Source organism: Bos grunniens, chromosome 2, assembly GCF_055505025.1.
Source record: "Bos grunniens cultivar Pamir isolate PY7600 chromosome 2, Bosgru_T2T1.0, whole genome shotgun sequence".
Taxonomy (NCBI): domain Eukaryota; kingdom Metazoa; phylum Chordata; class Mammalia; order Artiodactyla; family Bovidae; genus Bos; species Bos grunniens.
In genome coordinates, this window is record NC_141166.1 from 77571615 (window position 1) to 77859972 (window position 288358).

General features: G+C 39.0%; 1 protein-coding gene, 1 long non-coding RNA gene and 1 pseudogene across 5 annotated transcripts; 1 reads left to right on the forward strand and 2 right to left on the reverse strand.

The window, feature by feature from the left end:
- Positions 1–7620: 7620 nt before the first annotated feature.
- On the reverse strand, positions 7621–230898 carry LOC147378263 (uncharacterized). Of its 2 annotated transcripts, none has more exons than XR_015151685.1 (3): positions 230781–230898; positions 204371–204461; positions 7621–8740 (listed from the first exon to the last, which is right to left on the reverse strand). It is a non-coding gene; the product is annotated as an uncharacterized LOC147378263 (long non-coding RNA). The 2 variants fall into 2 exon arrangements; XR_015151686.1 differs by lacking the exon at positions 7621–8740 and adding an exon at positions 183873–184008.
- On the reverse strand, positions 80673–84374 carry LOC147378264 (histone H3-like centromeric protein A pseudogene; annotated as a pseudogene). The gene has a single exon (XR_015151680.1). The product of XR_015151680.1 is annotated as a histone H3-like centromeric protein A pseudogene (transcript).
- Positions 89522–130606, forward strand: HNMT (histamine N-methyltransferase). Of its 2 annotated transcripts, XM_086368052.1 has the most exons (6): positions 89522–89779; positions 99223–99275; positions 115282–115389; positions 116818–116948; positions 122027–122120; positions 129259–130606. In XM_086368052.1, exons 1-6 carry the CDS (start codon positions 89643–89645, stop codon positions 129612–129614), a joined length of 879 nt encoding a protein of 292 aa, XP_086224178.1. In that variant the 5' UTR covers positions 89522–89642; the 3' UTR covers positions 129615–130606. The 2 variants fall into 2 exon arrangements, with proteins under 2 accessions (XP_086224178.1, XP_086224186.1); XM_086368060.1 differs by lacking the exon at positions 122027–122120 and having other exon boundaries at positions 89557–89779.
- Positions 230899–288358: the final 57460 nt, after the last annotated feature.

Genomic DNA, 288358 nt, shown 5'->3' on the forward strand with positions numbered 1-288358 from the left:
TTATATTCCAATAAAATGGACAACCTAGAAGAACTGGATGAATTCCTAGAAACATACAGTATCCCAAAAATAAATCAGGAAGAAGTAGAAAATATGAACAGACTGATTACGAGTAATGAAATTGGCTTGTAATCTTTATTAGATCTTAAGTCTGATAAGTTTATTATACTTTGCAGTTCCATCTATGTGAGAAAGATTCAAATTCTCACTCCATGAGATCTAGGATTTGAGTGTCAATTTTCTTATCTGACAGAAAGTGGTTAATGACACCATCATGTATGCAATGTAAAACTACTTCACAAAGAAGCCTGCCAATGATAATCCATTAGATTCTTTTCAGCTCCAAATGTCTCTGATTCTAATAAAGAGTAAGATGTCTACCACCTAGTAAATTGAGCCCTGCTGAAAGGTAGTCAGGCAAGGAATATGGAGGGAAGGTTTCCCTTTTGTCTTTTTCTTTTCATCCACTGAGAGGGAGATGAAGTCAACAGCTGTTGAAACAAACAAGCTCACTTAGTGAGTTGAATAATATCAAACTATTGCTCAAATGAAAAGAGCAGCTGGCTTTTTACCAAGACGTCATTGTCATACACACCCTCACATTTGGGATCATTAGAAATTTACATGGGGTGAATAGCACTGGAAAACTATATTTACTTTTCCATAAATCATCAGAAAAATGCTAGCATACTCTCAGTGAGATATGAGCAAAAAAAGAAAACACACACTCACCCAAGCAGATGTGTATTTTTCATGTGAATGTGAGGGAAACTGCTAGAAATAAATCTAAGCTTTCCAGAGACAAAGAAGTGGCAGGCATTCAAAGGAAGATAGATGCTGAGAGGAAAATGGGCAAGTGTAGCAGAGAAAAATGTGATCAATTTAAAAGCATAAATTACTTCAAATGTTTTAGATAGAACTAATTATTCCTAGGCCTGTTAAGAAGTCTGACCTCAGGATGATAGCATTTCAGACCTAAGAGTGTCTAAGCACACATTTCCAAATTTTATTAAGTTTACTTTTGTCTGATTATAAAACTCCAATACAGAAAAATCACAAAGTGTAAATAATAAGACAAAATCCATAATTCATATTCTAGTAAAAGTTAACTTGTAACTCCTTTTAGTATATCTTCCAAATATTTAAACATGCTATGCTATGCTAAGTCACTTCAGTCATGTCCGACTCTGTGCGACCCCACAGACGGCAGCCCACCAGGCTCCCCCATCCCTGGGATTCTCCAGGCAAGAACACTGGAGTGCATTGCCATTTCCTTCTCCAATGCATGAAAGTGAAAAGTGAAAGTGAAGTAGCTCAGTCGTGTCCAACTCTTAGCGACCCCATGGACTGCAGCTTACCAAGCTCCTCTGTCCATGGGATTTTCTAGGCAAGAGTACTGGAGTGGGGTGCCATTGCCTTCTCCCAATTTCAACATAGAGGATATCAAACAGTACCTAAAGTTTTGAATTCTGTCTTTGTTATTTAATATTATTTTACAAATTTTTCAATGTCATTTGAAACACTTTATAAACATTGTTAATGAATGTAAAATGTTCCCTTCTGTGAATGTTCACAATTACTAACCACTCCTCAATAATGGGAATTTTATTTTGGATTATCTTGTAACTGTAAAGTTACAAAGTAATAAAAACTTTCTTTCTTATATTATAAAATTCATAATGTTATTGTGGAAATATGGAGATTAAAGAAAATTACAGCAAATTAAAAACAAATTTTATCTCCATTTCTTTCCTTACTAAGGCAATTACCTGTAACGCATTTTTTCTAGGTACCAGAAATCTTCTATCATCTTTGGCCTTTTTCCAGATCCATCTTCCCTATGCTCCATCACATCAGTTCTCTTGGACAAAACTGTATCTTAAATTCAATAAATCATATTTCAAGTTCTTTGAAAACCCCTAAAGGAGATACTTTTGGGTGTTATGTTCAACAGATTTCTGGTGTTGCCTTACAAATTTAGATACAAAACAGGTTGCCAATTTCCTCATCTGTTGAGCTGGTCTCATATTACCTATTCAATGACAGGTGATTTCCTTTCTATTTTACCCAAATATTTGTGAGGGACCCCTAATGAGTATCAGACTACTGTTGGCTTAAGATGAAACATGTATATAGTAGCCTGTTCCATGAAGGACTCTGCTCACATTCTGATTGTTATTATTTTATTGTAAAGCTCTTTGTTACCATGTTTCTTAGGTCAGATTCACCTCACAAGGACCTTGAGATGAGGATTCCAGTGGAAGTGATTTATTAAGAAAGTGATTTCAGAGGAAATCAGGAAAGGGATGGAGGAAGAAGAAGAGAGAAGGGGGAACCAAGAAAGGCTGTGACTTCAGGCAAATTCCAGCTTCAGCCTCATCCAACTGGAGTCCGGGGGCCAGACTTTCAGACAGTTCAGTTCAGTTGCTCAGTCATATCCAACTCTTTACATCCCCATGGACTGCAGCACACCAGGCTTCCCTGTCCATACGAACTCCCAGAGCTTGCTCAAACTCATGTCCATTGAGTTGGTGGTCCTCTCCATCCAACCATCTCATCCTCTAGCATCCCCTTCTCCTGCTGCCTTCAATCTTTCCCGACATCAGGGTCTTCTCCAGTGAGTCAGGTTTTTGCATCAGGTGGCCAAAGTACTGGAGTTTCAGCTTCAACATCAGATCTTCCAATGAATATTTAGGATTGATTTCCTTTAGGATGGACTGGTGGGATCTCCTTGCAGACCAAGGGACTCTCAAGAGTCTTCTCCAACACCACAGTTCAAAAGCATCAATTCTTTGGCACTCAGTTTTCTTTATAGTCCAGCTCTCACATCCCCATATGACTACTGGAAAAACCATAGCTTTGACTAGACAGACCTTTGTTGGCAAAGTAATGTCTCTGCTTTTTAATATGCTGTTTAAGTTGGTCATAGCTTTTCTTTCAAGGAGCAAGCGTCTTTTAATTTCATGGCTGCAGTCACCATATGCAGTGATTTTGGAGCCCAAAAAAACAAAGTCTGTCACTGTTTCCATTGTTTCCCCATTTATTTTCCATGAAATGATGGGGCCAGTTGCCAGGATCTTAGTTTTTTGAATGTTGAGTTTTAAACCAACATTTTCACTCTCCTCTTTCACTTTTATCAAGAGGTTCTTTAGTTCTTCTTCACTTCCTGCCATAAGGGTGGTGTCATCTGTGTATCTGAGGTTATTGATATTTCTCCCACAATCTTGATTCCAGCTTGTGCTTCTGATCACCCTGCCCATCAGAAAACACAGTTTCCCCCACAATTAGTCTCTCCCATCAGGAAGTTTCCATAAGCCTCTTATCCTTATTCTTCAGAGGGCAGACAGAATGAAAACCACAACCACAGAAACTAATCAAACTGATCACATGGACCACAGCCTTGTATAACTCAATGAAATTATTAGCCATGCTGTGTAGGGCCCTCCAAGACACATGGGTCATGGTGGAGAGTTCTGATAAAACGTGGTCCACTGGAGAAGGGCATGGCAAACCATTTCAGTATTCTTGCCTTGAGAACCACATCAACAGTATTAAGAATTTCAGACATTTGAACCTAAACATCAGCCATTCCTGAAGAGCTGCTCTGAGGACCCTAACCTCCCTGATGACAACTCCTATACCCTCTGCAGAGGGTGCCAAAGGGTCTCAGATGCAGGTCTTCAGAAGCAAAATACAAGGCAGCTGGCAGAGGATTCACAAAAAGAGCAAAGGGGCTCCAGGACATCTGCTGGACCATCAACACCATTCACTGTTCTCATGGACTGAATGTTTGTTTCCCAGCATTCATATACTGAGACCTCATCCCCAATGTGATAGTATTAGGAGGTGAGGCCTTTGGGAGGTAACTAAGTCATGGGGGTGGGGTGAGCCCTTATGAAATGGGATTAATGCTTTTATGAGAAAAAGATAATGTTTCTCTCCACCATGTAAGGATAAAATGACTGTCTAAGATCCAGGAAGCAGGCTCTCACCAGACACTGAATCCATTGGAACCCTGATCTTAGACTTGACAAATCAATTGATAAATCAGTTTCTGTTGGTTAAGGCACCCAGGCTACAATGCCTTCTTATAGCATTTGTTACTGATTAATCTGCCTGCCAATGCAGGGAACACAGGAGATGCGGATTCGATCCCTAGGTGGGGAAAGCCCTCTGGAGGAGGGCATGGCAACCCACTCCAGTATTCCCGCCTGGAGAATCCCTTGGACAGAGAAGCCTGGCAGGCTACAGTCCACAAGGCTGCAAAGAGTTGGACACGACTGACAGCATGCACGCATGCACACAACTACACATATCACACACACACAAGCACACAAGACAACTACACATATCAAAATCCCCACTAAACTGCAGACCTGGGCTTTGTGACTTTATCTATCTCCTATCTAGCAGAGAATTCCATTATTAATGGTATAGCATGTTGAATTTAATCCTGTTAGAAGCTTTCACAAAATCAATTTGCTTTTAACTATTTGACAGTTAAGCTAGTTTTGATTCAGAATTCAAAACAGTTCAATATTTTTAAGATGCAGGTCTTTTTGTGGATGACCTTAGGCAGACAGAAAGTGTAAAATTTTGGAAACTGTAAATAAAACAAGTAGTCAGCACTGAGGTTAATGCATGAAGTCTAATGTTATCTATATGTAAAGGCAATAATCAGGGTTAAATTGTATTGGGAAAAAAATGGATTTTAAGGAAGTTAGTTGTTAGCCAGATTAACCATGGAGTTAATTCTACAAATTGTTGGGACTGGGAATGACTACCTGGCAGTTCCTTCTCATGCTAACAGATGGAAAACAAGTCTGAACTTCCACATGAGGATCTGGAGTGTAAACTGCATCAACAGAGGCATCAGTGGAGGTCTAAAAATTCCCATTGGATAGGCTTTTCAGTTACAGCTTAATTGGAAACACTTCTGATCAAAATAAGACATGAGAATAAAGAGAGGTTATCTCAGGAGGCAGAGATGATATGATTTACCCATCAAAACTCAGGCAGAGAAGCAGCAAATTGTTGCACTTTCCCTCAGTGTCTTGCAATATAGGAACAGAAGCATAAACACCTGCTATGTCTGAGTCCAGATAGCACAAAAGGAGAGAAACCACATATGGTTTTTAAAACCAATTTCTTTTTGGCCTAATTACCATTTCCACTGATAACATGACTGTTTTTTAGGCGTACAAAAACCAGCCTCACAAAACAGGTAAAGCTATTCAATGTGGAGATAAAAAGAGACTAGAATAGTTTGTTCACACTTCCTGAATTGCAAGAGAATAAAAAACTACTTGTCTATAAGCTCAAGCAGAAATATTAGGAGAAGAAAAGTAATATCATGCCTCCACCCCATCCCTGTTTTTCACAGTTTTTCTTGGTAGCTGAACTAGAATGTTCAAGTTCCATCAAGAAATCTAACACCAGATAAGAAGTTCATGCAACCACAGCAATTTATATATAATTATTTTGTTTCACCATCTGTTACACATCATGCACTACTACCAAAATAGCTTCAATGCAGTACAATGGCTATTTGTGTAAGGCACCCCAGTTAACCCCATGATGTTCCTTTGATGTTTAGAATACCTATAAAACACTCCCCCTTGACATAGGGCAACAACACTGAAATAACTTTTTTTAAAAGATCAAATTTTATGCACTATTTGTAATTAATATACCGAAGGTTGTAGATGCACCCTTTCCATGCCCATTAAGCACTGTTTTTCTCTACTATATACTCACATGCTTGATTTTTTTTCTTTCTTTCCTTACACAACAATAGGCAAATAAATATGAGAAACCAGCTAAAGATACCTATAAATCTGAGAAGAACTTTGTGATATGTGTTTGGACAACATAGTTCAGGGGAGAGTGAGTTGAATGTTCATCAAAGACAGGCAGGTTGAGAGACTCAGGAAAAGGATGTGAAGTCTAAGTGATGTCTTATCCTACCACTGGAGGGAATGTGGCACCCTACATATAACTAGCTTTCTTTTCACCCAGAAGAAAGGAGTCAGGCTTCAACAGAAAGCACTGGCATGGAGATGTCTCCCTTATGGTAGCGGCTGCTGCTGCTGCTAAGTCGCTTCAGTCGTGTCCAACACTGTGCGACCCCATAGACGGCAGCCCACCAGGCTCCCCCATCCCTGGGATTCTCCAGGCAAGAACACTGGAGTGGGTTGCCGTTTCCTTCTCCAAAAGGAACTACAGAAAGAAAGAAAGTGAAGTCGCTCAGTTGTGTCCGACTCTTTGCATCCCCATGGACTGTAACCTAGCAGGCTCCTCCATCCATGGAATTTTCCAGGCAAGAGTACTGGAGTGGGTCGCCATTATGAATATTTATGAAATATTATGATTAATTCATGATTGCATTTATATAAGAGGACAAACAGATCAGTGGCACAGAAAAGAGAACCCAGAAACAGCATCCAATACATATGAAAAGCATCAGAAGATCTATGTAGTAAATTCAATTACATGAGAAAATGATGGATTACTTAATAAACAGTACTGATACAACTAGATAAACACCTGGGAAAGTCCTCTATCTTTTAATGTTTACCAGTAAACTCAAAATTATTTATCATTGTAAATATGCAGAAAATAATAAAGGTATACATTCATATGTAGACTTTCTAGGGAACTTCATGTTAAAAACAGGCAGGGTGGGACCTCCTTAACCAAGACTGCTTCTCTTCTCTATTTTTCTCTAGCAATCATCTCAGTTTTCCCCCTTCTCCTTCATTCTTTTCAGGCATATAAAACTGGGTTTCCAACAGCATCCTGTTCCATTCAATTATTTAGAAATTCTTATCACTTCCATGTGCTCTTCTACCAGAGACTTTATGCACACAGTAAAAAAAATAGAGCTAGAATGGTCATTCATACACAGCACCTTTCCATATATCCTCCCCACACTCTGAAGCATCAAGGAGTGAAGACCACTTTGAGTCTAGAATCTATCAGATGACTCTAGCTTCATCACGACTAGAAGGAGAAATAGTTACTTTGCCTTTCATTTTTCCTACTTACAGAAATAGATTTTCTCTTTGATTTTTCAATTGAAAGAAAAGCATTTGGCATCTTGAGCTGTTGAATTGGTATAGAAATTAGTCTGCCTAAATTAGGAAGTCTCTACAGTAAATTGGCTTCAGTATATTGGCTAACCCAGCAGAACAGACTATGGGAAATTATATTGACCTTAATTACACAGTGAATTCATACTGGATACCCATACATGCTTTGGGTCTAATTTCTTCTCATATCTAAACACCATAAACATTTTACAATAGTTTAAATGTAGATGATCAGAATTACTTTATTACAGAAAGTTTTTCTTTATCAAACATACCAGAATTTATATACTCAAATAAGTGGAGCCTCTCTAAAATATCCCATGGCACTGTCATTGCTGTTACTAAAAATAGGTTTGCTTTTCTTTTCTCATAAATTAGTTTAGATCTTGTCAAAAATTCTTTGAATCTAAGTGATCCTTTGAAACTAAATGTGCAATCTGAATCCAGCCAAAATCATAAAGAGTAAAATCCACCTTTTCATAATAATACATGAAGTATTGAATATACATAGTTATAAAGAAAAAAATTGGGGAAACTCCACAAATAACACTCTGTGTGTGCACCCACATGTACCCATAACAAGGTAATAAGTGCTAGTATTTTAGGTGTTTCAAATTTACTTTCAACATAATTCTAAATATTTAGTGTTTCTAGTCATTTTTTTGATGGATTATACTTGCTATTTTATTGTCAAATTACCATTCAAATGCTGCACAGACACATAAATATCTTATTTATTCTTCCAGATCCATATGGTCCCTTCACTGAACCCAACTCAGTCTGCTCAACAATTCTCCAAGGATCTTGCTATCTGCGACTTCAAGGTATTTTTTATGTTACAAATAATCCTGGGGCTAAATGACCCTCCTCAACCCTTTGTCAACAACTGTCTAGCATTGCTTTTGAGACCTGACTCTGGATGCCGCTTCGAGGTGTTCTTTTCTGTAAAATGCAATGTTTTCACTTGGAGTAGCACTTGCCTAAGAGATAAAATCCAGTGTTGTGTTTCATTACAACAGGTCCTAATCAGCTGAAGCTTATTAACAACTAGGGGCTTTGAGTGACCCTCAAACAGCTTGCCATAGGAGCATCACCTGGGAATCTGTTCAAAATGCACATTCTCAAGCCCTGGCTCAGACCTGCTGAATCAGAAACTCTGGAGTGGCACCCAGAAGTCTGTTTAAAATAAGCCCTTCAGGTGTTTCTGACCACATACTCAAATTTAACAACCATTTATCTGGGGTATCAGTAAACGTCTGTCACATTGACCCTGCCAATCCTTCTTCAGCGAAAGTTAATCTTAAGGAAACCCCACAATTCTAGGTCGAAAATTGGGAAAAGACACAAAGAATGCAGTTGGAGTTTTAGGCTCATAGAGGGAGATGAGCCTTTTATTAAAGATACAAACATATAGATCTTAAAAGTTCTCATCAAAAGAAAAAAATTCTGTAACTTTGTATGGTGAAAGATGCTAATTAGACTTATTGTGGTGATCATTTTGCAATATATACAAATATTGAATCATGTTATATACAACATACCTACTTCTTGTCTCATGTTTATTTTCCTACCTTCTCTTATCCTGGCTATGTGAGTCCACATACCTCTCTGACTCTTCTGGTTGCCTTCCGCAAGGCTACATATGGGTCCTGAAAAGAAAAAACAATCATCTCTAACTTTCCATCCGTTATTTGTATTTCAGTTTATCTCTCCACAGAAAACCAACTATTGATGCAAAAAACAGTTTCTAGGGAATCTTGCATCATTCAAAGAGTTCTCCATCAAAACCTATTTCTCTTTGCACCTTTTCACTAAAGGTGGGACTTTGTGATATCTCACATTTTCTATGACTACTGTAGTCTTTAAACATCCAGTGAAACAGTCCCTTAACTGTTAGCTCCTTCTAGCAACAGGAGGCAAAGGTTGATTGGTGGAAAAATGGGCATGGAAGTAAGAAAAGCATGGATTCTGAATGGGATGCTGACTGGCAAAGTAAGAGAGTAATGAATTTTCCTAATCTTTTCTTTGTGCTGCTGCTGCTGCTGCTGCTAAGTCACTTCAGTCGTGTCCGACTCTGTGCAACCCCATAGACGGCAGCCCGCCAGGCTACCCTGTCCCTGGGATTCTCCAGGCAAGAACACTGGAGTGGGTTGCCATTTCCTTCTCCAATGCATGAAAGTGAAAAGTGAAAGTGAAGTTGCTCAGTCGTGTCCAACTCTTAGCGACCCCATGGACTGCAGCCTACCAGGCTCCTCTGTCTATGGGATTTTCCAGGCAACAGTACTGGAGTGGAGTGCCACTGCCTTCTCCATTTCTTTGTGCTAGGTCTTCCTAAATCATAAATCCTGTGGGCACATAATAAATGTAAATTTTAATAGCTCTTTGGAGTAGTTAGTCTTCACCTTGACTAGAATGTCAGAATCATTTGGAGAATTTTTTTAAATTTCTAGGCATAGTACCCACGTATCAGCAACTCTTAAATTTCCCAGGTGGTTCCAATGAGTAGTGAAGGTTGAGAACCACTGTTTTCAATTTCCTAGTTAAGGACTGTTAACAATTGGGTATCTTTGTTTCTCAATATTCTTGATTTTACAGTCAACTCCTCAAGGTCAGACCACAATTGGATCAAGAACCACACACAAAGGGAAACTGAGAGATACCTCAATAGCTCTAGGATCAAAATAAGACAATGATTACAAGATCAATAAGCTTTGATGCTGTTTATTTCCCTTTGTTTACAATGCTTTTTTTTTGTTCTATACAGGATCCCTATGTTGCCTTAGTGACAAAGTACCCACTACTGTTGAGAAAACTATGGGACAAATCTGCTAATATTGAAGCTTCAGTGACCCGAAAGGAGACTGTTTTCTTTGGTGGATGTTTGTATTTCTGAAAGTTATCTGAAGAGGAAAATATCTAACTCAATGAGCTGAAATGACAATGACCATAATTCAGGCTAAAGCGATTTCTTTTGTCCAAGAGATATTCCCATGATGCTTTGTGTGCTGGCTCTGGGAAAGATAGTTTGCAGATTTCCAGACCCAGCATCTCATGAAAAAATATAAAGGATTGATTATATTCTTTGCAGCCAAAGATGGAGAAGCTCTATACAGTCAACAAAAACAAGGCCAGGAGCTGACTGTGGCTCAGATCATGAACTCCTTATTGCCAAATTCAGACTGAAATTGAAGAAAGTAGGGAAAACCACTAGACCATCCAGGTATGACCTAAATCAAATCCCTTAAATTATACAGTGGAAGTGAGAAATAGATTTAAGGGCCTAGATCTGATAGATAGAGTGCCTGATGAACTATGGACATCCCCATGGAAAAAAAAAAAAGCAAAATGACTGTCTGGGGAGGCCTTAAAAATAGCTGTGAAAACAAGAGAAGTGAAAAGCAAAGGAGAAAAGGAAAGATATAAACATCTGAATGAAGAGTTCCAAAGAATAGCAAGGAGAGATAAGAAAGCCTTCCTCAGTGATCAATGCAAAGAAATAGAGGAAAACAACAGAATGAGAAAGACTAGAGATCTCTTCAAGAAAATGAGAGATACCAAGGGAACATTTCATGCAAAGATGTGCTCGATAAAGGACAGAAATGGTATGGACCTAACAGAAGCAGAAGATATTAAGAAGAGGTGGCAAGAATACGCAGAAGAACTGTACAAAAAAGATCTTCACGACCCAGATAATCACGATGGTGTGATCACTCACCTAGAGCTAGACATCCTGGAATGTGAAGTCAAGTGGGCCTTAGAAAGCATCACTATAAACAAAGCTAGTGGAGGTGATGGAATTCCAGTGGAGCTATTTCAAATCCTGAAAGATGATGCTGTGAAAGTGCTGCACTCAATATGCCAGCAAATTTGGAAAACTCAGCAGTGGCCACAGGACTGGAAAAGGTCAGTTTTTATTCCAATCCCAAAGAAAGACAATGTCATAGAATGCTCAGACTACTGCACAATTGTACCTTCTCACATGGTAGTAAAGTAATGCTCAAAATTCTCCAAGCCAGGCTTCAGCAATACATGAACCGTGAACTTCCAGATGTTCAAGCTGGTTTTAGAAAAGGTAGAGGAACCAGAGATCAAATTCCCAACATCCACTGGATCATGGAAAAAGCAAGAGAGTTCCAGAAAAACATCTATTTTTGCCTTATTGACTATGCCAAAGCTTTTGACTGTGTGGATCACAGTAAACTGTGGAAATTTTTTCAAGAGATGGGAATACCAGACCATCTGACCTGCCTCTTGAGAAACCTATATGCAGGTCAGGAAGCAACAGTTAGAACTGGACATGGAACAGACTGGTTCCAAATAGGAAAAGGAGTATGTCAAGGCTGTATATTGTCACCCTGCTTATTTAACTTCTATGCAGTGTACATCAGGAGAAACGCTGGGCTGGAAGAAGCACAAGCTGGAATCAAGATTGTCGGGAGAAATATCAATAACCTCAGATATGCAGATGACACCACCCTTATGTCAGAAAGTGAAGAGGAACTCAAAAGCCTCTTGATGAAGGTAAAAGAGGAGGAGAGTGAAAAAGTTGGCTTAAAACTCAACATTCAGGAAACGAAGATCATGGCATCTGGTCCCATCACTTCATGGCAAATAGATGGGGAAACAGTGGAAACAGTGTCAGACTTTATTTTTTGGGGCTCCAAAATCACTGCAGATGGTGACTACAGCCATGAAATTAAAAGACGCTTACTCCTTGGAAGGAAAGTTATGACCAACCTGGACAGCATATTGAAAAGCAGAGACATTACTTTGCCAACAAAGGTCCGTCTAGTCAAGGCTATGGTTTTCCCAGTGGTCATGTATGGATGTGAGAGGTGGACTGTGAAGAAAGCTAAGTGCTGAAGAATTGATGCTTTTGAACTGTGGTGTTGGAGAAGACTCTTGAGAGTCCCTTGGACTGCAAGGAGATCCAACCAGTCCATTCTGAAGGAGATCAGCCCTGGGATTTCTTTGGAAAGAATGATGCTAAAGCTGAAACTCCAGTACTATGGCCACCTCATGTGAAGAGTTGACTCATTGGAAAAGACTCTGATGCTGGGAGGGATTGGGGGCAGGAGGAGAAGGGGACGACAGAGGATGAGATGGCTGGATGGCATCACTGACTCGATGGACGTGAGTCTGAGTGAACTCCAGGAGTTGGTCATGGACAGGGAGGCCTGGGCTTGCTGTGATTCATGGGGTCGCAAAGAGTCAGACACGACTGAACGACTGAACTGAACTGAAGGGCTTGGAGCTGATTGATGATACATTAAAAACTGACAAATACAGACATGATGCAAAAGAATATGTAGCTCATGGCTGGGGACAGAATAGACATTCAATAAACATCCTTTCATTACTGTTTTCCTCCTTTCCCAATTACTAACTTTTTAGAATCCTTGAAAACATTTTACCAATTTTTCAACTATTCAAAAACTTAAAGCAATGTCTGATTCAGAGGAAAAATACTGACTTTAATTTTTGGATTTAGATGTATTTTTGTGTATGTCAGGGCTTCTCTGATGGCTCAGACAGTAAATAATCTGCCTACAATGCAAGAGACCCAGGTTCAATCCCTGGGTCAGGAAGATCTCCTGGAGAAGGAAATGGCAACCCACTCTAGTATTCTTGCCTGAAGAATCCTATGGACAGAGGAGCCTGGTGAGCTAAAATCAATGGGGTCCCAAAGATTCAGACACGACTGAGCAACTAACACTTTCACTTTGTATATGAGATGGGAATCTCTTCTATTTCTGAGCAACATTGATGCACATCAGTTAGAATACTTACTAAATCACCACCTGCACTACTTATGGCACTAAAATTCACTGTCTTGGTTAGTTTGAGGACTTTTCTAACCCATAAATACTAACAGCAAAGTGTGGCTTTCACATACTTGTATCTATAACTTAAAGACAATTTGCAATGTCATACTAAATAAATTGGGAGTAAAAAATTCAAAGCTCAGTAACTTTTCATACATGTCCGTCATTTTGATTATCAACTGACTTTTAAAGAGTATCTGAATAGAAAAGTTACTAAGTACAATGGAATAAAAAGGGATCTTTCACAATTTGCCAAGTTATGCACCACTTATTTTTCAATAAGCATCTTGTTTTATTTTAAATAAGAATAAAGGCAAGAAGCTTCTTCATGCATGCTGTTTCTAATCACTGTTTAAAGACAGACATGAAGAGATGATTATAGAAATCACTGCAAAAACGCTGTTCACCGAGGTCACTTCCTCCAGGGGTAAGGTCCAACCTTGTGGTCAATTGTGGTGGGTCAGTAGATCAAGATGGGGGTGTGGTGGGCAATTTAAGTATGAAATTAGATTTCCAGTATAATCAGTCATCTAATTGCACAGCCAAATGTATTCTGCATTTGCACATTTAATTAATTATGTCTTAATTGAAAGCATTCTACTCATAATGATTTGTTCTAATTTTCTTTTAAATCAAATTACCAAGGGAAAAATTTAGTTTGGGAATTCATTTATAGAAGAGTTTATATATGCATATATTGTAAAAATAATGAATTTTCAAAATGTTTCTTAAAAGGAAAAGTCTTTCAGTTTCTTTATAGGTGCAAAGGAAAACATTAAAGACAATCCAGATAAATAGATTTCATTTGAAGGAGCATCTAACCTTGAAGATGGAAAGAATATTCCTTTTACTGTTTTAGATGTGCCCATTATAATATTGGTCTAATTAGTCTTTTAGCTACAACTAAGATTCCTGGGTCAGTGCAAATGGCCTTGTTTATTTAGAAGGGAAATCCTCTGAAAAAGTGTCTCATTAGTCTGGGGTTTCAGGCACACACAGTCTGGTCTACAAATTAAAACAGTCATTTAAATGGCCTTTATGAAAATTGTGCCTCATAGGGCACTTCCACATGAAATGAGGTCTTTACTTCCACATCTAAGCAGTTCCAAAAAACCAGAAAAGGTTGATTTTGTATATTTAGACATGCTACAGTTGATAAATCCTAATATTCAGATATTAACAGTTGGATAGGTTCTTGCACTTACTGTGATTTTAGTTTTAAAGCCATCTATTAACAGTATTACAGAAGAAATGTCAGAAAATGCAGAAAAAGAGTGTTTCCAGTTATGTTTTTTGGCATATAATTGGAAAGAAGTCAGACTAAGCTTTTAAAATTAATTCCATATAATGTCACACAAACTACGTCCTACAGGATGCTCAAAGAGGTCAGTTTGTGATTCATTTGAGAGACATAGGTCTGAAATTACAGACTTGTACATAAAACAGTTTAGCTTAGGCATTTAATTTAGCATCCATTAAAGCTTCTCTTCCATACTGATCCTTGCCCTGAACAAGATGTCATTTCATAAACCTAATTAAACATGGTACTTACTGTGGCTTAAATGCCAAGACAGATTTAATGTATTGTCTAATTTCACAGATCAGCAGTGTTTCTCTCCCTGCATCACTTGTCCATGACAGTAACATAAGTGAACAGTCTGTGTCAGTGGATGTGCCAGAATTAAAATAATAAAAATATGGCTGTCTTGAAGGTAAGACCAGTTGGGAGTTTCTCCTTCAATGTGTCACAGAGTTGTTGGATATAATATGAAATAAATACTCAAAATACATAGATTTCAGCCTTTTTGAAATAAGGCAGAATGGCTCCTGGAAGACAGAAAGTCTCTCTCCAAATTGTTGAATTAAAATGCTTAATCAATAAATAAACTGGTGATATTTTCATCTACATCTGAGTTACTTTTCCAATGTGGTACATTTTCCTGATTAGAAGAGGCTTCCATTTTATTTGCTTAAATAGAGAGAAGTCAACACAGAACTGTTTCATTTTTGTCTCACACTGTCTCACCCCTTCTCTTCTCCATCCAGGTCTTACCCATCATAATGTTGATATGAACTATGTCAGGTAATGTTGATTGTCTAGTTAATAACCACAATCTCTTATTCGCTTAGTTTATAATAATCATATTTTGTGCACATTGCAACAAGTTTACAGAACTTGGACTCCTCTCCCAATCTGAGGGGATGAACCATGATTGGTCTAAGCCATGACTGTTGTGGTAGATTGTCTTATCGGTTCATAATTATTTGTTTCCTCTTTACATTGGTCATAGACATTGCAGAGTTTGGGCTGTACGGGGATGGAACTCATGACCTTGGCATTACTAGCACCATGCTCTAACCAACTGAGCTAACGGCCAGGTGCTTGGGCTTCCCAGGTATGGGTGTCCCAGGTGGTGCTAGTGGTAAAGAATCCACCAGTCAATGCAGGAGACCTAAGAGACATAGATTTGATCCCTGAGTTAGGAAGATCCCCTGGAGAAGGGCATGACCACCCATTTCAGTTCTTGCCTGGAGAATCCCCATGGACAGAGGAGCCTGGAGGGCTGCACTCCACGGATTGTAAAGAATTGGACACGACTGAACACACATGGTCATCTAGAAGTGAGATAGCGCCTGTTCTAAGCAAAACTTTTAAGAAGCATCATGCATTTCCTTGCACTGAATTATAAAAATCGTATGTCCTAAGTAGTCTCTGTACATTAACCCAGGTCCAAGATAGAAAGACTTATGAAACACACTTAAACCTCACCCACAGTCTGATGTAGAACTGCTTCAACCAATCCATAAACTCAAAATCAAGAAATAGAAAATATGTTTCTTGACATATTAGTGTGTTCCTTTAGTTGCGTTATTGGAGCACAAACGAATATAAATGTTGATTTAATTCCTCCTTTTCTTTTGTGAAGGAATGAAAAGCAAGCATACTAAAGATAGCAGTGTAGAAAGACAGAGAAAACCCTGGGTGTTTGATAACATTGTTGAAATGTTGCAGAAAATGTGGTATTTGCCATTTCAGAGGTCTTGTTACATAGAAAAATGGGAGGACTTGATTTCATATTGCCACTATTAAGAAATTCTCTTTTACTCTTCTATTACTTGCAAACAAATCACCAACTTCTATTACTGGCAACCAAATCACCCAAATAATATTATACATTTCTAACAATACACTAAGAAATACAGACCACATGCACACAGAAATTTTTGACTAAAGTAACATACTACATATATTGTGCTATATTTCATTTAAAAGTGCAAAATTATATTCCTATTACCATGGTACCTATACACTGTAAGACCAACATCTTTCATTTTTTTTTAAGTAGCTGCCTAGTATTTTCTATGCATGAATATTCTATACCTTTGTATTGAATTAGTAAGATAGAAGATCAACCTCAGTGAATCATCTGAAAATAAGTTTTTAAATGTATAAAAAGATTTTAAAACTTAAGAAAAAATTAAATGACATGGAAATTAAACCCATAAATCACATATCCACCTAAAGGAGTCACCAAGGGATAGAACAGGAAAAATAAGGAGAAGGAAACACTCAAAAAAATAATAGAAAAAAACTTTAATAGGTATAACAATAAAGAAACACATCCTACAATAATAAAGAAACATTGAAACACTACCCACTCAGTGCTAAGTTAAATGACCCTAAAGGCAGGTATGCCTTTTGAGTACAGGTATGTGCACATACCTGTGTATGTATACACATAACATTTTAAAAGTTACTTTTATCAACATATCATATATGTACATATAATGATAAAGTTTAAGCTTGATTAATTTTTACAAAGTGAGTAAAGCCATTTAACTATCTGTCAAGTCAAGAAATAACATTTAACCTGCAACTCTTACCCTATGGCATGCTTCATGTTCACTCTGTTATCAGTCCTTTTTTCTTTTCCAAAGGCAACTATTATTTTGATTTCTTACACAAAAGATTAATTTTGCCTGGATACTGAACTTTATATAAATGAAATTATCTATCTATCCATGTATGTATGTGTGTGTATATATATATTATATACATCAAGATGTGTCTATATATTATATTATATGTAATACATATATATTTTATATAATATATATATTATATTATATACATCAAGGTGTGTCTATATAATACATATAATATAATATATAGACACACCGAGGCCTTACAAATAGCTGTGAAAAGAAGAGAAGCGAAAAGCAAAGGAGAAAAGGAAACATATAAGCATCTGAATGCAGAGTTCCAAAGAATAGCAACAAGGGATAAGAAAGCCTTCCTCAGCAATCACTGAAAAGAAATAGAGGAAAACAACAGAATGGGAAAGGCTAGAGATCTCTTCAAGAAAATTAGAGATACCAAGGGAACATTTCATGCAAAGATGGGCTTGATAAAGGACAGAAATGGTATGGACCTAACAGAAGCAGAAGATATTAAGAAGAGGTGGCAAGAATACACAGAAGAACTGTACACAAAAGATCTTCATGACCCAGATAATCATGATGGTGTGATCACTCACCTAGAGCCAGATATCCTGGAATGTGAAGTCAAGTGGGCCTTAGAAAGCATCACTATGAGCAAAGCTAGTGGAGGTGATGGAATTCCAGTTGAGCTATTTCAAATCCTGGAAGATGATGCTGTGAAAGTGCTGCACTCAATATGCCAGCAAATTTGGAAAACTCAGCAGTGGCCACAGGACTGGAAAAGGTCCGTTTTCATTCCAATCCCAAAGAAAGGCAATGCCAAAGAATGCTTAAACTACTGTACAATTGTACTCATCTCACAAGCTAGTAAAGTAATGCTCAAAATTCTCCAAGCCAGGCTTCAGCAATACATGAACCGTGAACTTCCAGATGTTCAAGCTGGTTTTAGAAAAGGCAGAGGAACCAGAGATCAAATTGCCAACATCCACTGGATCATGGAAAAAGCAAGAGAGTTCCAGAAAAACATCTATTTCTGCTTTATTGACTATGCCAGAGCCTTTGACTGTGTGGATCACAATAAACTGGAAAATTCTGAAAGAGATGGGAATACCAGACCACCTAATCTGCCTCTTTAGAAATTTGTATGCAGATCAGGAAGCAACAGTTAGAACTGGACACGGAACAACAGACTGGTGCCAAATAGGTAAAGGAGTACCTCAAGGCTGTATATTGTCACCCTGCTTATTTAACTTATATACAGAGTACATCATGAGAAATGCTGGACTGGAAGAAGCACAAGCTGGAATCAAGATTTCCGGGAGAAATATCAATAACCTCAGATATGCAGATGACACCACCCTTATGGCAGAAAGTGAAGAGGAACTCAAAAGCCTCTTGATGAAAGTGAAAGTGGAGAGTGAAAAAGTTGGCTTAAAGCTCAATATTCAGAAAACGAAGATCATGGCATTTGGTCCCATCACTTCATGGGAAATAGATGGGGAAACAGTGGAAACAGTGTCAGATTTTATTTTCCTGGGCTCCAAAATCACTGCAGATGGTGACTGCAGCCATGAAATTAAAAGACACTTACTCCTTGGAAGGAAAGTTATGACCAACCTAGATAGCATATTCAAAAGCAGAGACATTACTTTGCCAGCAAAGGTTCGTCTAGTCAAGGCTATGGTTTTTCCTGTGGTATGGATGTGAGAGTTGGACTGTGAAGAAAGCTGAGCGCCAAAGAATTGATGCTTTTGAACTGTGGTGTTGGAGATGACTCTTGAGAGTCCCTTGGACTGCAAGGAGATCCAACCAGTCCATTCTGAAGGAGATCAGCCCTGGGATTTCTTTGGAAGGAATGATGCTAAAGCTGAAACTCCAGTACTTTGGCCACCTCATGTGAAGAGTTGACTCATTGGAAAAGACTCTGATGCTGGGAGGGATTGGGGGCAGGAGGAGAAGGGGACGACAGAGGATGAGATGGCTGGATGGCATCACTGACTCGATGGACGTGAGTCTGAGTGAACTCCTGGAGTTGGTGATGGACAGGGAGGCCTGGTGTTGTATGCTTCATGGGGTAGCAAGTAGTGGGACACGACTGAGCGACTAAACTGAACTGAACTGACTGATGTATACAATATTATATATATATATATATATATATATATATATATATATACACACACACACACACCTTGATGTGTATACACACACACACACACACACCTTGAAGATGGTTTGGCAACTCATTCCAGTATTCTTGCCTTGAGAATTTCATGGATAGAGAAGCCTAGCAGGCTATACAGTCCATGGGGTCACAAAGAGCTGGACATGACTGAAGTGACTTAGCATGCATGCATACATCTATTTTTTTCTTTCAGATATCTTCACTTAGTAGATTATTTTTGATATTCATCTATGCTATTTTACATAACAGTAGTGCATATTTATTCATTGTTCTGCAGTATTCCATGTACAAGCCAACAATTTATTGTTTTTGTTTCCAATGGCTATTTGTATTGCTTTCAGTTTTTGGTTATTATAAACATTATGCTTTAAATATTCCAATCTATTTTTATGTGAAAATATGAATGGATTTCCAGCTAAACAGCAGAACCTCTGTCTTTATCTCTGGGGAAACTGGATATCTGGATTTTCGACTCTTGGCCAAGATAACAGCAATGAGATTTAAAATTTGCAATTTAAAGTCAATAAGCATCTTCTAGTGACCTTCAGGGTGAGGTATTTTTGTTTATTTGCTTTTGGTTTGGTTTCACTGCTGGTTTATAATTAGTCTAATTGGTCTGACAACCTACCTTGATTACACAGTCAAGGGGTTATAAAAGGCTGGCTCAATGTTTCTCCTGTGAGTTTTCCAGAAAGCAGGATTCCTAGGACAGATCTTGGTGGTTCAAGCTGGAGACAGAGTGCAATCTGTGCGAGTGAATAAGGTCAGCCCTGTAAAGCTTGCTTGCAGGATGTCTTTCAGGCCCTCTGTATATTACATCCTTTGCATTTAAATGAACATCTTATATGAGTAGGTTCTGTGGAATGTGATGGTTCCTAATGTACACATATACTGAGTTTTAGAAGATAAAGCTTAGGTTTCCAAATGTTGTGCGAGCTTATGCTCCTATCAATGTGTTAATGTTCCAATTTCTCCACATTCTTATTACTCAGTATAGTCTCTTTCTCGCTCTCTCTCTCTCCCTTTTTCATTATCCAGTTGTAGCTCTTTAAAAATTTTTTAACTTAGAAATGATTTCAAACCTAGACAAAAGTGGAAAGTAAAATACAAGAAAACTTTTCTTCAACCATTTGACAACACACTGCTGACCTGAAGCACAATACCCCTCAACATTTACTTTGGGGTATATTTCCTATAGGGTAGGGAAGCCTGGTGTGCTGCCATCCATAGGGTCACAAAGAGTTGGACACAACTTAGTAACTGAACAACAACAATATTTCCTACAAAAAAGATTTCTCCTATGCACAACGAATTATCCGCATTGGTGTATTGTCACTGCTGCTGCTGCTGCTCAGTCGCGTCAGTCGTGTCCGACTCTGTGCGACCCCATAGACAGCAGCCCACCAGGCTCCCCCGTCCCTGGGATTCTCCAGGCAAGAACACCGGAGTGGGCTGCCATTTCCTTCTCCAACGCATGAAAGTGAAAAGTGAAAGTGAAGTCACTCAGTTGTGTCCGACTCTTCGCGACCCCATGGACTGCAGCCCACCAGGCTCCTCTGTCCATGGGATTCTCCAGGCAAGAGTACTGGAGTGGGGTGCCATTGCCTAATACCCCGCTATTACCTAATCCTCAGTCCCCGGCATTCTACACTAAGCTACCCCTGTATACAAGGACTTCCCTGGTGGCTCATCGGTGAAGAATACACCTGCCAATGCAGGAGATGTGGGTTCTATCCCTGAGTTGGGAAGATCCTCTGGAGAAGGAAATGGCAACCTACTACTGCCTGGGAAATCCCATGGGCAGAGGAGTCTGGTGGACCACAGTGCATGGGGTCACAGAAGAACCGACACCACTTGGTGACTAAACATTGAAGGGAAACCCCTTTACACTCACCCTTCTCGCTCTACTGTGACTCCACCATCCCTCGGCTGTCACACTCAGGCTGTGGTCTGGAGGTTGTAATGTCGTGTTATAATACTCTTTTCTTCCTTCCTGAGCTAACCTCATGTGGGTGCCTGCTCCAGCCTGTTCCAACTCTGACACTCCCCACTAAGCCACACCTCTGGTAATGCCTTTTTCATCTTGCCGGATTCTAGCATCCCTCACTGGCTTGCCTCCATTTCTCCACTGACCCCTTCTTTCTCCCCTTCCTTGGCTCCAATAGCTAACATTAGGTATAGCCCTGCAATACAGATGCCCTCCTCACTCTGCTTGGACTCTAAAACCCCACATTGAACTTCTTCCACAGGGACACTTTTTTATTCCCCTTTTTCTTCTGAACCTCCACTCTGTGCCACTGCCCTGACTGGGGCTCTTCTCTCACTGGCCCCTTGAACACAAAAAACAAATGCTAGAAAATACTTCTATCTGGATGGGCTCCTTCCCTGTTTGGACTGACACTGCATAGAGGGTCAACTACATGCACTGAAGCCCTTACTTAGCTCTGGCTTCAACCCACACAGGCATCCTGCATGTGTAGACACCATGCATTCCTTATTCTGTCCCACCTAATGATTTTAGGACTGAATTATACAAGAAAGGAAGAAAAAAAAAAAAAAAAGGGAAGGAAAGAGAAGGCAATGGGGAAGCGGAAGAGGAAGACAGAAAGTTCCTTTTGGTTTTACTTTACGACTTCCTCATTAGTCATTAGGTCAAGCACATACCCTGAGTTTATTGACCAGCTGGTATCCCATTCAGTGCAGTGCCTATTAAAGGTCTCTTGCCCAACTGTCAAACTTTTTTTTATTGATCTGTAGGAATTCTTTATCAGAGAAGGTGATGGCACCCCATTCCAGTACTCTTGCCTGGAAAATCCCATGGATGGGGGGAGCCTGGTGGGCTACAGTCCACGGGGTCGCTAAGAATTGGACACAACTGAGCGACTTCACTTTCACTTTTCACTTTCATGCATTGGAGAAGGAAAGGGCAACCCACTCCAGTGTTCTTGCCTGGAGAATCCCAGGGACGGCGGAGCCTGGTGGGCTGCCATCTATGGGGTCGCACAGAGTCGGACACGACTGAAGCGACAGCAGCAGCAGCAGCAGCAGGAATTCTTTATATATTCTGGATATGAGACTTTTATAGTTACATGTATTGTATATATCTTCTTCCAATATGTGACTTGACTTTTCAGGCACCAAATTGAATATATTTTTGAATAGAAGCACTGAATTTTAATGTAGTCCAAATTATAACTTTACATTTGCTGTGTAACAGTGCTTTCCTTTGTCGTTTTTATTTTATTTGTTTTGTTTTAAAAATCTTATATCAACATCACAAGGGTATTCTCACATATTACATTCTAAAATACTATTTCCCGTTTCATATTTAGATCTAGAATTCACCTCAAATTAACTATTGCATATGAGACACCAGTCAATTTTCTTTTTTTCTCCACATACGATTATTTCACCCAACGCTACTTTTTAATAAACATACCTTCATTTTCCACTGCTTTACAATGTCATCTTTGTTATAAGTCACATATCTATGTTTGTGTTGATTTCTTTCTGTCTCTTAATTCTGTTCCTTTGGATTGTTTATCTCTGGAGCTTTTTATGAGGGAAGGAGGGATTAAAATTTAATTTTGAACTAATTTAGACTTATAGAACAATTGTGGGAAATTCCATATACCCTAAAGTTTATGTATATCCCACACTAAGCTTTCCTGAATGTTTTTTTTTTCTTTTTTATCTTATATAACCATAGGACAATCATTAAAACTAGGAAACCAGCACTGGTAAAATATTATTGACCTTAGTCAAATTTCAGGTGTTTCTCCAGACACAGAGAACAGACTTATGGACGTGGGGTGGGGGGTGGGGTGGATGGGATGAGGGAGAGGGTGAGGGAGAGAGTAAAATGGAGATTTACAGTACCATATGCAAAATAGACAGCCAATGGGAATTTGCTCTATGACTCAGGGAACTCAAAGAGGTGCTCTGTGACAATCTAGAAAGGTAGTGGGTGGGAGAGAAGTTGGGGAGGGAGGGGACATGAGTGTACTTATGGCTGATTCTTGTTGATGTATGACAGAAAACTACACAATTGTGTAATTAACCTTCGACAAAAAATAAATAAACAAAATGGAAAAAAATTCCATCTATTTTTCTAATAACATCCTTTCTATATTCCAGGATTCCACAGAGGATCCCACTTTGCAATTAGTTGTCATGTCTTCTTAGTCTCCTCTAATCTATGACCTCCTCCATTTTTCTTCATTTTTTTAGAATCTTGCCAACTTGAAGAGTACTAGTTAGTTGTTTTGTAGGCTGTGCCTCAGATTTTGGTTTGTCTAATGTTTCCTCATGATTGGATTGAGGATATGAATTTTGAGCAAGAATAATCAAAAGTGATGTTCCTTTCTCAGTACATCACAGTAGGTATAAAGTGATAGTGATGGTTTGTCTTTTTATTGATGGCATTTACCTTCATCACTTCCTTGGCTAAGGATGTATCTGCTAGATTTCTCTATGTTTAAAGAGGCTATCTTCCCCATTAATATACTGAGATACTTCGATATGGTGCAAATGTCCTTTTACCTCAAACTTTTCCCACTAATTTGTATATTCATTGGTAGATCTTATCACTAATGATTATTTTGTACAGGTTGCCTAATGGGGATTTTTCCATCTTCCTCTTTATCTCTACATATATTTAGAATTTTTCTTAAGCAAGAGCTATCTTACTACTCTCTCCATTTATGTATTTATTCAATTATTTGTATGATTAGAGACTCAAATATTTATTCTATCAATAACCTCAGATATGCAGATGACACCACCCTTATGGCAGAAAGTGAAGAGGAACTCAAAAGCCTCTTGATGAAAGTGAAAGTGGAGAGTGAAAAAGTTGGCTTAAAGCTCAACATTCAGAAAACGAAAATCATGGCATCTGGTCCCATCACTTCATGGGAAATAGATGGGGAAACAGTGGAAACAGTGTCAGACTTTATTTTCCTGGGCTCCAAAATCACTGCAGATGGTGACTGCAGCCATGAAATTAAAAGATGCTTACTCCTTGGAAGGAAAGTTATGACCAACCTAGATAGCATATTCAAAAGCACAGACATTACTTTGCCAACAAAGGTCCGTCTAGTCAAGGCTATGGTTTTTCCTGTGGTATGGATGTGAGAGTTGGACTGTGAAGAAAGCTGAGTGCCAAAGAATTGATGCTTTTGAACTGTGGTGTTGGAGATGACTCTTGAGAGTCCCTTGGACTGCAAGGAGATCCAACCAGTCCATTCTGAAGGAGATCAGCCCTGGGATTTCTTTGGAAGGAATGATGCTAAAGCTGAAACTCCAGTACTTTGGCCACCTCATGCGAAGAGTTGACTCATTGGAAAAGACTCTGATGCTGGGAGGGATTGGGGGCAAGAGGAGAAGGGGATGACAGAGGATGAGACAGCTGGATGGCATCACTGACTCGATGGACGTGAGTCTGAGTGAACTCTGGGAGTTGGTGATGGACAGGGAGGCCTGGCGTGCTGCAATTCATGGGGTCACAAAGAGTTGGACATGACTGAGCTACTCATCTGATCTGATGGAACAAAATCCAATAATATCGTTATTTATTGTATTGCTCAAATTGCTTGAGCTTTAGCCTTTAGGTGCCCCTTCAGGATGTCTGCTATGTTCTTTCAACAAGTGCCCATCTTTTTCTTGTATTTTTTAAATACTGTAGAGCTTCCTCATTTTCTAAGACCATGAGATGTTCTGGGCTCATCTTACGTTTTCCCTACCTGGTCCAGGAATTACCATTTTTCAAATAAGCACTGATACCCTTCATTGAAAAATGGCGTTTAGATACCAAGGTCTACTGCTAGGTGTTCTACTGAAATGCCATTGCTTTTAGTCCTCTCGCTGGAAATATCTACACACATACACTTTCCAAGGCATACTGTAAGGCTAAAATGATGAAACTTTCTCTGCAGAGGAGCTGGCCATCTCCTCACACTCTCCTCCTTGAAATCCTAACAGGATTTCAGGCCCAATAAAAGATCCAACTTTTACAATGTAAATTTGGGGACCTTCTCATACTTGGAACTATAAATATATGCCTCCAAAATTAACTCAGGAAACTTTTACAAGGAGACCATCATCACGTGTAGTCCCTTCTTCCTTGAGGAGATAAGTTATTCTTGCTTCTACTTTGTTAAATAAATTATGTGTAACTCTGTCCAGACTTTTTAGTCACTTTTTATGCTACCTTACATTCATGGAAATCTGATAATGCTTACTTAGTGACATGTTCTCTCTTTTATACTGGTTCAGAGGCATCTTTTGTTGGCAGAACTGTTTATCTCCTTCAATCACATACATACACCTGTGTTTCTGAATCTTCGCTTTAAAGAGATGGACAATGACTCTAGAAAGTTAAACACTGGCTGAAAGGCACTAGGAAAAGAAGAATACAGAAGAAAACAGATTTATAGATTTGGCGGCAAAAATGGAGGAGTTTTTCATGTGAGGCACCAATTATTTCTAAAAAGTGGGAGATAAGTCATTTATGGAAAGTAACAATAAAACTGGAAGAAGTGAAGGTTTACAAAGTTATAATAGTTATTATACATAACGTGAAATAGAGTGTACTTTTAAAAAACAGAGTATACATGGTTGGTGAGCAGTCTTTTGAATGAGTTCACATTGATAACACAGCATAACCTATTTCTTGTTACATAACAAATCACCCCAAAGCAGGCTGTGCTCTGATGCTTGTCAGCTCTCTCCTATACACCGTGGCCCATGGTTCACTACTCTGGCTGCACCTTACATTCACCCAGGCATCTTTGAAGGAATGCCAATAGCTGGGCCCCACTGCCAGAGATTCTGCTGTATAGTAAGTTCCCTACATACGAATGAGTTCCATTCCAAGAGTGCACTCAAGTCTAATTTGTTCATAACTCCAACAAAATTAGCCTTGGTACACAACTAACACAATCAGCAACGCAGTAATAGGTTTATAATACTTTTCACACAAATAATACATAAAAAACAAACTCAAAAAAATGAAGAAAGCAGTTTTAATCTTACAGTACAGTACCTTGAAAAGTATAGTAGTGCAGTACAACAACTGGCCTACAGGGGGTGGCATTGAGTGAACAGGCAAGAAGCGTCTGGGCTGGAAGAGGGAGATGAGGTAGGAGACAGAAGAACTGCAAGATTGTCAGCAATAGGAAATGGAGGACAAGCTGCAGTTTCACTCACGCCTGACCTTAATGGAACTCACATTCACATCTTTGAAATTTCACAACTTGAAGAGCTGTATGTAGGAGACTTAGTATAATTGTCCTGGAGTATGATATCAGTCTCCAGAGTTTCAAAGCTCTCTAAGTGATTCTAAAGCACTCTGAAGTTTCCCCCATAACAATGCAATGTCCTCTCATTTTTGTCCAGTATGGACTATAGCTATTCATCACCTGTGAGAGTTTTTGAAAGGCAACATCCCTGCATATTATCTGGTTTGTACAATCAGGACAAAAAGTTATATGACTACACAGCTTCCAGGGTCCAGAAGCTTCTAAGGGATACATGGCAGATACAGACTTGCAGGATGAAGAAATTTATTCTTTTTTTCATTCACTCAATAGATAGTAACAGTCTGCCACATGTTAGGCCAATGAAGGAAAAAAGAAGTTACAAGACTGTATAACCAGTACAATGGTTTAGTGACCATAAGAGTATACTGTAGAAACATCTAGACAAACTTGAGAGGAGGAAGAGAAAGGGATGAGGAAGCACTGTAGGCAGTAAAGAACCCAAGGTTCTAAACTGGCTTCCTGAGTCCAGACTTCTTGAGTTGCAGAATTAGAGTATCACAGGGGATGTTAGTGATCCTAGTCTAATCACCCACTTTTACAAATTAAGAAACAGAAATCCAGCAGTCTTAGAGCTGAAGTGAGTTGTATAGGCCTCATAGCAAGTCAGTGGCAGTGCCAGGATTAAATTAGAATCTAGTTCATTGGCTACAAGCCCAGTGATACTCCTCCGATAAGTGTGGTTCTAGGATCCTGTGAGCACAGGAGAAGGTCAGGCAGCAATAGAGCTGCTGGTGGCCATTGAGGCCTGAACCTGCATCGTGTATCCCAGGCACATGGTACAGCTTTTGGAAAAGTACAGAAGGAAGAAGAGTAAATAAGATCAGAAAAGGAGGACTTTGGAACCTTGTGTCAGAGACAAATGGAGAGGTATTTTGGGGCATAGCAGGCAATGAAGACCCAGAGAAGACATCTACCATCTGAGGTCACACCTAGATAAATTCACAACAGGTCTTAAAAATAAAATCCAGTTCATACAGAGTCAAGTGAAGAGAGCATTTCTCAATTTTCTGTGTTTACAGTTGCTTAAAACCTGACCATATCAGGCAAAAACATCATCTAATGGGGCCATTCTAGAGTTTCTAGTTCTTTTTACTTACCGACCACAGAGGGCTAATACAGAGGAACTCTGTCCATTCAGTTAGTTAGCTTTGGATTCCCCAGTTTCCACATTTGTAATTATAACTCAGGAAACTTCTTTGGTTGGACAAAGATGAAGAAACATTAAAACATAAAACATTTCCCAAGTGTCCACTAGTTCACCCAGTAAGTAATTTCTTCACTACACACCAGGGGTCAGTATTGGCTTATTAATTTACATGAACTATTAATTTTTATTTTCTCAGTTTAATAACAATAAGAAACAAAATTTTAATGATCATTGTTAAGTTGGAACTTTGGTATTAAAAAAAGTCCTTTAAGCAAGCATCATCTGGGTGGATATGCACAGATCATGAATGACTTAAGAAAAAGAAAAAAAGGACAAGACAAAGCATGCAATGAAAGTGGCTTTTGTTCTTTAGGAAAGCATTCATAACTCATTCCAGGCATAATAATTAAGAATCTTTCACATGATAGTTACCCTTATGTGTGAGAAATGTTCATAACGAATAATATTAACTTGCATGTTTAAAAGCTATTGGAAAGATAACCATAATGTCTAAACACTTAACCCTCTGGTGTTTAGGGCCCAGGGAGTAAGAATCTTATTAAACTCGACATATGTACAATTCATTCTACCCCTTGAATAATATATCAGTTTTAGATGGCAAAAGTTATAGATAATTTGGACAAATAAGACAGGGGTCCAGCAGTATACTAATGATTGTGGTACTCAAAGAATTTAAAAGATTTAATGGAGAGAAGAAAAGACAGATCTGATAGTGGTCTACAGATATATTAAAGGCTTTCTACAGGAAGTGAAGATAGATCTGTGTTATGTTGCTTCAGTCAGCAAGGGGTGGAATGATAGAGATTACAACTCCACATGAGCTAGAATTTTTTAAAAACTATAGCCGTTCCAACACTTTTGCCCAGGGTGCCATAGGAACAGTTCCGGCATGGTCTATCAGAATAAACTAGATGCTAAAATCTTTGCATTTTTAAGGTTATATGAGTATATGATTGTATATGATTGCAATGCCAAAGAGTAAACATTCTTGCAGATTCCACAAATTCTAAGCCTCCTTCCAGGCATATATATTCTACTATTACGTGCCACCTGCTTTAAAAAGTCTCCCTTAATCCTCCAGAACACAGTAAATACTCCTCCAGGACACCATACTTACTTCTAATATTTTAACCATATATTGCTTTTTGTCATCTTTTGGAACCTATTATGTATTTCTTTATTATTCAGCTTTAGGTTTCTATATCTTAGGTACAAAATAGGTTCCTCTGTGTGAGTTTATCCTCTATAATACTTACTAGAATACAGTGGAATTGGTAGAATCTCAGATAATATTTGTGGAGTGAATAGATTTCTTTATCTACGAAGTAACAAGTAAACACACCCACTTTCCCTGCCTCTCCATGTGGTTTTGAGGGTCAAATGAGATAAAGTGTCTAAAAGCACTTTGAAAAGTATAAACTGCTACACAAATGTAAGGCATTATTATTTCAGAGGGGGTTCTCTCAGTTAAAACCTTCCATGTCTGGTTGAAAATAATGGCAACGGAGGAATGGTTTTTGAAAAACTCAATCTGAAAAGGAACTTGTCCCTTCTGGGTGCAAATTATAAGACTCCTGCAAAAAACTGTTTGTGCATATTTTTTGTTTGTTTCTAAATAGCATAATGAGCTATGGTCTTTCAGGGAGAATGTTGCTCTGATAGAAGTAATTCACAATGTAGAAAATTGCCCTTGTGTACTTTCAGGAAGGAATTGCAAACAAATGAGCTATTTTGTTTTCTCAAGCAAAGGGACTTACTGGGCATGGGTGGCAGCTGTTCAAGTCCATCTGGTCAAGAATTCACTAAGATCATAATGTGAAAGTAGCTCAAATAGAGATTTGCACGACAGTCTGCAAATGTTCCTTTAGAGACAAAATTGTTTCTCAGGCCAATAATCTGCATTTTTTTTAAAGTCTCTAAATATGGGTTTCTGGAATAATTCATAACAGCTTTAAGGGACAATTATGGTACACTGGGAAAGTCACCAACATTGCATGACCTACTTGTTCTCTTGGCTTGTGAGCATTTGTTTAGACTCAGCCTTGATTATATCAGAATTTTAAAAACAAATCCTTATTTTTTTTTAAGGACAACTTTTCTAGACAAAATATTATAATCAAATAAAGGATGTGGTTAAATTTTTGAAGACCCTTATCAACTCTGAAATGATATTTTAAAACTTAAATAAGACATGTATGCTCATAAACAAGGGGGAAGGAAAATTAATTGAAAATTCATAAAAACTTATTAGGAAATATGCAAATGAGAAAGAGAAAAATGACAGAAGTATGGCCTATAATATAATCGATTTTATTTATATAACCCCTTCAAATATTTCTAGCACTTTAACATGCTTTTTCTTTTTTAAACATTTTATTGATGATAGTTGATTTACAATGTATTAATTTCTACCATATAGCAAGTGAATCAGTTACATATGTGTGTATTTTCATATTCTTTTCCATCATGGTTTATCATAGGATATTGAATATAGCGCCCTGTGCTATACAGCAGGACCTTTTTTGTTTTACTTTCTGGCCATGCCCCACAGCATGTGGGAATCTTAGTTCCCTGGCCAGGGATCAAACTCATGCCCCCTGCATTGGAAAGGGAAAGCATGGAGTCTTAACCACTGGATGACTAAGGAAGTCCAAGGACCCTTTTCCTTATAAGATTATATGAAGAATGTTGTAAAGTAGAGGGTATATGTTTTACAGATGAGTAAACAGATGCAAAACGGGTTAAATTACTGATCTTGTATTTCCACAGCTGAAGTACAAACATACTCTGGGTTGTCCTTTATGTCTGGGGCCACTGCTTTAGTCCTATTTGCTACAATTCTCCAGAGTACTTGACACTGATCCCACCACCTCTGAGCCCTCTCCTTATCCCCACCGTCCTACCTTCTCTAAGCCAAAAACCTGTCTCTTTTCTTCAGAATCCTCATGAAACTTCAGGAACATAGATAGGCAGGGAGCTTATTTCCAGGCTTGTTTCAGAATTATCCTCCAGTGGACTAGGGCTGCTTTAGAACTGGGAAGAGGAGCCAAAGGGCACGGGAAAGTGGATATTAGTTCTAGAGTTTGAGTGAGAGGCACTGGGGCAATCTCATCTATCCCTAGGATGTCCTAAAATCCCTGATATATCCATCTCAAGCTCAAATATCAATCCATCAGCCAAAGGCCATGGCCTGTCTTTGCAACTCAGATTACAGAATACCTCATAAATCCTTGGACAGGCACTCTTCACTCAGGGAATTCCAGGGATTTCTCACTTGTCTCCTCAATAAATTAGGAGGTACAGTATAGGGACATCTGGCAGGCATTTCCACTGGAAACCCAACCTCAGCCCACTAGTGCTTAGGGGTTAATGCTGACTTTTGAAAGTTATGGTAGGTTTATCATCAGGGTCTCTTACTGCCTGTTCCAATAAGCACTGCAATCAGATCAGAAAACTTTCATCCCTTCAAGATATCCAGCTCCAGCTAATCCAGAATGGTGAAATGAAATAAGCTGACGATAGATTCAGATGTTCGTGGGGAAACATAGATTTGGTAGCAAAGTGACTGAATTTGCAATTCCCCATTCTATAGTCAATAGGGTTCAAGTAGATCACCTGTGGATTGAGGGAGCAGAAGTCAGGTTCAGAGGTTATCTATTATAAAAGGCTCCTATTGACTTCTTAGGGCCAGCAGATGCATAATACTCATCTCTGGGAGGGGGAAGGTCTGGGCTTTCGAAGCAAGGGTGAATGTCTAGGTGTGACTCACAGTTCTCAGAAGGGACCCCTGGATCCAGGCCCAGTGTGTTAACAAAAACCTGGCATAGCATAGGATTTTGCTGCTGCTGCTAAGTCGCTTCAGTTGTGTCCAACTCTGTGCGACCCCACAGACAGCAGCCCACTAGGCTCCTCCTTCCCTGTGATTCTCCAGGCAAGAATAATGGAGTGGGTTGCCATTTCCTTCTCCAACGCATACATTCATGCTAAGTTGCTTCAATCGTGCCTGACTCTATGAGATCCTGTGGACAGCAGCCCACCAGGCTCCTCTGTCCACAGTATTCTCTAGGCAAGAATACTGGAGTAGGTTGCCATTTCCTTCTCCTATCGGATTTTGAGCAATATTAATAGAATGAATGTTTATGGAGGAACAACTATCTGACCTATATCTTGGTAAGCAAGATACTTAGAATTCTTCAAACATATTTCAGTTGTTCGCCTATTTATTCTGTCATCCAGAATGAGCTCTTCAAAAAGGAAACTATGTCTTGCTCATGTCCATCTCCCAGTGGCCAATATCATTCCAGACATCCAATAAGCAATCAATGTTTTCAGAAGGAACAAACCAGGTAAATCTACTTACTCATTGTCCTATATCTCAGGTGAAGAAGGGCCAGGATTTGGAAAAAGACTCAAGCACTACATTGGATCTGGGTGAATGGATCCCATAACAGAGGTAAATGGAGACCAAAGCAGCATGTCCAATACAATAGCATGATAGCAGGCAATATTCCAGGTAAGTAAATATCAACAAAGGTTTACAAATGAAATGTTGGCCTATCCACACAGATGAGTGGCTTATGAATTACAGGAAGTATAAGCAAATTGGAATGAGGGGTATCTGTCATTACCGAGTAGGGTCCAAGCCAAAGGTCTAGGATCTAGGACTGCATTTCCCCTTCCTGAGATGGGTGATGGCAGATGACAAAAGAGGACCTTGGGAAGAGGGATAAAGCTGAAGCTTAGTCACCAAACTTAAATGTTCAGAGAACAGGGAAATAAGACAGTGTGAGACAGATCTATTTAGCAAGACTAAGATATGACATTAGAGTAGAGGCAAAGAAAGCAGGATCGAACCACAGCTTCCAGACATGTCGCCATGTACATCTCCCAGCAACGTTTCAGGGTTAGTGTGGAAAGTCAAGTGAAGTGAAGTGAAAATCTCTCAGTCTTGTCCAACTCTTTGCGATCCCATGGACTGCAGCCTGCCAGGTTCCTCTGTCCATGGAATTCTCCAGCCTAGAATACTTGAGTGTGTAGCCATTTCTTTCTCCAGTGGATCTTCCCGACCCAGGGATCAAACTGGAGTCTCCTGCATTTCTGTGGAAAGTCGAGGCAGTAGTAAAACTGCAGAAGGGCTTTACATGGCCACAGCTCAGGTAAGATAAGAGACTAGAAACCATCCCTGAACCAACATTTGCAGTACTGGATTTGATTTGGGATGTTTGTTCTAACAAACACCAATTTAATTTCCTGACATTTTCCAGGATGTTTACAAAACCTAATTTCCTTGGAAAGGATTTTTAAACATTAATTATATTATAGAAACTTATTTCACTGTGCACACTTTAGAAAAAGGTGTATTTATAGAGTTGGAGCTTTCTCTACGAGAGAAAGCAGGAGGCAATGTCTTTACAAAGTGTCTACTCCAGCTACTCCTTACATATGTATTCTTAAAATAATTACTTGACATATTTATATGTACATCTTTAGTTTAATATCTTACCTAATTGCCCAACAAGCTAATTCAATGTTGTTGGTGATGCATTAAATGAACAAAAGATAAACTGGGTAATAGAGAATGCAGGGAGCCTAGTGGCCCATGAAATCATTGGATTTGCAAAGTGATTTTCTTCTCAGTGCTGTGCACTATCTGAGAATAAAATCTGTTGGCAAAGCACTTTAGTAGCATCCAATGGATTAGAATATACAAACATTAGGAATGCTGCACGGGGTCAAACCAATGTTCCATCCAGGCCAGACTATTACAGAAGTAACATAAGATGTTTTTGGAGATCAAAGCTTTCTGGTGCAATACCAGTTTATAATGATAGGAATATTTAATGTATCTTCCCAAAATCCCTTTGTGAACCAACATGTAACCAATTTACCATTTTATACAAACACCTGAATTTTACTTCTATTTTCCCCCTTCATGTTGTAAGTTTCATTCCCCTTTTTCTACTTTCAGACTTCTAGACATTTATACTGTTTCCTTAAAATACAAATTCTTCCTGGTATTTCAAACTGTCCCCATCCCACTTAACTCTGCAGCAATAGTTCTCAATATAATATCTCAATATTCCAGCAGCAGAACTAGCTGGAAAATTATTATTAGAAATGCAGGTTCTCAGGCCCCACTCTGGGCCCCAGAAAATTGGGGCTGGGGTCCTGGAACCTGCATTTTATCAAGCCCTCCAGGTGATTCTGTAGTATGCTCACAGGTAAGAGCTACTGCTATACAGCAAATTTATTCATCAATGCTCTGGCAAAAACATATGCATTTACTCTTCATATGTACCTTGGTAACTTTTGATCTTTCAGTTGTCAACAAAAACATTTAAAACTTCATATATTGAAATACAAAATGAAATTGGAGGAGACAATATTGGTAGTAAACAACTATAAAGCAGTTAGAGTCATTAAGTTCAGGGAAAGCAGGCATTACACCTTAAGAACACAATTAGCATCACATTTTAAAAACATACCCACAAAATTGATAATATAGAGTGAAGATCCTTAATCACAAAGACAGGACGTTCATTATGTTATAGTATATGCTATGCTATGCTATGCTAAGTCACTTCAGTCATGTCCGACTCTGTGTGACCCCAGAGACGGCAGCCCACCAGGCTCCCCCATCCCTGAGATTCTCCAGGCAAGAACACTGGAGTGGGTTGCCATTTCCTTCTCCAATGCATGAAAGTGAAAAGTGAAAGTGAAGTCACTCAGTCGTGTCCGACTCTTAACGACCCCATGGACTGCAGCCTACCAGGCTCCTCCATCCATGGGATTTTCCAGGCAAGAGTACTGGAGTGGGGTGCCATTGCCTTCTCTGATTAGTATATAATATAATATAAAATATAGTATCATTATATAAAGTCACATTCATTATATCCAAATTCCTTTGATCAAAGAATAAATTATTAAATCATTTTGGAGACATTTTCATAAAAATGAAAATCATAAATGTGTTTCAAAAATAATGAAGCAAACTGAGATACATATTAAATAATTATCATTTGAATATCTGAAGTTGCCAGAAACATGTGTCCTTATTAATCTATTTGTCCTATTTGAAACATAATGTCCATTATTTTTTTTAATAATTTTATTGTGATAAATATATACAACATAAAATTTACCATCTTAACCCTTCTTAAGTGCATAGTTCAGTAGTATTAAACATTTTCATCATGCTGTATAACCATCACCACCATATTATCTCCATACATTTTATCTCATAAAATTCAAACTCTATATTCATTAAACAATAACTCCACATCCTCCCAAACTCCATCCCCTGGCAACCGGCATTCTACTTTCTGTCTCCATGATTTTGACTACTCTAAGTAGAATCATACAGTATCTATCTTTCTGTGAATGGATTATTTCCCTTAATATAATGTCCTGTATGTTCATCCACTGCATAGCAATTGAAGAATTTCCTTCCTTTTTAAGGCTGAATAATATTCCACTATACATATAAATATTTTGTTTATTCATTCACGCATCAATTAATACTTATTTTGCTTCCACATTTAGCTACTGTGAATCAGGCTACTATGAACACGGGTGTACAAATATGTCCCAGAGACCCTGCTTTTAATCTGGAGGGTATGCATCCAGAAATAGAATAGCTGGATCATATGGTAATTCTATTTTTAGTTATTTGAGAAACTTCCATACTGTTTTCCACAAGGGCTCTACCATTTTAGATTTCCACTCATAGTGTACAAGGGTTCCTCTTCTACATCCTTACCAATGCTTGTTGTTATCTAGTTTTTTTTATAGTTGCTGTCGTTCAATCGCCAAGTTGTGTCTAACTTGATAGTAGCCATGCTAATAGGGGTGAGGTAATATATCATTGCAGTTTTGATTTGCAGCTGCCGTCCATGGGGTCGCACAGAGTCGGACATGACTGAAGTGACTTAGCAGTAGCAGTAATTATGTACTAATTATTGAAATCAGGAAGTGTGAGTTCCAGTTTGTTTTGTTCAAAATCGTTTTGACTAAGGTCCACTAATTTTTTAAATTAATTTTAATTAATCTTTAATTAATTTCCATGTTAATTTTAGGGTCATATTTTCTAATTCTGCAGAAAAAAGTCATTAGGATTTTGAAGATGTTTACATTGAATCTGTAGATTGCTTTGGACAGTACTGGCATTTTAACAGTAATAAGTCTACTACTTGATAAACATGAGATGTATTTCCATTTATTTATGTCTTCTTTAATTTTGTTCAGCAATGTTTTATAGTTTCCAGACTAATTATTTTTTTTTACTGTACAGATCCCTTAAATCATGTAGAAAACAAACAGTCCAGTTACAAACCAATGTTACAATAATAAAACTTTTTATTATAAAGTTTTTACATTATTATTATATGTGTAATATAAAGCATTATATGACAAAGCTTTTATAATCACTCATGTAGTTACCATTGCTGAAATTTTTATTTCTTGCAACTTTGCTGCTGCTGCTAAGTCACTTCAGTTGTGTCCGACTCTGTGCAACCCCATAGATGGCAGCCCATCATGCTCCCCCGTCCCTGGGATTCTCCAGGCAAGAACACTGGAGTGGGTTGCCATTTCCTTCTCCAATACATGAAAGTGAAAGGTGAAAGTGAAGTCACTCAGTCATGTCAGACTCTTCACGACCCCATGGACTGCAGCCCACCAGGCTCCATGGGATTTTCCAGGCAAGAGTACTGGAGTGGGGTGCCATTGCCTTCTCCCTTGCAACTTTGAGTTTCTGTCAAATGTCCTTTCATTATTTCACTTTGCAGGAGTCTTGAGCATTTCTTACAAGGCCAGTCAAGTTAAGGAACTCCTTCAACTTTTGATTATCTGTGAGTTTCTTAATTTCTTCCTCACTTTTGAAGGACAGTTTTGCTGGAAATCTTGCTTAACAGGTTTTTGTTTCCTTTTATATTGGCCCACTGCCTTCTGGTCTCCAAAGTTTCTGATGAGAAATCTGCTGATAATCTTATTGAGAATCCCATACATGTGATGATTTGCTTCTCTCTTCCTATTTTCAAGATTTTCTCTTTATCTTGGTCTTTCAAAGGTTTGATTATAATATGTCTCCATATGAGTCTCTTTGAGTTCATTTTGTTTGGATTTCACTGATCATCTTGGATGTTTATATTCAGGTTTTTCATCAAACTTGGGAAGTTTTTAGGCATTATTTCTTCACGTATTCTGTTTTCCTTTTTTCTCTCTCTTTTCTTCTGGAGCTCCCACGATGCATACATTAGGCTCTGTTTACTTTTCTTCAATCTTCTTTATGTTTCTCAGACTAATTAATTTTCATTGTCCTAGCTTCAAACTCATTGAGTCTTTCTTTTGTATGCTCAAATCTGCCTTTGAATTCCTCTAGTCACATTTTCAGTTCAGTCATTGTGCTTTTCAGTTCGGAATTTCTTTTTGGCTTGTTTTAGATTTTCTATCTATTTCTTGATATTTCCATTTTACTCATACATTTTGCTTGTTTGTTTTTTGTTTCTTTGTTTTTTTCTTTCTCCATATTGTCCTTTAGTTCTTAGACTGTTTTAGAGAAGTTAAAGTATTTGTCTAGTATATCTGTCGTTAGATCTTTCTCAGGGACAGTTTCTGTTTATTTTTTCATTGAAAGGACCATACTTTCCTACTTCTTTGTATACCATGCAATTTTTTTGTTGTTGTTGAAAACTGACAATTTGAATCTAACAACACAGTAACTGCGGAAATCAGGTTCTCCCCCTTCCAGACTTTGTCGTTTTATGTTGTTTCTTTGTTTTTTTTTTTGATTGTCTGATTGTTTGGTCTGTCTTTGTGCTGAGGGTCAGGTATGAACTTAAGGTCTTTTCTGAGCCTTTTCCTAGGCATATGTGGCACTTCCTAGTTTTCCCAGGATATCAGTGCAGTTCAGTTGCTCGGTCATGTCTAACTCTTTGCAACCCCATGGACTGCAGCACGCCAGGCCTTCCTGTCCATCACCAACTCCCAGAATTTACTCAAACTCATGTCCATTGAGTTGGTGATGCCATCCAACCATCTCATCCTCTGTCATCCCCTTCTCCTCCCGCCTTTAATCTTTCCCAGCATCAGAATCTTTTCAAATGAGTCAGTTCTTCACATCAGGTGGCCAAAGTATTGGAGTTTCAGCTTCAACATCAGTCCTTCCAATGAATATTCAGGACTGATTTCCTTTAGGATTGACTGGATCTCCTTGCAGTCCAAGGGACTCTCAAAAGTCTTCTCCAACTTCCCAGGATATAGGGTTGTTTTTGAATGTCATTGTCTTTAATGTCTGTCTCCCAAAAGCAAGGAAAAGAAAATGAAGGACAGACTAAAACAGCATTAGCCCTTTAAATGCCCTGGAAGTCACTTCAACAGAGAGTGAGGGACTTGTAACAAAGGAGTAGGTGGGTAAGCAAATGCTGCTTGCCTCTTTGTATGCACTTCTGTGGTCAGAAACAGCTAGCAGTGATGAGAGCACAGATCCTCAATATTTGGAAGACAGGATCACCTTTGTCTGCCTAGTCTCCAACTAGCTGTGTTCAAGGTACTGTGCACTGTTGTCAGCCACGTGATTGTGGTGGGGATGGGTAGGTACTACTGTCCTATGTGCTGATAATTGTAATTAACTGCAATTTACCATCTAGGTACTCCCCTAGAAGTTGTCTTCAACAGACTCCAGAGTTCCAAAATTGTTAGACAGATTCTGCCAGTACAACTGCTGTCTAGGTAGAGAGATAGATTCCTGGTGTTTCTCATTCTGCCATCTTCCTGTTTGTTAGCTTTTAAACATGCTCCAGAAGCTGATGATTTTGGATCAGATTTCACAATGACATTATCTCATGTGATCATCAAGGTGGCAATTTTTACACATAATGCTTTTATTTTTTAGACTGAAATGAAAACTTCATAATCATTGTCTTATTCTGAATTATACTCTCATTACACAAGAGAACTCTGTTTTCATGTTCAGTTGATATTTGTTGAAAGAGAGAATGTGTGCTGGTGTTCTAATGAGCATTTCTGGGGTCACCCTGACAAGAACAGTGTGCCAATCCCAGACCAGCTACATCACAGATTAAAATAATGGCGGAAAAAAATATCTTCCTGAGTCAATATCCTTGCAGAACCAAGTACTCAGTCAGCAAGTGAAGAAACTGGTGCAAAACATTGTTAAATTTAGTGGGGAAAAAGAGTTGTAATTTTCTCATATTCTTTGTCACCCACTGTCTGACATGTTTTTATCCACTCAGTTGTTCTCCAGATTTCAAAAAAGATTTCTAATAATAATATAATATTCACATAATAAATGTGAATAATTCTATCATCAAATTGTTCATGTTCTTTAAATGTCTGTTCTTAATAATTATATGCTAGACTTTGAATGTGAAGATAATACCTCTGATGCAGCATTCATAATGGATATATGCCTTGAGTTATTGTGTTTTGCTAGAGGAGTAGTTTGTATCGATCCCTATCACCACAATTTAAGTTATCATGTGACCAATAGTACCACCTGCACAATGCAAGTGTGGCTTGAAACTTATACCAAATATAGGACTGATCAAATAAGCTGATGTGAGAATTCAGCAAAGGGCCTTGGCCTCACTAACTACAGGAACTGGCAAAAGGCAGTGGTTCATCCATCACCCATTAAATAGATACTTTATTTTCAGAAAAATTCAAAGGACAAAAATAAAGACTATGTGCTACCATAAGTCTGCTGCTCTGGATACTTGAATGACAAAAGATAAAATCAACAGGCTGGGAGCTTTGCAATGGTCAGGAAGAATTAACAATGTGTTCAGGCAATAAAAGAATAGGAGAAAAGAATGTCCTGGTGACACAAGAACTTAGAATACCATGGAGCATTCCGAAGAAAACAGATGAAACTACAGGATTAGAACAAAGGGAGGTCTTTCTGAGCAAACTTGAGGTACTGGACTTGAAATCCAAGTTTAAGATTAATTCAACGTTCTTCTCACACATACTTTTTAGGTATGAAAATTTTAGTAGTAGTAGTAGTGTATGTTTACAAATTTAAACAAATGTGGCTCAGCTGGTAAAGGATCTGTCTGCAATGTGGGAGACCTGGTTCAGTCCCTGGGTTGGGAAGATCCCCTGGAGAAGGAGAAAGCTACCCACTCCAGTATCCCGGCCTGGAGAATTCCATGGACTGTACAGTTACAAAGAGTACAAAGGGTTACAAAGAGTCGGACACAACTGAGGGACTTTCACTTTCCCAAAGATGTATAATCAAGAATATCAATCCCTGAAATTAAGGTGGTTATAAACCCTGCCTCCTCTAGATACTCCTGTATCATGCTGGTGCCTCATGTGTAAATATTAACAGTTCCCCCATTAGTTCACAAAAGTGAACGGTGTCTTGGTGTGCGTGTGTGTGCGCACGTGCACGTGTGCATAAAGCTTTGGTTTTTGTTCTTTTTTGTTTCTTTGCAAAGTTGGAATGATAGTATACATGTGCTCCTAAAACTTTATTCAATGAATATGAATCTTAGAATCTCTATTTTTTATTCAAGATAATCCATTTTAACCTACTACTTACTCTCCATTAAATATAGTTATTTAATCCTCTATTAAAAACATTTGCATTGTTTCAAATTTTGCATGACTACAAATAATTTTGCCATGCATAATTTTTTGCCATAACTTCATGCACATCTTAGTATTTCTGTGGGATAAATTTTTGGAAATGGTATTATTAGACTAAAAGCCTAAATTATAATTAATATTCATCCAGTACTCTTGCCTGGAAAAGCCCATGGATGGAGGAGCCTGGTGGGCTACAGTCTATGGAGTCACAAAGAGTTGGACAGGACTGAGCAACTTCACTTTCTTTTCACTTCTCAATATTCTCAAGTATTAATTTGGAATCTTCAATTAAATAACTCACAAACTACAACTGTTTCCCTTTAATAATATTTCTATTTTAAACTTAAGAGTTTCATTCTTTAAGTCCACAAAGATTTCAAAGATTGCTAGGCTTCTTTATATATAAAACTACAATAACCTATCAAACTAAGCTGTTTCATGTACCATAAAATTCATGAATCCTTGGCTTTTATGACTCTGTGAAGTCAGTTAAATAGTCTTCCTTGTTAAACTAGGAGGAATGGTAGGAAGAAGTAGAATATTCTGGAATCAGTTTGCTGGAATCAGTGCAGTGTGGCTGCACTGTTGTGTGTGAAGCATGTGCTGGCTCTGACTCAGAGATACCCACACGGTCATCTTCCTGTTGCTCTGGTGCCTGAGTCTGTTCCAGTCCATTAAGACATGCGTAAAAGGCACACAGGCTGAAACTCCATCCCTTTGTTCCTTTATTTCAGCCTTGCTAATTTGCTTCCTTTCTTTTCCCTTTATGTATTCCTCCTTCCTTCCACTTTTATTCAACCCCCAGCTTTTTCCTAAATCATCAAATATATACCAATAAAATGACAAGTATGGGTATTGAAGAAGACACAAGTGACTAAGATGGAGCTCTTGCCCTTGAAAAGCCCACGGTTTAGTCAGGGAGACAGACACGTAAAGAAAGAATTAGACAGCCTGATGAGTGCTATAATTATGTATCTAATATCATTAGCAAGATAAAGAAAACTGAGCAACTAATTTAGCTAGGAGGAATCAAGACAGCCCTACAGAGGAGACAGTACTTCTGATGTGTCTGGAAGGTCACTCCTTTCAAGCATGGGAGAGGGCTATTTGGGGACATGGACAGATGGGCCCTAGGCTCATGACTTCATCAAACACAGGATGTCATTCTGCCCTCAGTCTCTAACCCACTTAACACAGACAGTAGTAATCAAGTTGTAATACAGAAGTTTTTCTTGTACCTGAGTACGTCACTGCTACCTGAGGGGGGAAATGCTCCTGAAACAATGGAATTTAAAAAAATGAAGTAAAAGAAGAGGAAGAGGATGAGATATGTGGAGACAGTAGTATGGATGCATATACACTATGCCCCATAGTGTATTACACTATGTAAATAGACAGCCAATGGGAATTTGCTATAAAACTCAGGGAACTCAAACTGAGACTCTGTAATAACCTAGAGGGGTGGGAATGGGTGGGAGGGAGACTCAAGAGGAAGGGGATATATGTACACCTATGGTTAATTCCTGTTGGTGTATGACAGAAATCAAACCGATATTTTAAACCAATCATCAATCGATTAAAAATAAATAATTTTTTAAGACAAGCTTGGAAAAAAAAGAATGAAGTAATGCCACGCATAGCAACATGGATGGACCTAGAGACTTATATTAAGTGAAGTCGGACAGAGAAAGATGAACACCATATGGTATCATTTACATGTAGAATCTAAAATAAGACACAAATGAACTTACCTACAAAACAGAAACAGACTCACAGTCATAGAGAAGAGACTTGTGGTTGCCAAGGGGCAGAGGTGTAGGGGAGGGATGCATTGGGAGATTGGGATTAGCAGATGCAAACTATATAGAATGGATATCCATATCCATGTATAGAACAGATAAACAACAAGGTCCTGCTGTGTACCACAGGCAACTATATCAATGTTCCCTAATAAACAATAATGGAAAAGAATATAAAAAAGAAAAAATATATAAAAGTACATATATATGTATATCTATATATATAACTGAATCACTTTGCTATATAGCAGATTTTAACATAATATTGTAAACCAACTATACTTCAATAAAATAAGTTTTACAAAAAGGAACAATGCATCTAGCTTCTATTGGTTTCCTGTCTTTGTAAAAATAATCTCAGAATCTTGATTTCCTCTCTTTAGAAGTATAATATTTAAATATATAAAATTTTTAATCCATCATTTTTGACATTTGTAAGGATTTCTTCATAAATTAGACCAAATGCTTGCATATTCCCATTTTATACACACTGTTCTTCATTTTGGCTTATTCCCAAAGGTCAATACATGGTGAATAGATAGGTGCCAATCATGTTGCCAAGAAGGAACATGGTGAGGCTCATACAGGTAGATGTGTAGCTACAGACATCATTAGAATTGCTAAGCAAAATCACCAGACTGTATCCTACCTCTAGAATGAAGTTTCTGAGACCTATCAGTGTGTGTGCATGAGTGTGTGTGCATGAGTGTATATGCATTTCCTCCTAAGGAACTGAAAGTGTTTCTCAAACTTTGAGTATTTCACAATAAGTTTAGATATCGTTTTTATTACTGATTCAATTTTATGTAATTTGTTATTTAATCATACTGCCTTCATACTAGAGGTAACCTAGTTATATTAATCTGGACAGATTATGCTATGGTAACAAATCCTCAAATCTCAGTGGCTTTAAAGCCTGAAGATTTGTTTGTAGATCACACTGCAGGGAAATTGCATGTCTGTAGGGGCTTTGCTCTGTATTATCCTTATTGAAGGGCTAAGGCTAATGGAAGTTCTACCATCTGGAACATTTCCAAGTGTGGCAGTAGGGGAAGAAGGTTCTAGATCATCTCAGCTGACAATTGTGTGGCCAGAAATGGCACACATCATATCTAGCAGTAATCCATTGTCTAGAATTAGTTGCACAGCCATGCCTAATTTCAAAGGGAGGAGAAGCAAATGCCTGGAAGAAAGTGTGTCAGAAATAGTTTTCTAGGGAGCAGGTGAGGTGCTTATGGCCTGTGACCAGGGCCTGATCCAACGGGGTGAAGTGTGGAGTTTCCAAGGAAATCAAATGGTGCAGTTGGAGCACATAGATACCCTGTGTGACTCTGGGTGTATGGGGAAGTCAGTGCAGGTCCTGATGGAGGGGTAGGGAGAGGATGGGATGGCATGTACTGAACATGGGGACGGGGGGTGGTTCAGAGAATGGTGGAGTCAGCCCTGAGGAACTGCAGCTGAGACCACTCTTCTCAGAGAGAGTTCGATTTCTAGGGATCTCAGGACTTGCAGGGGAGGCCTAGGGTTGACCTGGGTTGCCCTGGTTCTAGAGCTCTTAATTTCAGACTTGTGGGTAAGGAGTCTGGCTCATACCACCTATCATGCAAACCCCAATACTGGTGGATACCTCACCCACGCCCTGCTTGTCTCAGAGGCTCAGCCAGCTGCAAGGAGGGCTGCAAGGAGGGCTGGGGCTGTGACCCAAAGACTGTGCAGGGAAGAGACTGCCCAATGCCAGAACAGGGGAAGGAACTGCACACATGTGGGTGGTAAATCTGTACCTTTCAGGACCCATAGGACCTGCAGGTGGCACACAGACTTCTAGTGCAGAAACCTGGGGGTCCAATCCTCCATTTGCCAAGGCCCAAGGCCACAGCAACATGAACACACTTTTTCATTTGCACACTCTTGGGGCAAGATGTCTAAAATACATTCTGGGAGACCAACACTGCCTGTTCCTTAAGCCTTTCCCCTGAAGTGCAGACTTAGGGCATTGCTGTCTCTTTCTGATGGTAAAACCAACAGGATTTCCTCACAGTTGGGACGAGGATGTCAGAGAAACAGAGGTATACAGGATGATGCCAAGGGTTTGGGCTTCAGCAGGTGAAAGTGGGGTGGGACTAGGGTGAGGGGAGTGAGGTGCTGAAGACATAGATTTTAAGGAGGCACTCATTTTCAGGGTCATGCAAAAGCACTGTTGGCACTCGCACAATACTCTGAATGTCTTCAATTTCATATCTAAGCAACTCACTTGCTTCACCCTGGCTCCAGTCCTGGCCCCAGTAGAATGGTGTCACCAAGAACTGAGTCGGGGTATGCTGTGAAGAAGCAGGTTTTGTGAGAGTGCAGTAAATAGAAGAATTCTGGTTCTAGACATGTTGACTGTGAGATGGCTCTTGAAAATCCAACTGGAGGTAGCAAATGGCCAGTGCGATCACTGATTCTGTATCTCAGGAGAGAGGTCTAGACTAAAGTTATACATCAGGAAGGTATTATAGGGTTAGATAAATGCATGAAAGCAATGAGTATAGACAGATGGATAAGAGGTTCAAGGAGTGATCCAGGAAATATTTTCACTTGTTCTAAGAGAGAAGAGGATCCACCAAAGGACCTAGAAGTAGAGGAGTCAGTGAGAGAAGGAAAACTAGGAGTGCAGAGTCCTATAGACAAGTGAAGAAAATGCTTTGAGGAGTAGGGAATAATCAATCGTGTTTCATGTTGCTATATCAAGTTAGATGAGGATTGAGGCTAGAACACTGGCATCCCTAACATGGAGGTCATTGATGATGCTGACTAAAAACATTCAGAGCTGGGAACAAAAGCATGAACAGAGGACATTGATCAGAGAGAGAAGAAGGAGAAGGGGAGTTCAAATTAACAAGTATTGACAACTCTTTGAATGAAGAGAGACACGGAGAGTCTGGAGAAGGAAGAGAACGTAGTTGGAGAAGGCAATGGCAACCCACTCCAGTACTCTTGCCTGGAAAATCCCATGGATGGAGGAGCCTGGTAGGCTGCAGTCCATGGGGTCGCGAAGAGTTGGACATGACTAAGCGACTTCACTCTCACTTTTCACTTTCATGTATTGGAGAAGGAAATGGCAACCCACTCCAGTGTTCTTGCCTGGAGAATCCCAGGGACGGGGGAGCCTGGTGGGCTGCTGTCTAAGGGGTTGCACAGAGTTGGACACGACTGAAGCGACTTAGCAGCAGCAGCAGCAGCAGCAGTTTCTCCAGCTTTCCAATATCTCAAGTCCAGGTTTTGCAATGGGTCTTCTGAAATCCTGAGTTTTCAGCAGGTAGGGATTTGAAATTAAAAACACATTATTCTAATGGGTGAGAAAACTTCTACAAGAGAGTTTTTTCCACCAGGACATGTGAAACAGGAAGTGGTAACATGTGGCAATTCAACAAGGATCAGCAACTTTTTCTCTGAATTTGTTTGATTTGGCAATCATTTGTCTGGCTCTGCAACTGAATCATCATTTACCATTTTTTTTTAAAGTCTCACATGCTGATGCTAGTTAAGACCAATACATTTTACCCTGCCAACTTCTGCTTATGACTGAGGATCTAAAAGTGTGTTCAGAGGTACTTTGAACAGACTCTTTGAAGATAGTGCATCTTTCAGTAGATCCACAGAATGGTAAATATAACTTGATAATCATGCCAAACATTTCTTTGCATTGTAAAATTGAATCAGCAGCTTTGCATAATAAAGGGCTAAAATTATGAATCACATAAGATTTGCCTGAAAGTTGATTGTTCAGGCTCAGAATTCTCTGCTGAATACTCTTATGCTTGCTTTTGTATTTATCCATTTTCATATGACTGCTTACAGCAGACGTTTCGTTTGCTATCAATTCCATAAAAAATAAACTGCAATAAATACGCCAAAGCCACTCCAATTGCATCTATCATATCACATGTATTATATAGATACATATTTTACCATCATAATTGACATACCAGCAGTTATAATCTTGGTTCTTTGTGGATGCATTAGGAGAAATATTCCTTTATAGAATGTAACATTTTATAATTTTATTCCTTTATTTTTTGCAGTGCTTTACAAAGCAGTTATAAAATTAGGTTCTTTGTGCTGCAAAATGGGCTATCACCAGGGTCGAGGCATAAGAGAAAAGAAAGGAGAGTGAGGATTATGTAGTATTTTTACTTAAAGTGTAGGTAAATTATAGCCCCATGGAAACTCCTGAGAAAGAATTTAGAAAGAGCAAGATCATGGAAAGTTAGTTTTCCTCAAGTAAAAATTCTGGAACAGAATTATGAAATTGCTACTTACAAATTTAATCATCTACCTTCTTATTGAATGAGGGAATTATGGAAGAACCAGGAGTGATCTCTGAATTCATCTTATCTGATCTCATTGTGCAGATGAGAAAGTTGAGCACAGTTATTCTGCAGATCACCGTCAGGTGACCTAAAAAATAATGGAATCCAGGTTTCTGATACTGTTCCAATGCCCATTCGGATGGATATGATCCATCCGACAACTGTTCTGCACGTCCACCTACTACCACATACATTTATCAAGTACCTAGTAGGTACAAGAGCCATTCAATCCCTCTCTGAAGGGTACATACTTGAGGAAAAATACTCTTTGCCCTTAGGAAAACGTCCATTATCAAAGGAGAAGATAAAAATTTCAGTATCAAAAACACAAGATTCATTTTGTTAAGTACTATGGAAGTGATATAATGGTTTTAAAATGGAAAGATAAAATGAAGTTTGGGAAAACCAGTGTAAGTTCCTTCAAGGAGAAGCACTTAACTTACGATGTAAAGGTAAGTTTTCATTAAAGAAAGATGAGGGGGGGCACTTTCCTCGTGGTCCAGTGGTTAAGACTTTGCCTTCCAACATAAGGGGTGTGGGTTCAATCCCTGGTCAGGGAGCTAAGATCCCAGATGCCTCACAGCTAAGAAACCAAAACATGAAACAGAAGCAATATTGTAACAAATTCAATAAAGACTTTTAAAATAGTCCACATAATTTTTTTTTCTTAAAAAGAGAGAGATGGAAGAGAGATGGGGAAGAGGGTGGTGAGCCTGGCAGATGGATTATCATTAGCTTGGATGGGAAAGCACACAGTGATAAAGAAGAGAAAGTCACCGACTATGACTGGATTATCACTTACCTTTACATTTTCCTATTAGTTTACTTCATGCTCATAATTTATGGCCATTTGGGGGGGAGGCATGCTGCGTGGCTTGCAGGATCTTAGTTCCCCCACCAGGAATTGAACCCATGCCCTTGGCAGTGGAAGCATTGAGTCCTAATCACTGGACTGCCAGGAATTCCCAAATTAAGGCAATATTTTCAAGGAGCTTAAATATTAGACTAAAGATCCTTGTCTTAAACAGTAACTTATCAAAGTCTCTAAGCTGAAAATAACCTGATCACCATCCTCTGGACTTGGAGAACAAAAACAAGGTGTGCATGCTTTATTAAAAACTTAGAATGCACTCTGAAAGGAAACAGGAAGAGAACCTATGTGCCCGACCACTTGTGTTGGTCATTCATTTGCTCCAGGAGATGGTGACGAACAGGGAAGCCTGGAGTTCTGCAGTCCCTGGGGTCATGGAAAGTCAGACATGACTGAGCGACTGAATAACAACAAAGGCGGTAGCTTGGTAGTGGTCACATTTCCCCTCGGGTTTCAGTTTTTGTGCCTTCTCTGCTGGAACATGTATCTGCCATTATATTATAATACAGAGTATTTTCACTACTCTAAAGGGCCTTCCCAGGTGGCGCTATGGGAATTCTCAGTGCTTTCTCTATTCATCCTTCTCTCCATCTCCCGCCCCTGGAAATAGCTGATCTTTTTACTATCTAAATAGTCTGCCTTTTCTAGAATGTCATATAATAGAACCATACAATATGTATTCTATTCATATTAGCTTATTTAACTAAATAATAGGCATTTAAGTTTATTCCATGTCTTTTCATAGCTTGATAGTTCAGTTCTTTTTAGCACTGAACAGTACTCCTTTTTTGTGATATACCACAGTCTGTTTATCCATTCACCTACTGAAGGGTATCTTGGTTGCTTCCAACTTTGGGTAACTACGAATAAGTTTCTATAAACATCCATTGTAGGGTTTTATGCAGACATACATCTTCAGCTCCATTGAGTTAATACCAGGAAATGTGATTTTCACGGATCATATGGTAAGCATGTGTCTAGTTTTTTAAGAAACTGCCAAAATGTCTTCCAAAGTGGCTGTACCATTTTTCATTTCCACCAGCAATGGATGAGAGTTCTGTCACTCTGCATTCTCATCAGCATTTGGTGTTGCCAGTATTCTAGTGTCTAATAAGTGTATATTAATAGTTATACCTTCTTATTGTATCAATTTGCATCTCCCTGATAACATATGAGGTAGAATATCATTTCATATGCTTATATGCTATCTGTATATCTTCTTTTTGGAGAAGAAACTCTTTTTCAACACACTCCAGTATTCTTGCCTGAAAAATCCCAAGGACAGAGGAGCCTGGTGGGATACAGTCCATGGGGTCACAAAGAGTCAGACACGACTGAGCAACTAAATACATGTTTTCTTTGGTGAGATGTCTGTTAAGGTCTTTGACCTATATTTTAATCAGGCTTTGTTTTCTTACTGTTGAAAGGTAATCAGTTACTCTTTCTAGCATGCCAACTGTCCCCAGCAGGGATCTGGTACTTGCTGGTGAAATTATTATTCCTACTTCACAGCTGAAGAAACTGAAACTCCAATATTTTCATAAACTTGCTGAAGATCACATAGATAGGAGGGGCAGAGATTAAAAATTGAAATTCCATTTTGTCTGTCTTCAAAGTCTGGATTCTGTGATGGATTCATTTTGATATTTGGCAAAACTAATACAATTATGTAAAGTTTAAAAATAAAATAAAATTAAAAAAAAAAAACAAAGTCTGGATTCTAAAGTAACAATTTCTCTCTTTTTGGTAGACACACAAACCCTAGGTATGTACCACATTGCCATTTCTCTTCTTTTTTTTCCTTTTTATTTTATTTACTTATTTATTTTTTTGCTTTACAATATTGTATTGGTTTAGCCATACCTCAACATGAATCAATGCCATTCTCCCAAATCATCCCACCCTCTCCCTCTCCCACAGAGTCCAAAAGACTGTTCTATACATCTGTGTCTCTTTTGCTGTCTCACATACAGGGTTATCGTTACCCTGTTTCTAAATTCCATATATATGCGTTAGTGTACTGAATTGGTGTTTTTCTTTCTGGCTTTCTTCACTCTGTATAATAGGCTCCAGTTTCATCCACCTTATTAGAACTGATTCAAATGTATTCTTTTTAATGGCGTAGTAATACTCCATTGTGTATATGTACCACAGCTCTCCTATCCATTCATCTGCTGATGGACATCTAGGTTGCTTCCATGTCCTGGCTATTATAAACAGTGCTGCGATACAGTGGGCCAGGCAGACAGTGCTTTTGGCTCCTAAAGTCAAAATGGCTCTTATGTCAAAGGACAAAGGGAGTAAGATGGGGGCTTGCACCCCACCTGTCACTTATGTTGGTTGATGAATCCAGTTTGGCTGTTATATTTGCTCAATTTCTCATAGTCTGTGAAGCAATGGGACCTTTATAAGTCTGTGCAAAGAGTAAGTTTTGTGGGACTTCTGTAGTGATCCAGTGGCCAAGACTCTGCATTCCCAATGCAGGGGGCCTGTTTCTATCCCTGGTCAGGAAACTAGATCCCACGTGCTGAAACTAAACACTCACATGCCACAATTAAAGATCCTACATGTCACAACTAAGATCTGGCACAACCAGGAAAATAAGTAAATACTTTTAAAAATGAGTTAAGTTTTGCAGTTGTAATTTCCCCTTCTTCTCCTTGTACATTTCTTAAATTACTAATTAATGCATCAAAGAGTAAAATTCTTGGTCCTATTTTTGGGTAAATATGTAGTGTTGAGTGGAGGAAAATAAGGGCCCAGTAGAAACTTGGTCTCAGTGAACTTTAGTCCTTTGAGGAATGTCAGCCACAGGAACAGGAATTGTGAGAGGCACTCTCAGGGATCCTCAACTATAACAGCTGTTTTTAAGTGACATGATTACTACTGTAAACAGCTGTTTTTAAGTGACATGATTACTTTTAATTCTACCATAAAACTTCCTCCAGCACCAGATTCATCAAGAATAATTCAGCAATATAAGTGCACAAGCCCTGGTTTGTTGTCCAGGGCTCACAGACATATAATTTTTGGAAAGCACAAAGACAAACGTGTTAAGGTAGACAAGCTCACCTGATGCAGGATGCTAAAGCTCATTCCCTTCTCACTTCAATTCCCTGGTATCTCTTTACCCACATGATGTACAAAAATGCATTATGAAATTAAAAAACCTAAGAAATTAAAGGACTTCCCAGGTGGTGTGGCAAAGAATCTGCCTACCAATTCAGGTGATGCAAGAAGCAAGGGTTTTGATCCTTGCTTCAGAAAGATCCCCTGGAGAAGGAAATAGCAACCCACTCCAGTATTCTTGCCTGGAAAATTACACAGACAGAGGAGCTTGGTGGGTCACAGTTCATGAGGTCTCAAAGAGTCAGATATGACTGAGCACACATACAACAACAAGAAATTAAATGGAAAATCATAGTAGGAGTAAGGAACAGTAAGGCAGGAAAGACAAATGCTCTGATGCTTCTGAGATTTGACACCCTGGGATCCATCTGAGCAAGTTCAGTTCAATTCATTCAGTCATGTCTGACTCTTTGTGATCCCATGGACTGCAGCACGCCAGGCTTCCCGGTCCATCTCTAGCTCCTGGAGCTTGCTCAAACTCAAGTCTATTAAGTCAATGATGCCATCTAAACCATCTCATCCTCTGTTGTCCCCATCTCCTTCTGCCTTCAATCTTTCCCAGCATCAGGGTCTTTTCCAAGGAGTCAGTTCTTTACATCAGGTGGCCAAAGAATTGAAATTTCAGCTTCAGCATCAGTCCTTCCAATGAATATTCAGGGCTGATTTCCTTGAGGATTGACTGGTTTGATCTCCTTGCAGTCTAAGGGACTCTCCAAGAGTCTTCTCCTACACCAAAGTTCAAAAGCCATCAATTCTTTGGCTCTCAACTTTCTTTATAGTCCAATTCTCACATCCCTACATGACTCCTGGAAAAACCATAGCTTTGACTAGACAGACCTTTGCCGGCAAAGTAATGTCTCTGCTTTTTAATATCCTGTCTAAATTGGTCATAACTTTGGAGAGACTTTATTTTGGGGGGCTCCAAAATCACTGCAGATGGTGACTGCAGCCATAAAATTAAAAGATGTTTGCTCTTGGAAGAAAAGCAATGACAAATCTGAACAAAGCAAGAGGGAAAACTGGACTAGCCAAGTGCTGCTGAGAGAGAGAGCAGTTCTCAGTTCTGCACTGTCCTTTTCTGTGAAGAATCACAGAAGACCTGATATGGAGGAGAAATGAGCAGTGTGGTTTGTAGGAAGAATCTAACACAATCCAGCACTTGCAAGCAGGCTAAGCACTGACTTGGAAAGGCCAAGGAAGACAGAGCTTTATAACAAAGGTAACAAAAAGGAAAATTCTGAAAGAGATGGGAATACCAGACCACCTGATCTGCCTCTTGAGAAATCTGTATGCAGGTCAGGAAGCAACAGTTAGAACTGGACATGGAACAACAGACTGGTTCCAAATAGGAAAAGGAGTACGTCAAGGCTGTATATTGTCACTCTGCTTATTTAACTTATATGCAGAGTACATCATGAGAAACACTGGGCTGGAAGAAGCACAAGCTGGAATCAAGATTGCTGGGAGAAATATCAATAACCTCAGATATGCAGATGACACCACCCTTATGGCAGGGAGCAAAGAAGAACTAAAGAGCCTCTTGAAGAAAGTGAAAGAGGAGAGTGGAAAAGTTGGCTTAAAGCTCAACATTCAGAAAATGAAGATCATGGCATCTGGTCCCATCACTGCATGGCAAAAAGATGGGGAAACAGTGGAAACAGTGTCAGACTTTATTTTTGGGGGCTCCAAAATCACTGCAGATGGTGATTGCAGCCATGAAATTAAAAGACACTTACTCCTTGGAAGGAAAATTATGACCAACCTAGACAGCGTATTTTCTGTTGGCTGCTGAGGACCATATTTCCTTTTCTAATCAGAAATTCAACAATTGACCATAGATGCTCTCGTCACTAAATAAAACTTGGGCATCATTAATCAAATATAAATTAGTTAAAAAAAGAAAAAGGTGTAGTGGGATAGATAGTGTCTTCCCAAAATGTATGTGTATCCTGAACATCAGAATGTGACCTTATTTAAAAATAGTCTTTGTAGATGCAATTAGGAAGTAACAAAGAATCTTGAGATGAAATCACCCCAGATTAATCCTAAATCTAAGACAGGTTTTCTTTAAAAAATGAGGGAAGGACACAGAGACACAGGAGAGAAGGCAGAGACTAGGTTTATCTCTATATAAATACCTTCTGCAGCTTCCCCCATGGCTCAATGGTAAAGAATCCACCTGCCAATGCAGGAGACATGGATTTGATCCCTGGGTTGGGAAGATCCCTTGGAGGAGGAAATGACAACCACTGCAATATACTTGCCTGGAGAATCCTATGGACAGAGGAGCCTCGCAGGCTAGAGTCCATGGGGTCACAAACACAGACAGGCACAACTTAGAGACTAAAAACAACGACAAAACAAAACACCTCTTATCCCAGAAACTCTCCATCATCCGCCCCTACTGCCACCAAGACCTTTCAGTGTTCATTCAGACTTTTCAATCCTTCAGAAGTATGAGATGAAACTCCAGAGTATGTTGCTGCTTTGAATTGAGTTATGTTCTAGGCAGTATCAGTCTCTCAGGCAGGGAAAAAAAAGCTGAAGTAAATGTACACTTCCAGATATGTATCACCCAGAAAATATCATTCTGGATTTTTCTCACATGCCTCTCAAGAGTGATGATGCTACATATCCCTCACGGTGTCATTTCTTATTTCTAAATTAACCTGCTTTATTATGTCTCAGGAATTCAATTTTCTGATTAAGTCTTCCCTTTGCTCTTGTTGAACTGTAATGACTTTAGGATGACTGCCCTTCTTGGGGATGATTTGATGATCTAATTCCCACAGTGGTGGTGGAGGCTTTAGTTTGGGAGGTCTAGATATGCGTGTTGCATCTTACTCCTCCAGGAGATAAATTTAATGTTTAGAAAATGTGGTCTTTCATGGGACATGGCTGTCAACTACAGTTAATCTTAAGAGCTGATTCTTTTCTTTTTAATTACAAGGTAAATACAAAAAGTGTTTCTAGTTAAGTACTGTTATTTTTGAGATATAAGATCTAGGCTTTGGAAACTGGAGACAAATTGCCCTAAGGCCTGCATGACCTGATGAGATGTGTTAGTTATCATGAAAATAAAATATCAGTTTCTTAGTTTTATCATATTTATACCACAACTGAGAAACCTTAACATTTGTAAATACATGTTCACATTGCTCATAAACCCACATACACATGTCTTACATGTAACTATTTCAATATAGCTTCATTTAACAGATGAGCACACTGAGGCTCAGGTGGGTTATGGGACTTACCCAAGGCTACAAAGGCATACATTAATGCCTTTAGCATCAATGACAGCTTAACAGAATACCTTGAGCTCTTGTTTTTCAAGCTTTTTAAACAAATATTCACTTCTGAAAAACATAAATGCTTTGTGAATTTGCGTGGAGTTTCTTATAAACAAATCCTCTCACTTCCCCCATAGTTCAGCTCCTTTAAAAATCACTGGTATACTTAGAAGATGGCTTATTTTCTCTGTACATTAGTCAGACTGAGCTTTTATTTTCTGGGGATGAGAAATAGATTTATTTTAAAATTTATATATTCTACCCTGATCCTTCCTCCATTACCCTCAAAATACCACTTAATGGGGCTTCCCCGGAGGTCCAGTAATTGAGAATCCACCTGCTAATGCAGGGAACAAGGGTTAAATCCCTGATCCAGGAAGATCCCACGTGCTGTGGAGCAACTAACCCCATGAGCCACAACTACTGAAGCCTGAGCACTGCAACTACTGAAGCCCATGCACCTAGAGCCCATGCTTTGCAACAACAGAAGTCACCACAATGAGAAGCCCATCACCCCAAGGAAGAGTCGCCCCCACTTGCCATAACTAGAGGATGCACACACACAGCAATGAAGACCCAGCACAGCTAAAAGTAAGTAAATAATAACTAATTAACTTTCTAAAAGTTTAACTCTTCTCTCTTTAAAAATCTTAAAAAAAAAAACACCAGTTAAGAATGGTACCATTTTAATTACAAAGTTCTTTAGTTATACTTATAGCATATTTTTTATTTACAAATGTTGAGGTGATGGGTCCAACTTATATAGACAACTGCTGATGATTGTTACAAACACATGTAAACTTTTAAATACCCTAGCTCCAATTTTTGGTTCTTAAGTTATATATGTCCCAATTCAGCCCTGTGCTGGAAGTCTGTTCAGACTAAGCCAAGTTAACATTAGGCCTTTAAATAAGATGGCTGTTCAGGAGTATGTTGTTTAACTTTGACTTCTTTTTTAATTTTCTAATTTTCCTCCTGTTATTGCTTTCTACTTTTATGCCATTTGGTGGTAAAGAATACTTGATAGGATTTCAGCCTTGTGTTTGATAAGACTTGTTTTGTGACTATCAAATGATCTATCTATCCTGGAGAAGGTTCCATGTGCACTTGAGAAGAATATGTATTTTGCTTCTGTTGAATGGAACCTCTGTATGTCTGTTAGGCCTATTTGGTATATATTGTAATCAAATACCAACATTTCCTTATTCTTTTTGTCAGGATGAGTTATCTATTGTTGAAAGTGTGGTGTTAAAACCCTTTACTATTATTTTACAGCTATCTATGACTCCCTACAGTTCTGTTAATATTTTCTTTGTATATTTAGGTGATTCAATGTTGGATGCATATATATTTTCTATTTTATATCCTCTTGATGAATTGACCCCTTTATCATTATATACTTACTTTGTTGACTTTCTGTTTCTATATTATATTATAAAACTATAATGATCAAAACAGTACAATACTAGCATAAAGCAGACATACAGACCAGCTGCAATGTCCTCTTCTTATTAGGATCAGTCCTACTGAATTAGAGCCCTACCATAAGACTTCATTTGACCTTAATTACTCCCTTAAAGGCCCTACATCCAAATAAAGTCACATTGAGGGTTAAACCTTCAAAAGATAATTTTTTTCATGGGAAAAGGCCACAACTCAGCCCATAACAATGATGTACACAGTCTTTCAGAGATCCAGAGTAAAAGAGAATCCAATATCTTCACTGTGCAGCTTCCATGGTCTCCCTGAGTGTCAATACCAATAGTAATAACAGACAAAAAAGGACTGAGGACAGGAGGACAGTCATCACTTTTGCTCATATCCTACAAGCCAGATGCAGTCATATGTCACCTAACTGCAGGGGAGGTTGAGAAATGTTGTCTAGAATGTGCCCAGGATAAAAGAAATCTCTAGTACAGCCCTTAGGTACTCTTCAGTTCAGTTCAGTCGCTCAGTCGTGTCCGACTCTTTGCAACCCCATGAATCACAGCACGCCAGGCCTCCCTATCCATCACCAACTCTGGGATCACTCAAACTCACGTCCATCGAGTCGATGATCCCATCCAGCCATCTCATCCTCTGTCATCCCCTTCTCCTCATGCCCCCAATCCCTCCCAGCATCAGAGTCATTTCCAATGAGTCAACTCTTCGCATGAGGTGGCCAAAGTACTGGAGTTTCAGCTTTAGCATCATTCCTTCCAAAGAAATCCCAGGGCTGATCTCCTTCAGAATGGACTAGTTGGATCTCCTTGCAGTCCAAGGGACTCTAAAGAGTTCAGATGTGGTTAAAAAAATAATAAAAAGAGTATTTTTTTATTAGCTCTTCCAGAGCTCTAGCTCACATTGCTTTCAAGTTCCTTTCCCAAAAATTTCCACCTGCTTTTGTCTACAGAGTTTTGTGACTCAGGATATGCATTAGCAATGTGTTCATATGGGGGAAAGGGTATGTAAGACCACATAGATTTTATGTTTCAGATCTAGAGAATAATAGATGTCAGCTTGAGTATGTATGTACAATTCTGGTAAAGAACATCCAGCTCCTTTTTTTCTTTTATTAAATTGAAGTATAGTTAATTTATAATGTTCTGTTCATTTCTGCTGTACAGCAAAGTGATTTTCACACACATATATATGTGTGTGTGTATACATATATATGTATGTATATATATACATTTTTAATATTCTTTTCCAATATAGTTTATCACAAGATATTGAATACAGTTCCCTGTACTACACAGTAGGACCTGTTGTGCTTCATCTACTTTCATCCAAGTCGTGAAACCCTCACACTGCATATGCAGAGTTACCAGATTTGTGTACAGTATCTCTGTGTACACAAGAAAAGCGAAGCAAGCCCATGTGTGTGCTCCACATTTTCTGTCCTGGTGGAAAGGGGTGGGAGAGAGCTAGAATAAGACCATGGAAAGGGGCAGTGAAAAACCAGAGATAACTTCTGTCATCCCCTCTACTATTTTTCCAAGAAATTCCATGAAAAGCTTAAGAACCCTATAAAGCCCTGGCTTAGACACCTTTGACACCTTTGATACACCTCAGTATCAAAGCCCCAAGCCATTCTCCAATGCCACTGGGGTCCTTTCAGGGCACCACTCTCAGTATAAGCTACTGGATGGGTCAAGTATGCAGGGGATGGCCTAGTGTCACTAAGATAATGTGATAATCCTGGTCTCCCAGCCTCACTGGTCCATCTGAGGCAGAGAGGGCTAGGTGTGCCATTCATTCCATGATGAGAAATTCAAAAGAACAGACTCCCCGTTCTAGTTAATTCTCCTGATTGAATTATACTCAGTGTTTTTTGCTCTTCTCTAAAGGGTACATTGGCATTTGAGTGAACTCCGGGAGGTGGTGATGGACAGGGAGGCCTGGCATGCTGCGATTCATGGGGTTGCAGAGAGTTGGACATGACTGAGCGACTGACTGAACTGAAAGGGTACATTAATGAAGGCCCATTTTTCCCCCAACACTCTACAATAGTGTTGTACAATAGTCTAAACATTTCAATTTTTGGTTTCCTGAATACAGTAAAATTCCATGACCATGAGGTCTTTTTCCCCCCACCACACAATCCCCTTTAACTGTACTTTCAAAATAAGCCTTTTTAATCACTCTGAAGTGATTCTGTCTTTAGGCTGTCAGTAAAAACAAGCTGGCCTCTTTGACTCAGTTTGCTGAGATATGAGTGTACCAAAATGTATTGCCAAAGAAATATTGGCAATATTTCTTTTGTTCTATTGGCAACAGAAACATTGCCAAAGTTGCTCTTTTTTGATTTATGTTTGAGCCAGAAGAGTCCAAGGAGAATTCCACTTGTGTAGGTTGCATAAGAGCTGACAGACAAAGCTGAACTGGATAATAGTGTAAGGAAAATGAGAGAAGCATAAAGTGCGATAGAGGCCACAGATACTGTAAGAGAGTGAGGTTGTGACAAGGTGAAACAAGAGGCTGCAAATTTATTAAATTTATTAAGTGGCTCAATCCTTACTGAGAGCTCTCTGCCCTATCTCCTTCACACAGGTGCAGATTTTGCCTTTAGTTTTACAAAGATTAAAGCAAGAAAGAAGCTGCTTTAAAACAGATGGAAAACATCATTTTCAGTGAACTTGCTGTAGTATATCCTGACGTACCCCATTATGGACCATGCAGCATTTTATTCACACATGATGCCAAGTATTTGCATGCATGAATGTGTGCTAAGTCGCTTCAGTCATGTCTGACTCTTTGCGACCCTATGGACCGTAGCCCTCTAGGCTCCTCTGTCCATAGGATTCTCCAGGCAAGAATACAGGAGTGGATTTCCATGCCCTGCTCCTCAGGATCTTCTTGACCCAGGGATCAAACCAGCATCTCTCATGTCTCCTGCATTGGCAGGTGGGTTCTTTACCACTAGTGCCACCTAGAAAGCTCTGCCATGTATAGTATAGTACAGTAGGAGCTATACTATAGTATGGTAGGAGCTTAATAAATGTCTGCTGCATTGCCCAATTTCCTATGAATTCATTATGGGGAAATAACCCATACTATACGTCATTTCTTTTTTTTAATTTTATTTTATTTTTTAAATTTACAATATTTTATTGGTTTTGCCATATATCAAAATGAATCCGCCACAGGTATACATGTGTTCCCTATCCTGAACCCTTCTCCCTCCTCCCTCCCCATACCATCCCTCTGGGTCGTCCCAGTGCACCAGCCCTAAGCATCAAGTATCGTTCATCGAACCTGGACTGGTGACTCGTTTCATATATGATATTATACATGTTTCAATGCCATTCTCCCACATCATCCCACCCTCTCCCTCTCCCACGGAGTCCAAAAGACTGTTCTATACATCAGTGTCTCTTTTGCTGTCTTGTATGTCATTTCTGTGCATAATTTAAGTTTTATACTTTGAAGTGATAAACCCAAAACATTTTATAAGCCAATCACCAGACTCATTTTGTCCACTCTACCATCTCTACGCAGAGCTCTGCTAAACCTATCTTGATTAAATAGAAACATTTATATTGGGTTGGCCAAATAGTCATTCAGGTTTTTATAACAGCTGATGGAAAAATCCGAATGAACTTGTTGGCCAACCTAATAAATGACTTTATGATGGTTGTACCACAAATTGCTCTAAGTAACGGAATGCAGTATCGATCAGCAGTTACTTTTAGGAAAGTTCTCCAAGTTAACTTGGATTCCAAACACCTAATGCAAAAGAGTGTGTGCTTCTCTCTTCCTGTGTACTTGGCTTTTAATGATTAGGAAAAGAATGAAGCTGTGCATGAAGCTTGCCGACCACACAATGTGCCTTTTCAACTTCGGGCTGATCAAGACATGAAAAGATAATAATTTGACAGCTTTTCTATATAAGTGCATATTTTCACAGCTTTGCTTCAAGACTTAAGCTCCTCCACTGATTATTAATTGCCAGGAAATGTCTGCCCAGTCTATCACAGTGTCTTAATTAAGCAAAAGCACAGAAATTACATGGGGCCAGAGGCCCATGGCATTCACCAGGTGTAATGAATTCTTAAGAAGCAGTAGCTATAGATTTCCCAGGGTGTGCTAATTATACACATGAGGTAGAGGACAACAGCATTAAGGATTCTTTTTTTCCCCTCCTTTCTACCAATCTCTTCTAAAACATACTAACTCCTCAATCTTTAACTCTCAGTTTACATGTCTGCTTTCCAAAGAACTTTCCAGTTTTCATTTTCTGCCTTGCATTAGGGCCACATTCAGTGACCCTCCTCTGTGTTTCTGCCAGTAAACAGCATTGCCATTGTTCTAACCACATGCTCTGTTATTAGGATCTTATAATCTGTTTGTCACCCCCAGTAAGTCAATGGCCTTGTCCATCTCTTACATTAAAATATTACAAGAATTATATAAAATGCCCAGTCCACAGTTATCTCTCTGAAAACTGACTAGTGAAATGAAATGTACAAAATCACCATTGTGAGCTCCCCAGAGCACTTTAGAAACAAGAGGAGCAGGAGTTGTTTATTTTTAACTTTGAAAAATTATGCTTATGAACAGAACCTGCACTGGGCAAACCTTCAGCTAACTGCCTATTTTTGCCAAGCTGGGAACTAAAACACTGTGGATGACGTTTCCCAGTGGGCTGCTGCGTTTTTCCATAACTCACTCCTCATAGAACTTTACCAACAGGTGGGGGGCAGAGACGGACCCACTGGTGAAGAGCAGATGCCCAGAAGGCCTAAGGCATGTCTGACACATGCATGATGGAGAAGATGGAGAAAGGGAGCAGCAGTTCCTGCCATGACATATTTAAGAGCCTCAGGAGGTGTATGGCTTAAAAATGACTGATCCTAAGAAATCGTTGCTGTAAATGGTGTGTGGGATGTGCCCTTCTGTCCATATCAATGCAGTTGGTAAACACAGAGAAATAGCGTCTTCCCTGAGTACTTGAAGTTCAGAGAAATGTCAGGAGTAAGAAAGATAGTGCAGATGGGATCCCTGCACAACCTGGAGCTCTCGCTTGAAGCCAAGAGAGGAAGCAGCAGTTAAAAGTGAATAGGCTGGGGCATCAAGCAGCAATGATATGTGACTTGGTGCTTGTCTCAAGGGAAGGAGATGAAATGTTCACTGCTTTTGAGAAAGTCAAGTGCTTACTTTCTGAGGACCTGGCCTTCCAAGAAGAAATAATTGAGCTGCACTAGATGAACAACTTCTTTCTCCAAGAAGCTGAGGGTTTGGCTTCCTGAATCTTGAAAAAGAAAAAGGAAGTGTAGCCACTAATGTTCAAAGAGAAGGAAAGCCAGAAATGACCACATCGGTGACTTGCAGAGCTGTTCCCGGGATGTGCATGTGTATGCGGGATATGTACCCTGAGGAAAGGCACTGATGCTATTCAGGGAATATTAATTTGGGTAATACTGGGTGAATTTCCACTCCCTTCAGCATTTGAAACAACAAAAGCTATTGGGTTGACCAAAAAGTTCATTCGGGTTTTTCCATAAGCTATTTTAGAAAAGCCTGAATGAACTTTTTGGCCAACCCAATATTAATCATGTATTTTAAGCAAGGTAGTTAGGGATTACAAGAAGCGAGAGACATTCTCTGTCCTAAAGGACCTTAAGGACTTTTGTGAAGATTGTATAAATAGATGAAAACTAACTATGGATGTGAGAGTTGGACTGTGAAGAAAGCTGAGTGCCGAAGAATTCATGCTTTTAAACTGTGATATTGGAGAAGACTCTTGAGAGTCCCTTGGACTGCAAGGAGATCTAACCAGTCCATTCTGAAGGAGATCAGCCCTGAGATTTCTTTGGAAGGAATGATGCTAAAGCTGAAACTCCAGTACTTTGGCCACCTCATGTGAAGAGTTGACTCATTGGAAAAGACTCTGATGCTGGCAGGGATTGGAGGCAGGAGGAGAAGGGGATGACAGAGGATGAGATGGCTGGATGGCATCACTGACTCGATGGACGTGAGTCTGAGTGAACTCTGGGAGATGATGATAGACAGGGAGGCCTGGCGTGCTGCGGTTCATGGGGTCGCAAAGAGTCGGACACAACTGAGCGACTGAACTGAACTGAACTGAACAAACCATGGTGCATATGCTTGGCATAGAATGGGTGGTAGGTTAATACTTACATGGATTTATGCTTAGTGATAAATGGTAAAGTCTAACTGCTAGATATTACTAGATGTTAAGTACAAAGTATCACCTACATTTTGCTCAGTCCAGCAAAGGGTGAGGCCTGTGTTTGGCACTGCCTCCTCCTTAGATCTGTACACAGAGTCCCTGTGGTTCACTGTTTTCAGGGACCTCTGCCCTTTGGTCTCATGAGGCCTATTTTAGAACCTGACCCCTTGGCTCCATTCTGCTCCCTTAGTCTGGCAGCCCATTGCTGCTATTCCAGTTTACCCACCAAAAGAAACTAATCTGTGTGATTGTGAAAGTCTGTACTAATAGATAGATAAGACTGGGATCATGAGTGATGATTATGTTTAGACAGAGATTGATTAGATCTAATGCAGAAAGAAGATACCATGCTTGGAGTCAAAGTACTATCAAAGTACTTTGTCAAAGTACAGAAGTGCAAAGTACTATCTGGGTCAGTCTCTTAGGAGTGCATGCCCTTGGGTAACTCACTGACTCAGAGAGTCCAGATTTCCTCATCTTTGTAGAACAGGGATCCCAAAAATAGTGTAGGCTTTGCCAGGCCAGTGGTGTGAGTAGACAGCCTTGAGTTCATACTGCATGAACACCAGTTTGACTCAAAACACACATGTTCCTGGAAGTCCTTCACTGGTGAATGTTGACAAAGTCAAGTAAAATACAGGTTATAGCCAATGATTTGACTTCATTTGGGCCAGTTTCATGGAAACTTGGGAAATGCAGGTTACATATAATGGGAAAATATATAATTTTTCCCATAAGGTAAATATTATGACCATCTAATAGAATCTCATTGATTGCCCAAACATTTCTTTTTTTTTTCACTCTTGGCAGATTTATTGAGATACAACTAACAATAAGGTATACATGTTTAAAATGTGCAGTCCCCAAACATTTCCTGAATCTATTTTATTAAAATCATTACAGAAAACTTTTTGTTGATAGTAAAAAAGAAGGCTTAGGGTACAGGGAGTAATCTGAGCTTTGTATTCTTAACCTCAAGGCAGTGGCCACACATTCTGTTTCCTCTGGAGGTCACCCCAGCCATCAGCTTTCAGCACCTTGACACATTGATTCCATTCTATTTAATTATATGCCCTCCACAACAGCTCATAAAGTGACTTATGCAGTTCTCTACAGATGTGCCAAGTGAAAAATGAATAAAATTATAATTAGAAGTCCATAACAGCAAGAAACAGTGATACTAAGGCAGGCAACATGGTGTTTGCTGAGGAATTGCTTAGGAGCCCACAGTTTGGAAATGCTATACTCATGGGTGTGCCATTAATTAATGAACAGCCAAATGCTGAGTTCAGGAACAAGAGAAGACAATTATTCCTCAGCTGCTGGTGAGGCAGTTCTTTCATCAACACGTAAGCCCTGCATTTAGTCTTGGTTATTTCCATTTTAATAAAAACAACCTTGGAGAATCAAAGAGAAGAGAAGAATCTATTCTTTATCCCTGACAGTTTGGTTGTCTCTTAATATGAGGTTCTGCCACCTTGATGCAAAATCCTAGTTGCCAGTTTTGTTTACATTTGCAGGTACCTTCTTCTTAGCCCTCTAAGTGATGGGAGAGAGGTTGTGGGTACTCCCACCAGGCCTCTTTCCACACTATGTATAATTAGATTTTAGTCTGAGATCAGAGGGAAATGGGTAACTGGGGCAAAATATGACCAAGCCAGCCACTTTGGCATATGACTCAGATTCTTAACTCAAATGAACTCAGCCTCTCTTGCAGAGAATCCTGCCTCTGCGGAATTTCGTCTGCCCCTCCCACTGGTTCCCCCACTACTAATGGCCCTTTGCACTCAGCAGTCTTCTTTGTCACTATGTTCTTGGTAGACCCACTGACTCTTTTCCCTTTAGATCTCTGACTAAGGATTCTGGTTTCCAGCAGTCTTTGCAAGATTTTGCAACTCTAAAAGAAATGCTCTTAATAGTTATCTGTGGATTGGCAAGAACTGAACCATAGTGGGATAGTTTTGCTGACCCACATCAAGGATTCAGTCAGAGATAAGCTAGAAAATTAAAGGCATTTGTTTGTTTGTTTGTTTATTTAAACACCATGCATGGAGAGTTCAGTCAAGATAATTGAGATGCATCTGTATGCTGAAAGCAGTCCTGTAAGTGCATTTGAGCCCTGAAAGGGGAAAAGATGACACAGGATGGAACCTTCTTTGTCCAAGTGATGATGCTAAAGAACCTCAAGGGATTTGTTATCCTTGTCAATGCTGTTTTCACCAGGGGCTTAGGGTGGACATGAGGGAGGTCAGCCAGAGTCTGAGTCAACTCAGTGACCCTCCGCAGTACTGACACAAAGCCAAAGAGGAGTTAAGACTGGTCCAAGTTCAGTGAGTAGAGAAGGCTGGGTATTCTTGCAAAGCAGAGACCATATCCTGTGGGAAGGAGAGACTTCTGGGGATCAAAGGTTATGGACAAGGACAGCAGGGGTAGGGTAAATGCCCTAAAGCAATCAAGGGAGAGAATAAATAACAAATACAATATGGCCTTTTTTAGTTTTCTCTTGCTGCCGTAACAAATTACTACACGCTTGGCTTAAACAACATGGATTTTTGATCTTACAGCTGAGTCATCCAGAAGTTCAAAATGCATCTCACTGGGCTAAAATCAGGTGTTGACCAGGCTGCCTTCCTTTCTGGAGGATTTAGGAGAGAGTCCATCTTCTTGCCTTTTCCAGCTTCTAGAGGTGTCTGCATGCCTTGGTGCATGGCCCCCTCCATCAAATTCTTCTCATGATGTCATTTCTCTGTTTCTACCTCTTCCACTTTTTGGTTTTTTACCTTTTTGCTCTGCTTTTGAGGACACATCCTTCATTTTATGTTCCGACATTTCTATTGCATTTATGTTGGCTATCATATTTTTAATTTCCTTTGTCGTAGCACCCTAGTCCTATGGATATAATAACTTCTCTTATCCATTGGAGATTGCTAATAATTGTATTATTTTGCTTTGTAATCTTTCTTCCTTTTTTGGATGATCTCTATTTCCTCCATGTTCTGCATATTTAACCTTAGGTTCCTGGGCATCCTTTCTTGCCTTGCTTCCAGAGCAGTGACTGGCAGTCAGGAGCTATAACCCTGGGTAAAGGTGGAGGGGTACTCTCTAGAGAAATAGAAGAACCCCAGAAATTATTTCTGCATATCATCAGTACAGGGATCCTTGATTAAAAAAGAAAGTAAAAATTTGGTAAACCTCCCTGATAAAATCTACTAGCAGGCAAACTCTCCCTATGCACCCTGAGTGAGACTCTAAGACAATATTTAGAAGCTCAGGATTTATGGGTACAGGCATGTTGATATCTACATAAACTCTGTCTTCATTCTCTAACCTCATAAGAAAGTTATGTCTAGGTCTATCACACACTTATTCAATTTCTTCCCAGAATTATCCTTCTGAGATGTGATAGCTGCTATCTATTCAAGCAGCTATCAACTAAAAGAATATCTAGAACACAGAACTGAAAGACAGTGTTTGATCTGAAGAAGCCCAAACTGCAGTGACACTGATATGCATTTAAACTGATATAATATACATTGTTTTGATAGAAGTATAATGAGGAGTTGATAAGAACCTAGCAAGATGAAAACAAAATGCAATCACTGGTGTCACAGAGGGAAGAAATGTCATCTCTGTTTGGGGAAAATTTCAGAAGGCTTTCCGCATGAGGAACCTTGGAACAAGGAGTTTCTGAAAGAACAGTGTAGATAGTAGGGTGAAATTTTCAAGCAGCAGGTAGCATTAAAAAAGGTACCAAGAAATCTGAAAATGGCCTGTTATTCTTGGAAAATGATAAGAAGTTATGGGTGATGGAATATTGGCCCTGAGGGTAAACAGTCACTCTCAGAATCAAGATCATCAGCAGTTATGTACTTATATCATAATGTTATTATACTTCAGAAAAAATCAATTGTGAACTTATTCCTTGAAAGATTTTGGGCTGCTCATTTTCATTTTCTCTCTCACTGTGCCTCTGTCTGCCCACTTATTATTTCTTTCCTTAACTACTCTGGTTCTTAATGTCTTCCACTACTCAATAATTCAGGATAGATATGAGGCTTATTGAATCAAAAGGAAAGAGAAAGGGGATTTCCCTGGTGGTCGGGTGGTTGGGACTTTGCCTTCCAATGTTGGGGGTGCAGGTTCAATTCCTGGTCGAGGAACTGGGATCCTACATGCCTCATAGCCAAGAAACCAAAACATGAAGCAGAAGCAATATTGGAAGAAATTCAATTAAGACCAAAAAAAAAAAAAAAAAGGGAAACAGAAATGAGTAATTCAAATATATGTGATGGGATCTGTGGATTTAATTCATGTCTACTGCTATCAGAAATCTTGTTGGATTCCAGCTTTGGCTATGAATTTCATAAGAAATCATTAAAGTATAGATATTTATGGCTAGCATAAATTTTTGCCATTATGGATGGCATCACCAACTCAATGGACATGAACTTGGGTGAACTCAGAGACGGTGAGGGATGGGGAGGCCAGGTGCCCTGCAGTCCATGGGGTCGCCAAGAGTCAGATATGACTGGGTGACTGAACAATGACAACATTTATGGCTAGACAGTCTTTACAGACTCAGTTCAGTTCAGTCACTCAGTCGTGTCCGACTCTTTGTGACCCCATGAACCGCAGCATGCCAGGCCTCCCTGTCCATCACCAACTCCCAGGGTTCACCCAAACCCATGTCCATTGTGTTGGTGATGCAATCCAACCATCTCATCCTCTGTCGTCCCCTTCTCCTCCTGCCCTCAATCTTTCCCAGCATCAGGGTCTTTTCAAATGAGTCAGCTCTCCGCATCAGGTAGCCAAAGTATTGGAGTTTCAGCTTCAACATCAGTCATTTCAATGAACACCCAGGACTGATCTCTTTTAGGATGGACTGGCTGGATCTCCTTGCAGTCCAAGGGACTCTCAAGAGTCTTCTCCAACACCACAGTTCAAAAGCATCAGTTCTTCAGTACTCAGCTTTCTTTATAGTCCAACTCTCACATCCATGCATGACCACTGGAAAAATACTAAGTATGTTATAATGTTGCACAAGGTGACCTGACTCTTAATCCTTGTGCTCCAAAAACTTAGATCTCTTTGTATATCAGCTCGGCGTTCTTTCTATTCTGTTTCAACCCTGCTTAGGTTTATAGGATCCAGAATCAATAAGATTTCTTCCTTCAACGTAAACAACGTCACAAGCTACTAGGTGGCAGTGGTTGTTTAAAGTGGATGAAAGTCAAGAATATTCTGTACTCATTGTACCTCTTTTCAGTTTGGTCACATTTGAAGACTCTTACATGTTTTAAAGCTTCATCTGAAAATCTAGCCAGATCTTTGTTTTCTATATGCCATTGTCTCAATTTCTCAGGTAAGGAAATCTGAATGATATTTCACCCTTCTAATTCTTTTATTATTATCCAATTAATCTTTACTTCTCACTAAAACAGTGCTGTTATATGAATCTTCTCAAATACTTCCAACGACTTAACTACCACTCAGCATTAAAGCACTTCAGACTAATAACCAGTGCTCTAACAACCCTGGCCTTTATACATAACTATAGAAAAACCCAGTGTTGCACTTTGAAGGTGCTTAATAAAATCTGTCCTTTCAGTGATACTCATATATAATTACAAATAAAGAAATTTATATAAATGAAAATGTAAAGGATAATATCTTTCAACTATATTATTACTGTTGGATCTCTCTGTAAATAATATACCAAAAGCAAATGTCATTCAGAGCCTATAGGCCCTTTAAGTATAAAGATTATATATTGTAAAATTTCAGTATCATCTCAGAATTTAACCACAGACCCAGGAACACTATACATCTTCCTGTGATACTGCTGCTGCTGCTGCTAAGTCACTTTAGTTGTTTCCGACTCTGTGTGACCCCATAGACAGCAGCCCACCAGGCTCCCCCATCCCTGGGATTCACCAGGCAAGAACACTGGAGTGGGTGGCCATTTCCTTCTCAAATGCATGAAAGTGAAAAGTGAAAGTGAAGTCGATCAGTCATGTCCGACTCCTAGCAACCTCATGGACTTCAGCCTACCAGGCTCCTCCATCCATGGGATTTTCCAAGCAAGAGTACTGGAGTGGGGTGCCATTGCCTTCTCCGCCTGTGATACTAACCAGCTTTTTTTCCATTGGGTTAACTAGTTTAGTTCATTCATTTCCAGGAAATAAATTCACCAACTGATCCGAGATTTCATGCTGACAGTAACTGTAATAATAATTTCATCTTGCATGCATATAATAGTTTATAAGTGCATAAGACACCTTTACTTACTATATCATTTAAATTTATTATGTCACTGGAGCCTGCAGGTCTCATATGAGGTTAATGGAAGAGTATTAGTTGTTCTGTTTTACAGAAAGGTGAATATAATTTTAGTGGGAATAAGGAATTTGCCTGTGGGGACATCGCTAAGAAATGGCAGAAATATGACCTACACTTCATCTCCAGATTCCTGGTTAAAATATAAACTGGATGAACTTTGAATGTCAGAAAAGAATAGGTGGTCACCTTGGCTCACTTCACTACTAGAATATTTTACCCAAGTCTGGAAGAATAGCTTTGTATCTGGGGAAAATGTAGGAAAAAATTAATGGAATTTGGTAGAAACCAAATAACTTCTTCCCTGAAACCCAAATGAGGTTTGCATACTTTTTCTTTGGCAGCAGAAACCCTTTTTCATAAGAAAACATTAACTGGAACTGCTCTGATTGAAGTGGGTAGAGAATCCAGAGAAATGCAGGCTTGCATTACTTTGTCTTCTCTACATGGCTCCTGGGGTACCCACAGAACCACAAGATTCCAAGAAATACAGTCATTAAAAAAAAAAATAAAAAGCACTTGCAGCATTCAAGATCTCCCTCCCTTTACAAGCAAAAGAACCTGATTCTAGCCGATCTAGGCAGAAAAGGCATGTGTTATTCACTTGAATCTTCTGAAGGAATTTGATTCTCTCACAGGAGGCCTGGAAAAGTGAATTTGAGTGCAGCTTGCCAGAAACAAGCCATGACTAATGCAATAAGGATACCACTGCTGCTGTTAAAACCGATAATGTGATGGACTTACTTCCACTGCTACACCAGATTATTCTTGGTGTCAAAGCTACTGTCAGCAGAGAGACCTGCTGAGACCTTAGAGTCCTGGGGTCTCCAGTTTCCATTCAAAATCCAAGGCTGGTGTGTCCGATTGGAAGAGCTTCACTACAGGTCCTCATGACCTTCTAGCTACAAGAGAGGCTGTGGAACCTGGGAAAAGGTGCTACCTCCACCACAGTTCACAAGGTGGGGAATTCCCCGAACACAGAGCCCAAGATCTGATTCTACTGGGCAGGCAAAGCAGGTGACCAGAGTTTGTTATACATTTGGTTCACAGGCATCATTCTGAAATGGCTGCACAGACAAATCACATGAGATTGCTCTGAAAGCAAATTAAATGACAGCATACCAAGGAAACCAACTGAATCTGAATCCCTGCACATGGGACCCAGGCTTCCATACATTTATTTCTGTCTCTACTGGGAAATGTAACACAGAGAGAGGGTTGAAAACCAACAGCTGAGATGGATTCTAAAGAAGTTCCGGCTCTATTTTTAGGATTCCATTATAAATCCAGTGCTCCTTCCACAACTTTTCGCATTTTACTTCTTAAGAAACTGAGTTTCTCACAACAAAAATGGAACAAAATCAGGAATAATCTGGGGAGAAGGGATAGTTAGCAAGTTTGGGATGGACATGTACACCTTGTGATATTTGAAAAGGATAACCAACAAGGACCTACTGTATAGCACAGGGAACTCTGTTCAATGTTATGTGGCAGCTCGGATGGGAGAGGAGTTTGGGGGAGAATGGATACACGTGTACATGTGGCTGAGTCCTTTTGTTGTCCACCTGAAACTTTCACAACAATGTTAGCATGCTGTTAATCAGCTATACCCCAATACGAAATAAAAAGTTAAGGGAAAAAAAACAGGAATAATCTTCCTAATTTCTGCCTTTGAGCTGATTCAACCTCCTTAAGAGAAGACATTGAAGATAGAAGAGTGGCTTTATATTCTCCCATGGTTGCATACATCCCTGGGTGGCTACCTATGTACCCACAATTGTCTGACATCAGACACATTTTTCTTATCATATAAAGGGAGGAATGAAAGTGAAGGAAGAAAAGTCTTCTTCTGCTTATAAAGGGAAGGCAGCCCGGCAGTCCATTCAACTGATTAACCTATCTCATGTGCCAGGGATTGTGAGAGACACTAGGAATACACAGAGATCTACACGCAGCTCAAACACACAGTTCCTGGCCCTTGTGGTATTTCAAGCTAATGAAGATTTTTATAGATGCTTTGAAGGGAAAGATCTGTTATATTGGAGAATAACAGGTTGGAGGATGCCAAGAAAAGGACTGGATTAGAAGGGGCAGGGTGGGGCAGGGTAAGGGATTGTCCCTCTGATAAAATGACTTTCGGGTATTAGTGAATGTGACCAGATCAGATTTGAAACAGAGCCACTAATTCTCTTCCAAGTTTTTAAGTCAAAAGCAATTTCTTTTTCTCTATTTAAAAAGAGGAGATCAGACAACCAGATGGGCATTTGCTCAACTGATTTGCTATTTATACTTTGAAACATATTGAGAAATACTGAATCCATTACAGACAGCAAAACACACCACATTTGGCCAAGGCTCTTGAGGAAATTTCTCAATAAGTGCTGGGGCCCATCTTCTGTGAACTATGTTTGTTTAATAGGACTAGATCTGGGTTCGCCTAGCTGGCCTTCTCAAATTATTTGTGTAACAAGGAACAGAATAAACACATATATTTATCTCTATTTAATTACTTCCTGCCTCCTGAGGGAAAACCTGCCTGACATGTTCATCTTTAAGTTGGTCAAATCCTTCTCCTTCACCATATAGGAGAAAAGATCTCAGGCACTCTTTTTTGGATTTTCAAATTGATGCTGCCTATTGTGGAGGTAGCCTCTGACTGAGAGAATGCTGTCCTAACCCAAGCTACCTATATTGATGGCTTTTCTAGACCAAATTAAAATAGTAAGAACAAACCCATCAATACAGCACTGGCTGAAATGTCATTGCTAAAAGACACACCCAGAGTGCAAACTGCTGACTCATTGCCACCCACACCCCTTGGGCCACCGCCCACAAGGATTTCACTGGGGGTACATCACTGTCAGTAGCTCTGGACTCACAGCGTGTTGGCAGAGGCTACCTGGGGTTCTAGACTGAAGTCATTGCTAAGAACCAGGTGTAAAGTAAAAAATGGTGCCCAGTGTCCAGTCCTACATGAATCAAGTCATTAACCACTCAGTTGCTGACCTACAAAACACCCTGAAAGGAATTCAGAGTGAAAATCAGGATTAGGCACGCTGTGCTCTGGGAGAGCAGGCAAAACGGGCCCGTAGATAGTTAGAAATCTTTTAGGAAAAGATTTTTATGAACCTGGATTCTTCCATCTTTTCATACTTAGAAAAGCACTAAAATCCCTTACTGAGATATCTGTTCCTTGTGACTAGCAGTAATCTAACTAGCTGTTTCCTCGATTGCATACACGCCTTCTTCAGCATCACATATATGTTAGTCTCTTCCCCCATCTCTTCAGAGGGGTTCCTCAGAATGACCAGAGAAGTTGTCTCCTGGGAGTACAGTCTTCAAATGAAACTGAAGTTCACAAGTCTCATGTTACATGTTTTCATTTCATTCAACACAAGAATCCTAGTTCACATACAAGCTTTTTCACATACTAGCCCTATGACCACAGGAAAACCACTATTTGGGGCCACAGTTTCTTTATCTATAAAATGGGGGCAATGGTCCCTACCTGCATGAGCAGATGGATGGAACATTAAAGGAGTTAGTTTGAGATTAGTATATTAATAAAACATAACACACTTTAAAAATGTAAGGCAGGATTATTAAATCCTTCTCTTCATTTCTTCCCTGCTTCCCCTCTTTCAGGGGTCTTCCAGGAAAAGGAGACCCCTCCCCACCACCCTTCTGTGTGAAGCTTTTCCATCAGCACAATTTCTCCACCTGATGCTCTATCCCAGGTCTGAATTTTTTTCATCATTTATTTGAGGCCTTGGTTAGCAAAGGCTTTTGTTTTTTTACAAAAGAAGATAAATCAGGAAATCATAGCAAGCCCTGAGGAAGAGGGGAAACTGAGGAGAAGAAGGAGAGAGGGGGCCTTTGAAATCATAATTAGGGAGGTGGAGGAGTACCAGCAAGATGTCAAGTCTATTGATGGACTCATTTAACAAAATGCTAAACTGATGCACTTTTTTTAAAAGTCAAAGTAAAAATGTTTGCTTGTTCATTTATTTTAAAATTTACATACAGTAAAGAGCACTCATTTTTTCATACAATTTTAGAAGTCCTGACACATACCACAACTATGCTTAGACTACAGAATGTTCCTATAACAGGAGGGAAGTGGGGAGGGCACTACCTTTAAAAGAATGACATAGTCATAGGACATGACAAAAACTGGGTAGAACCAGCTAGGTCCAAGATGGCAGATGAGTTGACTTCCACTAGACCTTGAGGCTCATTAAACACACACTGTAACACATCAGCAAGCTAAATAACACACCTACCAATGCCATGAGAGTTCTGAGGCTAACTATAAAAGGCCAAAACGTGGGTGGTGACCCAACTCCTGGAAATGTCCACCTTTTCCTTGAAATAGTTTGAATAATCCTCCCCCTCATTAGCCTATGAAATCACCCAGCCTATAAAAATGAACCATGACATATTTCGGGGTCTCTCACCTTCTGAGAAGGCCAAACTATTGTCTGTGGAGTATATTTCTCTCTAAATAAGTCTACTTCTTACTTATCACTTTGTCTCACAGAATCCTTTCTCCAAAAAGACATCAAGAACTTGAGCTTCATTAAGTCCTGAGACCAGGTATGTGATATCAATTAACAGACTGTGGATTCAAGTCCCAGTCTGGCTCCTGACTGAGTTGGAGTCCCAGCCCAGGGGTTCAAGTCCCAATCTGAGGTGCACGGTTTCAGTCTCATTACCCTCAGAATACTCCCTCTTGTTGTTCATTTATAGTCTAACCCTCCCATCAACTTTTAACCCCTGGCCACCACTGATTTTTGGGGGGGCTCCAAAATCATTGCAGATGGTGACTGCAGCCATGAAATTAAAAGATACTTGCTTCTTGGAAGAAAAGCTGTGACAAACCTAGATAGCATATTAAAAAGCAGAGACATTTCTTTGCCAACAAAGGTCTGTCTAGTCAAGGCTATGGTTTTTCCAGTGGTCATGTGTGGATGTGAGAGTTGGACTGTGAACAAAGCTGAGTGCCAAAGAATTGATGCTGCTTTTGAACTGTGGTGTTGGAGAAGACTCTTGAAAGTCCCTTGAACTGCAAGGAGACCTAAAGGAGTCCATCCTAAGGAGACCAGTCCTGGGTGTTCATTGGAAGGACTGATGCTGAGACTGAAACTCCAATACTTTGGCCACCTTATGCAAAGAGTTGACTCATTGGAAAAGACCCTGATGCTGGGAGGGATTGAGGACAGGAGGAGAAGGGGACGACAGAGGATGAGATGCTGGATGGCATCACCGACTTGATGACTTGATGGACATGAGTTTGGGTAAACTCCGGGAGTTGGTGATGGACAGGGAGGCCTGGTGTGCTGCAATTCATGGGGTCGCAAAGAGTCAGACACAACTGAGCGACTGAACTGAACATGAATTTTATGCTAAGAAAACAGCCTGTTTTTAGCCTATCAAACTTACAAAGTACATCTGTTTTAATTATTATTACTTTTTTTTTTTTTAAGCAAAAGGCATACTGAGCAAAATTGACTGAATGACTGAACTGAGCTGAACACCACTGATCTGTTCTCTGACTCTACCAGATTTTTAAATGCAGAAATGAAAATTTCCCACCTGGATGGTAAATGTGGTTTCCTTCTTTTCTCAGCATTGCATTACCCTTGGTCTGGATTTTGGCTTGTACTCTAGCTCAAAGTAATAAAGTTCAAAGAAGAAGGATTGCCTTCTAAGCATCCCTATCATTGTTTTGGCAAATGCTCTTCTGTCTGCGTGCCAGAGGAAGGTCCTAGGGGTGGTGATACATTGTTTTTGGCAAAAATGAACATGATCTCATAGAAAGGCCATTTTCAGCACAGAATCGCAAAACTGGTATAAAATTAGAATTGCTTCTCAATGAGAAACAGCCTTTGTTAAAGAAAGTACAAATTCTTTCAGGAGAACCCTAGGTTTGATATAAATTTTAATTAAGTTTCTCAAAAGCTAGAGCTCATTTATTCTTCCCTCTGTCTGCCATCTAACTGCAGTGAGACAGCCCCATTTTCACTGAGACCTTGCTTTGAATTCTAATTCCAATTTGAGTTCTTATACATAATTTTGGTTCATTCCATGGGTTTTCTAAAATTATTTGCTTGACTATCACCAATATTTATCTCTCCTTCTCCCTCCATTTTCTCTATGAAAATCATTCTGGATAAGGCTATTAAGGAGTGTGAGCTATCTCTTCTCAATACTGGATTACAGTTAGTATTTTAAAACCAAATTAAACAAAATGAATTCCCTACACAAATGAAATTTCAACATGCATTCATTTCTTTTCCTGACTGGAGATAAAAAGCTGATAACATGAGACTTAAGAAAATGATTCTAGCAGTAATATTATGAAAAACCCATGAACTTTTCAGTGTTTATCTGACTAGAGAAAGGATAAATACTGTGAAAAGTTTTAATCAACTTTGGAATTCCAACCAGTGTTTCCTTTGGCATCCAAAAAATTAAAGGCAGACTATGAAACAGAGCAGGCATTTGTGGAAGGTAAATATCACTCTGTGATCATTTTTTAGGGGCGTGGGGTGGGGGGGAGTGGTATGATGTTTCAGAGGCAATATAGCCCACACATGTATTCCGAATTCTCCAAAGCAAATTTCCAAAGGAACTAAATTAATACCATATACTTTAACCATCTTTGATCTAGTCTACATTTTGCTGCTGCTAGAACTGTCCCAATTCGAAGTATTTCTTTGGACTAACAGAACAGAGAGGTTTCTTATATACTTTGTATACACGATGCCTCCTCCGTAAATCATGTGTTTACTGATTGCAAATTTCACTTCACTGCACAAAATGCATTCAGAACTGGCAACTCGGAAATGTAACAGCAGTTGTGTTTATGGGAGGCTGTCTTCTAGTTACTGAAACTGGCTGAAACTCTGTGTATAAAGTCTGATTACAAAACTTCCTGGCAAAAGAGCTAGTTCCTCAGGTTCTGTAGGTAACTACAACTCTTAGAGGCCTATATAAGAAATAATAAAAATAGACTTTGATGCTTTTTGGTTTTAAGCAGCCATCTTGATAAACAGATCTTAATTATTTTCTACTGCCTGAGAGCATATGGGTAATTACTATAATCTCCTTATGTTTTCCAAATAATTAGTGCATTATGATGGTATCATTTATGCTTAAAAATGGAAAATAGCTTGAATTTAGTGAAAGAGGAGCACCAAAGAGTCAGAGAAGGAGGCATACAGAGGGCTAAATTTCTGAGAAGTGGCACCCTGCTTTCCCACCTGAAATCTTAGCCACAACCTGAAATCTTAGCCACATCTCTGAATGACAGGTTTAAAACCCAAGTGATCTTAAGAATTTTATAACCAGAAGTGGAAGATGGGTCAAGCCCAAATGATTTAAGTACTTGCACAAAGTCATACATGCAGTTAGTAAGCAGAGTTGCAAGAGGTAGAACCAGAAGTCACATGCTGCTCTACTTACTAACTCTGGGTGCCAGAGAAGAAAGGGACTTCTTTTCTTTCTTCTCTGGAACCTGGCTGGCTCTGAAAAGGTCAGAGAACAGAGCAGTACCAGGGGTCCCAGCCCACTGATGTCTCTTTCTGCTGAACTTACTGAACCCTGACAGATTTCCAAGAAATACCAACCAAATATCCTCCTCCTAAAACAAAGACAATCTTCCTTATGACTGGAGGGAATTAATAATCACATCTCAGCTCCTTTGTTTTAAAATTTTATAATTACCAGTCTTCTTTTGACCCTGTAAGCTATAAAAACTAAAATAGTATCATATAATATATAACATATGTAATAATGCCACAATAGTTACAATAATATATAATACAATGAAAATAGATTTTATTTTCAAGATTTTACTGTGATTATCTGGCATTCATTGAGCATTTTAAAAAATATTTTCTTGAAGTATCCTTGATTTTAATTGAACATTTAATATGTTCTAGGTGTTTTGCTTTATACCATTAAAAAAAAAAAAATTTTAACTCTCACAATAAATTGACCTAGTAGGCACTTGTGCTAATTATTATTGCCTGTTTGCTGTCAGATTTACTTCTGGTTTTTCCCCTGCTCTGTGCAATACTGAAAGGGGCTGAGTCCTGCAAGTTACATCACCTAAGCTTTCCTACCAACTGGTTTTCAGTTAGTTTTAGTAAAGAAGGAAAGTGATAAAGATGAGAAAGTAGAAAAAGGAGAGATGCTGGGCATTTCTGCCCATTTGTTTCATCTTCAGGCAGCATCTTCAAGAGCACCTGTGTCCCCTCCATTGTTCTGGCTTTTACTACACAGGCTGGGCTTCAGGGCTTTGGTAACATGCATTTTCCCTTCATCCCTCCAACCCTACAGGTGGTAGGAGCTCCTGGTGGGGTATCTCAGCATCTCAGTTGACCATTTCAGCTCTCCTAGTACCTTTACAATTAGCTCCCAATATTGAAAATTTCCTCTTTCCTGGTGGCTCAGATGGTAATGAATCTACCTGCAATGCAGGAGATGGGGGTTTGATTCCTGGGTTGGGAAGATCCCCTGGAGAAGGTAATGGCAACCCACTCCAGTGTTCTTGCCTAAAGAATCCCATGGACAGAGGAACCTGGTGGGCTACAGTCAATGGGGTCGCAAAAAAGTTGCGACTTTCACTTCACTTCACTTCACTGGACCTCTTGACATGGATTCTGTTATTTGGACTTGAATCTCATGATTGTCTTCATCCTATAAATGAAGGCCATGAAGGTTGGAGAAGCCTGTCTCACACCAGAGATTGTACCACATGTTAGACACTGTGCCAAGCACTTTTATACAGTATATCTCATTTTCACAAAATACAGTGAGGTAGATATTATTTCTATTTTACAGACAAGAAAATAAGGCTCAGAGAACATAAATAATCTAACTAACATCTTACTATTTATAAGCAGACCTGAAGCTATGCTTGTAACAGAGCAGGATCCTACAAGGTCTGACCGGGGCAGACCCCTCCCCCATATCCTCTGTCTTAGCTCCTCTCTAAAATACCAAGATAATAGTATCTCATGCATAGTTACTGAGTTTTTCGGATGCTAAAAACCGAAAGGAAGAAATCAACTACTTGATGATCATAAACATATAGCCCCCAGATCTACTGGCACTCACCTAGAGACTGATAATGCTAACCCTATGACACCACCTTGTTACCTCATCAATCAGAGAACTGTGCACAAGCTGGTCACGTACCCTGTGGACCCCACCCCCACCCCCGCCCCGCCACACACACACACACCTGGCCTTTGAAAAGGCTTTGCAGAAACACTTCAAGGAATCTGGGGTTTGGGGAGCCTGAGGCACCAGTTTCCTCACCTGGCTTTGCTCCAAACTCTGATGTTTCAGTTTATTTGACCTCACTGTGCATCGGGCACATGGACTTACATTTGATAACATACTAAGATCAGCCTCTAGATCATGGTGAGCATACAGCCAATTAATTAAGATATGCCTGAAGATGGTACTACTTTTTCCAGAGTCTGATTGATCAAACTCTTCAGTAAGTTCACGCTGCAGGCTGGAAAGGGAGGTCTTTGCTGCATTAGCCAAATCAGCCAGTTTACCAAAAGGCTGTCCATATCACAGGTCTAAAAGCAGCTATGTGCTGCTAATTGTTTCACAATCCACCCTCCAGGAGAAAAAGTATTGATTCCTTTTGTTTGCCAATTTTCATAGTGTAAATATTCCCAATACGGCTGATTTTAAGCAACAAATGTGATATCAATCAGCTCTTGAGATTCCTGAAACTCCAACAATAAACTCCACTACTCCAATGGCTAAAGGAATAAAAGGTACATGGCTAGTTTTTGTTGACTTCGTTCTATTAAGCACATGTATTTTCAGATTAAGTCAGGAACTAAAAGGATAAATTGATGAATTTCTATTCTTCAAAAGACATCATCAAAAAATGAACAGCACACCACAGACTGGGAGAAGATAGTTCATGTATACACATACATTTATAAACATATGATGTCTAGAATATAAAAACAAATATTGCATAAATCAATAAGAAAAGGGGCAAATAACACAGTTTTAAAAAATGAACAAAAGACTTTAACAGGCTCTTTATTAAAGACTATATCCAACTCTTATGGTTCACAAGTATTTGAAAACACTCAGAATCATTACTCTGAGGGAAATGCAAATTAAACCACTATGCAATATTCCTATGATATATTCCCAGAGGGTCAAAGCAATAGTGATGGGTAATACCAGGATGTGGAGATGAGAATACCAGGATGAGGATGTGGAGAAACTAATATCCTCATACTTTGGCAGTGATTGTGGACATTTGCAAAACCTTGTTGCAATGCCTCCTACAACTAAACACGTGCTTACCCTATGACATTTTAGTCATGGTAACAAAAAAACATGCCTATCTCCATCAAAAACATGTACAAGAATGTTTCTATCAGCTTTATTCATAATAGCCCAAGCCAGAATAGCCTATATATCTATTAAGAGAAAAAAGGTTTAAAAGTTATGAAATAGTTATACACTATAATGTCTAGCATTAAAAAAAGAATGAATAGCTGAAACCCCACCCCTACAAAAATATGGGTGAATTTTAAAAATATGATGATGGGCCAAAGATGCCAGACATAAAAGAATACATTCTGTGTGGAGCTTTCAAATGAAGTTCAAGAACAGAAAAAACTAATCTACGGGGATAAAAGTCAGAATGGTGGTTATCTAGAATAGGGGGATAGGCAGTATTATTGATTATAGGCAGTAGTTAGAGACCTGGGTTCGATCCCTGGGTTGGGAAGATCCTCTGGAGAATGGAAAGGCTACCCATTCCAGTATTCTGGCCTGGAGAATTCCATGGACTATACAGTCCATGGGCTTGCAAAGAGTCGGACATGACTGAGCAACTTTCACTTTCAATCTTCTAGGATGTATACATCCATAAGATTTCTTCAACCTGTACACTTGAGATTTAAGTATTTCATTACATGTAAATTATAACTTTGATTTTTTAATGAAAGTAATTTTGGGACCCCTTGGGCAAGTGCATCCTTTTAGTCTTTGAATCATTCACAGCCAAGGTCCCAGGTGGAGGGATGTTTTAGCTGAGAATATTCTTGAGCACGTGCCCCTGCATCAAATGCCAGAGAAGTTTGCTTACCACGACTGCTCTCTTTATAAAAATTTCTCTTACATGAACCCTTAACCTTCACTAGATCCCTAATTCAACATGAGACCTAAAGCTTAGGGTCACTGAGTCAGTAACTGAGATGATCTGTATTACAGACTCAGGGAAAGCATGTTGGATGAGTTGTATTATTTTATGTTTTTCTTTCTTTCTTTTTTTGTCAATTATCTAGTTCCTGATAATTTACCAGGTTCTAAATACTTACCAATCTCTGTCTTTGCAAGGAGATCTAGACTTTTTCAGGTGACTTTTAAAATTGTTGGTTTATTAAATAGGAACTAAGTTATTAGACTATTTCTTCTTTGTCTTATCTGATTATCACCCTTAAACATTTTGTACAAGCTTTATGTCTCTAGAACATCACTCTTTACTCATCCACAGATTTTAACATTATTTGTCTGCACAAAAAACCCTCTTCCTATTAAGTAATAATTCCCCAAATATTTCTTCTGCATTATTTTGTTTGGTTTGTTTCATCTCTAGGTATTGTGGAACTTTTTTTTTTTTCTGTTATAATTTAATTAAAACAAGACCATGTTAACAAAGTGTGGTTGAAACAACTGTGCCATTAAAAACAAGACATATGACATATCATCGCTTGTGTGAGCTTCAGCAATTTACATTAATAAAATATGGCCAATTGTTACCTAGTCCAGTTCGGTCAATAACTGGGACTATGCCAAAGCCTTTGACTGTGTGGATCACTATAAACTGTGGAAAATTCTGAAAGAGATGGGAATACCAGACCACCTGACCTGCCTCTTAAGAAATCTGTATGCAGGTCAGGAGGCAACAGTTAGAACTGGACATGGAACAACAGACGGGTTCCAAATAGGAAAAGGAGTACGTCAAGACTGTATATTGTCACCCTGCTTATTTAACTTATATGCAGAGTACATCATGTGAAATGCTGGACTGGAAGAAGCACAAGCTGGAATCAAGATTGCTGGGAGAAATATCAATAACCTCAGATATGCAGATGACACCACCCTTATGGCAGAAAGTGAAGAGGAACTAAAAAGCCTCTTGATGAAAGTGAAAGAGGAGAGTGAAAAAGTTGGCTTAAAGCTCAACATTCAGAAAACGAAGATCATGGCACCTGGTCCCATCACTTCATGGGAAATAGATACAGAAACAGTGGAAATAGATACAGAAACAGTGGAAACAGTGTCAGACTTTATTTTTCTGGGCTCCAAAATCACTGCAGATGGTGATTGCAGCCATGAAATTAAAAGACGATTACTCCTTGGAAGGAAAGTTATGACCAACCTAGATAGCATATTCAAAAGCAAAGACATTACTTTGCCAACAAAGGTCCATCTAGTCAAGGCTATGGTTTTCCCAGTGGTCATGTATGGATGTGAGAGTTGGACTGTGAAGAAGGCTGAGCACTGAAGAATTGATGCTTTTGAACTGTGGTGTTGGAGAAGACACTTGAGAGTCCCTTGGACTGCAAGGAGATCCAACCAGTCCATTTTGAAGGAGATCAGCCCTGGGATTTCTTTGGAAGGAATGATGCTAAAGCTGAAACTCCAGTACTTTGGCCACCTCATATGAAGAGTTGACTCATTGGAAAAGACTCTGATGCTGGGAGGGATTGGGGACAGGAGGAGAAGGGGATGACAGAGGATGAGACGGCTGGATGGCATCACTGACTTGATGGACCTGAGTCTGAGTGAACTCCGGGAGTTGGTGATGGACAGGGAGGCCTGGCATGCTGCGATTCACGGGGTCGCAAAGAGTCGGACACGACTGAGCGACTGAACTGAACTAAAGTTGCTTTTTTCAGAAAGTCGAGCATCTGAGAAGATGGCAGTCTAGGGTCCTAGAGTGTCATCTTATGAGGGTCTGGGTGCTAGTTTCTTTTATAGAGCAAAGAGGAGGTGAGGAAGTAAAGAAAAGCCTGGGGGAGGGGATGTGTTAATTTCTTCTTTCCTGTAGCCTTTCACAGACAGGCAAGGTCAGAAAGTCTCCCTGTGAGCTGAACAAAGGGACTTTAACATTCAGGTAGAGGAGCAGGGTTCCCCAAGGTCATCATGTAGGCTTATAGCTATAGACAGCATCTTTTTTTTTTTTTTTTGTATTCATAGATAAGATTTATTCCAATGCTTACATAAAAATGAGTTGATGTCGAACAGGAAAAGGTTTTTACAAAGGGTTAAAATTTATCAAACAACAGAACTTGGTCCTTCCCTTTAGTTTGAATTCAGTTGGCTGATGCATCGTTATTAGTACCCACCCTCACTAATCATTTTCATCACACACAGTATCTAAACGTCTTCGGGTGGCACTTCCTATTTCCCTGGAAGTCTCTTAAACTGCTTTCAGTTACAAGAGAAGGGCAAGGATTTTATCGGCTCATACTCTACTCCACTGGAGGCAAAGATACATCCCTCAATTCTCTTGTTTAAGTTGTGGTTGTTGGCAAAGTGTCCAAATGAAGAATTTAATGCTAACACACAAAGAACACAGTATAATCTATGTATAACAGTACCTTTGCTTCAATTTTTTTTCATTAAGAATTATTTTTATTATCTCTCCACAAGGAAGTTATAAAAATACCTGTAAAATCATTGAAAAGGCTCTTTAAAATCCTGGAATGAAAAATTCTGAAGTATAAATTATGATGCATTGTCTATGATTTGCAAATAAAGAATAAAATAAATTCTACAAGTTGGAATTTCTGAATGATTTTTGGCAGGAATTTACCAGAAGGAGCCAGAATATCAAACCTTAACAATTTTCTATTTTCATCCCAACTGAGTTTTTGAAAAGCTGTATAATCTGATGACAGGTACAGTCCACAGACAAACTTGCTTCTGCCATTAATGATGAAGTCAATCTGAAGGACAGAGATTTGTAAGCTGGATGCACCAGGCTGTTCCATGCAACTGACTGGTCTTATTTTTTTCCATCATGTTTTAAATAAAAGTAAATATATATATATATATGGGAAAAAATTTAAATGGTACAAGAAGATGTAAAATACCCAGTAAATATCCTTTTTGCCCATAACCTAGAAAATCTGATGTCTTCCAAATCAACTTGCAAATAACTTGCAACTTCCAAATAACTTGCAAAGTGAAGTCAACCTTAGAGTCTCTTCATCTGAAAATTATTCTCAGGATTTCTGGAATGTTGATTCTCTCATATATTACCTCTGTTACAGCGGAAAGCCATGCAGTCTTCTTCTGAAAAACAACTAACTACGAAAGCAACTCGCACGCTCTGCTTCGAGAGAGCAAGTCCAGGCAACACCTTGTATTCCGTGGATCTGGTCCTGGCTACAGGCAGAAGCTCTGGTATCAACCAGAGACTCGGGCGGGTGGCCAGAGCTCAGCCAAGCCTTCCTGAATGCCTCGGATCCTCCGGGCCAGCTGCACATCCTTCGGGAAGAGCGTGACGCGGCCGGCCTGTAAGGAGAGGAGATAGGCATCCTCGAAGAGATGAACTAGAAACGCTTCTGCCGCCTCTTGTAGGGCCAACAGGGCCTGGGCTTGCCAACTGAAGTCCACACAACGAGTGAATTGAACACATATTTCTCCTGCCAGGCGGCAGAAGGGGGTCTTTCTTAACAGCAGGTGTGTGGTCTTCTGAAGAGTTCGGATCTATGTCTCTGGCGAGCAAGTGGACAGGAGGATGTGCCTAAGGACAGGGGGGCTGGCGGGCAGTGGGAGCCGGGCTCACGGGGTGCCTCCTTGGTGTTTTGGGCTTTCGTCTCCGGCGGCGCAGGCCCATGGTGGGTGCGCAGGGCTGCGGCCCCACAGCTCCTTCTAGATCTTCTGGGTACCGGGGCAGAGGCTGGGAGGGCCGGGGGTCCCCGGCCGCGTGCCCTGGCTGGGTGCTGTTCGAATTGCCCGCACCGTAGACAGCATCTTTTTACTGATTATAGCAACAAAAGTAACAAAAAGTGAAAGTCCTCAGTGTCCGACTCTTTGCGACCCCATGGACTATGCAGTCCACGGAATTCTCCAGGCCAAAATACTGGAGTGTGTACCCGTTCCTTCTCCTGGAGATCTTCCCAACCCAGGGATCGAACCCAGGTCTCCCATATTGCAGGTAGATTCTTAACCAGCTGAGCAACAGGTAATGGAAAGCAAAGGTTAAAGTAAAAGAAACAGATCTAACAGGGAGTCAGATTTTGTGCTTACCTGTTTCACAATGACATCTTATATAAAGTCAAGGGCTGCCTATCCAGAGACTATCTTTAGGTTATCAATTATTGACAGTCTTTTGATACAGTGGCTGTACTAGCTATGAATCTACTTTTAATTTCACGAGCCCACAATAATTTTTTTTTTAAGATGAAGACTAATCAGGACTTCAAGGAATATTAAAGTTCATCTAGTTCATCTTCTTTCTCCACATTTACATATAACACAGAAAGTAGGGGAGGAAGCTTACATCATTTATCCAGTGTTGTTTAGTTAGTAAGGGGTTAAGCTTGTATAGCACTGAGTCTCTTGCTTTTTGGCTTGTTTCTATACTCATGAGAAATTTAGCCAACTGTCCTGCTGAAACTAAGATTCCTGATACCCATTATTTTTGCCTGAAAATGCCAATCAAATAGAACTCTAAATTTTTGTGTACTATGATTTCCTGATTTCAAACCTCCATTCAAGGCCACTATTGGCAACTTACTTGCTAAACTTCAAAGAAACAAACACATCAAGTGAGCCAATCAATCTGTATAAAATACCTTCTTCCTCCTTTCTTGCCAAGAGAAAACAAAATGGAACTCTTCTAACTATTTGATTATGATAATTTAACAATATTACCATTGTCATATACATATATGCTAGGCTATGCAGCATATTACTAAGGATAGGATAAGAAGCAGTCCAATAATAACAGTGTTCAGAAGACTATATATCAGGATGAATGGAGAACCAAAGAATTCTATGTACAATAAAAATGGATCAATTTAGGATTTTGCTAATGTTTATTCTTCTCTTTTGTTCCTTTTTCTGTTTTTTGGTATAGAAAATACAGACTGATAAGAATAAACAAGGGAAACCCTTTGCTTTTTGACCTAGCACAGAGAGTATTATATTAAGAGATAACTGGAACAATACAGAATTACTCCACTTTTTCTTTGTTCTAACTGTCTCTAACATGGAACATAATCTTCATGTTGGAAAGGTACAAAAACAGTGAGAAGTAATATGATGTAATTTTTTAAAAATGATACATGGAGTTCAACAACATAAATTTGGATCCAGACTCTTCTTTCATGAATTATATGATCTCATACAACTTATTTGCTCTGAGTCTTGCTTGATGATATCAATAGTTCCATCCCCAGAGGGTTAGGAGTATTAAGTAAGATAATGCATGGAAGGCACTTTGACACAGTAACAGTCCAAGGAGTGGTAGGTAATAGGGGACAGAAGCCCAAAGTAGGTTAAAAAATATCTAAGAATTCTAAACTTAACAATCTTTCAAGGCCTTGAAGAATCAGATCCCGATGTACTGAAATAATTTCTAACAGCAATAATGATGCTATTGCCACCAATCTTTGAGACGTCATAGCAAATGACAGATGTGCTAAACTGCTTGCCCACATTTTCAAAAAAGAGGGGAAAAGAGGGTTCTCAAAACTTAGTAATTCCAACCAGCAACTAGATGTTTTAATCTCCACCACATTCCAGATGAGTTACAGATTATGAAATGGATATTCTAAATGCAATTTTAAAAGGAAGTTGTGATTGCTAAAACCAGCATTTAGTCAAGTGCAAGTCATGTTGAAAGCAACAAGGTTTCCTCTTTCTTTCTTGGAGGGGCTAAATGCCTAATCAGAGAAATGCCACAATGTATCTGCATTTCAACAGGGTATGTAAGAAAGGTTTCAGAAACCTTTAATATACACTTATTAATATCAAGAGGGAGCTATTAAAATACAGTACTTTCTAGATTATTTGTCATAGTGCCTCCCCCGCCCCCCGCCCCTTCACCGCCATCTGTAGAGCAGCTGAAAGAAATTAGGTTATGCATAACATTGTAGAGAAACACAAGTCTAGTCTATCAAAGCCTGGACAGTAATACTTGCACTGGTCAGGTAGTCTTTGAGATACTGTTTATCTCCAAACATCATTTTTTAAAGAAACTCTGATAAACTAGAGTATGTCCAAAGAGGAGACCAGTGTAATGCATTATATAAAGCTATATATATTTTTTTAAAATGCAATATATTATAAAGAAAATAATTAGGACGTGTTATGGACTCAATAACACTTATTAAAGCTCAACATTCAGAAAACTAAGATGATGGCATCTGGTCCCATCACTTCATGGCAAATAGATGGGGAAACAGTGGAAACAGTGTCAGACTTTATTTGGGGGGGCTCCAAAATCACTGCAGATGGTGATTGCAGCCATGAAATCAAAAGACGCTTACTCCTTGGAAGGAAAGTTATGACCAACCTAGATAGCATATTCAAAAGCAGAAACATTACTTTGCCAACAAAGGTCCGTCTAGTCAAGGCTATGGTTTTTCCAGTGGTTAGGTATGGATGTGAGAGTTGGACTGTGAAGAAGGCTGAGCACTGATGAATTGATGCTTTTTGAACTGTGGTGTTGGAGAAGACTCTTGAGAGTCCCTTGGACTGCAAGGAGATCCAACTAGTCCATTCTGAAGGAGATCAGCCCTGGGATTTCTTTGGAAGGAATGATGCTAAAGCTGAAACTCCAGTACTTTGGCCACCTCATGCGAAGAGTTGACTCATTGGAAAAGACTCTGATGCTGGGAGGGATTGAGGGCAGGAGGAGAAGGGGACGACAGAGGATGAGATGGCTAGATAGCATCACCGACTCCATGGACGTGAGTTTGAGTGAACTCCCAGAGTTGGTGATGGACAGGGAAGCCTGGCGTGCTGCGATTCATGGGGTCACAAAGAGTTGGACATGAGTGAGAGACTGAACTGAACTGATGGATTCAATATTTGTGTACCTTCCCCACCCAAACCATACACTGAAATCTTAGTTCTTAAAATGATTGTACTTGGATGTGGGGGGTTCTTTGGAAGGTGTTAGGTCATGAGGGTAGAACCCTCACAAATGGGATTCATACTCTTAGAGAAATTTCAGACAGCTTGCTTATTCCTTCTTATGGGTAAAGATGTAACAAGAAGATGGCTGTCTAAGAACTAGGAAATGAGTCCTCACCTTACATGTATCTGCTAGGTCTTGATCTTGGACTTTCCAGTCCCTATTTCATGAGAAATAGGGGCTTCCTTGGCAGTCTAGTGGTTATGAATCTGCCTTGCAATGCAGGGGACATAGGTTTGATCCCTGGTTGGGGAACTAAGATTCCATGTGCTGTAGGGCAACTAAGCCCTCGAACCACAACCCCTGAGCCCAAGAGCTACAACAGAGAGAAGACTATGAGCTGCAACGAAAGATCCCAGGTGCCAACTACGACTCAACATAGCCAAAAATAAATATTTTAAAAATGAATTATGAGAAATAAATGCTGTTGTTTAAGTCACTCATTCTGTAGTATTTTTGTTAGAGCAGTCCAAATGGACTAAGAATTACTATGGAAGAGACACCTTTGGGAGTAGGGCTATTCCATAAGTCAATTTCAAAATTTTTAATGGGTTAGTTATACGGACAAGGAATTAGAATCATTCTGTTTAAATAACCAGAGATAATAGTGTTATGTAGAAATTATAGGGAGGTAATATGTGCAGATTTTGGCTGAATATAAAGACTTTTAAGAGCATTGGTCTTGGGATTTGACAGACGAGTTACATGCCTAGCCTACAACACCCTAGATACACTGAGTAAAGGACCCAACCCCTCAGAATCTGTTTTCTTATCTGCCATGTACGAACATTCACAGAAGGACTACAAAGTAAAAATCTTATACTGAATTTGAAAAGTTCAGGCACATTAGCAGTCAATAAATGGAACTCTGATTGTGTTAATAACAGTTAGTGTTGTCCAACAAGAAAAAGGTTGAAGAAACTGATTATGGAAAGCATCTTCAGAGTGAAAATGATCAAGCACATTTTTAATCATTTAAAATAACTGAAAGCCTACTGTGAGCAGCACATGTCAGACAGAGTAGTTGTGACACAGTTTCTATCTCTCTGAACTAGCAATCACATGGGGAGCAGCCAGGGAAACGAGGCAAATACATTAATAAACCATGACACAAAGACAAATGCTATCAAAGTTACAAGAGGCTCAGAAATTAAGTACATGAGTGCTAATCCTTTGGAGGGAAATATGGAAGGCTTCATGAAAGTGGTAGCTTCAGGAGAATGGGAAAAATTTTCGTGGGTGGGGCAACAGAAGCAGCAGCACTTTATATACAGGGAGGATCTATTATGAAGAGAGGTCCAGGCAGGCAAACACAGGGACATATTCAGATAAGCAGCAGAGTTTGCAGGGATCCAATGCAAGTCTCAAGAAATCTGAAACATAAATCTACATGATTTGGAGGTGGGGGAGGGTCACAGAATGAGTCTTGGACTTGGAGATCAGTGAGGAGACAGACAGTAGATATCTGGGGGGAGAGGAGTGACTTTATCAAAACTGTGCTTTCAAAAACTGAATCTGGCAGTGACAATAAGCTTGGCTAGGATCTGTGTGACTCCTAGTGCAGGAAAGCCAGTAAGAAAAATAGCACAATAGGTTAAAAAAAAGGGTGGGGGGCGGGAAATCTCAAACATCATGGAAGCAATGAGAATGGAGAGGAAATCCTTAGTGAGTCACATCTGTAAAGCAGGTTGTTGGGGAAGATGTGACAGTAAGTTAGACGGTGATGGCCTCAAGTGAAGTTTTAGTTAAAGGTAGTTTTCTGTAGGAAGATCAAGATTAAGGTTAATTTTTCTCAGCAGAATAGCACACAGTAAACCCTTATTAAATATTTGTTCAGTAGATAAATTACTGAATGATCTGGATTGAGGTCTAAATAGAAGAGTGAAAAATGGTAATAGATGAATTAAAGCTTGTGGGAGTCAGTATGAAGAGGGTGAGGCTGGCTGCATAGAGATGGGAGTTAAGCAGTTACGTGTATGGAGGGAGGCCTAGGAGCTAGATTAAGGGTCTGCTTACCGATGCAGGAGATGCAGGAGACAGGGGTTCATTCCCTGGGTGGGGAAGAGCCCCTGGAGGAGGAAATGACAACCCACTCCTGGGTTGTCTAATACTCCTGTATTTTTGTCTGGAAAATTCCATGGACAGAGCAGCCTGGAGGGTACAGTTCACGGTGTCACAAAGAGTCAGACATGACTGAGCACAAGCATACAAGGACAACCAGAGCCCATGGATCAAATCCAGGCCAGCACCTGATTTTGTGCAGCCCACAAGCTAAGAATAACTTTTGCATTGTTAACTGATCAGAAAAACATCTGAAGAAAAGTAATATTTGGTGACAAGGGAAAATAAATATTAAACTCAATTTTCAGTTCCATAAATAAAATAACTGCTTTTTGGTTGTTTTGTTATTGCAGAAAGGACCAGCCTGCCCCTTAAGCAGTACTAACATGCTAAAAGGACTTTATAAATATTATCTATATAAATCTCACTACAACCTATGAAACATAACTCATTCCCATTTTACTGATGAGCAAACTGAAGCTCGTATTTCAGTAAAGTTCCCACAGTTCATTCCAGACTTCCCATTCCCCTTGGATAAAAGCCATGGCTCTAAGTAGTGAGACCATGAGGTGCTTATAAAAGAGGGTTGAGGAACGTGCTGAATGCTTACAGGACAGCTTTGGAAGAGAATCAGAAGAGGAGAATGGTTTAGGCAGACACATTTCTAAGACTGGTGTATGAATTAATTTAATTCTCATAACTGCTCCGTGATTTGGATTCTATTATAATTAATATCCCATGCTGGTATAGGGGTGGCCTTCTTAAAGACCATTTCCTAGATAAAAGGCTCAAACACTTTGAGTCTTTTGACAGGGGACACCATATGGCCTCCAAAGACTCATCCAATCCTGGAAGTCTAGAATCCCTTGTTCAGAAGTACTTAGGGAAGGCTTCCAATGGATTGAAGGGTTCCAGTGTCCTGCATTCTTCCCCTGCGACTGGGCTCTCATATTCCTCATTCCCAACTCCACCCTCATCCCCCAAACAGGCTTCTCAGACCTTTCAGTTAATTTGACGTTGGCTGAAACATTCACTTAGGGTTTTGGTATAACATTTTATGGAAAAACCCGAATGACCTTTATGGCCAACCCAAAAGCTCCGTTCCTGAATCACAGCAAACTAAGCAGCACCTGAAGAAATGCGGCAGAGTTTAAAGTTTAAATGTGCTGGGGTGTGAAGGCAGGAAACTCTCCTACAGAAAGCCTGGAGGCAGATGACAATCTTTTGTCAAAGATTCAGCAGTTGCCTCTAGAAAAGAAGGAAAGCCTTGAACTGGCCTGTTTCTTCTGTCATTGTTACCGCTTTGGTGGCCACTTTCCCACTGGGAACTGCTGCCAGAACAGGAAGTGATTTGAATGTTGTCTGCTTTTACAACATTCTGAACTTGAGTTTTAAAGCAAGTTTCAGCAATGGATTTACTGCTCTGTGTTACCACCTCCTCTTCTTCTAAGATAACTGTGGCCTAAAATAAATAAATTTATCTTTTAAAAAATTTAAAAAAAAAAAAAAGATAACTGTGGCCGGGTGAAGTCTCAGGGGCAAAGTCCTGTGCAAATACTGATTTAGTATCAGCTTTTGCACACCCAGCCTTGGCAGCACTTTCAATTCAAAGCAGGCCTGTTGTGGGGTTTGGTTTGTTTGTGTTTTTTTTTTTTTTTGGATAGAACCCGGTGTGGGGGGGGGTGAGGAGAGAAAGAAGGAACTAGGAAGGGAAAGGAAGGAAGTAAAACGTCCCTTCCCTCCCTGTCTTTCAGAAAACCAAAAATGGCATCTTCCATGAGGAGCCTGTTTACTGACCACAGCAGATACGTTGAGTCTTTCCGGAGGTTTCTCAGCAATTCCACGGAGCACCAGTGTATGCAGGAATTCATGGACAAGAAGCTGCCGGGCATAATAGCAAGGTAACAGCAGCAGAAAACACAGGCCGTCTTTTGTGCAAGGGACAAGCCTGGGCGCGCTCTGTGCAGTGATAGATGGGTCATGCCCGGCAGGCAGGCTGGGCTGCGGGATAAGGGGAACTGATAGCAGCTTGGCTTGTCCCCGAGCAGCCCTGCGCCCCTGCTGCCGCGTTTCAGTGAGCCGATCACTAGAAACATTCAAAAGCTCTGATTTGTGCGGATTTCAAGCTGCTCAGAGATAAGCGTTAACCCTTTGAAGGCACAAATTCACGTTCTTATGGGAAAAGATAAGATCCAAATCTTTGAGATGAGATTTTTTCGGCTCTCCTCCAAATTTTATGTTTCAAAAAATCCCAGAGTCTAGTGTTCTTTGAATTAGAATCAAATAATTACGAAATACTGTTTACCCCTGGGGATTGAGTGGATGCCTCTCAATTCTTCTAACACCCATTTAAATTCATTTTCCATATCCTTTATCATAGTTACCACTCTCCAAAAGAAAAATTGTCTTTTTACTTTCAAGTTAATATTAACAATGTGGCCCTACCTAAGCATTTTTCCATTATCAATGAAACTCACTAGTTCTTATCCTTCTGGCAGACTGCTTTTGGTTTGTTTGTTTTTTTTGGTGATTAATGTGTTCAATTTGTGCCAGAGCTGATAAGCATTATGAGAGTAACAGATTCCACATGGTAAAGATAATCAAATCACCTATCTGGGGGCGGACTGCTGTAACCTGACTCTGCTTCAGGAAATAATGATGGAAAACTGGAAAAAATGACTGTGGATCCAATTTGCAATAGCAAAAAAAAAAAAAAAAAACACACATAACAACTGATATTTTAGTCTTTGTGTCGGATTTTTCTGTTATAGGCCTGAAATTCTTTAACCAGTGCAGTTAAATCTGCCTGACTAGAGAAGGCATTGTTGGATGTATAATTTATGGAATTTTGTTTCCTTTTCTATCCTTTATCTGTCATGGTTCAGTTTTCAATTTTTTTTTAACTGTTATATATTAATAAATAATAGGGTAATAGGACTTCCCAGGTGGCGCAGTGGTGAAAAATCCACCTGCCAATTCAGGAGATGCAGAAGACACAGGTTTGATCCCCGTGTGGGGAAGATCCCCTAGAAGAGGCAATGGCTACTGACTCTAGTATTCTGGAAAAATTCCATGGACAGAGGAGCCTGGTAGGCTACAGTTCATGGAACTGTAAAACGTTGGACAGGATTGAGTGACTGAGCACACATACAATAGGAAAATAAAGCAAAAATCAAAGCAGACAGCAAATAAACAATTTTTTATCCAAAAACAAATTATAGTTTCTTTGGGTCTTTTTGCTCATTTCCAAAATTAAAGGTAATGAGTTGATTTCTGAGTTCTTTTGCAGTACTAAGCATCTGTGTTCTAGTCTGTGGTTATGCAAATCCTTAGTTTACTTCAGCCATCAGTTTGGTTTGAAGACATATGATGGATGCACAGAACATAATGAATGATGACCCCCTGTCCTGTCTTCAAGCGTATACAGTCTAACTGGAAATACTGAATGTGAAATCTGTGAACTACTGAAGAATTTTCAAAGGCGTAACTAAGTTTGCCTTATAGTGGTAAGATCCAATTAGAAATCATCTGAATCATATTTTTTTAAAGCAATTTTTTTCTGAAGGTGATGTGAAATGAGATTTAGCTAAAGGACTTTCAAAACTGCTACTTAAAGTTGTTTATCAATTATCAATAGGCAACATGTCTGCTTAATTTTTCATTTTTATTAAAGCAAGATGTGCTCATATTTTTAAAAGTCAAATGATTCTGAAAAGCTTACAATAACAACAACAACAAAAACAGTGGTTTCCTGCCTTAACCACTCTCATTCCTGATTCATGCTCTCTATAGAGACAATGACTTTCAACATTCTGAAATCATTTACTTATTTCTTATGGAATTTTCTTTCCTAATTCTAAATAACATGTTATTCTCTTCCTTAATTTTAATGTATTAAAAGTGCTAAATAAACATGCACATCTGTCTCCCCACCATGTCAATACAATATATATGTACATATATAGCATGTATATATATGTGTGTGTTTATACATGCATATATACCTTACATGTGTCTAAATTTTTATTAGTTTATATCATTTTGTCTGTACATATTATTCATAACTGAACAATGCATTTATACTATCATTACACTTCATTTCAGGTATAACTTTTTGTTTTTCCTAGAGTTACCTATTGATTTTAGTTTATATTCTTAGTTTTCTATGTACCTATCACTATTTATACCCTAAACAGAAATATTAATCTCTCAATATATTCCAACAGATCAAGTAATCTGTTAGTTTTTCCTCATGGGAATACTGTTTCTGGACTTTTCTGTTCTTTTTTTTCCAGTTTGGCTTGATTTGGTTTTGGCCTGATAAGGGAAGTTATTTCATCTTATAGAAATTCTCTTCTCCTCTCTCTAGTACTAAATTCTCTGATTCTGAATTCCATGTTGTGTTTTTCTTGGTTTCTTTAATCTTTCTCCCCTCCCCCCTGCTAATCCTTTAAGGGTTTTCTAAGAAAGAGTGCATGGGAAGTAATGCCTTCTCTCTGCTCATCTTTGTTAGAGTTAAATAGTTAGGGTATAAAACTCTGCACTGAAAATGATTTTATACCAGAAATTTAAAGATATTTTTCCATGGTCTTATAACCACTAGAGGGCTTCTCTCATAGCTTAGTCAGTAAAGAATCTGCCTGCAATGCAGGAGACCCAGGTTCAATTCCTGGGTTGGGAAGATCCTCTGGAGAAAGAAATGGCAATCCACTTCAGTATTCTAGCCTGGAAAATCCCATGGACAAAGGAGCCTGGCAGGCTACAGTCCACGGGATTGCAAGAATCGGACACGACTTAGCAACTAAACCACCACCATAGCCACTAGAGTTACTACTGAGAAACCTAATGCCATTCAAATTCTTCATCTTTAGCTTGTGACCTTTTGCTACTGTGTTTTGTTTTTGGTTCCTTTCTAGGATCTTCTCTTGTATCTAGTATTCGGAAATTTTAAGATAATAATTTATGGTGTGGGTGTTTTTCACCCATTTTTGTGGGTAGTCCCTGGGCCATTTCAATTAAGATTCAGATCCTTCAGTTCAGGGAAGCTTTGGTATTATTTAATCATTCCTCCCCTCTTTTTTTGTCTTTCTGGGACTTCTTTTCATCAAACAGAGGACCTCCTAAATCAATTCTCTAATTTCCTTATGTTTCCAGTTTCTCCCAATTTTATCTTTCAGCCCTCTATTGTTCAGTATTGTGTTTTTAATTTCCAAGAATATTCCTTTTTTATAGCATCCTGTTCATCTTTCATAGATAGTCTACCTTCCTTTATCTATTATAAAATTTTCCTTGGCTTTCTGAATGTTTCTTCTGAATTTGCCTTTTCTGTTTCTTTTGGTCTCTCTGTCATTGCTTTCCTGGTAGCTCAGTCAGTAAAGGATCAGTCTGCAATGCTTGAGACCACCTGCAAAGCAGGAGACACTGGTTCAATCCCTCTGTTGGGAAGATCCCATGGAGAAGGAAATGGCAACTCACTCCAGTATTCTTAGTTGGGAAACCCCATGGACAGAGGAGTCTTGTGGACTACAGTCCATGGGGTTGTAATGAGTTAGACATGACTTAATGACTAATTAGGGGAGCTCCCCAACTACCTGATAAGCCCTGGTTGTCCATCCAGTTAAATATGAGGCACTAAAAATTGGTTCAGAACCTCTTTGTGTACATACTGAAATAGTCTGTTGAGTTGCTGACTCGTAGTAATTAGATGTGGACTTAGCTCTTGATGGAGGATTCTCAGGTACCAATATAGATAAGTTTATCGGTGAGATGGGTTATTTCCTCAGGGAGGAATTATTCAATCACCTGTCAGGAGGTAGAGAGCAGAGTGGGGAGGGCTATAGTATATAGCTATAAATAGTAGCTTATTGTTGTTGTCATCATGAGTACATCATGAGAAACGCTGGGCTGGAAGAAGCACAAGCTGGAATCAACATTGCCGGGAGAAATATCAATAACCTCAGATATGCACATTATACCACCTTATGGCAGAAAGTGATGAGAAATTAAAAAGCCTCTTGATGAAAGTGAAAGAGGAGAGTGGAAATGTTGGCTTAAAGCTCAACATTCAGAAAACGAAGATCATGGCATCTGGTCCCATCACTTCATGGGAAATAGATGGGGAAACAGTGGAAACACTCTCAGACTTTTTTTGGGGGGCTCCAAAATCACTGCAGATGGTGACTGCAGTCATGAAATTAAAAGACACTTACTCCTTGGAAGGAAAGTTATGACCAACCTAGATAGCATATTGAAAAGCAGAGACATTTCTTTGCCAACAAAGGTCCATTTAGTCAAGGCTATGGTTTTTCCAGTCGTCATGTACGGATGTGAGATTTGGACTGTGAAGAAAGCTGAGTGCCGAAGAATTGATGCTCTTGAACTGTGGTGTTGGAGAAGACTCTTGAGAGTCCCTTGGACTGCAAGGAGATCCAACCAGTCCATCCTAAAGGAGATCAGTCCTGGGTGTTCATTGGAAGGACTGATGCTGAAGCTGAAACTCCAATACTTTGTCCACCTCACGCAAAGAGTTGACTCATTGGAAAAGACTCTGATGCTGGGAGGGATTGGGAGCAGGAGGAGAAGGGGACGACAGAGGATGAGATGGCTGGATAGCATCACTGACTCGATGGACATGAGTTTGAGTGAACTCCGGGAGTTGGTGATGGACAGGGAGGCCTGGTGTGCTGCAATTCATGGGGTCGCAAAGACTCGGACATGACTGAGTGACTGCACTGAACTGAACTGATTGTTGTTGTTACATGTAATGCATTTAGATCCTTGCCTGGAAAAATAGCAACTTTTCAATAATTCTTAGGTATCATCATACTATATAAAATGGAATAATAATAGTATCTAACTCACAGAGGTGTTGTAAGAATTCAAAGGGTTAATTCATTACAGATGGCCAATGAAAAGTGTGAAAGTGTTAGTTGCTCAGTCTTGTCTGACTCTTTGCACCCCCATGGACTGTAGCCCACCAGGCTCCTCTGTCTATGGGATTCTCCAGGCAATAAAACTGAAGTGGGTTGCCATTTCCTTTTCCAGAGGATCCTCCAACCCAGGGATAGAACCTGGTCTCCCACCCACAGGGAGATTCTTAACCTTCTGAGTTACTAGAGATAGCCAATCAGTTCAGTTCAGTTAGTTCAGTTGCTCAATCATGTCTGACTCTTTGCGACCCCATGGACTGTAGCATGAACGCCAGGCCTCCCTGTCCATCACCAACTCCGGGAGTCCACCCAAACCCATGTCCATTGAGTTGGTGATGCCATCCAACCATCTCATCCTTTGTCATCCCCTTCTCCTCCCACCTTCAATCTTTCCCAGCATCAGGGTCTTTTCAAATAACTCAGTTCTTCGCATCAGGTGGCCAAAGTGTTGGAGTTTCAGCTTCAGCATCAATCCTTCCAATGAATATCCAGGATTGATTTCTTTTAGGATGGACTGGTTGGATCTCCTTGCTGTTCAAGGGACTCTCAAGAGTCTTCTCCAACACCACAGTTCAAAAGCATCAATTCCTCAGTGCTCAGCTTTCTTTATAGTCCAACACTCACATCCATATATAACTGCTCGAAAAACCATAACTTTGACTAGATGGACCTTTGTTGGCAAAGTAATGTCTCTGCTTTTTAATAAGCTGTCCAGTTTTGTCATAGCTTTTCTTCCAAGGAGCAAGTGTCTTTTAATTTCATGGCTGCAGTCCCCATCTGCAGTGATTTTGGAGCCCCCAAATATAAAGTCTGTCACTGTTTGCATTGTTTCCCCATCTATGTGCCATGAAGTGATGGGACCAGATGCCATGACTTTAGTTTTCTGAATGCTGAATTTTAAGCCAACTTTTTCACTCTCCTCTTTTACTTCCATCAAGAGGCTCTTTGGTTCTTTGCTTTCTGCCATAAGGGTGGTGTCATCTGCAAATCTGAGGTTATTGATATTTCTCCCAGCAATCTTGATTCCAGCTTGTGCTTCATCCAGTCCAGCATTCTCATGATGTACTCTGCATATAAGTTAAATAAGCAGGATGACAATATACAGCCTTGACATACTCCTTTCCCAATTTGGAGCCAGTCTGTTGTTCCATATTCACTTCTAACTGCTGCTTCTTGACCTGTATACAGGTTTCCCCACAAAGCCTGAGACAGAACTTTGGGTGTCTTCTGAGGAGGTATGGGTCAGCAGAGGACTGCTGTGGGGGCAGGGGCTTTGGGTGCAGTAGACCTGGTTATGGCATAAGCCCTTTTGGAGGAGGTCACCATACACCCATCATAGAGCCGCCAGAACTTACACGGGACTGGGGAAACAGACTCTGCAAGGGCACAAACAGAACCTTGTGTGCACTAGGACCCAGGAGAAAGGAGCAGTGACCCCACAAGAGATGGCCAATAGGCACATGTTAAGATGCCCAACATTACTAATTCTTAGAGAAATACAAATCAAAACTAAAATAACGTACCACCTCACACTGATCAGAATGACCATCACTAAAAAGTCAACAAATAACAATTGCTGGAGAAGATGTGGAGAAAAGAGAATCCTGCTACACTGTCGATAGGAATGTAAGCCTGTGCCCTCACTATAGAAAATAGTATGGAGGTTCCTCAGAAAGCTAGAAACAGAATTATCATATGATTCCAGCAATCCCACCCCTGGGCATATATCCAGACGAAACTGTAATTCTAAATGATATGTGCACTTCTATGTTCAGAGAAGCACTAGTCACAATAGCCAAGACATGGAAACAACCTAAATGTCCATCAACAGATGAATGACTAAAGAAGATGTGGTGTATATACACAATGGAATACTACTCAGTCATAAAAATGAACAAAATAATGCCATTTGTAGTAACATGGGTACAACCAGAGATTATATTAAGTGAAGTGAATCAGAAAGAGAAAGACAAATACCATATGAGATCTCTTATATGTGGAATTTAAAAAATGGCACAAGTGAATCTATCTGTGAAACAGAATCATGGCCATAGAGAACAGACTGCTGGTTGCCAAGGGGGAAGGGATTGGGGAGGGATGGAGCAGAAGGTTGGGGTTAGCAGATGTAAGCTTTTATAAATAGAATTCATAAACAACAAGGTCATATAGCACAGAGAACTATATTTGATATCCTGTGATAAACAATAATGGAAAAGAATATAAAAAAGAATGTATATATCAACATATAATTGAATCACTTTGCTCTATAATGGTAATTAACACAACACTGTAAGTCAACTGTATTTCAATAATAAAAATTTTTCATATATGAAAAAGATTCATATAAATGATTCAGAAAAATGATTCATATAAATTACTTAGCTGTGCTTAGAACAATAATAAGTTGGGTACTTGTCATATGCAGACACATTTCTAAAGGATTCACATAAATTATGTCACTTAATCCTCACAGCTCTTTCAAAAAGCAGATACTATAATTATAGCCCTATATGGTAGGAGGTATTATTATCCTATTTCTTAGTAATAAAGGTACAGAGAATAATTCATTCATGGTAACATAATAGTAAGCTACGATTCCAACCTATGTGCCTAGGTGCTCTGCTCTGTAACCTCACTATTCTATCCACAGATAGAAGCATATTCAAGAATTAATCAAGTGCACAGACAGCGATGGATATATTAAGACTCATGATCATGAGCTGGAAGATAATTAGAGGAAGGCAACTCATTCACAGATGTCATTGACTCTATGCTTTCTAGTATTTTTAAGAACCCTGGTTGAATCTGTGTTCTTCCTATCTCTCTGGGCAGGCTCCTCACTTTAGCCAAAAACCAAGCTTGTTTAGCATCCCAAAACACAAACAAGCACCATTCTTTCAGTTCATGTTTCCCCTCCAATCTCCTCTTTTTCCTTTTCACTCTTTCATCCTTTTTCAAAAATCTCTGTATCTTCTTTCTCTTTATCGATTTCACTTTTAATCCCACTGCCATCTGACTCCAGCTCTCAACCTCCTTTAAAGCTGCTGTTATCAGATATTCATATTGCCAAATTCAACGAAGAGTTGTCTTCTTTTTTTATGACTTAGTTGTACACTCTTATGCCTCTGACACTATCGTTGGCTTTTTTCCTTCTCTAATTCTCTGATCACCTCTCTGAGTTTTGCTGTTTCCCTCTGTGTCTTCTTTGTGTGTTCCCCCATTATCCCACTACTTTTAAAACCTGGCACTGTGTCATAATCCCACTACTCTTCTCTTTGCAATATACTTGGGTGATAGAATCTATTCTCTTAGTTTTGACCATTACTCTATGATAATTCTCCAGAATACATCATTGATCCCAATCTCTCTTCTACCCAGCTTCAATATTGCATATTCAAATATCTGCTGAATTCAGATTTATCAAAATCCTAAAAACACAAAACAAACAAAAAACTGACAAAACATAAACTTGTCATAAAATTACATCCCCCAGCATCTTTTTTGATACCGCACTTCACCTGGTCATCCAAACTGGAAACGTGTGGCAGTCACTGTGCATCTCCTACTTTTTTCTGACCCATTATTTTTTTTAAAAAATATTTTACATGATTCTAAAGAAAGTCCTACTATCACATCCCAGTCCATCAAGTCCACTCTATTCCTATAGAGAGTCATAAACTTGGCTTTTCTTATCTCACAATTCAACTTGAGAGAAAAGTAGTATCTTCCTCATTTTTATATATCAGTGCCTAGGACAAGCACATAATAAATGTTTAATTAACATCTGTTTATTGAAAGGAAGTTAGCAAGAGGAAGGAAAGAAGGCAACTATCATAGAGATAGTATGAATCACCTCAGCTTTTCTCCCATCTACAATGAAAGAAGTGTGTGTCACTCAGTCATGTCTAACTCTCTGCGACCCCATGGACTGTAGACCACCAGGATCCTCTGTCCATGGAGTTCCCCAGGCAAGAATATTGGAGTGGGTAGCCATTCCCTTCTCCAGAAAATCTTCCCAACCCAGGGACTGAACCCAGCAGGTGGAGTCTTTATCATCTGAGCCACCAGGGAAGCCCATTTACAATGAATGGCTTATTATAATGACCAGACTCAAAAGTCACTTTTTCTGCTTTTATTCTCCAATCAGTCTTTAAACAAATGCCATTTCCTACCTCTGAGATGTTTATAGTGCTATTTCTAAAAGTATCCCAGTTTAAGACTGTTAATGAGTGGAATCTTTACTTCCAAAGATTTGTAAAGACAGCAATATAACCACTGAAATGATCAACACCTTTCATGTTGGCCTAATTTTTGTTCACTGTAATTTCATCTGTTCTCTTTAACTAGACTTGATAATCAGATTTTATAAACTGCCTGGCACATTTTTTCTTAAACTACATAATTTTTTTTTTCAGGATTGGAGACATAAAATCTGAAATTAAGATTCTAAGCATTGGCGGTGGTGCAGGTATGAACAATACATTTTAAAATTTGTATTTCACTCCAGACATCATGAGCTTCCCTCATAGCTTAGTTGGTAAAGAATCTGCCTACAAATGCAGGAGACCTGAGTTCGATTCCTGGGTTGGGAAGATCCCCTGGAGAAGTAAATGGCAACCCACTCCAGTATTCTTGCCTGGGTAGCAGGTTACAGTCCATGGGTTCACAAGAGTCAGACATGACTTAGCGACTAAACCACCAGACTTCATACTGCTTGACGGCAATTTTGTCCATTCTTTAGAAAAGCCATTTTCCTTTACTTTTGGAAGATATTAGTTTATTAAAACTGCTGCTGCTGCTGCTAAGTTGCTTCAGTTGTGTCCGACTCTGTGCGACCCCATAGATGGCCGCCCACCAGGCTCCCCCATCCCTGGGATTCTCCAGTCAAGAACACTGGAGTGGGTTGCCATTTCCTTCTCCAATGCATGGAACTGAAAAGTGAAAGTGAAGTCACCCAGTCGTGTCCGACTCTTAGCGACCCCATGGACTATAGCCTACCAGGCTCCTCCGTCCATGGGGTTTTCCACGCAAGAGTACTGAGTGGGATGCCATTGTCTATTAAAACTAGTAAGAGCCATATCACTTCAACTAAGATTAATGTCCCCATATATTTATGGGGTCTAGGACATCAGATTTCATTATTATCTGTAATAGAGATAAGTATGATTTTATTTTTTTAAACATATAAAAAGCATGGGAAAACATAGAATAATTTTGAAGATGACATTGAACCAGATGATTTAACTGTTCATAGTAAAGGAAAATTTCAAAAGACATTCCTTAAGCTTGTGCCACTTAAACGAGATCCATAGACTGGTTGGTGGTTTGCGAACTATTGCTGGTGCATGAGGAGATAAGCATGCCCTGGAATGTAAATCAATGCACAGCTTCTTTCATTGAGAAAGCATCCTATGCAGAAAAGTATGCTTAATGACATAGTGAATTTACCCTCTCGTGGCCCCACTCTTTGAGTTGCCGTGGCCTAAGCCATTCCTTTCCTCTGACTCAGGTTCACAGCTGCCCTCTAAGCATTCTGCACACTCCCCACCTCCCTTTCATAAGCAGTTCATGGTCTCACTACTTAGAACCAGTACTTTTACCCAAGGGGAAATGTGAAGTTTGGATAGGCAGATTAATGAGGGTGTAATTTCTAACTCTGCCACTAATGAACTGTGTGAACCTGGCTAAAACGTAAGCTTCAGTTTGCCCATCAGTAAAATGGGGGCAACGAATTATGTCTCATAGGTTGTAGTGAGATTTATACAGGTAAGTTTATAAACTGCTTTTATAAGGTGCAGGTAGGTCATTTCTACAAAATAAAATAAGAAAATTTATCTCCAGACTTTGCCACATATCAAACTCCTGAGTAGTGTTTGATTTAAAGTTGCTAGTCATCTGAAAGTCTGAGTTAATATAATGATAATATATATAGTATATATAATAATATATATTAACATAATATATAGTCATATTATTTATGTTATATAATGTATTAATATATAATAATATAGTCATATATATTATTTATGTGTTGATATCCTTATTATTGTTTTCTTTTAAAATAACCATGGAGTGATGGTTAGTAAAGGTTACCACTTGGTAACAAGTGATCACTACATTACCACTTGTCACACAGTGTTAAATACTGATTTCTTGAGTCTCTTAAGTGTAATTGTTCTAACCCTACATGAATGAGTTCAATTGTGGCAACACAACACATCTTAACACAAAGATAACCAAGAGCCCTCTAATGGAATAGGATAGTTTTTTATGTCATCTAGTGCTCATTTTTCATAAAACACACTGTGATATAATGTAATAAGGACTGACTGTTAAAGTAGTTTTACTTTATTATCATCTTTCAGCAAGAAAACAGAAACCAACAAGGACAGGTAATGAAAGATACTGTCATGAATGATCTAATACATTGTGTTTAAGCTAAAATACTCTATTATTGCTTGTGATATTTTATGTCCTAAGGATTATAAGATTGATGAATTGCTCAAAGAGTGTCCTATTAATTCATTTAACCAAGACAGTCATTTCCAGTGTGTTTTGCATATGAATTTAAGGCAACCACAGGCAATGAGACTTATCATTTGATAGTGCCACTTGTGCTTGGACAAGAAGAGAAGCCCTACAAGGAAAAGTAATTAAAAACAGTCTCTACCATGGCCAAGTTAATTGACCTTTTAATATAAAGTTAATTGAATTTCTAATGTAAATTTATCCAGATGCTTATAAGCTATCTAGAGAAAGGAACATTTGCCCTAAACAGTGATTCCTTACATAAAGGTGCAAATAGGGGCTAATATAGAGAACTTTTCAGAACAGAGGGAGTAATGCTTGGTGTTCTTCTGACTGAACCTTAACATTGTATTAATAACAAGCTCTGCCTGAGGGGAATATGGGTGCCCTTTCAGGTCACTGTTCATAAGACACTGGTCAAAAACATAAGAACTGCAAGAGAAATTCAAGCTGTAAATACTTAGCCCTCACTGCTCAAGTAAGATATGAAATCAAAAGTAATACACTTAAAATTCCTAGGTCTAAAGGCCCTTGGCATGAAAGAGCAGAAAGGTGTTTGAAGGGAAAGGACATCCCACTCAGTTAGTTTGAGTGTTTATGTACCAACTGGGAGATACTTATCTAATAGTTTGTCATTGACTAAATGCAAGTACTGGGTGCACAGAAGAAACACACTTTATTATATAGTGAGGAACACTCTATCCTTGCCTTAGAGAAATGGTCTCCCTGCATGTTTCACGATCTACAGTGTTCCTGAGATTTTGCATTATCCTGTGGCTTATGTATCCTTAAAAATCCACTGCTGAACTCCAGTCCCCAGTAGATAAGGCCATTGGCCCTGTCTTATACCTTGTGTTCTGCTCCCATAATGCGTCTTACAGGGTTCTGCTGCAGTCTTAGCTTATGAGCCTCTCTGTTTTCTCTTCCTAGATGTTTTCTTCTTGGATGCCTACGCACCTCTAGGTCATATTCTGCATATATTTAATGCAAATATTCTCTCTGCATTAATAATGGTGCTACCACTTCTTACCACCACAATGAGAAAAAAAAATCTACCAAAAGAAACAAACTAAAAACTTCCCTAAATCAGATTCGGCATTTATATTGCTTAATGTTCATGCTCTTTGGGGACCTATTTGATTTTCTTCTCAGAACCATGAGTAGGGCTGCTATGCACCCTTTCTGTCTTCTGTCTCTTCTGTTTGTTGTTGCTGAGTTGCTTCAGTTGTGTCTGATTCTTTGTGACCCTATGGATTGTAGCCCACCAGGCTCCGCTGTCCATAGGATTCTCCAGGCAAGAATACTGCCATGCCCTTCTGCAGGGTATCTTCCTGACTCAGGGATTAAACTCATGTCTCTTACATCTTCTGCATTGGCAAGCAAGTTCTTTACCACTAACTTGATTGGTATTTGGGTGGAGAGGAATTTCATAATCTGAGGGAGAATGTAAGAATTTTGAAAAAGGCATTTGGCAATTCAATTCAGAAACCAACCAATTATTAAGGCTCTGTGCAGTTCAAAAGAAAGGGAATTGATGGAAAATTTCCCGATGTTACCCATAACTGATCTACCACATCAATAAAATACAATTAATAAGCAACATTATTATTCATAGATTACATGTTTACTGTTAGGAGAATGTTTGAAATAAATACTATGGGTATTCAAAGAAAGAAAGAGAGGAAATCATGAGGAAAAAATCATGTACAGAAATACAGACCATGTAGTTTTTACAGAGGCCAAATGGTGGAGGCGGTGGGTAGTCACTAAGTCATGCCCGACTCTGGTGACCCCATGGCCTGTAGCCTGCCAGGCTCCTCTGTCCATGGGATTCTCCAGGCAAGAATACTGGAGTGGGTTGCCATTTTCTGCTCGAGGGATCTTCCCAACCCAGGAATAGAACCTGGGTCTCCCACATTGCAGGCATATTCTTACTAATTGAGCTATGAGGGAAGCCCAGAGGCAAAATAAGGAAGTGTAAAGTTGTATATGTGCTTGAATTTGTGTGTTTTAATGAAATAAAGTGAGCAATGGGAATGCTTTATTTGAGGTATCACAGCATTTGTATTGTGCTGATTTCAGCAACTGTTTTTAGATATTGAGAGCAACCACATTGTATTCTAAACCTTACAGAATATGCTTTTTGGTCCACTGTCAACATTGATGCATCCTAAAATTAAACTACCCAATGAAGCTTCTTTACTATTCAACTTTTAATGAGTATTGTCTTTATGTTTGATGGTACATAGAGAAAAAGAAACCCATATTCTTTTTGCTATTAATTTGCAGTGCACACACTTATACATGGAAAAATGTTCCAGAAAGCAGTAATAGGCAATGTGTTCTCCTTGCTCTGGGCTCTGCTAAAGGAGAATCATTTTATCTGTTTCATTGTTCCATTCTTATGTTCAAATGCCAGAAAATTTTATTAGGTTTAAACAGGACTATAACTTAAATAATCTCATTGTATCCAGCTTTCTACTTCTTTTTATTAACCTATTATGTACCAAATCAGCTGTCATACCTTATATAATAGTGTTTATATTTATACAAAATTTCAATCCACCGAAGCAACTCACATATGAAATACAGGTGGTATAGACCCTCTTATATAATTTTTCCGATAATAATTATGCTGACATGTTGAGAGGGGTTAGGTGGTTTTCTTCTATGACATATAAACATCAACATTAAGACAGAGATTAAAATATAGAAGAGAATTTAGAGATCATCAACACCCTCATTCTACAAACTAAAAATCTGAGAACAATCAAGAAAGAATAAAACCTAGGTCTGTTAACTAAAAAAACAGTCCAACAAACTGTACTATACAGATATAAAAGTTAATTATTGACTTGGCAAAAGGGAGACTGGGTATTTAGTAAGGACCAGCCATTTGGAAATCTAATGTTATCAGATTTTTAATCTTGTTTTCTTTCCTAAAGGACATGTTAAGGTGACCCTGAAGTTTAATTTTCTAAGTGAGGTGAATAGAAGTAGAAATGAATGTAATTAAGGCAAGAACTGGAAAAGTTGGTCTATCCAGTTTAGAAGCAGAAGCTGGTAGGAAGCAAAGGTTAATGTTTCCAGTGTTCAGGTAAGATGCCAGTCTACATCAGCAACTAAAGAATGATTGAGGAAATACAAGGAAATGGAGGATTTTTTTGCCTGAAAAAAAAAAAAAAAAGAATTTGAATGTGCTTATTGCCATCTTCAGATATTTCCTATTAAGCAAACCACAGAATATTTGGCCCTAAACAGCCAGTGGTTGAAAGAGAAAGTCTTTTGTTGAGTTTCAGTATTAGAGTTTATAAATGATCAAGATATGTACTTTCACTTCTGAAAGCACGTATCTTTGGACATAAAGAGCTACCTGTCATGTTAGGAGTATTAGCTTAGACTGGAAAAATACTTTTCACATATGCTATTCAAGGGACTCAGGCACTGACATCTTGGGTATTTGGGCTTTCAGTCCAGTAAACCTGTGATCTTATGAGTAACCTTCTAGAAAGAGTGGTGTGGCACGACTTTTGGTTATACTGCTGCTGCTAAGTCGCTTCAGTTGTGTCCGACTCTGTGCGACCCCATAGACGGCAGCCCACCAGGCTCCCCCGTCCCTGGGATTCTCCAGGCAAGAACACTGGAGTGGGTTGCCATTTCCTTCTCCAGTGCATGAAAGTGAAAAGTGGAAGTGAAGTTGTTCAGTCGTGTCCAACTCTTCGTGACCCCATGGACTGCAGCCTTCCAGGCTCCTCTGTCCATGGGATTTTCCAGGCAAGAGTACTGGAGTGAGGTGCCATTGCCTTCTAAAGAAGTGAAATTCAAATAGAACTTCTAGACATGCAGATTATTTTTAGTCTGGATTTGAACTGCTTTATAACTTGACCTGAGTAAAACTGGTTCACTTATGTACAGCACTTCCTTCACAAACAGAAGGATATGGACCTGGGCTCAAGTTAATCGTTAGCATGTAGGATTTAGGGCTATCTACTTCAGATAATTTGGGGCCTCAGATGTAGAGTATTCTTAAAGGTATTCATAACTGTGCTATTTTAAAATAAACTATTCTCCATATGTAAATTTACCAAAAAGGTCTACCTCATTGTATTGTATTTAAAACTTTGAGTGAAGTATTGTTAAAGACAGGTATACTACAGAACTGAGTGGCATGAGCATAATACTATAGTATTGGCACCACTGTCATTAAAACCAAAGTAAACAAGATTGTTTTGGCTAATTCAATAAGGCCTAAAGCAGGAAAACAGGGATTAATGAGCAGAGTGAAGACAAAAGTATCATTATCTGCAGATTAAATGACTGTATACTTAGAAAAGCAAATAAACTCAGTTGTGCAGCCTTACAATTAATAAGAATGCACAATAAGAATGTAGTAATGGCCTGATACAGGTAAAATAGGAAGAAAGCAATATGGCAGATCCGCATTTCTTTCTGCCAGCATTTTAATGTTTTTCATTTACAGGCTGGCTATTTACAATGTACTTAGAAAGTTCATGGCATGTGGCTATCTGTAATTTTGCTGAGGGACAGATTTGTATCTTTCCAGTTCTTATGCCAGTTTAGGACCCATTCTCTTAGTGGGTGAATGTTCTTCTACCTGACATGCACTATTGAATAAAATTTTGTGATTTAATACACACAGTCATATAACCCTGGTATAGGTTGACTATTTCCACCCTCATTTCCATCCTAATCATATATGCCACAAGGAGGGTGGGGTGGGGAGCAGTCCTAGAGATTGGGGGTCAAAACCCAGGGTCTTCTGAGGCTTTGTCTCTATTAACAATAGCAAACTGATAGAAATGGGGAAAAATATTGGATGAGTAAGCTACTAACATACAAAATATAAGAAACCTATTTGGAAGAAAACTTTTACTGAGAACAAGTTGACAAGATTTAAAAAGCAAATATGCCATAATGAGGTTACAGTGGCATGAAAGCTTTCATGTACAAAAGCTAAGAGCAGGAAATGAAATTTTCCTGAAAGTAGCATGGCCTTATGTATTAAGAACAGTGAAACAGTTCTCATATTCATCTCATGCACAAGGAGCTTGTGACACTAGTTGTTACAATACTGGCATAACTTCGTGAACAGCCAATCCCTGCGGTCCCAACAAGGCCCCTGCTGCTCTTCAGTCCCTCCTTGTAGAGTCTGTACATCCTCCCCATTCTATGAATCTCAGCCCCCGACCTCTAAGGTACCCAGCAATGGGACTGGTCTTGCCTGCCCAGGGGTCTTCTGAGAATCTGCTGTAGTTCTTCAGCCTGTATTCTTTGAAAGAGCTGGCATCTGAGACCTGTTGTTTTGGGTTTTGTTTTAATATCACCAAAGATCAAGGTTCTCATTTTAACCATTAATTCTGGTTCTTGGTATGCATATGCAAAAAGATTTTGCACAATAATTCATGGTTCATTGTCAGATGCCTCATAATAGCAAAATGTTTAAAACTAAGTGTAGCTAACTCTATACCTTTTAAACATCATAATATTGTAAGTATAGAGTTTACCTCTCTATGTAATGTACTGAAGTAGCAAATATCTTTGTATTTAAAAAGTCTAAATTGAAAGGTAAGGCAAAATTTAGTCTTTTTTTGAGTTGTTTGTTGAATATGACTACACCTCATTGTTCAGAACCCTTTGGGACATTTTCTTTAAGTTTGTGTCTCAGAGAATATTTTGGTAGTAAGGCTTTTCTTCTGCAGTTGCAAAGCATTCAGGCGATATTCTTCCTGGGCCAACAGCCAGAAGACACGAAAGCAAATGGCAATGCCCTTTTCCGCTCAGAATTTATATTTATAATCCCCTTCCTGAGACTCTCCAGCTATTTTAATATTCTACTCTCATCTTTCCATACCAACAGAACTGCCTCCATACTGAGGCTCCCAGTGTAGAGGTGGGTGGAGAAAAGAGAGAGAGAGAGAGTATGGGGGAGGGAGAGAGTCGTGTGGGGGGGCGGGGCACAAGAGAGAGAGACACAGAAAGGGAAAGGGAAAAGAAAAAGACAAGAAAAGGGATCTCATCAATAATCTTTTATCTTTTGCACTGCAGCTCAAAATCAAGTCTGATTTTGCCCTGGTTGCAAACTCATAGCTGAAATTATTTTTCATCACTAAGCAGAGAGTTATCTGGGCAATTTTTCTCCCTAGAGACAATTTTGTGTGTGTGTGTGCCTGATATTCTGGTAGAGGGAACAAGGAAGATCGTAATCTTAATGCAACATGTAATAGAATAAATTTTTTCCTGCTGATAATCTAAAGAACTCATATATATTTTGATGTGAGAAATGAAGCTAGAGTAGATGGAAATCAAATGGCTGGAGATACTGTGACTAGCCTTTAATCCTCCATTTTCTTGACCTGGAGGATGTTTTTATTTGGGGCATAGCCTCGGGGTTCTCCAGCTGGGCTTTGTGTTTCATTTAATGCAGCTCAGTCAGAAAGACAAGCCATCACGAATACATGATGAGTGCTCTTTCAAACTGTCTTTTTATTATGGAGCTGCCCATTTATAAAGGCACATCTTCATTTCCTTCTTTCCCAGCCTCCTTCAGACTTCTCTTAAATATCACCTTTTCTAGGAAGCTTACATGACCACCCAATTGAAAATCACGAACCCTCCCATCATGGCTTCACCTCGCTCTTTTTTCCCTTGGTTTTAGGACTTATCACCATCCGTCAAGGTTGAATGTTTTGGTCTATTTTATTCATTGCTGTATCTCCAGTGATTAGAACCTAGCATTTAGTAAGTCCTTAAAAGTATTTGTTGAATTAATGTATGGTAGCTTCAACTTATTGAATTATTACTATATATCATGAACTGTGGTAAATTATATCCATATAATGCCTTTAACATTTACAATGACCCTGCAGCATAGACCATATTATCCCTAATTTAGAGATATGTAAAGGGCAGAGATATTAACAAATTTGCATATTTCCATTGAATACTAAATTTGAGTCCAATTTTGTCTCTTTATAGCCTCTAACTTTTCCTTTTTTTTTTTTTCCTTTTTAATCCAATGACCTTGGATTTTAAGCAAAAAGGCAACATTACTCTGCTATCTCATTAACTATATCCTTGAAATTCAGGAAATTAAGAAAAGTTGTCTGGACAATATGGACTCCACTCTTTCCATATTGAAATGGGAAACCAAGTTCTGTTCATGGACCTGGAGCTGAAGAATGAATTCTAAAAACTTGTAAACATACAGGCAAAGTTAATTTTAAAGGATAGAGATACAAAACTCTAAGCACAGACACTGAGAAGGGGTGAAGCACCCCAAAAGGTGCAGAGAACGGTAGTTTATATCTTTATTAGAATTGACCTGTTTGTTTTTGGTTGGTTCGGGGCCAGATGCATGTAATTTCTGACCAGTTTATATGTCGCAGTATCTAGTTTGTCATTTTTATGGCTTTCTTTTGGTTCCCAGTTTCTCAGTTTCCCCAGACATTGTGTTGCCATCCCTCGACCTGTTCTCAAGACTCCAGACCATCATTTAGGGACCAGATGTATGTTTATGAGTTAATGGTCCACCTGGAGTTTTTTTCCCTTGATAAACTGAACAGCAGTTAATGATTGTCTTGTCCTGGGTCTGAATGTATTATGACCCTCCAGACCAGGGAAGCATTCTTCTGAATGCCTAGAAACTGGAACAAAGAGTTTAGCTTTAGGTTAAAGAAGTGAGATGCTTACTTGAGAAGACAAAAAATGAAATTAAAAAAAGGGAACTGAGGTCTCAAAGTCCTATACTGTCTAACAATTTCTGCCTGAGTATTTTTGAACTTTTTCTTTAAGTTCCACTATCAGAGGTTTCAATTATATATCCCTCTTCAAATATAGGCATGATGTGTTTAAAATATGGCCCATATGAAAGCAAGATATAATCACAAAAATATCTGACTGTAAAATTAAGTGAAACACTCAACGTAGGTCAGAAAGGAGACATGTGAAGTCATTCTAAAGTTGTGGCTGATTTGATGGACAGGGTAATACAAAGGAAAGAGATTTGCAAAAGACAATTTAAAAATTTTAGTTTTCATTTAACTTTCCAAATCAAAAAGCATATTCTATTTGATAGAAAGTAACACAGGAGTGAACAGAAGAGAAAAAACGAAAAACAAAAACCACAAACCAGGCTAATAGAAAATAATTTTTGATTCATGCCAACACATGTTAGGATTTCCTAACTTTGTTCAAGCTTCACTTATTGATAAACTGAGAAAATCAGTTAACCTCATCATAAAATGCCAAGACTCCAAAATCATTGATTTGCTTTGGTAGACACAAAATGAGGTGAGGGTGAGAGAGAAAGAAAAAGAAAACAAAGGAAGATTGTATATGGGAATAAAGTTGCTTAATCACTATAATTTTCCATTTGTCACAGGAAACTTTGCAGATTTTGTTCCAAAACTAGAAACCCACAGTAAGGTTTTATCTAACTAACTGAAACAGCTACTGGCCTAAAAGCTTAGGATGTCAACAATAAGTAGTCTACAATTGTCAGAATCATCATTAAGCAATAAGAGATCATATTAGAACAGAGATTGACCATAAAATGAACAATGAAATGTTCATTATTTTATTGTTCATCAACAATAAAATGAATAAAGTATTGCTTTATCCCCTTTAAACGTGGTCTTCTGGACCTGACAGTTAAGATTCCCAGAAGGCTTTGTTATACACAATAAAAGCAGCAGGCTGCTGGCTTCCACATTTCTTCTGTTTACCCCTGAATTTGCTGAGAATTTCTGAATTATTTGATTGAGTCACTTCTAGCTACCTTCCCCCATTCTTTCAGCATGTTAATTTGGCTTGTGTGCTCTTTTTTAAAAATTAATTATTTTTGCTGCACTGGGTCTTCATTGGGGTACACGGGCTTTCTCTAACTGCATTGTGTGGAGGCTTCTCTCTAGCTGTGGTGCATGGGCTTTTCATTGTGGTGGCTTCTCTTGTTGCGGAACTTGGGCTCCAGAGCGCATAGGTTTCTGTAGTTACAGCATGAGGGCTCAGCTGCCCCAGGACATGTGGAATCTTAGTTCTTGAACCAGGGATCAAACCCATGTCCCCTGCACTGGAAGACATATTTGTAACCACTGGACCACCAGGCAAGTCCAGCGTGTTGTGTGCTCTTTAAAAACATTTATAGGGTGCTTAATATCTAATATTGGAACACATTCATATTATTATGGCCCCTGCTCAGAAGGATTCAGTTGAGAAAGAACAAATGATCTTCTTCCTTTTTTTCCCCCATTGTTTGAATCTCTTACTGCTGGCTAATGGTACTTCCCTGATAGCTCAGTTGGTAAAATAATCAGCCTGCAATGCGGGAGACCCTAGTTTGATCCCTGTTGGGAAGATCTGCTGGAGAAGGGATAGGCTATCCACTCCAGTATTCTTGGGCTTCCGTTGTGGCTCAGCTGGTAAAAATCTGCCTCCAATGAGGGAGACCTGGGTTCAATTCCCAGGTTGGGAAGATCCCCTGGAGAAAGGAAAGGCTGCCCATTCCAGTATTCTGGCCTGGAGAATTCCATGGACTGTATAGTCCATGGGGTCACAAAGAGTCAGACACAGCTGAGTGATTTTCACTTTCACTTTCATGGCACTATAGTCTGTTGACCCTTCATATGCCTTTCAGTGATTGATGATCAAAGTTGCTCAGTTGCTCAAACTAGCATTTGAGTCCTTGATACCCTTTAACAAACTCATTGGAATCAAGCCTTTGCTTGTTTTACTTAATTTTACAGTAAGATATTTTTCGTGATTATATCTTGCTTTCATATGGGCCATATTTTAAACACATCATGCCTATATTTGAAGAGGGACATATAACTGAAATCTCTGGCAGTGGAACTTAAGGAAGAATTAAAAGGTTTCAGATTGATCGGGCCAGCTTTGGAGAAAACTGTCACATAGATTTCCTCATTCTCCACTTTAGTTTCCTTCCCCTACTTCCTCCCTACCCTCATCCCCACCCACTGCCATCGCCAGCACCTGAGACATTCATTATACCATTAGACAACTCTCTTTTCCTAGTCAGGCGTCTTTTGTTCCTGATTTATCTTCCTCATCTCCTTCTTCCAGCCTGCTCAGTCTTATGACCTATGCTTTTTTTTCATCTGCCATATCTAACCTTGGAAAGGTTCTGTTAATGCCATTTATGCCAAAATGTTAAAGACCAGTGTCATTTTCATATGCTAGTCTTGCCAGCACATAAGTATTTTAGTGAAGGTCAACATCATAACTAAGAGAATAAAAGTTCAAAACTTAATTTGGAGGCATTAGTAATAGGGAAAGAAGAGAGATTTTTAAAAAGAAGGACTCAATGATAACAATAAAAATAATGAACAGCTAACATTTATTAGGTGCCAACTCTCTTTTGCAGTGTGCTTTATGTGCATTGCCTCATTTAATCCTCACACCCAATAAATTATGTACTATCATTATTGCTGTTTTTCCGATGAGGAAAATACAGTTTGGAGAGAGAAAGCAAACAGCTGAAGGTCGTAATATCAAGTCAGTGGATCAGACAGAGGTGGAATTCAAGTCTATCCAATTTACCACAGTCTCTCTCACATCATCACCTATAGGCTAAAGTTTCATCAGGGCAGGTGTTTATTTGCTCCTCTTATCATTTGCCTAGTGTAGTGCCTGGCACACAGTAAAATAATCAATGAATCACGGGTACATGAGTGAATGAATAAATACCTATTTTGCCATAACCTCCTTTCCATTTACTTGTCTGGAATCACCTCTTTCTTGGAGGCCCTGCCTTACCTACACATTCTAAAACCCTAAATTGCCAGCAGTCCTGTATATACAATTCCACTTCCTGTCCTCTGCCTGTAATTCCCATTTCCCCAAAAGTCCCCAGGCTAACTGTGTTACTTACCCTGTAACACAGAGCTCAAGAGTGGTCTGCCATGCAGCTTTCCATCTCTCTGGCCTCTTGTCTTATCCTTTCCATCACCATTTCCTTCCTTCTTCCCTCCATGGCCCAAACCAAGCCAGGGTTCTTTCCATGTCCGTCTCTTCTACGAGAACATGATGTTTTTGAGGGCACATGTCTCATACAATTTTTTATCCTTCTTTTATACCTGATATATTTTATATGATTCTGATCTAGCCTAATTTATCAATTCTACAGCATATTTTTTCATATTTTAATATCACAGATTGGTATATATCTTCCAGTTGGTGAAATCTTACAATTATAATTGACAGAGTTGTTTTTACTTTATGACTTAGTGATATAAAAGAAGGGTTATTTTTATCCTATAATCAATAGCATCTTAGATTTTACTGTAATACAGTCAGTCAGTCAGTCCAGTCACTCAGTCGTGTCTGACTCTTTGGGACCCCATGAACCGCAGCTTGCCAGGCCTCCCTGTCCATCACTAGCTCCCAAGTTCACCCAAACCCATGTCCATTGATTTGGTGATGCCATCCAACCATCTCATCCTCTGTCATCCCTTCTTCTCCTGCCCTCAATCTTTCCCAGCATCAGGGTCTTTTCAAATGAGTCAGCTCTTTGCAACAGGTGGCCAAAGTATTGGAGTTTCAGCTTCAGCATCAGTCCTTCCAATGAACACCCAGGACTGATCTCCTTTAGGATGGACTGGTTGGATCTCCTTACAGTCCAAGGGACTCTCAAGAGTCTTCTCCAACACCACAGTTCAAAAGCATCAATTCTTTGGTGCTTAGCTTTCTTTATAGTCCAACTCTCACATCCATACATGACTAATGGAAAAACCATAGCCTTGACTAGATGGACATTTATTGACAAAGTAATGTCTCTGCATTTTAATATGCTGTCTAGGTTGGTCATAACTTTCCTTCCAAGGAGTAAGCGTCTTTTAATTTCATGCCTACAATCACCATCTGCAGTGATTTTGAAGCCCAAAAAAATAAAGTCTCTGACTGTTTCCATTATTTCCCCATCTATTTGCAATGAAGTGATGGGACCAGATGCCATCATCTTAGTTTTCTGAATGTTGAATTTTAAGCCAACTTTTTCACTCTCCTCTTTCACCTTCATCAAGAGGCCCTTTAGTTCTTCTTTGCTTTCTGCCATAAGGGTGGTGTCATCTGCATATCTGAGGTTATTGATATTTCTCCCGGCAATCTTGATACCAGCTTGTGCTTCCTCCAGCCCAGCGTTTCTCATGATGTACTCTGCATATAAATTAAATTAGCAGGGTGACAGTATACAGCCTTGATGTACTCCTTTTCCTATTTGGAACCAGTCTGTTGTTCCATGTCCAGTTCTAACTGTTGCTTCCTGACCTGCATATAGGTTTCTCAAGAGACAGGTCAGGTGGTCTGGTATTCCCATCTCTTTCAGAATTTTCCACAGTTTTCTGCAATCCACACAGTCAAAGGCTTTGGCATAGTCAATAAAGCAGAAATAGATGTTTTTCTGGAACTCTCTTGCTTTTTCCATGATCCAGCAGATGTTGGCAATTTGGTCTCTGATTCCTCTGCCTTTTCTAAAACCAGCTTGAGTATCTGGAAGTTCATGGTTCATCTATTGCTGAAGCCTGACTTGGAGAATTTTGAGCTTTACTTTACTAGCGTGTGAGATGAGTGCAATTGTGTAGTACAATAAAAGTTATTAAATACAGTTTACCACTTCTGTTTCAATGACTACACTAAAGCCTTTGACTGTGTGGATCACAACAAACTGTGGAAAATTCTTAAGGATATGGGAATACCAGACCACCTGATCTGCTCTTGAGAAACCTATATGCAGGTCAGGAAGCAACAGTTAGAACTGGACATGGAACAATAGACTAGTTCCAAATAGGAAAAGGAGTACATCAAGGCTGTATATTGTCACCCTGCTTATTTAACTTATATGCAGAGTACATCATGTAAAATGCAGGACTGGATGAAGCACAAGCTGGAATCAAGATTGCCGGGAGAAATAACAATAACCTCAGATATGCACATAACACAACCCTAATGGCAGAAATGAAGAGGAACTAAAGAGCCTCTTGATGAAAATGAAAGAGGAGAGTGAAAAAGCTGGCTTAAAACGCGACATTCAAAAGACTAAGATCATGACATCTGGTCCCATCACTTCATGGCAAATAGATGGAGAAACAATGAAACAGTGTCAGACTTTATTTTTCTGGGCTCCAAAATCACTGCAGATGGTGACTGCAGTCATGAAATTAAAAGACACTTGCTCCTTGGAAGAAAAGCTATGACCAACCTAGACAGCATATTAAAAAACAGAGACATTACTTTGCCAGAAAACGTCTATATAGTTAAAGCTATTTTTTTTCCCTCCAGTAGTCATGTATGGATGTGAGAGTTGCACCATAAAGAAAGCTGAGTGCTGAAGAATTGATGCTTTTGAACTGTGGTGTTGGAGAAGGCTCTTGAGAGTCCTTTGGACTGCAAGGAGATCCAACCAGTCCATTCTGAAGGAAATCAGTCCTGAATATTCTTTGGAAGGACTGATGCTGAAGGTGAAACTCCAATACTTTGCCCTGACTCATTTGAAAAGACCCTGATGCTGGGAAAGATTGAAGGTGGGAGGAGAACGGGACAACAGAGGATGAGATGGTTGGATGGCATCACTGACTCAATGGATATGAGTTTGATCAAGCTCCAGGCGATGGTGAAGGACAGGGAAGCCTGGTGTGCTGCCGACCATGGGTTCACCAAGAGTTGGACATGACTGAGTGACTGAACAACAACAACAACATGAATGAATGAAAGGCAATCATAACCCTCCTCAAAACACATTTTTAACCTAGTTGTTCTTCATCATAGACACCGTGTCAGGGCAACAGCTGAGTATTCTTCTTTATTTATGCTGGACTTTCCTAGAGATAGTAAAGTAGTTGAAATTGTTCTTTTCTATTCTATTCTATTCTTTTCTTTCTGGGCCAAGGTGAACTGTTCTATATGCTTTTCTTCAGGTGAAATTGATCTTCAAATTCTCTCCAAAGTGCAAGCTCAGTACCCAGGAGTTCATATCATCAATGAAGTTGTTGAACCAAGTGCTGAACAAATCACCAAGTACAAAGGTACTTGTAACCCACGATGTGTGTGTGTGCGCATTCAGTTGCTTATGGTGCTGTATATCAAATCCTATTCTGAAAGGCTTGTCATCCCACATGCATCCCTTCAGTCACTAACAACATGGTGACTGTGGTACATTCTTTGTAAGCTTATTGAGAGAAGAACCTAATTACTTTTTTGGCAGGCATGACTTAAACACCTCAGAATATAAATAGTAACTAGAATACTGTCTCTCCATCCATCCCCTGGTCATCAACCATTATTTTTGATGTTTATTTTAGAGACAGTCATTAATTCATTCAGAGATATTTAAACAGAAACCTTACCCTAAAAGCTTATGTGTAATTGGTAACAGCAAGAATCAGCAAACTTTTCTCTGAAAAGGGCCAAATAGTAAGTATTTTAGACTTAGGCCACCTATTCAGTCACTAAGTCGTGTCTGACTCTGTGATCCCATGGACTTCAGCACACCAGGCTCCTCTGTCCTCCACTGTCTCCCAGAGTTTGCTCAAATTTGTGTCCACTGAGTTGGTGATGCTATCTAACCATCTAATCCACATGATCCCTGTCACAACTAATTAGCTCTGCCACTGAACACCAAAGGCAGCCAGAGACAATCCATGAACTAATATGTGTGGCTATGTCACAATAAAATTTTACTTGTAAACATTCAATTTGAATTTTATATCATTTTTACCTATCATGAAGTATTATTCTTCTTTTGATTTTGTTCAACCATTTAACAGTTTAATGGCACAAAATATGAAGGACAGGAGCATGAAGTCGGGAAGAAGAGTAATGTATATTTTTAGCTTGCAGTCTATTTAAAAATAGGTAGTAAGACAGATATGGTCCATGCCACAGTTTACTGATTCCTGAGTTATAGAATCATATCACCTGTTTTATGTAAATTCTCCATTGATAAAATCCACCAGTTTTTTTCTCATTAACACTTGAGATAATGTGCCTATACACAGCTTTCTTGGTGACTCAGTGGTAAAGTATCCTCCTGCAGTGCAGGAGAAGCAGATTCAATCCCTGGGTCAGGAAGATCCCCTGGAGAAGGGAATGGCAACCTGCTCCAGTTTTCTTGCCTGGGAAACCCCATGGACAGAGGAGCCTGGTGGGCTACAGTCCATGGTATCGCATAAGAGTTGGATGTGACTTAGCAACTAAACAACAACAATATTGCCTGTGTCTGATCAGTATTCTCATAATTATTTTTTATTGGCTCTTTAGTTATCTCTAATTTCATTTAATGCTAGAGGAAAAACTAGGATGAACTCTCGGGTCTTCTGGAGCTGCATAAAAAAGAAAAATGTGCTTTATATCTGTTGTGTATATAATATTGATTGCATTAAAATTCTAAATGGAAATGGGTTCCAAATTTGCAATTAAAATTGATGGTGAGCTACCTTTTCTCCATATTTTAGAGCTTGTAGCCAAGACATCAAACCTTGAGAACATAAAGTTTGCTTGGCATAAGGAGACATCATCTGAATATCAAAATAGAATGATGGAGAAAAAAGAACTTCAGAGGTGGGACTTTATTCATATGATTCAGGTAGGAAATATTTATTGTTATATACTCTCAGAAAAAAAAGATTCTTCAGAAATATTTCAGAGTGCTTAATATTCTAACTTCTAAAAGATAAATGAAAATCTGATTTCTGATTTTATAAGTGAACATTATCTGTCCAAACTGAGAATGGACCAACATCCCAGAGTTTTTCTGAATCCACTTGCTTTTGCCTTCTGTTCATGACCTGGCTATTGTGTATGCGACAAAGGGGCAGGCTGGATGATTCCTCAGGTCAACAAAGTTTTACTGACATCAGTCTTTCTGCCAGAATTTATTTCCGTGGTCCAGCACTAATAGTGTATTTCTTAGAAATACAATAGTGTATTTCTTGTAAAGGGAGTGACTCTTCAGCAGATGATATGGGGACATATTTCCAGAGGTCACTGATGTATCTGAATAGCATATAGGTGTATAGGCTTTGGGTGTTGGCTACCATTAGAAGATGTACATGTTTTAGAAAAACCATGATGAACAAGATGCTTTTTGCTTTCTATAGTCTACAAATACAGTCATCCCAAAGGAATAAACTTTTTTGTAGACATTTTAAAAATTGAAATATAACTGATTTACAATGCTGTGCCAATCTCTGCTGTATAGCAAAGTGACTCACTTATACACCTATAGACATTCTTATTTTTATATTCTTTTCCATTGTGGTTTATCACAGGATATTGAATATAGTTCTGTGCTATATGTTTGGACCTTGTTGATTATCAGTTCTAAATGTATTAATAATAGCCTGTATCTACCACCCCCAAACTCCCACTCCATCCCTGTCCCTCCCCACCTCCCCCTTGGCAACCACAAGTCTGGTGTCTATGTCTATGAGTCTCTTTCTGTTTTGTAGCCAGGTTTATTTGTACCGTATTTTAGATTCCACATGTAAGTGATGTTATATGGTATTTGTCTTTCTCTTTCTGACCTACTTCAGTTAGTATGATAATTTCTAGGTCCATCCATGTTGCTGTAAACGGCATTCAGTTCAGTTTAGTCACTCAGTCGTGTCCGATTCTTTGAGACTCCATGAATCGCAGCACGCCAGGCCTCCCTGTCCATCACCAACTCCTGGAGTTCACTCAGACTCACGTCCATCGAGTCAGTGATGCCATCCAGCCATCTCATCCTCTGTTGTCCCCTTCTCCTCCTGCCCCCAATCCCTACCAGCATCAGAGCCTTTTCCAATAAGTCAACTCTTCGCATGAGGTGGCCAAAGTACTGGAGTTTCAGCTTTAGCATCAGTCCTTCCAAAGAAATCCCAGGGCTGATCTCCTTTAGGATGGACTGGTTGGATCTCCTTGCAGTCCAAGGGACTCTCAAGAGTCTTCTCCAACACCACAGTTCAAAAGCATCAATTCTCTGGTGCTCAGCCTTCTTCACAGTCCAACTCTCACATCCATACGTGACCACAGGAAAAACCATAGCCTTTGAGCAGCATTCTACAGTATATATGTACCACATCTTCTTTATCCATTTGTCTGTTGATAGACATTTACATTATTTCCATGTTTTAGCTGGTGTAAACAGTGCTACTGTGAATGTAGGGGTGCATGTATCTTTTTGAATTATGGCTTTGTCCAGGTATATTCCCAGGAATGGGACTGTTGGATCATATGGTAACTCTATCTTTAGTTTTCTAAGGAACCTACATATTTTTCATAGTGGTTGTATCAACAGTGTAGGGGGATCCCTTTTCTCCACACCCTCTCCATACTTGTTTTTTGCAGAATTTTTAATGATGGTCATTTTGACTAGTGTGAAGTGGTAACTCATTGTAGTTTTGATTTGCATTTCTCTAATAATTATTGATGCTGAGCATCTTTTCATGTACCTAATGGTCATCTGTATGTCTTCTTTGGAGAAATATCTGTTAAAATATTCTGCCCAGTTTTTGATTGGGTTGTGCTTTCTGTTTTTGAGTTGTATGAACTGTTTGTATATTTTAGAGGTTAAGCCAAAAGGAATAGGCTTCTAAAAATTACAGGAAGAAATTACTTCAGGGTTGGCATATCTAGGCAATTCTACATCTTTGCTTTCTTAGCAGACACAATCCTTTAACTATAAGGGAGTGCTTCTAACATTGCCCAGCAAACCTAAGACGTTTCTCTACTAGACTTACTTTTCTATCTTCTCATATAGTTGGCCCTTGCACAACACAGATTTGAATTATGTGGGTTCATTTGTATGCTAATTTTTTCTATTTAATTTTTTTTTTCTTTGACCACATCACAGGGCTTGTGAGAGCTTTGTTGCCCAACCAGGGATTGAACCCATGCTGCCTGTAATGGAAGCACTGAGTCCAAACCACTGGACCTTCCCTGGATTTTTTCAGCAGTAAATGCTGCATGACTGGATGTGGAACTCCAGAAACAGAGAAAATGCATATGTTATATGTGAATTTTTGACTACACAGAAAGTTGGTACCTAATCCCTGCCTTGTCCAAGGCTCAACTGTATAACTATTTCATACCTTCATCTCTCTCCTTACAACTCCTGTAATCCCTTCTTTGCCACTGGTTTCCAACTGATAACTTCCCTTCCTACTCTATAGTGAAAAGAGAAATGATCAGGTAGAAAATCATCTTTTACCCACCACATTTATAGAGATGCACCTGTACCCACCATTTCTTTCTTTCTTCTTATTACAAAAGCCTCCCAGGAATCCTCTTGTACTGTCGGTGGGAATGTAAACTGATATAGCCACTGTGGAGAACAGTATCGCGGTTCCTCAAAACAACTAAAAATAGAACTATCATGCTGTGCTTAGTTGCCCAGTCACATCCGACTCTGCGACCCTGTAGACTGCAGCCAGCCAGGCTCCTCTGTCCAGGGGGAGAATATTCCATGTATTCTCCCCACAACCCACTCCAGTGTTCTCCAGGCAAGAATACTGGGGTAGGTTGCCATGCCCTCCTGCAGGGGATCTTCCCAACCCAGGGATTGAACTCAGGTCTCCCGCATTACAGGTGGATTCTTTACCATCTGAGCCACCAGGAAACCCTGAGAATACTGGGATGGGTAGCTTATCCCTTCTCTAGAGGATCTTCTCAACCCAAGAATCAAACTGGGATTTCTTGCATTGCACGTGAATTCTTTACCAACTGAACTACCAGGGAAGCCCAGAACTACCATATGACTCAGCAATTGCACTACTGGGCATATACCCAGAGAAAACCATAATTCAGAAAAATACATGCACCCCAGCGTTCATAGCAGCACCATAGAGACAGAGGTGTTGAGAACAAATATATGAACACCAAGGGGAAAAGGGGTGGGTGGGATGAATTGGGAGATTGGGATTGACACATGTACACTACTGATACTATGTATAAAAGCTAACTAATGAAACCTACTGTATAGCGCAGGGAACTCTACTTAATACACCGTGGTGACCTGAATAGGAAGGAAATCTGAAAGGGAGGGCATATATGTATATGTATGTCTGATTGATTTTGCTGTACAGTAGAAACTAACACAACACTGTAAAGCAACTATACTCCAAAAAAAGTTAATTCAAAAAACAACAAAAGCCTCCCTTTATCAAAAGCCAATCCCTTCACATATGCACTGAATCCCATTCCTCACTTGCTATAAAATGTTGCAGCTTCAGAGATCATTCTCATTTCTCTCCAAACCTCCACATTTGTTCTTTCTTTCTTATCTCTGCTTCCTCTGCACTACTACTGCCTTCCTCTCTGTCTACTCTGCATTTTTGTTATGTCTCTGTCTCCTCATTTTTCCTTACAGTCCTAACATTCTCATGGCATCTTTCAACTTAATATTCATAGTCAACTGCAGAGAATCTGTGTCTTTTAGATCAATTTTCAGAGCATCTGCTATGATCGACCTCCTCTTTTTGAGCTAGGTCATGTCAAGGATTATTAGCGATCTTGTGGACTAGCTGCATCTGGGTGCCTGTCTATGTGGTCCCTGTGGTGAACAGCATGGAGTGACATGATACTAAATATGGCCTCTGAGACCACACAGACCATGTGCAGGTCCCTTGCATTTCATTAATTCATGTGAGGGAGGCATAGCTCAGGTTATTTTTGCTTTATGCAATAAATTTTATCATGTGTGTGTACATGCTCAGTCATGCTCAACTCTTTGTGATCCCATAGAGCCTGCCATGCTCCTCTGTCCATGGAATTTTCCAGGGAAAAATACTGGAGAGGGTTGTCATTTCCTACTCCAGGGTATCTTCCCAACCCAGGGACTGAACCCATGTCCCTTGCATCTCCTCCATTGGCAGGTGGATTCTTTACCACTGCACCACCTGGGAAGCCCATAAAAAATTGAATAAAATATTGAATTTTTGTCTAAAAGAGTAGAAGATGAGACATAAAAAATAAGTGTCTATGTGGGGTAGATTCCAGGGCTATAAGCCCTCAGGGGAAAATTTCCATTGCCCATGTATAATTCCAGGCTCTATCTGTGTTAGGTGGAAAGACCTCTCCCTGCAATTCACCAGAGATCATTCAGAGTTATTTAAAATGAATGGACTGACACCTATCCCCTTGTGATGATGCTGCAACCTTAGGCTTTATCCAGTTCATTTTCCTAGAGAATCTGTCAACATCAAAGCTTGCCGCATTTTCTGTGATTTAAAAAAAAAGCATTGGTGAGCATATGGTAAAGCTAGTGCAAAGGGCTTAATTTTGAAGCAACGTTCCATGAAATGGAATGTTTTTATGGTGCCAGCACCATTTTCTCCCAGAAGAACTATAATTCACAAAATATAGAGAAAGCACAGAATCAATGCCCCCATGTGGAGTAGAGACTGTCTGAAGCTATAAATGTTTGTGTTACTGAAGCCAGAAAGAGCAAATTTTAAACTATTTGATTCTTGTTGAGTAAATACCAGTTTCCCCTATCCCCAAATATTTTCTCTCATTATTATTCTATCTCTCCATATAACGTCTTTAACTTCTAAATTTCTTACGTGTTTTGTTGAGTAAAAACCCACTCAACTTGAAAATCAAATCTTCTAGTGAGTATCTAGTCTGAGCAACAAAGACATTGACATAGAAAAGTGCCTCAGTTCTCTTTTCCTTCATTTCTAGATGCTGTATTATGTTAAAGACATCCCAGCTACCCTGAAATTCTTCCATAGTCTCTTAGCTACCAATGCTAAGATTCTCATTATTATTGTGTCAGGTAAGTTATTTTCCTTCCACCTACATTTTAAAAAACCAATAGTTCATGTGTTTGAAGGCTGATGGTATATTTCATCTTCATTATGAAATTCTTGACCTGGCTTATGGTCATAGTCAATTAATTAACACAGTATTAGGAAAGTCCTTCAAACTTTCAATTTAGGATTTCCAGTGGAAATAAATATCTGTTTCTTCTTCCTCTTGAGAAAGTATATCTTTGTTGTCCATATATACATTATTTTTTATATAACATAGAGCAAATACAACTGATAGGAATTCTTTAGAGGAGACTAAAAATAGAAAATATTTCTATGTACCTCCTTTTTGTCCCTTAAATGTCTCTTTCCCTTCTGTGATGTTTAAGTAAAGGTTGAAATATTTGTGACACTGTCATATTTGATTAATTTGCATTTCTAGAGTCACTGTCAATGTTGCTCATTATAGGTTTTCTCAAATAACTATCAAAAATAGCTAGTGATTCTCTTGTTTGGTTTTGCGTTGTTGTGTTATTTTCCAACGACAGCATTTGATCATACTTTGTTTCCAGTGATACAATTATGACACAGAGAACCTAAATAAACAGATTAGCAAATAAAACACTGACACTGTTGAATTCATTAATTCACTCCTTCATTCAGCAGTCTTTACGGATTGTTCACACAGTGCTATTCTGGTTGACTCTAGATATACAGCAGCTTCTATCTTCCTAAATTTATATCAGACCCCATAATCAAAAACCACGTCATAAAATTCATTTATTCCTAAATATGAGGAATGGCTTTAAGGATCGCAAACACAGTTGTTGCCTATAATCCTAGCTTTGAATTTATGTGGGATTTTGGCAAATGAAAGTTCCTGTACACAACCTCTTCTGCAAGGGAACATTTGATATACTATTTTTATCTCAGGTTTGTTAAAAATACTCATTTATGTGAGAAAGTTCTAACTTCCCATTTAGGAGGGCTTATGTAAACTGGATTTTTCCCACTAACCTCTCTCCAAATGAGGACACTTGGATAAAGCACTTTGAACATTTAGGAATACAGAAGTGAATTTAGTTATCGACACTGAGTTGATAACTCAGTCTATTCTTGATAATCTGTATCAATAATACAGAAAGTGTTGCAGACAGAAATAACAGTTCATCCAGCAGTCATATATGTCTGATTTTAGAATATATTCCACATCAAATGAAGATCCACTTTATTTATATTTAGTTTATCCTTAAATATTTTCAGAAGTTACGTATTTGAGTGTCAGAAGGCAGCTCTCTTGTGAATATATACCTACTAATAAGAAAAAACCAGCCTAAGGTTTACAAAGTAGCATGAGTAGTCTACAAGCAACTGAGAATTGACTTGGTGCTCTTATGGATACAGTATTTTGCTGGCTACATCATGAATACAGTTACTAGAAACAAAAACCATTTCAGTTCAGTTCAGTCTCTCAGTCGTGTCCGACTCTTTGCGACCCCATGGATCACAGCACACCAGGCCTCCCTGTCCATCACCAACTCCTGGACTTCACTCAGACTCACGTCCATCAAGTCAGTGATGCCATCCAGCCATCTCATCCTCTGTCATCCCCTTCTCCTCCTGCCCCCAATCCCTCCCAGCATCAGAGTCTTTTCCAATGAGTCAGCTCTTCGCATGAGGTGGCCAAAGTACTGGAGTTTCAGCTTTAGCATCATTCCCTCCAAAGAAGTCCCAGGGCTGATCTCCTTCAGAATGGACTGGTTGGATCTCCTTGCAGTCCAAGGGACTCTCAAGAGTAATTCTTCGGCGCTCAGCCTTCTTCACAGTCCAACTCTCACATCCATACATGACCACAAGAAAAACCATAGCCTTGACTAGACCCTTTAGCTTTCATCAAAAAAGTATTCTGAGTCAAAAATTATTCACTCTGCATTTGATGGTAGGAATATTTTACTAACTTTTTCAGTATAGAGCTTACACTTCTTCATGACTGCACACAGTGTGGGAGGCAGGTGTCAGAGAGAGGAAAATATTGTTAACAGATAATCCTTTTAGCTCAGTGCTTTTCCTAAGATACCAACTCTTCACTTTCCCCTTTCACCCCTTCTTACTCGTTACATAGAGCAGATTAACTCCCCTTTGCTCTTCCTCTCTGACCTAGATAAACCTGTTCACCTATAAACCTATCTTAACAATAATGTATTTCTCTGAGAAAAATTGTATCAGCCCCTTGGTGTAAGGAAGTAGCTGAAGTTTCCCTTTTTAAAAAGAGCAGTAATTGCTTTATTGCATTAAAAAAGCTGATACAAGTATATATGGGTCAGCTTTTAGAAAAATAAATTATGGTCAATTTCCAACAGTGAAAACAAATTTAGTCACAAGAAGATTTGTCTTATATCACTGTCAATTAACATGTATAGAATTGATCCACATTGTCATTAGTAACTTTTTCATTTCACAGTATCACTACAAATCCCTATGAGCCAGACCAGTCTGCTAACCTGTGGATAGTAGACAGGTGTGACGAAACTCCCCAGGTCATCTGAGATGCCTGATCAACTTCCTATCTCACTCCTATTTAATAAAACCCATTATTCTAAACTGCCTTCTCAGCCCAAACTATAATTCTTGAAACCCCATTCTCCATACTTGCCCAATGAAAACATGCCTTAAACTTGACTATTACCTTAAAACTTGGAAGACCTACACCAAAATGGTTCACACAAGGCTCTGTTTTTACTCAGGTTGTTGAGGTCACTTTGTAAATGGAATTTGGTCATTATTACCTAGAAGTGGCTCTGGCTTGGTGGTAAAGAATCTGCCTGCCAATGCAGGAGACCCAGGTTCAATATTGGGTTGAGGAGATCCCTTGGAAAAGGAAATGACAACCCACTCCAGTATTCTTGCCAGGGAAATCCTATGGACAAGAGGAGCCTGAGGGCTACAGTTCATGGGGTGGCAAGAGAGTCAGACACGGCTTGGTGACTAAACAACAACAGCCTAGAAGTGAAGAAGCTTGTTTGCATATTTCCTTTGTTTCAGCAATATTGTCATCCATAGCCTCATGGCAATATAGCAACTGAGTGCTCCTTGCAAACAGACTCAGAGAAGCCTAGCACTAGTTACTCAATTAAATTTCCATGAGTACTCAGCGAGCTAGTATCTCAGCAAGGCACATAGTGGTATGTCTGGATTAACATGTTGCTCTAAAGGTCATCTTAAATATGCTCCATAGCTAAGGTTTCTTCCTGTCTATCCCAGTTGACAGTGATCTATGACTGAACTGATGTGTTGTCTGAGTAAACTAAATTACTCAGTTATTCGAGTACCATATGGAAACCCATTTTTTGCAATTTATTCGATTGTAAGATAATGAAATATGGGATCTGTTTCTAGATTTAATTATGCAGGGCACCTAGCTTGGTTAAGGTGACAGGTGCATTCAGCATATTCAAAATATAGCTTGTAGTCTTGGTCTCAGGCTGTCTGAACAGGATAGCTATTGTGCAGATTTGGTTCATTCATCTTTTATTGAGCTCCTCTAATCCATCATTAGGTAGACATAAATTTGAGCCAACTCTAGGAGATAGTGGAGGACAGAGGAGCCTGGCATGCTACAGTCCATGAGGTCACATAGGAGTTGTCCATGACTTAATGACTGAACAATAACAGTTCATCACTGCTAGGCTCTGAGGTTGCAAAGATGACTATTACTCCTCCTCTGCCTTTGATAGACTCCTAAGCCAATGGAAGATTGAGAGGTGTAAACACTTTCAGTAGTGTGCTAATTTCCTATCAGAGGCAACTGGGGAGTTTTTAAGGAGAGTTCCTGGAGAGCAGGGGTTCTGTTCTCTAGTCCCAGATTTTTGCAAAACCCTTGGCACATAGAAGAACACACCCAGTGAATGTATTTGAATTGAAAAATGAAAGTGTTAGTAGCTAAGTAGTGTCTGACTCATTTGTGACTCCATGGACTGTAGCCCACCAGGCTCCTCTGTCCATGGGATATCCCAAGCAAGAATACTGGAGTGGGTAGCCATTCCCTTCTCCAGGGGATCTTCCCAACCCAGAGGTCGAAATGAATAATTATTATTTCTTCTTTACAATATCCTAACTATAACCGATTCTGAATGTCCATCCAAAAAAAAGAGAGAGACCATGTTTTAGCTAAAATTTACTACATGATAGACATGGAATCAGGGAATATAGAGAGTGCTAGAGAATTGAAGATGGATTTAATAAAAAGGAATAAAAGGCTCAATAAAGAAGATACACATATTCACACACAAACAGTGCGTGCTGAAAGAGGCATACAAAAGCACAGAAGAGTAGGCAAGTGAAACTAATTAGGAAAAGGAAGAGAAATTATATTCAGAATTAAATGACAGTGTTTTACTGGTCAGCCTATTTGAATATATGGTGCTTGAGGGAACAGAAGCTTTGCTCTGGTTCCAAAGAACCCACTGAAGAATTAGCCCATATGAGTAAACAGTCATTTATTTATAACAGAAGTTTCTGATTATAGAGATTAAAGATCTGATTTGGGGATGAAAAAGAAGAGAAATAAGAAGAGGTAGACTCTTAAAATGAGTATCCCACACTAAAATAAAGTCAGTGGCACGTTTTTCTGCAAATACAGTAGCCAGACATTAGTTGAGAGAGTTGCTATTAATAATTAAAATGCAACTTATCTGGTTAAGGGAGATCAGTGACGTTTTCTTTCCTGACCTCTCCTTATTTGACTAAGGAAGGAGGCAAATTGTAGTGTGTTATTTTTAATACAGTGTGTGGGGGGAAAGGACCTGGTTTATATCATGTTGAATACAAAAGTAACACCATATGTTGTGCCCACTGAGAGCCATTATGATAATTTATCAGTCAGAAAGTGTCTAATTGCTCAGCTTAGAAATGGCACTGAGTCACCAAACACTGACACCAACAAATGCTCTGCAATTAGTGTTTGGTTCTTTTCTCTCTGCCAGGTTTAAAAAATAATAATGATAATGCTAACAGAGCTCCTCCTCAACCACTGAAATATTTATTTTCTTATAAAGTCTTATTTGTAGGCAAATTCTTATTTGGGCAGACAATCACTGTCTTTGGAATGAAAAATTTTTTTAATACATACTCATGACCCTGATTTTTTTTCATTGAACTGAGGTTTCTTATTTTTTAATTTTTCTGCTTCATTCCAATTCTAGCTTCTCCTAAAGCTTACCCTGAAGTTATCACTCTCTTCTGGAATATTAGTGGAACATAAGACCACCCTTAATGCACTGTATTCACTGTATATTTAACAGCCCAGTATTACATGCTTATATTAGAAGGTCCATAAAATTCTCTTTTGTTTTAATTTTTATTATTATTATTATAGATTTTTGAATAGCAAGTTTGTTTTTTTCACAGTCTCAAGGCTACAACCAGTGGAAATATCCAATTAATTCCATTTAATGTTCATTTATTTTCTAAGTACATATTACACATCTGCTATGTGCTTACCATTGTGCAATGATTTACTTCAATTATATTATTTAATATTCGCAGTTGCAACAAGTATAGTTATCTCTGTCTTATAGATAAGAAACCAGAGGTTCTGAAAGACTGAATAACAAACCTCATGTCATTCGTGAAGAGTCAGAGGAACAATCCAACCTCTCTCTCCCTCAGATTCTGTATCTCTTAGCTGCTACCCTGGGCCAGATTTTCAATTAAATACATCATACACTGCTAATATACCCTCTAAAGCTGGGGACAAAATTTGTAAACTCAACTGAGGTGTTGCAGTCCAAGGCAGCATCTTGTAAGTGTACAGACCTGAGAGGCTATCTCATCTTTGGTTTGAGCAAACTATCATTGTATTTGCTGTGCTCTTTCTTCTATTTCAGTTTTTACTCAGACCCTCTCCTCTGAACCAGACTAACATAAACAATTGCCTTCCTCTTATCACAACCTGAATGGCCAAGAGATAGCTCAGCTTTTATACTTCCAAAATAAGATGCCTGCTAACACATTGAAAAATGTTCCTCCCTCATTCTTCCCATTTTTAATGGCAGTTCTCTCTTTTCAGATGCTTGGGCCAAAATCACTGCGGTCATCATTGATTCTTTTCTTTCTTGCACTATCCAAATTGTTATTGCTAACAATATACAAGTCATTAGCAAATGGCATTGGCTCTAGGAGTGTAATATATAATGTGTGTGTGTGTGTGTGTGTGTGTGTGTATGAAGCAACCGTTTCTCATTATTTCCAATCTTGCTGTTTCAACTTACCATCATCTATCACCCAGATTTTTGCAGTAGCTTTCTTACTGTTCTTCCTGCTTCTGTCCTTATGCCCTTGTTCTCATCTGTGTGGCCAGAGTGACCTTAAGAAAATGTAAATCAGGTCAAGTCACTCTAATGCTGTGTCATCTGATATGTAAGTCATAGTTGGCTATTGAAAGTGAAATGAATTAAAATGAAATAGCACTTAAAATTCATTTCCTTAGTCAGACTAGCCATAGTTCATGCATTCCAGAACCATAAAGTGGTTAGTGGCTACCATATTGGACAATGCAAATTTGGAACATGTCCAAGAGTCCATAACAATCTATTAGACAGCACTACAATGACTTCCTATCTTTTCCTATATGATTAAGCACCCAATCCACTCCTCACCATCACCCAACCTCATCTCTTTCCATTCTCCCCTTGGTTCAATTCCAATCTCACTAGCTCCCTGGCTAGTTCTTAATGTGCCAAGCATGTCCCTGCTTCAGGTCCTTTGCAGTTGCTCTTCTCTCTACCTGGAGTAACCTTCCCCCTGATAGATTACTACATATATATGTGCCTTGCTGTCATGTCTCTGCTCAAATGTTACATTATTAGAGAGAATGTCTGTGACCATCCTATATAAAGCAGCAATCCATCCAGCTCTTTGATCCCCCTTATCTCTTGCTTAGATTTGTTTTTCATTAGCACTTTGCACCATGTGATGTATAACTTATTTATTTAACTTTCCCACCAACCCCTTGCACTCCTTGAATTGAGCTACAAAAGTCTTTTTAGCTTTTTAAATGGACTTTTTAAACGGACTGCTCTATTCCAAGCATCTAATGTACTGCTTGCAGAGTAGGTAAGTGAAAAGAAGAATAACTGAAAGCATGAATGTTTTTCTGTTGCACAGGAGCCAGCAGCTGGCAAAAGCTATGGGAAAAGTATGGATCTCGCTTACCCCGGAATGACCTCTGCCAGTATGTCACATCGTCTGACCTCACTCAGATGCTGGATAAGTTGGGGATTAAATACGAGTATTATGACCTTCTGTCCACCATGGACATATCTGACTGTTTTATTGATGGCAATGAAAATGGAGACCTGCTTTGGGATTTTTTGACAGAAACCTGCAATTTTAATACAACAGCACCACCTGATCTCAAAGCAGAAATTATGAAAGATCTGCAAAAGCCTGAATTCAGTATAAAGAAAGAGGGAAAGGTTCTTTTCAATAACAGTCTGAGTTTCATAGTGGTTGAGGCATAAATACACATCATGAGAATGTTAAAAAACTATAATTTGAACGATGTTGGTCATTCATTTGTGTATTAAAATTATAAATATATGTCATAACGTATATCTTCTCTTCTACAGAAGATAGGATATATATATATATATGTAGATATATATCTATCTCTATATATAGAGATATAAATATATCTCTAATGTATATCTTCTACATATCTTCTCATATGTAAAACCTAGAAAGTTTTAAGACATTCTTGGACTTTCATATAGAATCATATATGACACTGCTGGTCTTATCTCTCCTATAGGTAAAGAGAGGACATGGGCTACATACCAAGTAATCTGAAAAATGAGACAACTAGGTTTCAGGGGGCTTACTGACAATAAAATTGACTCCATTTATTAACTGTGATGGAATTTGCTAGAATACTAATAAAATATGTGCTATTCAACTGAAGCGACTTAGCAGCAGCAGCAGTAAAATATATGCCTACTGATACATTAGACATTAAGAAAGCATATGTTTATTGACTTTCCCCTTTTGTAAAGAAGTATTTGTCTCTATACATTTCTTTGCTATAGTTTCTATCCTTATCTTTAGTGATTACTAAAAGTAAAAGCACTTAGGATGTTACAAAACTAACGCTGTCATGTGCTGTCATTTCCTTCTATTTTGGTTTCTCTTTTAACTTTGTTTATGATGTTGCAGTGTTTTGTTTTTAGATATACTGAAGTTTTCTTTATTAATTCAAATTTAGTTGTTTTTTTTTTTAATTTCTGGATTTCTGAAAAATTTTAAAAGGCCTTCTAAATCCAAGGTCTTAAAATAGTAACATATTTTATCAAAATGATTGTATAATTTCACTGTATAAAAGTCTTTGATCTGTTTGAAGTTTACATAAAGAGTTGAGAACAAAGTGATTTTTCACAAAAATAAAACCATCTATATCAACACAGTTGACAAAAAACAACGCCACTTACTTAAAATAAATCTTTTATCATTTACTAAATTCCTAGAAAATATTTGACTCTATTTCAATACTTCATAGTTCCTTCTATGACAAAGATCTCCTCTAAGAGCAAGAATCATCTTTAACAGTAAGATTTCAGAGAATTTTTGAAAAGTTTTTGATAACCTTTAGTTGGTTAATCCAGTGCTATCAGAATTTAGCTTTGAAAGGATTCCTAAAGTAGCTGAATGTTACCAGCTCCCAGAGAAAATTAAAACCTTGGTAGTATGATTTGGTTTCATGGTATAAAATAGATTCTTTAATTTTATATGCAAATTTAGTCTAAAGATTAATTAATTATATTATTGAAGATCAGTAGTAGCCTGAATATTGCATGTAAACCTATTAGATATGGGCTCCATATCATGGCTCAGTGGTAAAGAATCTGCCTGCAATGTAGGAGACACTTGATCCTTGGGTCAGGAAGATTCCCTGGAGAAGGAAATGGCAACGCACATCAGTATTCTTGACGGGAGAATGCCATGGACAGAAGAGCCTGGCAGGCTATAGTCCATGGGATTGCAAAAGATTTGGATACAACTTAGTGACTGAACAGCAACAACTAATTTAATAATAAACATCTGTCATTCTTTAAAAAAAAAAAAGCATACCTCTTAAGTAATTGAGTAATTTTATAATTAATAAATTATAAAAAACTTAGATATTTAAAGTAAGTTTCAAAGAATGCTCAAACTACCGCACAATTGCACCCATCTCACACTCTAGTAAAGTAATGCTCAAAATTCTCCAAGCCAGGCTTCAGCAGTGTGTGAACCGTGAAATTCCTGATATTCAAACTGGTTTTAGAAAAGGCAGAGGAACCAGAGATCAAATTGCCAACGTCCACTGGATCACGGAAAAAGCAAGAGAGTTCCAGAAAAATATCTATTTCTGCTTTATTGACTATGCCAAAGCCTTTGACTGTGTGGATCACAATAAACTGGAAAATTCTTCAAGAGATGGGAATACCAGACCACCTGACCTGCCTCTTGAGAAATTTGTATGCAGGTCAGGAAGCAACAGTTAGAACTGGACATGGAACAACAGACTGGTTCCAAATAGGAAAAGGAGTTCATCAAGGCTGTATATTGTCACCCTGCTTATTTAACTTATATGCAGAGTACATCATGAGAAACGCTGGACTGGAAGAAACACAAGCTGGAATCAAGATTGCCGGGAGAAATATCAATAACCTCAGATATTCAGATGACACCACCCTTATGGCAGAAAGTGAAGAGGAACTCAAAAGCCTCTTGATGAAAGTGAAAGTGGAGAGTGAAAAAGTTGGCTTAAAGCTCAACATTCAGAAAACGAAGATCATGGCATCTGGTCCCACCACTTCATGGGAAATAGATAGGGAAACAGTGGAAACAGTGTCAGATTTTATTTTTTGGGGCTCCAAAATCACTGCAGATGGTGATTGCAGCCATGAAATTAAAAGACGCTTATTCCTTGGAAGGAAAGTTATGACGAACCTAGATAGCATATTCAAAAGCAGAGACATTACTTTGCCAACAAAGGTCCATCTAGTCAAGGCTATGGTTTTTCCTGTGGTCATGTATGGATGTGAGAGTTGGACTGTGAAGAAGGCTGAGCACCGAAGAATTGATGCTTTTGAACTGTGGTGTTGGAGAAGACTCTTGAGAGTCCCTGCAAGGAGATCCAACCAGTCCATTCTGAAGGAGATCAGCCCTGGGATTCCTTTGGAGGGAATGATGCTAACACTGAAACTCCAGTACTTTGTTCACCTCATGCGAAGAGTTGACTCATTGGAAAAGACTGATGCTGGGAGGGATTGGGGGCAGGAGGAGAAGGGGACAACAGAGGATGAGATGGCTGGATGGCATCACTGACTCGATGGATGTGAGTCTGAGTGAACTCCGGGAGTTGGTGATGGACAGGGAGGCCCGGTGTGCTGCGATTCATGCGAAGAGTTGGACACGACTGAGCGACTGAACTGAACTGAACTGAAATAATTATCTCTGTTAAAAACAGAATAAAAGTAAGGTTTTACTAAAGAGCTCATAGACCCCAATTCTCCAGTGATGAAGCCTTCAACATGGTATGATAGTCACTCTTTCACATCACAGAGCCACCACTTAATGCTGCAGTATAGTCACTTAAAAGAGTTAATACCCCTCCTTCAGGCCCAGAGAGTAAACTGGAGTACAGAGTCTATTTACACCAGCAAAGTACCAAGCTTTATTGTTCATAATAAGTAAAATTGACTTGCAGGCTCTATTCTTGGACAACTTCATCAATGTTTTTTGAATTGCCAGTTCCAACAAATGAAACGACAGTTATCCAATCACATTCCTGAATACGAACCCTGAACCATTAATCATACTGATATGTACTACTGACAAAGGAAATCTGTGAAGCAGGCATGATTGATGGATATGGACCATGACGACCTTGAACGACTTCACCAAAAAGATAGAAATCAAAACTGCAGAGCAAATGATGGCTGTTTCTAAAAAGCACATGTGCAAAGTAAGAATAGAACTAATATGCTGTTTCAAGATGAAAAACAATAGCAGTATATAGATGGATGTTTGTAAATATAGTCTTTTTTCCTCATATAGTCTTTACTCTAAAATACAAGGAAAAATAAATTCTCATCTGCTTCAATCTAATACAATGGGAATAACCAAGTCTTTTTATAAAGAGAAAATCCTCAAGAGTTCAGTGCCAGTCAGTGATGGAAAGATACAAGCGTACAAGAGGGGCAAGGGGATGGAACTCTTGGCTTCTGCTTGTATTGCATATTACAAAGGGCTTGAGACAGTCACATATTTAATTTTCTAGTCTGTTGTTGGGCTTCAGAAAAAGAAGCCTACAAGAGAATTTGGAATGTTGTTTTATATATCACTGTACATCTCCCAGTGTTTAATATGGGGACTTACCTGGTGGCTCAGATGGTAAAGACTCTGCCTGCAATGCAGGAGACCCAGGTTCAATCCCTGGGTTGGAAAGATCCCCTGGAGAAGGGAATGGCTACCCACTCCAGTATTCTTGCCTGGAAAATCTCATGGACAGAGGAGCGTGGTGAGCTAGAGTTCATGGGGTTGCAAAGAGTCAGACACGACTAAGGGACTTTCACAGTCATGCATATGGAAGATGCTAAGTAACAGAACACTCAGTGAATTCTTTTTCAAGCATTTATCTTATACCTATATGTTTATACTTTTATTATAACCAGAGCTTGAGAAAACCAGCAAAGTTGTCTGTTACACTCAGTATAAACCTTAACTTTTTTATAGTGTTTCTGAAACCTTTCTGTATTTGCTAGAGAGTACTGCCAAATCCAAAGAGGAGATATTAAATGGAGAAAAATGTTTTAGGACCTTGACTTTGTTTACTATGAAAATTGGCAAATTTCTTAATTGAAAACTCTGCCAAAAATATATAATGGAGAAATGACTCTTCAGCAAGTCATTTTGGTAAAACTGGAGAGCCACATGTAAATCATTGAAGTTAGAACATTATCTCACACCATACACAAAAATAAACTCAAAATGGCTTAAAGACTTAAATTTAAAACATGACACTATACAACTCTTAGAAGAGAACATAGGCAAAACATTTTCCGACATAAGTAATAGATACCAATGTTTTCTTATGTCAGGCTCCCAAGGCAATATAAAAAAAAGTCAAAAACAAATGTTCTTTAGTCGCTCAGTCATGTCCACCTCTTTGGTGGACATGCAACATGGCATGCTTCCCTGTCCTTCACCATCTCCCAGAGCTTGCTCCAACACATGTCCTTTTAGTCAGTGATGCCATTCAACCATCTTGTCCTCTGTCATCCTCTTCTCCTCTTGCCTTCAATCTTTCCCAGAATCATGGTATTTTCCAATGAGTCAGTTCTTTGCATCAGGTGGCCAAAGTATTGGAGCTTCAGCTTTAGCATCAGTCCTTTCAATGAATATTCTATTGATTTCCTTTAGGATTGACTGGTTTGATCTCCTTGCAGTCCAAGGGACTCTCAAGAGTCTTCTCCAACATCACAGTTCAGAGACATCAGTTCTTTGGCATTCAGTCTTCTTTATGGTGCAACTCTCACATCCATACCTGACTACTGGAAAAACCATAGCTTTGACTAGATGGACCTTTTTCAGCAAAGTAATGCCTCAGCTTTTTAATACGCTGTCTAGGTTTATCACCAAGGAGCATGCATCTTTTAATTTCATGGCTGCAGTCACCATATGCAGTAATTCTGGAGCCCAAGAAAATAAAGTCTGTCACTGTTTTGATCATTTCTCCATTTGCCATGAAGTAATGGAATCAGATGCCATGATGTTAGTTTTTTGAGTGTTGAATTACCTAATACAGCTTATAAGCTTTGTATAGCAAAAGAAACCATAAACAAAATGAGAGGACAACCTACAGACTAGTAGAAAATATTTACAAATTCTGCAACCAACAAAGGTTTAATTTCCAAAATATACAACTCATACAACTGAACAAAACAATAAAAAATTGGTCCAGTACCTAAAGAGACATTTCTCCAAAGATGACAAACAGATGCCCAACAATTACATGAAAAGATGCTCAACATCACTAATTTTTAGAGATGCAAATCAAAAATACAATGAGGTATCACCTCGCTCCAATCAAAATGGTCATCATTAAAAGCTCTACAAATATCAAGTGCTGAAGAAGGTGTGGAGAAAAAGGAACCCTCCTATACTGTTAGTGGGAATGTTAATTGGTGCAGCCACTATGGAATACAGCATGGAGGTTCCTTAAAAAATGAAAAATAGAGTTACCATGTGGTCTAGCAATCCCACTCCTAGCATATATCTGGAGAAAACTAATTTGAAAAGATATACGAACCCCAATGTTCATAGCAGCAGTATTTACAATAGCCAATACAGGGAGCAATCTCAATGTCCATTGCCAGGTAAATGGATAAAGATGTGATACATATACAATGGAATGTTACTCAGTCATAAAAGAGAATGAAATAATGCCGTTTGATATTTGCAGCAACACAGATGCACTTAGAGATGATCACACCAAGTGAAGTAATCAGGACGAGAAAGACAAATACCACCTATCACTTACATGTGGGACCATAGTATGACACAAATGAGTTTATCTATGAAACAGACTCACAGACATAAAGAACAGACTTGTGGTTGCCAAGGGAGAGAGAGGTGGGGGAGAGATAGGTTGGGAGTTTGGAAGTAGCAGATACAAAGTAATATATATATATATATATATATACACACACACACACACACACACACATAATAGATAAACAACAAGGTCCTACTGTATATCACAGGGAACTATGTTCAATACCCTGTCATAATCATAATGGAGATGACTATGAAAAAGAAAAACAATATATATATAATTGAATCACTTTCCTGTATACCGGAAATTACTACAACACTGTAAATCAACTATACTTGAATAAAATATTTTTTAAAAGCCCAAAAAACAAAACAAAAGAAGAAAACTCTGCCAATCTGGACAAAAGAAAACCTTTAAATTTCTGGTGTGTATCTATAAAAACAGATGCAAAGGTCATAGAAAACACTAGATCTTACATCTGTGAAATAGTACAGTCCCAAGTGAATATTTAATGTCTTTATAATATTTCTTTAATAAAAATAGCTTACACATAATATTTTTTTTTCATTTTAAAAGCACATTTGCACGTATTTAACCCATCAGAATGTTATTTCTAAGAAAATAAGGACTTCTTGCTAAGCCCCACAGGGGACTGAATAAAACAGTTTTGTTAGATGGTAAGGTAGAACCAGATTTCCTGGGTTTAACTCCTGGTTCTGTTAATTACTCACTGAGAGATCTCAGGCAATTCATTTTCTCTGTATTCTTACATTTCTTCATCTTCAAAATGAAGATCATAATCCTAATAGCCACGTCAGAGGGCAGTCATGAGGATCCAGGAGTTAAGCTGCATAAATACGCTCCTAAAGTGGCAGGCTCATAGGGAATTCAAAAGTATTGACTATGATTATTATTAACAGCTCATAAAAATTCAACATAAAATGCAGAATGAATTTTTAAAATTTAAAATTAAGGAAAATTATGACTGAGGCCAGAGAAAGAGCAAGGACCTGGCGGAATCAATCTAGTCCCTGACCATGACATTTCTAGCCAAAGGTAGATGGCCTCTCTGTTAGAGCTGAGCTAGTGCTTCACAAAGCCCAAGTGCCACCAGAGCTGGGCCACTCAAGCCCCACCTGAGGGCATCTGCCTTCCTGATGCTATAAGTACCAGTGCTCTGTACTATGAAAAGGGGCCCATCTCAATCCTGAGAAGACCAAAGGTGGCCAGCTGCCCCAAGGATGGTGCTTCATAGGCTGGCCAGAAATTGACTGCAGTAGCTTCTCTTGAAAAAAACAAAAGTGATCCTTATAATTCTGTTAGAACTTTAGAATTCCAAATCTAGGGAAATTAAGCATTCCTTCTTGCACTCATTCATGAAATATACATTCCACCAATACTAATTGTATGAGACTCTGTTCTAGGCAAAGGTGTTAAAGCAGTAAAGAGAGTTGCCAATGTCAGTGAACTGATTTCTAGCAGGAGGGTGAACTGAAATGTAAATATTTGTCAGATAATGACAGTCACGATTAAGAAAACAAAACTAACAGTGTAAGAGGGTTCCCTTTTCTCCACACCCTCTCCAGCATTTATTATTTGTAGACTTTTGGATCGCAGCCATTCTGACTGATGTGAAATGGTACCTCATAGTGGTTTTGATTTGCATTTCTCTGATAAAGAGTGATGTTGAACATCTTTTCAAGTGTTTGTTAGCCATCTGTATGTCTTCTTTGGAGAAATGTCTATTTAGATCTTTGGCCCATTTTTTGATTGGGTCATTTATTTTTCTGGAGTTGAGCTGTAGGAGTTGCTTGTATATTTTTGAGATTAGTTGTTTGTCGGTTGCTTCATTTGCTATTATTTTCTCCCATTCTGAAGGCTGTCTTTTCACCTTGCTAATAGTTTCCTTTGATGTGCAGAAGCTTTTAAGTTTAATTAGGTCCCATTTGTTTATTTTTGCTTTTATTTCCAATATTCTGGGAGGTGGGTCATAGAGGATCCTGCTGTGATGTATGTCAGAGAGTGTTTTGCCTATGTTCTCCTCTAGGAGTTTTATAGTTTCTGGTCTTATGTTGAGATCTTTAATCCATTTTGAGTTTATTTTTGTATATGGTGTTAGAAAGTGTTCTAGTTTCATTCTTTTACAAGTGGTTGACCAGTTTTCCCAGCACCACTTGTTAAAGAGATTGTCTTTAATCCACTGTATATTCTTGCCTCCTTTGTCAAAGATAAGGTGTCCTGCAAATTAGTACAGCCACTATGGAGAACAGTGTGGAGATTCCTTAAAAAACTGGAAATAGAACTGCCTTATGATCCAGCAATCCCACTGCTGGGCATACACACTGAGGAAACCAGAAGGGAAAGAGACACGTGTACCCCAATGTTCATCGCAGCACTGTTTATAATAGCCAGGACATGGAAGCAACCTAGATGTCCATCAGCAGATGAATGGATAAGAAAGCTGTGGTACATATACACAATGGAGTATTACTCAGCCATTAAAAAGAATACATTTGAATCAGTTCTAATGAGGTGGATGAAACTGGAGACTATTATACAGAGTGAAGTAAGCCAGAAGGAAAAACATAAATACAGTATACTAACACATGTATATGGAATTTAGAAAGATGGTAACGATAACCCTGTGTACGAGACAGCAAAAGAGACACTGATGTATAGAACAGTCTTATGGACTCTGTGGGAGAGGGTGGGAAGATTTGGGAGAATGTCATTGAAACATGTGAAATGTCATGTATGAAACGAGATGCCAGTCCAGGTTCAGTGCACGATGCTGGATGCTTGGGGCTGGTGCGCTGGGAAGGCCCAGGGGGATGGTATGGGGAGGTTGGGAGGGAGGAGGGTTCAGGATGGGGAGCATGTGATTTTTAAAAAAAAAAAAAATAAATAAATGATCAGCTAAAAAAAAAAAAAAAAAAGAAAACAAAACTAGATAAACGGAAAAGCATACTGGTGGGGATAATACTAGTTGGAATGGTCAAGGAAGGCTTATTTGTTTTTAAAGGTAAGATTTGAACAGAGATTTAAATGAATTGAAGGAGTGGCCATGCAGACTTCGGAGATGAGCATATCAGGAACAAGGATGTAAAGTACAGAGTCCCTGATGTGGGAATGAGCTTGACACATCTTAAAGACAGTCAGAAGGCTAGGTGAGTTTCTACAATAAGTGAGCTGAATCTAGTCCAGAGTAGCCACTGCTGTGGCCATATGTGGGAGGACCTCACTAGGATGCCACAGTTAGGGAGAAACAGAGCAGACCCACGGAGATAAGAAGACCCCATAGCCTTTGAACAGGAGACGCACATTGGCTGTCTTAAGTCATGCTCCTTACCATTTCCAATTCCTGTTTGAGTTCAGCCTGAAAACAAGCACCCCTTTCTCCAAGGTATCCATATGGGTGTATGACTCTTGCCCACCAAATGTCCTAGTTAGAAGAGCATGTAAGATCTCACTTGAGTTCAGTTGCTCAGTCATGTCCTACTCTTTGCAACTGGATGGACTGCAGCATGCCAGGCTTCAGTGGCATCACCAACTCCAAGAGCTTGCTCAAACTCATGTTCCTTGAGTCGGTGATGTCATGCAAACATCTCATCCTCTGCCATCCCTTTCTCTTCCTGCCTTCAATCTTTCCCAGCATCAGGGTCTTTTCCAGAGTCAGTTCTTCCCATCAGGTTGCCAAATTATTGGAGCTTCAGCTTTAGCATCAGTCCTTCCAATGAATATTTAGCACTGATTTCCTTTAGGATTGACTTGTTTGATTTCCTTGCAGTCCAAGGGACTCTCAAAAGTCTTCTCCAATGCAAAAGTTTAAAAGCATCAGTTCTTCGGTGCTCAGCTTTCTTTATGGTGCAACTCTCTCATCCATACATGACTACTGGAAAAACCATAGCTTTCACTAGATGGACCTTTGTCAGCAAAGTAATGTCTCTGCTTTTTAAGCTGGTATCTAGGTTTGTCATAGCTTTTCTTCCAAGGAGCAAGTGTCTTTCAATTTCATGACTGCAGTAACCATCTGCAAGTGATTTTGGAGCCTGAGAAAATAAAGTTTGTCACTTTTTTCATTGATTCCCCATTTATTTGCCATGAAGTGATGGAACCGGATGCCATGATCTTAGTTTTTTGAATGTTGAGTTTTAAGCCAGCGTTTTCACTCTCCTCTTTCACCTTCATCAAGAAGCTCTTTAGTTTCTCTTTGCTTTTTTCCATAAGGGTGGTGTGCATATCTGCATATCTGAGATGATTGATATTTTTCTCTGCAATCTTGATTCCAGCTTGTGCTTCATCCAGTCTAGCATTTCGCCTGATGTACTCTGCATAGAAGTTAAATAAGCAGGGTGACAATATACAGCCTTAATCTACTCCTTTCCCAATTTGGAACCAGTCTGTTGTTCCATGTCCGTTTCTAACTGTTGCTTCTTAACCTGCATACAGGTTTCTCAGGAGGTAGGCAAGATGGTCTGATATTCCCATCTCTTGAAGAATTTTCCACAGTTTGTTGTGATCCACATAGTTGAAGGCTTTAGCATAGTCAAAGAAGCATAAGTAGATGTTTTTCTGGAATTCTCTTGTTTTTCCTATGATCCAGTGGATGTCGACAATTTGTTCTCTGGTTCCTCTGCCTTTTCTGAACAGAGCTTGAACATCTGGAATCTCTTGGTTCAAGTGCTGTTGAAGCCTAGCTTGGAGAATTTTGAGCATTACTTTGCTAGTGTGTGAGATGATGTAGCTCACTAGGTAAAGAATCTGCCTGCAGTGCAGCAGACCAGGGTTCAATCCCTGGATTGGGAAGATGCCCTGGAGAAGGAAATGGCTACCCATTCCAGTATCCTTGCCTGGAAAATCTCATGGACAGAGGAGCCTGGTGGGCTGCAGTCCATGGGGTCGCAAAGAGTCTGGCACAACTGAGTGACTAACACTTACTTACTTGCTAGTGTGTGAGATGAGTACAATTATTTGGTAGTTTGAACATTCTCTAGCACTGCCTTTCTTCGGGATTGAAAACTGACTTTTTCCAGTCCTGTGGCCATTGCTGAGTTTTGCAAATTTGCTGGCATACTGAGTGCAGCACTTTCACAGCATCATCTTTTAGGATTTGAAATAGCTCCACTGGAATTTCATCACCTCCACTAGCTTTGTTCATAGTGATGCTTCCTAAGGCCCACTTGACTTCACATTTCAGGATGTCTAGCTACAGGTGAGTGATTACACCATCGTGATTATCTGGGTCATGAAGATCTTTTTTGTACAGTTCTTCTGTGTATTCTTCCCACTGCTTCTTAATATCTTCTGCTTCTGTTCGGTCCCTACCATTTCTGTCCTTTATTGAGCCCATCTTTGCAAGAAATGTTCCCTTAGTATCTCTAATTTTCTTGAAGAGATCTCTAGTCTTTCCCCTTCTATTGTTTTCCTCTATTTCTTTGCATTGATCACTTAGGAAGAATCTCACTTAATTCTTACTTAATGAATTTGAAAGACTGATTATGATTATCCCATTTTTGAGGTGAGACTTCCCTGTTGGCTCAGACAGTAAAGAATCTGCCTGAAATGCAGGAAACCTGGGTCAAGAAGTTCCGCAGGAAAAGGGAATGGCTACCCACTCCAGTATTCTTGCCTGGGGAATCCCATGCACTGAGGAGTTTGGCAGGCTAGAATTCTGTGGGATTTCCCAGGCAAGAATACTAGAGTGGGTTGCCATTTCCTTCTCCAGGAGATCTTCCCAAACCAGGGATCGAACCCGCATCTCCTGCATTGCAGCCAGATTTTTTTACTGACTGATCCATCAGGGAAGCCCTGGTCATCATAGATGCAGATTATTTTACAGAATTAAGACTCATCAGACTATATTGCCTTTGCCCAAATGTCCATCTGCAAATTGAATGGGATCTCATTGCAGAAAAGAAGAAGAAACAGGATGGTGAAAGGGTAGTATATAAAAAAAAATCACTTCCTTGAATGGTGAATTAGCACTTTTCCTAAACACTATGCTTCACTAATAAGTTAGCTTTAATCCATTCCCAAATGCCTGGGTTCTCTCATCCATTTGCTTCAACTTTTCATTTTTTTCTCCATTCCTACCAGGGGGCTTCCCTGGTGGCTCAGTGGTAAAGAATCTGCCTGTCAATTCAGGAGACGTGGGTTTGACCCCTGGGTAGGGAAGATCCCCTGGAGAAGGAAATGCTAACCCCCACTCCAGTATTCTTGCTTGGAGAATCCAGTGGACAGAGGGGCCTAACAGGCTACAGTCCATTGGATTGCAAGAGAGTCAGACACAACTTAGCAACTAAACAACAAAAACAGAATTCCTCAGGTCCCAGGCATCACCCATTTGTTTCGTGTTTAAATAACCTTTTCACCTATATCCTAGATTGCCTGTGATTCATATACTGTGTAGTATGCACTCATGGTATGCAATCAACTAATGCAGGGGGATTAAAGCTGTGGATTGCGTAATCCATTTCTCAATGCGATATACACTGTGAAAAGGCAACTGCAGTAAAAGGGAGATTGATTTAAGAGGCTCCCTGGGCAACAAGAGCCACAATTTCCAAATGTGCCAAAAATTTATTAGGGCTCCATGTCAGATTGCTGCACTCTCTATAGCAATGGTTTAATAAACACAGTGATGCACTGTTCTAGAGGCTGCAAAGACATGTTGTGGATATTTGATATGAGCAGTGTCTTCTTCCCATGATCATATTCTTCTCTTGTAGAATTATCCACGTTTCCTGATTTGTCTTAATGATACCTGAATGACTTTGCAAACAATCTGCCTATGGTAGAAATTGTTGAAATAAATCACAGAGGCTATCAACCACAGTCCAAGCTTGGTGAGTTCTCCAAAGACACTTAATACAGAAGATGCCAGAAAATGTCAGCACCTCTATTTATGTCCTACAGCTAACTAATTTTATGCTAATTTCATTTTGATACTGTGATTCCTTTTTCTACGTGTTGATGGATGGGTTTCATGAGTTAATTCTCTAGTCTCTGATGCAGGCAGACTGGACATAAATCCTAGGGTTTTGTAGAAGAAGCAGTTGCACCATGCTACTTATTATCAGCACAAGCACATGGCAACCTTGGCTTATTTTTCAAGAGACTGCTACCATTCTGTACGTTTTCCAAATGCAGACTTCATCTACCCCATAATAGTTTTTAATGGGAGAAGTGTAACAGTCTTTGTGGTTTGTTTATTATTATTCTTATTAGGTTTTTCTCTTATTTCTCCAGGTGTGATTGGGAGAAGAGTTTGGATTTCTTTCTCAGTTTATAAAAGATAATGAGAAAATGGCACAAGGAAATTAGCTAGGGCTTGCTGCTTCAGAAGACACCTCATGGGAATGATTTGTCTGGACAAGGTTGGCAACCCATGGGTTTGCCATCTGTGTGTCCTAGGAATAGTGGAGTAAATATTGGCTTCCGGGCTTAGCTGCTTCACTGTATTTCCTTTGGTTTCTCTAGTTTATAGATTTCCAGCTTGAAAAAGAGTTGATTGTGGAGAAAGAGTCTTTGCTAAATAAAACAGATCTTAAAGAATTTTGAGGATTTCACATTAATAATAGTTAATATTTACTAAGAGATTATGTGTTAGGTATTGTGTTACATTATTTTATCTAATCCTTGTAATGAGCTTAGGCAATAGTTATTATTTTTACCGCAATTTCACAAATAATGAAATTTTATAAAGTTGTTTATATAACTTACCCTACATTCTCACAGCTAATGCCAACCCATACAGATAAAAGCCCAGAGATCATTTTCTTAGTCTTCATAGCTTGGCTGTGTGTAATGGTGATCTTTGATTCTTCCTTGATTCCTTTCTCTCCTGACTCTCTAAGATTCCTTATAGGAATTATCTCCTAGCTTTGAATTTTCATTCTATCTCCTGGGGACTGATCTCATCTGGTGGCTCTGGTACAAAGAGATCACTTTTTTGACTTGATCAACTTTGATCCAACATTTTATTATTTTCGAAAGCAGCTCCTATGTGGCTGTGCCTACCTTCTTGTTCAGAGGACAATCCCAAAGGGCTGATTTATTATTTTAATCTGTGTACACATATTTTCACTTAGTATCCATAACACAAGAAACTTTGCAATGGAAAATCATAAGGCCTGTCCAGTTCCAGTTGGCAGAGAGTTGAATGTAATATGGCAGATATTGTTTCCTAACAGCAATTCTTCCTTCTTCTGTGATAATATAATATCTAATATTAAATGAGGTACATGGCTTCTTAGAGGAAGACTACATTTCCCATACTCCCTTTGTGCCACATATAGTCACATGACTGAGTTAAAGCCAATGGGATGTGAGAAGTAACATTGTGGTATATGCCAACAAAGGAAGATACATGTTATCTTCATCCGCTTTTTTTTTTTTTTTTTTTGCTTCTGGATGACTGGAATGTGGATGTGATAGTGAGCTCCTTCAGACTATGCAGACAAGAGTAGCAATGCACTAGGAAATGCAGAGCAACAGGAGCTGGGTCCCTGGCACCTGATGGAGCAGAGTTACCACATTAGGGAGTGGACTGTTTACCTTCAGACTCTTATGAGACAGAAATAACTCTCTGCCTCATATATACAAGGCTAACTTATTTGAAATAACAGTGACTGACTCCATGCCCTATCATAACCAAGTCCTTCCCATCCTTTTCAGAATTTTTTTTAATCTATAAGGCACTCCAAAGATATATTGAAGATATAAGGAAAAAAAACTTTGAAAAATACAACACAGATTAGGTCTAGGAGACTATTTTTGCAAAAAAAAAAAAAAAATCATTTTTCCCCAAGTAGAGCCAAAATATCAAGATAAGTGTACCAATTTTATCAATTACCTGAATTCTAGATGCTTAATCTTCATGATATCAAATATTCACCTAGCAGATTGCTTAGTTATTCATCACAGTATTGATATTTATTTCAACAAGTTACAGAGACATCAACATCAATAAATTCTGTCAATCATACTCGCTCCCTACTTTTAAAAATTTCAGTGGGCAGAAGAATCACCTGGGAGGCTTATCAGACATGCAAAATTCTTGGTTCCACCCTCGATCTGAACCATGTGTGAGGCCTAGGAATCTGTCTTTTTATGAACCAGCCAGGTGACTGTCTGGCCCACCAGAGCCTCAAAACCTACAAGATATGGAAGTTTGTATGGAACATTGGCAATAAAAATATGTAATAGTAATTGGACTATTGTAATTAGTCCAATTGTAGTCATTGGACTCCCCAGATGGCACTAGTGTAAAGAACCTGCCAATGCAGGAGACTTAAGAGACGCAGGTTTGATCCCTGCGTTGGGAAGATCCTCTGGAGGAGGGTATGGCAACCCACTCCAGTATTCTTACCTGGAGAATCCCATGAACAGAGGAGCCTGGCAGGCTATGGTCCATAGGGTTGCAAGGAGTCAGACATGACTGAAGCGACTTAGCACAATAGTAATAATTATAGAAATATTACATCATTCACTGATATATCTGGACCAGTATCCTCTAAAAGTTGTAAACAACAACATATAAAATGGAGTCAGCACTGATTATGTATCAGGCACTATATAAAATTTTTGACATGTAGTTTCATTTAATTTTCAAAATAAAAAGGCATTTTTATTTTTTATTTTTTTTAACATTCTTAACACAATTTTTAATGATGGCATTAATATGTCATTGGTTGTAGGTATTATAATTTATCCTGCTGATGGACCTAAAGATTGTTTTCAGTTCTTAATATTATATATATCTAGTTTTATTTCTGATCAAAACAGTCTATTGGACTCTGTGGAAGAGGGAGAGGGTGGGATGATTTGGGAGAATGGCATTGAAATATGTATAATATCATATATGAAACAAGTCACCAGTCCAGGTTCGATGCACGATACTGGATGCTTGGGGCTGGTGCACTGGGATGACCCAGAGGGATGGTATGGGGAGGGAGGAAGGAGGAGGGTTCAGGATGGGGAACACATGTATACCTGTGGCAGATTCATTTTGATATATAGCAAAACAAATACAATATTGTAAAGTTAAATAAAATAAAATTTAAAAAGGCATTTTTAAAAAACAAACTGTTCTCATTTTATAGAGGAAGATAATGAGGTTTGATCAGTTGAAATGGACTTGAATACAATCGAAGACACGGCAGATCTGGGTCTCTGCTCCAAAGTCCAAGACCATAACTCTGAGATACTAAGGCCTCTTCACATTCTTAGCACTATCGTTGATCAGGGAGAAAAGCCATGTTTCAAAAGCTATTCAAGTAAGGACAGTAGTGAGTACATGTGTGTTCATTATTCTACACCTGCCATTTGCAAGATACCATATCAGTCTCAGGAAAAAAAATGAATTCAGGAATTAAAAGAAAGGGCATTAAAAATATTTTTTCTGAGTTTAAAACTCAAGCTTTCTATAAAACATGTTTGCCATTAACATGTTCATACACACATTTGATAGATGGAAAAATGCTTTCAGTAATTCCCCAAGATTGTATCTGCTCTGTTTCATAGTTTTAAATACACTATCATTTAGCTCAAAATCCTTTAGTGAATTGTTTCATTTTTTGTAATTTAATTGTATTGATTTTTTTTTTTTTTGGTTTATACTTGGCTAAGCTGTGGTAAGCATTATTCAATTTTGTCAGTTTTTGTCTAAGTGTATATATGTATATAAACCATATATGTGTGTGTGTGTCTGTGTGTGTGTGTATGCCAGCCTCCAACCTGCCCATTTACGCACAAACATAAATCATTTATATGTGCACTTCCACATATTACAGCTATCAATCTCTGTGGAAAGTAGAATCATGATGTGGATTACAAATTCATGTTAATTTCACATGTATACTTGTGGATTTTCTTAATTTAAAATAATACTTACATAAGCAAGACACCAGAAATAAATCAAATCTTAAGTGGGTCCCTAATTACAGCAGGAAGTTAAAAAAGAAATTAACATGCAAAAATGTTACATTTAACTCAAAGACATCAATATATCTCATGCTTCTGTTTTACAGCAAGAATTTTTAACCAACAGTGCTACTCAGGAGAGAAAAAGTCTCCATTTTCAATTTAAAAAATGCTAAAATTAAATGGATTAATATCTAATTTTATACCTTCATTTATATTATGCACAAAATTATCTTAAATATTTGTTATGGATGAAGAGGCTTTCTACCAAATGGGGCCTTTTCATAGTAGAAAATGTTAACATAAATTGTTGCATAAATCATTGCCTTGTAGAATACCAGAAGGCGCATATAAAAACCCATATCTTTACTGCACATATTTCCCATTAACCATAATCTATTAGTAATTGAAGTTCATTACAAATTCTTGTAGACTTTATTGCTATCGTGCTGCATGACACACCGAACCTGGCTTGCATAACAAGAAGTCCTTGCTGGGAAATATCCTATTAACAATGACAGTGCATTTGTCATTGTGATAATAAACCCAAGAGCTGCCTGTAGATTATAAATTATCAAGGCGCCATTTGTGCTGCCCTGGCTTGAAGGTTTGTCTGTGCTTCCATTTTAAAACCCTGATTTTCAGTGAGTTGTAACTCAACTATCAGAATCTGCAGTGAGCTGCAACTCTGCATCCAAGGACTCAGCTCAAGACTCTTTTTGGAACAATTCTTAAGTATGATTTACATTTTCCAATCAAAAAGAACAGAAGCCTGCTGGCATGTTCACAACAGTTTTGAAGGGACCTGTGAGACATAATCATTTTCCACCAAAAAAAAAAAAAAATACATTTAGATCTGGCCTAGATACCTAAGTATTTAAAATCAGAGTTTATAACCATCACAATTTTGTGCCTTAAAAAGACATTATTTAATTTTTGCCTAAACTCAAATGTCAGGCATTCAGGGTAATGACATATGCCAAGTGATTTCTCCTTCTGTGCAAAGAGCCCCCCCATTTCTACCCCTTTCATAAAATAACCTGATAAGTAAAAGAATTTACATGGTGTAGTGAGAAAACATTACTGAGAAGGGACAGGATCATGGAGAAAGCAAATGTAATATTGAAACAGAAATAGCTACAACTGTGTAAATAGATATGCCTTTGGCTTACAGGCGAGATTTATCAGTCTGTAGTATTTCTCAGCCAAGGAGCTGGAAGCCTGCAGGGCCAAAAGGGGCTTTCTGCATTACAAGGGCAACTGGTTCCATAAACTTCGATCTTTCTTACTTTAAACTGGGGAATTAGATAACTACAGTTACCTGAACATGCATTTCTATGACTATGATCACTGTAACCAAGAAACTCAAGTCTTGGGGTTCTGCACAGAGGGACTGATTGACAGGGGCTGACTCTGGACACTTGTACACAAGACCAGAAATTAGATTTGATGGGAAAGTGCTGGTGAAGAAGCTCAATCTGTCTATGACAGCAGTTACTAACTGCTCAGGTGAACTGACAATTAAGAAAAATATAACACAAGATAAAGTAAGCCAGAAATGCAAAACTGAGCTGTAGAAACTACTTGGGGGAATGTAACACAATTAACTCTTACTAGAGAATGAAAGAAACAAATTTCAGAGACAGGACAGTTTTGTGCAGGATCTTGAAGAATTACATTGCTTTTTTTTTCTTTAGTGAGTCTGCTCCCACCCCATCACCTAGCACAAACCCCTTTTCTGGGATAAGTCATAAAAAAGAGGAGAATAATAGAACCCTGTTTCAAGAATGACCATTAACTTAGGGTTGGATGGACTAATTTCTGCTTGCCCAACTTGTAGCCAGAATGTAGCAATTGCTTAGAGGGAGCGAGGAGCAACTAAACTGTAGCCAGAAGGAATAAATCTGCTTTTTATTTCAGGGAAACTCTAATATTAGGTCCTTCCAGTCTCTTTCAATGGTACGTTGAGCCTTCAGTTTTATTCAATCATTAAGTGGAAAAAAGCAGAGCAAATGGACTCTTTTATTGAATTTATTCCCAAATGTCTTTGAAAGAAAAGGCAGATAGTTCAGGGGATATCAGGGCAATCTCTGCATAGCATCTTCACTAAGGACTGGATGCAAAAATCCTAAGCTCATGTCTCAGATAGTATGCTAGGCAATTTATGTATCTCACTGTGTTCCTGTAAATCATGAAGGTTTTAATATTTCCATTGTATAGAGGGAAAAACTGATACTTTGGCAAGCTGTAGAACCTAAAGTAGGTTAAGATTTGCCTACTATCATACAGCTATTAAGTGGCACAGTGCATCTATACCACACTATATACAGGCTGTGCCACACTCTATTCTCCCCAATTGCTATTTTTAAAATTAATCTCAAGAAATAAAGTTGAGCATTGAGAGAGCCAGCTTCCACCAGCCAAAATTTAGTTTATGTTATTAAGTACTGTGCTTTATTTTTCCTTCCTCTTCCCTCCCTTCCTTCCCCTCTCTCTTTCTTTTCTCCCTCCCTCTTTTTCTCCTTCTTTCTTTCTCCAAGTAATTTGACTGATGCTTTCATTCATGTATCATTCTGCCCTCTTTATTCTCAAGAGCTCTTCCAAAAATACAGTGATTTTATATTTAACTACAGGCAAAAAATTAAATAAATGTTGTTTACTCAAACATTATTGGTTCTATCAAATTTACACAATATTCTGTTTGACTTGGGCTTCCCTTGTGGCTCAGCTGATAAAGAATCGTTCTGCAATGCAGGAGACCCCAGTTCGATTCCTGGGTCGGGAAGATCCGCTGGAGAAGGGACAGGCTACCCACTCCAGTATTCTTGAGCTTCCCTTGTGGCTCAGCTGGTAAAGAATCCACCTGCAATGTGGGAGGCTTGGGTTTGATCGCTAGGTTGGGACGATCCCCTAAAGAAGGCAAAGGCTACTCACTTCAGTATCCTGGCCTGGAGAATTCCATGGACTGTATAGTTCATGGAGTCGCAAAGAGTCAGACATGACTAAGCGACTTTCACTTCACTTCACTTCACTTTACTTCTATTTGACTTATTTAGAACAAAATCCATGGTTCCGGACATACTTTTCACTTGACAATGCTTTTGATCTCTGTAACAATGAAGCATGTAGAGTTTTCCCATACCTAGATAAAATATTCTGCCATCTTAACTTCAAATTTCACAATGTGCTCAGACTCTTCCTTTCCTCTGTTAGCCTCTTTGCCATCTGGTGATAGATCTCTGTTCTTTCAAATGCCATCTTAGTGCTCTAATAAATCACATTTTTTTCCTAGCAAGTTTTATGTCCTCTTTATAACAGTAAACATGACTTGCATAGTACACAGAGTACTGGAATATTCTGAACAAATGGAGTAGGGTCATTTTGATTCCAAATATTTGCCCAGGCAATAGTTTGCCATTTGGAACCAACCTGGAAGCCAATGAAAGCATGATGAACCATCTGTTCATTCTCTCTTTCCCATACTCAAGAATTTAAAACAATTATTCCCATTACCATAGCACCTTTCTTGCAAAAATTTTGCCAATTGCCAGGTACATTATTTCATTTATCAACCCAAGCATCTTATTAAAATAAAAAATATATATTTCAGGAGAATGTAAAAACCTACTATGTATCACATCCAATGATATCGCCAGAGTTTTCTCATCATGGGAACCAAAGAATAAAGATAGCATATATCTTACCCCAAGGATAAAGCATATGACTTCAGGAAATAATGATTTCCTCTCTGCCCAAACAAATCCCCATGTCTTCATGAGCTAAAGATGGTTGGAGTTCAGAATGGTCATCGGAAAAACAGGAATGTTAGACTTGAGAGAATTCTTGTTATTGGGGGATGGAAAAGAAACACATAAGCCCAACTCAATGTCAAATATGTAAAGTAATGCAAAAGATCCTTTTTAAATATGGAGATCTGAGAGTACAGTGTATCTGGGTCTTCCACCCTGGGTCAAAGCAGGGGAGACTGCAGTCCTCATAGACCAATCTTTCTATAACCATAGGCATCTATGCAAAGTAAAACTGTTGCTTCTAGCACAGCATGGCTCAACCTGTAAGAGCAAGAGGGAAATAGAAGACACCGCACTCCAGGATGTTCTCAAAAGCCCAAGAGTGGCACAGAAAAGCATTTCTAAGATCCCTATCCACTCTGCCCTCTAATACTCAGGGTGTGCAAGGGTCAAGAAACAGCCAGTAGTCTTCATCAGATATTTAATAGATACTGAGAAGAGGCACCCAGAGAGGGTTGCTTGGGGAGAGGGGCTGGAACACACTGAGAGCACAGTGGATGCCAGCGATCAGGAAACATTGTTGACAGAAGCTGCAGCACTGTTTTGTCTACTTGACTCTTACTATGCAGATCAAATATCAGTGCTGATGCTCCCTTAGAGGGAAACCCAAACTCCCTACCTCCAAACTTACAGAGAGGGATGGGTAGAGAAAGACTTTCTGAATTTGAAATTTTCCTCCCATGCCTAAGTAATCCATTAGTTGTCTGAATTTGGACAAATCAATGATTTGTCCCACCCTTGTTAGTCGCTCAGTTGCATCCAACTCTTTGCAACACTTTGGACTGTAGCCCGCCAGGCTCCTCTGTCCAAGGAATTCTCCAGGCAAGAATACTGGAGTGGGCTGCCATTGCCTTCTCCAAGGGATCTACCTGACCTAGGGATCGAACCCAGGTCTCCTGCAATGCAGACAGATTCTTCACTGTCTGAGCCACCAGAGAAGCCCTTTTCACATTCCCATCCTTAGATGGAAATGAAATTGAAAGAGACAGGAACTAAGTCCAATTTGTGAAAAAATAAGTTAAAGTTCTCCTTTTGTGGTGGTGATGGTGGTTTAGTCGCTAAGTCATGTCTGACTCTCTGTGACCCCATGGACTGTAGCCCACCAGGCTCCTCTGTCCATGGGATTTTCCTTGTGAAAAAAATGAGTTAAAATTCTGCTTTTGTAACTTGCAAAATATCTGTCACTCATGGAAGAATTCAACTAACCCTTGAAATCTATCAATACCAGGCCATGACATGCTGTCCTTGATGGGAGAGTGGGAGTATTCCAATAACAATAAGACAGGCTTGATTTCAGATATGTTGTTTTACACTCTAATAAGCCCTTCTTCCCACTTTCATAAAAATTTCTTTTAATCTGTAGAGATCTTGCTATCCTGAGCCAAACTCTGCTTTCCACACAATTTCCATACATTATTTCTTAGGCACAGTGCATCACAGTGCAGAGATTATTGATAAACACAGCCCAGTACATATGTATTCAGGCCTATGCATCTTGCCCCATGAGAAGAAATTAGTTCCTCCATAATTAGACAAAGCTATAAGAAAGCCTTCTTCAGGGATCAATGCAAAGGAATAGCGGAAAACAACAGAATGGGAAAGACTAGAGATCTCTTCAAGAAAATCAGAGATACCAAAGGAATATTTCATGCAAAGATGAGCTCGATAAAGGACAGAAATGGTATCGACCTAACAGAAGCAGAAGATATTAAGAAGAGATGGCAAGAATACACAGAAGAACTGTACAAAAAAGATCTTCACGACCCAGATAATCACAATGGTGTGATCACTGACCGAGAGACAGACATCCTGGAATGTGAAGTCAAGGGGGCCTTAGAAAGCATCACTACGAACAAAGCTAGTGGAGGTGATGGAATTCCAGTTGAACTATTCCAAATCCTGAAAGATGATAATGTGAAAGTGCTGCACTCAATATGCCAGAAAATTTGGAAAACTCAGCAGTGGCCACAGGACTGGAAAAGGTCCGTTTTCATTCCAATCCCAAAGAAAGGCAATGCCAAAGAATGCTCAAACTACCACACAATTGCACTCATCTCACATGCTAGTAAAGTAATGCTCAAAATTCTCCAAGCCAGGCTTCAGCAATATGTAAACCGTGAACTTCCTGATGTTCAAGCTGGTTTTAGAAAAGGCAGAGGAACCAGAGACCAAATTGCCAACATCTGCTGGATCATAGAAAAAGCAAGAGAGTTCCAAAAAACATCTATTTCTGCTTTATTTACTATGCCAAAGCCTTTGACTGTGTGGATCACAATAAACTGTGGGAAATTCTGAAAGAGATGGGAATACCAGACCACCTGATCTGCCTCTAGAGAAATTTGTATGCAGGTCAGGAAGCAACATTTAGAACTGGACATGGAACAACAGACTGGTTCCAAATAGGAAAAGGAGTTCGTCAAGGCTGTATATTGTCACCCTGTTTATTTAACTTATATGCAGAGTACATCATGAGAAACACTGGTCTGGAGAAAGCACAAGCTGGAATCAAGATTGCTGGGAGAAATATCAATAACCTCAGATATGCAGATGACACCACCCTTATGGCAGAAAGTGAAGAGGAACTCAAAAGCCTCTTGATGAAAGTGAAAGTGGAGAGTGGAAAAAGTTGACTTAAAGCTCAACATTCAGAAAACGAAGATCATGGCATCCGGTCCCACCACTTCATGGGAAATAGATGGGGAAACAGTGTCAGACTTTATTTTTCTGGGCTCCAAAATCACTACAGATGGTGACTGCAGCCATGAAATTAAAAGACGCTTACTCCTTGGAAGGAAAGTTATGACCAACCTAGATAGCATATTCAAAAGCAGAGACATTACTTTGCCAACAAAGGTCCATCGAGTCAAGGCTGTGGTTTTTCCAATGGTCATATATGGATGTGAGAGTTGGACTGTGAAGAAGGCTGAGCACTGAAGAATTGATGCTTTTGAACTGTGGTGTTGGAGAAGACTCTTGAGAGTCCCTTGGACTGCAAGGAGATCCAACCAGTCCATTCTGAAGGAGATCAGCCCTGGGATTTCTTTGGAAGGAATGATGCTAAAGCTGAAACTCCAGTACTTTGTCCACCTCATGCGAAGAGTTGACTCATTGGAAAAGACTCTGATGCTGGGAGGGATTGTGGGCAGGAGGAGAAGGGGATGACAGAGGATGAAATGGCTGGATGGCATCGCTGACTCGATGGACATGAGTCTGAGTGAACTCCGGGAGTTGGTGATGGACAGGGAGGCCTGGCGTGCTGCGATTCATGGGGTCGCAGAGAGTCGGACACGACTGAGTGACTGATCTGATCTGATCAGTCAGTAGTTACAGAAATTCAAAGTTTCAACAAAAGAAAGCTACCCCAGAAATCCTGGTCTCCACCATTACACAGATCATATAGAGTTCATCATTCTCTATATTTCATATGTGAAATCCCACAAAATCATTTTCTGAGCGTATCTTCTAACTGTGCTTGTGCTCAATCGTATCCAATTCTTTGCAACTCTTTGGACTGTAGTCCATGGAATTTCCCAGGCAAAAATACTGGAGTGGGTTGCCATTTCCTCCTATAGGGGATCTTCCCAACCCAGGAATCAGACCCACATGTCCTGGGTCTCCTGCATTGCAGGTGAATTCTTTACCACTGAGTCACTGGGGAATCCCCCCAGTTCCTAAACTTTTCCACTGCTACTTATCGAATGCCCAGTCTATTATAACTGAAGATCCCTGACTCTCTCTTGAGAATACCTCTTTCCCCATATCCCTTTCAGATGATAACTGTTCTCTCTTTTGCGGTCTACTACACTGGGCTTATAGGAGGAATGAGCGTCCTTTATCCCTCATTGCTCCTTTCTTTGTATTTTCTCTTCCTTCTCCACAAAAACACTTTGATTCTGAGATGATTAGGTGTTTCCACACACCACTTCTCCCTGTAATGATCATCAATCCATACTCATGCCACTTCTGAATTTTGGAAGATTTTTGATCCTGGCTCTTTATCACTTTCTTTTGCACCACTTCTGCTTCTTGGTGATATCAATGCTCTTCTAGTCCAATATGATCCTTCTAGTACCCCAGCTTCTTAGTCCCTGAGCTCTTCTCTTCCCAGGATCCACTCCTCTGTATTCCTCAGCCTTCTGTTCTCATGAATATTCCATAGACCTTGTCTTTATCTGAACTGTGTCCCTTCCATATTCTATGTTCCCAGCATCACACTCTCTGATAACCACCTATCTTTCCATCCCACTCCTTCCAGTATCTTCCCTCCAACCTACGTTTAAGTCCATTCAGGACCTAAAATCTATCAATGAGAACAATGATTCATTTCTCCTGATCCATTTGGATTCACTCCCTTTCTCATTCAGCCTAGTTCTGTGACGAGTAATTATAACCCCTCCCTTGCATATATCCATGGCTTCTTAACCTCAGCTTCATTATAGGCAAAAACACAGCCGTTAATCAAATCCAACTGTCGAATCCATGCCTGCAACTGTGCATCTCAACATGATTGAAGAAAAGCATAAAACTATGATAAATGGCTTCACCTTCAATTCATGACCACTTATATCAAATGTGCTCTTAGTGCTAACTGGAAATTATATTTCCATATCTGTTTCTCTCCCACTCTACCAGTGGACTATTCCATACTTGAAACCTCCAATACCTCTTCCCCCATCCTCTTTTGTTAGTTGATGACTTGGTTCATCCTTCTCAGCTTCATATTTTACTGAGAAAAATACAAGTCATCCAAAGAGAACTCCTTCAATCTCCCCCCACATTTCTTATCTATCTTTGTCTATTCCTGTTCACCTTCTCTCTTGGTACTTTGGATGCACAATCCATGGTGTTAGCTAACAGCAATGCCTCTACTTGTGCCCTGGGTGCCAACCCCTCCTGTGTGCTCAAAGACACTGCAATTACCCCCTCTTTTTCCTGAATCGTGATTTTCTTTTCTCTGTTAGATCATTCTTATCAACATCATAATTTACTGTTTATTCTCCTATGTTAAAATGTCTTAGCTAATTCTACCTCCCCCTCTAGCTACATTTCTGTCTGTCCTTTTACAGAAACTTCCCTCAGAAGTTTTCTCTATGCTCACTGTCATTCATTTTCACAGTATTTCATTCTCCCATAAGCCCAGTCTCTTTAATTCATGCTACTCCACTGATTCTGCTCTTTTCAATATCACCAGTGATCTCTGGATGACTAGATGTAATAGTAAGCCTGTAGTCCTCAACTTATTCTGTTTATTAGCAGCATTGTTACCTTCTATCTTGAAATACATTCCTGGGACTTTCAGGACACCTCTTTTCATTTTTGCCTTAAACCTCATTTGCCGCTACTTCTAAGCTTTTGTGTTAGTTAGTTTTACATGTCAACTGACTTGGCTGAGAGATGCACCAATAGATGGCAAATCCTTATTTCCAGGTGTGCCTGTGAGGGTGTTTTTGGAAGAGATTAACATTTGAATTGGTAGACTGAATAAAGATCATTGCCTTGACAATGTCGGTGGACATCATCCAATCTATTGAGTGCCCGAATACAGTAAAAAGGCAGAGGATGTAAATTTGTTCTGTGCTTAAACTGGGACATCCAGTTCTCTCTGCCCTCAGACATCAATGCTCTCGGTCTTCAGACTCAGACTAGGACTTACACCACTGACTCCCCTGGTTCAAAGGCCCTTGGATTTGGCCTGAAACTACACTATCAGCCTTTCTGGGCCTCCAGTTTATGGGCAGAACATCATGGGACTTCTTAGTTGCCATAATTATGTAAGCCAGTTCCTCATAATATATCTCTTTCTAAATATGTCTATGGGCTTCCCTTGTGGCTCAGTGGTAAATGCAAGAGACATGGGTTTAATCCCTGGGTCAGGAAGATCCCCTGGAAAAGTAAACGGCAGCCTATTCCAGTATTCTTACCTGGGAAATCCCATGGAAAGAGGTCACATAGAACTGGACACAACTTAGCAACTAAACAACAACAGCAAAAAAGTATGTCTATATCTCTACACGAGTCCTCTTGGTTTTGTTCCTCTGGAGAACCCTGACTCACACAGCTTCTTTCTGAGTTCCTCCTCATCTCCCTGACCTCTTCCTTTTGGAGTGCCAAAGATTCTATCATGGTCTTATTTGTCTATCTGTGCTCACTCTTCTGCCATAAGTGTGGTGTCATCAGTATATCTGCATATATGCCCCTTGTGGCAGAAAGCAAAGAAGAACTAAAGAGCCTCTTGATGAAAGTGAAAGAGGAGAGTGAAAAAGTTGAATTAAAACTCAACATTCAGAAAACTAAGATCATGGCATCTGGTCCCATCATTTCATGGCAAATAGATGGGGAAACAATGGAAACAGTGACAGACTTTATTTTTTGTGGGCTCCAAAATCACTGCAGATGGTGACTGTAGCTATGAAATTAAAAGACGCTTGCTCCTTGGAAGAAAAGTTATGGCCAACATAGACAGTATATTAAAAAGTAGAGAGATTACTTTGCCGACAAAGCTCTATCTAGTAAAAGTTATGGTTTTTCCAGTAGTCATGTATGGACGTGAGAGTTGGACTATAAAGAAAGCTGAGTGCTGAAGAACTGATGCTTTTGAACTTTGGTGTTGGAGAAGACTCCTGAGAGTTCCTTGGACTGCAAAGAGATCCAACCAGTCCATCCTAAAGGAAATCTGTCCTGAATATTCATTGGAAGGACTGATGCTGAAGCTGAAACTCCAATACTTTGGCCTAACTCATTTGAAAAGACTCTGATGCTGGGAAAGATTGAAAGCAGGAGGAGAATGGGACAACAGAGGATGAGATGGTTGGATGGCATCACCAACTCAATGGACATGAGTTTCAGTAAGCTCTGGGAGTTGGTGATGGATAGGGAAGCCTGGCGTGCTGCAGTCCATGGGGTCACAAAGAGTTGGACACAACTGTGACTGAACTGAATCTCTTACGACCTTGGAGCTTTTCATTTGATTTATTTAAATACTATTGATATGATGATAACTCTGACATCTCTCTCTCTCTCTCTCTCTCAATTCTAGATTTACAGACACAACTACCTTTGTGGAATCTCTTCTTAAACATGTAATAGGCATTATACAAATTTAATATGCATAAATACTAAACTCCTAATCTCCCCAAATCCAACCCCTCATCTTTGCTCCATCTCAATGAATACGAATGCCATCCTTCCAAAAGCTCTGGCCAAACCTTATGTTCTTTCCTGAGTCCCCTCTTTCCTGAGTCCCCTCTTTCACTCATGCCTCTACATTTCTGTGCTCAGACACCACTGAGCAACTGAACAACAACAACTACATTTCTAATACTGATGATAATAATTATTATTATCTGCATGAATGCTCTTTACTCAGAAGACCCATGACTCTCTCTTTTACTTCCTTCAGGTCTTTATTTAAATTCCATCCTAAATGAGGCCTTCCCTGACTTTCTGTTTAAAATTACAACTCCCAACACTTATCACTCACTTTCCCAGCATTTTCACCTGCATTGATCCAGCAAAATCATTACCTGACACATAGGGAGCCCCATAGGCAGCTGGAGGCCCTCTCCTTAGACAACTAAGCTTCCAGGGTGGAATCCTCAGGTCTTCCTGACAGATACTCCATCCTTCTGAACATTTTTTACAGAACTTATTGCTCACTTTGACAATGAAAATACATACTAGTTTTCTTATTTAGCTGGAGAAACAATATGTGTTGACAAAGGAAAGTCGTGATGAAAGGAGGTTCATTACTTTCATGACATAATAGACTCTGGCAGGGTGGCTTACTAACATATCATGATAATACTAAATATTCATTGGAAGGCCTAATGCTGAAGCTCCAATACCTTAGCCACATGATGCAAAGAGCCAACTTATTGGAAAAGACCCTGATGATGGGAACGATTGAGGGCAGGAGGAGAAGGGGGCAACAGAGGATGAGATGGTTAGACAGCATCACTGACTCAGTGGACATGAATTTGAGCAAACTCTTGGAGATAGTGAAGGACAGAGGAGCTTGGCATGGTGCCGTCCATGGGATCAAAAAGAGTCAGACACAACTGAGAAACTAAACAAAAACAACTACATGATAATATGGATGATGATAATTATTATAATAACTACGATTGATTGATCACTCAATAACAGAGGAAAGTTTCCAGGGAACTCTCTTTTTCCTGCCTCAGGTAAAGACAGAGAGCTGCAGCTGTGCATCTCTGAACTCCTGGGAGGGAGGCAGGAACAGCTGAGGCAGGACAGGGTTGGTGAAACTGACTCCTGCCTGATGGGAGAAAAGGTCTCTTGCCTTACAGAACTATCAGGTGTGTAGATGAATGATGGGAAGAATTTACCAGGAATTGGGTAGAAAAAAGTACTAAAGAGTTTAAATACTACATTTTAAACAGAAGACCTGTGGGGAATCCATGGTAGGGTGGGGGGTGGGTAGTTGTAAATCCCTGATACTTCTGAGACCCTTCAAATCTTAAATAAAGGTTATAATCCAAACATCAGGCCCCTACTTTTTCTTTGTATGCAAAATTTTGAGTCTTTTTTTTTTCTTGAGAGTTAAGTTTTAAACAAACTTTACAGATAAAGGAACTAAGAAAAAATGTTTATATGCACAGCACTATAAATTTACTCACCAAATATTTACTGGTCACAAATATGTGTCAGTAACTAAGCCAGCTGAGGAGTCATCCAGCACCAGATGGACAGGATACCAGTGTTCATAGTATATATTCTAGTGAGAGTTATAGACAAAAGGGAAAAAATAACAGGGTGTTAAATGGGGCTTTCCCTGTATTAGAGTTTAACTGAGGCCTTAAAGCTGAGAATAGCAGGTGTAATGTACTCCAAATTCTAAATCTAGTGTTAGATCGTCTATGCTGGCTCTGCAAAAAGACCGGATAGAGTTAGTTCTGCCATCTGTTTCAACACTCACCTCCTGGCCATGAAGAATAGGAAACAAAAGAGGCCTGGGGGTACAGAGTGATAGACGGCGTGTTGGCAGAGTACAGCCCAGGGTTGGGGAACCAAATCCTTCATCCTTAGAAAGCAGGTGTCTGGGAGATGTAGGTTCTAATATCTTACTACTCATGGCTGAGTGCCTCCAACCAACCCTTCACAACCTTTGGTAGCAGGTTTCATTTAAACGTCTCTGCTATGATCTGAATGTGCCCTCCCAAAATTTGTGTGTTGAAATCTAATCCCCAAAGTGGTGAAATTTGGAAATGGAGCCCTTAGGAGGTGACTAGGTCATGAGGGTGAAGCCCTGATGAATGGGATTAGTGCCCTCATAAGAGAGTTTCTAGAGAGCTCCCTTGCCCCTTATAGCATGTAAGATTACAGTGAGAAGATGACCATCAGTGAAGAAGTGGGCTCTCACCAGGTACTACATCCGCTAGCTCTGTGACCTTGGACTTCCCAGCTTCTAAAACTGTAAGAAATAAATGTTTGTTGTTCATAAGGTACCCAGTTTATAATATTTTTGTTGTAGCAGCCTGAATGGATTGAGACAGTCTTGCATGTGCTGGGATTGGCAATGTAAAGCTGAATTATTTCCTCTGTTCGATATAGTCTTTGCAAAAGGGAACTGTACTTGGATTATCTCAAAAGTATATTGGAAAAAGGAATGAGGAGACCCCAATACAGCTGTTTGGGTGGAAGAGGCCACAGGAAGCTAGGAGCTGAAGTAGGTATAATCAACCAGCATCTTAGGCATTAACAATATCAGACTATTGAAGAGGGGGCATCCCAGCTGGAAGTCAGCAGTCAGGCCTACAACATGTAGACAGCCCTAATGCCAGGGTACAATTACCCAAGTAGAGTAAGTTCCTTTTATGCCCCATCTTGCTCTGCCCTTGCTTCAATCCTAAAGAAGACACAGAAAGCCTACCCTTCAGTGGGGGGAGGAGGGGGTGCAAACTAAGGGAAATAGTAAAGAAGCTGATCTTGTTCTCTTTGCCCAATGTAGTCTCTCCAGCTTAAGGCAGGCCAAGCTAGGCAATGTAAAAAGCTTTAAGTAGTATAAGTCTAAGAAATTGAAGTGTAAATGTTTCACTGAATTAGAATTTAATAACTGAGAGGAATAGGAGAAGCTATGGGATTATCTATTGTGGAGGATAATGAGTTAAGAGATCAAGGCTAATAGAAAGTTGTTTTCTGTATTCATACATCACCCAGCTCATTCAGTAGTCAAGTTTTAGAGAACAAATAACCTTGAAGATTGTGATTAGTACTATGAATGAGCTAACAGGTCAGGGAAGGCCTCCCTCAGGCAAGTGTCATCAAACACTTGAGAGACTTGAATAATGAGGAAGCAAGAAAATGAAGGGATGAGGAAAGAGCTTCTCACCAGAAGAAACAACAAAAGACCATAAGGCAGAAGCTTCTAATGATCAAGGAATGGACCAATGGCAGCTACAGAGGGAGAGAGGCCTCTAATGAGGCTGGCATTGGAGGCAAAGGCCTAACTGATGAATTTAGACCTTGGCCTTGAGTTCAAAATTAATTATAAAGGCCATAAGAAGCTGCCAGAGGATTTGAAGGTGATCAGATCTGTGTTTTAAACAAAGAAAACAACTCTAGCTTCTGTGAGGACAATGTATAGCTGGTGAGTAAGAGTGGATCCAGGGTACCGGTTGGAAGGGTTTTACTAGTGTAGATGAGACATGATAGTGGCTTGGCCTGGGTATTAGAAGTGGAGTTGAAGCAAAATGGGTGGATTTCAGACAAAAGTTGTAAGTACAACTTGAGTTGCATATTGAGGGATCAATCAAGAATCTTTAGTGAGACAGTCCCCTGGCAGTCCAATGATGGAGACTTTGCCTTCCAATGCAGGGGATGTGGGTTCAATCCCTGGGCAGGGATCTAAAATCCCACATGCCTCAAAAAACCAAAACATAAAACAGAAACAATATTGTAACAAATTCAATAAAGAGTTCTTTAAAAAAAAGAATCTTTAGTGGATGATATGGGTACCCTGTTTTTGCCCTTTTTGTTGGCAGATAGACCCATTCCCCAGCTGCCATAAATGTTGGGTGCTAATTGTTCACAGCTGCCACATTTTCTGGAGAATTTTCCCCAGTAAAACAGTAGCTAAAGTTCTTGGGAAGTTCTGTCCTCCAACCTCCCATTTTAGGGAGCCAGAAACCTGACATGTGGTCATAAAACGCCAGCCTCCTAGCCTCAAGGGGACACCAACCTAGTGCACAGTTTGCTCTCCAGAGGTTGCTGTGGGATGGTACCGAAGCTGGTCTCACTTAAGTCTCTTCCCCAGCCCTCTTCTATTTCCTTCCCTTTCTCCTGAGAGCATTCGTGAAATAAATCACCTGAATATCACTAAATCAGTAACAATATAATAAATCACTGGAGAATTCCTGTCTGAGGCTCTGCTTCTAAGGAACCCAACCTGAGAGAGGATTTTAATTTTGAACATGTTACGTCTGACATGAGTATGAGGCATCCAAGTGGTGGTGTTAAGTAGGCAGATTGATAGATGACTCAGCCTCAGAGAGATGGAGCATTTGGGCATCAGTAGCATATGAATGGTATTAATAGTCACAGGAATGGATGAAATCTCAAGCAGTTATGTAATTAGGTAAGAAGGTCTGGAATTGAACCCTGAGATCTCCAGCATTTAGAGGTAGAAGGCAAGGATTCCACAAAACAGAGGGTATGCTACCTTGGGGTTATAATAGGGCTCTGCTATATAATATTACGGAGTATTAGACTCTTGAGTGACTGGTGACTGTCTCTTTTAATACACAACACAGAGAAAATGCAAGAAATGTGATTCCCCTTAAAGAATCTTTTAATCATTGATACCTGCAAGCTGGTGCTTTTAGAATCTTTGTAATGCTAGGTAAGGTTATTTCATGTTAACTGCACAATTAACTCATGTCATCAATGAAGCTTTTTTCATTTGAATTAAGTCCCCAGTCCCTATAAAATTAGAATTTTCCTCATTTGCTGAAGTCTTCCAATTACTTTCTAAGTTGAATTAGTAGTGCACTAAACTTTTATTTCCAGAGAAATGAGTTCAAGCAGAGGTCATCCATGTAAATGAGTTGAGTGATCTCAAACTAGCATTTAAGTGTGTCAGAAAGTTCTATCTGTATTAGTTTATTTTTAAAGGCAAATGAAAGATAAGGGTATGAATATTGTGAATTTATTTAAGGATACATTTCTGAAAATGACCGTACTTCCATCTAAATCTTCAGCACCCATCAATTAACTTGCTGGGGAACAAAGTTTATGGCAGGCCTGAGAATCTGAGGAGATAACAAGTCAAAGAGGTAGAACCAGCAGAAAAGATGCTCTGAGTTAAAGGTGCCATGGACAGTTAATCTGTAAATTACTAAAGCTTATGCCAAGTTATAAGGTAATGAATTCTTATGATGCCAAAGCTGCTGCTGCTAAGTCGCTTCAGTCGTGTCCGACTCTGTGCAACCTCAGGGACTGCAGCCTACCAGGCTCCTCTGTCCATGGGATTTTCCAGGCAAGAGTAGTGGAGTGGGGTGCCATTGCCTTCTCTGGATGCCAAAGCTAAAAGCTTTCAATTCTTATTTAACCTTGCTTGCAATGCTTTAAGTTAGCAGGTATTTTCTTCAACTTAATAATGGTGCAAGTGATTGAAAGAGCTAGACAACTTGTTTGAGAAAGCAAAGTAAATAAGTGGTAGATTAGGACTCTTATCCAGGTTCTTCTGATTCCAAGGTTTATAATTTTCCCCTCTATACTAACATCAATCAAAAGGACCCAGGTTCTTCACTGTGGTAACAGAAAAGACTTCCAGAAGATAATATATAGGGGAGAAGTGATGGATGTATGCATAGTCTTTGACTCTCTCCCCAGGTGCACCTCCTCAGTTGGGTCCTCACCCACTGATCCTTGTACTCCATTTGTCCCTATAATGTAAAGATTGCACTTCTCTTGTCTTTAAGCATAGTTTATATAGACATTTGAGCCATACCATCTGAGCCACCAGGGAAGCCCACTTACTTAGACATATTTTTCTAAGGAATTTATAAAAGGTGTGTGCGTAGGGGAATGATACCAAACTTCACTTACAGTTCCAGTTGCAAAATTCAGGTGTAAAATCCTAAAATAACATGGCTGGGCCATGTCTGGAACATGGGCACTTCACTTTGCTGTGTCTATTTGTATGCTCTTTTTGCACAAGGGACAAAAAAGCTTTGGTCAAAAGGGAATGGAATTCAGACCGCCAGAGCTCTGCACCCAGAGATAAAACAGATTTTATGGGTGTAGGAATTGCGTTTGAAGACCAGATTGTAAAAAAAGGTAATCTGGACCCTTTGAGACTTGGACAATGTGCATGAGACTCAATACCAAGGCTTAAGCTGTTGGATGCTATTAGTGAATCCGAACAAGTATGTTAGTTGATAATAGGACCTCATCCTGGCATCTGGTCTGGTAAGGATGGAAGAACTGCAACTCTTGGAACCTTGGGTTATTTACTGAGGATCCAAGTGAGGAAGGATATAGACAATGCGTCATCCTTCTGCCTTACTCAAACACAACTCCTTTTCACTACAAAGAGGCAATGATAAGAAACCCTAGACCAAGGCTCAAGGGCAAAACAGGCAGCATTCTCAAATCCTGTAACATTCACAAATATTAGATGCAGTAGCGATGTTCCCAAGGAACTAAAACAGAGGTCAGTATTTATGAAGTTCAGCTGCTAGTTGTTTGAATATCTGTTTTTTAGCAATACAAAATAGACTTCAAAAAACTTTTTGTTTTATATTGGAGTATAGCCAATTAACAATATTGTGATAGTTTCAGGTGGGAAACAGGACTCAACCATACATATACCTTTATCTGGGAATCTCTCTATTCAAATGAGTCTCAAGAGGGTCTGATTTCCTGCTTAAGTGATGGTGGGGGTGGTTTAGCCACTAAGTCATGTCTGACTCTTACAATCCCATGAATGATAATCCACCAGACTCCTCTGCCCATTGGATTTCCCAGACAAGAATACTGGAGTGGGCTGCCATTTCCTTCTCCAGGGGATCTTCCCTACCCAGGAATCAAACCCACGTCTCCTGCATTGCAAGTGGTTTCTTGATCGCTAAGCCACCAGGGAAGCCCTTCTGCTTAAGCAGCAGTTCTCTGAACTATAGAAGACGAATTCACTGTATCAGCTAACTCACTGCCATGCCCCTATTCCTAATCTGGGATTTCAGAAATACTTGAGGCAGGGAAATTCTAGAAAGACTGGGCTTACTGTAGATAAGCTGGAGAGTAGTTCAGAGTAGACAGACTTGGCTTTTTATAAACTCGGATCTAAACACATTCTTTTCTGGCTTCCTGCTTAATTTTTCCTTATTATCATCTCATAACATCCATTTCATGGGCCCACTGAGGTTATAGTTTACTTAAAGACTTTGCTCCACCCTCTCATGCAAACAAGGGAATTTAACCTTTGAAGTTGCTTCAATGTGGTTTCACAAGACACAAGTGTAGTGGGATGGATGATGTCCCTACAAAGATATATCCATGCCTTATCTCCAAAACCTGTGAATGAGGTCTTATTTTGAAAACGAGATGCCAGTCCAGGTTCGATGCATGATACTGGATGCTTGGGGCTGGTGCACTGGGACGACCCAGAGGGATGGTATGGGGAGGGAGGAGGGAGGAGGGTTCAGGATGGGGAGCACATGTATACCTGTGATGGATTCATTTTGATATTTGGCAAAACTAATACAATTATGTAAAGTTTAAAAATAAAATAAAATTAAAAAAAAAAGTCTTTGCATTTCAAGATGATGCTATCTTGGATTATCTGGGTACACCTTAAATCCAATGACAAGTGTCCTTATAAGAGTTAAAATAGGAGAAAACAAAAAGAAAGTCATATGAAGACAGCCCAAGGCTGGAGTTAAGCAGCAACAGGCCGAGGAACACATGGAGCTAGTAGAATTTGAAACTATTAGCAAGGTGAAAAGACAGCCTTCAGAATGGGAGAAAATAATAGCAAATGAAGCAACCGACAAACAACTAATCTCAAAAATATACAAGCAACTCCTACAGCTCAACTCCAGAAAAATAAACGACCCAATCAAAAAATGGGCCAAAGAACTAAATAGACATTTCTCCAAAGAAGACATACAGATGGCTAACAAACAGATGAAAAGATGCTCAACATCACTCATTATCAGAGAAATGCAAATTAAAACCACTATGAGGTACCATTTCACACCAGTCAGAATGGCTGCCATCCAAAAGTCTACAAATAATAAATGCTGGAGAGGGTGTGGAGAAAAGGGAACCCTCTTACACTGTTGGTGGGAATGCAAACTAGTACAGCCACTATGGAGAACAGTGTGGAGATTCCTTAAAAAACTGGAAATAGAACTGCCTTATGATCCAGCAATCCCACTGCTGGGCATACACACTGAGGAAACCAGAAGGGAAAGAGACACGTGTACCCCAATGTTCATCGCAGCACTGTTTATAATAGCCAGGACATGGAAGCAACCTAGATGTCCATCAGCAGATGAATGGATAAGAAAGCTGTGGTACATATACACAATGGAGTATTACTCAGCCATTAAAAAGAATACATTTGAATCAGTTCTAATGAGGTGGATGAAACTGGAGCCTATTATACAGAGTGAAATAAGCCAGAAGGAAAAACATCAATACAGTATACTAACGCATATATATGGAATTTAGAAAGATGGTAACAATAACCCGGTGTACGAGACAGCAAAAGAGACACTGATGTATAGAACAGTCTTATGGACTCTGAGAGAGGGAGACGGTGGGAAGATTTGGGAGAATGGCATTGAAACATGTAAAATATCATGTAAGAAACGAGTTGCCAGTCCAGGTTCGATGCACAATACTGGATGCTTGGGGCTAGTGCACTGGGACGACCCAGAGGGATGGTATGGGGAGGGAGGAGGGAGGAGGGTTCAGGATGGGGAACACATGTATACCTGTGGCGGATTCATTTTGATATTTGGCAAAACTAATACAATTATGTAAAGTTTAAAAATAAAATAAAATTAGAAAAAAAAAAGAAAGAGGCAAAGACAGGTTCACCCCTTGAAACTTGAAAGAGCATAGCCCTGTCAATGTCTTGATTTGATACTTCTGGCCTCCAGAACTGTGAGACAATAATTTTTCCTGTTATAAACCACTCAGTGTGTGTGTAACCTGTCACAGTAGCCACAGAAGGGCTTCCCAGGCGGTGCTAGTGATAAGGAATCTGCCTGCCAATGCAGGAGACACAGAGACTCTGGTTCGATCCCTGGGATGGAAAGATCCCTTGGAGGAGCGCACAGCAACCAACTCTAGTATTGTTGCCTGGAGAATCCCATGGGCAGAGGAGCCTGGTGGGCTATGGTCCATAAGGTTTCAAAGAGCCAGATACAAGCGACTTAGCATAGCACAGCACAGCACAGCAGAGCCATAGAAAACAAAAACAACTAGTAACGACACTAAAACTACACAATAGTTATAATACAAATATAGTAAAAAATGGAATACGTACTCTAAGATTATGGCCATTGAACAAGAGTATGGTCACTGAACACCTACTTATATTTTTGGAGCATTTCGCACTCAGAATTCTCCCATATTTGTCATTTAAAACTTACAGAATCATGCAGGTGGGCAAGACCATCCCAATATTACAGCTGATGAAACTGGATCCCAAAAAGGTTAAAGATTTTCCCAGAAGACCCCTGCAATTAGGTAGGAGAGTGGGGATTTGTGTCTGGGTCTAACATCAAAACCATTATCTTTCCAATATGTCATTCAGCCTGTTCATTAGGAAACTCGTTTATTTTAAACTATTTCAAAATTAGAGTAAACTGGTGGGATAGCTGAAGATAATTTAATACAAACACTGTCTGCCAGAGATGCAGTGTCACTAAAAGCACTGTAATTTTCATCTCTCTGTATTAAAATATTTCTTCCATAATCTTCATTCTCTTCCTAGAAAGAGACTACAAACTAGCTATCTGTGAGTCAGATTTGCATTCCCCTTTGCTTAAGGGCTTCAGAAAAATTTTTAGAAAGTTGAAAGTGATTCACAAAACAGATACATCTTAAGTAGTTATCCAAAAGATTGACAAAAATTGACAAAATTATCTTTGTCAAGGATGAACAATGAGTGTCATTAGAGTCAGTTTGGCAAAGTCTAATCTAAATGCTCGGTATGTTTTGGGGAGAATTCCAAAAAGTTCTGTGTTTGTCAAGGCCAGAAGAAGGTTGTACCAGGAAATTATGCCAAAACAGAAACGTCATGGAATAATAACATTAAGGAAAGTGAAATCATTTGTAACTACCCCACCCCCCAAAACTTCTCAAATTGCTAATATATTCCTGGTTCCTTCCTCAGACAAAGTGAACAAACTGCTGAGACTGTGAACACGTGTTATTGTCCAACAGAAGGTGAACGATCTCCTACTGGAATTCTATAATATTTCCAGCAAGTCTACTGCAGCGTATGTCTACTTCAAATCCGATGATGTTAAAAAGGAGGGAAAAGTGCAGAGTGCAGCTCAGAAATATTTCTGCCCAGGAAAGCTAGCAGTTAAAGCAGGGGACAGGCAGGTAGGTCTGGGATAATGAGCAGTACCAAGGTACCCTGCTTAATCTGATCTGCCTCCAGGTCTCAGGATGTTGTATAGGAATGGGCTTCATTTCCATAGGGGGAAAGGAATGAAATGACAACAATCTCTTTATGGTCTCATTGTTCAGGTAGTCAGAGTTTTATATTCTTTAGAAGAAAAGTACTATGTAGATCCCAGACAAGAGCCCTTATCAAACAGGATTGTATTTATCTACTTGTTTAGCAGTTTTAGGGACTTTCTTTCCACCATTCTGTGAGCTCAGGGAAGTCTGGGCCCTTGAGGATGAAGATGGACTCTCAGAATGTACATACATCGTGCTATTGAAGCACAGCAGGTTCTCCTTAAGTGTGGGTTAAATGAATGAATGATGAATGAGACGAAGAGACAGATACAATAAGAGCAACGGTTTTGGAAACAGACAATATGAGGATTAAGTCACTGCTCCATCACCCGCCAGCTACCTGATCTTGGAGAAGCTCACAAGCTTCCTCATCTGAAACTAACCAGGCGCTGGTCTTGGCCTATATCCAGTATTAGATTCACAGTGGCCATGATTAAGTTCTCAGTCTGGTGAACTCCATAGATGACCTTGGGAGAACAGGCCTAGCAAGAAATTTATTTTTTTCACAGAAATTTTTGAGCACCTGTCACATGACAGATGGCACTTGAGATACACAGATGAAACTACAGGGTCCCATACCTTACCACATAATGAAGAGATGTATCACCAAAATGACATTAATAAATATGAAATGTGTTGTCTATTATTACAAAAGACATTATTGTTAGTATTAAAATAATATGATGAATGTTGTAACAGAGCCATGTATAACAATCAGTGGGAACCCTGAAAAAGGAGGTCAGGGAAGACAAGGGAGACAGGGAGCCATGTATAGCTTTATAGGGGAGGTAGCAATTGAACTTCCTGTAGTTGAACTTATTATAAAATAAGAAGTTTTGGAAATGAGCTGAGTTGAAGGTCACTGGGCATTTGACTAACCATTGCTAAGACACAGAAGTGGTTACCAGTGTTCCTGGGGGAACTGTAAAATCTCCTTGCCCCGTCCCCTACATTTCTTCAGCAGATGTTTGCCTTTCTGTTGAACACAGCCCTGTCTCCTGCAAACATCCTGGGAAGGTGGACCACCAGGTATCTGAGGCCACAGCACACACGGATGATTAGACAATTTTCTGTGGAAGAGACCAAGTCTGCCAAGGGCAAGGCTGGGCGAGCGCAGAGCAAGGAAAGTGCCAGGTTCCATAACACATTGCCATTTTCCATAGATTTGTCAAGGAGGAACCCTACTGAATTTCTAAGATTTAGAGCAACACATGTTTTAGGGCAATATAAATCACTTCCTACACCATTCCCAAACACTAAAGGTTTGGATCTTGAGCTCTGAAAAAAGTAACTGCTGCCTCTTCACTTCCTACATTCACCTTTGGAACTGGGGTGAGCTGGGACAGGACCTGGGGCTTCCCGAGGCAGATCTCTGTTACTGTGAACTCCCCAATCCCATATTTCCCCTTTGATTCTGTAAGAGATTACAGAAAAGTTGAACAGAAATGATAATGGAACAGTACCCTAAAGTGATGAAAACTGGCATGGAGGTAACATAGTATCTCTTCAATTTGTCTGTGAATTGTGAGTCATGGGATCCTAGAGCTTCCCTGGAGAAGGCAATGACACCCCACTCCAGTACTCTTGCCTGGAAACTCCCATGGACAGAGGAGCCTGGTGGGCTGCAGTCCATGGCGTCACGAAGAGTCAGACACGACTGAGCGACTTCACTTTCACTTTTCACTTTCATGCATTGGAGAAGGAAATGGCAACCCACTCTAGTGTTCTTGCCTGGAGAATCCCAGGGACGGGGGAGCCTGGTGGGCTGCCGTCTATGGGGTCGCACAGAGTCAGACATGACCTGAAGCCACTTAGCAGCAGCAGCAGCAGAGCTTCCCTGGAAACGTCCTCAAGTGCTGCCATGTGTTTTCAGGAACAAGTAGGTCGCTAGACACCTTTCAAGCAAAGTAAGTGGCCCTTATCTGTTATTTATATTGAATTCCTATGCAATATTCTATTTAAAGAAAATGTTTTGCCACTGCAGAGTTGGAGAACACTGATCCAGAACAGTGGTTCTCAGATATGGGCAGGCATTCGAGCCACTTGAAAGACGTATTAAAACATTAATGCATTAGTCCTACCCCTAGAGTTTGGATTGTTAGTTCTAACCCCAGCGTTTCTGACTCAGTAGATCTGGAAAGGGGCTGTGGAACCTGCACTGTTAACAAATGCCAGATGATGTGGGTACCACTGGTCTGGGGATCAAACCTTTGAGAATCAATGATCAATGGAGACAAAACCAATTTGGGAAGAATGGTTCCGGATTCTAGGCCTTACTATAACACTAACTGGGAATATAAATTTTGAGAACAGCATTCTTTTTTCTGAGCTTCAGATTCTACAACTATAAAGTTGGTGGAGATAAGCAGGACATCCTTTTTCAGGTGTTAGTGATAGAAAAATGACTCAGCCGGCTTAATGGCAAAATGGAATTGATTGGTTCATTAGCTTACAAAGTCCACATATAGATATTTGATTTCATTCACGGTTGGACATGGGTTTTCAAACAATGTCATTGGGGTTCTGAGCCCTTCCATCTGTGGGTTTGGCTTTATTTCATGCAGGCTCTCCCTCATGATGACAAGAGGGCCAGAAGCAAGGCCAGGCATATATCTGACCAGCTTAGCAACCTTAGAGAGCATCTCTTTCTCAACAGTTCCAGTGAAAGGTATAAGGGCTGAAGTTCCTTTCTTGGACTGGATTTCATGAACCAATTTGAAACACTGTTGACCAGAATGAGGACATGTGCAAACAGAACTAAAGGGCAGTGTAAACGTAGCTCAGGCCACAGGGTCTGAAAATGGAGGAGAGCAGATTCTAAGAAGTACCAAAGTGTTGCTATCAGAAGATGGGGGCGGTGAGGCAAAGTCAGAAGGTTTTATATCTAGGGTGGATAAAAATCAGATCAGTGTTTCTTGACTTTGCTTTTTAACCTGTGGACAAGCAGCCAAGAGAATTTTGTAAAACTTCCTTTAAAGGGGTTCATGCTTTGAAAGTTATTGTGTGCTGTGTGCCAAGTCACTTCAGTCATGTCATGACTCTTTGTGACCCTATGGACTGCAGCTTGCCAGGCTCCTCTGTCCATGGGATTCTCCAAGCAAGAATCCTGGAGTGGGTTACCATTTCCTCCTCCAGGGGATCTTTCTGACCCAGGGATCTAACCCGCATCTCTTCTACCTGCAGGTGAGTCTTTACCACTAGTGTCACCTGGGAAGCCCCGAAAATTATTGGAAACGTTTTTGTTCTATTTTGTAATATCAAATTACATTGAATATTCACATGTTTTTGCAAATAATGCCCCCTCCCCTAGAGATGTAATGCCCAGGATAGGATTGGGGCAGGCATTGCCAGTGAGGGAGAAGGGATTTTAGAGTCATTCAGACTCACTGTGAATTCCAGCAATAACCATTAGCCTTGTTCATTCTGTTTCTGTGGAAAGAGAATATCAATACCCATCTTGTAGGCAGATGACGGGCATCAAATTAGATGATGTATGTCAAGAAGCTGCCCCACTACAGAGACTCAACAGATCACACCCATTTTTACTATGATTGCCAAATTTGGTGGGCCCATTTGGTTAAAATAGTCTATTCATCAGCTAGAAACTTAGGGTTATTTCAGTCTATGGACAATCAGATCCAGACTGCCTATTTGAATAACGTCATCAATTTCACAGACTTGTGTTTGTTATTTATTTTTTCCATCTCTCAGAAAGTCCTGACACCTTGTAAATAAGAGATCTGGGGCACTTCTAGGAGTTTATAAAATAAGGTGGAAAGTAGCCAGGCTGAGATGAACATAAAAAATAGAGGGAAAACAAAGAGAACCTGGAAGCAGTAGGAAACTTCATTTTCTTTAATTAGCATATTTAAGTGAAGCTTAGAAGCTGCTCCTTGCCTGAAACATTGCATTTTATTAAAAGCTGTTTAGTGCTCATAACCATTCTGCTGATTTTCTCAAAACACGTCCTCCTTATAGGCTAATGCTAAACTGTGCATATGAAATGAGCACGGCTTAATGTTGTGTTAAAAGAATTTAGTCTCCAGAGCTGTCTCTCTTCTTAATAACATGTAATCATACTCCATCTATTTAGTTTTCATTTAACTTGCCCCATGCAGGCTATGAATCCGGTTTAATTAAATGTGCCTTTAAATAGTCGAACGGCACTCATTTGCACCTAGCCAGCCTCCCTTTCATCCTATTAGGACCCCCTCAAGGTATAAAAACCCAATAAAGAGGCCATGTAAGACGTGTCTGATAATGCAAAGGAAGCCTGACATTCACTTCAGAATTTAGTGAAAGCTGCGGTAGCTTTTCGGCACACTGTCACAGCTGAATGGAGACAGTGTGAGGCCTCTTGGAGGGCAGTATCTGGATCAAATCTCAACAGTGCATTTGGAGATGAGCCGGCGATCCTGGGGATTGAAACCACGCCCAAAGTAAGGCCCACTGAGATGTCAGGCAGCTGCCTGAGGCTCTCACAGGGCATGGCCTGGGTCTCTGGTCATATTCTTGGGGACATAGGGTGGCTGCAACTGCAGTTTTCTCTTATTACAAAATTTGGTAAAAGGGCAGGAAAGTCAGTCCTGGAAATTGAGAACAGAAAAGTAGGTGGTATTTTCCCATCAAGAAAGGATAATACTAGAGCTTTGTCGAAATGATCACCCCAATCCCTAACTGAGTCCCTCAGTTAAAGAATGGACTCTATTCAACCCAGTACATCATGATTCATGCTTTTAACATGTTATTTATCCAGTGACTGCCAACTGCAAGCCTATTACTGATCAGGGACACAACTGCAAACGAACCAAAATCTTCTTTGCTTTCTTCAAGTGTAGGTTCTAGGTGGGGGAGACAGAATAAACAAAAACAAGCAGACCACAAGAAAATAAATATATGGTGTCAGGTGGTGAGAAGAAATAAAATAAATCATGTCAAAGGGGAGTCAGATTAAAGGGATGGGGAGGACATAGGGTCAGAGAGGACCTCTTTTGTTAGATACTAGTTTGCAGGATCAGATGGAACACATATTTTTTTAAATAGTTCTTTTGGTCATTTTATTTATTTATTTATTTTTGGCTGTGCCGGGTCTTCACTACTATGTGGGCTTTTCTCTAATTGCAGCGAAGAGGAGCTACTCTTTGTTGCATTTGTGGGCTTCTCATTTTGGTGTTCTCTTGTTGCAGAATACATGCTCTAGGCTCATGGGCTTCAGTAATTATGGTAAGTGGGCTCAGTAGCTGTGGTTCTCAGACTCTACAGAAGAAAGCTAAGTATTTGTGGCACACAGGCTTAGTTGCTCTGCAGCATGTGGGATCTTCTTGGACTAGGAATCGAACCCATGTCTCCTGCACTTGCAGGCAAATTCTTCACCACTGAGCCAACAGAGAAGCCCCTCTAACACATTCTTGTGGCCTACGTATGCTGGGCTAAATCCAGTGCTGGGGGCTTTCTCTAGGACACTGGAGATCTGGCTATAATTTATGACACTCCTTTGGTTCACTTGGTAGATTAGATTGACTGGATGAGGGTCCTTTAATTGTATCCTTCCTCAGTTCAGTTCAGTCGCTCAGTTGTGTCCAACTCTTTGTAATCCCATGAATCACAGCACACCAGGCCTCCCTGTCCATCACCAACTCCCAGAGTTCACTCAAACTCATGTCCATCGAGTCGGTGATGCCATCCAGCCATCTCATCCTCTGTTGTCCCCTTCTCCTCCTGCCCCCAATCTCTCCCAGAATCAGAGTCTTTTCCAATGAGTCAACTCTTCGCATGAGGTGGCCAAAGTATTGGAGTTTCAGCTTCAGCATCAGTCCCTCCAGTGAACACCCAGGACTGATCTCCTTTAGGATGGACTGGTTGGATCTCCTTCCAGTCCAAGGGACTCTCAAGAGTCTTCTCCAACACCACAGTTCAAAAGCATCAATTCTTTGGCACTCAGCTTTCTTCACAGTCCAACTCTCACATCCATACATGACCACTGGAAAAACCATAGCCTTGACTAGATGGACCTTTGTTGGCAAGGTAATATCTCTGCTTTTTAATATGCTATCTAGGTTGATCATAACTTTCCTTCCAAGGAGTAAGCGTCTTTTAATTTCATGGCTGCAGTCACCATCTGCAGTGATTTTAGAGCCCCCAAAAATAAAGTCTGACCCCAGTTATTCTCACCAGCATTTATTAATGTCATATTATACTGTTCTCTATGGGGTCTGGTATATGTAAGCCTTGCTTGCCTAGTGAGAAGATAAATTCCTTAAGGGTGGGGACTCAGTCTTTTAGTTATATAGTTCCCACTCATCAGGAATGCTTGTGTAATACAGGACAACCCACATTTCCAAAATTACCATGATTTTTAAAGCTTTAAATTTTATTACTTTATGCTTTTCAAAAACTTAGCCTGTATATCATTCTAACAACCCTGCATGGTAGAGAAGCTCTGCAATGTTTAGGTATGTAGTCTTAGGCAAATTCAATTATTCATTCATTCAATAAATATGATTTCAGTGCCAGAATCAATTTCCTTGGAATTCAACTAAAAATTCCTTTCTCATATAAAAATTTAGGACATTAATGTTCATTTGAATGAAAGATGTGGTGGGGTATGATAACACAGGCCTAATTACTACCATAGTACCTATAACAGGTGCCCGAATCAAAGCCATTCATGAGCACAGCTATGTATAGGCAGGTAGTGAGGATGAAGGAAAGGTGTAACATATCATGCAAAAGAAATAGCTACAGACCAGATCGTGATGGACTTTATAATAACTGAACTGTGCTGAAGACCGCTTGCAGTGTTTTTAGCTAGGAAGTGGCCTGATCATACTACAGACTGTGTAGAGAACAGATCAAAAGGTGAACAGAATAGAGGTAGAAGGACCACTTAGATGACACTATGTGTGGGAAATGATGGTGGTGTAGGTATGACAAAGGAGACAAAGAGAAGGCCATAGACACAAAGTATGGAGAGAGAGCAGCATGGACAGGGCTCAGTGGGGAATAGAATGCAGGAAATAAAGGAAATGAAGAGACTGCACCATTTTCTGAGAGAAGTAACTCTCAAGGATAGCAAGTTTGGCATTTGGTTGTTCACACATCATATTGAGATTCCTCATGAAGCTCAGAAGATAATACTAGGCAGGAGAATATGTTTGAGGCCAGTGGTAATTGGTGGTATTTATAAATCCATAGAAGGAAATGAGATCACCAGGAAGGAGTGCAGCATGAGAACAGAGGGCTCTGAAGAACTCCACAGCTTAAGGGTGCTGTAAAAGCCAGAGGGGTGAGACTGAGGACCAGGGACCCAGGAGGAAAGTCACAGAAGCCCCAAGGAATGACTCTAGGGGAAAGGAGTTACCTATTCTGTCGAAACCTGCTATGAGGCAAACTTAGACGAGGATTTAGCAAACGAGGTCAGTGAAGACCTTAATAAGAACAAATTTACAAGTCAAAGAAGCAGACCAGTTTGGAATGACCATGAGAATAAAGAGGGAATGATAAGAGGGAGACATTTTCAGGAAATGGTTACCGAGGCTGACTACGTGCCCGGCTCTGTTCTAGATGCTGGGGCAAGAGTAGTAAATTGAAAACCAAAAATAGAAACAACATAACATGCCTGAAGACACTTCTGATATAGAGGAAAGACAGACAAAAAAACACACAAATAGTTAAATATGCAATATGTCAGATGGAGAGAATAAAGTGGTATTAAGGAGGAGAGGAACTGCTGAGTAGGGGGGCAGTTGTTGTTTTATATAGGGAAGTCCTCTCTCTAATGTTGGAGCCCAGACCTACAGAAAGTAAAGGACAGAGAATTTTTCTGGGAGCACAGTCCAGGCAGCAGGAGCAGCACAGGCAAAAGATAACTGCAAACAGGGCATTTTGGAGAAATAACAATGAAGCCAGGTTCGCTTAACTACACAAAGTGGAAAAGGCTTGGAGGTGAGGTTGGCGTGGTGATGGCGTGGGGGTGGGGTAGATCATGTCTGGCTTTGAAAATCTTTTCTCGTGACCTAGGCTTCTCTTCTGAGATGGGAAGCCATTGAGGGGCTGAGCCATTTCTCAGCAGGTGCTGCTTCAGGAGACAGGGTGGAGGAAGGAGGGAAGGCACTCAGGTGGCCATCACAGTGGACAGGGGAGGGATGAGAGCAGCTTGCATCAGGTGCTAGTGGTTGACAGGATGAGAAAAGGTAAAATTATGGAAATATTCTGAAGCTACAATTGATTTAATTTGCCATTAAATTGAATGCTACGGATGAGTGAGAGAAGTTAAGGATGCTGAGGCAGATGATTTAAGAAGTTAATGGTGAAGACCAGTTGAAAATATTGGGCAGTGGCTGAATGGTGATAGGGATCAAGTTGGTAGCTCAAGAACACGTCTGAATGCTAATGAGAAGACTCCACTAAGGGAGAACACTTCAAATTTTAGACAAAGAAGACATAACTGATATAGAGAGGTTTTCTCTAGGAAGGCAAAAGAGGACCTGGGTATTTGGGAGCCTTGATATCTGTAAAGCATAGTTTTTCCTTTAAAAAGAGGAGGATGGGTTTTTATGTAGGAAAACTGATTTGGATGAAATGGAGGTCCCATTTCAACATTTCTGTTTTATCTCTGTGGTATGAGGCAAGGTATTCAAGGATGAAACTGAGTAGAGGTGAAGGTTAGGCTTTATTAAAAAGGTGGAAAGTATACAAACTATATTTTAAAGCATGCAGAAGAATCTACTTAGTAGCATAGACAAGTTAGGATGCTAAGCATTTTTGAAAGCTCAGTTGAAATTTATAAATCATAGATTTATAATCATACTTTCACACAGGTATGTGGAAATGGGTGGTCACACTGAAATGAAGGTGAAGGCCATTTCAAAGTGAAGTGTGAAAGTTGCTCAGTCATGTCCAACTTTTTGCGACCCATGGACTGTACTGTATAGTCCATGGGATTCTCCAGGCCAGAATACTGGAGTGGATAGACTTTCCCTTCTCCAAGGAAGAAATAATTCAGGGAAGTGAGAGACCAGTGGGCTGAAGATGTCATAGGCGTTGTCTTTGAAGTTTTCTGAAGCTGGGGGCGGGGGGGTGGGTGTCAAAGTTGAGGTGGATATTAAGACAATGAACAGGGCATATGATATTCAGTGAGAGTGATGTAACATTTCCATGTTGGTAAAGGATTGGTAGGATGATACAGAAGAATTCTTCCTTCTCAAAGGAGTATGGAATGATCTGAAATTAGCCCCAAGGAGAAAGGGAGATAATTCCATCTCCCACCCCTATTATTAGATAAACTCTCCATTTCTGTAGGCTACAGGAAACAGGGTTCAAATAAAATAAAAGAATAGGGACTTCCCTGGCAGTCCAGTGGTTAGGAATCCACCCTGCAATGCAGGAGATGAGGGTTTGATCCCTGGTCAGGGAACTAAGATCCCACATCCCAGGGGACAGCTAAACCCATGCATCCCAACTATGATTGTGTGCCACAGTGAAAGATGCCACATAATGTAACAAAGATCCCATGTGCTGCAACGAAGACACGATCAGCCAAATAAATAAATACTAAAAAAGGGGGAAAAAATGGACAGAGTACCTTTGCAAGATAAGCTAAGGATGAGGGAATCTGCCCACTGGGGTTATGATTACAGAGGCATGGTGGAGAGTTTGGGAACAGCAGGGTGTGGAAGGGAAGCCTCCATGTTGGAGAGTGGAGTGGGTGTGAAAGCTGTGTGACTGGTAATGTGACTGGTAATGCTTACACTTCCTCAAACAATGGCATGAGCACCCTGCTGACAGAGGATTGTGTTCATTAGGCCTAGAAGGATCTGTCTATAAGGCCCAAACAGCTCCTCCTTTACTTCCCAGCCTGCTGGTATTAGAAGCTTCGGTGAGTGTAATTATGGACAGCAGCAATGAGAGAGCTGAAAACAGGTGGTTCTTTCCTGGGGGGCAGTTGACTGTTGGTCACAGCAGGAGCTGCAGCTCCCTCTTCCTAGTCCAATTGGGCTGGTGTAAGAAAATCAACCCAGAATATTCGCTGGAAGGACTGATGGTGAAGCTGAAGCTCTGATACTTCGGCCACCTGATTTGAAGAGCCAACTCTTTGGAAAAAACCCTGATGCTGGGAAAGACTGAGGGCAAAAGGAAAGGGGATGACAGAGGATGAGATGGTTGGATGACATCATTGACTCAATGGACATGAGTTTGAGCAAACTCTGGGAGATAGTGAAGGAGAGGGAAGCCTGGAGTGTTGCCATCCATGGGGTCGCAAAGAGGTGGACATGACTGAGCAGCTGAACAACAACAGCAACAACATGGAAAATGAGGCCCTCAGATAAAAACTACCACTAAATCACTCTAAGTTCAAGAAACACTGTCAGGCTGACAGCACAGAGGCCAGTGTAAGTTGCAAAGTTGCTTCTCTTTGGAAGTACTTCTGCCAAAAAAGGTCACAGCCAAGGCACTCTCAGTGATGATGGGTATTCTGGTAACTCGTCAAGAGCATCTGCCTTCTTGAGGAAAACTCACATGAAACTGAACACAGATTCAAAGGAAAATGTTTCCCTGAAAATAGTTGCATTTTGCACTTCTCAGGTCCAAAATCATAAGAAAAATGAATTGTGTCAATCACTGGGAGAGGCAGACTAATGTGTATATTTTAACCAAGTTTGCCCATTCCAGTACAGAAAGTTCCCTACATACAAACCTTCAAGTTGCAACATTCAAAGATGCAAGCATGTGTTCACATGTCTAATCATGTAGGTTACATGTGTCTGGCATACATTGTCACATCTGTGCATCCTCTACAAGTGGTTGTGCTTTTGGGTGCCATACTCTATAGTACTGTATAAAGTACAATAGTGCAATATCTTTATTTCAAGCCTAGGATGTCCAAAGCATTGGGGATGTAGCTGGTACTGCTAAGAAGTGCCAGTTGTTATAATGTACTACTGTACTTCTCAAGGTACTGTAAGATTAAAAATGCTTTATTTTTTGTGTTTGTTTTTATGTATTATTTGTGTGAAAGGTATTATAAACCTAGCACAGTACTATATAGTCAATTGTGTTAGTTGGATACCTAGGCTAACGTTGCTGGACTTATGAACAAATTGGACTTACAAATGCACTCTCAGAACAGAATTCATTTGTATGTAGGGGCCTTGCTATAGTTGCAAGAGGGAAAGCACCTCCCCCACCACCTCCACCCTGCAGTGAAGGGCCAGCAATACAGCAGCCTCTGGGAAGGACGGGAAACACTCAGCATAAGATCTACACATTCTCTCCCTCAGTTGCCTCCTCCTCATGGGCTCATTCCATGGAAGCCCTATAAAATATGTAACATTTAGATCTAAGCTTAACAGCAGTGGGAACATATGAGAAAAGAAATGAATAGTGAACTTTTCTACTCCTTGTATTCACAGACAGAAATATGCTCTTAGTTCTGAATTTGGAATGATGAGTATGGCAGTCAGGGGAGAGACTGTGAGGGCCTGAAAGCAACAGTTGTGGATTGTTCTTGGAGTTAGAGGGTGAATAGGGCAGAAAAAAAAAAAAAAGAAAGAAAGCTTCTGGTTATATTTGCAGGATTGATACAGAGGCCAGGTATGCTTTCTTGGAACTGGGTTCTAGAATTTGAGTTCTTTCTGTACTGCACACAGTTTTCTAAACTGAGTCTCAGAAAGAGAAGGAGTGATCAGGAAATAGTGATGATTAATTGATTTAAAGTGCAATAGTGACCCAAGAACCTTAAGCAGAACAATATAGTTTACTCAAATATTCCTCACTTTCAGTAAAGAAAACAAAATGAGAGAAGGTGGATGATTACCTGTCTACTATCACCTTATTATGGCTCAGTGGTAAAGAATCTGCCTGCCTCTGCAGGAGACTCAAGAGACCTGGGTTCAATCCCTGGGTCAGGAAGATGCCCTGGAGGAGGAAATGGCAACTCACTCCAGTATTCTTGCCTGGAAGATCCTATGGACAGGGGAGCCTAGCAGGCTACAGTCCATGGGGTCACAAAGAGCCAGACACAACTGAGCGCACACTCATGCACGCATCACTTCATTAATGCTTCATTATGATGGATTTTAGTAGGTCATAACCTTACTATGAGAGAGTACTATATTGAAAATACTTTTAGAAGTCAAAATAAATTAACAAAAGGTTAAAAAACCAATGATTAAATAATGAAGTGGATTAATAAAAATGTAATGTTCCAATCATATTCTTGGACCAAGCATTTTAAAGATATTTCTCAATTATATTCATGAATCTAGGGCATAGGGTCTGGCTTTCATCTACCAGACTTCAAATTCTGACACTGACACTTATTCCATGACTTCGGGCTAGCTGCTTAACCTAAATTTCAATTTCCTTATCTGTAAAATGGGACTAATGAGAAGAGTGATTCCAGAAGAGTTGTCCTGGTGATTACATGACTAATGTGGGTTAAGTGCATGTCTGGCACAGAGTAAGGTCTTAAAAAATAGTTTAACTATTAAGAAAAATGAGAGAAAGTGAGTCTTAGTCTTTGAGATGATGTGTCAGTAGAATGTAAGCCAGGACAGAAAGCTATAGGACCCTACGTAAAGATGAGTGGCCAAGGTGAAGTGTGGGCTCTGTGATATATGCCACTCTCAGAACAGACATGAAAATGATTTTTTGCTCAAAAATCAGGGGGGAAAGTGCCAGTCAAAGCACTAAAATAAAAGGCAGTTACCTTTCTTCTATAATATTTTATGTATTCTTTGCTCAAGTATATGCTCCATTGTTCCATCAGACTTCGCTTACAAAACACATTCAAAGATTAAATGATCACGTTTCAAGACAGCAATAGTAGACACAATGCTAACTGTGGGGTTCTTATGAGGCCCTGCTCTCACTGTTCCATAATAAAAAGTGAATGGTTAGAAATGGAATCCATTAAGTAGAATGAATTAATTGGGACTTTTCAGATCTATTTGAATGAGTCAGAGGCCCAGACATTTTTCTGCTGAACAGACCACCTAGAGCATGCTTTTCATTTAGGTGACTACAGCTGGGTTATCAACAAGTTTCACTTTTTTATGTGTGCAGAACCTACTCATACACACACAGGTTCCCAGAGAAAAATATATACCAGGTTATATAGTAAATTTCACCACAATAAAGGTGCCAAATACAACCTTAAAACTAGATAAAACTTCTCAAGGAGCACCCTGGGTCTAACCTATGCTCATCCCCAACAAACTGGATTAATAGGACGAACTCATAAGATTTGTCTGCCTAAGCCATATGGACTCCTGACTGGTAATTTGGAAACTTTATCAACTAATGGATTAGAATTCAAAGGAAATGTTTCAGGGGCTGGCTGGTGACAATTTGGTCAAAAGAGACAATTAATCTTGGACAAGGTTATCTGTTGGGTTGGAGTGGGATTGTTTCAGTTATCCCACTGCCCAGCTCATAATCAGTAGGGCAGAGAAGGCAAGTCCACACAGACTAAATGGACAAGAACAGATGAAGAGTGAGTTAATAGTGAAGTAATTAGGAACAAAGCCAAAATAGGACCCACAGGTACCCAATGTTAGAGAGAGGTAAAGAGAAATGCTGATATTCTGAAAAGGGACAAGTTGGAACAGTTATTCATCAGCAAATATTTTTATACTGGGATTGGGAAGGAAGGTCTCAAAGAAAATATTAGCCCCAAAGCTGAATTTCCTTATGGGTGGTGTAAAATATGTGCAAAGTCCCCTTTCCCTTTCATACAGAAATTAACATTGGACTTCTGTTGTTTTCCAACATGGCTGTTAATTTTTGAAAGGTAATCATTTTACAAATGAGAACTTGAAACAGAGTCTACCTGATGCTTAGGAGAAAAGTTAAGGAGTATTAGAGTATTAGGAGTCTTTGAATATTAGATAATTTTTTGATCAGGGCCAGGTGGTACAAAATAAATCTGATTCCAGTTCCACTTCTGCTATTTACTCTGTGTGACTTTTATTACATTTTACTTCCTCACTGGCCTTCAAAGTACTTCTTTGTCAAATGAAATGACTGGACAATTTCCAAGTTTCTTCTACAAACATTCTGTGATCCTTCCCTCAAAAGGACTTCACAAGGCAATGGAAGAATAAATAGCAACTAGAACTTACTCTGAAGAAAAGCTATTATCTAAGACCACATTAAGTCACCTCTACCTATATTTTATCCTGTCATACTTTTTCCATCAAGCTGCACAATCTTCCCCATGTCCTTTCCACCTATAGCAGTGAAAATGTTACTCTCAAATACTCTAATTCAGCCTGTAAGTTTGATGTTGAGTAGTTGCTCAGTTGTGTCTGACTCTTTGCAACCCCATAAACTGCAGAATGCCAGGCTTCCCTGTCCTTCACTGTCTCTCTGAGCTTGTTCAAACTCACGTCCATTGAGTCAATGATACCGTCCAACCACCTCATCCTGTGTTGCCTCCTTCTCCTCCTGCGTTAATCTTTCCCAGAATCAGGGTCTTTTCAATAAGTTGGCTCTTTGCATCAGGTGGCCAAAGTATTGGAGTTCAGCCTCAGCATTAGTCCTTTATTCAGGGTAAATTTCCTTTAGGATGGACTGGCCTGCAGTCTAAGGGACCCTCAAGAGTCTTCTCCAGCACCACAGTTCGAAAGCAACAGTTCTTCAATGCTCAGCCTTCTTTATGGCCCAACTCTCACAGCCTTACATGACTACTGGAGAAATCATAGCTTTGACTATACAGACCTTTGTTGGCAAAGTGATGTCTCTGCTTTTTAATACGCTATCTAGGTTTGTCATTGCTTTTCTTCAAAGGAGCAAGCGTCTTTTAATTTCATGGCTGCAGTCACTGTCCATAATGATTTTGGAGCCCAAGAAAATAAAGTCTGTCACGGCTTCCAAATGTTTGATGACACAATTTATTTCTCCAAATTAAAATAAAATGAGATCAAACTCACAGAGGAAGTTTAGAAAAGAGTTGCCAACCCTCTTCTTTGGACTTCCATGTCCGAAGGAGAGGCTGACTTTCCAATCAGTCTGTTGTAGCTTCTGACTTCATGGTTTTTCATATCCAGAAACTGTCATGGAAGAATTTGGCTAACAATGTCCAGTAATGCAGGCTTCCTGAGGTGGCTCAGATGGTAAAGAATCTGCCTGCAATGCAGGAGACCTAGGTTCAATCCCTGGGTCAGGAAGATCCCCTGGAGGAAATGGCAACCTACTCCAGTATTCCTGCCTGGAGAATCCCTTAGACAAGGAGCCTAACAGACGATGGTCCATAGGGTTGCAAAGAGTTAGACACGACCAAGTTTTCACTAGACCAGACTTCATTAATGATTTTTCAAGGGAAGAAGAGATTGGAAGTGACTTTTTGGTGCTGACTTCAACCCAAAAATACCCTTATTGGTTCTATAAGTCAGCTCTTTCAGTTTACAGATATTTTTTTCTCTGAAAATCAGGAAAGTTTCCTTTTTTCTCCTGTGAAACATAGGGGTTGATTCTGGATATACCTATCGTCTGGGCCATGAGGCTTTACTAGACTTCCTTTCATGGATAGTTACCTATATTGTTTTTAAGGAACCCCTACACCTAAGAAGTTTGCAATGTGGTTCCAGAAGTCCCTTATAAAAATAAATGAGTTACTTTAAAAAACTAAGAAGTTGGGGGACACCGACTGCTTGGGGGCCACGTAGCTATTTAGCATGCCAGTGTCTCATTTGTTATCAGAATTAACCAGACAATTGCTCCACCTTCTAAGAACTCCATACACCACCACCCATGGAATTGAGAAAGAGTTAGCAATCTGTCAATCCTGTCTGTGTCCAGGCTGGATGAGGTTTCCCGTGTTTATATGATCTAGCCATCCCAATCCTGGGCATATGTCTGGAAAAGATGAAAACACTACAGTGAGCATTCCAATGTTCACAGCAGCACTATTTATAATAGCCAAGACATGGAAGCAAGAAGTGTCCATTGACAGATGAATGGATAGAGAAGATGTGGTGTGTATATATATATACACACATACATACATACATACATACATACATGTATACACACACACACACAATGGGATACTACTCAGTTATAAAAAAGAATGAAATATTGCCATTTGCAATAACATAGATGGACCTAGAGAATATCATACTAAGTGAAGCAAATCAGAGAAAGACAAATATATCAATCTAAAAAATAATACAGATGATCTATTTATAAAACAGAAACAGACTCACTGACCTAGAAAACAAACTTACGGTTACTAAAGGGGAAAGGGAGGGGGAAGGCAAATATTAGAAGTATGGGATTAATACACTACCATATATAAAATAGATAAGCAAAAAGGATGTACTATACAACACAGGGAACAATCTTCAATATCTTGTAATAACTTATAACAGAAATAATATGAAAATATATATATATATATAAAACAATCACTTTGCTGTAAGAAAGCCTTCTTCAGCAATCAATGCAAAGAAATAGAGGAAAACAACAGAATGGGAAAGACTAGAGATCTCTTCAAGAAAATCAGAGATACCAAAGGAACATTTCATGCAAAGATGGGCTCAATAAAGGACAGAAATGGTATGGACCTAACAGAAGCAGAAGATATTAAGAAGAGATGGCAAGAATACACAGAAGAACTGTACAAAAAAGATCTTCACGACCCAGATGATCATGATGGTGTGATCACTGACCTAGAGCCAGACATCCTGGAATGTGAAGTCAAGCGGGCCTTAGAAAGCATCACTACGAACAAAGCTAGTGGAGGTGATAGAATTCCAGTTGAGCTATTTCAAATCCTGAAAGATGATGCTGTGAAAGTGCTGCACTCAATATGCCAGAAAATTTGGAATACTCAGCAGTGGCCACAGGACTGGAAAAGATCAGTTTTCATTCCAATCTCAAAGAAAGGCAATACCAAAGAAGGCTCAAACTACCGCACAATTGCACTCATCTCACACACTAGTAAAGTAATGCTCAAAAATCTCCAAGCCAGGCTTCAGCAATATGTGAACCGTGAACTTCCTGATGTTCAAGCTGGTTTTAGAAAAGGCAGAGGAACCAGAGATCAAATTGCCAACATCCACTGGATCATGGAAAAAGTAAGAGAGTTCCAGAAAAACATCTATTTCTGCTTTATTGACTATGCCAAAGCCTTTGACTGTATGGATCACAATAAACTGTGGGAAATTCTGAAAGAGATGGGAATCCCAGACCACCTGATCTGCCTCTTGAGAAATTTGTATGCAGGTCAGGAAGCAACAGTTAGAACTGGACATGGACCAACAGACTGGTTCCAAATAGGAAAAGGAGTTCGTCAAGGCTGTATATTGTCACCCTGTTTATTTAACTCTGTATATGCAGAGTACATCATGAGAAACGCTGGACTGGAAGAAACACAAGCTGGAATCAAGATTGCCGGGAGAAATATCAATAACCTCAGATATACAGATGACACCACCCTTATGGCAGAAAGTGAAGAGGAACTAAAAAGCCTCTTGATGAAAGTGAAAGTGGAGAGTGAAAAAGTTGGCTTAAAGCTCAACATTCAGAAAACGAAGATCATGGCATCTGGTCCCATCACTTCATGGGAAATAGATAGGGAAACAGTGTCAGACTTTATTTTTCTGGGCTCCAAAATCACTGCAGATGGTGACTGCAGCCATGAAATTAAAAGATGCTTACTCCTTGGAAGGAAAGTTATGACCAACCTAGATAGCATATTGAAAAGCACAGACCTTACTTTGCCAACAAAGGTCCGTCTAGTCAAGGCTATGGTTTTTCCTGTGGTCATGTATGGATGGGACAGTTGGACTGTGAAGAAGGCTGAGCACCGAAGAATTGATGCTTTTGAACTGTGGTGTTGGAGAACACTCTTGAGAGTTCCTTAGACTGCAAGGAGATCCAACCAGTCCATTCTAAAGGAGATCAGCCCTGGGATTCCTTTGGAGGGAATGATGCTAAAGCTGAAACTCCAGTACTTTGGCCACCTCATGCGAAGAGTTGACTCATTGGAAAAGACTCTGATGCTGGGAGGGATTGTGGGCAGGAGGAGAAGGGGACGACAGAGGATGAGATGGCTGGATGGCATCACTGACTCGATGGACATGAGTCTGAGTGAACTCTGGGAGTTGGTGATGGACAGGGAGGCCTGGCGTGCTGCAGTTCATGGGGTCACAAAGAGTCGGACATGACTGAGCGACTGATCTGATCTGATCTGAACATAATATTGTAAATCAACTATAACTTCAATCAAACTAAATTAAAATTTAAAAATAAAAATAAAAAATGAGTTACTTGAAGAGATAACTCCGTATCCTATTAAAATCCTTTATCCTTTATGCCTAATTAACAAAAGACTGCAGTATGAGACAAAATAAGAATTAATGTTTAGCTCAATACAACAAATATTTGCTGAAATTCTGCTCTCTGTAAGCAACTTACCTATGTGTGGGAGATCCCAATATGAAGCCAATTCTGGCTTCTAGAAAGGTCACAAAGGATGTTACATCAGTGGGAAAATATATGACTCAAAAAAAAGGCCTGTCTTGGATACTGTGATGAGTTATAAAAGGAGAACAAAGCACAGTTGTGTTTGAGGGGAAAGAGGTGGTGGTGGGGTTCTTTAGGAATGTTTAGATCTCATCTTGACTTGCAGGCTGAGTAGAACTTCAACAGTGAAAGAAGTAAATGTAAAACTAATAATAATATCTAATATGTTCTGAATATTTACTTGATAGTATTGATGTTTCTCATTTTAGGGAAGAAAACTTGATGAAAGTATTCTATTTGTAGCATTTCAGAATAAACTTTGAAGGCATTTTTGGTTTCAAGGCCTGAATTTGTAATATCGGAGGTACAAACTAAATATATCTTGAATATACTGATGATGTTTGAGCAAGGTCCATTGTGTCCAGTGTGGTTGCTGCATCTGTGACAGAAAGAATATGGAAGATGGAGAAATCATTTAGTCCAGATTTCAGAAGGAGCTGACTACCAGACAATAACCAACACTACACTATTGAATAAGAGAGTCCTTGACTGTGTATCTTGGAGGGGGTGGTAAGGAAGAATTTTACCATGGAACACCATTAAATATTAAGACGTAGGTGTCTGAGGTAGGCTACTAATTGAATATAACTTCAGAATAATTTGCTTTTAAACATTTATATTCAGTAATTATATTCAACATTTAAAGGAGAGGCAGATCACTGCGTGGAGAATGTTGGATAAAAGGAAACCACAGAGGAAGTAGGTGGCCTTGCACATGTTTTTCTGAGTTCTGGTTCCACGCTTGCATGTAAAAGAAAGAAAAAGAAAACCTTTCCATTCATTTGAAAAAGAAAGGAAAAAACCTTATAAGATACTTACTGGCATCTATCATTATCCATTCAAGTCTTTAAAGGGTCTCATTCCTCCTAGACATTTGTCACATTTTCTGGCTAATACTTTCCCAACACCACCCCAAGGGAGAAGCCAGAGAAGTGGCTCTTTCAGCTGCCTTGCCACTGGAATTCAGAAATATGACTTGGACTCTACTAACTAGATGCATCTTTGCAATACTGTGGTAAAAAATAAGCAGCAAAAGCAAGAACTGTACAGAATTCATTGTCCTGTTGTTGTTGACGCTGTTTTTGCAAGGTTTAAGAAGGTGTCCATCATTTGGGGTCAGTGTTGCAGAAACAGAGGTCCTGACGTACAGTCACAGTACTGCACATTTTGTCATCTGGTCTATAGTGGCCTCAGCTACAGCTTCCTACCCAATGTGGTTTTAAAGCATTGCCATGAACACAGTCTCTAGCTTGCTTTCAATGGTTCTATGATCTTCTCAATATCTTTTTAATAAATTCCTCGTCTGCTCAATCTTTTCTGAGTTAGCTTCTGTTGCTTGGAACTATACTCCTCATCTGATACCCAATTTCCTTTCCTTTCTGATAAGCTCAATTTTCTCCATATTGTTACATATCCAGTGATGTGTTCATTCCTCAACTGATGGTCTGGCAGCTGATATGGATGAGTGCCTCAGACAGCTGTTGTGACGGTCTGCTACTGAATCTGAAACTGAATGTTGGACGGAACAACTCCAGGAGGGAAGCCAGAAAGTGGCAAGCAAGCATAGATCATGGTATGGCATAAAAATAGGGACAGAGAGCACTAAAATGAAGCACTCTGGATCTGAAAAACTGTTGTTGTATAGTCACTAAGTCATGTCCAGCTCTTTTGTGATCCCATGGACTGTAGTCTGTAAGGCTCCTCTATCCATGGGATTTCCCAGGGAAGAATACTGGAATGCGTTGTGATTATCTTTTCCAGGGGATCTTCCCAACCAAGGGATTGAACCTGCATCCCCTGCATTGGCAGGAAGATTCTTTACTGGATTAGGTTATTTTAATGACATTAATTATTTGACTACTTCAAGAATGCATTAAGCTAGCTTTTGTTTGTGTATTTGCATGAATTTTTAATTTTGCTAAAATTTAATAGCACCAGGGAAGCTCAGGGCTGAAAAATAATTAGGCTCCAATTCACATCCTATCTTGGATTAACCTTGAGTTTCAGCTATGGTAACATTTGAATTTTTAGTTGCTCCGCATCTCTGAGTTCCCATAAACAGAGCACAGGTCTTTATTATAACATGTCACATGCTGTACTACAATTATTGATTCACTCATCTGTATTTCCCACTAGTCAGTCTAAAGCCAGGACCATGACATTCTTTTTTGGTGTGTACCTATTAGTTACCATTGAACTGCATGGGAAACCTAATAAAAAGCAACTCTCATTCCTACTCCTCAAATTCTGTACAAATTGGTAGATAAAGTGGTAACAGCAAACACTGATATAGCATTTTCCCAAGCACTTGCTACTAACTGTTCTCATCTATAACAATCCTGTGTAAGTTATTACAGGTATTTTCCTATTTTACACATGAGAAAACTGAGAAAAAGTTTAAGTAGTTGACAAAGATCATCTAACTTACAAATAGAAGTCTTTCCAGTGTCTACAGCAAGGCAGTGAAAGATTAAAATGTTAACTTTTCCATCATACAGCTGATTGAGATTCCAGCCTAAGTGAAAAGCAACAGTGAACTTTATAATACTGTACCCTCATCTCAAACAGCAAAAGAAAACTGTCCAATGCATAAAAGTGAAAAGTCAAAGTGAAGTCGCTCAGTCGTGTCCGACTCTTAGCCTCCCCATGGACTGCAGCCTACCAAGCTCCTCCGTCAATGGGATTTTCCAGGCAAGAGTACTGGAGTGGGGTGCCTTTGCCTTCTCCAAAAGAACACTGTAGGCCTCCCCAAAGGAAGCCTCAAGCACTGAGTTTAGCACATGGCCAGGAGCAGACAAGAACACACTTTCTCTGAAGGCTGAGAGAAAGTTCAAAAAGAGAGCAAGAGACTGAGCATCCCCAGTCCCTCTCCCTATCACACCAATCTGATAATTCATTCCATCTGCCTATGAGAGGAATAAATAAGATGAGAAGAGCAAAGCCAAGAGGTTATGACTGATGTCTCTTCTCTTAGAAACATGAACCAGGATAAATGACACTTTCTAATCAGCATTCCTAAGATTTTGGTTCTCTTCTCTCCTTTGGCTCTATCCTAAACAAACAGTCAACAATGGCATGATTATCTCATTGGGGGAGAGAGTGGCAACCCATTAGGGTGGTTTGAGTCTACTTTCATAAAGCTCTCCCTTATACCAATCAAATCACTCCTGAATTAAGGACCCTCCTGAGGTTGCAGATGACAGTGTAGACTGCTCCCCATTGAAATGGGTCATTAATTTAACTAATTCAAAAACCATCGTAGCCACGTGAAATTTCTGCCTTATTTTTGACCAGTTTTGAATTATGTTCAAGTACATTACCTAATATTACTCATTGGGAAATTTCAACCAATGATAAAATTCCCAGTACCTGAATATAAACTCCCTCCCAGGATCAAATTCCTTGCGAGAAAATAAAGCTCATAGATTAGAGTATCTTGAAAGTTCAAGTACAACAAAGGTGAAAGTAATTAAATTCCAAAGTTAGATATTGTTCTTGGGTATGAAAAGACCAAAGAAAGTGAAGTCTTTTTTGTATTCTGCTTTGTCTTAGTTGAAGGTGTTCTCTCAATGACCAAAAGGAATTGGGTTCCTTCAGAAGTGACAACCTAGACTGTTCATCACTAGAATACAGGCAGTTCCTTTGGACCTTAAGAGTTGACTTCAGTTCAGTTCAGTTCAGTCGCTCAGTTGTGTCTGACCCCTTGTGACTCCATGGACTGCAGCAGGCCTGGCCTCCCTGTCCATCACCAACTCCCAGAGTTTACTCAAACTCATGTCCAGTGGTGCCAACAAGCCATCTCATCCTCTGTTGTCCCCTTCTCCTCCAGCTTTCAATCTTTCCTAGCATCGGGGTCTTTCCCAATGAGTCAGTTCTTCACATCAGGTGGCCAAAGTATTGGAGTTTCAGCTTCAACATCAGTCCTTCCAGTGAATATTCAGGACTGATTTCCTTTAGGATGGACTGGTTGGATTAGTCCCACATAAAATATCTTTAATGTACCTCACTCCTTAAAGAGTTCAGAGATTTATTAGAACACAACATATTATTTCAGAAGTGCTTCAAACATAGAAACAATGGCAATTCTCAGTCCTCAAGTCCTCATCTCAGGCAAAGAAACTTAGAACGTAGGGCTGCCAGAGAATCAGATCAGATCAGTCGCTCAGCCGTGTCCAACTCTTTGCAACACCATGAATCGCAGCACGCCAGGCCTCCCTGTCCATCACCATCTTCTGGAGTTCACTCAAACTCACATCCATCAAGTCGGTGATGCCATCCAGCCATCTCATCCTCTGTCATCCCCTTCTCCTCATGCCCCCAATCCCTCCCAGCATCAGAGTCTTTTCCAATGAGTCAACTCTTCACATGAGGTGGCCAAAGTACTGGAGTTTCAGCTTTAACATCATTCCTTCCAAAGAAATCCCAGGGCTGATCTCCTTTAGAATGGACTGGTTGGATCTCCTTGCAGTCCAAGGGACTCTCAAGAGTCTTCTCCAACACCACAGTTCAAAAGAGAATAGCAAATAGCAAAGATTTGATGGTATTTGAAAGAATTGGGATTATTGGTAACTTTTAAATTTTAGCTCCAAATGATGTCAATTAGGCTGATTTAAGAAGGCCATCACCTTTAAATTTAAATTCAGTTGGAAGGTCTTTTTAAAGAAAGCTTATTTGGGCATGGTGCTTTTACCATATCTGAGAGGGAGCTCCACTTATGGGTTCTGTCACCCAGAAAGTGCCATTTGACATAATGTATCTCCTGGGGTTTAGAAATTTGCAATGTAGCAGTCCAATCATCAAGTCCTTTTTGAGGTAGCATTCTTCCCCATTCACTGTATTTAAACTTTACTAACTTCCATTTCTCCTTTGGACTTCCCTAGTGGCTCAGTGGATAAAGAATCTACCTGAAATGCAGGAGACATAGGAGGCCCAGGTTCGATCCCTGGATCAGAAAGATCCCCTGGAGTAGGAAATGGCAACCCACTCCAGTATTCTTGCCTGAAAAAAATCCCATGGACAGAGGAGCCTGGTGGGCTACAGTCCAAAGGGTCAAGAAGAGTTGGACATGATTGAGTAACTAAGCATACATGCACATTTCTCCTTTAATCCCTGAGTCCTATTGAGCATAACTTGTTCTAGAAGCAGATTTTAAAGTAAGAATGCAGGTAGGCATTCTTACCTCTATACCTCAGTATCTATTAACCAAGTCCCTTGTGGAACTGATTAGGCCTATGGGATTTCTTTGGAAGGAATGATGCTAAAGCTGAAACTCCAGTACTTTGGCCACCTCACGTGAAGAGTTGACTCATTGGAAAAGACTCTGATGCTGGGAGGGATTGGGGGCAAGAGGAGAAGGGGACGACAGAGGATGAGATGGCTGGATGGCATCACTGACTCGATGGACGTGAGTCTGAGTGAACTCTGGGAGTTGGTGATGGACAGGGAGGCCTGGCGTGCTGCAATTCATGGGGTTGAAGAGTCGGACATGACTGAGCAACTGATCTGATCTGATCTGATGAAATCGCCTCCAAGTTTCCCCCTATCTTTACCTAGGTCTTAGCAGGACCAGTATTCTGGAGCAAAGCCTTGATTGCTTCTGAAACTTGTATGTGGATGAAAATCTCTGACATGCACTCTCCAAACACAGAAAAATGCAGCAATAGCTTAGTGATTAACTAGTCCTGAAGCAATCTGAAGCCAGTTTGTGTGTGTGGGAGGAGGTGGGGGTAGTGATATTCCAGGCTTTCAATAAACCTCAGGAACACAGAATTCTTTCCATAGTCCTGAAAATGGAATGGAATCTGGAAGTAGCAAATCGAGGTCAAGCTAACATTTTACTCCCTGAGTCATACCAGTGCTCTGTATGCAGATCCCAGCCACCTTAAAGTTTGTGAGGTTGTTGTTGTTTAGCAGTGGCAGATGTTCTATCCACTAATGCCTCAAATGATCTTGCAATACCAGGCCAAGCTTATCTTGAGTAACTTGAGATTAAACCATGTAGCCCATGTCCTAAGACCCCCACCTCCCGCCCCTGTTGAGCTGAGAACCTTGGCAGGACTGGCTCCACAACTTGTAAGGCCAAGTAAAAAAATGAAAATGTGAGTCCTTTGTTTAAAATTTTTAAATTTCAAGAACATGACAGCAAAATATTAACCCTAACATGGCTCTTCAAGGAGAGGAACATGTACGACTGCAGTGCCCTTATACCCATGACCTGAGCCCTGCACTGTGGTGGCTCAAAAGCTGTTTGTAGACCTGGCACCATTTGCCTGACTTCAGCCAAATTTATACTAATGAAGCTGATGGAAAACTTTACATCAGTGTGAGGCAAGTTTGGTTTCATAAAACTGAGCCTTTATATTAGAGAAATTGACAATTCCTGTCATAAGCATGGAGGGCAAACCACAGACTGGTCACATTAGAACAGAAGTCTTACTGTTAAGCTGAACACATGACCAAGAACTGACCAGCAGATTGCAAAGAGAAAGAGAAGAAAAGGGGGCTGAGTCATGCCAGATTCCCCTTAAAACTCCTCAATAAAGTAGGTCACTGCCCACCTTTACTCCCTAACTGGAGAAGATGGGGGAGGGGGATAGGTGGCCAAGGAGGTTAGAGACAACAAGCGGCATCACTTCTCATAGACTCCTGAAGCTGGGAAACGGAGATGCCCAACCTGGCCTCTAGGATCCCTAGACAACAATTACTATGATGTCTGTTGTGCAGAGGTATTTAATAAATATTTGTTTAAAGAGCAAACATCCATGACTCCTGCACGTGTACAGTGGCCCATGTTAGAATTCCAGTGAGGCCTCTTTATTGTCCAGAGACCAGAATACTTCATCTCTTATGTTGCTGTTGTTCAGTCGGTAAGTCATGTCGGACTCTTTGCAACCCAGTGGACTGCAGCACACCAGGCCTCTCTGTCCCTCACTATCTCCCAGAGTTTGCCCAAGTTCATGTCCATTGAGTCAGTGATGCTTTCCAACCATCTCATCCTCTGCTACCCTCTTTCTTCTTTTGCTTTCAATCTTTCCCAGCATCAGTGTCTTTTTCAGTGTACTGGCTGTTCACATCAGGTGTAAAGTATTAGAGCTTCAGCTTGAACATCAGTCCTTCCAATAAGTATCCAGGGTTGATTTCCTTTAGGATTGACTGGTTTGATCTCCTTGTTGTCCAAGGGACTCTCAAGAGTCTTCTCCAGCACCACAATTGTAAAGCATCTCTTAGCAGCAGAGTAATAGCAATACAATTTACCGTATATGTTATATAGTCCTTCCTTCCACTCTTACGTGGGTTTCCCTATCTTGGCTTGCTTGACAGAAGCTTCCTCTAAATCCTGTTCGGTCAGGGTGCAGGATAGAGTTCTGGACAGAGAATGAAGGAAACTCAGCTGCGAGTCCAGCCTTTGCATCTGATTTACCCATGAACATGGACAATAGGCTAACCTCTTAGCTTTCTGCTTCAAAGTGAAGGGGTTGAATCAGATATATAGCTTTAAACATTTCACCTCCCCCAGAATCTCCAAGGAAAAAGAATAGCAGCTCTGTTTTTCTTGCAAAAGATGTGTGTTTACAGCATTCTGCATTAGGTTGAATATTTAAAATAGATCCTCAGAGACCCATTAAAAATGTTTGCCATTAGATAAAGGAGAGAGAAGATTTACTATAATGATGCATGACAAGATAATTCCTCATGTTGCAAAAGGTCATAGATAAATTATCCCTGGTAAGTAATATTTTTAATATATAGCACATCATGCTTAATGGAGGTTGAATGAAAATTAGCTCTTGGTAATTGTTATAAAATCCCACCAATCCACACAGACAACCTCTGCAACCGAACAGCAGCATTCATAGTACTGATGGACAGTCAGTACATGGAATGGTGAAGCTCTACAATCCCAGAGTCCTGAGTGGTGGGGTTGTGATGGAGCAAGGTCAGTCCATATGGCTGTTAGGACTCTTCCCTGAACTCAGGGCTCACTCAGGATAAAATTATGAGCTAGATGAAGTTTTATCTTTAGAACCATACCACGTGTCCCATGAATAACTCTTCCTGACCATTTTCCATGTGACTGTACTTCTTTCATCCATGAGTATAAAGAACTGATAAGTACTGTCCATAGAATAACATGGTGTACTCCAGGGCACACTTTACAAGAGAATGAAGCATGTTCTTTGGGCTTTGTATCTTATTTTGTCCAGAGAATTCTGCCTGCTTGTTACTTTGTAAAAGCTGGGGAGTAGAAAAGAACAGCCTACTTCCTGCATTCAATAAAAAAGGGAATAATGTATCAGGTTACTATGTCTATTAATGGTCTTGGTAGAGAGGAGCATTGTTAGTAAGCTTGGCTGCACAAGAATCTCTTTTTGTTTCCTCCTCATAAAACAATGGCACCCCACTCCAGTACTCTTGCCTGGAAAATCCCATGAACAGAGGGGCCTGGTGGGCTGCAGTCCTTGGGGTCGCTAGGAGTAGGACATGACTGAGCGACTTAACTTTATTTTTTCATTTTCATGCATTGGAGAAGAAAATGGCAACCCATTCCAGTGTTCTTGCCTGGAGAATCCCAGGAACGGGGGAGGCTGGTGGGCTGCCGTCTATGGGGTCACACAGAGTTGGACACGACTGAAGCGACTTGGCAGCAGCAGCAGCAGCATAAAACAGAAGAGATCTTGAATCTATATTCTGGCATTTGAAAACTTAGAAGCAAAAGAACTCATTCACACCAAACCAAGAAATCAATGTGGGCAATATTTAGTTATTAATGTCATTTTGAGGAGAAAATAAAAGGACTTTGCTGAAAACTTTTCTGTGCAAAGTTTCCCTTATATTTTCCAAATGCTCCTTATTGCTTTATAAAAAGAACCAATTAATTTGGAGCCTGAGAACGAGTTGGAAATCTCCCATATTTCCCAATACATTCCCTAAAATAGAAATACACCTACAATTTCTCCTTGGGATGGTTTTGTTATTGAATTTCTCATCTACAGTGACTTCCTCCTCCCTGTCACAGAGTTACAAAATAGACCAAGGATTTCAATAACCTTAATACTAAACCTGTTAGCCTTTACAACATTTATCATGTCTTTTACATTAGTTGATGGGAGCAAAGCTACATCCCAGGTAACTAGACCCAAGGTATTCAGACAAATAGGCAAATGAGTATGGGTCTACACTCTCTCTTTGATTCACCTTTCCCTGTCACCAGGCTTTGCGTTGTCCTGGTCACAAACTTTGGTTCTGCTATTTTTTGTTCCCAGTCTCAACTTGGGCATTTAGCTGATTTTTTATATGTTAACTCCAGTTCTTCTCGTGACTACAGTCTCTTCCCAAACTTCTTTCTTTTTCAGAAATCCTTTTCTGCTTTCTCTCACCTAAAACCAAGCTACTTCTTACCAACCCCAGTGTACAAAGCAATGGGTAGCTCTATATAACATGTGCTAGGCAATTGCATGCATAATGCAAAGCAACAGGGCAAATGTGGGAATAATCAGGTATTCTGCTAATACCTGGAGGTCTGTCATCCTTGGAAAGTCAGAATCTCCACTGTATCTTTTTAACTCTGGACCTCTAACACTATTCCTCTTAAAATATCTGGTATATTCAGGCTTTACTAAAGGACCTGTTTTAGTCCTTTACTCAAAGACAGAGATTCAATAACACTGAACACACTACATGGCAGTGGCATAGCATTCCCAATCAGGGGTCTTTGCTTTGTTAGACAAAGATTTAGTAACAAATCCTGGAGAGGATGTGGAGGAAAGGGAACCCTCCTATACCGCTGGTGGGAATGCAAGGTGGTGCAGCCACTATGGAAAACAGTATGGAGGTTCTTAAAAAAACCAAAAATTGAAGTACCATATGATCCAACAACCCCACTCCTTGGTATGTATCCAGATGGAACTTTAAACCAAAAATATATATGCACCCCTATGTTCATAGCAGCACTATTCACAATAGTCAAGACATGGAAACAACCCATGTAACTATCAATAGATGAATGCGTAAAGAAGATGTGGTTCATGCATACAGTGGAATACTACTCAGCCATAAAAAAGAATGAAACGTTGCCACCTGTATCAACATGGATGATAATCATATGAAGATAATCATACAAAGTGAAATGAGTCAAAAAGAGAAAGACAAATACCATATGATATCACTTAGAGGTGGAATCTAAAATACAACATAATTGAACCTATCTACGAAATGGAAACAGAATCATAGACACAGAAAACAGATTAGTGGCTGCCAAGGGGGAGAAGGTTGGGAGAGCAACAAAGTTGGAGATTGGGGTTACCAGATACAAGCTGATATATGGGATGAGTAAACAACAAAGTCCTGCTGTATAGCACAGGGAACTATATTCAATATCCTATGATAAACCTTAATGGGAAAGAAGAAAATATTAAAAAATAATGCATATATGTGTATAATTGAATCACTTTGCTGTACAGCAGAAATTAACACAACATTGTAAATCAACTGTACTTCAATAAAGTTTTTTTTTAATAATACAGCAAAAAAAAAAAAAGATTTAGGAAGAACTGGGAGCCATGCTTAATTAAAAAGGAGTAAGTCTTTAATAGAACAATGCAGATAAAATGTCACTGGGGAAGAAAACTTATTTCCTCTACTTATTAACTCAAATCTGTTTTACTATGAAGCCATCTAATGATTACCTGAGCTCCATTTTACAGGGAGGCACTCAAGAATCTAGTAGAGGGTGTAGGATGGAATAGAGGTTTTGCCAGTCTTTCTGTCCTACTTGAAGCCTTTCCCATTCTGGGTCTTTTAAAATAGGAACTCTAGAATAAATTACAATGCATAACTAATCAACCTCAAGTGGAAGCCCAGGTAGTGGATTTTGGAGGCAGGGGCTAAGCACTCTAAAGTGGAGACAAGACCCAAAGAACAGAAATGGTTTGTTTGCAGGGTGGGTGGTATTATTCTGTTTTGAGCTTTGAGAAATATTCTCTCTGAAAATCTCACTTTTTTTATTGCTTTTTTCTTTCTTCCTTTAACAAACAAGTAATGTGATTCTTGGCTAAGAACTTCTTTGACCTTAAATTCTAGTGGTCTTGATCACTTAGATGGATTGGTAACTTCAGCAGAAGGAAAGAGAGGAAGTGGCTTATCTCTGTTACTTGCTGCCTACATGGAGCGTGTTCTGGGAATGGAAAAGCTCACTGCCAGGATGGACGGTCCACTGAAAGAACTCTGACCTCCAGGTAATGACATCACACCTTAGACTGGAATTCAGGAAGCAGAAGCACATATGGGATAGAAGTTGAGTAAATCCTTAATCAGGATAAAATGGACAACAGTGTAGGCTACATACATACGTATATGGGTGATGAACGTAGAAAATAGGCCTAGGCAACATTCATAGGGGATTATAGCAAGGGAATGATGAATCTCTTAGAAGATGGTTGTGGAACTCTGTAAGTCCATTCCATCACCTGTACCACCATCCTGCTACAAGTCTTTACCATCTTTCTTTGCATCTCCAGCTACTTTAACACTGTCCCCAGCTCTAGCATCCCTACCTTCCTGTCCATGCTGTCACCAGAAGGATGCATGAAACACAAACCTGGTCATAATGTTCTGCTGCTTAACTTCCTCAATGGCCTGTTGTCACCTACAGGACTGCACTCAAACTCCTTCAGAGGGACTCGGCCAACCTCACCTCCCACAAATATCCAATGTGCAGACTTTATCAGTGTGCTCACCCTCCCACGTGTACCCACCTTCTGTTATCTTAAACTTGAATGGCTTTTTTAAACTTTTAAATTCTGAACCATGAAAATAAGTAAATAAATAAATTATGAACCACAGACTTCAGAAAAAACGAAAACTGGTACAGAGAGTTTCTATATATCCTTCACATCCCCTAATGTCTTACATAACAGCAGTCCATTTATCGAGTAAAAGAAATTCACATTGGGACTGTTATTAACTAAGCCAATACCTTTATTCAAATTGCACCAATTTTTTCACTAACTTTATTCCTATTCCACATCTTATCCAGGATCCCACCTTGCATTGTTATTATTTCTTCTTAGTCTGCTACAGTCTATAACAGTTCCTCTGCCTTCACTTACCTTTCATGACTTTGACACATTTGAAGAGTATCAATCAGTAGTTCTGTTGAATGCTCCTTGGTTTTCTTTTGTCTGATGTCTTCTCATGATTGAAGTGAAATTATTTTGGACAAGAACATTGCAGAAATATAGAAATGCTCTATTCTTTTCAGTGTGTTGTATCGCTGGATTCACAATGCTGATATCTTATTACTGGTGATGTTGATCTCTACCTACTAGAAGGTGGTTTCTGCTGGATTTTTCTACTAAAAATTACTATCTTTGCCTTTGTATTTAATACATACCTTGGGGGACATATTTTGAGACTGTGTAAATTTTGTTTATTCAAAAGGTTTTAGCCACTAATTTTAGCATCCAACAGTGTTAAAGTAGCTGGAGATGCAAAAGAAAGATGGTAAAGACTTGTAGCAGGATGGCCGATTTTCTACATTCAGTGGACCATCCAACCTGGCAGTGAGCTTCTCCATTCCCAGAACAGTCTCCATGTAGGCAGCAAGTAACAGAGATAAGCAACTTCCTCTCTCCTTCTGCTGAAGTTACCAATCCATCTAAGTGATCAAGACCACTAGAATTTAAGGTCAAAGAAGTTCTTAGCCAAGAATCGCATTACTTGTTTGTTAAAGGAAGAAAGAAAAAAGCAATAAAAAAGTGAGATTTTCAGAGAGAATATTTCTCAAAACAGAATAATACCACCCACCCTGCAAACAAACCATTTCTGTTCTTTGGGTCTTGTCACCACTCTAGAGTGCTTAGCCCCTGCCTCCAAAATCCACTACCTGGACTTCCACTTGAGGTTGATTAGTTCTGCATTGTAATTTATTCTAGAGTTCCTATTTTAAAAGACCCAGAATGGGAAAGGCTTCAAGTAGGACAGAAAGACTGGCAAAACCTCTATTCTATCCTACACCGTCTACTAGATTCTTGAGTGCCTCCCTGTAAATGGAGCTCAGGTAATCATTAGATGGCTTCATAGTAAAACTTATCACGGGTGCATGATCTGTTTCTCTTTGCCTTAAACATCTGCCCCCACATTTTCCTTTCAGTCAATTTCTATTCATCTTGCACATCCTAACTCAAGATAGTTTCTCCTCTGGGAAGCCTTTCTTGACTACCCCAGCCAGATGAAGAATTTCCTTCTCCACATTTCCTCTGCAGTTCATACCAAGCTTCACAATACACATCAATATCTTTATTGTTTTTGTGTTTTCTTGTGAGTCACCCTGCATGAACTTTTTGGGGGGAGGCCTCACAGTCTTGGCAGATTTTTCTACCAATGCCTAGCATACTGTCTGGTCTATAATAAGCATTCAATATATGTTTGCAGAATAAATGAATGAATGAATACATCTATTATAGTCTTTCCAAAATTCATTTCCAGGCTGAATAATTTTGAGTTTTTGTTGGTATAAAGAATAATGCTCATTTCTAAACACATGATTCTGATTTTCTGCCAGAATCTTACCCCTTTGGGAAATTTACTTCATCATGTTCCTGGCATCAGCCTTATTTAATCCTCTAAAAACTGAACTAAAATCCTACTTGCTGCCTTTTTTTTTCATATCTCCCCTCATCATACAGTAGCCTACCTTTTCTTCCTTTGCTTCTGATTCAGTTTATAAGTATATTTTCAGGGCTGTAAGGAAAGAAATTGCTCTTTCATTTCTTTTGCTAAGCTTCTGTGTGTCCCCTACTCTGACTCTGACACAAGCTTCCTTAATCCTTGGTGACACTTTCTCTCCTGTGTATTTGCTTTATTCTGTGAACTCATGGGAGCCTTTCTAAAACTGCCTTTATTCACCTGAAGAAGCAAATCAAATAGTGAAAACTGATTCTTTGGCTACCAAGTCTATTATTATTATTACATAATCAGTGATTTGAATCATTAAGGAAGGAGACCAGGCGCACAGGTAGAATAGTCTTCCTGGTTATATGCCCACAGGCATGTCAGCAGTAACTAATATAATTACAGATGCTAAAGGAACTTGTTCTCCAGCATCATCATGAGCATCACTGTCTTCATCATTGAAACCTTTACCACATTGTGTGTGGTCTGCCCAGAACCACACTTAACACTCCCAACACCTAACATCATTCCTTTAAATCTTCATAGCACTTTGAACCCTCATAATACTTCATTGTGGTAGTAATTTGAGACTGTATTGTTGTTATCTGGGGTTGTCATCCTTCTTGATCTCCTTTTCCCTACCCATTCTAGACCAGGAATTTCCTAAAAGCTGAAGATTAAGTTTATACTGTCTTTATCATTATTGCCTATTGCTATGCTGAGAACGTAATAGAAGCTCAATAACTATCTGTGGAGTAAAACTGTTTATCTTTAGTCTAAAACAGAAAAAAAAAGAAACTGAAAAATTGGGGCATGGAATGCAAGGAACTAGCAATTACAGAATCATAACTTGTTTCTTTCATTGATAGAATATTATTGATGAGCACATTTTAAGTAAAAAAAACCTTCCAAAAGTTCTGAGAAGTTAGTAAAAGAAATCAACAACTGACATTTTATCAAGAAACATAGACTCACAGATAAGACCTGAAAATACCAAAGATTCATTTGGACTTGATTTATGTAACACTTTTCTAGTGTTACATAATAGTGGGTGACACTCAACAAAAAAAAACTGTCTAAATGCCATATTCTTTTTGCCTTCGTAGCCATATTAATTTTAAAAATCTACTTACTCTTAATTCTCATTGATAATGTCTTGGTTCTGACCCTGACTATTTTTCATCTGGGTAATTGCAAGGCCTTTAAATGATTTTCCTAGTTCAGTTTCTTTCCCTTCAATGCATAAAAAGTGGCTCCTCATTGACCATAACACCAAGTTCTAATTCCGTTTCACACCAGAGTAGATGCTTCAATTTTGGCCACCAATCTTTTTTTTTTTTAATTTTTCTCTTAACCATTCCCCTTATATGAGTAATCTAGTCACACTGACCTTTACAATCTCCAGGAAGGAGTACAGCTTGATTTTTAGCATTCCACACATTTCCTCCCACTGTTTCTACAAAGTGAAATGCCCATCACTTTGATCTGAGCCTCCAAGGACAAGGTAAAAAAGATACTATTCCCTTAGTGAGATATTCGTTAAGTTTACCAGGCAGAATGATCTGTCTCTATCATTTGCCACAGAACTTACTCTGTACCTTTACTAAACTATTTGTCATGTGTTAGAATTCTTTATTTACCAAACTAAAGTTCTCAAAGGCTACAGCTATTCATCTCTGGATGGCCAACACCTGGACAGAGACTATAGTAGACTGGATTGCTATAACAAACCCTGACATCTCTGTGGTCTATTATGATGACAGCCCAGTGTTCACTTAGATGGGCCAGTATGAAGGGGAGAGGGGAGGAGCTTCTGTCCCACACAGTCACTCAGAGACCAGGCTCCTTATAACTTATGTTACCACCATCTTCAATGTGTGGATTCCTAGTGTGCTAAAGAAACAGTAAGTAGAAGATTGCACGTGGGAGATTTTTATGGTTGAAACTAGAAGTGGCATACTCAATATTAAACAGCATTCTACTATCATAACTTCGTCACAGACCCTACTTAACTTCATGGAACCTGGGAAAGGTAATTTAGCTGTGTGACCAGTGGAAAAAAGAGAAACTTGGATGTTAGCATAGCATCCTCTGCCATCATGAATGGTAAAAATGGGTGCAAAATGAATACATGAATCCAATCTAAAGCCCTTGTGATAGACTGGAAGAAAAAAAGGAAACACTTGTCAAAGGAGAAAGTCTAGGTTTCAGACTATAGCAATGCAAGCCACTCACTAGAGCTCTGTGATCACTGCAAATACTTAAGCTTCTGAGCTTCAATTTCCTCATCAGTAATTTGGGATTAATTAAGGTAATACATGAAAAGCATCTGACACATAGGCAGAGCTATTTAATAATTATCCTTTTTTCATTCAAACCAATACTTTACTAGAATCTGCAGTGTGCTAGTGTGGTGTGCTAAGTATCAGGAAAAGAAAGATCTATTAAAAACATTCTTACCTTTAGGAATTCACAGGCCAGTTGTTAGAACATAATTATAGACAAACAAATAGACATTTACAATACACTGTGATATGCAGTGTTCTTCATAACAGAAGACACCAAAACACCCAATAAACCATGCAAAAGGGCTCACATCATTAATTGTCAGAAAAATGCAAATTAAATCCATAATAAGTTGTCAATATATATCAAAAGGAGTAAAATTAGAAATATGAATAATATTAAGTGTTGGCAAATCTATGGAGCAACTGTGAATTTATGTTAGCAGGGTGACTGTAAATTGGTCCAATCACATAGAAAAAAAAGTTTTAAGGTACTTAATAAATCTTAACATACCCATAACTTAGAAACTTCATCCTGAATATATGCCCAACAGAAATGAGTGTTTATGTCTACCATAATGTACAAGACCTTTCATAGCATCTTTATTCATAAAAACCCTAAGCTGAAATGAGCCCAAATTGCCTGGAAAGAAGCCTGACAGAATTTTCTGGAGTGATAGAAATGTTCTGTATCTTGATACAGGTGCAGATTATAGGTATTTGTCAAAAGTAATAGAACTATACACTTAAGGTTTGTACATTCAATATATGTAAATTATGTCTTAATAATAATAATAAATAGTGTAAAGCAGGTGCTTCCAAATTAGCAGCTTATGAGAATCTCTTATCACACCTCAGTTTTAGTTGCGTTTGAAGATGACTCCTATATCTTTCAAGATATGCCACAGTTATACATAAGGCACAGATATGCCTTATGTACCTAAAGATATTTGATTAATGATATGCATTATCTCAATAATTATCTACACATTCTTAAAATTATTGTTATTAAAAAGTCATCCCCAGTTTTAGCTTCTGGACAATCTATTAATAGCTCTAGAATAAACACTGTAAGTTCTGTGTTCTACCTAGACTATATTTTAAGGCATGCCACCCAAATACACTGTCCATTTGGGTAAGAATCTAGGCAACCATTTTTAATTTTTTATATATACAAATATTATTCATAGAAGAGACAGTCTTTCTCACTTTGGAGATGAAAAATACTAATTAGGGAAGAAAATATTTGAGTGAGTGAGTAAGTGAAGTCGCTCAGTCATGTCCTACTCTTTCCGATCCCATAGACTATAGCCTACCAGGCTCCTCCGTCCATGGGATTTTCCAGGCAAGAGTAATGGAGTGGGTTGCCATTTCCTTCTCCAGAGGGAAGAAAATATTCAAGAAGCAATAAAACCAATGTCCTCAGAGTCCTCTATAGTAGAGTATAGTATAATATAGTCCTTTAAAAACTATATTCTATTCCCTAATTATATAGCAACATATGAATATAGTAAAAATGTTTGAAAGTATAATAAAATAGAAGGACAAAATCATCACCCAAACTTTCAATCCCCAAAACAACCACTCTGCACTTGAGATTATCTTCTGTCGATAGATAGATACTCTTTACTTAAAGCTATTTAGATTTTTAAATTTGAAAGTAAAGAATAAATATTGGCAAATATATCAGAATCACTCACAATTCCATCATGCAAATAATGTGAGCATCATACCTGACATCATAGAAGAACTGCTTGCTTCCTTGGTCGTCCAGGTTTTGGAATAGAAGAATGGAGTGTGGAGCATCTTTCCATCTGGCTCCATCTGCAAGATAAATAATTATAATTTTTCTTTAATTTTTGGTATTATTGTCCAATTTCATTTCTTTATTCTGAGTTTTCACCTTTTGCTGTTTCTACATTTTTCACTTCATATATTTGCAATCATATTTTAAATGAGAGCTGGAAGAGGACTTAATGGAGACTTCCCACTTGCCCTTTGAAATCAGAAATCTAATAGCTATAGAATGTGGAAGCCCCTTGAATTAGGTAGCAAGTACTATCAAGTATCAAACATCACAAAGGTTTCTGTAAAGATTGAGTTACTAAGGAAACTAGAGATGAGTTTTGGAAAGAGAAGTCAAAGTAAAGATTTCTGAAGGCAAAGAAAAACATGGAGAAGACTGTCCTATGGTTATTTCACAACAACAGATTCTTTTGTTGGCCTCATTGCAGATTCCTGAGTGAGCAAAGAAGATAGATTTGGCATGCCCATTTAATCTCATTAGAATTCTTCCTCTTTTCTACTTGATGACATTTGCTTCAGATCATTAGTAACTGAAAAAGCAGTGTATAAGCTGGCAGGATAATTGAAGCAGAGATCCTTGGTGTGCTGTTTCCCAGTAAAGATCAAAGTTCAAATACTGGGGGCTTCTCAAATAGAGGAAAAAGGAGTCACATATGGGAAAAATAATGTGAATTTTATCCCAATCATGCAATTTCATTTGTATAAGAATAATTTTCATTGTTTCTAAGAGAGAAACTTTGAAGATAATTTACTTGACTTCTGTAGCTCTAACTGACATTTCTCTATAGAGAGACTTGTAGGTTGGTGGTTGCCAACTGTGCTGCTTTTACAGAATCATTGATGGTGCTTTTCTTAGAGAAAAGGACTAACTTACTCAGAAATGGAATTCCAACGTTCTAAATAATCTGAAGGGTTCCTGCAAAGCTTTACCTTATGAAATCTGATGTAGGTCATAGTTTTTTTTTTTTAAATGCTTAAGACATCAAATAAAAAATAATACGGAAGTAGACATCTTCATACTTGGGAGATTAAGACTATCTAGCAATAGTGCACTGGATAAAATTCCCTGTCTCATACACATCTAATCATGGTTAAATCTAAGTTTCTGCCTACTCCACACCTGCTTACTAGCAACTCAGCAGTTGAACATGGAGGGAGGAAAAAAAACACAGCTGTATTACCTGGCATTATTTCATTTTTAGACCATAAACCTAAAGTTGTCCCATTGTCAGGCTATCCTCACAATAATAGCTGACACTTCATAAGATCAGGCTGTTTTAACCTCCCAAACAACCCTAAGATGTAAGTATTATTATTATCACAATTTTACAGATCTGGAAACTGAGGCGCTTAACTACTAAGCAAGTTACCCAAGGCCACAGTCATAAAGTGACACAGCCGAGACTGAATTCCCAACAGCCTGGCTCCAGAATCTAGACTAGAGTGTACTAGACATGTACACTAGACATGTACTAGACTAGTACACTAGACATGGTGTACTAGACTAACTAGTACACCATGCTACCTCTACCATCTTCCCTTGGTTTCCCTAGTAAATTTGTTTTTTCCACTGTTAGAGGCCACCACTGACAGTCTCTTAAAATCTATAGAAATTACTTCCCTTTCTTCATTCTTAATTGATGATCTTGTTTGTGTGTGTGTTTGTTTTTATTTCCCCAGGAAAATAAAGTTTTCAGAAGACAATGCTCTCATCTTTCCATCATCAAATCTCCCAGCCTCCATGACTCAGTATCCCTATAGCCGACTTCTTTCCTGATGCAGCAGGTAAAACATCCTTACTCAGATGGGGCTGCTAACACTGGTCTCTCCAAAAGTGTACTGTTTCCCATGTCCTCCAGTCTGCTCAGGAATTTGACTATTAAAGTTAATATACTTTCTCTATCAAATCATTCCTACTGGCTCACTACAGCTTTCATTAGCTCTCTTATATTTTCCACCTCCTTTCCAGTTAGGCAGGTTGTATGATTACTTCTGACCTATTAAACATGCATCGGTTCAGGCTTAGAGAATGAAAATCTCATTCATTTTTTTCTATTCTTTCTCTTCTACTGTAGCCACTGAGACTTTGCATATTTGAGACCATGCACATATAAAGCAAAAGAATCTAATTCAGACTGTAACCCCGAAACTATGAGTAGCACACCCTTCAACTGACTCTCCTAGAACACGTAGCATGCAAGAGAAATAAACCTTTGTTGCAGAAAACCACTGGGATCTGGAGCCTAACTTCTTACTGCAGCATAATCTAGGGTATCTTGACTAACACAGCATACAAATACTGTTGTAAAACAAACAAACAAAATTCTTGATTCTACATCCTCTTTCAGCTACTGTCAACTTATTTTGCTATTTTTAGGGAGAAAAGTCATTGAATGGATCATCTACATTCCAGTCTCCACTTTCTTAGCTTTCATTTTCTTTTTTTATAGCATTACAAATATTTTTATTTATAAATGATTGATATTTGGATGAAGCCCTGCATACCTTGAATAAGTATGGCATTACATACTACTTTGGCATTACAGAAGTACTTATGTTACTAAAAAATTAACTCTATCCTCTTCCATTCTCCTAAAAATATCCTAAAGGAAATATCCACTGACAATAGTAGTATATTTTTCTAAAAAAAATTACTACCATTATTGTTTGTAAAATTAATTGCAAGTATTCCTTCTTTCACCCTGTAACTTTCTATTTTGATCTTCAGATTCGTTGATCTGCAGAAGGCATTCTGATTATTTATTGGTATCTTAAACTTAAGACATCAAAAATGGAATTGGGGTTAATATAAACTTTTATTTAAAGACCATTTTCTTTTCAACTTTATAGCAGGCTCTTTTCCTTACTAATCACTCATCTATGTCACCAACACCTTTTTCTCGCTAAATCCATCAGTAAGTTCGATGTCTTTATCTTAACCCCACCATTTGGTGCAATTGCAAATATATACATTCTTTACTTTATTCTCCAAGAAATTTATTTATTTCATAGACCACTTCAGTTTTAGTTGCCAGTTACTTTTCCTCTATTCTTTCCTGAAAATTGTCCTTCCATTCTTTGTCCTTGACACCCTGTTCTCTACTTCCCTCAGTGATCTTCCAACCCCAGTATCTTATGTATGCTACATTACATGCTACATCGACATGCTGATGTCATCTAATATGTATTCTCCATCCAGATCTCTCTGATTGCAGACTTGTCCTTAACTCAGTAGTTAGTACTAACAGTAATAGTATGAGTTCAGTTTGGTTGTTCAGTCGTGTCTGACTCTTCGCAACCCCATGGACTATAGCACACCAGGCCTCCCTGTCCATCACCAACTACCGGAGCTTACTCAGACTCATACCCATCGAGTCAGTGATGCCATCCAACAATCTCTCTTCTGTTGCCCCCTTCTTCTCCCACCTTCACTCTTTCCCAGCATCAGGGTCTTTTCAAATGAGTCAGTTCTTCGCATCAGGTGGCCAAAGTATTGAAGTTTCAGCTTCAGCATCAGTCCTTCCAATGATTATTCAGGACTGATCTCCTTTAGGACTGGCTGATTTGATCCCCTTGCAGTCCAAGGGATTCTCATGAGTCTTCTCCAACACCACAAAAGCATCAATTCTTCGGTGCTCAGTATTCTTTATAGTCCAACTCTCACATGCATACATGACTATTGGAAAAACCATAGCTTTGATTAGACAGACCTGTCTTGGCAAAGTAATATTAAAAGTAAAGCCTTTTAATATTCTGTCTAGGTTGGTCATAGCTTTTCTTCCAAGGAGCAAGCATCTTTTAATTTCATGGCTACAGTCACCATCTGCAGTGATTTGGGGGCCCCCAAAAATAGAGTCTCTCACTCTTTCCGTTGTGTTCCCATCTATTTGCCATGAAGTGATGGCACCGGATGCCGTGATCTTAGCTGTTTGAATGTTGTGTTTTAGGCCAGCTTCTTCACTCTCCTTATTCACTTTCATCAAGAGGCTCTTCAGTTCCTCTTCACTTTCTGCCATAGGGTGGTGTCCTCTGCAAATCTGAGGTTATTGATATTTCTTCTCCCAGGAAACTTGATTCCAGCTTGTACTTCATCCAGTCCAGTGTTTCTCATGATGTACTCTGCATATAAGTTAAATAAGCAGGGTGACAATACAGAGCCTTGACACTCCTTTCTCGATTTGGAACCAGTCTGTTGTTCCATGTCCAGTTCTAACTGTTGCTTTTGACCTGCATGCATACAGATTTCTCATAGAGATATCTAAAATATAATATGTTCAAATCAAAACTGTGTACTTCTACCTCAACTCCTCTAAAGTGTGCTTTTTAACTATCTTCCTTATGGTAGCTACCAGCATTCATCTACTTGCTAAAGCTTCACCTGTGTACAGATGAAGGTTGTGCCCTGCACAAATATAGATGCCTCCATTATTTCAGATCTTTCTCTCACCTTAATTTCCCCATATCTAATCCATCAGAAAGCTCTGTTGGGTTCACTCTCAAACTATATTAATATCTAAATCCATTACCTCTGTTCACTTCTCCAAATATCGCACTCTAAGATACCATCTTTTTCATGGATGGTAGAAACTGACTCACAACTGGTCTCCTTGTGTCTGCTCTTGCAACATTCGAGTCTCTTAAGGCAGTTATCAGAGAGCTCTTTAAACCACAGACCAGATTTTATCACTTCCCCTGCAGTACTCATCCCCTGCCTCATTGATTCTCTCATAGAAGAAAAGAAACTGACGGATTTAGTACTCTTAGAATAACAGCCTCACTCCTTCTTCAGGGCTCCCTTGGCCTATGTAACTTGATCTCTGCTCCACTCCAGCCTTCCCTCCCTTTATTCCTCCTCACACCCTCCACTTTAGTCACATTGGCCTCCTCAAGGTTTTTACAACACTCCAAGCTCATTTCTGCTTTGAGAACTTTACACCCAATATTCCTTTTCTATTGAACAGTTTCATCAGATCTTTACATAGTTTGTCCCCTACATAGCTTCAGATTTCTGCTCAAATATCACCTCCTCAGAAAAACTTACCCCGATACCCATTCTAAAATAGTCTTTATTTCCTAGGCTCCTTTTAAAGTCTTGGCAACACTTAGCACAGTCTGACAGTATATACATGTTTAACTATCGAGTTTCTATCTCTCCTACTGTAACTTAAGCACAGGGAATTTGTCTCATTTGTTACTGGATTTCCAGTGCTCAGAATAGAGCTAGGCATCCAGTAGATGCTCCATGCAGGGCTATTATATTTATTAATAAATTACTAAGTCACACACATCTGCAAGAGAAGGAAACCAAAAGTAAAATGTATCATCATGGGCAATAAATGTCCCAGTTATTGTCAAAGAAATTACTCAATATTAGCATTCCCTTATAGTCTAAAAATAATGCTTTGGTTTAATATTAGAGTTTTATAATTTTAAAAATTTCTTAGTATGTGTTCACACTGACATTTTAAGGCAGATTTTCTCAGACTAGTTTTTGAAGCACTAAAGAATTGATATGCTGAAAATTTACTGTTTTGTGTGTGTGTGTGTTTTTAATGCTTTGGGTCACACATTTATTTAGTTATTTTTATTAAATGCTTGCTTTTGTGGAGGTTCCCTGATGAGAAGTCTTGGTTCTTGCCCTCTGAGAACTTGATTGAAATTTGGGAAAAGAACATATAAATGCCAGTCACAGTTGGAGAAAAACTGAACAAACTTGACCCAGATCTTATGTTGAATGCTCTGGAAAGAAACTTCCAGGCATACCCAAATGTTCTGGATAACAAAAAAACAGATAACAGACCCAGCGTCTTCTCAGATTGTTAATAGCATAAGTCCTGATAAGTTTTAAATTTTATACTTTTAGAGGGATCTTAATATTTCAAAGTTTATCTTATCTCATGGTAACCCAAATCTGTAAAATAATCAAGCTTGCTTTTAAACATCATTTGTCAGAAGTGGCAGCAAGAAGTTAAATGGCCTGTTTCAAGTCTTACAGTTTAGTAACAAGGCCCCTGTGCAATTTGTAATTATGCAAAATTATATGAACTAATTTGAGTAAACAAATGGCAAAGGATCATATAATGACCATTGCATCTGTGGACTGAAGGATGTGCATAGATGATAAGAACACACTCCATCCATTACACTATGTGCTATTATGGCCTATATTTTTTAGGACTAATACATATCATTTTCTTCTGTGTAATTTTCCTCATGATGAGTGTCTTTGACCTCTTCAAGGCTTGATAGAAGTACATGAGGAAATGTAAAAGCTTCTGATTTCTGAAAGTGAAATGATGGTGAAATATTTTACTAAACATTTCCTATTTTGATCCAGCTACTCTTCCTCAGTCTTAGAAAGCTCCACAGATGGAGATGGTGGACCAGACTGTGCTCTGTCTCTATTCCCAGCAGCCCCAGCAACAAGATACACAGTGTTTGCATGTATTTGGTGTGTGGCATGCCTTCCACATGCCAACTACATGGAACAATGGGCTGGTTCAAAACTAGAGAAGGAGTACATCAAAGCTGTATATTGTCATCCTGCTTATTTAACTTATATGCAGAGTACATCATGGAAAATGTCAGGCTGGATGAAGCACAAGCTGGAATCAAGATTGCCGGGAGAAATATCAATAACCTCAGATAGGCAGATGACACTACTTTAATGGCAGAAAGTGAAGAGGAACTAAAGAGCCTCTTGATGAAGGTGAAAGAAGAGAGTGAAAAAGCTGGCTTAAAACTCAACAGTCAAAAAACTAAGGTCATGGCATCTGGTGTCATCATTTTATGGCAAATAGATGGAGAAACAATGGAAACAGTGAGCTATTTTATTTTCTTGGGCTCCAAAATCACTGCAGATGGTGACTGCAGCCACAAAATTAGACAATTGCCCCTTGGAAGAAAAGCTATGACAAACCTAGACAGTGTATTAAAAAGCAGATAAATCACTTTGCCGACAAACATCAGTGTAGTGAAAGCTGTGGTTTTTCCAGTAGTAATGTATGGATGTGAGAATTGGACCATAAAGAAGGCTGAGCACTAAAGAACTGATGTTTTTGAATTGTGATGTTGGAGAAGACTCTTGAGAGTCCCTTGGGCTGCAGGAGATCAAACCAGTCCATTCTAAAATAAATCAACTCTGAACATTCACTGGAAGGACTGATGCTGACTGAAATTCCAATACTTTGGCCACCTGATTGAAGACCTGATTCACTGGAAAAGACCTGATGTAGGGAAAGATTGAAGGCAAAAGAAGAAAGGGGCAGCAGAGGATGAGATGGTTAGATAGCATCACCAACTCAACAGACATGAATTTGAGCAATCTCCGGGAGATAGTGGGGAACAGAGGAGCCTGGCAAGCTGATGCCCATGGGGACACAAAGGTTAGGCCCCTACTTAGCAACTGAATAACAACAACAGTTTCCTCACTCTAAATTTAGTGGTTACATTTTTTGCTAAAATGAATGTACATTTTGTGAAGGAATATGAGGCATGCTGAAGGTCTTTAAAAATAATTGTCCCATTTAATTGCACCATTCTTTACAATAGTCATGACATGGAGGCATCCTAAGTGTTTATCAGTGGATGATGGGTAGAGAAAAAATATATACATGGATATTATTCCGCATCAAAAAAGGAAGGATATCTTGTTATTTGCGACCAATGGATGGACCTTAAGGGCATTATGGAAGTGAAATAAGTCAGATGAAGATAAACAAATACAGTATGATCTTACTTATATGCAGAATATAAATAAAAATAAAATGAACTTATAAACAGAAAACAGATTGGCGGCTTCCAGAAGCAGTGGATGGGCAAAGTGGGTGAAGGCTTCAAGGAGTTAAAACTCCCATCTGTAAGTATTTATCTATAAATAAATAAACTCCCATCTATAAGTATTTATCTATAAAATAAATAAGATATGAGGATATAACGTACAGCATGATGACTATCGTTAATCTGTACAATTCCCTAGTGGCTCAGAAAGTAAAGACTCTGCCTGCAATGTGGGAGACTCAGATTCGATCCCTACATTGGGAAGATTCCCTGGAGAAGGAATGACAACCCACTCCAGTATTCTTGCCTGGAGAATCCTCAAGGATAGAGGAGCCTGGCGGGCTGCAGCTCATCAGGTCATCACAAATAGTCAGTCATGACCGAGCAAATAACATTTTCACTTTCATGTACTTAAAATTCTAAGAGAATAGATCTCTAAAGTGCTCATCCCAAGAAAAAATTGTAACTATGTCTGGTGATGGCTGTTTAACTATGCTTTTTCGTACAAGGTGACCATTTTGCAGTACATACAAATATCCAATCACTAATGCAGTGTTATATGTCAACTATAATCTCACTTAAAAGTTTTTTAAAAACCATTGTAGAGTGCAGAGAATCAGCAAAGAAGTCAAGAAACACATGCATCTTATCTTGGGCCTCCACTGGCCTAAAGACAGTATTCAGGTATACTAGAGACTTGGTAACTCTTAGCTTGAAGAAAAGAAGTCTGGAAGACCCAGCCTGGAAATGCAAAAGAGGGACAGGTTTCACACTGCACACCTTTAGAGTCAGAGCTAGAACTGATGAGTGGAAGGTATTGGGAGACAGGCTTAATACATGAAACAATTTTCTAAAAACTATTATAGTTTTCATGCCAATAGTTATTCTAGATGCATTTATATATTATTAACTCTCTGTCTTTAGATGCTTCAACAATTTTAATCTTTATAGGAATTTACTTTACACATTACCAAATTGAAATACCAGGGTGTGATGAAATGTAGCATCCTAATCAGGAGCTAGCAGAAATAGAATTTGAACACACAATCTAGCTCTATAGGCTACAGGCTTAACCATGAGGGTGTGATACTTCTCTGATGCTTTGAACTATAATGGGATTCTTTATTAACAATTAATATTTTATATTATTGAACTTATTTAAATGAAAAATGACTATCCTCTATCTGGTATATAGCAGAGGAGGATTTCTGCCTTAGTTAGAAGTTATATTAGATCATTGATGTCTCTTTTAAGTCTTAGATTCTAAAATCAAATAATTTGGATTTTATGGGTTTTCTTCGTGCATTGAACTATTGATATTATTTATTGTACTGTTACTCACTTGAGTTTGCCTATAATATAAACTATGACATGGCAAATCAAGTTTAAACCTGCTACTGGGCTCCACATTTGTAAAGAATATAGACTGATTCCATAATATGGAACGTGCTACGGCAGCTCCAGTCTTTACAATGGCTAGAGCCTATCCAAGTTGTCACGCCTAATCAGAGAAACAGCATTAGGGAAACCTGAAGTTATATTTATAACTAAATTACTTTGTGTAACTGAGTCTGGTACTGTCAAACACAACTTGACCAACAATGGAGCAATTTAAAAAGCGTAAGTGAAATAGATTTGCCAATTAGATATAGCACTTTATAAATATGGATAACTGATTCTGAGGAACCAGTAAGTATCTGGAGAACTCAATAATCACTTTAAAAAGTAATCAAGCCATGTAATTCCATCTGAGTTTTCATATCATGAAGAAAATTATCTGAATCAAGAGAAAGAGCATAGAGATTTCAATTTGTCTTTAATATTAATTAAGTTGGTTACCATGTTGCTGTAAATATTGTACCATCTTCTATAGCCTGTTAATTACCATCATTTTGAAATGTAATCCAGAATTTGGTAAGAGATATATGAATACCTGATAGCTTTTTCTTTTAATATAATGCAATTTAAGAAAACAACTGCAAATAAGATGGGGAAGTTAAACTTATTTCATGTTCTAAATTAGGAGTAGGGCAGGAAATGATGTGAATTTGGAAGGTCTTTTATTAGTAAGCTTCATTATTACTCAAGAAACCAATCCATAACCCCAAACACAATGATGTTCATTCTGTAAGGAGCACTACACCAGTGCACACTAATTAAAACTAAAGCTCTATGAGTAGGAATTTATAGTGATTATTTAACCAAGTGTCACGTAGTCCTAGTGATACACCTTGGGGCTAATTCTAGAGTGGGGCTACCCTTTCAATTCAAGAAATTCACAAAGTTTACTTAGAATTCAACTTATAAAAACTCATAATTTTTTTATTTCTCCAAATTTATCTTCTCTAAGCTCAGAATTACCTCATAATTCCACCTCCCAGAGCTAATATTTGTATGTTACCACCATCTTTGAGAGAAGTGAATATGAAAATGGGGGGGGGGGGGTGCTGATAGAATCCACAGGGACTCATCAGAAAATCATTAAGAAATCCTGTGTGCCAATGTTTATATTGAAATCACATCTACTCACAATTCCTTAGGGTCCTTAAATATCAACTTGAAAACAGAAAAATCTGCTTGGAGCCATTATACTAGTTACTATCAGATTTTTGATCTTTTAACAAGGAGTATTTTGCAATTCATAGAAAGATACCAAATAATTTCATAAAAGCTGAAAATAGGCAAAGTTAGATGCATAATAATTAGGAAAAATAAATTATCATAAACATATGTGGCCACATCTTCCCAAATTTGTAGCTATTCGTTTTTAGGATTTTTCTCCAAAGTACATGCTGTAGAACACAATATAAAAGAAATTTTGTGTTAAAATAAGTTCAGAAAGCATAGCAACATATACAGCTCTCTTTTACATAAATATGCATACTAAAGTTCAGAGAAATCCTGCCCCCAAAGTGTTTATTACAGCCTTTGCAAAATTTATTTGACCACAAACCACTCTCTCTTTTTCCTTTACCAAACATCTATTGTCATTCTGTAGAACAAGATTAAGAGTTTTTTAGTTAAAATATTTAATTATTTTCATTAGTTGTTAATATTTTGATTATATTTTGATAAATAGGCAATTTTATTCCAAGGTTTTATGCTATATTAGAGAATTAAAAAAATTCATATTGAGCTTCTAGAAATGATGTTAAGCTAGACTATTTGAGTAATGCTTCCTTCAAAAACTAACTAAAAACCCTACATAAAATATTTTTATATGCATAGAAGAGATATAAAGGGACTTCAAAGCTGCTTTTGACCTATATTTACATTTCTCCTAAATGTAGTTTGGTTGCTTTGCAGGACAAGTGGAGAAAAATCAAAGTCCAGGTCTGGCAGTAGTTGGGGAATCTTAGAGGAAAAACACCTTCTTTAAGGAGTGGTGGGGGGAGTCGTTTCTAAATTAAATCCTGTTGACTCCTGAACATTGCAAGGACTAGGGACTCAGATCCTCGATGCAATCAGAATTCCACCTACAACTTGACAGTCAACCCATTGTATTCCTGATTCTGAGTCCATGAATTCAACAGTGGGTTATGTAGTACTGTGCAAGCAGGCATGCTTAGTCGCTCAGTCATGTCTGACTCTTTTGTGACCCCCCATGGACTGTATGTAGCCCACAAGGCTGGTCTGTCCATGGAATTTTTCAGGCAAGAATATTGGAGTGGATTGCCATTTCCTACTCTAGGGGATCTTCCAACCCAGGGATCAAACCCACATCTCCTGCATTGCCAGGTAGATTCTTTACCACTGAGCTGCTTGGAAAGCCACATGTAGTACTGTAGTATGTATTTATTTGAAAAAAAAAAAAAATCCATGCATAAATGAATCCATGCATAAGTAACTTGTGGCAGTTCAAACTCATGTTGTTCAAGGGTCAACTGTACAAGAGAAGATGATCTCATGTGTCATTCCAGGACCTCAATATCCATCCCTGAAAACTTAAGAGGGTGAAGGAGACTGGTAACCAACTTAGGTCTCTGAAATCTGGTGGATGGAAGCTATCCTTGACAAACTGCTCTAAAGAGAGAGAACAGTTAGTACAGCATTTCATGGAGGATCCCGGTTTATCAGGGTCTTGGCAGCTGCTTATTTACCAAGACCCAGACCTGAGATACCTATGAAAGAAAGAACATGGCTGCCTGGAATAATGTGGTGACCACCACAGAGATGATGGACCAGCTTCTTCTAGGAGCTGACAAAGAGATACTAATGTTAAATCAGAGAAAAGATACTTATTTACTTGTGTCAAGGGAAAACAGTGAGAGATCTCAAGATGGGGGTGGGATATGCCTGTGAAAAAACAGGTAAAAACATCCCTTTAGAGAAAGATGACCTTTAGATTTCTTGGAAGCCCAGAGAACACTAATACCAGTTCATGACAGCATCAGTGACTTGCTTATTTTGGTATCAACCCCGGAAGAACTAGAGTCTGCCTAGTGTATAAGGGAAGAAAAATTGCGGTGCTAGACTAAGACCTGTAGGAGCAGACACTTCCCCTCCCACCAGTAACAAAGGCAGCCTGCTCAGAGCAGGCCCAAACTGACTGAAAGATGAAGGCTTAACCTTATATGGACCTGGACGTTTGGACTATTTGAAATCTTGGATTAAGACTGTATTGTGGCTTGAAATGACTTGAGAACTGTTCATTTTTTTAGGAGGAAGCAGAAGAATCATGATTACTACTCTTATTTTCATCCAAGGGACTGGGGGAGAATTAGTGATAGTTCATTTTGTGTGTCAACTTGGCTAGATTATGGTGCCCAGTTGTTTGACCAAACACCAGTCTGGCTGTTGCTGTGAAGGTATTTTTTTGATGGAACAAACTAAATCAGGCTTCCCTGGTGGCTCAGAGGATAAAGAATCTGCCTGCAATGCAGGAGACCAGGGTTCAATCCCTGGATTGGGAAGATCCCCTGGAGATGGGAGTGGCTACCCACTCTAGTATTCTTGCCTGGAGAATCCCCATGGACAGTAGAGCCTGGCGGGCTACAGTCTATGGGGTTGCAAAGAGTCAGACACAACTGAGCAACTAACACTTTCATTTTCACATTTAAATCAGTGGACTTTGAGTAAAGCAAATTCTCCATCATCATTTGGATTGTATGCATACAATCAATTAAAAGTCTTAAAAGCAAAGACAGGTTTCCTGAAAAAGGAATTTGGGTTCAATGTTGCAATGTAGAACTCCTGCCTGTATTTTGAGCCTGTTTGATCTGTCTAAAGGATTTCAGACACAACAGTCTTACCTGAATTCCAGCCTGATGGCACGTTCTATGGCTTTGGGACTTGCCAGCTCATATGATCACGTGAGTCAGTGCCTTAAAAATAAATCTGCCTCCTCACCCTCCTCCTACTACTCTACCTTCTCTGTATATATATTATTTCCCCCTTTCCTTCATTTATAAACAGGGTTAAATGGACAGTGTGAAGAAAAATATTTAGGTTGCTTTATGATCATACTCTTCACCTTTTTAAATATTCATATTTTAACATCTTTTTACCCTTGTAAGTACTTTTGACTATGTGAATACACTTGAAATCTAGGGGCCATTTGTTTTTGTCTGAAATGGGATGTTTGTTACTCCCCCTGGCTCCCTCTTCTCTCTCTGCAAAGAATCCTGGTCACCATCTCTGCCTGTTTTCTAGCACTCACACAAACAGATACTTCAGAGGTCATCTGACAGCTGCTTCTTTAGAGCTGCCTGGCTCTGAGTCTGGTCTATTTTGGCTCAGTGAAAAATAATCTCACAGTTGCCTACTACTTAGTTCCTTGGTTTTAGTTCACTTGGGTATGTGTGTGTGTTACCCAAATAAAGTGTTTTGAACTGCCTCCCAAGGGAGATATGAAGCATAACTAACTTTGGTAAAATACACATTCCAATACAGATTATTATGTAGGCTTACACACTCAAACTTTTTTATAGCCTGGTTGCCAAAAGAATAGATAAGCATGCAAACCTCAGATACATTCAAAGGCAATTGCATATTAAACTAGGTTAAGTATTCCGTGATTTGAAGTTATTATATCCGAAGGTCTTTGCTTTCCATGATTTTAAGAAATAGAAGTGAGAGTGTGATTTTACAAACACTTGAGTTTTTACCACCTGTGTCACTGGAACTAGAAAATCATCTTCATCCTAGTTTCTGCCTCTGCCTTTTGGTCTCTGGGAGAAAACTGTCTAACGCTCTTCCCCCCACAATGCCTGCTGCTGCTGCTAAGTCCCTTCAGTTGTGTCCGACTCTGTGTGACCCCACAGACGGCAATCCCCCGTCCCTGGCATTCTCCAGGCAAGAACACTGGAGTGAGCTTCCATTTCCTTCTCCAACGCATGAAAGTGAGAAATGAAAGTCAAGTCGCTCCGTTGTGTCGGACCCTCAGCGACCCCATGGACTGCAGCCTACCAGGCTCCTTCATCCATAGGATTTTCCAGGCAAGAGTACTGGAGTGGGGTGCCATCGCCTTCTCTGCCCACAATGCCTAGCACAGTGCCATGTTTGTATGTATATGATCAGTCATGTCCAACTCTTTGCAACCCCATGAACTGTAGCCTGCCAGACTTCTCTTGTCCATGGAATTTTCCAAGAAAGAATACTGGAGTGGGTTGACATTTCTGACTCCAGAGGAACTTCCTGACCCAGGGATCAAACACGCATCTAAGGTAGCATAAAAAACAGCTTTCTGATTGTTCATTATGTTGTTGGCTACTCTCAGATGGGAAGAATTACACACTCCTAGAGCCAAGGACTACCCACTCCAGTATGCTTGGGCTTCCCTGGTGGCTCAGACAGTAAAGAATCTGCATGTGATGAGGGAAGCACGGGTTTCATCCCTGGGTTGGGAAGATCCCCTGAAGGAAGGCGTAGCAACCCACTCCAGCATTCTTGTCTGGAGAATCCCCATGGACAGAGGAGCCTAGTGGGCTACCATTCACAGGGTTGCAAAGAGTCAGACATGACTGAGTGACTAAGCACACAGAGCCAAAGTAAACCTTAAACAACCGTAGGGTTTAGTCTCTGACTTTAGAATTACGAGGTTCTCCAGATGGCCAAAAATATCTGCACCTCTGTTTCACTCCTGTTCCTTGGTGGCCAATTCCAGCTTGTCATCTTTTATTATTCAACAGACAGTGTAGTTACACCTGATGTTCTGGGCTCTGAGAAATAAAATGATGATGAAAACAGAATCCCTGATCTCATGAAGTTACAGAGCAGGAAAATACTAAATAATCAAGCGAGAAGGAGTCATTGTGATCATTCTACCTTCTCTAACTCATATCATTTCATAGGTCAGGAAAGTTGACTCAGAAAAGTTAAATATTTTCTCAAGATCTAAACACTGGAATTTCTATTTTCAATTGTTCTTTGTAGCATATGAAAAGGCATTTAATTTTTCTATATGGACATTGTTTCTGTGACCTTACATAATTCATTATTTCTAGTTGATTTGTGTTGATTCATCAGAATTTATATAACATCATATGCAAATAAATGCATTTCCCTATTCCTTCCCAATATAAATACCTTTTATTTTTGCCCCCTTGCCATATTGCCCTGCTCAGAGCCTCCAGTACAATGTTGAATAGAAGTGGCGAGGATAGACATCTTCTCCTTCCCTTGCTCTTAAGGGCAAAGTCTTCAGTCTTCACCCTAGTCGTCAGTGTTAGCTGCCGGCTTTGGGGTAGATATCTGTTATCAGGTTAAGGTAGTTCTCTTATATTCCTAGTTTTCTCAGAGTTTTTATAATGTTTGTGTTAGATTTTATCACATTCATTCCTGCATTTATAATTCTCCTTTTTCGCTGTTGCTGATGTGGCAAAATAACATGTATTTTTTGAATGTTTAACTTAGTGCTCCTGAGATAAACACACTTTATCCTGATGGGGGGTGATTTTTATACACTAGACTTATTTGAGGGCTTAATATCTAGCATCTCCTAGGGTCCAACAGATTGGCCCAGTTCTTTCTCAGAGTGTTCTGATGGCATTCTCTGCTGATGTCCTCAGTTATTCAGATGACTGAGCGCCCCTTGGCTCTTGCTGGCTGCAGGCCCTTCTGAGTCTCTACAATGTTAATCATATTGCCTATGGTTCAGGAAGTCTGTTTATTGACTTCAACGTGACTATCTGCCAGATTCTCAGCTCAGATTTCACATCAAAAGAAACCAATGATTAAGAGCCAGAAGATTCTCTTATTACTTATATATTAACAGTGCAAGTTCTCTCATTATATATCCCTTCATCAATTCTGTACAATCCCAGTAGACATCTCCTGATAAGAGTGTGATACTTTTATTTCCAGACTTCTGCCATTTTTTAAGCATGTCTATCCATCCATCTATCCACCCATCCATCTTTTGATTTATAGTTGCTTATATTTGCAGGTGTTCTTTGGAGTCAGAAATGAGATGAGATGGCAAATACATTGTTTGGTAAATTGCTTATTTGTATTATTATTTTTAAGGTAAATATGTTTTGATTACCTTTCCAAGTGAACTCATAATTTGTTGTTAGTTTTTAGCCTCTCCAATTTATCTATTTCCTAGTAATAAATGTCCAGGAATCTAGAGAAGTCCAGAAAAATATGTATTTCTGCTTCATTAATTAAATTAAAGCCTTTGACTGTGTAGATCACAACAAACTGTGGAAAATTCTTCAAGAGATGGGAATACCAGAACACCTGACCTGCCTCCTGTGAAACTTGTATGTAGGTCAAGAAGTAACACTTAGAATTGGACATGAATCAATGGACCGGTTCAAAATTGGGAAAGAAGTACATCAAGGCTGTATATTGTCACCTTGCTTATTTAACTTATATGCAGAATACATTATAAGAAATGCCGGGCTGGATGAGGCACAATCAAGATTGCCAGGAGAAATATCAATAATCTTAGATTTGCAGATGATACCACCCTATGGCAGAAAGTGGACAGGAACTAAACAGCCTTTTGATGAAGGTGAAAGAGGAGTGAAAAAGCTAGCTTAAAACTCAACAGTCAAAAAACTAAGATCATGGCATCTGGTCCCATCACTCTGTGGCAAGTAGATGGGGAAACAATGGAAACAGTGCCAGACCTTTATTTTCTTGGGCTCCATATTCACTGCAGATGGTGACTACAGCCATGAAATTAAAAGATGCTTGCTCCCTGGAAGAAAAGCTATGACAAACCTAGAGAGTGTCTAAAAAAGCAGACATTACTTTGCTGACAAAGGTTGGTCTAGTCAAAGCTGTAGTCATGTATGGATGTAAGAGCTGGACCATAAAGAAGGCTGAGCACTGAAGAATTGATGCTTTTGAACTGTGGTGTTGGAGAAGACTCTTGAGAGTCCCTTGGACTGCAAGGAGATCCAACCAGTCCATTCTGAAGGAGATCAGCCCTGGGATTTCTTTGGAGGGAATGATGCTGAGGCTGAAGCTCCAATACTTTAGTCACCTGATGCAAAGAACTGACTCATTGGAAAAGACCCTAATGCTGGGAAAGACTGAAGGCAGGAGGAGAAGGGGACAACAGAGGACGGGATGGTTGGACAGCATCACCAACTCAATGGACATGAGTTTAAGCAAGCTCGGGGAGATAGTGAAGGACAGGGAAGCCTGGAGTGCTGTAGTCCATGGGGTCGCAAAGAGTCCAACACAAATGAGCCACTGAACAATGACAAATCTCAATATTTATCTAGCCCATGCTTTGGCTTATATTAGTAGTTTGTTCCTTTTTATTGTCAAACATTATTTCATTCCATGAATGTAAAACAACTTTTTATCAATTCAACAGCTGATATACATATGGGTTCTTTGCATAATTACTCACCTGTATAGGAAATATATTTAACTTTATAATAAATTGTTAGGCATTTCACCAAAGCAATTATACTAACTTATACAAACAATACATGTAAGTTCTGGTTACTCCACATTTTCCTCAGTACTTGGTATTGTCAGTCTCTATAATTTTAGTCATAGTGGATGTAGAGTATGTTATATTACTTTAATTTACATATCCCTGATGAATCACTTTTGTAGTCAGAACTTTGAGAGAAATATTGGATGCTTTTGGTTTCTTGTCTCTTTTTTTCAAAAAAGATTTTCATTTGCTTCGGCAAGTTAGCTTGGGGGCCTATTGACTTTACTAGCCTGTGAGATGAGTGCAATTGTACAGCAGATTGAGAATTCTTTGTCATTGCCTTTCTTTGGAATTGGAATGAAAACTGACCTGACCTTTTCCAATCCTGTGGCTACTGCAGAGTTTTCCACATTTGCTGGCATATTGAGTGTAGCACCTTCACATCTTCATCTTTTAGGATTTGAATAGCTCAGCTGGAATTCCATCACCTCCACTACCTTTGTTCCTAGTGATGCTTCCTAAGGCCCACTTGACTTTGCATTCCAGGATGTCTGGCTCTAGGTTGGTGATCACACCATCGTGATTATCTGGGTTGTGAAGATCTTTTCTGTATAGTTCTGTGTATTCTTGCCACCTCTTAATATCTTTTGCTTCTGTTAGGTCCATACCATTTTTATCCTTTATTGAGCCCATCTTTGCATGAAGTATTCTCTTGGTATCTCTCATTTTATTGAAGATATCTCTAGTCTTTCCCATTCTATTATTTTCATCTATTTCTTTGCCATGATCACTGAGGAAGGCTTTCTTATCTCTCCTTGTTATTCTTTGGAACTCTGCATTCAAATGGGTATATCTTTCCTTTTCTCCTTTGCCTTTTACTTCTCTTCTTTTCACAGCTATTTGTAAGGCCTCCTCAGACAAACATTTTGTCTTTTTGCATTCCTTTTCTTGGGGATGGTCTTAATCCCTGCCTCCTGTACAATGTCACAAACCTCCATCCATAATTCTTCAGGCACTCTGTCCATCAGACCTAATCCCTTGAAACTATTTCTCACTTCCACTGTGTAATCATAAGGGGTTTGATTTAGGTCATACCTGAATCCTAAATTTGATTTAGGTCATACCTAATTTTGATTTAGGTCATATCTAGTAAAGTAATGCTCAAAATTCTCCTAGCCAGACTTCACCAGTATATGAACCGTGAACTTACAAATATTCAAGCCAGATTTAGAAAAGGCAAAGGAACCAGAGATAAAATTGCCAACATCTGTTGGATCATCAAAAAAGCAAGACAGTTCCAGAAAAACATCTACACCTGCTTTATTAACTATGGCAAAGCCGTTGACAGTGTGGATCACAACAAACGGTGGAAAATTTTGAAAGAGATGGGAATACCAGACCACCTGACCTGATTCTTGAGAAATCTATATGCAGGTCATGAAGCAACAGTTGGAACTGGACATGGAACAACAGACTGGTTCCAAATAGGAAAAGGAGTACATCAAGGCTGTATATTGTCACCCTGCTTATTTAACTTATATGCAGAGTACATCATGAGAAAAGCTGGGCTGGATGAAGCACAAGCTAGAATCAAGATTGCCAGGAGAAATATCAATAACCTCAGATTTATGGCAGAAAGTGAAGAGGAACTCAAAAGCCTCTTGATGAAAGTGAAAGTGGAGAGTGAAAAAGTTGGCTTAAAGCTCAACATTCAGAAAATGAAGATCATGGCATCTGGTCCCATCACTTCATGGCAAATAGATGGGGAAACAGTGGAAACAGTGACAGACTTATTTTTTTAGGCTCCAAAATCACTGCAGATGGTGACTGCAGCCATGAAATTAAAAGACGCTTGCTCCTTGGAAGAAAAGTTATGACAAACCTAGACAGCATATTCAAAAGCAGAGACATTACTTTGCCAACAAAGGTCTGTCTAGTCAAGGCTATGGTTTTTCCAGTAGTCATGTACGTATATGAGAGTTGGACTATAAAGAAAGCTGAGTGTGGAAGTATTGATGCTTTTGAACTGTGGTGTTGAACAAGACTCTTGAAAGTCTCCTGGACTGCAAGGAGATCCAACCAGTCCATCCTAAAGGAAACCAGTCCTGAATATTCATTGGAAGAACTGATGCTGAAGCAGGAACTCCAGTACTTTGGCCACATGATGCAAAGAACTGGATCATTTGAAAAGACCCTGATGCTGAGAAAGATTTAAGTTGGGTGGAGAAGGGGATGACAGAGGACGAGATGGTTGGATGGTATCACCAACTCAATGGATAGGAGTTTTAAACTCCGCCAGTTGGTGATGGACAGGGAGGCCTGGCGTGCTGCAGTCCTTGGGGTCCCAAAGATTCGGACACGACTGAGTGAACTGAGTGAACTGACTATTGACTTTAACCATTCTTAATTTTCCACTTGATGCTTCTCAGATGAAATAGGTTGTGTGAATTAAACTCAGAAAATTATGTGAGCAAATAAAACATCTCAGGGAAGATGTTTTTCCTTTTCCACTAGTACCAATGTTATGTCAGCCAAGTTTTCTTGCCATCTCTTTCTGTGAGGTAAGTTGATTTCTTGTTCCTAAGAGATCCATTATATTTCCAGCTTCATACAGATACCTATTACATCCCTACCTTTCATAAGTCTTAGGTATCAAGTGCCTTCTTCAGTATCTTATTTGACCATCAGAACAGAAGCTCTGGGTACCTAGTATTTAGCAGTTTCCCTTGGAGCAAAAGCTATGTCCAATATTCCAAAATTCTATTTTCAGTCTTTTTCAAACTCCAGATCATATACCTGGAATTTTAAAAATGTTAAAAATTATAGGAAAAAAAAAAAAAACCAAGTCATTCATTTAAAAGCAAATTTTCAGGAAAACGTGTTTTAAACAAGATAATAAATCTGATCCACCATCCATATTGCCATAAATGGAAATCTTTTCTATTTTATTAAAGCATATATTGATATCCTTCACTATAGTTTGAAGTATTTATTTAATATATTAATATAATCTCTGTACACTAAATGCTAATTTCATATCAGTGCATTTCAATTCCTTTTTTGCTTTTAATAATGAACACTTTTATTATATATATTTTATATGTAGGAAAACTATTAGCATTTTTGTAAATTGGTGATTATAGTGGAATGAACTCTATAATCTTAAAGTATTTTTTCACTCATCCTTTCAAGTATTTATACTTCTCATTTCTTTGTATTATCTAATCATAGATAGAATTTCTATAATAATATGATGGCTTCAGTGGGAAGAACCCCACTATCATATCATAAGACATGGTGCTACTATTACCATTTATTTCTACTTTGAAAGTTTAAAATTATGGTAGGATGTTAACATTGATAAACACAGTTTTGGCTTCAAGTGAGGCACTCACTATTTTATTTTATCCTTTGAACTAGTAATGGTGCTTTCCTGTATTTGTTTGTATTGAAACATTCTACTAGTAAAACAATCAGGGCAAGGACTCTTGTATTCATGCCCTACTTTTAAAGTCTCTAACATTTTCGTCACCATTTATAAAAGTATATATTAGTATGTCATGTCCTTTCTATTACTATTTTAATCTACAACTATTTTATTATAATAATTAAAAATATTTCTTCTATTGCTACCAAATTTTACTACCACATAATTCATTTGTGAAATTTGTATCCCTTGAAGGTCTAAGAATTTTAAATGCAAACTTTTCTGAACCCAACATTATAGCAAGAGGTACAGGGATTGGGCATGTTTCCTCTCATGGTTGATGCTTTGCTAATGTTTTTAAATTTATTTCACTTGTCAAAAATACAAGCTTTGCATTTGTGTGTAAAATGAATTTACTTCCTTAAAAAACTGGAAATAGAACTGCCATACGACCCAGCAATCCTACTGCTGGTCATACACACCGAGGAAACCAGAATTGAAAGAGACATGTGTACCCCAATGTTCACCGCAGCACTGTTTATAATAGCCAGGACATGGAAACAACCTATGGATAAGAAACCTGTGGTACATATACACAATGGAGTATTACTCAGCCATTAAAAAGAATACATTTGAATGAGTTCTAATGAGGTGGATGAAACTGGAGCCGATTATACAGAGTGAAGTAAGCCAGAAAGAAAAACACCAATATAGTATACTAATGCATATATATGGAATTTAGAAAGATGGTAACAATAACCCTGTATGTGAGACAGCAAAAGAGACACAGATGTGTAGAACAGTCTTTTGGACTCTGTGGCGGGGGGGTGGGGAGGATGATTTGGGAGAATGGCATTGAAATATGTATAATATCATATAAGAAACGAATCGCCAGTCCAGGTTCGATGCAGGATACAGGAAGCTTGGGGCTGGTGCACTGGGATGACCCAGAGGGATGGTATGGGGAGGGAGGTGGGAGGGGGGTTCAGGATGGGGAACACGTGTACACCCGTGGTGGATTCATGTTGACGTATGGCAAAACCAATACAATATGGTAAAGTAATTAGCCTATAATTAAAATAAATAAATTTAATTAAAAAAATTAAATACCCTACAATCATCATTTTCAAACAAACAGAATTTATTCTAACAAGAAGAAAAAGGCTTATAGTAATTCAAACCCCTCCATTATGGATCACATATGAAAGTCATGGCAATAAATTCAAGACCTTGCTCATATAATAAACTAAACTAGACAGGTATTCAATCTTATATTGCCAAGATACAGAATATGGAGAAATATATCTTAAGTAAAATTAAGGTATATTAATTTTATATACCTTTTATTTTTCAAACACATATTTTTTGTTGTTAATTTTATGTGTTTATTATATTTATAATAAAAAATAAAGACTGTCCTAAACTTTATGAGGCAACTGAGTTGCCTATTCTTTCTTTCCGAAAGTTTTTATTGAATAAAATTGAGACTTCTGTCTTACTGTTTCAGTTTTAAGATTTTACATTTTGCATTTCCATGTAAAATCATTTTTGGTAACTTAAATTCCATTAGATAGCTCCTCTATTTTATCCACATATTCAAGCTTATTTGAAAAAAAAAAGAACAAGTAGTAATTTGTTATTCTTTTATTTTCCCCTGTATTTGTGGGTCTTTTCTCATTATCATTTCTATGGTGAGGTATTTGTATTGTTTTTCTCTTTTTTGCCTCTAATTGGTTAACCAATGATTTATCTAATTCATTATTTTCACAACCAATTTGCTAATTGACAATCTTATGATTGTCTTTTTTTCTTTATTACTTATTCCTGATTTTACTTTAATTAGTTTTATTCTCTGAGTTTATTTGGCTTTTAATTCTGATTAACCTAAATTTAAATAGCTCCATGTGGCTAGTGGCTACTACTGTTGAAAGTGCAGCTTAGATGGAAGCAGTATTGCTATACCATCAATGGGTTGAGTTTGGGGGCTTAAAGGAAGTAGTGAAAGTGAAAGTCGCTCAGTCATGTCCAACTCTTTGCAACCCCATGGACTACACAGTCCATGGAATTCTCCAGGCCAGAATACTGGAGTGGGTGGCCATTCCCTTCTCCAGGGTAGAGGAAGTAAGGGCATTAAAAAAAAAAAAAATCCATCGTATTGGAAGGAGTGATGATAGTTATTTTGTTGCAAATCAGTAGTGACTAGAAGGTGGCATGAAATTTTTGGAGTTTTGTAATATTTTCTTTCTTGATCTACTATTATATGAACATTTACTTTGTGGAAATTCCTTGAGCTACACCTTATAAATTGTAAGTGATAAACCCTTTCTCAATATGTACCTCATTTTGAAAGTCAACTAATAGGGAAACAGTAAAGAATGAGTCAAGTTTACCCATCATCTGTACTACCAGGTAATAGTTCATTGAAGATACTAGCTAATGTAGACAAATGACATATTCAAAAATTGAATTGTAATTAGAAAAGTAAAAAAATCTGTTATGATAAAATATCTAAAAAAATTCTGAGTCAAAGGAAAACCTTTGCAAATAATAAATGAATCTACTGAAATGACAATATATTAAACTCACATAAAATTGGAAATTCAAATATATAAATAAAAGAAGATATAAAGGAAGAGAAAAATTCCATTAAAATGGAAAAATATAAAAGAATAATTTAAGCATAAATACACAAAAGTAGACGAACAAATTTTCAGACTAAAATCCAAAAAGCCTTATCATATGTTGTATTGTGAGGATGGAAAAATAGGCACTCATACATTCCAATAGCTATTTGGCAATATTTAGCAAATTTTCACATGCAAAATTGACCCTTTGACCCAACAATCACACTTCTCAAAAAACATCCCCAAAGAACTGGTAAATATACTAAACAACTTATGTGTATAGGTCACCATCTTTTTATAATCCCCCGAAGAGTCTTATTTTCTAGTTTACTTAAGTCACTCAGTCGTGTCCAACTCTTTGTGACCCCATGGACTGCAGCATGCTAGGCTTCCCTGTCCATCACCAACTCCCAGAACTTATTCAAACTCATGTCCATCGAGTCAGTGATGCCATCCAACCATCTTATCCTCTGTTGAGTTTGCTTGAAATATTAGTTATTACTGTTACTGTTCTTACTCTACAAATGGCTTTTGTTAATGTTCTGGCTCTGCAACTTTGTTCTTTCATCAGAGTGCTTACTGTTTTGCATCATGTGGTGCAAGGTTTCACTTGCACTTTCACAAGATTTCACTTGCTTCAAGATTATGGCAAAACCAATACAATATTGTAAAGTAATTAAACTCCAATTAAACTAAATAAATTTATATTTAAAAAAAAGATGATGGACTGGGGAGAATCTATCCTACTCCCTTTTTGATGGGGAGGTTAGAAAACTTTCTGATTTGGGTTTGCGCCTAAAATTGTTCTCCTTTCTTCCCACTTACTTCTGACAAAGGTTTATTCCTTGATCAAACTCTAGTCAGGCTCCTCTGAGTCCTGCTTTCCACGGGGTCTCAAACTTGACCTTGAACAAACACAAACACAAACATTTGTGCTAACTTGAGCTAAACACTAACTTGGAATCCAGCAGCTCATGACTGCAGCCCTAGCGCCTTGAAATGCTTACCTAAGAAAACTCAAGGCTACTAAAATAACTTCCTTGTTCCAGCCAACACCTTAAGATAGGGCTACTGTCTCCCAGGCTCTGTGGAGGGTGGGAGCCCACGTTTAAAAAGCACTAGTTAGCAAATCCAAATGGGTTTCTTATGGACCAGCCTCCTTCCAGCTTTTACTAATTTTTCACTTTCTGACTCCTGAGTACATGCCCACCCGCTCCTCACTCCCTCATCTTCCCTTTAAAATGCTCAGTGCCTTCTGCACAAATTCAAGCTGAATTCAGCTCCTGTTAGACCCTTTTTCCTACTGCAAAAGTATGTTACTGATTAAAATCTGTCCTTACCACCAGTGTCCAGCTTTGCTTATCTTTGACACTTCTCGACATCAACAAATATTTTTATTTCCAATAGAACAGAATAGAAAATTTTAGTTAGACACAGTTTGTTCCAAACATGTGTGATTGAAAAACTCTACTGGAGAAATGTTACTAAATTTATAGAGAAAAAAAGTTCCCTTGTAAAAATGTTTAACTATTAAGTAACATCTGAACATTGTTTTTAAACTGGGAAATGTCTCCAGGGATTTTAATGTTTTAATGCACTATGTGAATCAAATTTCCAAAAGGAAGATTTAAACTGCAGCCTTTTCCTAACGTATTTGGCCACAGTAACCCTTTTTTTTTTTTTTTTTTTGAGCACCAGTCCCAGGACATTCCAGAACTAATGTTCCAAGAAAAACACTTTTTTGAAAACCCTGGCTTAAGGATTTTGAATCCAACATGTACATTTTACACTTACACATTATTTCTGTGATTTACAGAAACATCAGATCATGGCAAGATTTTCTTCAAGTGTAGACTTTTTAACCTTCTTATCAGAACCATCTCAGTATGTGTGTTAAAAAATGCAAATTTCTGGGCCATGCTCCAAACCTGCTGAATTGGTATCCCTCAGAATTCTAATGGGAATGTACTCTGTGACAACCTAGAGGGGTGGGATGGGGTGGGGGTGGGAGGGAAGTTCAAGAGGGAGGGGACATACGTACACCTATGGCTAATTTACCTTGTATGACAGAAACCCGGAGAAGGCAATGGCACCCCACTCCAGTACTCTTGCTGGAAAATCCCATGGACGGGGGAGCCTGATTGGCTGCCGTCTGTGGGGTCACACAGAGTCAGACACGACTGAAGCGACTTAGCAGCAGCATGACAGAAACCAATACAACACTGTAAAGCGATCATCCTCCTGCTGCGGCTGCTAAGTCGCTTCAGTCGTGTCCGACTCTGTGCGACCCCACAGATGGCAGCCCACTAGGCTCCCCCATCCCTGGGATTCTCCAGGCAAGAACACTGGAGTGGGTTGCCATTTCCTTCTCCAATGCATGAAAGTGAGAAGTGAAAGTGAAGTCGCTCAGTCGTGTCCCACTCTGAGTGACCCCATGGACTGCAGCCTACCAGGCTCCTCCATCCATGGGATTTTCCAGGCAACAATACTGGAGTGGGGTGCCATTGCATTCTTCGAATCATCCTCCAATTAAAAATAAAAAAAAATTTTTTAAAGAATTCCAATGGGAGGTGGGACCTGGACTCAGAATTCTAAGTGTCCAAAGTTGGATAGTTGGATTCTTACCTACATTAAAGTCCAAGAACTCAGGTGAGGAATCTTACCTCTGGCTGCCCATTCAGGACCCACTGCTGACATCATTCCCCCAAAGCTGCAGGTTTTTTCCTTTCAAAGCAATAAGCTGAAGGAAGAAGTAGCAGAAAGCTCCTTAGACTGTATCTGCATAGAAAGAAAAAAACAGACAAGAGGAAAAGTTCACTGATTAACTTTTCCCACTCAGCAGGTGCTAACCTTCACTGTGCTCTCAAAGAGTCAGCACTCCTTCTTCCCAACTGATACTTCCAAGGGTGTTGGCTGGCTGTGTGTTTCCTGATAATTAAATATAGTGATTCCCTCCAGCCTTACAAATGTGTAACAATTACAAACTGACTCTATAAGCCATCAAACTAACTCCATAAAAACTTATTTCTAAAAGAATATTTATTAAAAAAAAAAAACTCATTTGACTATACTTTTAAAATCTATTATTTAAATTGATTTTATCCAATTTTTCCAGATTTAGAGAAAGAGGAAGTGAACCATTTTAATTTTTTAAATCCAGAGTAAATATTCTGATTTCTCATTTCCAAGTAAGATGGACGTGCTTCTCTTTTGGTATTAATACTTCTTCCTCTTTGTCCTCTCCTCCTCTTCCTCCACCTCCTCTTTGTTTTCCCTTCCTCTTTCACTTCTTCTCCTCTTCCTTTTTTGAAGCCTCTCAAGTTTAATTTTCTGTTCAATACAGAAAATGAGACATGTATTGTTAACTATGCATATTGTAATTAAGTCTGCTTAAATGCCTTTTGAAATCTTTTACTTCTAGACTTTGCAAAATGTTCTCCCCTTTAGAGATATAGGCTATTCAAGAAAATGACTCTTGAGGGTTCTAAAACAAGGGGTAAGGCTGGATGAACAGTCAGTTTAAGGAGAACTGCTTTATGTGTACCTCTGGGACTTTTTATAATTGTTAGAAAGAAGAAGGAAAAAAAACTGAAGCTGAGTTAGAGAAGTGCCATGTTCTTTAAGAATTAAGCATGGAATATAATTCAGTGGTTCTCAAACTTCAGTGTGCATCAAAATCACCTGAAAAGCCTGTTAACCCAGATTGCTAGGGCTACCCCCAAGGTTTCAGCAGGTCTAGGGTAGGGCCTGAAGACTGACATTTCTAGTACATTTCCAGGTGATGCTGTTGGTCCAGGGACCACATACTCTACTTCCAGATACTCTACTCTACGGGCTTTCTCTCTCTCTTACTTCCCTGGAAGGAAAAAACATCTGTAAGTGAAAGAAGATAAAACCTAAAAGGCAACATGCAGTCAGCATCTTGGAAAAGCTGGCAATCCCAAATATAATTTTTAACAGGTATTATCTATAATGGTTCACTAAGAGCCAAGCAGCTGGTTCCAACAAATGACAGAACCTAGCAGAATGCATTTTTAAAATTAAACAGGATGCTGTAACAAAGAAACAGTTAAGGACTGGTGAGGAATGTATTGTGTTGGCCAAAAAGTTCCTTCAGGTTTTTCCATAACATCTTATGGAAAAGCCCACACGGAACTTTTTGCCTAACCCAATAACAGAAGTTATTTAAATGTTGCTCTAAAATATATTTTTTAATGAATTGGCAGTATGTTCTTTAATCTTAAATAATTGCTTATATTAATAAGGAATGGGAAATACATGTTAAGAGATCTATGGAGTGTTGAATAAAAATACTCACCTGAATTCTATTTCATATTTTGCAGGAGAGCCTCATGATTCATTTTTTGGAAGCTATAGCCTATAAATTTTATGAGTTACAACTCTAAGCCCCAAATTACTAAATAACAATAGAACACAAACTATTAAAAATGTTTTATCAAAAGATAATCCATATTTCCTTCTAAGCTTTTTCCAAAAATCCAATGTAAAATAATAAAGCCCTTCTTAATCCTTTCAACCCAAATGCTACGCTCATTCCCAAAGATGACTACTGTAGCAGTATTCTATATAAAAGGGCTTATCTTATTCACTTCCTCAGTGTGTAGCCAATGTACCACCCTTTTCTTTTCATCTTGTATATAGGTCTAAGGAGTATTTTCCCTGCTACATTTGAGTTATTCATGTCGGGATTTTAAAAATTTATCTAGGACTTTCAAACTAAAAGAGATAATTCTGAAGAGTAAGATGTAATGGAAGAGCCTTCAGGATAATTTAAATACATCATTAACTGGCTACTATGACAAGAAATTCCAATCAACCTTTATCAGTTGCGTCTCTCTTCAATGACCCTTCAACCTACTTTCCTTTAAACTACTTTGAGCTGTAGAACTACTTTGAAAATTCTCCTGAGGAATGTAAATGACTTGCATTTTCAGTCACCCCCTGACAATTTTCATTCACTATTTAACAGGCAATTATCTGCCCATCCAGAGCTACAAATAACTCTCCAGGAGAATGGAGTGTCCTCTGAGTTCAGTGAAGAGGTGAGAGCCCATATGCCAATAACAGCCAGGATTTTAGTCCTGTAACTTCTTTTTTCTCCTTCAGCTTTCTTCACCCAACTTTTTCTCCTGAACTTCTCAGTGTGATAAATCTACTAATAACACACCATCTCCCAAGAATCAGTAAATTATAAACTGTTTAAGAAATGTATTAAATACTGTGTATCTCAATGTTTTACACAATAAAGTTATGTATGCAACACCTTACTGCAGTGGAATAAATTTCTTATGCTCTGAAGGATAGTATATTCAAGGTATAAATTACTTTTTTCAAATTAGTTCAGTTAACCAAACATTTAATATCACTTTTACTTTTGTGGCTCTGTTTAAGAAGCAAGCACAGGTAAATAAGATGGAGATTTTTAAATATTTTCAATTCATAGGGAAAATGAGAAGAGTCACAATGGAGATGAGATTGCAATTTTTATGATGAAAGTCTACTAGCAGACCGGACAACATACGTGGGAGAATAAAGGAGGGGGTTCCAGAAAGAAATAATTTCTGAATAGCTTCCTTGTGTTCAATTTAACTATGGCAGCCGCCACTAAATACATAGATTTTGGTTTATTCTTTCAACTGAAAATTTTTCTGATATTGGAATAAGGAAAAAGAAGAACATGTCAAGTAATTAATAACTTAATTCATCTTCAGTTACATATAATTGTATATATATAAAGATATACAATCTCTTGAATCCTCAAAAGAGATCTACAGAATATGCATCTTTTCTGTCTACTCCTGCATTTTCTCTATGCCCTCACTTGTCCCATTTCTACTTTTTTCTTCTCTGATTTAAGTGAAAAGGATTATAACCTTGCTGTCATATCCCTGTGATACCTACATAACTGTAAAACTATAATAGAAAAGAACCTGAGAATCGAGGAAGAGATTAGTGGATGACAGAGTAATAAGGATAGACAAGAATAGTTTTAAAATGTCCACATCAGAAATTATGTGGAAGGAAACCTGCTCATTTCTGTTCTTTGTGGTTGTACTTCCAGGAGTCATCCATCCATTTCTCCCTTCTTTCTTAGCCCTTGAATCAGTCAGTCAGTCAATGCCAATCTCTTTCTCTAGTATGTATGCATACACAAACAAACACCATCACACCACATCACTACAACACACCACCTGGAGCCCCGCCCATAGGTTTGAATCAGTATACTTGTTTACAACTGTTAAGAAAAATTTTCCTCAAAATTTGAGTTCTAAAATTGGAATGCAATTACAAATCTTCCTCAACTTACAATGGGATCATATCCTGATAAAGCCACCATCAAGCTAAAAATATCATATGTCAAAAATGCATTTAATACATCTACCCTACCAAATATCACAGCCTATCTTAAACTTGCTTGGAACACTTACATTAACCTACAGTTGAGCAAAATTAGTTAACACAAGGTCTCTTTTATAACAAAGTGTTGAATAGCTCATGAAATGTATTGAGTACTGTACTGATAGTGAAAATAGATGGCTGTATGTGCACAGAATGGTCATAAGTGTATGGGTTGTTTACTCTTTTGATCTCAAGGTTGACTGGGAGCTGTGGCCTTACTGCGGCTGCTTGACATCACATGAGAGTATCATACCAAAAATTCAAATGTGAAGTACAATATCTACTGAATATGTATTGCTTTCACACAGTCATAAAGTAGAAAAACCGTAAGTCAAACCATCATAAGTTGGGGGTCATCTATCTGCAGTAGGTCTAAGGAATACAGAGACTCTTTCATGTGTGCGTGAAAATAAAGAGTTGAAACTCAATGTAATTTTTAAAAAATTTTAAATTTGCCCTTAATCTACACAAAACTACAGAGATACACCAATACAACTTTTAAAAATTCCCGTTAACCCTTGAATTTAGTTGGTGATATTTCATGTGTAAACCTGGCTTCTTATTTTTCATCAGATGACTTCTGCCACCTAAATGTTTTGTCATCCTACTTTTCACCTTCTTTTGCTCTCTGGAGACTGGAATATACTTTTACTTGCTCTTTGGGTATTCCGAATAAGTTAAATTTAAATCACCATCACCATTCCATGATTTTCTGAATGAAAATAAATTACCATCAATTATCTTTTACTCATCATTTTGTTGAGCTGTTGTGTTTTTATTCCTGCCTTTACTAACTGTATAAAGTATATAGTGGGCTTTTCATCATCATGACTGTCATCAGATATACTGAGAAATTTTACAAGAAATAACACATGGACAGACTACTGGGGTAAAAAATTATGTTTTCTACTTTTAACTCCTATAGTTCATCTGCTGTGAATCTAATTAGGTGTCAGGATCTAAGGTACAATTATCACAATTTAAATGACAAAGAATTTTTCATTTTATAAGTCTCTAAAAGCCCTACAAATATTCCCCAGACTGCTTCCTAGTTGATACTGCCTACTATATTTCATTAATGTATTCCATTCTGATGTTAACAAGACAGTTGATTAGATGCTCTATTCCCAAACTGGGTTGCATTATACCTTAAGCACTTTGCTCTGTGAAAGAAGGAAATGGCAACCCACACCGATATTCCTGCCTGGAAAATTCCATGGACAGAAGACCCTGGGCAACAGTCCATAGGGTAGCAAAGAGTGGATAACTGAGGGCATGCACACGTGTGCACAGTCTCACACACACACACACACACACACACACTCTTTGCTCTATGGGTCCCTTATTCTAAAAAAATAGATACACACACACGTATATATAACATACACATATTACATACATACATTTATAATATATTTAATATATATAAAAAGTATATTTTAGAGGTTTTTTGATATAAAGATGAATATAATCAAGTCTCTTAAAAACATAAACATTTTCTTCAGCTCTAAAAGTTTATTTTTTCTTCTGACTTAAAAACAGTAAACTATCGATATTTTTGTAGGCCTCCCCAAATTGAGTGGGCGCTTGGCTCTGTGCTTTCTCTGCCTACTGGAAAAGTCAGTCCTGCTCCCCAAAATCTCCATGGCTCTCTCCTCATGTCCTTCAAGTCTTTGCTATTGACACCTACCTTGACCTCCCTACTTAAAATTATACCTTCTCCTTGCTCCTATACTTCCAATCTTTCATATGTTTCTCTGTATATCTTTCATATACTATCAGATCAGATCAGATCAGTCGCTCAGTCGTGTCCGACTACTTGCGACCCCATGAATCGCAGCACGCCAGGCCTCCCTGTCCATCACCAACTCCCAGAGTTCACTCAGACTCACGTCCATCGAGTCAGTGATGCCATCCAGCCATCTCATCCTCTGTCATCCCCTTCTCCTCCTGCCCCCAATCCCTCCCAGCATCAGAGACTTTTCCAATGAGTCAACTCTTCACATGAGGTGGCCAAAGTACTGGAGTTTCAGCTTTAGCATCATTCCTTCCAAAGGAATCCCAGGGCTGATCTCCTTCAGAATGGACTGGTTGGATCTCCTTGCAGTCCAAGGGACTCTCAAGAGTCTTCTCCAACACCACAGTTCAAATGCATCAATTCTTTGGCGCTCAGCCTTCTTCACAGTCCAACTCTCACATCCATACATGACCACAGGAAAAACCATAGCCTTGACTAGACGAACCTTTGTTGGCAAAGTAATGTCTCTGCTTTTGAATATGCTATCTAGGTTGGTCATAACTTTCCTTCCAAGGAATAAGCGTCTTTTAATTTCATGGCTGCAGTCACCATCTGCAGTGATTTTGGAGCCCAGAAAAAAAAACTCTGACACTGTTTCCACTGTTTCCCCATCTATTTCCCACGAAGTGGTGGGACCGGATGCCATGATCTTTGTTTTCTGAATGTTGAGCTTTAAGCCAACTTTTTCACTCTCCACTTTCACTTTCATCAAGAGGCTTTTGAGTTCCTCTTCACTTTCTGCCATAAGGGTGGTGTCATCTGCATATCTGAGGTTATTGATATTTGTCCCGGCAATCTTGATTCCAGCTTGTGTTTCTTCCAGTCCAGCGTTTCTCATGATGTACTCTGCATAGAAGTTAAATAAACAGGGTGACAATATACAGCCTTGACAAACTCCTTTTCCTAGTTGGAACCAGTCTTTTGTTCCATGTCCAGTTCTAAATGTTGCTTCCTGACCTGCATACAAATTTCTCAAGAAGCAGATCAGGTGGTCTGGGATTCCCATCTCTTTCAGAATTTCCCACAGTTTATAGTGATCCACACAGTCAAAGGCTTTGGCATAGTCAATAAAGCAGAAATAGATGTTTTTCTGGAACTCTCTTGCTTTTTCTATGATCCAGCGGATGTTGGCAATTTGATCTCTGGTTCCTCTGCCTTTTCTAAAACCAGCTTGAACATCAGGAAGTTCATGGTTCACCTATTGCTGAAGCCTGGCTTGGAGAATTTTGAACATTACTTTACTAGCGTGTGAGATGAGTGCAATTGTGTGGTAGTTTGAGCATTCTTTGGCATTGCCTTTCTTTGGGATTGGAATGAAAACTGACCTTTTCCAGTCCTGTGGCCACTGCTGAGTTTTCCAAATTTGCTGGCATATTGAGTGCAGCACTTTCACAGCATCATCTTTCAGGATTTGGAATAGCTCAACTGGAATTCCATCACCTCCACTAGCTTTGTTCGTAGTGATACTTTCTAAGGCCAACTTGACTTCACATTCCAGGATGTCTGGCTCTAGGTGAGTGATCACACCATTGTGATTATCTGGGTCATGAAGATCTTTTTTGTATAGTTCTTCTGTATATTCTTGCCATCTCTTCTTAATATGTCACCTCTTTATACACTAAGATTGACTTGTTACTTATGTTTGTTTCCCCTATTAGAATATGAGCTCCATGAGGTCACAGATTTATCTCCAAATCCCTGAACAGAATATGGCATTGAGTAACATCTCAATAAACCTCTCCTAAATGAAATAGATAGGAAATAAGTCTTTGCCTATTTTATTCTTCATGTTTTATAAATTTCTATTTTATTTTTTGATGGGCCCAGAAACTAAAGGGTGGGATAGAGGAATGTTTTCAATTGCTAGCAGATCAATGTGTAATATGATGGTGGTTTTAAAGACTGCATTAAAAATGAGCTTTGTGCTTTAAAGACTCAAACATAATAAAAAAGTTTTGCATCAGTTGTCAGTCTTGCTGTATTCCTCCAAGGGCCTCATTATTTATATTTTAACCTTTGTCTGAAAGGCCACAGTTATATTTGAAAGTACCATGTCCCTTTCAGAATGTCAGCATTGTTTTAGTCAAATCCAAGCCATAATCACAACATGATCCTTAGAAAGCAGAAGTATGAATACTCTCACTTAATATTATATTGTCTTGAGAGGGAGGAAAAAGAAAAAAGAGGAGGAAAGCTACAGTTTTTCATACCCATTATGTGCTAGGAGCTGTAAGGCTCTCTGTATGTAATCTCTTGAATCCTCAGAACAGCTCTATGAAGTAGGTGTTAGTGTGTGCTCACTTAGTCCTATCTGGCTTTGCGATCCCATAGACTGTAGCCTGCAATGTTCCTCTGTCCATGGGACTTCCCAGGCAAGAGAACTGGAGTGGGTTGCCATTGCCTTCTCCAGGGGAACTTCCTGACCCAGAGACCAAACTCCTGTTTCCAGTGTCTGCTGGAGGAATTTTTTTTTTTTTTTAACCACTGTGCTACCTGGGAAATCCCAGGTATTAGTATTCCTAACTTAAAAGCAAGGAAGTACCATTCAGATTCTATTCTACTTTAACAGAATTTGCCTGAGATCACATGTCTGGCAAAAATGAACTAGAATTTAAACCATTATCTATTGGGCTTTACAGTTTGAGCATTTTCAATTGCATTTTTGTCACAAAAAAGGCACTGTAAGTACTGGTTTAAAAAAAAAAAAAAAGCACCAGGATCCTGGGGACAATGAAAGGCTACAGAAGGATTGCTAAGTCTGGAACAACACTGTGTATGACAGGGACTTGTATCACTCATTTCTTTAACAAAGAATAACAGCAAATGTGGTTATAGGCTAATGGTTATAGTTATAGGCTATAGGCTATGGTTATAGGCTAATGTGACAACATGACTGGGTATCATCAGTGACTTTATTTTTAAAAGTTTCTATTCACTGATTTTACTATGAAAGTCTCTGTCCAGTAATTTTACCATGAAACTTCATTTATTATTCTTATTGATGAGAAATAGCCAGAATTGGGTATGACTGATACTGGCTTCAACTTATTGAGATCAACTATAAATTTATTTCTCTCAAAAATATTTGTATCACCAGCCCCTGTTTAAATAACCAGTCATCATATAGAGAAGGAAAGTGGGCTATCTGAAATCATCACATTTTATTTGATTACAATTATTTTCATTAGGGCTAACTTCAAAGCCAAAAGGAAAAACTTGTTCAGAGAAAGCATCAACATGAAATAAAAATTTTCCATACTTTTGAGAGTAATTGTTTCTGTAAAAGTACTGATGTAAAATTAAAAAAAAAAAAGATTACTCATTTTAATCAACATTTAGACAATAAGCAAATTCTGTATTTTTCAGATATAAGCATTTTGGTATATATAAAATAAGTACTGTGGAGTTGAGTACACATTTCTTATCCCTTTATCATTCAGTCAGCAAAAATTTCTTAGTTGTCTATTGTACATAAAGGTCTGTGTTCTATAGCACTCATAATTACATCAAAATATAAAATATTGTTAGACACTAGACTTGACCTAGAAAAATGTTTACCCTTGAGTTGGAATAATAAGACAAGAAAGTATGGCTTACAGAGATTAATCACCAAATGGTAAATCCATGTTGTCTGAAGCCCAAGACTACCCCATTCTTCATGGTACTAACTCCCGGACATTCTCACAAGCCAGCAACCAAAAGTTTTATGTTCAGCTCGATAGGGACCATCCTGAGTGATGGTCAGCTTACCAGTTTAGTGACACTGTGACAGCTGAATGACAGGCAGCATGGTATTTAACTCTCTGAGCTTCAGTACACTCTTAAAATAGAGATAATTTCTACCATAAAGAGTTGCTTCTGGGGGTCACAGAAGATGTATTTAAAATGTCTGGCATAATAAAAGGTGTGAGGTGATATCTCATTGTGGTTTTAAGTTGCATTTCCCTGACAATTGGTGAAATATGACTGCATGTCCTTTGGAACTGCTATTATCAAAAAAGCAAGAAATAACAAGTGTTAGAATGAGGAGAAAGAAAACCCTTTATGTTAATGATGGGAATATAAATTGGTGCAGCCTCTATGGAAAACAATATAATGATTCCTTAAAAATATTAAAAATAGAACCAGCATGTTATCCAGCTGTTCCACTTTTGGGTATTTATCTGAAGAATATGAAAACACTAATTTGAAAAGATATATGTGCCCCTTTGCTCATTATAGCACTGTCTGCAAGCCAAGATATGGAAACAACCCGTGTCCATAAATGGATGAGTAGATAAAGACGTGTTGTGTGTGTGTGTGTACACACATGCAACGGAATACTACTCAGCCATAAAAAGATGAAATCTTGCCATTTGTGATGACATGGATGGACCCTGAGGGTTTTATGCTAAGTGAGCAAGTCACATGAACAAAGACAAATACTGTAAGATTTAACTTATACATGGAATATTAAAAAACAAAATAAATGAAGAAACTGGACAGAAGATACAGAGAACAGAGTAGCAGTTACTGGAAAAAAGAGGTAAGGGGAAGGCAAATGGGTAAACAGGATCAACCGTATGGTGACAGATAAAAACTAAACTTTTGGTGGTGAGCATGCTGTAGTACAAACAGAAACTAAAATATAATGCTGCCCACATGCAACTTTTACAATGTTATAAACCAATGTTAGGTCAATAAAACTAAATTAATTAACTAATTTTAAAATGTCTGGCACGTATTTAGCACTTAAAGAATAGTAAGTTTTAGTTCTAAAAGCAGTATATGTCTAGGAAAAGAACAATAGAGAAGAAAAAAATGAAAAATATATTTCCCTGTCTTTTGATAATATGTATACAGCTTCAAGAGCTTCTCTGGTGGCTCAGATGATAAAGAATGTGCCTGCAATGTGGGAGACCTGGGTTCGACCCCTGGGTTGGGAAGATCCCCTGGAAGAGGGCATGGCAACACACTCTAGTATTCTTGCCTGGAGAATCCCTTTGGACAGAGCAGCCTGGCAGGCTTCAGTCCATGGGGTTGCAAAAAGTCAGACACAACTGAGCGACTCAGTACAACACAGCATACAGCTGCAAATGTGCCAAAGGTAAATGTTTTCATAGAGCTTTGGCAGTGGTAAGATATTCAAAATAAATTTGATACACAATATGAACATATTAATCAATGAATGATCCCATTTGGTTATATAATGCTTCCTCTTCAGACAAGATTTTAAAAAAGAAAAGACTTTTGCATTGTAGTTAAATTGTTACATAACATGCCATCATGCCACCAATTTATGCTTCCATTATATAAATTTTCTTACTTAATTGCTCATTAACTATCATTCTTTCTTCCTAGACCACAAGCTCCATGAGGGCAGGGCCCCTTTTCTGTCACTACATCGTCAATGTCAAGCAGAGTCCCTGGTATAGAGTACTAGGCTCAATAAGTGTCAATTGATTAAATTAGTGAATTAATAGTGGTTTGTGAAGGGAGAGGGATTTCATTTTTATTGAATATGTTGCACGCATTTTATCCCATTTAATCTTTGAAAAAAAGTTTTGAAGTAGTTTTCTTATTCCCATTTTATGGTTTAGGAAACTGAGGCTCATTAGATCAGATCAGATCAGTCGCTCAGTCATGTCTGACTCTTTGCGACCCCATGAATCGCAGCACGCCAGGCCTCCCTGTCCATCACCAACTCCCGGAATTCACTCAGACTCACGTCCATCGAGTCAGTGATGCCATCCAGCCATCTCATCCTCTGTCGTCCCCTTCTCCTCCTGTCCCCAATCCCTCCCAGCATCAGAGTCTTTTCCAATGAGTCAACTCTTCGCATGAGGTGGCCAAAGTACTGGAGTTTCAGCCTCAGCCTCATTCCTTCCAAAGAAATCCCAGGGCTGATCTCCTTCAGAATGGACTGGTTGGATCTCCTTGCAGTCCAAGGGACTCTCAAGAGTCTTCTCTAACACCACAGTTCAAAAGCATCAATTCTTCAGCGCTCAGCCTTCTTCACAGTCCAACTCTCACATCCATACATGACCATTGGAAAAACCATAGCCTTGACTAGATGAACCTTTGTTGGCAAAGTAATGTCTCTGCTTTTGAATATGCTATTTAGGTTGGTCATAACTTTCCTTCCAAGGAGTAAGCGTCTTTTAATTTCATGGCTGCAGTCACCATCTGCAGTGATTTTGGAGCCCCCAAAAATAAAGTCTGACACTGTTTCCACTGTTTCCTCATCTATTTCCCATGAAGTGGTGGGACCGGATGCCATGATCTTTGTTTTCTGAATGTTGAGCTTTAAGCCAACTTTTTCACTCTCCACTTTCACTTTCATCAAGAGGCTTTTGAGTTCCTCTTCACTTTCTGCCATAAGGATGGTGTCATCTGCATATCTGAGGTTATTGATATTTCTCCCGGCAATCTTGATTCCAGCTTGTGGTTTCTTCCAGTCCAGCGTTTCTCATGATGTATTCTGCATATAAGTTAAATAAACAGGGTGACAATATACAGCCTTGACGAACTCCTTTTCCTAGTTGGAACCAGTCTGTTGGTCCATGTCCAGTTCTAACTGTTGCTTCCTGACCTGCATACAAATTTCTCAAGAGGCAGATCAGGTGGTCTGGGATTCCCATCTCTTTCAGAATTTCCCACAGTTTCTTGTGATCCACACAGTCAAAGGCTTTGGCATAGTCAATAAAGCAGAAATAGATGTTTTTCTGGAACTCTTTTGCTTTTTCTATGATCCAGCAGATGTTGGCAATTTGATCTCTGGTTCCTCTGCCTTTTCTAAAACCAGCTTGAACATCAGGAAGTTCATGGTTCACATATTGGTGAAGCCTGGCTTGGAGAATTTTGAGCATTACTTTACTAGCGTGTGAGATGAGTGCAATTGTGCGGTAGTTTTAGCATTCTTTGGCATTGCCTTTCTTTGGGATTGGAATGAAAACTGACCTTTTCCAGTCCTGTGGCCACTGCTGAGTTTCATTAACGTGTCCAAGGAAAAGATAGATTCAATTGAATGCAGAGTTCCAGAGAATAGCAAGGAGAGATAAGAAAGCCTTCTTAAGTGAACAATGCAAAGAAATAGAAGAAAAACAATAGAATGGGAAAGACTAGAAATATCAAGAAAATTGGATATACCAAGGGAACATTTCATGCAAAGATGGCCAGTCAATCCTAAAGGAAACCAACCCTGAATATTCATTGGAAGGACTGATGCTGAAACTAAAGCTCCAATACTTTGGCCACTTGATGCAAAAAGCCGACTTACTGGAAAAGACCCTGATGATGGGAAAGATTGAGGGCAGAAGGAGAAGGGAATGAGAGTGGATATGATTGGATTAAAATCACCAACTCAATGGACAAGAATTTGAGCAAACTCTGGGAGATAGTGAAGGACAGGAGGCCTGGCATGCTGCAGTCCATGGGGCTGCAAAGAGCTGGACATGACTTAGCAACTGAACAACAAGGTCATTTACATCAGGAGAATTTAATCCCCAGTCTTGATTTAAAAGCCATGTCATTTCCCCTCTACTACTCAAACTATGGCCTTGCTTGTTTTCCATGAATCAAGTTAGGCTTTACTGTCTGAGGGAAATTAGCAATTATCTGTGTCTGCTGAGAAGTTGCAGCTTCTGAAATTTTTCAACATTAAGTAAGGAAGTAATAAAATTCATCTTTCCAGTTATTCCTGCAAGATACATGATAGAAAGAACAAAACGTCAGGACAGTGTGTTTAATCCTCTCCTCCACTACCTCCAACATTGGAAGTTAGCTATTCTGGAAAGAAAACTTGGCTTCAAAGACAGATGGTGGGAAGACGTAACAAACATGCAAAATACTTCAGAAGAAAAATGATAGAAAGGAAGGAACACAACAGAAATAAACAAAATCCTAGCCTAGAAGAAAATATCTAAAGGAACAGAAGAAAATTCCTCACGTGAATTTCAATCTGTAGATCATCTTACTATGGATATGGGTCCAGTTTAAGAAAACAAACAACATGAGATTATTTAGGGGGATTGCGGTCAGAAAGAACAAATACTCATATATAAATAATCAGTAAAAGAGAAACAGCAAGAAACAAATGGCAATAAAACTGAAAATAATGGTGAAAAGGAAAGATTAGAAATAATCAGAGTGAACACCAGACGAAAAAGGAGAAAAGATGAAGGAGTAGGAAGATATTTTAAAGCCAATAGAGAAAAGCCATGGACACAGAAAGATGAGCCAACAGTGTCACTGAAGAAGAGAATTTTACAAATACAAACAGGGAAAAAATTAGTTTCTGAAATTCTAAATGAAGAAAATTTATTTAATGAAGAAAGAACTGATTCAGCAAATTGATAAGGTACAGTAAATTCCAGGAAAATGTGAAAAGATACTCAATGATGAGTTGAGATCTGATAAAGTAATTTAGCATCAACAATAAAGAAAAAATGCACTCAACCAGCCACAAAAATCCTTGACACAATGGGAGAAGTTCAGGCAAGCTTGTGCTCAGAAATATTTAATGCCAGCAAATAAAAGGGCAATACCTCAATTTCATGAAAAATGAAATGCCCATATGCATTTTTTAAATGGAAGAAAACAGGAAATACAGCACCCTTGAACTCTTCTTGGAAATTTCACTTGAAATCTAGAAAAGATTAAAACAAAGGGCTCAGAAATAAGGAACCATTAGTAAAGAGTTAATAATGGGCAGACTTAAATATAGAACAAATTCAGACAATTCTGTAACTGTTGTAGAAGAGAGTTTTAAATGATTTTGAATTTGGCAGCATAAACAAAAATAATTTAATCTGGAAGAAGCAAGAAATGTGAAAAGTGTAAGACTTATTTTTCTATTTTTACAATGCAAGTAAAAATATTCTTTATAATGGAAAAACGTAGTTTTAAAACTAATGCCAGCCTTTTACTATTTTCCAAAAACGTAACCCAACCTTATGATGTTGAAGGAAATATTTTCTTTGGTAAAAGAGCGATATATGAAGTCCAGCAATGGTTTTGATTTTATTTCAGTATGCTTTTTTTTTTAATTAAGTTCGAGTAAAGAGGAATTCAATATGACTACCAAAGTGTGTGTGTGTGTGTGTGTGTGTGTGTAAGAACTCAGTCATATCTGAGTCTTTGTGACCCTATGGACCATAGTCTACCAGCTCCTCTGACAATGGGATTTTCCAGGCAACAATACTGGAGTGGGTTGCCATGCCCTCCTCCAGGGGATCTTCCCAACCCAGGGATCAAATCTGCATCTCCTACATTGCAGGCAGATTCTTTACCACTGAGCCACTGGGGAAGCCCCTTAAAAAATATATATGTTACATAAAAGCATTCTATCAACCTATCAAGCCATTCATTTTTTTATCTGTAGAGATGCAAAGAATAATGTCTAGAATTTCATTGAACTAGGATTACTATCTATTATTTCCAGATGATGAAATTTGGGATTTTTTTCTTCCTTTTTAAGTACTTATCTTCATTGCCTATACACTTTGTTATGATTAGCCATGAATTTTATAAAGGGAATAGTGACTTCCTTTAAATAAAAGAACTACATGCTGCTGCTGCTGCTAAGTCGCTTCAGTCATCTCTGACTCTGTGTGACCCCATAGACGGCAGCCCACCAGGCTCCGCCTTCCCTGGGATTCCCCAGGCAAGAACACTGGAGTGGGTTGCCATTTCCTTCTCCATGCATGAAAGTGAAAAGTGAAAGCGAAGTCGCTCAGTTGTGCCCGATCTTCAGCGACTCCATGGACTGCAGCCTACCAGGCCCCTCTGTCCATGGGATTTTCCAGGCAAGAGTACTGGAGTGGGGTGCCATTGCCTTCTCCGAAAGAACTATATACACATCCCCCTTTTGGATTTCTGTTTCAGTGAATTGCCTATTTAAACCATTTACACATTTCTTTTTCGTATGTGTTTCCCATTATCTCTGTATAGAAGATATTTTTATGTTTACTCTAATAACTTACCTTCAGTCATAAGTGTCAATATTCTTCCTTGTTTTTTATGTTTAAAAATGTCCATTATATACAAATATATTAGCAATTAGAATGAAGTTTGTTACTTATACTTTAGCATTAATTATTTATCAAATTTAAACATACTCTGGACAACATATTTATTTACTTTATGGCTTCTGAAATTCCTATTTTGCTTAAGGAAGCCTCCTATAGAAAATCATGTAGACATTCACCTATATATTCTCCCACTATTTTGGGTATTCATATTCAGTTCAGTTCAGTCACTCAGTAATGTCCGACTATTTGTGACCCCATGAATCGCAGCATGCCAGGCCTCCCTGTCCATCACCAACTCCCAGAGTTCACTCAGACTCATGTCCATCGAGTCAGTGATGCCATCCAGCCATCTCATCCTCTGTCGTCCCCTTCTCCTCCTGCCCCCAATCCCTCCCAGCATCAGAGTCTTTTCCAATGAGTCAACTCTTCACATGAGGTGGCCAAAGTACTGGAGTTTCAGCTTTAGCATCATTCCTTCCAAAGAAATCCCAGGGCTGATCTCCTTCAGAATGGACTGGTTGGATCTCCTTGCAGTCCAAGGGACTCTCAAGAGTCTTCTCCAACACCACAGTTCAAAAGCATCAATTCTTCGGCGCTCATCGATACATGACCACTGGAAAAACCATAGCCTTGACTAGACAGACCTTTGTTGGCAAAGTAATATCTGTGCTTTTGAATATGCTATCTAGGTTGGTCATAACTTTCCTTCCAAGGAGCAAGCGTCTTAATTTCATGGCTGCAGTCACCATCTGCAGTGATTTTAGAGCCCAAAAAAATAAAGTCTCACACTGTTTCCACTGTTTCCCTAATTACTATATATCAAATGCATTTGTGTGGAAAATACAGGTTGAACTAGTTCCATCTTCTTCCAGATAAAGAACGGTCTATGCCAACACTGTTTTGTTTTGTTTTTTTCCAAAAATCTCATTGAACTAAAAATGTTAATTTTGATCATTCCATGTGATTCTTGCTTACATTTTTGGATATTGTAACCTATCTCAGTGGATATTGTAACCTATCTCAGTACTGTGATTGTGGCTTTATAGTAAATTTTAATAGCTGAAAGATAAGCTCATCTTTTTAGTATTTTTTTTTCATTGTTTGTACTATTCTCAGAACTTTATTCCATCATCTAAACTTTAAAATAATTTAATCTAGTTCCCCAAACAAAACACAATAAAAGCATTAAGATTCACAGTGGAATGCAATTTCGCTTAATACTGTCTTACTTCGTATTTGTTTATATTTAATAATTTCTCTCATATAGACTCTATTAAATGTATTTCTAAGCAATTAAAGGGTTAGAAATTGTTATTGAGCTTTCTATTTTTCCATTTCTGAGTACTAGTAATAAAGGAAAAAGCTATTGAATTTTCTATATTTATGATATATTAGTAAAATTATGTTTCTTATTTTATACCATATAAATATTAATTTGAAGCATGAAAGGTACCATTTCTCATTTATAAGATTGATAAATGCTTTAAATCATGGTAGCATTCAGTTCTAGAAAGTATTTAAGGAAACAGGCACTATTGTGTATCACTGGTAGCATTATGATTTACTCAAAAAGTTAGATCTTCAGTTATCAAAATTGTTCTGGCTTTTGTTATAAAATTAAATTAAGCAGTGTTACTCTTATTAGTGTGCTGAAAATCTAAACCAGTTCAATAAACAAGAAAAAATGGCATAAAAATTGAAAAGGACAAAATAATCTTCATTTACAAATGGGGAAGTTGAACAGCTGGGTGTAAATCAATGAAGTGAGAATACTCTCACCACACACAAAAATAAACTCAAAAAGGTTTAAAGACTTAATTACAAGACATGACACAATAAAACTCTTAGAAGAGATCATAGGCAAAACTTTCTCTGACATAAATCACACCAATGTTTTCTTAGATCAGTCTCCCAAGACAATAGAAATAAAAATAAGAATAAACAAATGAGACCTAATCAAGCTTATAAGCTTTTGCACAGTAAAGGAAACCATAAAGAAAACAAAGACAACCTGTAGAATGGGAGAAAATATCTGAAAACAATACGATCAACAATGGCTTAATTTCCAAAATATACAAACAGCTCATAAAACTCAAAACCAAAAAACAATCCAGTCAAAAAATGGGCTGCTGCTGCTGCTAAGTCGCTTCAGTCGTGTCCGACTCTGTGCGACCCCATAGACAGCAGCCCACCAGGCTCCCCCATTCCTGGGATTCTCCAGGCAAGAACAGTGGAGTGGGTTGCCATTTCCTTCTCCAATGAATGAAAGTGAAAAATGAAAGTTAAGTTGCTCAGTCGTGTCCAACTCTTCGCGACCCCATGGACTGCAGCCTTTCAGGCTCCTCCATCCATGGGATTTTCCAGGCAAGAGTAATGGGCAGAAGACCTAAATAGACATTTCTCCAAAGAAGACATACAGATGGCCAACTGGCACATGAAGTGACACTCAACATTGCTAATTGTTAGAGAAATGCAAATCAGACCGACAATGAGGTATCACCTCACACTGGTCAGGGTGGGCGTTATTAAGTCAACAAATAATAAATGCTGGAGAGGGTGTGGAGAAAGGAAACCCACAACTACAATGTTGGTGGGGATGTAAGTGGGTACAGCCACTATAGAAAACAGTATAGAGGTTCCTCAGAAAACTAAAAATAGGGAATTCCCAGGCAGTCCAGTGGTTAGGGCTCTGTTCTTTCACTGCCAAGGGAGCTAAGATCTTGTAAGCTCCATAGCATGGGCAAAAACTAAAAATAGAATTACCATATGATCCAACAATCCTACTCCTGATCATATATCCAGACAAAACTTCAATTAAAAAAAAAATACATGCACTCCTATGTTCATAGAAGCACTACTCACAATATCCAAGACATATAAGCAACCTAATTGTCCACTGACAGATGAATGGTAAAGAAGATGTGGTACATATATACAATGGAATAGTGCTCAGCCATAAAAAAGAATAAAATAATGCCATCTGTAGTATCATGGATATAACTAGAGATTACCATACTAAATGAAGTAAGTCAGAAAGAGAATGACAAATACTATATAATATCACTTATATGTGGAATCTAAACTATGACACAGGAAAAGTGACATGATTCACGGCACTGGCAGCTTTCTGTGGCCACAGAGCAACCAGAGCTAGAAGGTCCACAGGAAGGATATCGTAACTTCCAAGGACAGTGGGAAGCCAATTGAGGCTTCAGGGGACAGCACGAGGGCAACCAAGATGTCAGGGTACAGCGGGAAAGAAGTAGAAGCTTCAGAGGACGGCAATCAGGAGGTGGCAACAAAAGTAACAGATTCCAAAACAAAGGCCAGAAGCAGAGTTTTAATAAAGCATTTGGACAGTAATTTGAAGTAGAGGATTTATTTGGCAAAAACAAAATTATGTTCAGCAATGTGGAACTGAACACTATTTTTCAAACAAAGTTAAAAGCACGTTGTATTTCCTTCCTGACCACTTGCCCAGTCCCCATCTCTTTGAGAGAGAAAAGCTTCATCTAAATTACTTCATCTGATGACTATCATTTATAACTTTATTGTTACTTCTGTTTTGGGTATGCCTTTGGAAAAGGTGTATGGATTCATTACATATTCTAATATATTGTCTATAGATTATAAGATAAAGTCAAGCATGTATCTGCTGTTACTTTCTAAGTTGACCTGTCTTTATACTTAGAAATGTCTATTAATAGTAGGCTTCCCTGGTGGCTCATATGGTAAAGACTCTCCTGCAGTGCAGGATACATGGGTCGGGAAGATCCCCTGGAGAAGGAAATGGCAACCCACTCCAGTAATCTTGCCTGGAGAATTCCAGGGACAGAGGATCCTGGCAGGCTACTGTCCATGGGGTTGCAAAGAGTCAGCGTGACTGAGCAACTATCACTCACAAACTGTGACAGAAATGAACCTATCTATAAAACAGAAACAGAATCATTGACACAGAGAACAGACCTGTGACTGCCAAGGGGAAGGGGGTTGGGAGAGACACAGAGCAGGAGGTCGGGGTTAGTAGATATAAGATATTACATATAGAATGGATAAATAACAAGGTCCTGTTGTATAACACAGGGAAATATATTCAATACCCTATGACAAACCATAATGGAAAAGAATATAATAATGTATATACATGAATAACGGACTCATTCTGCTGTACAGTAGAAATCAGCACAACACTGTAAATCACCTATACTTCAATAAAAGTAAATAACAAGAAAATGAAATTTGAAAACATTTTTATTAGAATAAAATGCTTCACATGTCAGAGAATGAATCTAATACGTGATTGGAAGAACTCTACCCAGAAAACTATCAAATATTGCCTAGGGAAGTGTAATAGTCTTAAAGAAATGGAGAGACATGGTCACTTGGGATTGGAAAATTCACTATTTTTAAGATGCCCCATTCCCCTCAAACTGATTCATACTGGATCAATGTGGTCTGACTCAAAACTCAGCAGGCAATTTATAGAAATGCATAAACTGATTATGAAATTCATATGGAAATACAAAGGACAAAGAATAAATAAAAGAGCTTGAAAAAGAGCAACAGTGTTAGAGATCTTACATTAGCTGATTTTGAAACTAATTATAAACCTAAGACAATCAAGCTAGTGCAGTATTGTGGTAAGGGCCAAACAATAATGAAACGAGAGAGTTCAGAGATATATCCAAACATTTACTATCAACTGATTTTTCACAAAGGCACCAAGATAATTCAATGGACAAAGGAGAGGCATTTCAATAAATGGTCCTTGAAGAACTTGGTATTTTTATGTGATGTGGCAGCCTGGATGGGAAGGGAGTGTTAGGGAGAATTTGTTGTTCAGTTACTCAGCTGTGTCCAATGCTTTGCAACCTCAAGGACTGCAGCATGCCAGGCTTCCCTGTCCTTCACTATCTCCCAGAGTTTGCTCAGACTCTTGTTCATTGAGTTGATGATGCCATCCAACCATCTCATTCTCTGTTGCCCCCTTCTCCTCCTGCCTTGAATCTTTCCCAGCATTGGTTTTTTTCCCAATGAGCCCCTCTTGGCATCAGGAGTTCAAAGTATTGGAGCTTCAGCCTCAGCATCAGTCCTTGCAATGAATATTCAGGGTTAATTTCCTTTAGGATTGACTGGCTTTATTTCCTGGCTGTTCACGGGACTCTCAAGAGTCTTCATCATCACAGTTCAAAAGCATCAATTCTTCAGTGCTCAATCTTCCTTATGGTCCAGCTCTCACATCCATACATGACTACAGAATACAGTAGTCATATATGGATAAATCATAAAAACCACAGCTTTTACTATAAAGACCTTTGTCAGCAAAGTAATGTCTCTGCTTTTTAATATGTTGTCTAAGTTGATCATAGCTTTTCTTCCAAAGAGCAAGCATCTTTTAATTTTATGGCTGTAGTTAATGTCCACAGTGACTTTGGAGCCCAAGAAAATAAAGCCAGTCACCTTTTCCATTTTTCTCCGTCTATTTGCCACCTGAGGGAGAAAGAATACATATGTATGTATGACTGAGTCCCTATGCTATTCACCTGAAACTATCACAACATTGTTAATCAGCTATTCAGTTCAGTTCAGTCACTCAGTTGTGTCTGACTCTCTGTGACTCCATGGACTGCAGCACACCAGGCTTCCCTGTTCATCACCAACTACCAGAGCCTACTCAAACTCATCCATCCAACCATCTCATCCTCTGTCATTCCCTTCTCCTCCCACCTTCAATCTTTCCCAGCATCAGGGTCTTTTCCAAAGAGTCAATTCTTCGCATCAGGTACTGGAGTTTCAGCTTCAGCATCAGTCCTTCCAATGAATATTTAGGACTAACTTCCTTTAAGATTGGTTGGCTCTCCTTGCAGTCCAAGGGACTCTCAAGAGTCTTCTCCAACACCACAGTTCAAAAGCATCAATACTTCGGTGCTCAGCTTTCTTCACAGTCCAACTCTCACATCCATAAGTGACTGCTGGAAAAACCATAGCTTTGACTAGACGGACTTTGTTGGCGAGTAATGTCTTTGCTTTTTAATATGCAGTCTATGTTGGTTATAGCTTTTCTTCCAAGGAGCAAGTGTCTTTTAATTTCATGGCTGCAGTCACCATCTGCAGTGATTTTGGAGCCCAAGAAAATAAAGTCTCTCACTGTTTCCACTGTTTCCCCATCTATTTCCCATGAAGTGGTGGGACCAGATGCCATGATTTTAGTTTTTTTCTGAATGTTGAGTTTTAAGCCAACGTTTTCACTCTTCTCTTTCACTTTCATCAAGAGGTTCTTTAGATCTCACATTCTGCCATAAGGGTGGTGTCATCTGCATATCCGAGGTTATTGATATTTCTCCTGTCAATCTTGATTCCAGCTTGTGCTTCTTCCAGCCCAGCATTTCTCATGATGTACACTGCATATAAGTTAAATAAGCAGGGTGACAATATACAGCCTTGACATATTCCTTCCCTGATTTGGAACCAGTCTGTTGTTTCATGTCCAGTTCTAACTGTTGCTTCTTGACCTGCATACAGATTTCTCAGGAGGCAGGTCAGGTGGTCTGGTATTCCCATCTCTTTCAGAATTTTCCAGTTTGTTGTGATCCACACAGTCAAAGGCTTTAGTGTAGTCAATAAGGCAAAGTAGATGTTTTTCTGGAACTCTCTTGCTTTATCAATGATACAGTGAATGTTGGCAATTTGATCTCTGGTTCCTCTGCCTTTTCTAAATCCAGCTTGAGCATCTGGAAGTTCACAGTTCATGTATTGCTGAAGCCTGGCTTGGAGAATTTTGAGCATTACTTTGCTAGCATGTGAGATGAGTGCAATTGTGTGGTAGCTTGAACATTCTTTGGCATTGCCTTTCTTTGGGATTGGAATGAAAACTGACCTTTTCCAGTCCTGTGGCCACTGCTGAGTTTTCCAGATTTGCTGGCATATTAAGTGCAGCACTTTCACAGCATCATCTTTTAAGATTTTGAAATAGCTCAATTGGAATTCCATCACCTGTACTAGCTTTGTTCATAGTGATTAAACACTTTTTAAAGGCATCATTTAAAAATACATAAGCCAACAATGGAGAGAAAAGTATCATAAATACCTATAAGTGACAAAGATTTATATCCAGAATATATAATGTATATACACACACACACGATTGCCTGGAGGGAGGATTAAATCAAAAGACAATGATAGAACTTTTTAGAATAATGTAAATGTTCTATATCTTGATTGGAGTGGTAGTTATATGGCTATAAAAAAATTATCAAAATGTAAAAACTGAAATTCACAATCTGTATACTTCAGATCTGAGGATTTCTTGTATAAGTTATTCCTTAATTAACAATGACAAAAATAACAACAAAAAAAGAAAATTTGTGCTCTGCACATAAATTTGGACTGTTGGGTTTTTTACTGCCGTTTTCGTATTTGCTAGATAGGTTAGGGCTGTGTGATGTAGAAATAAGCTGTGCACGGCATCTTGGAGCTGCCTAGAGGCTCACACCTCTTTTGATGGATCGTTGTATTTGCCCTGACTCTGCTTCACTCTTGGTTTTACATCCTGTTAGTTGACCTCGGCTTGTAGCACAGCTCCCAGGTTGAATTAAGCTGAGACATTTTAAAAACTGTTATAGCAGAATATAGGAGGTCTTGATAATTATGCTATTACAATTTTTTATTGAACAAACTTGAAAGAAGAGTTGAGTTTAATCTGCAAACACTGTTGGTTTTATAGTTCTCTGCTCATACGATTCAAGAAATTTCTTTTATTTGAACTCCTGGACCGGGCTTAAGAGAGAAGAATTTGGAAGGTTTGAATCAATCTATTCCTGAACGAGGCTAGTGGGGTAAGGATGGGCTTAAAAACATTCTTACCTACTTTTGCTGGAGGACCAGGGGAAGCTAAATAAGTAGACTCTGTTTAATATATTCCTTTTCTCTTTGATTTCTTCCAAACTACAATTACATTACTTTGGGGGAAAAGTTTGTGGCTATAAACTACAAGGCTGGATTTACTTCTCTTCAAAAAGATGGGCCATTCTGTAAATCATGATTCAATATATAGAATTCCAAAGTGAAGTTTTTTGTCGTTTCATTTTTGGAATCCCATCGACTGTCACCTAGAAGAACATTCAGAGCAGTAAAAGTGGCTCCTCCTGATTTAGAAATGTACAGCCTTTAAAATTTATTTCCTATAATCAGTGTTTCATTATATTGGCATTCCACACAGTTGCCATATCCTGCTGAGTAGTGACTTAACGTAGCCCTGGAGCTGGATTTGATCATACATTTAGATTCATCACGGCACAACAATTCTTATGTACTTTTCCCGAATGAAACATGGAGGAAAATCAATTCAGAAATGAACTGGGTAAATCTCCGGAATTGAGACTGATGCCCCAGATCGCAAATTATCCAGACAGCAAACATCTTGTAGGCAGCTGTTTGAATTCAGGGGTTTCTAAGACAGCTGATGGATTTAAGATAGTGCTCTAAGACTGAATTGTCAGCTTATTCTGGATTACAAATATTGATGATCAATAAAATTGTTGAGGAAAACCTTGATGTAAAGAGAAAAATAAAATCCAAAAATTCTACGATTCCTAACTCTTTAGATGTTCATGGTAATTGAGATATATTCTGTTGTATGTATCCAACAAAACCCATCTAGACCTTATGTCTGGCTCTTTCTCGGCAGCAGTAGGTGTCTGAACTCCCCCTTAATAGACTCAACAGACATTAACACTAACAAAATACAAAGGCTTCACAACACCTCCCTGAATTCACCACATCTCCTTTTCTAGGTGAGTACCTGACACAAGAAAATATGCATAGGATTCATTGATATCACTAAATAAGTAAAGGAGGTATTTAATCCACACTAGATAATTTAGTAGTTAATTGAATACTACTTTTCCTGATTTTCTAATGATTTCTTATTTATTGATTTCATTTCTCAAGGAAGGTTATAATCTCCTAGAAGCCAGGATTTTTCTATTTTTTTCAATCTGTACTTTTTCTGTGTATAGCATAATGCTATGACCATACTAGTTCAGTTCAGTTCAGTCGCTCAGTCACGTCCAACTCTTTGAGACCCCATGAAGTGCAGAAAACCAGGTCTCCCTGTCCATCACCCACTCCCGGAGTCTACCCAAACCCATGTCCATTGAGTTGGTGATACCATCCAACTATCTCATCCTCTGCCATCCCCTTCTCCTCCTGCCCTCAATCTTTCCCAGCATCAGGATCTTTGCAAATGAATCAGCTCTTCACATCAGTCCTTCCAATGAACACCCAGGACTGATCTCCTTTAGGATGGACTGGTTGGATCGCCTCGCAGTCCAAGGGACTCTCAAGAGTTCTCCAACACTACAGTTCAAAAGCATCAATTCTGTGCTCAGCTTTCTTTATAGTCCAACTCTCACATCCATACATGACTACGGGAAAAACAATAGGCTTGACTAGATAGACCTTTCTTGGCAAAGTAATGTCTCTGCGTTTTAATATGCTGTCTAGGGTGGTCATAACTTTCCTTCCAAGGAGTAAGCGTCTTTTAATTTCATGGCTACAGTCACCATCTGCAGTGATTTTGGAACCAAAAAAATAGTCAGCCACTGTTTCCACTGTTTCCCCATCTATTTGCCTTGAAGTGAGAAATAGATTTAAGGGACCAGATCTGATATATAGAGTGCCTGATGAACTATGGATGGAGGTTCGTGACACTGTACAGGAGACAGGGATGAAGACCATCCCCATGGAAAAGAAATGCAAAAAAGCAAAATGGCTGTTTGGGGAGGCCTTTCAAATAGCTGTGAAAAGAAGAGAAGCAAAAAGCAAAAGAGAAAAGTAAAGATATAAGCATCTGAATGCAGAGTTCCAAAGAATAGCAAGAAGAGATAAGAAACCCTTCCTCAGCGATCAATGCAAAGAAAAGAGGAAAACAACAGAATGGGAAAGACTAGAGGTCTCGTCAAGAAAATTAGAGATACCAAGGGAACACTTCATGTAAAGATGGGCTTGATAAAGGACAGAAATGATATGGACCTAACAGAAGCAGAAGATATTAAGAGGAGGTGTCAAGAATACACAGAAGAACTGTACAAAAAAGATCTTTACGACCAAGATAATCACAATGGTGTGATGACTGACCTAGAACCAGACATCCTGGAATGTGAAGTTAAGGGGGCCTTAGAAAGCATCACTACAAACAAAGCTAGTGGAGGTGATGGAATTCCAGTTGAGCTATTTTAAATCCTGAAAGATGATGCTGTGAAAGTGCTGCACTCAATATGTCAGCAAATTTGGAAAACTCAGCAGTGGCCACAGGATTAGAAAAGGTCAGTTTTCATTCCAATCCCAAAGAAAGGCAATGCCAAAGAATGCTCAAACTACCACACAATTGCACTCATCTCACACACCTGTAAAGTAATGCTCAAAATTCTCCAAGCCAGGCTTCAGCAATACGTGAACCGTGAACTTCTAGATGTTCAAGCTAGTATTAGAAAAGGCAGAGGAACCAGAGATCAAATTGCCAACATGTGATGTGCTGGATCATTGATAAAGCAAGAGAGTTCCAGAAAAACATCTATTTCTGCTTTATTGACTATGCCAAAGCCTTTGACTGTGTGGATCACAATAAACTGTGGAAAATTCTGAAAGAGATGGGAATACCAGACCACCTAACCGGCGTCTTGAGAAACCTATATGCAGGTCGGGAAGCAACAGTTAGAACTGGACATGGAACAACAGCCTGGTTCCAAATAGGAAAAGGAGTACGTCAAGGCTGTATATTGTCACCCTGCTTATTTAACGTATAAGCAGAGTACATCATGAGAAATGCTGGGCTGGAAGAAGCACAAGCTGGAATCAAGATTGCTGGGAGAAATATTAATAACCTCAGATATGCAGATGACACCACCCTTATGGCAGAAAGTGAAGAGGAACTAAAAAGCCTCTTGATGAAGGTAAAAGAGGAGAGTGAAAAAGTTGGCTTAAAGCTCAACATTCAGAAAACGAAGGTCATGGCATCTGGTCCCATCACTTCATGGGAAATAGATGGGGAAACAGTGGAAACAGTTTCAGACTTTATTTTTGGGGGCTCCAAAATCACTGCAGATGGTGAATGTAGCCATGAAATTAAAAGACGCTTACTCCTTGAAAGGAAAGTTATGACCAACCTAGATAGCATATTCAAAAGCAGAGACATTACTTTGCCAACAAAGGTCCATCTAGTCAAGGCTATGGTTTTTCTGGTAGTCATGTATGGATGTGAGAGTTGGACTGTGAAGAAAGCTGAGCACCAAAGAATTGATGCTTTTGAACTGTGGTGTTGGAGAAGACTCTTGAGAGTCCCTTGGACTGCAAGGAGATCCAACCAGTCCTTTCTAAAGGAGATCAGTCCTGGGTGTTCTTTGGAAGGACTGATGCTAAAGCTGAAACTCCAATACTTTGGCCACCTCATGCAAAGAGTTGACTCATTGGAAAAGACTCTGATGCTGGGAGGGATTGGGGGCAAGAGGAGAAGGGGACAACAGAGGATGAGATGGCTGGATGGCATCATCGTCTCAATGGATGTGAGTTTGAGTGAACTCTGGGAGTTGGTGATGCACAGGGAGGCCTGGCTGCTGCAATTCATGGGTCACAGAGTTGGACACAACTGAGTGACTGAACTGAACTGAACTGATGGGACCAGATGCCATGATCTTAGTTTTCTGAATGTTGATCTTTAAGCTAACTTTCCCACTCTTCTCTTTCACTTTCTTCAAGAGGCTCTTTAGTTATTCACTTTCTGCCATAAACTTGGTGTCATCTGCATATCTGAGGTTATTGTTATTTCTCCCGGCAATCTTGATTCCAGCTTGTGCTTCATCCAGTCCAGCATTTCTCATGATGTACTCTGCATGTAAGTTATATAAGCAGGGAGACAATATACAGTCTTGATGTACTCCTTTTCCTATTTGCAGCCAGTCTGATTTTTTAGGTCCAGTTCTAACTGTTGCTTCTTGGCGTGCAAACAGATTTCTCAGGAGGCAGGTCAGGTGGTCTGGTATTCCCATCTCTTTCAGAATTTTCTAGTTTGTTGTGATCCATACATTCAAAGGCTTTGGCATAATCAATAAAGGAGACACAGATGTTTTTCTGGAACTCTCTTGTTTTTTCAATGATCCAGTGAATGTTGGCAATTTGATCTCTGGTTCCTCTGCCTTTTCTAAACCAGCTTGAACATCTGGAAGTTCATGGTTCACGTATTGCTGAAGACTGGCCTGGAGAATTTTGATCATCACTTTACTAGCGTGTGAGATGAGTGCAATTGTGCAGTATTTTGAGCATTCTTTGGCATTGCCTTTCTTTGGGATTGGAATGAAAACTGAACTTTTCCAGTCCTGTGGCCACTGCTGAGTTTTCCAAATTTGCTGGCATATCGAGTGCAGCACTTTCAGAGCATCATCTTTTAGGATTTAAATAGCTCAACTGGAATTCTTTCACCTCCACTAGCTTTGTAGTGATGCTTCCTAAGGCCCACTTGACTTCACATTCCAGGATGTCTGGCTCTAGGTGAGTAATCACACTATCATGATTATCTGGGTCGTGAAGATCTTTTTGTACAGTTCTGTGTATTCTTGCCACCTCTTCCTAATATCTTCTGCATCTGTTAAGTCCATACCATTTCTATCCTTTATTGAATCTATCTTAAGTGCTTAGGAAATTATAGTTGATTAATTACACATTGTTCTCAGCACCAAAACATCTCTGAGTACAGTTTTATGGCTTCTTTAATCCTTTAGTTGAGCTGCATCACTAAACATTTATTTTGTCCTGCATTTAAACTGTGTTATTAAAGTTTTAAATATTCCTTTATCTCTGATAATAGACTTCCACCATCCTTATTCCTCCCTCTTGAGCTTCTAGTTCTGCAGTCTCATATGTTTGGTGTATCCTAAGACTTATTCTTGGGTTTTTCTCTCCCATAACCCATCCTCCCTTATCCACCTTGCAGAACAGAGAAGTACATTTTATTTCACTTCAGATAAACTTTCATCACACACCAACAATATGCCAGGCACTGTGTGAAGCACAAGTGACCCAAAGAAGACACGATTCCTCTACTCAAAGACTTTGTGGTCTGGTAGAAGACAAATAAGATTTTCACAGGGAAATTTGTAAAACAATACAGGCTATTGTAAGAACACAGGCTACCTACTCCAGCCTAGTGCAAGGATACATCCAATGGCAGGAAACCTGGAGCAGGATGTGAGTTCAGCCCTTCTACAAGACATTTCACACCAGTCAGAATGGCTGCGATCCAAAAGTCTACAAGCAATAAATGCTGGAGAGGGTGTGGAGAAAAGGGAACCCTCTTACACTGTTGGTGGAAATGCAAACTAGTACAGCCATTATGGAGAACAGTGTGGAGATTCCTTAAAAAACTGGAAATAGAACTGCCTTATGATCCAGCAATCCCACTGCTGGGCATACGCACTGTGGAAACCAGAAGGGAAAGAGACACGTGTACCCCAATGTTCATCGCAGCACGGTTTATAATAGCCAGGACATGGAAGCAACCTAGATGCCCATCAGCAGATGAATGGATAAGAAAGCTGTGGTACATATACACAATGGAGTATTACTCAGCCATTAAAAAGAATACATTTGAATCAGTTCTAATGAGGTGGATGAAACTGGAACCTATTATACAGAGTGAAGTAAGCCAGAAAGAAAAACACCAATACAGTATACTAACACATATATATGGAATTTAGAAAGATGGTAACAATAACCCTGTGTACGAGACAGCAAAAGAGACACTGATGTATAGATCAGTCTTATGGACTCTGTGGGAGAGGGAGAGGGTGGGGAGATTTGGGAGAATGGCATTGAAACATGTATAACATCATGTATGAAACAAGTCACCAGTCCAGGTTCAATGCACGATACTGGATGCTTGGGGCTGGTGCACTGGGACGACCCAGAGGGAAGGTATGGGGAGGGAGGAGGGAGGAGGGTTCAGGATGGGGAGCACGGGTATACCTGTGGTGGATTCATTTCGATGTTTGGCAAAACTAATACAATATTGTAAAGTTTAAAAAAAAAAAAAAAGAATAATGCTAATGTAGTCTCCTCCTCAAAGCTAGAGAGACTGTTCAGATGTACAAACACACAGAGATGAGAGGGTAGTGACAGGTGCATAGACCAGAGAAAATGTCTGAAAAGCCTGGCAAAGTGAGCTGAAGAATCAGAATTAGATATAAGATGTGCAAACAGGCACAGGCAAGATGATGGAGCAAGAGATGTAATGGTTATGTGTTAGAGAAGTGACTGGGCAAGTTCAAGGTACAGAGACTAAGGCCACTTCTGGCTTTCCATGATGTGAGTGGAAGGGCTAGGTAAGCGGAAAGGACAATGGATAAGGTTAAGGTTCAGATTAGGGTTAGGTTTCTAGGGCTGGGAAGTTCCTTTAATAATAGGGCTTTGCAACTTTAAAGATAGAATTCTTTCTACTATATAGTATTTGTATTTTTATGCCTACATTCATGGACTTCCCGGATAGCTCAGTTGGTAAAGAATCCACCTGCAGTGCAGGAGACCTGGGTTCAATATCTGGGTTGGGAAGATTCCCTGGAGCAGGGAAAGGCTACCCATCCCAGCATTCTGGCCCGGAGAATTCCATGGACTATATCATCCATGACCAGTGGAATAAATTGTCTATAATTTTATTTTAGAGCAAGTTTATACACTTACATATATCTTTTTGGGGTTTCTATATCCTTTTGTGCTTTTTTCTGAAGAATAAATTAGTTACTTTACTCCTGTACCTGATATTGTTACAGACATAGAAAGAACAGATAAAGTCAATAGAGTTGAGAGGCCAAGGACAAGGGCTTGGATTTGCCTTCCTTGGCACTTCTTTAAATGTAAATGAGGCCAATAACAGTCTCTTATAGAGCTGTCATCACAATTAAGTGAGTTTCTATATGTAAAGCTCTAAGAACAGAGGTTCATTGGAAGTAGTCAATGAATAGTCACTGTTACTATGATCATTATTTTCTGGAATGGATGGATAATGGTGACAAGTACAACTGAGAGATTTTGGTACCCGGAGAATGAGACAAAATATACCATCTCTCTTCAAGAGAGTGATAGTCATAAAGCTTATTTCTTATAGGTGTGTTACTTGTAAGAGAACAAAATCTAACCAAATTGTTGTTTAGATGAACAACTACATCAAATAACACAGTAAATTTAGAATATAGACTGAGGATATTTATTTTATTGTCTATTATATCAAAATTTATGGGTAATCACATCAGAATACACACACACACACACACACACACACACACATCATGGTTTTTTTCCCCATGAAGAGTTCGAACAAAAGGAGGTCTAAGAAAATCTCTTACATTCTATGACAGAAACAATGTGAAATCACATAGGAAGGGTCCTAGTAAATGACTTGTTTTCTTGAGTTGAATTCAAAAGAGAAGAATCTTGAGTGAATAGAACATTAACAAAAAGCAGGAGAAACATAACAGTTTTGAAAAAGTGATCCTTTAAAGATATGAAAGGGGTATAATTTATACATCTCTGAGAGTACTGCATCAAGGTGGGGAGCTGTGAGGTGGATCTGGCACAAAATGACTTCTGACACATGCCATGTATTATTTACCACAAAATTCTACCACATGCATTAACATGACAGGCATAGTCACTTGATTAACTGAAGTCAACTGGTCAGTGCATATAGTGAAATTTTGTTCAGATGTTTCCTGGTATACATAGAGAGAAATAGTAGAAAACTCAAAGAGCTGCCTCCTGAACAGAGGAAGTCATCTGAGTAGAGGTAAGAGTGCGGGGAAGAAAGAAGTGAGAGGTTGAACTCAAAGTTCTCAAGAATGTGAATCCAAAATCGGGAGGCCATGGCCCACTCTCAGCAGCTCAGATAATAGTTTATAACTTAGCAATCTTAAATGACTATTTATTTCTTTTCTTGCCCTACTGATAAGAGCTTCCCCAATGGTTCAGAAGGCAAAGAATCCACCTGCAATGCAGGGGACACAGGAGATGTGTTTGATCCCTGAGTCAGGAAGATCCTCTGGAGGAGGAAATGGCAACCTACTCCAGCATTCTTGCTTTGAAAATTCCATGGACAGAGGAGCCTGGTGGGTTATAGTTCATGGGGTGGCAAAGCGTCGGACACGACTGAGTGACTAAGCACAAACACATACACTGATAAAATACGGAACTATCTCATCTGTCTCTGGGCTTCTCTGGTGGCTCAGAAAGTAAAGAATCTGCCTGCAGTGCAGGAGATCTAGGTTTGATCCCTGGGTCAGGATTATTCCCCGGAGAAAGGCATGGCTACCCACTCCAGTGTTCTTGCCTGGAGAAATCCATGGAATCGCAAAGAGTCAGACACGACAGAGCAACTAATATTTTCACATTCACTTTTCATCTGTCTACCTCAGAAGAAGCAATGATAAAACGAGAGAAGACAGATGAGATCTTCAGAAACAAGAATTCTAGTAAAAGAGCCTAATATATAATTATTATTATTATTTTACTTTAGAAGACTGATTTCATTTCCTTACACTTTTTGCTCTGACTTTAGTTTGGACCCATCAATCTTATGTTTTTTGGTTTTTGTTTTTTTTTTTTTATAATAAGGGCAATTCAGTGCTTTGTTCTCACCTTGTAAAACCTCTGAAAGTGGTCCTTGCACCCCTAAGAAGTCGATTTGATTCTCTGCCTTTTCCTACAGGCTCATGTCTCCCCTGGGACAGCTTACTATACAAACGAAATATGAAGCAAGCCTACAGTTTCTACAGTGACAGAGCCAAAGCCTTTTCTGTTTTCCTTCGTGTAGCCCATAGGGAAATATCAGAATGGGTATTGATTTTGGCAAAGAGACAGTCCACAGAGATGGTTGAGTTTAATAAATCTCTGCTATAAGAGACTCATATTTAAGTTCCAGCAAGTCTCAGAGCTCATTCTACCAGGGCTATCTAACCTCTTGCCTCCTCAGTGACAAATTAAATACTCATTTGTCACTGGTTCTTTGCAGTCCATTTTGAATGAGACAGAAGATGAAGGCCCTCCACCAGCCCATTCCCCATATTACATAAAGCTGAGTTTCTGGAGCTAATTACTTTGCTAAGTGTTCAAGTGGAAGCCATAGTTTGGTAGTAAATATCGCTTAGGCTAGTTGATGCTACTTCTTGAGGACCATGGAAGTTATACCATTCATCACACATTCTTCCCAGACTTTTAAAATTCATTTTGTCCTCATGGGGTTTAAGGATGGAGAAGGCAATGGCACCCCACTCCAGTACTCTTGCCTGGAAAATCCCATGGACGGAGGAGCCTGGTAGGCTGTAGTCCATGGGGTCGCCAAGAGTTGGACACAACTGAGCAACTTCACTTTCACTTTTCACTTTCATGCACTGGAGAAGGAAATGGCAATCCACTCCAGTGTTCTTGCCTGGAAAATCCCAAGGACCTGGGAGTCTGGTGGGCTGCCGTCTATGGGGTTGCACAGAGTCAGACACGACTGAAGTGACTTAGCAGCAGCAGCATACATATATCTGTAAATAATATGTAAATATACATTTATATTATATATAAGTATGTAAATATTCACAAATATGTATGTACACATATATAAGATTAATAACAATAAATTATCCTATAACATTAAACTCATTTACCCTTGATTTTCATAACTTCGAAAAGCAGTTTAGACTAGGTGACCACACCAGTTCTTAAATTTTATAATAAATAACTTTAGGCCAAAAGTTCATTATACAGTGGCTGAGTAAGCTCTCCAACAAACAAATTTAGAGGACACCAATCATCCTGGAAACTCCATAACAAACATTTTCTCTGGAACCTGGAAAGACAATTAAACAGGCCAATTGGAATTGAGCTTCTGAACTCTCCCGATGCTCCTTGTTTGTTTTGTGTTGTTGCAATTAGCCATGTAAATCACCGGGTGAATTATGATTCATTATAGGGACAGAATCCAATCTTTTTCATTTGTGAATCTGAAAGTGGGAACTTGCACGTAGCTGGCATTCAACAAAGTATGTGGCCAAACTGTTCAACAGCTTAGAAAGTTCTCAATCATCATTACTTTAGCTTTCATTAATAGCATTATCACCAGACTACTTCCAACACCTACATTTATCCACATCCCTCCATATGGGCCGTGCTCTTCTTCCCCACTGTGTTAACAATGTGTTGCGTGGGGCAGCAGCCCCAGTCTTCTCAAACCAGCTACTTGGAATGGATTGTTACTTATGGCGTTTGGTATACTAACAACACTCCTGAGGCTGTAGACCTTGTACATATGCATAATTCAGGCACATTCAGCATTTTAAACTCTACCTGGGGGTTACTTTAAAAAGTCACATTGATTTTGATTTAAAACTCTAAAGAATAAGCAAAACCAAGCTGCTGAGTTGTTTTTATTAAGAATATTTCATTCTTTACCACTGGTTAAGATGGTGCAGATAACAAAGCCCTCACTAAGCTGTGTGCCCACAATCTTAATAAAGGCCTTTTCTTTTAGAGCTGTGTTCCATGAGTAACCCACTGGGCTGGAGGTTGAGCCAGACACCTCTTGAATTTATTTACAATTTGAAAATAAATAGATATTCTTTCACAGGATTGGCAACTTAGCCCCACTCACTAATTTGGAAAATCTATCCCAGTTATCAGCCTGACACTTGCAGTGAGTGTTAAAACATTAAAATTATCTTGAATAAAACTTTGTTACTAGCTTCCAGGCAGCACTGTCAGAAGACAGAGAGGTCAAGAACAAAATGTTTTCTTCTTCAGTCCCCGAGATTACTCTCAGAAGCTGAAATGCAGATAACATAATATTGAAATGTTCTGTTCTCATTTTAGAAATGTCCAAAACAAACAAACAAAACGAACCAGAACAGGAGGAGGAAACTTCTCTAAGCATTGCCTAAATATGTCTTTGTTTTCAGCCCATTGTCTTCATCTGTGGAATGATCTCTAGAATCCATTTTAGCTAAAATGTTCTTTTTCTTCCTGGTTCCTAATTGAGGCTGCAAAGGAATGGACTGGAGTCACCTCTTAGAAGGATTCCTGGGAGGTGGTTTTTCAAATGATGGAGAAAAGGCAAGTATTAGATTCACATTTCCACCCACAAAGAAAAGATTGCCAAGAGTAGTTTACCTTAACCTAATTGCTCTAATTCACTGCTTTCTGGTTTCTTGAAGGACTCTCCATGTTTAACAAGGGCTACAGTGGGGAGTGGCACTGGCAACCCACTCCAGTACTCCTGTCTGGAAAATCCCATGGATGGAGGAGCCTGGTGGGCTGCAGTCCATGGGGTCGCAGAGTTGGATGCGACTGAGCAACTTCACTTTCACTTTTCACTTTCATGCTTTGGAGAAGGGCTCCAGGGTTCCTGCCTGGAGAATCCCAGGGACGGAGGAGCCTTGTGGGCTGCCGTCTATGGGGTCGCACAGAGTTGGACATGACTGAAGTGACTTAGCAGCAGCCGCACAGTGGGCAGTAGCTCTGCTTGAGACTGAGAGATATGTAAAGATTCTAAATATCATTCCAGCTTGGCTATGTTCTAGCCGTATTGATAGCAGACTATGTGTTGGTGCACTGGCGGGGACTGTACCCCAGGCACGCGGACCTTGTGCTCTCCGTAGGTGGTAGTCACCCACAAGGGGCAGTACAGCGGTGATTTTTGTTCCGGTTACCATCCATTACCCAATACGTTTTGAACCCAGGTCTGTCCACTAGCACCTTTGGATGATATTTTAACTCAGCATATCCTAAATGAAATTTCCTTCTTTTCTTCCCACACCCCTCTTCTCCTGTCTGTGCCAGTCACATTCAAGCATACTGCCATCCAATCAGATGCACAGGGTAAACTTCAAAAGACCACCCTCGCCACACTGCTCTCCTCAGCTCCTACAACCCGTCCTTCAGGTTTCTTTCACGTTCCTCCCTACATGTACCTCACGTCTGTCACCTTTTGCCCACATCTACGGACACCACTCACGCCCTCTATCAGGTCTCACCCAGATGACTCTCATGCGCACCAGGTTCGTTCTCCACTCTGCTTCCTAAGTGAGTTTTGTAACAATAAGACTGCTCTGGTAAAAGTCATTAAAGTCTCTCATTATTTCCAGGATTAGCAAGACAATGTCTAACTTGGCCCACAAGGTCCTGTAGGGTTTGGTCTCAGCCAAGTTCTCCACATTCACCTGGCACCACTCTCCGTGAGACCCCACTGCACTGTGTCAGCCCCAGTGGACTCAAGTTAGCTTCTCAGGCATATCTTGCTCCCTTTCAATTAAGAGCCTCAATCCCTAGTTGCCTCCCTGCCACAATTTTCTCTCCTACATCTTTGCCTAGTTAATTTCCACCTATCTTTCATGTTGCAACTCCAATGTCACCTCCATGGGGAAGTCCTCTGTTATGGTCTGAATGTTTATGTGTCCCTAAAACATATTTCGGAGAAGGTGATGGCACCCCACTCCAGTACTCTTGCCTGGAAAATCCCACGGATGGAGGAGCCTGGTGGGCTGCAGTCCATGGGGTTGCGAAGAGTTGGACACGACTGAGTGACTTCACTTTCCCTTTTCACTTTCATGCATTGGAGAAAGAAATGGCAGCCCACTCCAGTATTCTTGCCTGGAGAATCCCAGGGATGGGAGCCTGGTGGGCTGCCACCTATGGGGTCGCACAGAGTCGGACATGACTGAAGCAACTTAGCAGCAGCAGCAAAATATATTTGAAACCCTAACCTCAATGCGATGGTAGTCAAAGGTAGTTTGATTTAGAAGAGGACATAAAGGTAGAAGCCCCCATGTTGGGATTTGTTTTTATAAGGATATGAAAAGACACCAGAATTTCCTCTCTCAGCCTTGTGGGAACACAGCTAGAAGGTGGCTATCTATTAGTGAGGAAGAGAGGTCTCACCAGAAAGGCTTTTTGATCTTGAACTTCACAGATTCCAGGACTGTGAGAAATGACTATTTGTTGTTTAACTCACCCAGTCTATGAGAATTTCATTATAGCAGTCTGGGCTGACTCAAGGGCTTCCTTGAGCCTCTAGGTTGAAATAGATGTCCCTACTCTGTCATCTCATGCCTTTCAGTGGATCTTCTTTATAACACCTATCACAGTTGATACTATGCGATAGTATAGTTGACTGCTCAATCAGTGCTTTCTTCCCCTAAGGTCAAGCCTGAGGTTGTGCTTGTTCATTGTCACAATATCTAGCACAATGACCAGTTCTCAGTCAACACTTGATAAATACCTGTTAAATGAATTTAAAGAAGTTCTAGGTAAATCTGATTCATTAGCATGAAAACGTATATTTCCATAGAAAATTCTTAATTATAGAAAATAGGCCTGTTAAACACTTTCAGTCCACATAAGAGCCTGTTATTATTAGCAGACTTTAAGAATCTTCTCTCAAGTAAATGGATGTCCCTTTTACCTCAAAAGAGGAGACTTTGCCTCAAATATTCAAGTCATCAGTTCAATTTGGATATAGCCAAAATGATTCCATAAGCTTGGTTTTCCCTTTAATGACATAAAAATATACAATTTTAAATTTTAACCCATAAGCATATCATTATAGTTATTCACAATTCAAGGGTAAAGGGAGCTAGAAACCATCTCCTCCTGTGAAGTGGCTGAAGAACTTGAGGCAAGAGGAACATTTGAAGACTATGGGGCAGTCTTCAAATGTTCATAATGCTTTGGGATAGAAGAGGCAGTAGTTTTGTTTGACTGAAAGGCAAACTGGGAAGGAGGGGCAAAAATTATATTAATCTAGGTTTCAATCCAATTAAAAAAGAGATTTCTAACATAATGCAATGTATGCTCAGAAGGCAACAGGTCATGCATGTCCTGAGAGAAGGAGTATCTTGCCAAATCAGAGACACTATAGAAAGAATTCCTACATCAGACTCTGGGCTGTCTGCAGAAAGGCCCTCCCTTGTGTGTGATTGTAGAAGGGAACAGCCATCTAGAACTCTAGTTGATATCTGAAAGGTTGTTCTGCTATTAATACAAATTTGTCTGTATAATTGAAGAAGTCGGTTTCTGTATGGATTGAAGCCACATTTATAAAGATAGCTGACTTTTTGAATGTATTTGAAAAAAAAGAAAAAACAAGTTAAAAGGTCAAATAGAATTTTTTTCAGGTCAGCTTAACAAGCATTAGTATATGGTAAAATGCATGACATTTTAGAAAAACTGGCTATTTTATAATTAATTGCTAATATTTCAGACAGGCACTATATTTCCTATCTGGTTATTTTGCCAATATTTGATTATGGTGAAGCAATTTGTAGACAGGTTAGCTTGCTGCTTTTAATGAGCTGGATGTGCTCTCTAATGGAATTGCTAAATTGGTGTTAAATTGTAGCTTGGGGACTTATTATTGTGAGGTTCTATCTTCTTTTTGCTAGTTTTCTTCTTCATGGAGAAGAGACTTAAATTGGCTTCAGGTAGAACGGTGAATAACAATTTTGTAGAAATTACCCTATATATTGACTTAGTTTAACTTTTATTAGATATTTAGTTTATGGAAAATGTAAAAAAATCTTTTGTATTTTTTAAAACTGAATTATAGTTGATTTACAATGTTTCAGGTATACAGCAAAGCTATTTAGTTTTATCTATTAATATATATGTATATATTAATATATACTTCTCAGATTATTTTCCATTATAGGTTATTACAAGATATTGAATACAGTTCCTTATTCTAGGACAAAGGCTGAGAAGTGGGACTGATAAAGAGCAATGATCCAGTGGGCATGAGAGGATTCCACTAGGACTCTCGTTTTAGGATTGCTCTCATAGTTAGACATAAGGGGAAAGAATGTGGGAGACACATAGTTACTAACCCATAAATGTCCTATCCATAAATGTCCCCTCTAGGCAAACAGGCTGATCATTAACAAAATAGACCTTATAATTTGCTTTCTTATCTCTCATGATGATTTCTCTGCCTTTTAATTCATTTCAGCTCTATCTTCCTCCATGACAAAAATCTAGTGACTTCACCCACCCACCAAAGACCACTCCAGTATCCAAGACACATCCCTTTTATGAACTCAGCATATATATTCTTCTATTTGATACTCAACCTTGAGCTGTTTTAAGATGGCATGTAATTTTTCCATATTTAAACTTGTTAACTCTTGTGTTCCTATTGAACTTCATGTATTTGTGCCTGGACTCTTCAACTACAGTGTAATTTCTTGGAGAGAAATGATTATATTTTACACCTGCTTGAATAACTCTATCAAGACACTCAGTAACTATTTAATAATTAATAGTAGATCAGTTATTTCAGCCATGAGTATTTAATAATTAATGATAGATTAGTTATTTCAGCCATCTGATTCAAATTTATAAAGTATATATATTATATCTGTAGCACATTCTAAAACCTTTTGAAAAACTTTTCACATTTATGAACTAATCTTATTTCCAAAACCTTTGAGTTAGACAGTACAGAAAAAAGGATCAGTTTTTAGATGAAGAATTTACACCCTAAGAATTAAGATTCTAGCATTAATAAGAGCACCAAGTCTAGACTTAGTTCTCCTGACTATTAGTATCACATTGCTCTCTCCAGCACAACACATCATATCCAGGTCCCAAACATATAGTTCCTTGAACACACCTCTACCACTGGTAAAAGGGATCTGTTAGCTAGATACATAAAAGAGTTCTAGAACTTCATTACCTTCTCTGTGCCAAATTACTATAAGTCAGAAATCTTTCTCCAAAGAAAGAAGTGCTAATTCTGAAAGCATGCTCTTAAATCTTCAGTAGGTTTGTAAGAAGGCTTAGCATACTTGTTTGCTCAGAAGCACAAGGGAAAAAAAATTATATAAGCTCCAAAGTACATAGCCTCATATTTGGTTCTATATAGAACAGATTAGAAAACACAAGTTCAATTTTATCTCTACTTCTGTAAGATTAAAACAAAAAACAAATCCAGATCCAAAGTTGTTTTTGTTTTTGTTTTTGTTTTAATATAGCAAAATCTCTTTAACTGCTTGAACCACATAGATTGGACTTAGTTAAAACACATGTTCAACTATCAGAAATGCTGTCATTCTTTTATTCTGATATAAATCATTATTCCTGCAAAATAAATTGATTCTACTTTAATTGTCTGCCAGCTGTGACTATAAAGAAGCTATGTGAGGCTTACACTTGAATCTTTACCACAGGTGGATATAAGGATACAAACCTCTAAAATACAGTTCGTTTGGGTCATTAAGAGTTCACATTCTTTCCAATACTTCAGAGTAAATTACATTATGTTTATGGTGCTATTAATCACATTATATCTTCTACGCATCCAAAAGAAAAGTATCATGTCTCTTTATATTCCTTACCCAATGAAAATTGCTTAATTGTTCTCTGCATTAAAGAAAAATTACAGAAGGACATTAATTGCTTACCTACATGATATTTTATTTCTGAAGCTAAAACATTAACATATGCAACAACAATAAAAGTGGAGATGAGTAAATTACATAAAATAAAACCATGCTTTGGTTTATGGACTATAAAACAAAGCCTGACTTTAAAAGCTGTTAATACATATAAATGAAAGTATAGAAAGTTCACAAAAATAAAGGATGTATTTCTTCAAAGAAGAAAATGAAACAAAGAATTTTCACTATGTATATGACAGTTGTATGATGTTTATTAAGGCAAAGCATTTTTAAAAAATGTATCATGAGTTGAAATTTTGAAAATCAGCCAAAGCATTTTCAGAAAACTGATGCTAACAGTCAACAATCTCTGCTTTCAGAAGTATTTAAATATAGGTAGAACTTTTGTTTACTTTGATTATTAAGATCTTCATCTTATACATATATAAATATTTATAGATTTGTTTCATTTCCTGGCAAGTGAATGAGTCCAAATTTAGCTTGCAAAGATGAAGCCTACAGAGTCTTATTGTGTTTTTATATTTAGTGAATGAAGAAGTACCTCAAATGTTTTTAAGTAATTCCTGTATATTAACTTGCGTTCTGTTATTATTAATGTTTTAAAGAATTTAAATTTAACTATATTTCACTGGACACACTCTTATGCTCATGGCATATACACGTACATAGCCTCACTTTCCCAGTGAACTTACTCACCTGACAGCCTGTTATTGCGGATAAACACCGAATTTGGGGTCAGATATTCTGGATTTTGATTTGGCTATCTACCAAGTAAAACCTTATACTAGGCAAATAAATCAATTGCTTTTTATTGGTGGAATGTGGACAATTAATAGTTTCCCTTAACCCAGGAATTGTGAGAATCATATGAAATTTTATAACAAGCAATATAAATGTAAGAAAAATATAAAATCTATTCATCTACCATTTCAAACCACATTAAAAAAATGTTTTATTGGAGTATTTGTGATTTTTGCTGTACAGCAAAGTGAATCAGTTATACATATATATTTTCACTTTTTTAGATTCTTCTTCCATATAGGCTTACTACAGATTATTGAGTAGAGTTCCCTGGGCTATACAGTAGGTCCTTATTAGTTATCTGTTTTATATATACTAGTGTCAAAATACATTTCTTAAAAGTTTTACTAGGAAACTCCAAATTTTCCTTGTCTACAGAAGAGACAAATGTCAGGATTCCAGGAAATCGCTCCTTTGTCTGGACACAGGCTTTGCTGGGAGCATTCATCTCCCAACACACACTTCAGCTAAGGTCACTATGAGGTTTCTATCTATTTCCTTCTTTTACAGAGAGTATTTTAGTCTTGACAATTCAACTGTAAGCTGCTAGGGGTGATGACCATAATCTGTTGACCCCCTAGTAGCTGCTGGAGCAGACACACACCGGGAGCACATTCTTTCTTGTTCGGTGATTGCGAGTAGCTGAGAAACTCACTTGTGAAATGTGTCCAGAGGTGGGGCGGGGGGGGGGGGGGGAGTATACTCTGTTCCCAGCCTGTCTGTGTGCATGTTTGATATGCAAATCAAATAATGAGTGCTGCCTCAGCCATTGGCCACCTGATTGGCTGTGGGACAGACAAATGGATCTGATTAACATCTGCAGAGATTCACAAAGGCCTGCTATTAATAAAACATGCTGTTTCCAGGTGAGTGCCAGTGAACATGTCCTGTGTACTCTCCTGCTCTTATAAAAATGTGCACTAATATGTATTTTTAAATTTTGTGATATAGTCACACAACAGATTAAAATATTTCAGAAACAGATGCATTCTTTAGCATCTAAGAGTTATCCAATGATTTCAAAGAATTAATCATTAATTCCAGGACAATTATTTAAAAGGTTAGAGAGGGCTCAGTAGATAAGAATCCACCTGCCAGTGCAGAGGACATGGGTTCCATCCCTGGTCCAGGAAGATTCCACATGCTGCAGAGCATTAAGCCTGTGTGCCACAACTACTGAAGTCCACTCGCGGCAACTACAGAAGCCTGCATGCCTAGAGCCTATGCTCCACGAAAAGAGAAGCCACTGCAATGAGAAGCCCATGCACTGCAACGAAGAGTAGACCCCACTCACCGGAACGAGAGAAAGCCTATGCAAAGCAACAGAGACCCAGTGCAACCAAAACTAATTTAATTAATTAGAAAATTAAATACAAGATTAGAGGGTGTGGATGGGTAGATATGAGTTATCACGGGTATGGATAACTGGAATTGAATCCCAGTGATGGGTGTTTAGGCTGAGGGTTGGCAGCAGAAGGTAGAGCAGAGGCAGAATGGGGATAGGAGAATGTGGAAACTAAAGGAGAAAAGGATAATAATATAATAGAGAAAAGAATAAAATGAAATCAGAAAAGAGAAAGAAGAAACAGAAACAGAAACAAAAATAAAAAAGCAACTATCTGAGTAAGTGCTTTAGTGCTTTTTCCCACCATTATCCAGGAAAATATTTTTCCATGATTCAGACTAATTTCTTGCAAATCTACCTTTGTCTCAAAAAGTTATCCCTGTTTTCCTCAAAATAAGAAACTATCTTATATGAGTGTACTTTCCAAAGTTGCTTTTTTTTTTTTTTTTTCCCTTCTGCTTTAGAAGCTATAGTGTAATGAATCACTTCCCTGTATATCAAAAAGCAGTCTCTGTCACCACAAGCACACACATGGAATTGATTATGTCCCTTTGGATGGCTGGCTATGTGGGTTTTGAATGCTGCTCTCCCAGGTGTAAGTCCCTCTTTCTTACTCTTGATGATGGTATAAGAGAAGGAGCAGATCAGGTGAGCAGTGGGATTATAGCATGAACACCTGTAATGAATTTCATCTCTGTTCTCCTAGCATTTTATGACTTTCAGTGGGACTGTGAGTACTTCTTTCTGATCATATAAATATTTGGGGAAGAGGGCTTTGAGCTTCCTGGAAGGGACTATACATTTCCATGCATAAGGAAACTTTCGCAATGAAAAGGATCGAATTACTAAAGAGTAATGTGGACCATGGGGAAAATGTACATTCCCAATGTTATGTGGCAAGGTTCTGTTTTTGCATCTGTTGAATTAGAAAAACTTAGTCTAAAAATTATAGTGTCCTGGGTAAGTGTTTAATCACTGATCTGGGTTAGAGTAGGGGGTTCAGAAATTGCTTCTATTTACCACTTATCCTCGAATTCAGATGGAAGGGACTTTCTCCCACCAAACTAAGGAAAGATCCCCCCCCTTAGCTCTACTTTTCTTGTGCTCCTTGTTCTTACGGGACGTTTTATGTGTGTAAGAGTTTATTTAAATGTGTATGTCGGTTGGGGAGCTTCCCTGGTGGTTCTGATGGTAAAGAATTTGCCTGCAATGCAGGAGACCAGGTTTATTCTCTGGGTTGGGAAGATTCCCCTGGAGAAAGGAATGACTACCCACTTTGGTGTTCTTGCCTGGAGAATCCCACGGACAGAGGAGACTGGAGGGCTACGATCCATGGGGTCCCAAAGAGTCAGACATGCCTAAGCAATTAACACTCTCACCTTCACTGGGTGTTGGTCACCTATAAGAAGTCAGATGGAATCCTAGGAGACTTAATTGCTGATTGTCCCAAGTGATACTCACCACACACACACACACACACACACACTCTTTTTCTCTCTCTTTCTCACATACATGCACACCCCACTGACCCAGGCAATCATGCCTTGAATCTATAGAAGTCCTGGTGATACTGACAGTCTAGCCCTCTATTCAACACTGTGGGATCAAACTAATACCTGGAAGAAAGGAGACATGGATGCTCAGGGACAAATAATCAATTAATCTTATTAATGTTTATTGAGTCCACAATATGCAAGATCCTGTACTGGCTTTGGGGGCTGACACATTGTAGTATTAAAGGCAACCCTTGTTTTTTAAGAAACAGAATCCAGTAAGAACATAAAGTGAAACACAGCACCGTACCTGATGTAGTGGCTAACCTGCATATATGAATAAATAAATGGGACTCGTAAACATGTGCAAAAAAGTAACAGGATGAATTATTAGAATGTCAATAAAAACTGTGATAAGGGAAATTATTTGAATAACAGCATTCGCTAACTGTACATAGGAAAAAGACAGTACCATTTATTCTTCCTTTGTCCTCATCACATGAGGAGAAATAAATAACACTAAATACAGAACTGCTTAGGGAAGAATTAGGATGAGCTAGAGCAGAAAGTTTTGTGAAAGAGGGATCCAAATGCGTGGGGAGGGGTGTGTGCTAGGTTGCTTCAGTCGTGTATGACTTTATGAGACCCCATGGACTGCAGTCCACCAGGCTCCTCTACCCACAGGATTCTCCAGGGATGAATACTGGAGTGGGTTGCCATGCCCTCCTCCAGGGGATCTTTCTGACTCAGGGATCGAATCTACATCTCCTGAGTCTCTTGCATTGGCAGGCGGGTTCTTACCACTAGTACCACCCGGGAAGTCAGAGAGAGATATATGTATTACAGGTTCCCTAAGCTTGAAAAAAGAGATCTGTATTAGTATAGTTTCTCTAACTGGAGAATCCTCTAGTTGAGTAATTTCTTTTTACAAATGTCTCTGTTCCTCATTTATTATATTATTTGGAGTAATATAAATTTTGTGCTAGAAGGAATACGGGAATTCACTCATTTATTCATTTATTTTTCCTTCCATTTATTTATCCATTCCTTCATCCATCAGTTCAGTTGCTCAGTCATGTCTGACTCTATGTGACCCCATGGACTGCAGCACGCCAGGCTTCCCTGTCCATCACCAACTCCTGGAGCTTGCTCAAATTAAAGTCCATCCAACCATCTCATCCTCTGTTGTCCGCTTCTCCTCCTGCCTTCAATCTTTCCCAGCACCAGGGCCTTTTCCAATGAGTTAGTTATTTGCAGCAGGTGGCTAAAGTATTGGAGTTTCAGCTTCAGCATCAGTCCTTCCAATGAATATTCAGAACTGATTTCCTTTAGTATGGACTGGTTTGATCTCCCCACAGTCCAAGGGACTCTCAAGAGTCTTCTCCAACACCACAGTTCAAAAGCATCAATTCTTCAGTGTTCAGCTTTCTTTATAGTCCAACTCTTACATCCATACATGACTACTGGAAAAATCATAGCTTTGACTAGATGGACCTTTGTTGGTAAAATAATGTCTCTGCTTTCTAACATGCTGTCTAGGTTGGTCATAGCTTTTCTTCCAAGGAGCAAGCGTCTTTTAATTTCAAGGCTGCAGTCACCATCTTCAGTGATTTTGGAGCCCAAGAAAATAAAATAGCTCACTATTTCCATTGTTTCCCCATCTATTTGCCATAAAATGATGGGCCCGGATGCCATGATCTTCGTTTTTTGAATGTTGAGTTTTAAGTCAGCTTTTTCACTCTCCTCTTTCACTTTCATCAAGAGACTCTCAAGTTCCTCTTAACTTTCTGCCCATAAGGGTGGTGTCATCTTTATATCTTAAGTTACTGATATTTCTCCCAGCAATCTTGATTCCAGCTTGTGCTTCATCCAGTCTAGCGTTTCTCATGATGTACTCTGCCTATAAGTTAAATAAGCAGGGTGACAATATACAGCCTTGACGTACTCCTTTTCCTATCTGGAACCAGTCTGTTGTTCCATGCCTGGTTTCAACTGTTGCTTCCTGACCTGCATACAGGTTGCAGAGGAGGCAGGTCAGGTGGTCTGGTATTCCCATCCCTTTAAGAATTGTCCATAGTTTGTTGTAATCTACACAGTCAAAGGCTTTGGTATAGTCGATAAGGCAGAAATAGATGTTTTTCTGGAATTATCTCGCTTTTTCTATGATACAACAGATGTTGGCAATTTGATCTCTGATTCCTCTGCCTTTTCTACATCTATCTTGGACATGTGGAAGTTCTTGGTTCACATACTGTTGAAGCTTGGCTTGGAGAATTTTGAGCATTACTTTGGAAGCGTGTGAGATGAGTACAATTGTGCGGTAGTTTGAACAGTTTTTGGCATTGCCCTTCTTTGGGATTGGAATGAAAACTGACCTTTTCAGTCCTGTGGCCGCTGGTGAATTTTGCAAATTTGATGGCATAATGAGTATAGCACTTTTACAACATCATCTTTTAGGATTTGAAATAGCTCAGCTGGAATTCTATCACCTACACTAGCTTTGTTAGTAGTGATGCTTCCTAAGCCCCAGTTGACTTCTCATTCCAGGATATCTGGCTCTAGGTGAGTGATCACACCATCTTCGTTATCTGGGTCACTAAGATCTTTTTTGTGTAGTTCTTCTGTGTATTCTTGCTGCCTCTCACATATATTTATTTAGTGCTTAATTGTTTACAAGCATCTCAAAGATGAATTAGGCATTGACTTGTCTCTCCAGGAGTGTATATCATAGTGCAGTAGGAGGGATATATAAATACATGCATATAAAACTAAAAATGTTTTAAGTACCATGATGGAGCCATGAGGCTTCTTTGTGAACCCCAGGAAGTATCATATAATCCTTTCTGGGTAGAGAGTAGGGAAACTTTTCAGGAATAATACCTGAAATAGAGCTTCAAATAATAGAATCAGCCATAAATATGTGGCTAGGGAATGAGGAGAAGCTAAGGAGCATTTCACAACAAGAACACATGTTTAAAATAATGACAACGGCATGGGGCCTGCTCATTCTTTTTTCCTTTGAATGAAAAACTAAAGCCCAGAGGTTATGAATTGTCAAGTTTATAACCATTTTGGTGACATACCTAAAGCAGAAACTTAAGATTCCTAACTCTAGTTGAGTACATACAGCACACATGCATGTAATGAAGTTTTCTACAGCAGCCGCATAAAGGCAAATCCATAATAACTAGGGAGAATTATGATTCTTGTTATGGATTAAGTACCTAGCTTTCAGGGGCTTCCCAGGTGGTGCAGTAGTAAAGAATCCACCTGCCAACCAGGAGACTTGGGTTTGATCCCTGGGTCAGGAAGATCCCCGAGAAGAGGGCGTGGTAACTCTCCAGTATTCTTGCCTGGAGAATTTTTGCCCCCAGATTCTTCCCATGGACAGAGGAGCCTGTCAGGGTACAGTCCATGAGGTTGCAAAGAGTCAGGCATGGCTGAACAACTATCACTCACTATATTTATGCATGTGTTCATGCTAAATTGCTTCAGTTGTGTCCGACTCTGTGCAACCCTATGGACTGTGGCCCCCCAGGCCATAGAGTAGACACTTGTAAAAAGAATGATGAAATTGGCCTTATAAATTTTACTGAATAAAATCTTAGCAGTTCTGGTCCAAAATATTTCTACTTCTAGATAGAAAAAGAAAGTGCATATCTATAGATGTCTTTTTTAACTTTGCTTTTCAAAGTATCCTTGCTTCAGCATTGACTACCTGTCATGTTCAAAAGTCCCATTCCCAAAATAAAGAATAAAATAACAATCTTATTACATTTCCAAGTATTCAAAATCTAGGAGACAAGATGGTTTCTTTCTGTTGCAGAATTCATAAGTGATGCAATGTAGCAGGGATTTCACACTTGGCCTTAGGATGAAGGAAGTGGTTCGCTGTTTGTAGCAAGTGCAGTTAACAGGGCTAGTGAGTAATGACTGTGCTTAGGCAGACTGCTGATGCAGGAATACACAACTGGAGAGATATCAAGCTGTCTGATTTAGGGCTCAGAGACAGTGGGGAGCAGTGAGATTGATAGCCCAGAAAGGAATCTTTTGGTAGAGGTCCATGGCCTGCATCAGAGCTTTTGGGATTGATAGCACGGTATGCTATCAATCTCAGTACTGTAAATGGGACTACTATTCTCTATGAAAAATGGGTCATATTAAATACTCTGACATTGACTAGATTGAGAACTGCAGAATGACTACGGAAGCATACATGTTTGCAGGGATACTGCTGTACCATTTTGTTTTGTAGTTTGTTGAAGGAGGAGAATGAAATCCAATACAAGTCACACATATCTGAAAGATGTGATCACGCAGATGGTACTGTGACTTAAAAACTGAAGTGAAAATTAATGAGATCTTAACAGTCATGATTAAGATCTCGTATTCTTTGAAAGGATTTTAATGGTAGAATTATAGTCAGTAATAATTCAATAAAACCAAAGAAAATGAACATATGGTTGGCTGCAATGATAAAGAATAAAAATTAACCCCCAATTTGTGAAAGATTTAAAAGAATGGGTATAAATTAAAATCTAATGGTGTTTAAATATTTTATAATATTTTACTCATACATCTGGTACCTGCTGTCTTGCAGCATATTTTTTTGCTGCACAATAAATAAATGTTCATATAATTAAATCTGTTAGAGTGAAAAATTATTCTAGGGCTTTATATTTTCATTCAAAATAAAGTTTTCTTCATTCTCACTTTATTTAAAATTAAAGTTTATATTTCTTGAATTGTAAGACATTAAGCCTAAAAAGGACTTTAAATTTCACAGTCTAACAACTTAATTTTTAATGCATACCTCAAGCTCAAGATACATAAATTGGTCTATAGTCTACTAGAAAAAACAAAAGAGGGATAATTTTAAACCCAAGTTTTTTCTGAGACAAAATGTAAATGAAATGCTTCCTGAAATGAAACCAATTTGGTCTGCTAAGATCTGGCATAAACCTGCTCAAATGTGAGTTCTGTCAAGTTTTGGTCATTGCCATCTACAATCAGTTGATTACATTTGCAGTTAGTGTTGCTCAATATCATATAAAATATATTATCAGTTTAAATTTTAAAAAGTAAAACAATATGGAGTATCATAGTCATAATGTACGTGTGCTTAGTTGATTCAGATGTGTCCAATTTTTTGCAACTTTATGGACTATAGCTTGCCAGGCTCCTCTATCCATGGGATTTCTCCAGGTAAGAATACTGGAGTGGGCTTGCCAGGCCCTCTTCCAGAGGATATTCCCAACCCAGGGATGGAACCCACATTTCTTATGTCTCCTGCACTGCTAATCAAAATAACAAATAGAAGTGTATCCCAATGTAATATATAGGATTATTTTTTAATTAATGTGTTCATCAATAAATATTACCTACTGCTAGAGTTTATATCAGAATATGGTCCTAAAACAGGAAAAAATGTCCTCTGTGTTTGGATGTTGGTTATTCAAAAGCAGAGACATTACTTTGCCAACAAAGGTCCGTCTAGTCAAGGCTATGGTTTTTCCAGTGGTCATGTATGGATGTGAGAGTTGGACTGTGAAGAAGGCTGAGCGCCGAAGAATTGATGCTTTTGAACTGTGGTGTTGGAGAAGACTCTTGAGAGTCCCTTGGACTGCAAGGAGATCCAACCAGTCCATTCTGAAGGAGATCAGCCCTGGGATTTCTTTGGAAGGAATGATGCTAAAGCTGAAACTCCAGTACTTTGGCCACCTCATGCGAAGAGTTGACTCATTGGAAAAGACTCTGATGCTGGGAGGGATTGGGGGCAGGAGGAGAAGGGGATGACAGAGGATGAGATGGCTGGATGCCATTACTGACTCGATGGATGTGAGTCTGAGTGAACTCTGGGAGTTGGTGATGGACAGGGAGGCCTGGCGTGCTGCGATTCATGGGGTCGCAAAGAGTCCGACACGACTGAGCGACTGATCTGATCTGATCTGATCTAAGGCATTATTTTAACAGCATTAATCAAGTCCTATCTGAAAAGACACAATAAAGGAATTACAAATGATGATATTAAAGCTGTACCAGTTGACAGCCCCACAGATCAAAAATCAAAAATTATGCTGATGTCCAAGCAATCAGAGTCAGCAATTTGACATGAAAGGAAAAGTTAACATCATGTGATAATTGAGTAGTAAAGCCTGGTTCATAGGTTATGGGGAATGGACACTTAACTTGAAAATTATTATGTGACTTCTAAATGCACTTACTGTTTTTATTTAATTGTTAAAGTACTTTTGCTTACATCATTTTAATGTAGAAAATAGAAACTTAGGAGGCTTTCTAAAATGATAATATGGAGATCCACACCCTTCAAATTGCACAGGAGTACATGCAGTTTGTTTATATAAATATGCTATCCAGTGGAACCAAGTGAACAGTATATTCCTAATTATCTCCCTTTCCATTCCTGATAGTTCAGTTGGTAAAGAATGTGCCTGCAATGCAGCAGACCCCAGTTCAACTCTTGGGTCACGAAGATCTGCTGGAGAAGGGATAGGTTACCCGCTCCAGTATCCTTGGGCTTCCCTTGTGGCTCAGCTGGTAAAGAATCTGCCCGCAATGCAGGAGACCTGGGTTTGATCCCTGTGTTGGGAAGATCCCCTGGGGAAGGGAAATGCTACCCAGTCCAGTATTCTGGCCTGGAGAATTCCATGGACTACCCATGGGGTTGCAAAGAGTCAAGACACGACTGAGCAACTTTCACTTCACTTCAGAGTTTAATAGAGCTCAGTATAAATTTTATTTCTAGTTTTTATTCTGTAGGTGATGAATCATGTTTGATGATGATCAAACTTACTTAAATAAATAGTATAAAAGACTGGGTATTGTTCATTTTAGGAGGTTTTTTCCCCATTGACTGTGAAGACATATTTTGTCATCAATTGGTTTTCATAATTATATTTTTACGGCTTTTTAAAAAGTGTAAAAGGTTGACAGAAAAGACAGCATTTAAGAATATTAAAAAATAGTAAGTGATTTTATTTCATGGTTGAATGATATAAAATTTATAATTTATATATTCAGTAGAATTAAAAAAGTATATCAACATCTGAGCAATCTTTATTAGCTAAAGTTAAAATTTTTAAGTTCAAGACATTATGTCCCCAATTGCATTTTGAGAGTTTATTCCTCAACTATATCCCAGGGACAGAGAGCCTGGTGGGCTGCAGTCCATGGGATTGCGAGAGTTGGACACAACTTAGCAACTAAACCACCACCATACAGAAGAAGATACTGTTTTAAAGAGTGCAGTTAATATACTCTGGAGAAATTAGAAGCCAAAAGAGAGATAATAGGCAATAAAAAAGATCATAGGCAAAATAAAATATTTTCTGACATAAATTGTACTAAAGTTTTCTTAGGTAAATCTCTTAGGTAAATTATAAGCCAAAGGAGAGAGATCATATGCAATAGAAGAGATCATAGGCAAAATAAAATATTCTCTGACAAAAATTGTACCAAAGTTTTCTTAGGTAAGTCTCACAAGGCAATAGAAATAAAAATATAAATAAATGGGACCTGATCACACTTATAAGCTTTTGCAAAACAAAGAAAACCATAAACAAAACAATAACCTATAGAATGAGAGAAAATATTTGCTAATGATGCAACCAACAAAGGCTTAATTTTCAAAAATATATAACTTGATAACAAAAAAACAACTCAATCAAAAAATGGGCAAAACACCAATACAGTATACTAACGCATATATATGGAATTTAGAAAGATGGTAACGACAAACCTGTATGGGAGACAGCAAAAGAGACACAGACGTATAGAACAGTCTTTTGGATTCTGTTGGCGGGGGGGATGATTTGGGAGAATGGCATTAAAACATGTATAATATCATATAAGAAACGAATCACCAGTTCAGGTTCGATGCAGGATACGGGAAGCTTGGGGCTGGTGCACTGGGATAACCCAGAGGGATGGTATGGGGAGGGAGGTGGGAGGGGGGTTCAGGATGGGGAACATGTGTACACCCATGGCGGATGCATGTTGATGTATGGCAAAACCAATACAATATTGTAAAGTAAATAATAATAATAATAATCCTTTCCTGTAAAAAAAAAAAAAGGGCAAAAGATCTAAATAGACACTTCTCCAAAGAAGACATACAGATGGCCAATAGACATATGAAAAGACATTTGACATCACTAATTATTCAGTTTAGTTCAGTTCAGTCACTCAGTCATGTCCGACTCTTTGCGACCCCATGAATCGCAGCACGCCAGGCCTCCCTGTCCTTCATCAACTCCTGGAGTTCACCCAAACTCATGTGCATCGAGTCAGTGATGCCATCCAGCCATCTCATCCTCTGCAGTCCCATTCTCCTGCCCCCAGTCCCTCCCAGCATCAGAGTATTTTCCAATGAGTCAACTCTTCACATGAGGTGGCCAAAGTACTGCAGTTTCAGCTTTAGCATCAGTCCTTCCAATGAACACCCAGGACTGATCTCCTTCAGAATGGACTGGTTGGATCTCCTTGCAGTCCAAGGGACTCGTAAGAGTCTTCTCCAACACCACAGTTCAAAAGCATCAATTCTTTGGCGCTTAGTTTTCTTCACAGACCAACTCTCACATTCATACATGACCACTGGAAAAACCATAGCCTCGACTAGACAGACCTTTGTTGGCAAAGTAATATCTCTGCTTTTTAATATGCAATTTAGGTTGGTCAAAACTTTCCTAATTTTTTTCTAATTTTTCCTAATTTCACTAATTATTAGAGAAATGCAAATAACAACCAGAAGGTACCACCTCACACTAGTCAGAATGACCATCACTAAAATGCCTACAAATAACAAATGATGGAGAGGGTATGAAGAAAAGGGAACCATCCTTCACTGCTGGTGACAATGTAAGTTGCTGCAGCCACTATGGAAAACAGTTCCTCAAGAAACTAAAGGTAGAATTACCATACTACCCAGCAATCCCACTTCTGGGCATATATCCAGACAAAATCATTATTCAAAAAGATACATATGCCCCTACATTCCTAAAAGCACTATTCTCAATAGCCAAGATATGGAAGCAACCTAAATGTCCATCAACAGATGAAATGATAAAGAAGATGTGGTACTTATATACAATAGAATATTACTCGGCCATAAAAAGAACAAACTAAAGCCATTTGCAGTGACCTGGATGGACCTAGAGATTGTCATACAGAGTGAAGTCAGACGAAGATAAATATCGTATAATATCACTTATATGTGGAATCTAAAAAATGATACAAATGAATCAATTTACAAAGCAGAAGTTGAGTTGCAGATGTAAAAATCAAACCTATGGTTACCAAAGGAGAAAGTAGGGGAGGGATAAATTAAGAAATTGGGATTGCCACATGCACGCTGCTGCTGCTTCTGCTAAGTCACTTCAGTTGTGTCCAACTCTGTGCGACCCCACAGATGGTAGCCCACCAAGCTCCTCCATCCCTGAGATGCTCCAGGCAAGAATACTGGAACAGGTTGCCATTCCTTTCTCCACATATACATGCTACTATATACAAAATAGATAACTAATAAGAATTTACTGTATAGCACAGGGAACTCTACTCAATACTCTATAATAACATATATGGGAATAGAATCTAAAAAAGAGTGGAGATATATATGGATATAGTATATGTATAACTGATTCACTTTGCTGTAGAGCAGAAACTAACATAACATTGTAAATCAACTATATTCCAACAAAGATTAATTTTAAACAAATCAACAATAATAACAAAAAAGATGAGGTACATATATACAATAGAATATTACTCATGCATAATACAGAACAAAATGACGCCATTTGCAGCAACATGGATGAAACTAGAGATTATCATGGTAAGTGAAGTAAGTCGAAAAGAGAAAGACAAATACCAATGTTATCACTTATATGTGGAATTTAAAATATGAGATAAATGAACCTATCTATGAAGTAGAAACAGACTCACAGACATAGAAGACAGACTTGTCAACGCCAAGGGGTGGTGGGGAGAGGTGGGTTGGGAGTTTGGAGTTAGCAGATGCAAACTATTACATACAGAACAGATAAACAAAGTTTTACTGCATAGTACAGGGAACTATATTCAATATCCTGTGATAAACCATAATGGAAATGAATATGTTTTAAATGTCTATACATATATAGCTGAATTACTTTGCTGTATAGTGGAAATTAACACATTGTAAATCAACTATAGTTCAATTTTTAAAAAAGAAAAGAATGTGATTGGGTCATTAGTAAGTGCAAGCTTATCAACAATGTATTAATGACAATTGTTAAATGTGTTATTTGGCATGGAATCCATAATACAGTCCCATTAATTTAATATAAACCACATAACTGCCAGATGGGGATGAATACATGAGCAAAAAAGTGGACAATGAATGAGAAAAAGCAAGACACTCATTACAAGATAAAATACAAACATGGATTTGTAACATCCAGTGATTATTTGGGGGAAACTAACATATTTCTCTTTCAAGACTAAATATCTGTTCTGGACAATATCAATCCTTTACTCTGATATATATTCCTTTTATGCAAAAGATGTAATGTTGATCCAGTGTAGGTAAACAAACTTTTCACCTCTTATCTTTGAAATGATGCCAAATGAAGTGATACATGGGGGAAATTGTTCACCAAGCCATTTTCATAAGAATGCTAAAAATGTATAAAGGACTCATTTTTCATTTCACGCAGATAGATGTTTTATTATGCTATTTCTAAATTCTCGAATATTCTAACTCTAAATATAGATTGATTGATCGATTGATAGATGGTGGATAAATGAGTCATGGAGTTTTGCTTGGATGAGGCAAGGTGCTGCTGTCCTTAGTACCTTTACCTGAGTGTCTGTGCTTTACTTTCCTGAGATCCACCTTTAGGTGTGATGCAGTATTTGACAATAGTTAGGCAAAGGAAAAGATAAGGTTGTTAAAAATGTCATCATTCCCCACGCCCTTCGCTTTCTCCCATGCTGCTGCTGCTAAGTCGCTTCAGTCGTGTCCAATTCTGTGTGACCCCATAGACGGCAGCCCACCAGGCTCTGCCATCCCAGGATTCTCCAGGCAAGAACACTGGAGTGGGTTGCCATTTCCTTCTCCAATGCATGAAAATGAAAAGTGAAAGTGAAGTCTCTCAGTTGTGTCCGACTCTTCACAACCCCATGGACTGCAGCCTACCAGGCTCCTCCGTCCATGGGATTTTTCAGGTAAGAGTACTAGAGTGGTGTGCCATTGCCTTCTCCCATGCTACATATACCTAATTTCAAAATATCCCAATGCAGGCTAATGCTTCCAATGCTGTGTTGCTTCTGAAGGCAGTATTTAAAATGAAGAAGGATGGGAGACGGGAAGCCTCTCTCTGGCTTCGCTTTGCTTTCTTATTGAAACTTTGCTGCCTCCAGAGGTTTTCTTCCTTCAAGACAATGCAGCATACCAAGATTGGTGATTGGTGAAATCTCTGATTTTTTTCTCAGAAAAAACTACCAAAGAGCAATGTGAGAGGGAAGATGGAAGGAGAACTTGTATGATGCCTTGAAAGCAGACACCTTCTTGGGCTTGTTAACCTTAGGAACAGATGCATATGGAAGCAAAGGACGAGACACTGCTTTGCTTAAAACCATCTACATTCACATGACTCCTGGAAAGTTTTCATGTTCCCCAATACACAGAGATTGCTGTTCTATATAGGGAAATTGAGAGCAGGAGAGTTAAAGGACAGATCCATGGGTCTATACTTGTTCTTTGTAGAGTAAGGATTATAATCAAGGCTGAGACACTTTAATTAGAGGGTCGTGGCATTTATAAATTACACATTCCCCATGCAATCTTTTCTCAGATATGAGACTCAAATTCATGAGAAATCAAAATAATCCACATGGCTTCCTTTTGGAAAAGCTTGGGGTGCTTAATGAAAAGGTGGTTATGCATTATCTCTAGTTTTGTGTTATAAAAGACTATTTGTGAATTATTGTGGAGTATGAAATGTATATGTATACATAACCAATTCTTCTATCAAAAAACTCTTAAGGTGTTCACATTTTATTATTGCTCAACAATTTTATATTGACATTCTCTGGAATAAATGCACTAGAGATAGGAGTTTTTAAAATTTTCTCTAGAAATATTTCTGTAATAGAGACTCCAATGTGATCCATATAGTGTGGTAATTTTAACAGGGAAGTAGAAATTGTGCAGATACAGACTCAGACTCTCAAAATCTGAAACTATTGAATTAACTCAGTTGACAGTGCAAGAAGAATTTAAATTGATACTCCTGAAAAGGATTTGAAGTGTTTCCTCTTGAAGTTAGCAAGATATGTCCCTGAAAAGCATATTAAAATTTTACCAGTAACTTGTCTTAATGGCAGTTTTGAAAACATGTAAAGAGAAATAGATATGCATACAGTATATATATATATTTCCCCAAATAAACAATGAAGTTGTTGCAGAGAAAGGGGAAAAGTAAATTTAAACTGAAGTTATAAAAGGTAAGTTCAATTTCACAGGTAAGTCAACAATAGTGAACACTAGAATAAATAACTGAAATAAAAAATAAATGAAAACAGAAAGATGCCCCAGAGACAATCAATGTAATTTGAGAATTATCATGTTTTGAAAAGTCTGGAATCTTGACTCATTGTATAATGGCAATTTTTAAAAAACAAGAAAATCTTAGGAAACTATATTCTATAGTTCCAGATGAGGTGTATTATCAAACTCATTCTGTAGTTTTATATTGGGCAATTATTCTGGCGATAGTTTATTTGAATAATAAAATTGCTTTGTTTTTTAAGATACTTTAAAAATCAGATTACAGGTATAAATTCTTAATAGAAAACAAATGTGAAGACTAAAGATCAAATTATCATTATATGCTTTGAGTGTGTATGTCTGGAGATCGATGAAAAACATAAGGAATTAGAATTCTAATTGATATCTTAGATTGCAGAGGAAAATTGTTAAAAGTTATTAGTAACCTAAGAGATTAACATAGCTATTAGAAAGTATCCAAAGAGCTACATACAATTTCACATTATCATTTTTAACACATACTCAAGTGAACAACCATTTGATTGCCATATTATCAAACAGTCAGATAACACCTCCAGAAAGAGATTATTCATGATTTCATTGCCTCCCAAAGTAATCTGTGTTTGTGACTCTATACAGAAGCACCCAGGTGAACACAAAAGAGTAGAGTTTGGAATTCCTCGATTACTTTTCATGTTTTGGAGCAAAAAGAATGCAAATTACTTGACCTTCAAAAAGCCTTTAACCAGTTTCAACTGTAGTTTCTAAAAATTAATTCAGATTTGAAAAAAAAAAAAGACTAATCACATATCCCTATTGACCGAGTTTCCATCCATGAAACAATGAAAAAGAATAAGCAGATCTAGATAGAGGCAGTGTAAACTGAGAAATCCTTTAAGGATTGGTCTCAGAGAACATTTTTAGATGTGATCTGGAAGATGGAGTGCACAGTGACATCTCCAAATTTGCTGATGACACCAGCTTTTCCTGATAGTGAAATGCCAGGCTGACATGAATAAATTGCAGGGACATCTTGAGAGACTGTAGGAGTAAGCCAAAAAATAGTAACTGAACTTGAGTTTCAGAAAGTGTAAGGGAGTGTTAGATTTGAGGAAAATAATCTAAACTTTATTACTGATTGACTCATTCATTCTGCATGCAAATAAGCATAATATTATGGTCTGGATATCTGTCCCTCCACATCCACATTCGTATGTTATAGCCCTACCACCCAAACATGATGGCATCTGGAGACGGGGCTTTGTGTGTGTGTTGGGTGGGAGGGAGATTAGATTTACATGGGGTCATGAGGGTGAGACCCTCATGATGGGATTAGTATTCTTACAAGAAGAGG

Coding starts and splice junctions, on each gene's coding strand:
- HNMT (XM_086368052.1), top strand. CDS start 89,643: ATGGCATCTTCCATGAGGAGCCTGTTTACTGACCACAGCAGATACGTT. Junction 89,780..99,222: donor CTGCCGGGCATAATAGCAAG/GTAACAGCAGCA, acceptor TTTTTTTTTCAG/GATTGGAGACATAAAATCTG. Junction 115,390..116,817: donor ACAAATCACCAAGTACAAAG/GTACTTGTAACC, acceptor TCCATATTTTAG/AGCTTGTAGCCAAGACATCA.